At 47.4% G+C, this 227,217-nt stretch overlaps 80 protein-coding genes across 80 annotated transcripts; 42 read left to right on the forward strand and 38 right to left on the reverse strand.

Annotated features, from left to right (window-relative positions):
* The first annotated feature begins 11,157 nt into the window (after positions 1 to 11,157).
* On the forward strand, positions 11,158 to 12,859 carry M438DRAFT_349923 (NMT1-domain-containing protein). The gene is made up of 3 exons (XM_029906508.1): positions 11,158 to 11,587; positions 11,651 to 11,753; positions 11,813 to 12,859. The coding sequence occupies exons 1-3, from the start codon at positions 11,553 to 11,555 to the stop codon at positions 12,731 to 12,733; spliced, it is 1,059 nt and encodes a 352-aa protein (XP_029755281.1). The 5' UTR covers positions 11,158 to 11,552; the 3' UTR covers positions 12,734 to 12,859.
* Positions 12,860 to 14,880: 2,021 nt separating this feature from the next.
* M438DRAFT_349930 (uncharacterized protein) lies at positions 14,881 to 16,591 on the forward strand. The gene has a single exon (XM_029906509.1). The coding sequence runs from the start codon at positions 15,095 to 15,097 to the stop codon at positions 16,226 to 16,228; it is 1,134 nt and encodes a 377-aa protein (XP_029755282.1). The 5' UTR covers positions 14,881 to 15,094; the 3' UTR covers positions 16,229 to 16,591.
* Positions 16,592 to 18,591: 2,000 nt separating this feature from the next.
* M438DRAFT_349931 (uncharacterized protein) lies at positions 18,592 to 19,318 on the forward strand. Its single transcript, XM_029906510.1, has one exon. The coding sequence runs from the start codon at positions 18,793 to 18,795 to the stop codon at positions 19,192 to 19,194; it is 402 nt and encodes a 133-aa protein (XP_029755283.1). The 5' UTR covers positions 18,592 to 18,792; the 3' UTR covers positions 19,195 to 19,318.
* A 2,047-nt stretch (positions 19,319 to 21,365) lies between these two features.
* Positions 21,366 to 23,074, forward strand: M438DRAFT_152972 (uncharacterized protein). The gene has a single exon (XM_029898980.1). It carries the CDS (start codon positions 21,449 to 21,451, stop codon positions 22,952 to 22,954), a length of 1,506 nt encoding a protein of 501 aa, XP_029755284.1. The 5' UTR covers positions 21,366 to 21,448; the 3' UTR covers positions 22,955 to 23,074.
* Positions 22,943 to 24,030, forward strand: M438DRAFT_328708 (putative muramidase). Its single transcript, XM_029903217.1, has one exon. The coding sequence runs from the start codon at positions 23,195 to 23,197 to the stop codon at positions 23,810 to 23,812; it is 618 nt and encodes a 205-aa protein (XP_029755285.1). The 5' UTR covers positions 22,943 to 23,194; the 3' UTR covers positions 23,813 to 24,030.
* A 1,027-nt stretch (positions 24,031 to 25,057) lies between these two features.
* On the reverse strand, positions 25,058 to 25,826 carry M438DRAFT_378411 (mitochondrial ribosomal protein L16; the record flags this gene model as incomplete). Its single annotated transcript, XM_029908811.1, has 2 exons — positions 25,058 to 25,701; positions 25,754 to 25,826. 2 exons carry the CDS (start codon positions 25,824 to 25,826, stop codon positions 25,058 to 25,060), a joined length of 717 nt encoding a protein of 238 aa, XP_029755286.1.
* Positions 25,827 to 26,026: 200 nt separating this feature from the next.
* On the forward strand, positions 26,027 to 29,654 carry M438DRAFT_349933 (DNA replication factor C, large subunit). Its single transcript, XM_029906511.1, has 4 exons — positions 26,027 to 26,220; positions 26,273 to 26,308; positions 26,366 to 28,933; positions 28,988 to 29,654. Exons 1-4 carry the CDS (start codon positions 26,093 to 26,095, stop codon positions 29,325 to 29,327), a joined length of 3,072 nt encoding a protein of 1,023 aa, XP_029755287.1. The 5' UTR covers positions 26,027 to 26,092; the 3' UTR covers positions 29,328 to 29,654.
* Positions 29,655 to 29,804: 150 nt separating this feature from the next.
* Positions 29,805 to 32,004, reverse strand: M438DRAFT_349934 (uncharacterized protein). The gene has a single exon (XM_029906512.1). It carries the CDS (start codon positions 31,867 to 31,869, stop codon positions 29,965 to 29,967), a length of 1,905 nt encoding a protein of 634 aa, XP_029755288.1. The 5' UTR covers positions 31,870 to 32,004; the 3' UTR covers positions 29,805 to 29,964.
* A 641-nt stretch (positions 32,005 to 32,645) lies between these two features.
* M438DRAFT_359892 (uncharacterized protein) lies at positions 32,646 to 33,370 on the forward strand (the record flags this gene model as incomplete). The annotated part of the gene is made up of 2 exons (XM_029907379.1): positions 32,646 to 32,763; positions 32,817 to 33,370. 2 exons carry the CDS (start codon positions 32,646 to 32,648, stop codon positions 33,368 to 33,370), a joined length of 672 nt encoding a protein of 223 aa, XP_029755289.1.
* A 16,867-nt stretch (positions 33,371 to 50,237) lies between these two features.
* Positions 50,238 to 51,083, forward strand: M438DRAFT_253869 (WD40 repeat-like protein; the record flags this gene model as incomplete). The annotated part of the gene is made up of 1 exon (XM_029899683.1): positions 50,238 to 51,083. A coding segment is annotated over one exon (846 nt), but the record flags the coding sequence as incomplete, so codon positions are not given.
* Positions 51,084 to 51,437: 354 nt separating this feature from the next.
* Positions 51,438 to 52,767, reverse strand: M438DRAFT_340027 (uncharacterized protein; the record flags this gene model as incomplete). Its single annotated transcript, XM_029904278.1, has 2 exons — positions 51,438 to 52,631; positions 52,693 to 52,767. 2 exons carry the CDS (start codon positions 52,765 to 52,767, stop codon positions 51,438 to 51,440), a joined length of 1,269 nt encoding a protein of 422 aa, XP_029755291.1.
* Positions 52,768 to 53,351: 584 nt separating this feature from the next.
* M438DRAFT_388178 (ankyrin) lies at positions 53,352 to 57,160 on the reverse strand (the record flags this gene model as incomplete). The annotated part of the gene is made up of 4 exons (XM_029909007.1): positions 53,352 to 55,829; positions 55,869 to 56,035; positions 56,159 to 56,921; positions 56,979 to 57,160. The coding sequence occupies 4 exons, from the start codon at positions 57,158 to 57,160 to the stop codon at positions 53,570 to 53,572; spliced, it is 3,372 nt and encodes a 1,123-aa protein (XP_029755292.1). The 3' UTR covers positions 53,352 to 53,569.
* Positions 57,161 to 58,295: 1,135 nt separating this feature from the next.
* Positions 58,296 to 59,388, reverse strand: M438DRAFT_306798 (S-adenosyl-L-methionine-dependent methyltransferase). The gene is made up of 2 exons (XM_029902274.1): positions 59,107 to 59,388; positions 58,296 to 59,053 (listed from the first exon to the last, which is right to left on the reverse strand). Exons 1-2 carry the CDS (start codon positions 59,345 to 59,347, stop codon positions 58,434 to 58,436), a joined length of 861 nt encoding a protein of 286 aa, XP_029755293.1. The 5' UTR covers positions 59,348 to 59,388; the 3' UTR covers positions 58,296 to 58,433.
* A 3,887-nt stretch (positions 59,389 to 63,275) lies between these two features.
* M438DRAFT_328727 (DNA replication licensing factor mcm3) lies at positions 63,276 to 66,117 on the reverse strand. The gene is made up of 2 exons (XM_029903218.1): positions 65,937 to 66,117; positions 63,276 to 65,880 (listed from the first exon to the last, which is right to left on the reverse strand). The coding sequence occupies exons 1-2, from the start codon at positions 66,007 to 66,009 to the stop codon at positions 63,308 to 63,310; spliced, it is 2,646 nt and encodes an 881-aa protein (XP_029755294.1). The 5' UTR covers positions 66,010 to 66,117; the 3' UTR covers positions 63,276 to 63,307.
* Positions 66,118 to 66,234: 117 nt separating this feature from the next.
* On the forward strand, positions 66,235 to 66,761 carry M438DRAFT_153216 (uncharacterized protein). The gene has a single exon (XM_029898981.1). The coding sequence runs from the start codon at positions 66,327 to 66,329 to the stop codon at positions 66,615 to 66,617; it is 291 nt and encodes a 96-aa protein (XP_029755295.1). The 5' UTR covers positions 66,235 to 66,326; the 3' UTR covers positions 66,618 to 66,761.
* Positions 66,762 to 66,905: 144 nt separating this feature from the next.
* On the forward strand, positions 66,906 to 68,465 carry M438DRAFT_340030 (uncharacterized protein; the record flags this gene model as incomplete). The annotated part of the gene is made up of 2 exons (XM_029904279.1): positions 66,906 to 67,031; positions 67,080 to 68,465. 2 exons carry the CDS (start codon positions 66,906 to 66,908, stop codon positions 68,463 to 68,465), a joined length of 1,512 nt encoding a protein of 503 aa, XP_029755296.1.
* Positions 68,466 to 69,476: 1,011 nt separating this feature from the next.
* M438DRAFT_369698 (tricalbin) lies at positions 69,477 to 74,681 on the forward strand. Its single transcript, XM_029908122.1, has 2 exons — positions 69,477 to 69,943; positions 69,998 to 74,681. Exons 1-2 carry the CDS (start codon positions 69,740 to 69,742, stop codon positions 74,318 to 74,320), a joined length of 4,527 nt encoding a protein of 1,508 aa, XP_029755297.1. The 5' UTR covers positions 69,477 to 69,739; the 3' UTR covers positions 74,321 to 74,681.
* A 350-nt stretch (positions 74,682 to 75,031) lies between these two features.
* M438DRAFT_409729 (uncharacterized protein) lies at positions 75,032 to 76,398 on the reverse strand. The gene is made up of 2 exons (XM_029910033.1): positions 75,311 to 76,398; positions 75,032 to 75,257 (listed from the first exon to the last, which is right to left on the reverse strand). The coding sequence occupies exons 1-2, from the start codon at positions 76,260 to 76,262 to the stop codon at positions 75,163 to 75,165; spliced, it is 1,047 nt and encodes a 348-aa protein (XP_029755298.1). The 5' UTR covers positions 76,263 to 76,398; the 3' UTR covers positions 75,032 to 75,162.
* Positions 76,399 to 76,998: 600 nt separating this feature from the next.
* M438DRAFT_369700 (uncharacterized protein) lies at positions 76,999 to 80,346 on the forward strand. The gene is made up of 3 exons (XM_029908123.1): positions 76,999 to 77,464; positions 77,517 to 79,080; positions 79,145 to 80,346. The coding sequence occupies exons 1-3, from the start codon at positions 77,024 to 77,026 to the stop codon at positions 80,146 to 80,148; spliced, it is 3,009 nt and encodes a 1,002-aa protein (XP_029755299.1). The 5' UTR covers positions 76,999 to 77,023; the 3' UTR covers positions 80,149 to 80,346.
* A 1,447-nt stretch (positions 80,347 to 81,793) lies between these two features.
* Positions 81,794 to 83,212, forward strand: M438DRAFT_359902 (uncharacterized protein; the record flags this gene model as incomplete). Its single annotated transcript, XM_029907380.1, has 1 exon — positions 81,794 to 83,212. The coding sequence occupies one exon, from the start codon at positions 81,794 to 81,796 to the stop codon at positions 83,210 to 83,212; it is 1,419 nt and encodes a 472-aa protein (XP_029755300.1).
* An 883-nt stretch (positions 83,213 to 84,095) lies between these two features.
* Positions 84,096 to 85,460, reverse strand: M438DRAFT_400756 (GroES-like protein; the record flags this gene model as incomplete). The annotated part of the gene is made up of 3 exons (XM_029909480.1): positions 84,096 to 84,772; positions 84,830 to 85,133; positions 85,182 to 85,460. The coding sequence occupies 3 exons, from the start codon at positions 85,458 to 85,460 to the stop codon at positions 84,408 to 84,410; spliced, it is 948 nt and encodes a 315-aa protein (XP_029755301.1). The 3' UTR covers positions 84,096 to 84,407.
* Positions 85,461 to 85,919: 459 nt separating this feature from the next.
* Positions 85,920 to 87,645, reverse strand: M438DRAFT_409733 (uncharacterized protein; the record flags this gene model as incomplete). Its single annotated transcript, XM_029910034.1, has 2 exons — positions 85,920 to 86,086; positions 86,145 to 87,645. The coding sequence occupies 2 exons, from the start codon at positions 87,643 to 87,645 to the stop codon at positions 86,070 to 86,072; spliced, it is 1,518 nt and encodes a 505-aa protein (XP_029755360.1). The 3' UTR covers positions 85,920 to 86,069.
* A 2,710-nt stretch (positions 87,646 to 90,355) lies between these two features.
* M438DRAFT_349949 (uncharacterized protein) lies at positions 90,356 to 91,207 on the reverse strand. The gene has a single exon (XM_029906513.1). It carries the CDS (start codon positions 90,997 to 90,999, stop codon positions 90,589 to 90,591), a length of 411 nt encoding a protein of 136 aa, XP_029755302.1. The 5' UTR covers positions 91,000 to 91,207; the 3' UTR covers positions 90,356 to 90,588.
* A 339-nt stretch (positions 91,208 to 91,546) lies between these two features.
* On the forward strand, positions 91,547 to 92,987 carry M438DRAFT_409734 (putative aldehyde reductase I). The gene is made up of 2 exons (XM_029910035.1): positions 91,547 to 92,212; positions 92,267 to 92,987. The coding sequence occupies exons 1-2, from the start codon at positions 91,863 to 91,865 to the stop codon at positions 92,901 to 92,903; spliced, it is 987 nt and encodes a 328-aa protein (XP_029755303.1). The 5' UTR covers positions 91,547 to 91,862; the 3' UTR covers positions 92,904 to 92,987.
* Positions 92,988 to 92,993: 6 nt separating this feature from the next.
* M438DRAFT_349952 (NAD(P)-binding protein) lies at positions 92,994 to 94,274 on the reverse strand. Its single transcript, XM_029906514.1, has one exon. It carries the CDS (start codon positions 94,166 to 94,168, stop codon positions 93,056 to 93,058), a length of 1,113 nt encoding a protein of 370 aa, XP_029755304.1. The 5' UTR covers positions 94,169 to 94,274; the 3' UTR covers positions 92,994 to 93,055.
* Positions 94,275 to 94,709: 435 nt separating this feature from the next.
* Positions 94,710 to 95,020, reverse strand: M438DRAFT_349953 (uncharacterized protein). Its single transcript, XM_029906515.1, has one exon. The coding sequence runs from the start codon at positions 94,989 to 94,991 to the stop codon at positions 94,737 to 94,739; it is 255 nt and encodes an 84-aa protein (XP_029755305.1). The 5' UTR covers positions 94,992 to 95,020; the 3' UTR covers positions 94,710 to 94,736.
* A 794-nt stretch (positions 95,021 to 95,814) lies between these two features.
* Positions 95,815 to 96,876, reverse strand: M438DRAFT_244480 (beta-lactamase/transpeptidase-like protein; the record flags this gene model as incomplete). Its single annotated transcript, XM_029899576.1, has 1 exon — positions 95,815 to 96,876. A coding segment is annotated over one exon (1,062 nt), but the record flags the coding sequence as incomplete, so codon positions are not given.
* Positions 96,877 to 100,681: 3,805 nt separating this feature from the next.
* M438DRAFT_306817 (uncharacterized protein) lies at positions 100,682 to 103,136 on the forward strand. The gene is made up of 2 exons (XM_029902275.1): positions 100,682 to 100,833; positions 100,893 to 103,136. The coding sequence occupies exons 1-2, from the start codon at positions 100,737 to 100,739 to the stop codon at positions 103,097 to 103,099; spliced, it is 2,304 nt and encodes a 767-aa protein (XP_029755307.1). The 5' UTR covers positions 100,682 to 100,736; the 3' UTR covers positions 103,100 to 103,136.
* A 702-nt stretch (positions 103,137 to 103,838) lies between these two features.
* On the forward strand, positions 103,839 to 105,841 carry M438DRAFT_284416 (uncharacterized protein; the record flags this gene model as incomplete). Its single annotated transcript, XM_029901458.1, has 6 exons — positions 103,839 to 104,411; positions 104,463 to 104,587; positions 104,654 to 104,802; positions 104,860 to 105,035; positions 105,088 to 105,262; positions 105,318 to 105,841. 6 exons carry the CDS (start codon positions 103,839 to 103,841, stop codon positions 105,839 to 105,841), a joined length of 1,722 nt encoding a protein of 573 aa, XP_029755308.1.
* A 44-nt stretch (positions 105,842 to 105,885) lies between these two features.
* M438DRAFT_378427 (aromatic-amino-acid aminotransferase) lies at positions 105,886 to 107,351 on the reverse strand (the record flags this gene model as incomplete). The annotated part of the gene is made up of 5 exons (XM_029908812.1): positions 105,886 to 105,992; positions 106,043 to 106,129; positions 106,182 to 106,424; positions 106,479 to 106,959; positions 107,016 to 107,351. 5 exons carry the CDS (start codon positions 107,349 to 107,351, stop codon positions 105,886 to 105,888), a joined length of 1,254 nt encoding a protein of 417 aa, XP_029755309.1.
* A 634-nt stretch (positions 107,352 to 107,985) lies between these two features.
* M438DRAFT_284334 (aldolase) lies at positions 107,986 to 108,927 on the forward strand (the record flags this gene model as incomplete). The annotated part of the gene is made up of 1 exon (XM_029901453.1): positions 107,986 to 108,927. One exon carries the CDS (start codon positions 107,986 to 107,988, stop codon positions 108,925 to 108,927), a length of 942 nt encoding a protein of 313 aa, XP_029755310.1.
* A 361-nt stretch (positions 108,928 to 109,288) lies between these two features.
* M438DRAFT_388226 (alpha/beta-hydrolase) lies at positions 109,289 to 110,147 on the reverse strand (the record flags this gene model as incomplete). The annotated part of the gene is made up of 2 exons (XM_029909008.1): positions 109,471 to 110,147; positions 109,289 to 109,414 (listed from the first exon to the last, which is right to left on the reverse strand). The coding sequence occupies exons 1-2, from the start codon at positions 109,906 to 109,908 to the stop codon at positions 109,289 to 109,291; spliced, it is 564 nt and encodes a 187-aa protein (XP_029755311.1). The 5' UTR covers positions 109,909 to 110,147.
* A 2,643-nt stretch (positions 110,148 to 112,790) lies between these two features.
* M438DRAFT_349958 (alkaline phosphatase-like protein) lies at positions 112,791 to 114,478 on the forward strand. Its single transcript, XM_029906516.1, has 3 exons — positions 112,791 to 112,815; positions 112,872 to 113,122; positions 113,200 to 114,478. Exons 1-3 carry the CDS (start codon positions 112,806 to 112,808, stop codon positions 114,397 to 114,399), a joined length of 1,461 nt encoding a protein of 486 aa, XP_029755312.1. The 5' UTR covers positions 112,791 to 112,805; the 3' UTR covers positions 114,400 to 114,478.
* A 245-nt stretch (positions 114,479 to 114,723) lies between these two features.
* M438DRAFT_369711 (uncharacterized protein) lies at positions 114,724 to 115,566 on the forward strand (the record flags this gene model as incomplete). Its single annotated transcript, XM_029908124.1, has 2 exons — positions 114,724 to 114,909; positions 115,366 to 115,566. The coding sequence occupies 2 exons, from the start codon at positions 114,724 to 114,726 to the stop codon at positions 115,564 to 115,566; spliced, it is 387 nt and encodes a 128-aa protein (XP_029755313.1).
* A 303-nt stretch (positions 115,567 to 115,869) lies between these two features.
* Positions 115,870 to 119,565, forward strand: M438DRAFT_284348 (acetyl-CoA synthetase-like protein; the record flags this gene model as incomplete). Its single annotated transcript, XM_029901454.1, has 1 exon — positions 115,870 to 119,565. The coding sequence occupies one exon, from the start codon at positions 115,870 to 115,872 to the stop codon at positions 119,563 to 119,565; it is 3,696 nt and encodes a 1,231-aa protein (XP_029755314.1).
* Positions 119,566 to 119,639: 74 nt separating this feature from the next.
* On the reverse strand, positions 119,640 to 120,524 carry M438DRAFT_284296 (uncharacterized protein; the record flags this gene model as incomplete). Its single annotated transcript, XM_029901452.1, has 2 exons — positions 119,640 to 120,367; positions 120,419 to 120,524. 2 exons carry the CDS (start codon positions 120,522 to 120,524, stop codon positions 119,640 to 119,642), a joined length of 834 nt encoding a protein of 277 aa, XP_029755315.1.
* A 412-nt stretch (positions 120,525 to 120,936) lies between these two features.
* Positions 120,937 to 122,215, reverse strand: M438DRAFT_359915 (purine nucleoside permease; the record flags this gene model as incomplete). The annotated part of the gene is made up of 2 exons (XM_029907381.1): positions 120,937 to 121,959; positions 122,015 to 122,215. The coding sequence occupies 2 exons, from the start codon at positions 122,213 to 122,215 to the stop codon at positions 120,937 to 120,939; spliced, it is 1,224 nt and encodes a 407-aa protein (XP_029755316.1).
* A 954-nt stretch (positions 122,216 to 123,169) lies between these two features.
* M438DRAFT_349960 (uncharacterized protein) lies at positions 123,170 to 124,640 on the forward strand. Its single transcript, XM_029906517.1, has 4 exons — positions 123,170 to 123,272; positions 123,328 to 123,341; positions 123,393 to 123,455; positions 123,517 to 124,640. Exons 1-4 carry the CDS (start codon positions 123,222 to 123,224, stop codon positions 124,166 to 124,168), a joined length of 780 nt encoding a protein of 259 aa, XP_029755317.1. The 5' UTR covers positions 123,170 to 123,221; the 3' UTR covers positions 124,169 to 124,640.
* M438DRAFT_388242 (family 43 glycoside hydrolase) lies at positions 124,182 to 125,638 on the forward strand (the record flags this gene model as incomplete). The annotated part of the gene is made up of 3 exons (XM_029909009.1): positions 124,182 to 124,823; positions 124,866 to 124,988; positions 125,041 to 125,638. The coding sequence occupies exons 1-3, from the start codon at positions 124,510 to 124,512 to the stop codon at positions 125,636 to 125,638; spliced, it is 1,035 nt and encodes a 344-aa protein (XP_029755318.1). The 5' UTR covers positions 124,182 to 124,509.
* A 469-nt stretch (positions 125,639 to 126,107) lies between these two features.
* M438DRAFT_242381 (uncharacterized protein) lies at positions 126,108 to 127,592 on the reverse strand (the record flags this gene model as incomplete). The annotated part of the gene is made up of 1 exon (XM_029899557.1): positions 126,108 to 127,592. A coding segment is annotated over one exon (1,485 nt), but the record flags the coding sequence as incomplete, so codon positions are not given.
* Positions 127,593 to 127,945: 353 nt separating this feature from the next.
* Positions 127,946 to 128,538, forward strand: M438DRAFT_153443 (uncharacterized protein). Its single transcript, XM_029898982.1, has one exon. It carries the CDS (start codon positions 128,129 to 128,131, stop codon positions 128,477 to 128,479), a length of 351 nt encoding a protein of 116 aa, XP_029755320.1. The 5' UTR covers positions 127,946 to 128,128; the 3' UTR covers positions 128,480 to 128,538.
* Positions 128,393 to 129,482, reverse strand: M438DRAFT_349963 (alpha/beta-hydrolase). Its single transcript, XM_029906518.1, has one exon. The coding sequence runs from the start codon at positions 129,425 to 129,427 to the stop codon at positions 128,576 to 128,578; it is 852 nt and encodes a 283-aa protein (XP_029755321.1). The 5' UTR covers positions 129,428 to 129,482; the 3' UTR covers positions 128,393 to 128,575.
* A 388-nt stretch (positions 129,483 to 129,870) lies between these two features.
* Positions 129,871 to 133,094, forward strand: M438DRAFT_400772 (family 3 glycoside hydrolase). Its single transcript, XM_029909481.1, has 5 exons — positions 129,871 to 130,301; positions 130,358 to 130,429; positions 130,479 to 130,645; positions 130,697 to 131,062; positions 131,119 to 133,094. Exons 1-5 carry the CDS (start codon positions 130,245 to 130,247, stop codon positions 132,974 to 132,976), a joined length of 2,520 nt encoding a protein of 839 aa, XP_029755322.1. The 5' UTR covers positions 129,871 to 130,244; the 3' UTR covers positions 132,977 to 133,094.
* A 432-nt stretch (positions 133,095 to 133,526) lies between these two features.
* On the forward strand, positions 133,527 to 135,328 carry M438DRAFT_378437 (uncharacterized protein; the record flags this gene model as incomplete). Its single annotated transcript, XM_029908813.1, has 4 exons — positions 133,527 to 133,680; positions 133,769 to 134,393; positions 134,452 to 135,091; positions 135,146 to 135,328. The coding sequence occupies 4 exons, from the start codon at positions 133,527 to 133,529 to the stop codon at positions 135,326 to 135,328; spliced, it is 1,602 nt and encodes a 533-aa protein (XP_029755323.1).
* Positions 135,329 to 135,663: 335 nt separating this feature from the next.
* On the forward strand, positions 135,664 to 136,860 carry M438DRAFT_284372 (alpha/beta-hydrolase; the record flags this gene model as incomplete). Its single annotated transcript, XM_029901456.1, has 2 exons — positions 135,664 to 135,833; positions 135,891 to 136,860. The coding sequence occupies 2 exons, from the start codon at positions 135,664 to 135,666 to the stop codon at positions 136,858 to 136,860; spliced, it is 1,140 nt and encodes a 379-aa protein (XP_029755324.1).
* Positions 136,861 to 136,986: 126 nt separating this feature from the next.
* M438DRAFT_328781 (uncharacterized protein) lies at positions 136,987 to 138,261 on the reverse strand. Its single transcript, XM_029903219.1, has 3 exons — positions 137,863 to 138,261; positions 137,729 to 137,806; positions 136,987 to 137,676 (listed from the first exon to the last, which is right to left on the reverse strand). Exons 1-3 carry the CDS (start codon positions 138,233 to 138,235, stop codon positions 137,171 to 137,173), a joined length of 957 nt encoding a protein of 318 aa, XP_029755325.1. The 5' UTR covers positions 138,236 to 138,261; the 3' UTR covers positions 136,987 to 137,170.
* A 503-nt stretch (positions 138,262 to 138,764) lies between these two features.
* On the reverse strand, positions 138,765 to 140,513 carry M438DRAFT_409750 (uncharacterized protein). Its single transcript, XM_029910036.1, has 3 exons — positions 140,132 to 140,513; positions 139,946 to 140,077; positions 138,765 to 139,886 (listed from the first exon to the last, which is right to left on the reverse strand). Exons 1-3 carry the CDS (start codon positions 140,473 to 140,475, stop codon positions 138,836 to 138,838), a joined length of 1,527 nt encoding a protein of 508 aa, XP_029755326.1. The 5' UTR covers positions 140,476 to 140,513; the 3' UTR covers positions 138,765 to 138,835.
* A 514-nt stretch (positions 140,514 to 141,027) lies between these two features.
* On the reverse strand, positions 141,028 to 142,494 carry M438DRAFT_349968 (alpha/beta-hydrolase). Its single transcript, XM_029906519.1, has 4 exons — positions 142,160 to 142,494; positions 141,911 to 142,111; positions 141,114 to 141,855; positions 141,028 to 141,053 (listed from the first exon to the last, which is right to left on the reverse strand). The coding sequence occupies exons 1-3, from the start codon at positions 142,476 to 142,478 to the stop codon at positions 141,167 to 141,169; spliced, it is 1,209 nt and encodes a 402-aa protein (XP_029755327.1). The 5' UTR covers positions 142,479 to 142,494; the 3' UTR covers positions 141,028 to 141,053; positions 141,114 to 141,166.
* M438DRAFT_400777 (tartrate dehydrogenase) lies at positions 142,490 to 144,048 on the reverse strand (the record flags this gene model as incomplete). The annotated part of the gene is made up of 4 exons (XM_029909482.1): positions 142,490 to 143,036; positions 143,087 to 143,133; positions 143,306 to 143,749; positions 143,802 to 144,048. The coding sequence occupies 4 exons, from the start codon at positions 144,046 to 144,048 to the stop codon at positions 142,692 to 142,694; spliced, it is 1,083 nt and encodes a 360-aa protein (XP_029755328.1). The 3' UTR covers positions 142,490 to 142,691.
* Positions 144,049 to 145,931: 1,883 nt separating this feature from the next.
* On the forward strand, positions 145,932 to 146,303 carry M438DRAFT_340059 (uncharacterized protein; the record flags this gene model as incomplete). Its single annotated transcript, XM_029904280.1, has 3 exons — positions 145,932 to 145,956; positions 146,015 to 146,182; positions 146,239 to 146,303. 3 exons carry the CDS (start codon positions 145,932 to 145,934, stop codon positions 146,301 to 146,303), a joined length of 258 nt encoding a protein of 85 aa, XP_029755329.1.
* A 63-nt stretch (positions 146,304 to 146,366) lies between these two features.
* Positions 146,367 to 147,745, reverse strand: M438DRAFT_153507 (alpha/beta-hydrolase). The gene is made up of 2 exons (XM_029898983.1): positions 147,678 to 147,745; positions 146,367 to 147,553 (listed from the first exon to the last, which is right to left on the reverse strand). The coding sequence occupies exon 2, from the start codon at positions 147,534 to 147,536 to the stop codon at positions 146,544 to 146,546; it is 993 nt and encodes a 330-aa protein (XP_029755330.1). The 5' UTR covers positions 147,537 to 147,553; positions 147,678 to 147,745; the 3' UTR covers positions 146,367 to 146,543.
* A 346-nt stretch (positions 147,746 to 148,091) lies between these two features.
* Positions 148,092 to 149,722, forward strand: M438DRAFT_409754 (uncharacterized protein). The gene is made up of 3 exons (XM_029910037.1): positions 148,092 to 148,222; positions 148,278 to 148,751; positions 148,804 to 149,722. The coding sequence occupies exons 1-3, from the start codon at positions 148,151 to 148,153 to the stop codon at positions 149,611 to 149,613; spliced, it is 1,356 nt and encodes a 451-aa protein (XP_029755331.1). The 5' UTR covers positions 148,092 to 148,150; the 3' UTR covers positions 149,614 to 149,722.
* On the reverse strand, positions 149,702 to 150,835 carry M438DRAFT_400780 (cinnamoyl-CoA reductase; the record flags this gene model as incomplete). Its single annotated transcript, XM_029909483.1, has 2 exons — positions 150,425 to 150,835; positions 149,702 to 150,360 (listed from the first exon to the last, which is right to left on the reverse strand). The coding sequence occupies exons 1-2, from the start codon at positions 150,804 to 150,806 to the stop codon at positions 149,702 to 149,704; spliced, it is 1,041 nt and encodes a 346-aa protein (XP_029755332.1). The 5' UTR covers positions 150,807 to 150,835.
* Positions 150,836 to 151,494: 659 nt separating this feature from the next.
* On the reverse strand, positions 151,495 to 152,508 carry M438DRAFT_306874 (uncharacterized protein). The gene has a single exon (XM_029902276.1). The coding sequence runs from the start codon at positions 152,319 to 152,321 to the stop codon at positions 151,554 to 151,556; it is 768 nt and encodes a 255-aa protein (XP_029755333.1). The 5' UTR covers positions 152,322 to 152,508; the 3' UTR covers positions 151,495 to 151,553.
* Positions 152,509 to 153,469: 961 nt separating this feature from the next.
* Positions 153,470 to 158,080, forward strand: M438DRAFT_378446 (putative multidrug resistance protein; the record flags this gene model as incomplete). The annotated part of the gene is made up of 6 exons (XM_029908814.1): positions 153,470 to 153,703; positions 153,752 to 155,936; positions 155,987 to 156,246; positions 156,285 to 156,339; positions 156,397 to 156,508; positions 156,559 to 158,080. 6 exons carry the CDS (start codon positions 153,470 to 153,472, stop codon positions 158,078 to 158,080), a joined length of 4,368 nt encoding a protein of 1,455 aa, XP_029755334.1.
* A 555-nt stretch (positions 158,081 to 158,635) lies between these two features.
* Positions 158,636 to 159,730, forward strand: M438DRAFT_328802 (Aldo/keto reductase; the record flags this gene model as incomplete). Its single annotated transcript, XM_029903221.1, has 2 exons — positions 158,636 to 158,744; positions 158,800 to 159,730. The coding sequence occupies exons 1-2, from the start codon at positions 158,698 to 158,700 to the stop codon at positions 159,728 to 159,730; spliced, it is 978 nt and encodes a 325-aa protein (XP_029755335.1). The 5' UTR covers positions 158,636 to 158,697.
* A 674-nt stretch (positions 159,731 to 160,404) lies between these two features.
* M438DRAFT_153597 (uncharacterized protein) lies at positions 160,405 to 161,909 on the forward strand. The gene has a single exon (XM_029898984.1). The coding sequence runs from the start codon at positions 160,846 to 160,848 to the stop codon at positions 161,614 to 161,616; it is 771 nt and encodes a 256-aa protein (XP_029755336.1). The 5' UTR covers positions 160,405 to 160,845; the 3' UTR covers positions 161,617 to 161,909.
* On the reverse strand, positions 161,756 to 163,879 carry M438DRAFT_359933 (uncharacterized protein; the record flags this gene model as incomplete). Its single annotated transcript, XM_029907382.1, has 3 exons — positions 161,756 to 162,154; positions 162,213 to 162,914; positions 162,980 to 163,879. 3 exons carry the CDS (start codon positions 163,877 to 163,879, stop codon positions 161,756 to 161,758), a joined length of 2,001 nt encoding a protein of 666 aa, XP_029755337.1.
* Positions 163,880 to 164,991: 1,112 nt separating this feature from the next.
* Positions 164,992 to 166,711, reverse strand: M438DRAFT_328804 (uncharacterized protein; the record flags this gene model as incomplete). The annotated part of the gene is made up of 2 exons (XM_029903222.1): positions 164,992 to 166,367; positions 166,498 to 166,711. 2 exons carry the CDS (start codon positions 166,709 to 166,711, stop codon positions 164,992 to 164,994), a joined length of 1,590 nt encoding a protein of 529 aa, XP_029755338.1.
* A 202-nt stretch (positions 166,712 to 166,913) lies between these two features.
* On the reverse strand, positions 166,914 to 168,972 carry M438DRAFT_328806 (MFS general substrate transporter). Its single transcript, XM_029903223.1, has 4 exons — positions 168,055 to 168,972; positions 167,488 to 167,994; positions 167,274 to 167,438; positions 166,914 to 167,216 (listed from the first exon to the last, which is right to left on the reverse strand). The coding sequence occupies exons 1-4, from the start codon at positions 168,737 to 168,739 to the stop codon at positions 167,041 to 167,043; spliced, it is 1,533 nt and encodes a 510-aa protein (XP_029755339.1). The 5' UTR covers positions 168,740 to 168,972; the 3' UTR covers positions 166,914 to 167,040.
* Positions 168,973 to 169,178: 206 nt separating this feature from the next.
* On the forward strand, positions 169,179 to 170,498 carry M438DRAFT_400785 (uncharacterized protein; the record flags this gene model as incomplete). The annotated part of the gene is made up of 1 exon (XM_029909484.1): positions 169,179 to 170,498. The coding sequence occupies one exon, from the start codon at positions 169,179 to 169,181 to the stop codon at positions 170,307 to 170,309; it is 1,131 nt and encodes a 376-aa protein (XP_029755340.1). The 3' UTR covers positions 170,310 to 170,498.
* A 93-nt stretch (positions 170,499 to 170,591) lies between these two features.
* On the reverse strand, positions 170,592 to 171,712 carry M438DRAFT_359937 (uncharacterized protein; the record flags this gene model as incomplete). The annotated part of the gene is made up of 3 exons (XM_029907383.1): positions 170,592 to 171,151; positions 171,198 to 171,324; positions 171,386 to 171,712. 3 exons carry the CDS (start codon positions 171,710 to 171,712, stop codon positions 170,592 to 170,594), a joined length of 1,014 nt encoding a protein of 337 aa, XP_029755341.1.
* A 1,073-nt stretch (positions 171,713 to 172,785) lies between these two features.
* On the forward strand, positions 172,786 to 173,831 carry M438DRAFT_369733 (uncharacterized protein; the record flags this gene model as incomplete). The annotated part of the gene is made up of 1 exon (XM_029908125.1): positions 172,786 to 173,831. The coding sequence occupies one exon, from the start codon at positions 172,786 to 172,788 to the stop codon at positions 173,731 to 173,733; it is 948 nt and encodes a 315-aa protein (XP_029755342.1). The 3' UTR covers positions 173,734 to 173,831.
* A 339-nt stretch (positions 173,832 to 174,170) lies between these two features.
* Positions 174,171 to 174,588, forward strand: M438DRAFT_349980 (uncharacterized protein; the record flags this gene model as incomplete). The annotated part of the gene is made up of 1 exon (XM_029906520.1): positions 174,171 to 174,588. The coding sequence occupies exon 1, from the start codon at positions 174,373 to 174,375 to the stop codon at positions 174,583 to 174,585; it is 213 nt and encodes a 70-aa protein (XP_029755343.1). The 5' UTR covers positions 174,171 to 174,372.
* A 7,256-nt stretch (positions 174,589 to 181,844) lies between these two features.
* Positions 181,845 to 182,924, reverse strand: M438DRAFT_378451 (GroES-like protein; the record flags this gene model as incomplete). The annotated part of the gene is made up of 5 exons (XM_029908815.1): positions 181,845 to 181,960; positions 182,096 to 182,234; positions 182,265 to 182,328; positions 182,461 to 182,831; positions 182,895 to 182,924. The coding sequence occupies 5 exons, from the start codon at positions 182,922 to 182,924 to the stop codon at positions 181,845 to 181,847; spliced, it is 720 nt and encodes a 239-aa protein (XP_029755344.1).
* Positions 182,925 to 183,640: 716 nt separating this feature from the next.
* Positions 183,641 to 185,368, forward strand: M438DRAFT_378452 (sugar transporter STL1; the record flags this gene model as incomplete). Its single annotated transcript, XM_029908816.1, has 4 exons — positions 183,641 to 183,702; positions 183,757 to 184,199; positions 184,255 to 184,487; positions 184,520 to 185,368. 4 exons carry the CDS (start codon positions 183,641 to 183,643, stop codon positions 185,366 to 185,368), a joined length of 1,587 nt encoding a protein of 528 aa, XP_029755345.1.
* A 555-nt stretch (positions 185,369 to 185,923) lies between these two features.
* Positions 185,924 to 188,689, reverse strand: M438DRAFT_340073 (uncharacterized protein; the record flags this gene model as incomplete). Its single annotated transcript, XM_029904281.1, has 3 exons — positions 185,924 to 186,068; positions 186,205 to 188,202; positions 188,253 to 188,689. The coding sequence occupies 3 exons, from the start codon at positions 188,687 to 188,689 to the stop codon at positions 185,924 to 185,926; spliced, it is 2,580 nt and encodes an 859-aa protein (XP_029755346.1).
* A 797-nt stretch (positions 188,690 to 189,486) lies between these two features.
* M438DRAFT_153654 (uncharacterized protein) lies at positions 189,487 to 192,096 on the forward strand. The gene is made up of 5 exons (XM_029898985.1): positions 189,487 to 189,610; positions 189,658 to 189,685; positions 189,734 to 190,510; positions 190,574 to 191,167; positions 191,232 to 192,096. Exons 1-5 carry the CDS (start codon positions 189,579 to 189,581, stop codon positions 191,973 to 191,975), a joined length of 2,175 nt encoding a protein of 724 aa, XP_029755347.1. The 5' UTR covers positions 189,487 to 189,578; the 3' UTR covers positions 191,976 to 192,096.
* An 836-nt stretch (positions 192,097 to 192,932) lies between these two features.
* On the forward strand, positions 192,933 to 194,330 carry M438DRAFT_284371 (pectin lyase-like protein; the record flags this gene model as incomplete). Its single annotated transcript, XM_029901455.1, has 1 exon — positions 192,933 to 194,330. The coding sequence occupies one exon, from the start codon at positions 192,933 to 192,935 to the stop codon at positions 194,328 to 194,330; it is 1,398 nt and encodes a 465-aa protein (XP_029755348.1).
* A 769-nt stretch (positions 194,331 to 195,099) lies between these two features.
* Positions 195,100 to 196,209, forward strand: M438DRAFT_340076 (uncharacterized protein; the record flags this gene model as incomplete). Its single annotated transcript, XM_029904282.1, has 1 exon — positions 195,100 to 196,209. One exon carries the CDS (start codon positions 195,100 to 195,102, stop codon positions 196,207 to 196,209), a length of 1,110 nt encoding a protein of 369 aa, XP_029755349.1.
* Positions 196,210 to 196,367: 158 nt separating this feature from the next.
* On the reverse strand, positions 196,368 to 198,387 carry M438DRAFT_306890 (FAD-linked oxidase-like protein). The gene is made up of 2 exons (XM_029902277.1): positions 197,291 to 198,387; positions 196,368 to 197,239 (listed from the first exon to the last, which is right to left on the reverse strand). The coding sequence occupies exons 1-2, from the start codon at positions 198,314 to 198,316 to the stop codon at positions 196,511 to 196,513; spliced, it is 1,755 nt and encodes a 584-aa protein (XP_029755350.1). The 5' UTR covers positions 198,317 to 198,387; the 3' UTR covers positions 196,368 to 196,510.
* An 11-nt stretch (positions 198,388 to 198,398) lies between these two features.
* On the reverse strand, positions 198,399 to 199,247 carry M438DRAFT_349984 (pyridoxamine 5'-phosphate oxidase). Its single transcript, XM_029906521.1, has one exon. The coding sequence runs from the start codon at positions 199,230 to 199,232 to the stop codon at positions 198,561 to 198,563; it is 672 nt and encodes a 223-aa protein (XP_029755351.1). The 5' UTR covers positions 199,233 to 199,247; the 3' UTR covers positions 198,399 to 198,560.
* Positions 199,248 to 199,463: 216 nt separating this feature from the next.
* M438DRAFT_378456 (uncharacterized protein) lies at positions 199,464 to 200,946 on the reverse strand (the record flags this gene model as incomplete). The annotated part of the gene is made up of 2 exons (XM_029908817.1): positions 199,464 to 200,187; positions 200,255 to 200,946. 2 exons carry the CDS (start codon positions 200,944 to 200,946, stop codon positions 199,464 to 199,466), a joined length of 1,416 nt encoding a protein of 471 aa, XP_029755352.1.
* Positions 200,947 to 202,624: 1,678 nt separating this feature from the next.
* M438DRAFT_359947 (uncharacterized protein) lies at positions 202,625 to 204,157 on the reverse strand (the record flags this gene model as incomplete). The annotated part of the gene is made up of 1 exon (XM_029907384.1): positions 202,625 to 204,157. The coding sequence occupies one exon, from the start codon at positions 204,155 to 204,157 to the stop codon at positions 202,625 to 202,627; it is 1,533 nt and encodes a 510-aa protein (XP_029755353.1).
* A 437-nt stretch (positions 204,158 to 204,594) lies between these two features.
* Positions 204,595 to 205,780, forward strand: M438DRAFT_409769 (uncharacterized protein; the record flags this gene model as incomplete). The annotated part of the gene is made up of 6 exons (XM_029910038.1): positions 204,595 to 204,695; positions 204,756 to 204,774; positions 204,829 to 204,957; positions 205,049 to 205,067; positions 205,121 to 205,482; positions 205,632 to 205,780. The coding sequence occupies exons 1-6, from the start codon at positions 204,603 to 204,605 to the stop codon at positions 205,778 to 205,780; spliced, it is 771 nt and encodes a 256-aa protein (XP_029755354.1). The 5' UTR covers positions 204,595 to 204,602.
* A 730-nt stretch (positions 205,781 to 206,510) lies between these two features.
* M438DRAFT_284413 (uncharacterized protein) lies at positions 206,511 to 208,398 on the forward strand (the record flags this gene model as incomplete). The annotated part of the gene is made up of 3 exons (XM_029901457.1): positions 206,511 to 206,772; positions 206,828 to 207,222; positions 207,274 to 208,398. 3 exons carry the CDS (start codon positions 206,511 to 206,513, stop codon positions 208,396 to 208,398), a joined length of 1,782 nt encoding a protein of 593 aa, XP_029755355.1.
* Positions 208,399 to 208,461: 63 nt separating this feature from the next.
* M438DRAFT_359950 (uncharacterized protein) lies at positions 208,462 to 210,473 on the reverse strand (the record flags this gene model as incomplete). Its single annotated transcript, XM_029907385.1, has 3 exons — positions 208,462 to 208,647; positions 208,706 to 210,185; positions 210,244 to 210,473. The coding sequence occupies 3 exons, from the start codon at positions 210,471 to 210,473 to the stop codon at positions 208,462 to 208,464; spliced, it is 1,896 nt and encodes a 631-aa protein (XP_029755356.1).
* Positions 210,474 to 211,050: 577 nt separating this feature from the next.
* M438DRAFT_306901 (uncharacterized protein) lies at positions 211,051 to 214,179 on the reverse strand. Its single transcript, XM_029902278.1, has 2 exons — positions 213,775 to 214,179; positions 211,051 to 213,698 (listed from the first exon to the last, which is right to left on the reverse strand). Exons 1-2 carry the CDS (start codon positions 213,920 to 213,922, stop codon positions 211,264 to 211,266), a joined length of 2,583 nt encoding a protein of 860 aa, XP_029755357.1. The 5' UTR covers positions 213,923 to 214,179; the 3' UTR covers positions 211,051 to 211,263.
* A 914-nt stretch (positions 214,180 to 215,093) lies between these two features.
* M438DRAFT_400791 (general substrate transporter) lies at positions 215,094 to 218,217 on the forward strand (the record flags this gene model as incomplete). The annotated part of the gene is made up of 5 exons (XM_029909485.1): positions 215,094 to 215,226; positions 215,277 to 215,659; positions 215,713 to 216,401; positions 216,454 to 216,729; positions 218,169 to 218,217. The coding sequence occupies 5 exons, from the start codon at positions 215,094 to 215,096 to the stop codon at positions 218,215 to 218,217; spliced, it is 1,530 nt and encodes a 509-aa protein (XP_029755358.1).
* A 7,526-nt stretch (positions 218,218 to 225,743) lies between these two features.
* M438DRAFT_359953 (uncharacterized protein) lies at positions 225,744 to 226,355 on the forward strand (the record flags this gene model as incomplete). The annotated part of the gene is made up of 4 exons (XM_029907386.1): positions 225,744 to 225,759; positions 225,829 to 225,977; positions 226,050 to 226,076; positions 226,236 to 226,355. 4 exons carry the CDS (start codon positions 225,744 to 225,746, stop codon positions 226,353 to 226,355), a joined length of 312 nt encoding a protein of 103 aa, XP_029755359.1.
* Between the last annotated feature and the right edge of the window lie 862 nt (positions 226,356 to 227,217).

Consider the following 227,217-nt stretch of genomic DNA (forward strand, 5'->3'; position numbering starts at 1 on the left):
AAATTTCTTACTATTCTGCTACTACCACGCTACTACCACGCTACTACCACGGCTATAGAATACTTCTATATATACATAGATTCTCCTCTATTAATAGCTGGTATCTACATAGCTATGCTATAGTAGTAGTCTAGCTTAAGTTAAGAGAAAACGGATTTTGCTCGTTTTCGAAATTTCTTACTATTCTGCTACTACCACGCTACTACCACGCTACTACCACGGCAATGAAATACTTCTACATATACATAGAATCTAGCCTACTAACGGCTAGTACACATATCGCTCTACTATTATAGTAGATCTAAGTTAAGTCTTTTCCTTGTTGTTCATCATTGTTTCTTAATAGTTACGGCTACTATATAGCTACCATACTACTCGTATACTACCATATGACTATTTCGTACATATAGAACCTCGAATTACTAACAAAAGTTGCTCAGAAAATCATAGGAGCTTATAGGAATTAATTGAAATTCACGTGTTTTCTTTAAACATTAATTTAAGCATCTGTATAGCATATATGTACAAATATTTTATGCGGAAATGAATTGTTACCCTATTTTAGTGCGAAACTGAAAATTTGGGCCAAATCCGTCCAGAAATGGTAGAGGTCCCAATCAAAAAAGTTGGGAGGTCCCAAAGTTTTGGGGCGGTATAGGACTAGACCCACTTTTGTTTGGGGTGGGATGGTATAGGACAAATGACGTCATTTTCCCTATACCGCCCCAAATCCTAATGGGATTTCCCATACCACTGCTAGGTCTAACTATATCTTCTATAGCTCCTGCACTCTCTTTCTCCCTTTAACATTAACATTACAAAAACTTCTAAACCTCTTAGATCTATATAGCTTCTATAACATTAACTTTAATAACACCTTTACTCCTTCCCTTATAACATAACTTATTACGCCTTCTTTACCCTTCTTCCTTCTATAACTTAACTTATTATAGCTTTCTTTACTATAACTTTAGTCCTTCCTACTCCTAGTTCTCTTACTAGAACTAGCAAGCGTAGCGGTAATAGCGGTAAGCCTCCTCGTAAGCCTAATAATAGAAAAGGGCCTTATAGTTACTATTCTAGCAAGTAGATTATAGAACTGCGTAAGTAAAGATCTTTTAGAGCTTATTATAGCGTACTAACCTTAGTTATAGGTGCTAAATCTTAGAAACTAGACCTAGCCTTCGCTCTTTAAGCCTACGAATCGGCTATAGCTCTTGCCGAATCCGGAGAATAGTACAACTTAGGCGTAGGAGCCTAAGCCTTTCTAGATCGCAATAACTATAACTTTCTAGTGCCTACTTATTATCCTACCTTTAAAAAGGGAGATGGACGTAGTAAGACTAACACTACATACGGCCTAACTTCTCTTATCGGCTATATAAGCAGAAGAAGAACTATCTATACTAGTTCTTACGCCTACGACTAGTGCTAGCGCGGTAAGGGAAACTTTGTAGACTACGTCATAGTTGCAACTAACTAGGATTCTCTCTTTTCTAGTGCCTATACTAACTGCGTAGGTCCTAATAGATATAAGAGCTACTCTTTCTATAGTAGTGAAGCTTTAGGTCCTACTAAAGCTCTAGTTATAGGTCTAGTTAGCGGAACTCGCCTAGTTACTCGTTCTAGGGCTACAACTTAGCCTACTAAGCGTAATGTAGAAGTCTAGGTAGTTATTCTAGTTTCTAGACGTGCTCGTGCTAGCACTATTGTAGATTCTGCTCGTTCTATAACTCCCCTTTCGCCTATTATAGGATCCTCTCGTTACGAAAGTCCTCCTAATAACCTCTATAACCTTAGTCTCTCTCCTTAACCTCGTCGTTAAGGTCCTCCTAGCACTATTCTAGAGAGTAGTCCTCCTCCTACTATTGTAAGTAGCCCTCTTCCTACTATTATAAGTAGCTCTAGAGGTCGACCTATTACTAGTAGAGTATTTACAACTAGTAGAATCTAAAACTTATAACTGTTCCTACGTTCTAAATAGTAAGAGTTCATTAGAAGTAAGATTACCTAGATAGAAAACTCTTACATTGTAGCTACCTAGAGAGAAGGAAACACTAAACTCTCCTTCTAACATCTTATTAATCCTAGTATTACTCGTAGTCGTCGCCTAGAGCTAAGTAATGCACTTGCCTAAGGCTAGCTAGGATTAACTTAGTCCTTACTTATAACTAACATTCTAGTTATCTCTCCTTATAGTATGTCTAATACTAGAGCTACTTATATCTCTGCTCGTGCTCTAGGTTTATTATACCTATTATATAGAACCGAGTAGGCAATCGATAGACGTTATACTCGTTATAGTAGCATCAAGAGGGACGAGGGAAAGGAAAAGAAGTAGTTATAGAGTTGCAACTTAGGTTCTAGGGGTCTCTTTTGTTTTTATTTAGATAGTAGAATGTTGCTTATCTTTTTCTTTTCTTTATTTAGAAGGCAACTACCTTCTTATAGACTTAGATTATAGTAGAAAGTAGCTAACAATCTTACTCCTCTTATTCTAAACTATTGTCTAAACTTCCGTATAGGAGTTCTTTTCGTTCGTAAGGAATAACTACTCTTTTAAGTCTTAGGTAATTAAGAGTGATTAGTAGAGTCTATTATAGTAGTTCTAGTTATTATAGAGTCTTGTTACGAAGCTAGAGACTCTATTACAACTAGGGTTATAGACTTGTCTTGTCCTATAACTAGCTACTAACCTTAACGGTTAGCTAGCTCTTTTACGAGTGCCTTACTACTATCGATCTTGTCGTGTAGCACTTCTTTATCGTGCTATTCGCGCCGAAGCTCTACTATTATAAGAGCTTTCCTTATTACTAAAGCCTTTCGAGCGTCCTTAGGGCTAATAGTCTTCTATTTTAATAGTCTATTGTCCTTACGGCGGCGTCTAAGTTTAACATAATAAGAGATTAGACTATCTATATCTTTCTTTTCTCTCTCCCCTACTAGGAACCTTCGTGCACCTACACGATAATTTAGGCCTAGAGCGAAGTTCTATAGCAACTTCTATTTAGCTTTCGAAAGAGTTAACTACGTCTTAACATTAGGGACCTTATATTCTTCGCTATTAAGTGCATCTAGCACTTTAGGACTAGTAGGCTTTACCTCTAATCTCTTAATAGCTAGATTAGGCTTATTCTAGAAAGATTAGGCATTATTATAATAGGCTTTTATAAGCCTATTCCTATGTATTAGGTACTATAACACTCTTCCCTTAGGAGTTTTAAGTGCATACGTACTAAGCTAGTATGCCTTTAGAATTTGATAAGGCCTAGTCTACTTAGGAACGAGTTTAGTTAGTTTCGGGTTCTATAATAGTACCTACTCGTTCTGTTTAAAGGCCGGCCCTTTATACTCTTCTAACTTCTAAGAGTTAACGAGCTTAGCCTATATTGCCTTCTCTAAGAGCTTCTTATTTGCAAGGTGTCGGGCGTTCCGTATAACGGTTCGACGCTTCTTATAATCTATAATAGCGATATTAAGCGGTCTAGCTTAATTCTTATCTTCTACGATGCAAGGGTTCTAGCCGTAGATAAGATAGAATAGACTAAAACTAGTGCCTAAGTGTTGTCTGCTTCTTATATAAAATACTGCTTTAGGGAGGAAGGATTCCTATAGAGAGAGCTCCTTTCTAACGTACATCTTTGTAAGAAGGCTACTAATAATACTGTTTAGGTTTTTATTCTTACTATTTGTACGAGGGTAATAGGGCGTAGATAACTAGTAAAGAGTTCAGAGCTTATTATAAAGGTGTTACACTACTCTCGAAACGAAATTTGTACTATTATCTAAAAGAATCCCTAGGAGCACTATAGGTACTATAGATTTCCTTATACATAAAATTAGCTATTTCCTCGTCGTTAGTAGAGTATATAGCTTTTGCAATAGGCTAGTTTATTACGTAGTCGATTATAGTAATAATGTACTACTTTCTAGATAGAGAAGGGGGTAATAGGCTAATAACGTCTAAAGCCTAGCGCTCGAATAGCTATAACTCTACATTTACCTAGTAGAATGTAGTCTTATTCTCCTTGCTGCTCTTCTTCTAGGTAATCTAACAAATAGGATAGTGTTTGCTAAAGTACTGAATGTCTTAAATTATAGATGGCTACTACGCTCTAGATTCTACGTGCCCTAGTAGGCCGGGAGATCTAAAATGGCTATAGTAGTTATACATCTTATCTAAGAAGTCCGGGCGTAATGCTAGCTCTAAATAGGGTGCAAAACCCTTGTCGTAAGGTAGCCGATACTTTAGAGTAGGTATGCTATCGTCCTTAGAGACTTAGAAGTTATCTAACTTCTCTTATAATAGCTATTATAAGTGTTAATCTTTAGGCAGATTTCCGGTCTACTTAAATGTAATCATTACTTTAATAAAGACCTCGTCTTTATTACGTTTAAACCGCATTACATTAATGCGTTCTGCCACATTTGCGGGTGTATTGCCTATAAAATTAGGCCGCCTAGAAAGGGCATTAGGAACAATAGCCTTAGATCCTTTTCTATATTGAATATCGATATTAAACTCTAAGAACTCTTTAAACTATCTTACAACTCTCTTACTAGGAGTCTTTATAGTCTAGAGGTACTTTAGACTCTTATAATTAGTTAAGATAACCGTCGTAAAGCCGTTCTAAATATAGTGTTCCTATTAGCGTAAGGCTTCCTTAATTGTAAGACCTTCCTTCTTATAGACTAGATAATTCAATTCGGCGTTCTTTAACTTACGTCTACCGAATGTAATAGGATGTAACTTGCTATCCTAGCCTTCTTAATAGAGAACTAATCTAATAGCCTATTCGGAAGCATCTATTTTAACCGTATAGGGTTTGTCCTTATCTAGTGTAACGAGTATAGGTCCTATTATAAGTGCGTCCTTTAAAGTCTTAAAGGAAACGGTACACTATATATTCTAGGAGATAGGTCGGCGCTTCTTTGCTCGTAAAGATGTATCCTCCTCTTTTAGGAGATCTAATAGAGGAGCTACAAGTTTCGTAAAGCCTTTTATGTAGCGGCGATAGTAACTTATAAGGCCGAGAAATTGTCGTACTTATTACGCGTTTAATAGTGTAGGCTATGTATTAATAATATTAAGCTTGTCCTATAAGGGTCGAGTATAATTAGGAGTAATAAGATGACTATAGAACTCGACCTCTTATACACCGATAACACACTTCTTAGTAGAAGTAAAGAGTTTCTCTTATTATAGAGCTTTAAAGATCTCTTGCAAGTGTTATGTATATTCTTCCTTTGTCTTTAAGAAGATAAGGATATTATCGAGGTAGATAACGCAAGTTTTCTATAAGAACTTCCGTAACACTCTATTTATAAGTGTTTAAAAGGTTGTAGGGGCGTTATAAAGCCCGAAGGGCATAATAAGAAACTCATATTTGCCGTAGATAGTATTAAAGGCAGTTTTTGCAATAGACTTAGGGTCTATTAGTAACTGCCAAAATCTAGATATAAGATTAAGCTTCGTAAACTAGACTGCTCCTATAAAAGCATCTAAGCAGTCTTAAATACGGGGCAAGGGGTAGCTATTCTTCTTCGTTACTTAGTTTAGTGCTCGAAAATCGACACATATTCTCTACTTATTACTAGGTTTAGGTACAAAGAGAACTAGACTTCCCTAGGGTAATAAAGATTCCTAGATAAGACTGTGTTATAATAGTATATTAATCTGTTTCTACTGTTCTTGTAACTGTTACGGATTAAGCTAGTAAGCCTATATGTTAATTAGCTTTGCGTCCCTAGTCTTAATTATATATATAACATCCCGTTTCTTTAGGAGTCTAATAGGTAGTTCCTCTCTAAAAATAGAAGGGAACTTAGCGAGGACCTTCTTAAATAAGGGGTCTAGATTAGGCTGCTTCTCATCTAGAGGTGACAAATCTGTTATCCTTAATGCTACTAGATATAGCGGTGTTGCATCTAGATGTCTACGTCGCGCTTCTCCCTTTATTATAGTAGAAGGTGTTATAAGCTCTATAAGAGCTATAACGCTGTCGTCCTCTTACGATTCTTTTAATTAAAAGATCTTCGAATAAGATTTAAAGAAGTATAGTGTAAGGGTGTCTTTATTACGAAGAGTAACAGCTCTAATTTGCTAGTTAATGACCAGGTTATGTCTTATAAACTAGGAGAGGCTAAGGATAACATCGTATCCTTATAAGTCTATAACTCGAGCCTCTATAAAGTCTCTCTAGTTGCCGATAGCATAAGGTATTGCTAGACCTTCCCTTAAAACCATTATCTGCCTATTAGGTAGATTAATAGTCGTAGGGCTTATCTCTATAAGATAAGAACTATAGAAGGATTTAGCTTTCGAAGATAAGATGTAGACTCTAGATGTAGCGGTATTAAGTGTAAATCGAGCCTTTCGAACATTATTTAGGGGTCCGATAGTACCGTACAGTTTAAGAAGACTACTATCTAGAGCATTTAAGTAGCCTACACTCTCGACGTCCGAAGAATCTGTAGTTATAGCCTTATCTAGACTTATAACTAGGCTTCCTTCTTCGTTCGAGGCTTTAATAGGTAAGGGAGATGCCTCTAGAGCACCCTTACCCTCTATTTTTTTAATGGGCACTCGTTCTTATAGTAGCTAGTCTAGTTGCAACTATAGTAAGTAACTTTAGATCGGTCTTTGTTTCTAGTTCCTTTACCTTTCTTACCTTTGCCTTAACTAGCCTTACCCTTACCCTTCTTATCGTTTATAGCGTTTAGTTGTTTAGTAGGCATAGCATTTAGCTTATCTTCCTCGTAACGATAGTGTTATTTAAAGAAAACCTCGTCGAATGCTATAGCACAAACTATATAGGTTTTAGAGGTAACATTAGTAGGGCGAATAAGTTAAGTATCTATAGCTTCTCTAACATTTGCTTTTAGGCCGTCTCGGAAGCGGCGGTTAAATTACTTATTAGAAGGGATAGGGTTAAGCTTATATGTAAGAGTTTGCAAGTCTCTTATAAAGGCCCTAAGTTAAGAAGTATCGCCTAGTAGTCGGAAGCTAGAGCTTAAAGGGGGGAATAGTCATTAAGGGGTGGAACCAATACTTATGTTATGATTTAGTTAGTTAACTACTGTTATAGTACAGAAGTCTTTATGTTACGGCTTCTCCGTATTACCTAACTTCCTCTTGCTACATCTGTTACCCTAACTACCATATTGTAACACTCCTCCTTAGTCTAGACGGCGGATGCTAGTAAGACCTAGCTAGTTAATGAATCTTGCAAAGTCCGGCTTAGGCAATAGCTTAGTAAAGCCATCTATAACCATATCTCTTATCCCTATAAACTCGACATTGATCCTATTCCTTCGGTGTAGGTCTCTAACATAATAGTATGTAACATCGATGTGCTTTAACCTCTCGTAAGTATAGGCATCTCTAACTAACGATAGAGAGGCTTAATTATCACCAAACAGTTTAACTAGTGACTTAATAACGAAGCTTTGCTCTTCTCTTATAGTTAGCTAATATTGGTTGCAACTAATGTACTTGCTATAGCCTATGTCTCTTAGAAGTTAAGCTAGCTATTGTGACTGCTTTGTAGCCTAACACATGGCCATGTATTTAGCTTCTATAGTTAAGGTTGTAACTGACTTCTGCTTCTTACTAGACTAGCTAACAGGACAGTTGCCTATTATAAATACACTTCCTAAAATGGATATCCTGTCTAACTTGTCCATTACGTAGTCTAAATTAGAGTAGCTAACGAGTTGTTATATGCCTTCTACATTGAATTCTAGGCTAAGGTCTATTGTTAAACGTAGGTACCTTATAAGGGATTTTAACAGTTTAAAGTGCCCTTCTAATGGATCTAACAGATATTAGCTTAGCCTTCTAATTGCAAATGCAATGTTAGGTCTNTAAAGACCCTAGCAACTACTGCTTCTAGGTCTTTCATAGCAATTATAGGCTCTTAGCGGGATAACTAAGAAGACCGTTTCTGTCTTCGATCATCTCTTGCAGCTCGTTAAGTAGCTAGAAGTAATAGGTAGTCCTTAATAAAGTGATCCTTCTTGCAAAGATGACATTTAATAGGGCCCTATCTATTCCTTGCAAGATAAGCATGTAAGGTCGTCTTTAAGTTTAGTTTTGCTTCAAAGTTCTCTAAAAGTGTAAGGATATCTTCTAGGTCTAGATAACTTTGCACGTCGATAGCGTTTATAGTTATATTGTACTCTTCTAGAAGACTTACAAGTAGCTTTTAAATCCTAGCTTTAGGCTTACCTAGATTCGCATTAGTTAGGTCTAAGCTTGCAATCTTTCGTCCTAGCTGTTAAAGATATAGCTACGCATCTTAAATTGTCTAGTTTTAGTCCTTCTAGAAGGAGTAGAACGATTCTACAAGTAGTCTCCTCTAAATAGGTAGAGTCTTCTTGTATCTAGCTTGCAACTAGTCCTAAAGTGTCTTTAAATTGGCTATATCAACATAACGCATCTAATCGTCTTCTAAGATGCATTTGTTAATCCAGTATAAAGCTATATTGTCGATTTTAGTGAAAGCTGCCTCGTGCTTGCTTTTAGGTGTTTTAATTGCTTTCTAGTAGTCCTTGCTATATAGCTATCTCTTCATGTTTTAGAACTATAGTTCCTAGTTTTCTCTAGTAAGGGTAGCTACTAGCCTACCTCTCTATGTTTCGGCGTCGTCTATTTCGTGTTCGATCGTCGGGTTCGGGGGTAAGTCTATCGTCGACTTATAATAGTGTCTAAGTACTGTTAGGTTTAGTAGTCTTCTACTAAAGATACTAGAGTAGGCTAACTATAGGTCCTCTCACGCGAGGGTAGCTTATAGCTGCTGTTTCGGGTCGGGCGCGATCCTAGTATAAGTTTTACACCGCTTATATTCCTCCGAGCTCTTGCAAACCCGGGCTTATAACTAGTTAAGAAGTATCGCCTAGTAGTTAGAAGCTAGAGCTTAAAGGGGGGAATAGTCATTAAGGGGTAGAACTAATACTTGTGTTATGATTTAGTTAGTTAACTACTGTTATAGTATAGAAGTCTTTGTGTTACGGCTTCTCCGCATTACCTAACTTCCTCTTACTACATCTATTACCCTAACTGCCATATTGTAACACCCTAGCTAAATTCCTTTACCTTATAGACTTAAAACGTTGCTTCTTCGTCTCTATCTAGTCTAGATTAACATAACGTTTCTAGATTATGTCGATTTAACGCTTAAAGGTATTATAATCGGCTCCTCTCTACTAGGTCTTAAAGGGGTCTCCCTTAAGATAGGTAGAGATAAGGCGGTTCTTTTCCGAATCGGTAAGAACTCGTCCTCTAAAGGTAAACATCTTAGTAAGATAGAGCTAGTTACGGATTAGTCCGATCTAGTTCTTAACTTCTTTATTCTTAGAACGGTCGTCTAAGATAGGAGGTTTATAAAAATCGAGCTTACTAGAGGGGCCTAGGATAGTTGCAACTTACTAGTAAGTGTTTCTAGTAGGTAGAGCTACACCTTAAGAGATAGCGCGGTTATTAAGACGCTCTATCTCTCGCTGTTATAAGTCTATGTTATGTTATATCTGTCTAAGTTAGAACATAACTAGATGTTCTCTTTCCTTACGAGTAGGGACATACCTATCCTCGTCTATAATAGTAGGAGGATTATAGTTAGATTAAGCAGTTGCACTAGTAACCTCTCCTAGCTGTCCTAGGAAGAACTCGGCGGCCTTATTAGCTTACTAGTTAGAGCGGCGGGAGTCGGGGCTATCTATATAGGTATCTATAACGAATAAGAAGCAGGTTAATAAACGATAAAGAAGGTAGAAGCGGTAGTATAGTGTTAGTATAACTTGTTGTCTCTAGTCTTCTTGTTATAGAAGGGCAAGCCCTTCTTATATAGTTTAAAGCTCCTTCTAGCGAAAGGATTACTTAGATTAACCTTATAACTAACTAAGTCTTTCTCTATATTGCGTTATAATAGTATAGCTAATAGATTAAACTATTTCTTATTGCCGTAGACCCTTAACATAAGGACTTATAATGTATACGTAAGTTGTACTACCTACTTCGTAACTAAGTGTTATAATAACGCGTAAGCGTTACTTTAATTCTTAATCTTGTAGTGGACTTTAATATTATCTATAGGTCCTATATTATAATGGTCTACTATTGTAAATAGCGATGTCGGTCGGGTAAACATCGGCTAGTTATAGCGGAGTCGGTAGTTATAGAGGGTTCTCTCTTCGAGGGCTATAAAGGGCACCTCTAGCCGAGAAGGCCGTCTAAGAGCTTAGCTACTAGATGTAATCGCTAAAAAGAACTTGATTTTTGTGCTACGTACGAGAGCCTTAGTTATATAGCTTGTGCGCCAAGAGCTGCTTATTTAGAGCCACTCCGATAACGCAATAACAATCCCCTGGATTGATCCCTAGTGCAAACCTTAACAGCTATAACGGAAAAACCGTCCGACCGAAGCCATCTTCATCGCTGAATGCAATACGCTAGATACACATGATTGATCACATTTCAAGTTGTCTGAAGCTATTCTCTTTTTGGATCTGCAGATATCTAGCCAATCGTCTAGCATTCGGTCTCCTGCCATCAATCATGTCCTTTCAAAATTACTAGGAAGCTCGTCTTGACGAACATTTCCACAATCGACACGACACACGGGCGAAGCTTCTCGTATAACATGCAGGTCATATAGCTCAATACACAGACTTGCAGAGCTTGCAGCTTGGTGGCCAAGACATGTAGGGTGCGAACTTTCTTCGCGAACAGCTGATACAAATGCCACCAGCTTGCCGTGACTCAAAGGCTGTGCGATGTCGGTCAAACCTGTCGTAAGTCTTATGATCCTTCGGAACCATTTTCGCTCAACAGATCGAAGACATCAGGAGCACCAATTTCTGAATAGCGAACAGCTCTTTCTGCTTCAGACTGATTCGATTCAGTCCGTCCTGCCTTTGAGGCATGAGCAATCCTTCCTAGATCAGAGGAGGTACAAGATACTAAAAAAATGGCGACAGATGTTCCTTGACAAACACCTGTATGGCCAAACTCAAGCCCGGACGTAGATCCCCCTCCTCTGCCCCACTCCAGAACTATTGGGAAGAACTTACTGCACGACACCCCTAGAGGTAGGTACGCCGAGCTCGACATATAAATGCCGCAATCATCTCTACTCCTTCGTGCTTTCTGTTCTTCCACTCCCAACCACAATCCCGACAGTGAACCCCACCAACTATCACCACTGGTACGAGTCTTGAAAAAGACAGGCCATTCAGCATGGAGTTATCAACGTATCAAGCATGGCAAAGCTCAGGTAACGTCTCAAACACTACAAACAAGTACTTGCAGACGGGTGTTCAACTTCCAAGGTCTGTCATGGCTCTCGAGCAATGGCATGTTCTTGAAGTTGATCTGAGAAATACCGTAATGTTGTAAGAGCAAGACCGCTTCTCTCGAGAAGCGTCCTTGCTCTTCAACATAGAACTTGATCTGGGTAATTCCAGCGAAAGGACTGCTTCTGTTTTTCATCCTACCTCGCAGAGGGCGGAGTGTACTGACAAAAACAGCTTACTCGCTCTGAACTATTTTCAAGATGGCCACTGACAAGATCACCTTTTTGTCCAACTGGTCTGTGGCTTTCTTGCCCTTGATTGTTCAAAAGGGGAAACGTGGACTGACAGGTTATCCTAGGCATGCTACCCCTTACCACGCACCCGTGTATCTCGCCCAGGCCAAGGGATACTTCAAGGATGAAGGTCTCAAGGTTGCTCTTCTTGAGCCCAATGATCCAAGTGTATGGCCTGCCTGCCCTTTATGCCAAAGGAGATCTGAGACACTGATAATCCATCTTAGGATGTCACCGAAATCATCGGTAGCGGCAAAGTTGACCTTGGCTTCAAGGCCATGATCCACACCCTCGCTGGAAAAGCTCGCGGTTTCCCCATCCAATCCATCGGATCCCTTCTCGACGAGCCCTTCACCGGTGTCGTGTACCTCAAGTCCTCCGGCATCACCACCGACTTCCGCTCCCTCATGGGTAAGCGCATCGGTTATGTCGGCGAATTCGGCAAGATCCAAATCGACGAGTTGACTGCCCACTACGGCATGAAGCCCACCGACTACACCGCCGTGCGCTGCGGCATGAACGTCACCAAAGCCATCATCAAAGGCGACATCGACGCCGGCATCGGTCTCGAGAACGTCCAAATGGTCGAACTTGCCGAATGGCTCGCCGAGAACAACCGTCCTCGTGATGATGTTCAGATGCTGCGCATCGACGAACTCGCCGAGTTAGGCTGCTGCTGCTTCTGCTCCATCCTGTACATTGGCAATGAATCCTTCATCGCCAACAACCCAGACAAAGTCCGCGCTTTCCTCCGCGCCTGCAAGAAAGCTACAGACTACGTCCTCGCTTCCCCCGCAGAGGCTTACGAGGAATACATCGATTTCAAACCAACCATGGGCACTCCCCTCAACCGCAAAATCTTCGAGCGCAGTTTCGCCTACTTCAGCAAGGATATGAAGAATGTAGCCCGTGACTGGAACAAAGTCACAAACTATGGCAAGAGACTTGGCGTTTTGCCCGAGGACTACACTCCCAACTACACCAATGAATTCCTTGAGTGGAAGTTCGACGCCGATTCTGAGGACCCCACTGGTGATCAGAAGAGGATGGTGGAATTGCAGAAGAGTGTTGAGAAAGAGGGTGGTTTCCACCGTCTTGGCGAGGCTGTTCAGGGCGCTTTGGTTGATGCTAAGGCTTGCTTGATGTAAGGCGTTGTGTGTCTTGAGTGTGAAGAGTCTATGGAGACATCACTGCTATTCACTCTTTTTTCTGTCTGGTTGTAGTAACGACAGTACTAGCAGGTGCACTGAACGAACAAACCTGGGTTACTTCTCATTCTCACTCATGCAAAACTATTGAACGCGTGCTGCATGTGATTGCCCGTAGACAGAGTGAGTATATAAGCTCGCCAGACCTCCATTGTTTCTGAGTCAAACGACCTTGAAGATGATCGCTCCATGGAAGACGAGTGTCTCCGTCGCAGAAGCCGCAGTCCATTGCCCTGCGATGTATTGGGTCCAAAGGAAAGGACAACCACAGGCTCTTGACCCTTCCAGCAGAGGCTCTATTCCCACCACACGGCTTTCAAATTTCGTCAAATGTTGCCTCATCTCATAAATCCGTGAATCAATGTGCCTGAAAAGTGCAGAGCCCTGGGTGTGGTTGGTGAACCTGCCTGTTCTCCCTGCTTACTTTCGGCAGCTTGACCAGCATGTCGACCATGCGCGACTAGAGAGACCCCAAGAAGTCTTCTCGTTGCTTGATTGTGTAGGATGTACTCGTATGAAGAAGAGAAGGCTGCAGATTGGTATCGGGTCACTTTATAGTGAAGGGCGACCGCTGTAGTGAACACACAGAAAACTTGAGAATCCGTCACTACGGTATCGATCTGTGATCGCAAGTGCCGTCCTCATATTCCTCAGCTCCTTCATCGTCTTCGGGATAACTCTCACTCATGCCCTTCCTCCATGTCCGAATCAGTCACGCGAGTAAGGGCAACACGCGACGCCTTTTCAATTTCCTCATCTCCGCCATTTCCACCACTCCCTTCCACCAGCTGAAACAACATGACTCAATTTGCTAACCTCATCTTTTGCCCACGCTTAATGACTCTGCATCGACCATACCTCTTCTGCTCGCTGTTCGTCTTTTGTTACTCGTGATAATATCTCCGATCAAATTATTCGATCGCGAAATTTGGCATGGTGGGTCCATACCGCCAGTCGCGCGAGTGCGGAAAACTATAACATCAGCCACGCGCGAAACTCTCCCGTATCTCAACCTTCCGCACCGAGACATTTGTTCTCCCGGCCGGTCATGCGAAGACATGCCATCGAAAGTCCATCGCTTGAACGGCTTCGCATCAATCAAGGTTGAAGAGGCAGAGACACATGCGGCAGAAAATACTCAGTAGGGAAGTAATGGCGTTTTGGCATTCGTACATTTTGTCGTATCGTAGTCGGTGGATGTTTTTTGACAGCTGCAGCAAATGCACAAATTAATGCATCATGACGTGTGAGAGAAGGGAAGTGGATATATCACATACGCATGTCCGCAGAGATCCGGCGCGTAAAGCAAGGTAGACAAGCGATGTCATACTCGTACACTCCTCTTTTCGCCAACATGTGTGCATGCAGGTTGGGGAGGAGTTCATCACATCAAAGCGAGCATCGCGCGACGCTGCAGTAGCAAGTGGTGGAAGGAAGAAGAGGGGGAATTTTTTTGTGGCTTGCACGTTTACGAAAATACTCCGGGGGCGCTGTTCCTGAGAGCATGTCTTGTGATCTAGATGCTCCTCGTTTGCCATGTCTCATGCTTAAAGAAGTTTTTGCTTTGATTCAAAGGAGGAACATGGAATGGTCGTTTGATGCGTTTGTCCCGTCTTGTTCTGCGTCGCGAAAAGCCATCAAATCTCCGCGAGTCTTGTTTGTGACTGAGGATAGCTAGTCAGGAGCGTTGGTCACAGAGTGAGCACACTTGACGGAAGATTGGGTTTTGGTCTAACCGTCGATCTGGGGTAGGCAGGAGCGCGAATTGGCTGACTGACCTGACTTGGGAGCTTGGTATGGCGCTTTCTTTCCCTTCCCAAGCCCTCGTTCCTGTGCTGGGAATAGGTTAGGCATTCTCGGACACGCGATGCCATGCCGGACTGCCCCTCGTACCTCTTTTCGACAGAAGCCTAAACGCGAGAGGCACCAAGAAAAATATCCGCTACGCTGCCCCTTCCTTTCCCTCGGCGCGTGTGATCATAAATGAGGTAGGTGTATAAGGACCCGGGCATCGGCGGACGCTTGCGCGAAGGGTGGATCTCTTTCTTCCTCTTCTGCTTCCCAGTCCCTCTTTCTTTTTTTACACTTTTCCCTGACGGCCACCCCATCGCATCACCAACCTCTGACGTTGTCGTTCGGTGCTTCTCTACGTGTTTGGCCGTTGTGAAAAGGTAAAACGACCTGTTCCTCGGACCCTTGATATATCCTCACATTACGCGCAACCTACCACTTTCCAATCTGAATCAAAGCATCATCAGCTTTTACCTGCAAGAAATTATATCTATGGCTGTGGTAGCGACAATGGCTCAAAGCAGCACTTCTCAGCCCAATCTCTGGAAACCGCGGTATGCGGCTCGCCAACATCAGGAAAAACCACAGCAAGCCCAGCAACTTGGTCGATCGAGATCGTTAAGAGAGCCATTTGATGCTGCAGAGCTTACACGCAAACTGGAAAATTACCGTCAAGAACTTAAGTTGGAGAAGGCAAGACGAGAGTTGAAGCAAAAGAAGGCAGATATGGCAACAGCAGCTCCAGTTCAATCGGCGGCAGCACAGCAAGAGGTCAACAAACCAGCATCTGAGACACAATCAAATTCTGGAGTGCAGCGTTCAAAGACAGTTCATGTCCCAAATCACGTCATGGCCAGCGAACAGCCAGAACGCAGAAGGTCCATCATTCATCGCAAGCCTAAGCACGAAATCAAAGAAGAATCTCCAGTCGAACCCGCTCAACCTTATGTACCTCGTGTAGCCGCCAAACAATTCGCAAACACCACGACTCCCCTGAAGGAAAAGAAGGAAGGACAATCATCAACCAAAACATCACACAACCACCAGCCAGAGCCAAAGCCCAAGGAGGTCAAGGTGAAAGACACATCCAACAAGCACATCCTCGACTGGAGCGAGCCTGCTCTGAACACCAAGCCCGCATCACCACCCCTCCCAACATCTGAATTTCCCGACGCAGAAAAAACACAAGCACGCATGCACGCACTCCACGCCTTCCGCGACGCCAGCAAATCCCGACCTAGACCCTTGAGCACCGCACTAGAAAACATGCGCTGGGACCCCAACGATTCAAACTCATACGTCCCACACCCAATCTCAAAGCCTGTGGCAGAGGAACCTACAGCAGCACCGACCTCGTATATCCACCCGGCCAACAGACCAGCACTCAAACTCGCAGATCGTCATGATTGGAGTCAAGGCAGTCAATGCGGCGACAGTGCGAGACAATCGCTTCATCTCTTCCGCAAAAAGGATTCTGTGGGTGAAGAGGCTGAGATTGCTGGTCTCAAGTCTGGTATGCAGAGGCCTTCCAAACCGAGACAGAAGAGTCATGGTGATGCTTCGGATCGTCTTGTCAACGATGCTGTCAAGATCATCAGAGATGAACGCAGGAGGAGTATTCTGAATGTGTTCAGAAGACATTGACAATGTCATGATTCGACTATTACGATATTCTTATGTTTGATTTGGTGACTTTCGTTTTGTCGATTTTCGGTTGCTCCCTTTTTTATCTTTCATCATGTTTGAGACCAACAGACTCATAACTTTATACTTTCTTCTCCTTCTTCTTATCCGTGGACCTCGGGCCATTTTCTTGCTTTCTTTTTATCTCCTGCATCATCCCTGTTTATCTCTCAAAGCATTTCGGTCTTGCGTGTCTCTCTGGATCGAGTTTGCTTGTCCCCTTCTCAAAAGCCGTTGTTCTCTTCATCGCGCACAGGCCTACGGGTATCTCTCACATCTTTGTCCATAATGTATATATCTCTACATTTGAATCTCCTTTTCCTCATTCATCTTCTCAATTTATGAAAGAAAGACTGTTGCTTGTTATTTGCTTTTCGTCCAGGCTGTTGATGACTACAGATACGTATCTCGGAACCACGGCATTGTGAAGAAAGAGCACGTCGAAAGGCAAAATGCTTTTGAGAGTACTATATGGTTCCACTGAGAGTGCTTGCTATACATACTCACGGCTTAATTGATGGCACTCTCCTGACGACAACGAGCAAGCGAAACTGCACATCAAAAGGCAACATGTTCTTCGGATCCTGGTGGCCGACCACTGGGAGTGCTTGCTTGATATGCTGACAATGGACCTAAGCTTCAATGATTGGACTCTCGAGATGACAACGATCGAACAAAACTGCACATCAAAAGGCAATATGCTTTTTGGATTGCTAAGGACGACCATTGAGAGTGGTTGTGCTTTAAGCTCTCCTTGGACATGTATCCGTTATCGAATAGTATCTCGCCTTCTCACAGAGGGTCGAGAGAGTGCACACTATCGTCGGAGACAGTCACACTCCGTTGTTGACGTCCGCACAAGACCATCGGCCTCGCCCGAGCAGGGTGCTCCCGGAACGTCAACTAGACTACTCCATCTCACGGGTCCTCGGTCACTATCACTACACTAGCAGACTGCTTGAAGTTGAAGCGCTGCACTTTCACTCTATCTCGCGTCACTCGTCGTGGTACCCCGGCTTCCTTTCCCTATTTAAACCCTCCACCTCTCTTCCTCCCCCCAAGAACATCAACAACGTGTCACGCATCAAGTACGCGCATCAACCATGAATCCACTTCAGTACCTCATAGCTCCGCATGAGCAGCAGCAAGAAACCGAGCAAGATCAGCTGCCTCAGAACCAAGATCTCACGCAAAACGCACACTATGCACAAGCTCCGGGCTCTATGCCTATTCACCAGAGACTCACTCCCCCATCCTACACTCATTCACCTGTATCTCAGCAGGGTCAGCAATCATCGGGGACTTCTAGCGTGCTGGATCGCGAGCAGTTGATCCGTAGCCTAGAGGCCAATCCAGATGTCCTGGCATCACTCCTGAGAACTGGTGGTATCGCTGGTCTTACCACTAGTCTGCAGCGTGCTGAGCAGACCGGCTCAGTAGTTCAGAACTCTGGTCACGGATACAGAACCGGATCTCCTACCAGGGCTGTCAGATCTCAGGCACCACAAACCTCTTCCCACTCAGACACCGTCGAGAATCGACAGATCTGCTTCTGGTGGTACCACACCGGCAACTGTAACAGACACCCTCAAAGCTCCAACTTCAACGGTACGCGCGATCACTGCAGTTATTTCCACGAGTTGACCAGCGACGGCGACATACTTCAATTCTTCCCTACATTGTGGCATCATGGAAAAGGCGATTGTGGGCTTGACAGATGCAGATTCAGCAGTACTTACAGACATCTCTCTCGTCCGTTCCCGAAGCCCAAGAAGAATGAGAAGCTGAAGAAGAGTCTACAGCAGTCTCGCCGGCAATCACAGATCGGTGATCAGAAAATGTTGCAGCAACAGAGTCACCAGCAGTCTGCGCAGCTTCACCGCTCTTCTACTCCGGTCTCAACCCAGCAATACCGTTCTCCTTCTTCAGCTCAGCAATACCGTTCTGCTTCTTCAGTGCACAGCATCGGAAGTGGTAATGGTCAGTCGGGAAGCTTCAAAGCAATCAACGCTACATACATACCCCCTCCAAGAATGTCGAATATCCCCACTGGTCCCGCGGCAGACAGATATGGCAGCGACCAACGCCCGGATTACAGACAGCGATACCAACAGGAATCGTCACCATCAACAGAATCCCTCAAACGCAAAGCTTCCGCCATGTCTTCCCCGATCGACCCTGCCACCATGGTCATACCCACCGGCCCCAAACTCAGCAAAAAAGCCGCCAAACATGAACGCAAACAGGCCAAACAGGCCAGAAAGGCCCAACTCGCCCTTAATGCCCCAACCACTCCGCCTAAATACTTCGATATCGTTCCCAGTCCGACCTCAGGCTTTCCTCCCCACTCAAGCACACCTGCCAAGAAGAAAACCCAGACTTGCTTTTTCTGGTATCATGAGACCTGTGCAAACACGGGGCCGAAATGTCATCTGTTGCATGCCCTGCTGGCTGGGTATGTGCAGCCGCCGAGAGGATATGTGCACAGAGCGGTTTGCACCAGAGATTGGTGTCCTGGCGACTGGATGTGGGAGCACGAGGAAGGGATGGGTGAGTGTGAGAGGCCGTTGGGTGAGCCATATGGTCAAGTGGAAGACAACGAAGACGAGCACGAAGCTCAAGCAGAGGATGAGGACGAGCGACGGGTCAACGACCGGGATGATGACAAGTATGAGCGGATGCATGGGCTTGAGCGTGCCAGAAAGAAACGCGAGATTGACGAGTGCTGGAAGAAGCATACGCAGCAGCAGCAGGAAGACGGCGACGATGAGCAGGATGAACGGGATGAACAGGATGAGCATGGGGAATATGGAAGTGATGATGTGGTCATGGGAGATTGCGACAGCGATCTGGACCTGGGTCATGAGGAAGGCGAGATCAACGAGGTTGACGGAGAGTGGTACATGGAGGGCGCTGCTGATGCTTGAAACCAACCAACTCTTTCTCACAGGGTTTAACGGCTGTTCCACTGGACGGCGCGATTTGATATCTCCACTCTTGCTTTCGATTAGATAGTCGGTTTGTGCCCTTGGAGCACAAAGCACAAATGATACCTCAATTTTGATCTTCGAAGAACAGAGCTTTTCTCCTGGCAATATGCTGGTCGATATGAGGAATATGAAGTGACAGGCAAGCGCTCCTGCGTAGGGAGCAGTGACTGTACATCAGTAAAAATGCGGAAAGATGTTCAAATCAACAGATTGTCCACTGAGATCTTTCTAAGACGTGCTCTCTTTGGGGGCGAATGTGAACGTGAAAATCATTGCGCATTGGGACGAGGGTCCTTGAGAAGCGCTGGTAGATGGAGAGGCAACATAGTGTGATATATCGAATACAATCATGATTGATAGCTTGGGTTTTTGCGTCGTCTATCATCCAATGGGAGAGTGTTTACGTGGACTTCTATACCTTGTCAATAATATCCTGGCGATTCAGAGGTGTTGGGCCACGAGGAGGGAGCTTGTTCTATGGGTAGTGTCTCTTGCGCTGGCTTGTATAGCGGTATGTCGTATATCCTGTAAGCTAGTTCAATGTCAGGTAGCGAAACACGGCTGCATGTGCGGCTTATCGCTGCAGCGGATTCCGCACTTGTTCCAGATATTGCAGGGATGGTCAAGTGGCCGCTCTTTGACCTTCTGGTCACAACCTATCATATGGCTTATACGTATAGATGGCTAGGGTGTCTACCTTTCGGCGCGCAGTAGCTTTGCTATCTGTTCGCGCCGCATGCCGTGCCGCGGCTATGCGGGTTATAGCTTGCAGTGCTTGACCACCGCTCTTATACAGATGATTGGTGGAGTGTTAGTCGGGAAGAGATTATGCGACATCACAAATTGAATCTACCGCGACATGACGAAGATGTTGTTGGATATCAAGGCTCGGGAGTTGGAGTTGCTTGGTGGGCCAGACTTTCTGGTTCGCATCGTTCGGCTGTTCAAGCCCAATGAGACGGATTGCAAACGGTGGTCACCACAGCTATCGATGAGACTCGTCTACTTATCCGAGTAATCGCATACCACGTGTAGTCAAGCACTTGAATGTTGGCATAAAGCATCATGTCGGTGTCGTGTCGTTGCAAGAGGAGAGGTCACGGATCTTCGGAGAGACCCGCGCGTGCCCCAACCAAGTCCCAGCCTCTTCCCTTCTTCGACGACACATGCATGACACTTGGGTAGTCTTCAGGAAAGAGGCGCACGTCACCAGTTGAATGCGCCTCACGATCTGATCTTCTCGGACCATCGCTCTCGTAAGGCTCTCCATGTCCGTTCAGTCCGTTCAAACGACGCGTCGACGGAACAACAAGCCCGTTGGCCACAAACCCGTTGGACACAAGCCGAACCTCTTCCCCCCTCCACCAACGCAAGGGATTTCATGGAAACCGCATCCGCTTACACCGTCTTGATACCAATAACTACCGTTGTAGTGCAGGGCAACGTTTCCAAAAATCTAGCATACTCTATACCATTCGTTCATGCTCTCCGCATCTTTCCCTTCAGGTCGAGACAGTGATTCTGAATCTGGATCGTGGACCTGGCTTCCCCCCTTCGACGAAACGCCCCTTTTACGCGTTCTTCAACGCGCCTGCATGGCCAGTCAACTCTTCACGAGCACCTGTCATTCGCGTCTGTGAGCAAAGACCTATCAATCGTGACTTTGCTACCTGTCATCGAAAGGGTCCGTCCGTGCACTTCACCTGGGTTACACTATCTCTGTATCAAAGAACGTTGACCTCTATCACGCCCTCCTACGCAACCACCTGCTGGTTCTTTTACGTGTAGTTTGTCGAGGTAGTTGATCGTAAATGGTATAAGATGATGAAAGCCTCCTTGCTTTCATTGTCTTCTCACGCGCACCAAAAAATCATTCGTGACACATTTCCCGGCAACCAGGTTCATGCAGTTGTGAAGGTAAAAAATTCTTCGATCGACCAACTAACCCCTCCAGCCCCTTTACAGAAGCACTCGATCCCAGGTTTTGCCAGCGCCACACAGGCTAAGTATTCTACCCCCTCTTGATCCCTACACTACCTTAATCCGTGCGTCCTGCAGCCAACCCTGCTTCCCGACCAGCCTAAGCTGTTCGCGTCTGCACTGATATATATCCAGGTCCTGTTTGCACATTTTTACAGAACCAGGTTTATCACTCTCTTTCACTACATCAAACCTCAACACACTCTTTACAATGCGCGTCACTCAGGTTATCGCTACTCTTGCGCCGATCGGTCTTGTTGCCGCTGGCCCTCTGCATAATCATCATCGCCATACTCACCTTCATCATCTCCACCATCGTTCCGTCAATGGCACTTCTTCCAACTACACCACAAGCGATACCGCAAACTCTACAATCTTTGCTGATCACATCACATACGAGACTTCTACAGTCAACGTTGCTGCTAATTTTGCTGATGGTACTAATGCAAGTTCGGCCAGCTCGGAGGCAGCTTCCAGCACCATCTCAGAATCAAGCAGCATCCTCTCCACTACTGCGCAGTCAGAAACTGCTTCCTCAACATTGTCATTCTCTTCCGGTGCTTCGTATGTGAGCGGGTCTCCATCGAACGCATCATCGGCCTTGATTATTTCCTCCTCTATTCCTTCGGAAGCATCTGTCTCTATCGTTCTTGCTGTCGCAGCAACCACACCCACTGCTGTCGGCGCACTCTCTCAGACTGTTGATACCACCACCAGCATATCTGTCGACACCATCTATAACACCATCACTGTCAATGGAGCTGTCACTACCGCGTCTGCAAGCGAGAAGACTGTCACCGTCACTGACGTTGTAACCAACTTTGTCACTGCAACTTTTTCGGCATTGGCACCCTTCAAGGCTCCTGCTATCAAGGTTGCCGCAATCTCTTCCGGATCTTCTTGTGCGGCCATCAAGACTAGCATTGTCTACCTTCCCGCCAGTGTCTCACCCACTCTTGTTGCTGGAGGTGCTGCATCTAGCAAGGTTTCATCCATTGCTTCCAAGGCTACCAGCCAAAGCTCAATCAGGTATGTGTCTCAGTCCGCTTCGAAGTCAAGTTCTTCCTCCATCAAAAAGTCGAGTACATCTTCCAAAAAGACGAGCACCTCTGCCATTCTTCCCACATCTGTTGCGAAGCCCATTTCTACCAAGAAAACAAGCACTTCCATCAAAGCGAGCACTTCCATCAAAGCAAGCACTTCCATCAAAGCAAGCACTTCCATCAAAGCGAGCACTTCTACCAAAAAGTCAAGCACATCAACTAAGAAAACAAGCGCATCTTCATTGAAGATTAGCACCGCCACCTCGGTCAAGAAGGTCACCAGCAGCATTTCCTCTGTCAAGAAGGTCACATCATCTACCAAGCCTGCTACCTTGATCACTCTTTCCTCTCTGGTTCAAAAGGGTGCCACTACTAAGACTATCATCAGCACTTCCAGCATTGCAGCCTATGTTCCCAGCTCCAGCGCTAAGGTGTCGAGTAAGAGTGCTGTCAGCTCTGCTGCCAGCTCTGCAAAGGCTAGTGCATCTTCTTGCGCTGCTGTTGCCGCTCCTGCTTCTACTCAGACTGGTATCGTCTCTGGCTGTACCAAGTGGTACACGGCCAAGTCTGGCGATTACTGCTATGCAATTGCTTCGGCCAATGGCATCTCTACGGACACTTTCATGTCCTGGAACCCTGCTGTCAATGCACCCTCTTGCGACAGCATCTGGTAAGATCGACCCTTTTCACCTTTTTGACAACCTCAATACTAACCATCCTTCAGGGTCGGATACGCCTACTGTGTCGCCGCAGGCTGCAGCTCCAGCTCCAGCAACACACCTTCCTCGGCTGCCAAATCCTCAGCCCAAGCAAGCACCGCAAAGACCTCCACCGTCGCCACCGCCGCAGCACCATCGACCAAGACATCCACCTCCGCAGCGACTTCCACCGTCGTCGCATCTTCCTCGTACAAAATGTACAGCGGCAACGGCACTGTCGCCGCGGGCTGGCCCGCCCAAAACCAATGGATCGACTTCGACACCATGTTCACCGCCAACATCCCCATCATGAAGCAGTCCTGCGGCAACAACGGCTGGGGCGCCAACGACTCGGACGACGAAATCGCCGCCATAAAAGCCGCGATCAAGAAGGTTTCGGCATCCTCAGGCGTAGATGCACGTTTCATCCTCGCCATCGTCATGCAAGAATCCAACGGTTGCGTACGCGTTGTTACTACCTCTTGGTCAGTCCAGAACCCGGGATTGATGCAAGATCACGCAGGCACCGGCACCTGCAATTCCGGCGGCGTGATCCAGGATCCTTGCCCCAGCAGTGAGATTGAGCAAATGATTGTGGACGGCACTACCGGCACTACTTCTGGCGATGGACTTGTGCAATGTTTGAGCCAAGCCGCCGCGTCAGATGTATCGCAATATTACCGCGCCGCACGCATTTACAACGGCGGATACTCTGGGTTCAAGGCTGATGATTTGGGTACTGGATGTTGCACGCTTTGTTATGCATCTGATGTCGCCAACAGACTCACCGGATGGAGTTCTGGTGTCAGTGGATGTCATTTGGGCACTGCATAGACTACGAACAGAAAATGGATGAAAAAGACAAGGAATGGTTCTTCAGATGCTGGATTCATCTGAATATTGAAAGGAAAAAGAGGAGGAAATAAAATACACCCATGACATCAAACACGTTTCTTTTGTTTATATAGCTATACCATTACATGCCATGACGCATACACTTGTCTTGGTTCTTCGCAAGCGATTGATTCAACAATGCTAAAGACTACCCACCCATCATTCTTTCCTCAGTCAAAATATGTCCCCTTCTTGTTATCTTGTCTCCTCCAACCTCAACGTTAAAGTTGCGTCTGAATTGCCGAATTCGTACAATACCACTTGTTCTCGATATTTGACGTCCAACATCTTCCTTTGCACCCGTCCTTACATCAGAGAACTGTGAACGAGATACATGATCTCCACGTTGCACTCAATGGAGGTCAGAAGCCCACGAACCCTTTAATCCTCGCTCCATCAACAATAAAAGGTCTTAAAGGCTAGCAATCATGTTCTCTTACTCTTGTATTCTAAGAAGTTGTGTTGTGATGTTTTCGTGCCTTTGATTCCGTTGCCCTCGTTTTAGGTCTAAAGCAGCTTGGGAGTAGCATAGATAGCGGAAACCCAAGTGACAAAAGCCCACCGCTTCCTTCATCGACGACGTTGTGCAGCGAAGTTCGTGCCACAGTTCCGTTGACATTATCGTCGGTACGGAGTGCCACCCAACTCAATGGCTGCAGCGGAACCGGATTACCGGAGTCAGCGATGCTGTCCTTGCCGATCGACTTCACTCGTCCACGTCCGGAACGACATACTTTGAGTCCCTAGGGAGCGGGTGGAGATTGATGGATGAAGGTGATGGAGAAGAAAGGATTGTGCCAGCAAAGAGGAACGGTATGAAGATCAGTGTGACCAGAGGCAGTATCGAGAGAGGGGGCTGATGTGTTAGTTTGCTGTGCTCTCTTCGGAGGTTGTGGCTATGATGAATTAGATTCGGCATTTTTGGCGGCGCATGTGACAACGAGATGGGCAGCCAATCACCGAAGATTTTGTCCCCGTTAGTAGTACCACCTTCACGGGGCGGTTTGCTTTGAAGAGAGGCTGTGGAGGAATGAGATAGAGAAGCAAGTCGTAAATGTGTTTCTTTTGAATATTTGTACAAACCACATCAGTAACGCCGATGGAAAATGCCCGGATAGTCTGCAAGGCCCCAATATCCTGTACATTCAGTAGAGAAGAAAAAGCACAACACACGGCCATCATCCTTTATGGCGAAGGAGACTCGGGCATGCGGTTGGCAGACTGATCAATGCTGGGAGGGGGCAATTCACGTCTCGGCCTCCTGAGCATCTCCTCTGTAACACCATTCCCGAGCTTTGTAATTCCCATGACCGGCGGGTCTCCAGCACGCACAAATTCATACAGACCAGGCAACTTGTTTCCAGCCAATCTGAAAGCATCCTTGACAACCTGCTCGTGCAACTCTCCCTTGAGCTCGAAAATGATCTTGCTGACGGCAACACGCGAAGCCCAGTAATCGAAACTACCCTTTCCCTTTCCCATACGTGATTCATTTCCGGAAGTGTAGACACCAATGTTTGCGGAGATGCGGGTGTAGAGGCGGTACTTCATGCCACGCAGGCGCTTGCGGATGACATCTTCACCGATTTTGAGCTGTGCGGCGCTGATACGGCGGTCGTGGTCTAGTAGGCGGAGGCCGTAGTCGCCCCAGACGACGGTGGTTCCGCGAGTGCTGCCTCCGGTGGGTACGCGAGGTCGTCCTTTGCGGTCCTTCTTGTTCGCGCCGGCACGGGGGAGAAGCCAACTTTGAGTTGAGGGTGTGGAGGAGAATGCGCGAGAGAGGGAGGAGAGGAGTGGCGATGTTTGGCTTGCGAGGAATTGTGGTCGCGCTATAGATGGGTTTAGTTGTGTGAGAATTAGATTCGAGGTGATTGGTCGTACTGCAGGATTGCGCAAATGAAAAGAGAGTGTTGCGATGCGAAGCAAGGCTTGCGCGGATCCGTAGTGCCGACATGATTGATGTGGTTTTGTGTATATTCCTCTATTCGAGCTAACCATCACTCTCATCGACTTGCCCTTGGACTTTCTCGAAGTCCTTCGGCTTGTTCCGTTTCCCGTGGAGCGGGAGTGCTGCCTAATCGGGATAGATTGATGACGCGCTTTCGACTGGACCGCGACAGCACGAAGCGCGTGTTGTTTCAGAACTGGAGTCGACTTTCATCGATTGTAGCATTTACGACTAACCGGGTATCTCAATTGCTGTTTTATAGATATAACATCATGCCTGCAGATATTCGTAACTTCTTCGGTGGCAAGCCGACTGCAACTCCAGTGAAAGAGGAGAAGAAGGCTCCTGCCAAAAAAGGAAGAGCTAGAAAGGTTGTCGATGACAGCGACGACGAGGAAGAGTGTGTGACTGCTTCATCTCCTCGTGTCAATCACATGCTGATACCAAGACAGAGTAGTGCCAAAGAAGACGACAAGAACAGCAGCACCGTAAGCGTGTCTGCCTGATTTGGTTCGCTCCTTCCACAATTGACTGACGCTTTCAAGGAAACGTGCCGCATCACCACAAGGCGAGGAAACCACCACTGCCGCCTATTTCGCCACAAAGAACAAGCCAAAGCGAACAGCTGCCTCTACCAAATCACAACCTGCACCTCCGAAGAAGTCGCCTGCCAAACCCATCAAATCAGAAACCACCCCACCCCCATCAACAGATGACTTGAACGCCGAAGACTTCCCTGACGACGACCTAGACGAAGACTTTACTACCGAGCAAAAAAAGGAGGACCAACCAACACAAGAAAACGACGACATGGCACCCAAGAAACGTGCCGCTGCAAAGCCTCACCCAACCAAGATCAAGGATGAAGACTACGATGAAGATGTCGGCATGAAGGATACCAATGCCGACGATGACTTTGTAGTTCCAGATGATGACGAGATGATTGTCGAGGACAAGCCGGCTCCCAAGAAACGCGCTGCCGCAAAGCCCAAGGCCAGCACAAAGAGAAAGTCAAAGGATCTGGACACTGACGAGGAAGAGGAGAAGCCTAAGCCAAAGAAGCCTCGTGCAGCACCCAAGAAGAAGGAAAAGGACCCTCCAGTCGAAGACAGTGCTGAACTCAAGGCCATCCTCGACGACATTCCCCTCATCCAAGCACCCGAACCACCCAAGGACGACGGAACTCCAGCCAAAAAGTGGTATAACATGCCAAAGAACGATGGTCCTGCTCCCGAGGCCGGTAGTCTCGACATTCCAGAGGGTGCTGATAATTGTCTTGCTGGCCTGTCATTCGTCTTCACCGGTCAACTCAAGTACATCGCCAGAGAGGAAGGCCAGAACCTGGTCAAACGTTATGGTGGAAAGTGCATGACGGCACCTAGTAAGAACACTAGTTATGTCGTTCTGGGAGAAGAAGCCGGTCCAAAGAAGCTTGCAACCATCAAGCTGCACAACCTCAAGGTCATCGACGAGAAAGGTCTCTTCGCTCTCATCTCAAAGCTTCCTGCCAACGGCGGCAATAGTGTAGCCGGCGCCAAATTTGAAGCTCAACAGAAGAAAGAAGCCGAAAAGATCGCGGCGGCCGCCGAAGAACTGGAGAAGGCCGAACGTGAGAAGCTGGCCAAAGGTCCTGCAAAGCTCGCCAAGGGCTTTGCTGCTGACGGTTCCGACAACAGACTGTGGACTGTCAAGTATGCCCCTACGCAACTTGGCCAGATCTGCGGTAACAAGGGCCAAGTCGAGAAGTTGGGAACATGGTTGCGCTCATTTGCCAAAAACTCGCGTACCCAATTCAAGCTTCCTGGAAAGGATGGCAGCGGTACCTACAGAGCTGTCATGATTCATGGTCCTCCTGGTATCGGCAAGACAACCGCTGCACATCTCGTCGCCAAGCTCGAAGGTTTCGACATTGTCGAAAGCAATGCCAGTGACACGCGCAGCAAGAAGTTGGTCGAAAGCGGTCTTAAGGGAGTGCTGAGTACAACATCTCTCATGGGTTACTTCTCTTCCGGCGAAGTCGATGCAAGCAAGAAGAAGATGGTCTTGATCATGGATGAGGTTGACGGTATGTCTGCTGGTGATCGCGGTGGTGTCGGTGCTCTTGCTGCTGTCTGCAAAAAGACCCAGATCCCCATGATCCTTATCTGCAACGATCGCAAGCTTCCCAAGATGAAGCCATTCGACTTTGTCACATACGACTTGCCTTTCCGCCGCCCATCGGCCGATATGATTCGCGCTCGTATTGCAACAATTGCCCACCGCGAAGGTCTCAAGATGCCGCCAAACGTTATGAACGCTTTGATTGAAGGCACAGGAGCAGATATTCGCCAGGTGGTGAACATGATCTCTACTGCAAAGCTCGACCAATCCTCCATGGACTTTAACAAAGGCAAGGAGATGTCCAAGGCTTGGGAGAAGCATGTTGTCTTGAAGCCTTGGGACATCACCAGCAAAATCCTCGGAGGCGGAATGTTTCAAGACGCCAGCAAGTCTACTCTCAACGACAAGATTGAGCTGTACTTCAATGACCACGAATTCAGCCCTCTCATGCTCCAGGAGAACTACCTCGGCACAAGACCTATTCGCGCTCTGGGTGCTCCCAATGCGAGGATGGAGAACTTGGAGCAACTCAGCCTGTCCAGTCAAGCAGCCGACAGTATCTCGGATGGTGATCTGGTCGACAGAATGATTCACGGATCTCAACAGCAGTGGAGCTTGATGCCTACACACGCCATCATGAGTTTTGTCAGACCAGCATCCTTCGTTGCAGGCTCTCAAGCTGGTAGTCAAACTCGCTTCACAGCCTGGTTGGGCAAGAACAGTTCATTCGGCAAGTTCAGTCGCCAAATCAAGGAGATTCAAGGTCACATGCGTCTTCGTACTTCCGGCGACAGACATGAGATCAGACAACAGTACCTTCCCACCTTGTGGCAGAACCTCGTGAAGAGGATGGAAGTCGAAGGCAAGGAATCAGTGCCCGAAGTCATAAAGCTCATGGATCAGTATTTCCTTACCAAGGACGACTTTGATGCCATCTTGGAGCTTGGTGTTGGACCCATGGATCAGGAGAAGATCAAGCTGGAAACACAGACCAAGGCTACCTTTACCAGGATGTGAGTACATGCTTACTATGACCTCTCGAATCTCCACTAATGTCTCATCCACAGGTACAACGCACAATCCCACCCTCTTCCCTTCATGAAAGCCTCCAGCGTCGTCGGCCCAGCCAAGAAGACCGCAAAAGACAAGCCCGATCTCGAAGAAGCAATGGACGACTCGGAAGATGAAGCTCTCCTCAAGGACGCAGCTGAAGATGATGGAGCCGAGGAAGAAGACATGGACATCTCAAAGGACAAGTACGTCGCCAAGCCGAAGAAGAAGAAGGCCGCTGCCGCGCTCAAGGGCAAAGGCAAGAAAAAGGTCATTGAAGAGGACGAGGATGACGAGGAAGAAGAGAAGCCGAAGCCCAAGAAGAGGGCTCCTGCCAAGCCTAGGGCTAAGAAGTGAGAGTGAATGTACGTGACTCGAAGGATGATCGTCGAGGGTGCGTTGTTTCTGAAGGAGGGTTCTTTGCTGTAATGGTCGGCGTTCAACTGTTTTTCTTAATCGCTGTGCATCAATGCGTTCGTCATAAGCGAAGGTATAGGCTGGGGAGGGATCACTGTTTGCTGTTTGCTTTTGTTTCACACCATCGAACAAACATGATATGATATGGGGAAACTGAAAGTATTACCATATTCTCTCTTGTGTGGCCGTCTTATCCTCTCTTCCTTTTAAGACACTTTCCCCTGTTACATACTCCTGGTTTGACAAACTTGACATGTCCACTCTTCGTATCAAAAGATCCAAGTTACGATCCTTGCTTCTGCGACAAATTAGTATCAATCATGTCTGGAAAGCGGCCGGGATCTGAGAAAGGTTTGAATGAATCGGATCTGTGGGACTACGAGTTCGATGATGATGATGATGACCCCAAATGCCTTCCAAATTCCATATAACGCAGAGCCAAGCGATTCATCACTACTTTCAAAAACGCCATTTTGTCCCTGCCATTCCAATCCCAAAATTTCCCATAACCTTCCGAGAGAGCGATTGCTGACCTGGTCCAAACCGAAAAACGCCATGAAATACAAATCACCCATGACTATGCTTGTTTACCACGAACTTCCAAGTCTCTCAACTTCTTACTCAACAGACTCTCCTGTTTGCCTCTGCTCTCAGACCGTCCTTCCCGTCTCTCGAAGGTGAATGCGTCCTTTCTTTGTCCGAATGCAGAGTTGTGCGGGGAAGCAGAGGGTTCGAAGTCGAGATCCATATTCATATCCATATCGATATCACCCCTACTGTCGCGGCTAGCCGGTCGAGATTGCAGTGTCGGTAATGGCGGTCGCGCATCAGGGTGGCGGAACGAGAGATCCGAGAACGAAATATTGCTGTCCATAGATCCAGAAGCGGGTGAGTGCTGAGGATACAGTGAAAGAGTGGAATGAGAAGGGAAGACAGCACTTCTCCTCCTCCTTTTTGCCTCTTCCACCTTCGCCGCCGCCATGGCTGCAGAATCGGCGGTCTCTGTCGATGTCGGCTTCCAAGCAGAATATCTAGGCTCAGGCATCTGCATCTCTGTTCGTAACTTCTCCTTCCCGTCCGGTACCCTGTTCGCAAAGACGACGCGCACGCTTTTGTACAGGTAGTATTTCCCTTTTGCCGGCGAGCAGATATGCAGATGGATCAGATAACGCAGGACCGGTCTATCTCTTGGATCATCGAGTCCTCCAATGGCAGCCTCAGGTCGATCGGTGCCATAATTGCGCATGGATGACAGCGGCATGTCGACAACAGGGCCAGCAGAATATGAGCGTTGACGAATGAATGTCTTGGTGCCAGGTGGCATGTCGGATAAGTCGTATGGAACTAGAAAGAGCTTTACAGCTGTTTTGTTCGGGTTCTTGATGATGATCTGGAGTTGGCCGATCTCAGGTATGCGGTAAGATCCGCCAGGTAAGCTGTTTATGCGGCGACTCATCTTGTGTTGACGTCGTTGACGCGAAGTCTCGTCATCATGAGAAATGTGAAATGTGTCGTGATGCTTCAGTGCAGTGTGGCTGTGTTCTTGATGTTTTCGGCGTCTCCTTGCCGCCAGAGCTTCGGGATCGTCAGGCTTCTTCAAGGTGTTCTCCAGATCTAGCATTCCCACATATGGACTTGGTTCAGGATCTGTCGACGTTCCAGAAGCGTAGCTGTAAAAGACTGCAGGAAAGGGTATGGCGACATGAGGAGGACATTTGAGACTTGGCTTGCAGTCGCCTTTTCCCAAGACACCTATTTGAGCGACAAAGTCCAGAGGTTTGGAGGGAGTTGTTGACATGCGACCACGGAGAATGCTTTCCTCGTATGAACCAACCATAGGGGCGTGTTGAAGAGGTGAGGCGTCAGAGATTGATGGACGACGGGCTGAAGGGAAGGGTGGTTGTGGCAGGCTGCCTATTGAACCTATTGAACGGCGAGGTTGATGGGCTTGGTAGGGGAAGGCGCGAAGGGACGAATGGCGATGCAAGTTCGGATGTAGGATACGCGTAGGTGTAAAGTGATCAGGCGAGTGATCAGGCATATCGGCAGCATTAGCTTGATGGACGAGCGGACTTGTGGGTGGTTGGTAGGAGAAGCTGCCTGAAATTGAAGCCTGAGAGGCAGCTCGTGGACGTTGTAGGAAGTGCGATTGAGCATGCCATGGTACAATGGGAGAAGTGGATATGGCATGTTGAGATTCCGACTCTTCTCTAAAGTCGCCGCGGTGCAAAGCCGAGCGCGGACGGAGGATGTCAAGGCCTAGTGCATTGCTGTCGGTCTCGGTCGGTATTCGTGTAGTTGACGGCGGTTGTTCATGCTGTCGGTCTACATCGCCTCTTGCTTTCAGTCGTCGTATAATATCATTTCTGTCGGTGGTAGGAGTTGGACTTCTTTCACGGCCGTCGCCATCACGGATTCTGCCAGTGAAAAACGGGTTGTAATGGTTTGATTCCGGCGGACTGTCGTATTTGGAATGGGGCATATCGCAGCTCAGAGCACATGTCAACTCCGAGCTGCCAGCAGTCGAGAGAGGGATTCAAGGACGGAGGGAAATGTCGTGTGTGTCGTGTGTGGTGGTATATCCGGGCGGTGAGGTGGGGATTATCACTCGGCCAAGGACCCTGATGGTTTCACAATCTGATAAGAGTTTGCGACGTCAGAATGATGATGGAATTGGCCGAGAAAACTGTGAGCGTCGACGATGGGAGAGATATGGTATTATGTCGAGACAGAGTGTCAGGTGAATAGGGAAGTGCGTAGTTGAGATTGGACAAAGTTGGTGAAACAAAAGAAGGAGCAACTTGTCGTCGTCACGCTCGTTCGAGTCATCTGATGCAATCAAAGCCAAAGCCATGTCGATGCTCGGAGCGTTTTTTGCGGGAAGCCATACAAAGCGCATCAGGCTTTGTTATAGAACGTACACAGCCATGTCCTCGGCACCTCAGACATTGAGTTGTATCATTGCGCGAGTTTCTGGAAGATCAAAGTACGTTCGATGAGAGAGCAAAGAAATCAGGCTCGCAGTTGACTCTCATCAGAGATTCAATACTATCGTGCAGTCTAAAAATCAAGAATAAACTGTGCTGCGAATTTGAAAGATGCCGCGTATGAAAACCCGCGACGTTCGCAACAAGCTTCTTCCTTTTCCTTTCCGCATTTTGTGTCAAAGAAAAAAGATTCCCCGCAATTCAAGACTGCCACCATCCAAACCATCAAAGAAATTCGAAGACGCCTCGATCATAATCAACATAATAGAAAATGGCCATAACGAAACGCCCTCGTGATGACGCGCCTGCAGATCGCGCAGCAAAGAAGCACAAGAAGGGATTCGTCGTCGGTCCGCAAAACCTGCCCGACGGCACTCATCGTCGCAAGAGTACGTGCGCGCCCACATAATCAGCACCATTAATATCTGACAACCTCTTCCAGCAATTCAAATCAAGCGCAACTTGATCGAGAAGGCGAAACTGAAGAAGGAATACGCAAAGCAGAAGGCCCAAGCCGGAGACGACATCCAACCGAAACGACCAGCAACATACGCACCCAGCGAGGATGAAGAAGAACAATCACCAAAAGAACCCGCACCAGAGAAGGAAATCGAGGAGAAGGTTGTGGAAAAAGTAAAGGCACCGCGACAATCAAAACCTAAGCGCCCATCACCACCACCAGCTCCCGTCGCAGAAGAAGCTCCTGCAGTCAACACCGAATCAAATCTTGACGGCATCCACCACAGTCGTCGTCAAAAGATCATTCCTTTCGCAAAAGAACATCGCGCTGCTCAGCGTCAAAAGAGAGAAGCCGAGGAACGCCGTGAAGCCTACGAGAGATCACAAAGGGAAAGAGCCGAGAAGACTGAGGAGAGGGAAAGATTCAGAAAGGCAATGGCAAAGGCGAGAAGTGGAGGCAGGAATGGTCAGAGGAAGTTGGGAAGAGAAAGTACTGTCTTGCTTGATCGTATCAAGAGGACTATGCAGCAGGGATGATTGGTCGCAGAACATCGGCGGACACAACCCAATCATGAGTGAGAAAATCATGCCTCATCAAGCAGATTACAAGTCTCACCTTCTTACCGTACAACCAACGGAAGCCACCAAGACCGCCGCACTCCAGCAACATTCTCTGGGCAGCAGCGGCATCGCATTCACGACAAGCACGGCAGGACTAGATGATTACCCGCTCAAGCGTATCACCGCTCGCCGGACAACGACACAGATAGTGGGAATTCAATAGCAGGGATCGTCAAGCATGAGGTAGATCACATATACTCAGACAGGGCTCCTCGTAAGCCCTTCAATGTCTTACAACATGATCGGTCACAATCCACACTGACTGCAGACCGCACAACCACTTTGCACGCATGTGACAGCGCTGAGCTACAAAGAGAATTTACAGCATCTCATCACGAAAAAAACCGTGGCTCGAAAAAGCACGATTGAATACATTCTGATCGATTCTCAAACAGCTAATGTCAACCAAGCGCAGAGAGCGATTGATCAGGTAAATGATCCCGGGCACCATATCTCTACCCATTCCCCTCCCATCACATCAACATTACTCTTATGGCTCTGATATCTCAAGACATGCTCACATTCCTCAATTGCACCTTCCCATCCTTCGTGAAATTCACACGGCGATAGCTCGATACCAAAGTCAATTTATTACGAACACAACTACATAGTTGCCTTGCTACGACTCACTTATAAAGCTCGCCGTCGTTGCTGCTTGAAAAGATCAGACAATAAGATAGGAGGTATCGACTGGCTCTCGCTTCCACGAAGAAAAGCACATAGTTGATGGGGTTCGAACTACATAATTTCCCGGTCCTCTTCCTCACGTGCTAGTAGACAGATCAGTCGACTAGGTCTGTGGTTTCGCGCCCTGAACATCTGTCTCCAAATTATCTCGTCCAGCACTTTCAACTCCACATTGGCTTTACACCGCGTTATCGGGTGATGGCTGATGACTCTGTGGTTCAGTGACCTGTTCCTCTACCTTGCACTCTATATCCCAGGATTGATGACTTGACCCAGGTACACCAACACCTAAATCTCAAGACATCTTCCTATGTCAGCCCGTCGCGCGGTCATGGATATGGGATATCTCCTTCGAAAAGAGAATCACATTGAGATCGAGGGAAAAGCTCTAGAACGGTTTTTCATCCGTGTGTTGAATCCAGTCATGTCTGATACTCTTCTCTCGATCCGTTTCACTGCAAGATATGTGTGTTACTGTTGATATGGCCTGTCTAGAACACAGCCATCCGTGAGCCTGTAAATCATGGAGTCACCATATCCAAGTACGATGATTCCAATCTTGCACCTTGGAACGCTAAATTGACATAGCTCACGGGAAACAGTCTCTCTAGAACAGACATAAGCTTGCTCCAACAGCTTCCACTCTAGTTCTTCACTTGATCGAAAACAGGATGGAAACACCTTCTTTCTCATCTCTTTCTTCACACTACAACTTTTTGTTTCATCAGTAACATTGCAGGGTAGGACCCATTGTTCGGAGCTGGATCCAGTATTCCTTCGATTCTCGGAGGTGAAAGACAGACCGAAGCCTTCGCGACCACGCAGGTAAGATGATCAGGTCTGTGATACTCAGCTCACGGGTACAGTCTTTGGGTCTGGAGTAAGATAAGATCTCCTTCCGTCTGACACTGTAGATTGGTTGTGGGTTAAGGGTTACGAGTCTGTGGATCACTGACCTGATTATCTGTCTTCTTGTCTTCGTTTGGATGCTTACGGTCTAATGGAGCATACCTTCGAAGCCACAATTTGTAGAGCACACCTTCACATGCCCTGCCACATCTGCTGATGCCCGTGGTTTGTTGAACTACTACGGCATGGAACAGGTCGCTTACTATATGTAGTAGTGCCTAGTCAAGTAAGTGCTTTTGCTGTCATCGTGACACTATCCATAATTATGTACTTATGTTCCACCCACGAATGCACAAATAGCAATAATTAAACGCTTGCTTCTTCCATTCTACTGCTACGCTACTCCCATAATCGTTTCCCTTCTCCCTCGCATCCTCCATCTGCACTCTATAAGTACCCCAGATTGTCTTGGATCACCACCTTAATGCTCCAAACTGTTCGCTAGCGATCTTGGAGTCTCATGATTGTCGCAGCAGACAGCTACGTCTCAAAATCTCAAAAAGCTCCCGGATCTGCAGCATCTTTTCAGGGATGCTGTAGGGGGATGCGGTTTCACTGACGATTGATAAACAAGTTGTGCGTGTCAGAACTGAATAGAATATACATCTCGTCCATTGTGTGACTCGCGAGAAGCGGTAAGATGGCTGAACATGTTGGTTGAGATCTATTTCGCACGACCGGTGTTTCTGACAAGGATACGATTGCGGTGTACACACAAGTCGAGGAAACCCTAGATATAGATCAGATTGGACCAGATAGCAAGAGCCTTTCCGATCAATGCTCTATCTTGGCTAAAACTTTGACTTCTTGCGATGCTTGTTGAATACTCCGTACTCTGATTCTGTTGTGAATGGAATAATGGGTTTTGCTTGGCCCTAGCTTCATANCGACACGGGGAATTGAACCCCGGCCTCCTCGGACCTGGTTGTTCTTTCGAACGGTTTGAGAGCGAGAAATCCTAGCCACTAGACCATATCGGATTGATGAGTAGAATCTCAGTCTAGCAAAATATAATCTATTGCGTGAAAATGAAGGCGAAGGGATGAACTAGTACGGATAGGCGTTGTCTCTGCTTGCTAGACTAGGACTGTCCCTATAAGGGTTAACCTTTGCTATTCGTACTCGACTATATAGTAAGATTAAACGTTCACCTATTAAAAGGATATCGGCCCTTCGTTACCGATTAGGTATTTCGATGTAATTCTTGTCTCCGAACGCTAGTTAGACCGTATGTGTACCTACCTTAGGTTAGTGTATTAATAGTATATAACAATATCGGCATATCTTACGAGAGACGAGGTCGTCGCTTGCTTTAGAGGTTATAGTCTATTACGGGGTCGATTAGCCTATACGTTTTCTTCTATCTAGTAGCTTCTAGACACTCTTTGCTTGCATAATGTAACGACTTAATAGTCCGAGCTAAATACATCTTTGCTAAAGCAGAACATAAGTTCCCTAGGACCGAGCTCCTACGGCGACGAAGTTACTACTACATAAATCTACAATTTTAGACAACAGGTATATAAACTTAGAGAGGTCTACAAATGAAACCAACTTTAAAATAAATCTTTAAAACTAACATTTTAAGCTCTAATATTTTAACTATTGCTTTAAAATTACATTAAAATTATAGATTTAAATGTTTTAGTGTTTTAAAGGTGTTTTAACTACTAAAAATGGTCCGATTTAACCTCGTTGTCGTAGTATAGAGAATTAAGAGTAGGGTAAACCTATTAGCAACTAAGTCGACTCTAGGTTAAGTATGCTACTCGTAGGCTAGCGCTACGCTCGGCGGACTACTAGCGAAGCCTTACTAGGCATAACGCGCAAATTTTACACAAACACGACGCGAAGCTAGCCTATTGGAGTAGTAGATCTTATCTCTAAGATAAGATCTAACTAATTAGAGCCTTAGGATCCGTTGCACTTAGTAACTAACACCCGAGCGTTACTAGCTACTTATCGCTACGCGCGCATTAACTCCTAAACTTCTTTATACTAACCTAACTACCTCTTAAAAAACGCTTAATTCAGTTGAAATAATTCGTGCAACTCTACATAAACTACTCTTCCCTAGCGATAGGAAGTGCNGAAGACCTAGAAGGTATACTATAGAAATTAAGAGGCTTATAGTAGAACCCCTAAACGAATGGGCAACTCCTTATAACTTAAATTNACTTNATTACNTAGGGGTNAAGNGCTAANNACGAAGTTAAGCTTTCCCTTNTGCTAAGAGACANATAGACCATCTTAGCTNTACTCTNATAAGGGNAAAGATAGCCGACAGCTTATCCACTATAACTGTACTAATTTTAACTCTCCTACTTAGTAGCAGTGGATTAGCTTATCCTAAGTAGTCTTATGAACCTCTTAAATATTTCTCCTACAAGAGGCTTAGTTATACTATCTACAACCATGTCTANAGTTCTAATAAACTTAACCTTTAACCTATCCTTCTTAAGGAGATCCCTTTAATAATGGTAGGCAACATCGATATGTTTTAANCTATCTAAGATNTAAGCATCTCTTACTAGTCTAAGAGCAGCTTAGTTATCTCCTCTTATNAGAACTAGTAATCTAATTATAAACTTTGTCTTTTCCTTAATAAGAGGTTTAAATTAGTAGCTACTAATGTACTTAGTTGCTCCTATATCTCTTATTGCTAAGGCAATCCATTAAGATTGTTTTGCAGCTAAACACATAGCTATGTATTCTACGTCTATAGTTGAAGTTGTAACTAACTTCTGCTTCTTGCTCATCTAACTTACTAGTCCGTTTGCAAGCATAAAGACATTTCTAAGAACTAACAGTCTCTCTGTTCTGTCTAAGGCAAAATCTAAGTCTATATATCTAACTAGACCATCGTAGTCCTTTCTACTATAGGTAATGCCTCTTAAAGCACTCGACCTAAGGTACTTTAGGATCTGCCTAAGTGCTGTTATGTGGAATTTAGCAGGATCTAAGAGGAATTGACTTAGTCTCCCTAGAGTAAAGCAAATGTTAGGTCTTGTTAGGATTGCTAGGTATATAAGCTTTCTAACTAGAGTCTAGTACTCCTTTTAGTTAGTTCTTATATCTGTCCCTTCTACAAGTCTTAGAGATTCATATCTGTTTATAGGGATACTAGTCTTTCTTAACTTATCCTATTACATATTGTACATAGAGAGAATCTCTCTTATGTAGTGCTCTTAGTCTAGCTTAATAGTCCTTACTCCTCTATCTCTAGTGACATAGACACCTAGGATCTTCTTTACTTCCCCTAGATCTTTAATCTTAAAGATTTTGCTAAACTCTCCCTTAAACCATTAAATGGCAGAGAGGTCGCTTAATCCTAGAAGAATGTCGTCTATATAGACAAGTAGAATGATCTTCTTGTTAGGATAAGTAAGTAGATAGGGGTTAGAATTAGACTAAACAAATCCTAGCTTCTAGAGTTTAATGACACACTTCTCGTTCTAGTCTCTTATAGCTTGCTTTAGTCTATATAGACTCCTATAGACTTTAAGACACATCCCTAGTAGGACATCTACCCCTAGTAGAGGTTTCATATAGATGTCCTCCTTTAAGAATGATTCTCTAAAGGCGTTGTTAACATCTACATAATGGCACTCTATGTCTTCGACAGCGCATAGGGCTAGGAAGATCCTTAGGGTATTATGCCTAAGAGTTAGGGCGAAGGTGTGTTCGTAGTCCACTCTAAATTTCTAAGAGAATCCTCTTACAACAAGTCTTGCTTTTAACTTATCTAGTAATCTATTAGTGTTAAATTTGGTAGTAAAGACCTATTTGCTTGTTACTAGGTTAGCTCCCCTAGGGAGATAGGTTATCTCCTAGGTGCTATTACCTACTAGTGTAATAAGCTCGCGCCTAATTGCTTCCCTCCATTTAGGTCCCTATATCTTGTCTAAGATAGCTTTAAGATAGGTCTAAGGAATAGGAATGTCTATCTTGCCTTATGCTGCTAGGGCTATCTCCTTATCTAATTCTGTAGAGAAATAGGCCTTAAACTCTTCAACTAATGCTCTTAACATTTTAGCATAGTCCTCATTTGCACCTATATTATCATTTGTAGTGTATATAGCTATTAGGGCAAAGAGGGCTTAATGAAGCCTTTTCTCTATAGGCTTATCCTCGCTAAAATTTATTCTACTCTCATCTCTTGTCCTTTTTCTAGAGTTTAACTTAATCTGGACTTCTACGTCCTTCTTTAGTTTAAAATCAGTTAAGACTAGTTTCTAATTTGGGTCCTCCTTCTATAGTTTAGAAGGAGTAGGTTAAGGTAGTGTAGTTTTAGAGTTTCTAGTTACCCTATTAGTTAGGAGAGGGTTGTTTTCTCCTACTAATGTTGGTTCCTAGGTGTTGTCTTTATCTCCCTCTTGTAGAGGAGGTTATATAGCAGCTCCTACTAGCTTTGGATTTGCTTGTATAGGAGGAACTATAGCTTAGCTATCTTCCTTATTTATGGCGGGCCTACCCTTTAGATTCCTAGTTATAGCATGACTTAGTTAATGCTTGCTTTCTAAGTTATAATTAATGCTACCGCTAGGTTCATCCTTATAGAAGACTACATTACTAGTCTTAATGATGGTCTTCATATTAGGTGCCTAGATTAGGAACTGCTTACTTATATCTATAACATATCCTATAAAGATGCTAACTCTAGCTTTGTCTATAAGTTTGTCTCTTCTAAAGTTCTAAGGGATGGATTCCCTATCTATATAGGAGTGTACCTTATATCCCTATACTCTTACATGGTCGACATTAGGCACCTTGCTTGTAAGGGCCTTATAAGGGCTAACTATATGTCCATTCACCTCTAGACCATTTAAGATTCTATTTCTAATATAGCATCTAGCTTAGCATGCCTCTTCCTAGAAGTTAGGTAGTAAGTTAGCGCCCTTAAGATTAGCTTGTATGTTGTTTTCTACTTGCTAATTTTCCCTTTCGACTAGGCCATTCTAGGTAGAAGTGTGTAGGACTGTAGTTTAAGTTTCAATCCTAAATTCCACTTTAAGTCCTTTAAAATGCTTAACTAGTTCTCCTGCATTGTTAAATCTAAATACTTTAACAAGATACCTAGTTTGTCTTTTAACTATTACTCTCTAGACTCTAAGTTTCTCTAGACATTCCTTTCTATCCTTAATAGGAATAACCTAGGAATATCTTGTAAAATCATCTTTAATAACCATTACTTAAGTGTTTCTAAGTCTTGACATTAGAAATGGTCTATAGGTATTAATAGACACCCTCTTAAGTAGTGCTCCCTTTCTTTCTACTACCTTTCCTTTCCTCTTTCTAAACTTAGTAAGAGTGCAGGTCTAGTAGACACATTTGACCACCTTAATTAGGTTCTTTATAGTCGTTATCTTGTGGATTTGAGAAATCTTCTAGGAGCCTAAGTAGGCAAATCTCTTGTAGTATAACATGTAGTTATCTAGCACTTTCTTGTTATAGGCTTTAGCATCTAAATCATTACTTAACTCTTCTATTACTTCATCTTAAGTGATCTCTTCTTAGATAGCAAATGTAAGTAGCTTATCTAAGCTATAGGAGGGCAAGTAATGGATGTTGCTTAGGACATAGACACTACCCTATTCTTTTACTTTAAGGATGGTGTGTCCCTTAGAATTAACATAGTACATCTTCTTATTATTAAACCTTCCTTTAATCCTATTCTTATATAGCTTTCTCCCTAATAGGAGGTTCACTCCTAGACTAGGGACGAATAGGACATCCTTTAGGATAATCCTAGCTTTATCTTTCCCTTAGATTCTAACCTCTCCTCTTCTGTTTAAGTATAGCTTTCTACCTCCTACTATTATTGTAACTTGTCTAATTTAGGTAGGAGGATTACTAAAGAGGGTAAGGTTATTAGTTATGTATAAACTTGCACTAGAATCTAATATCCATTCGTCCTAGAGGATAGTACTAACATTCTCTTTATAGAAGGTTGCTATCTCCTTAAGTTCTTCTTTATCGTCTTCTAATGAGACTAAAGTGTTATCTAAGATTACGTCTTTACTAGTAGATTCAGCTAGGTATGCCTTCTTAGATCTCTTTTCTGCTCTAAGGGATTTAATCTCTCTAGCTAGGTTACTAATCTAGGATTCTAGCTAAGAGATCTTAGTAGACTAGGTACTAATTTGATTAGTAGATTTCCTTAACTTAGTCTAGCTTCTCCTTTCCTAGTTAGCAGTCCTCTTAGCTGCAGACATGTAAGGACATGATCTTATCTAATGGTCTAATCCATTATAAAGGAAACAGTTCTAGCTATCCCTTTAAATAGGGGATCTAGGTCTCTCTTCTTAAGATCTAGGCCTTAGCTTTCTATATAGCTTCTTTGCAAATAGGCCAAGTTCTAGATAGAGGTCTCTCTTAGCTTCTCTTAAGATTTAGAGTCCTTCTTCTAGATCGATTTCTCCTCTTGCATCTATGCTAGCTTTGTATATAGTATATTCACTTAGTAGGGCACTAAGCAGTTGCCTAAACTTGAATCTTATTGTGTTTAGGGTCTTCAGTTCTAGAGTCTGTTTAGCAAGCTTCTTTCCTAGCTTGTTTAAGTGTTAGAATGCTTCATTAATGGTTATAGATGATTCTATCTTATAGGAGGAGAAGTCTACTAGGTGTTGCCGTCTAATTGTAGCAGTTCTTAGTTAATACTTNTTAAGAAGCTTTGCCTAGACTTGTCTAGAGGTAGGTTCATCCTTAACCATTTCCTTATCGAAGGCATTAAGGGACAGGTTAATCTAGTACTTAGCTTTAGCATCCTTAGTAATGAAATCGTTTATAATAGTAGTGCCTCTAATTGGTGGGTCTCTAATTTCTAGGTTTCTAAAATCAAAGGTGATTTCTCTAAGTAGGGAGTCTAGGTTTGATCCCTTAGATCTTAGGGTCGAAGATGGAGTCTTCTAGGACAACTAGGTTATAACAATGGGCTAGAGACTTTCTCCTTAGAGCTAGTTCTTCATGTCTTTAAACTAGGTGTCTAAATTGTCTCTTAAGAGCACTTCTACTCTCCTATGTCTATAGACACTAGATTCATTCTTTAGAGAGCTTATATTGTCTTAAACCTCTAGCAACTGTATTAATCGGTTCTATAGCTTAGTAGTTAGAGCACCTATCTAGTGTAGACTAATATACTATCACCTATTTAGTAGTACAGTAGCGGTCGGTAGAAGATCCTAGGTTCAATTCCTAGCAGAACTAATACTTTTGCTCTTTTAAGATCTAAGTAGAGAAGACTAAGTATTTGTATCTTAGGATTCTAGGTACCTGCAACAATCGGTCTTATAGCTTAGTAGTTAGAGCACCTACCTAATGTCCTATAGTGGTATCGGACAGTTCGTACAACTGTCTTATATTACTAGGGCGTGTAGGAGGTCCTAGGTTTAATTCCTAGTAAGACTAATACTTTTGCTCTTTTTGTAGATGAAGTAGTTATGTAGTTATAGGTGCGTTTAAGCTCTCTTTCTTTTGTGTAGCACTAGCAATGATTGCTAGATTAGTGTTATATGTAGGTAGCTAAGTGTCTTAGTTTCCTTAGGCTTATATTGTTAGTAGCTAAGTGTCTTAGTTTCCTTAGGCTTTTGTTGTTAGCTAAGTGTCTTAGTTTCCTTAGGCTTTTGTTGTTGCTACTATCTCCTACTACTCTAGTAGAGACTCGTAGTCTTATGGTGGGCTGTTATCTCCTACTTCTTAAGTAGAGACTTATAGGCTATAACACAGTGTGTACTTCTAGGTTTGTGCAAAACCTAGGCTCATAACCAGTTAAAATAATTCGTGCAACTCTGCATAAACTACTCTTCCCTAGCGATAGGAAGTGCGGAAGACCTAGAAGGTATACTGTAGAAATTAAGAGGCTTATAGCAGAACCCCTAAACGAATAGGCAACTCCTTATAACTTAAATTAACTTGATTATATAGGGGTGAAGAGCTAAAGACGAAGTTAAGCTTTCCCTTGTGCTAAGAGACACATAGACCATCTTAGCTGTACTCTTATAAGGGTAAAGATAGCTGACAGCTTATCTACTATAACTATACTAATTTTAACTAATTCTAGACATTAATCCTCGCTTACTTCTATAATCTTCTAATACTCTAATACGTATAAGAGGTCTTTCCTATTACATTTCTTACACCCTTTTCTCCCCTTTCGCGTCCTTAAACCCTCTATTTCTACTATATAATAGACTAGATACAAGCGCTAATAGTAGCTAGTTAAGACTTAGAATTTCCTGAATCTTAGTTAGATCCCTCTCTTTAATGCCTTAATAACTAACTCTCTCGCGCTAGTAAGGCTAGTAAGTAGTAGTTATTACTTCGTTATAGCACTCGTAATAGAGGTAAGAGAAAGACTATTATTCTATAGGCCGAGTATTAGAACTCTAAGGGTAATACTAAGTCTATATATGCTATATCTAAGTACGAAGAATCTAACCCTAAACCCCTTCCTTTACTACCTACTAAACGTTAAAAGAAGATACTACCTACCTCTCGTATAGCTCCCGCGCCTATACTACCTATACTACCTATATCTAAGCCTTCTTAGACTACACCCGAGACCCTACCCGATACTATTAAGACCCCCTCTAAGACTAGTAGTTCTACGTAGTTAACCGATATTCTTCAACCTTAAGTAAGCTTCTATAGGTAACCGAAAGAGCGTATTATAAAGGGCGATAGTAAGGAATTGTTTAGCTATTTAAGACCTCCTCGTAGTAGCGAACTAGAGAAGAAAAAGACTAAGCGGATATAGTATTACGCCCGTTATTCTAAGAACACTACTAACTACTAATAGATTAGAGACTACCTCGAGGGACATAGTATTAAGCTTTCGACATTACTAGAGCCTATTGTCGGTCCTATCGATAAGCTACTTAGTAGTAAGAAGCTATAGAAATAAGTAGAGATAGCCTTATAAAATTAGCTTTAGAACCTAGTCGATTCTAATGCTACTAATAAGCTTCTTATTACTCTTATTACTCGTAACTACTTACCCTTCCGCTTTATTAAGTATCTAGAGTTCTATTAACTAATTACTATGTTTAACCTAGCTACTACTAACCTCCTCGTTAAGAGTTATACTAGTGTTACTAGGCACATCGAGCGACTCTATTATCTTTAGTAGGACTAGCTTAGACGGTCTATTACGTAGTCTAAGTTATAGATCTACTTTACCGCTAATAGTTAGACGTCTAACTACGGTAGTTTAGAACTACTCGTAGTAACTAGTAGATAGGTTAGACCTAATAGTACGTTAAGTAAAGCACTCCTAAACATACATAACTTACCTAATAGTTATACTGGTAAGCTTACTACGCCTTATCTCTTTAAAACTATCTAGTCCTTAGGCATTAAGAACCCTAGTGTTACGGCGCTTGCCTATAACAAGTGCTATAGCTAATAGGGTAACCCTACCTAGGGTTACGTAAGCTACGGAACCGAGGTTCTACTAGAGAATGTTTATATAGCCTATGCTACTTCTATGTTTATAGCTCTTCGAGCTACGTCCTATTATTAAACCTACCTACTAGTTTTACGGCCTAACCGTAGATAGCCTATTAAATACTACCGTACTCTATATAGCTGCTCCTTCTACTATATACCCGACCTACCCCTATAACATTACGTAGCTCCTACCTAAGGAATAGCTACCCGCTAGCCTATTACTATGTCCCTAGAACGTCCGATCCCCCCCTTCGCCGCCGAGAACCCTTAGGACCTCTCCGACTATGTCTTAGAACACCCCGAAGAGTAGTTCCTATACTCCTATAACCTAAACGTATATCTCTCCTAGGTAGAGGAGTTTATGTACGAAGAGAGCGTCCTATTAGATAAGGCCTAAGAGACCGTCGTAAGTAAAGACGCTATTATCTCGTATTAGAAGGAAAACATCGCTAAGCTAAACGCTTAACTTATCCGCGCCTAGGTTAAGAAAGAGCGCGTATTCGATGCTGCTTAATCTACTATACCGCCTACCTGCCCTACTACTAGTAGACTAGCTACTAAACCCCTACTAGGTTATATAGAGAGAGAGACTCCGACTCTTACTACCCTACCTTCTAAGTCTAGCCGTCCTAGTAAGAAGCTCCCTAACCCTAAAGTTTTTAAAGGCTAGAGATCCGACCTTCGCTGCTTCGTTTAATAAATCTACAGTAAAATAACTATAAACGCCGACTGCTTCCTAACTGCCTAATCCCGCCTAATCTATATAGCCGGCCGTCTAAAGGACGACGCCTATAACTTAATCCTACCTAAGACCCTCTATAGTGTCCCGCAGTTTATAGACTACTAACAACTTTTAGAGTACTTAGAATAAGCCTTTAGCGACCCTAATCGAGTCTAGAATGCTTAGAACCGCCTATACTACCTAAAATAGAAGAACTAGGACTTTAGTGTCTACTTTTCTAAGTTCTAGAGACTAGCACTCGAAGGCGAGATGCCTAAAAGCGCCCTAACTCTACTACTATACTAAGGAATTTCGAGGGAACTCTAGGACATGCTCCTATATAGTACTCCTACTAGCCGCAAGTTCTACCCCTTCTCCCGCTACCTATAAGAACTAGATAACCGCTTCTGCTAACATTAATAATAAACCCGCCGTATAGGGGAGAATAATAGAACTCTTATACTTCGCCTAACTATCTCCGCTTACCTAATACCTACTCGTATCCCCGTAGTAACTATAACTACTTAGATAACTAGCCCTACTGCTAGTAAACTAATAGACCTAAGTGCTTCCCGCCGGCCCCCTCCTAGATACTAGCCCTCTAGAAGAAGAGAGCGTAGTAAATGCTACTGCTACGGCTGCCCTAACTACCGTATAGTAAGCTACTCTCTTCTACCTCCTACTAACCGTCCCGCCTAGATTAGAGAAACTTGTGTTATAAGTGCTAACTCTTATACTACCCTAGCTAAAGAGAATAGCTGCCCTATTTCCCCTACTTTTATAGAAAGATTAGTAAAAGGAGGAGCCTCGATCTAAGTCGTAATCGAGTGCTCGACTAACGTAACAACTACGCTAAAACCGCCCTACAAATCTATAGAACCTACCTAAATGAGAACCTAGAAAAGAGAAAGCGAAACCGTGCCTAACTAATAGTCTAGTAGGTTTCGTTAGAATAAGGATCCTATACCGCCCCGACTTATGCTATAACTAATACTAGAGCTAAGGGAGTGTGCTTTGTCGATAAGGACTAGGCGACGTCTTAAGGCTTTGTACTATAACGTATAAAGAGAGAGATGCTACTAGTCAATTTTAATAGATAAGAAGATAAGTCTACTACTATAACTTACTTTATTATTATAACCCTACGCATATACGACTATACTAAGAAAGAAGCCTTCCTATTTATTACCCGCCTATCGCACTACCTAATAATCCTAGGGATTCCCTAGTTAAAGTTATACGATCCTAAGCTAAAGTTTAGTAAAGGAACTATGTTATTTAATAGTCCTTACTATTAAAACAACTGTAATATACCCCTACTACCTACCCGCATCTACGTAGTCCCTAATGTTCTACTAAAAGAACGCCCTAAGAACGTTATTCGCCCCGCTATAGAACCTAAACCTAATAAAGGTAACCTAGAAATATGCTCTATAAGCTTAAAGTACATAGTAGTAACGGCTCGCTAGGGTACACCTATATACTAGATTACATTAAACTAAGTAGAAGCTACCCTTAAGGAGATTACTACCCCTATTAACCCCGCTATCGAACTTCCTATTAAGCTAAAGGACTACTACAACGTATTTAGCCTAAAGGAAGTAGAGAAGCTACTGCTACACCGACCCTACGATTATAACATTAAGTTAAAAGATGGTTAGATACCGCCCTAGGGACCCCTATACCCGATGTCCTAAGTCTAGCTATAAACATTAAAAGAATAGATAGAGGAAAACCTTCGTAAGGGTTTTATTCGACTAAGCTCCTCTTCTACCTTATCCCCTATCCTATTTATAAAGAAATCTAATAGAAGTCTCCGCCTATGTATAGACTACTAAGGACTTAACGCTATCTCTAAGAAAGACCGATACCCGCTACTACTAATAAGAGAAACCCTAAACGCACTAAAAGGAATAAAGTACTTTTTAAAGATCAATATCGTTACTACATTTAATAATATTCGAATTAAGAAGGGACTAGAATACCTAACTACCTTCTATACAAAGTTAGGCCTATTTAAATTACTAGTTATGCCTTTTAGATTAACTAGAGCCCTTGCTACCTAGTAAAGATTTATAAACGATATCTTCCGCCCGTATATCGACCTATTCTACTAAGTCTACCTAGACGACATCCTAATCTATAGCAAAACAAGGAAAGAATACGAAAAGCATATTCGACTTATATTAGATGTATTAAGGAAGAACTAGCTCTACGCTAAGCTATCCAAATGCGAGTTCTTTAAGACTAAACTAATATACCTAGGAATTATTATAGGTGTAGAAGGCACTAGGATAGATCCGAAGAAAATTAAAGCCATTATTAACTAGTAACCGCCGAAGACTATTACTAATGTTAAGTCATTTACTAGAATGGTAGGATTCTACCGACGCTAGATAAAGGATTTCTTAAGAATCCTAGCACTAATCACTACACTAGAAAAGAAGGACATACCATTTATTTAGACTAACAAATGCTAGAAGGCCTTTAAGTTCCTAAAAACTGCGTTTATAAGCGAACCTATACTAAAGCACTTTAACTAGAATAAACCTACTGTCCTAGAGACTAACGCCTCTAACTATGTCTACGCTAGTATATTATTATAGCACGACAACGAAGGAATCCTATACCTAGTTACATTCTACTTAAAGAAAATGACACTAGCTAAATGTAACTACGAGATTTACGACAAAGAACTACTAGTAATCGTTCGTTACCTTAAGTTGAAATAATTCGTGCAACTCTGCATAAACTACTCTTCCCTAGCGATAGGAAGTGCGGAAGACCTAGAAGGTATACTATAGAAATTAAGAGGCTTATAGTAGAACCCCCAAACGAATGGGTAACTCCTTATAACTTGAATTGACTTAATTATATAGGGGTAAAGAGCTAAAGACGAAGTTGAGCTTTCCCTTGTGCTAAGAGACACATAGACTATCTTAGCTATACTCTTATAAGGGTAAAGATAGCCGACAGCTTATCCACTATAACTGTACTAATTTTAACTCTTAATATAGATAGAAGCTAGAGACATAGAGAGTAGAGTACGTATAGGTCTCTTATAGGTTACTAAACCTAGGCTTCCGTAGCTTAGATTAGAGCTTTCTATCCTTATCCCTAAAACCCTTAAATCTAATTTAAACTTAAGGCGTCACTAAAGGGGGGAGATTACTAACCCTATGTCTTTATCTATTCTATTCTCCTTAAGGGATATAAATTTTCTCTTCTCTATATTCTAGAAAAGCTCGAGTTAGAAAGAGCGTAATTATTAGAATAGAACATAATCTTAATAAGGTAATAGTAATGATTGTATAGATTTATGCTCTCTAAGTAGTAGGAGAAGGCTCCTCTAGAATCGGAGACCTAATATAATTAAGATTAAATGGCACGACTACTTAGGGCGGTAATAGAAAGCTATAACTCCTAATATTCCTTAATTAAGTAACTCGGGGTGCTATTTTTCTTTATAAGAGTTTAAGGAGTGCACTAGAGCTTTCTAGCATAACGAATTACGATCTAGGCTTTCTAGTGCCTATAATTATGCTATCCGTCGCTATACTCCTTATATCGATGTAAGCTATTAAACTATTTTGACCTACCTACGGTAGCGAAACTACCAACTCTAATAGTATAGGAATAAGGGTAAAACAACTATTTAGTCGAGGCATAGTACTTACGAGGTTAGTAATACCTATAAGGATTAAGAATCCTAACTAATTTACGTCTCTTACGTATTTAAGAGTTTTTAAGAAGAAATAGAGATTCTAACTAAGGTTAACGTGTTATAGACCTAGCTACTTCTCTCCCCTTGCTCCGACTCTTATTTTTAGTTAAATAAAATGGATAGGAAGTATTACGTATTAGGATCTCTAAATCTATAGTAATGCTCGCTTTTACCTTTAGCGATAGTCTACTCGTAGAAAGCCTAGGAGCTTACTTTATACTCGCTAGAATCGCGAAACTAATTAGCAATCTAGAGTAGACTATAGATGGATTAGATTAGATTAACCCCTAAATCTAATCTAGTCTAGTTAGTCTTAGCATCTAATCTAATCTACTAGACTCTATCCATAGACTCTAATAGATCTAGTGTAGGGTGCTAAGAAGTAGTATAGCTAGCCGGAGGTGTTATAACTTAGACGACTATAGTTCGATCCTCTTCCGTACCCTCTAGATGCGTGTTCTACACCTTTATAACTTTATGTTATGTCTATTCTAGGGCCTTTAGGAGCAGTAACAAACAGGAGAATCGACATAAGGCTATTATATAGCAACAAACTAGAGCTAAACACCCTATTAAAAATTAGCTAATAATCCACTAGATTATTAGATTAGATTAACCCTTAAATCCAATCCAATCCGAGACCCCCTTCGATCTAATCCAGTCCAATCTAGTACTGGATTATCCAGTGGATTGGATTTTGAATCCATCCATAGTCTACTCTGCAGCAATCTTTCGCATGTATCATTAGAGAGTTTATGATATTACGACAGGTTCAGAATGAATCATACAGATCGGGCAAACAGCGACGTGGGATGCTTGGTAAGCTCTGCAAGAGAACTATGTATGCAGAGTTTGGACAGCGGGACGTGTTTGTCACAATGTGATATGTTCTCTCTGGAGCGTGTGATCGAACCTCAAAGCGCTGACAAGTGACTTGAGAATCTCGTTAAAATACCCAAGAACTGAAGAAAGGTCTGAAAATCCGCAATGCGGTGTCTGAGTCGGAAGCTCTGATGCAATGACTCATCGGTAAATCCTTCGAAACGTGACTCGAAGTCGACTAGGAGCACCGAGGAGTGTGTTCAACACACTACAAAATCCAATCCTCGCTCTAGCGAATTGTTTCCTTTGCAACAACAATCGCTTCTCCTCATTTCTTGCAACATACAATTTACGACGTTCCAAATTCTGGTTGAGGGCTACCTGTATTTGGTGTTCGCATTCTCGAAATGCACGCTTCAACGACATTACTACATTCAATCACGGCGTCTGATGACGAGGTCGCACGACTACTCTTATCTCCAGATGGGAAAATACTGGCGGCTGGTGACCATACGACAATCACACTGTGGGATACCACCACGGGATCTCTTCAAAGCACAATCGAGGACAAAGACGATATGTTCTTCGGCATGGCTTTCTCGCCTGACAACACGTTGATAGCCGCAGCAACTGATGAAGGGCACGGTCGTATCTGGAGTACCGAGACTGGGGAGTTGAAGCAGACTGTTACCGTTGACGATGAACGTACGCTATCATTGGCCTTCTCCCCTGATGGCAAAACAATCGCCACTGGCTCTGAACTCATAAGGATATGGGATGTGGAAACTGGAGAGCTGCAGCATATACTCACAGGACCGGGCGATCGCAAATTATCATTCTCTGCCATCTACTACGGACACGTATGGCCGTCTGAAATATGGCAAGTTCTGTTCTCATCCGATGGAAAGAAGCTAGTCTCTGTATGCCCAGAAGCACACTGTGTGCGGAGCTGGAATACCGAGACATGGACGTTGGAGAAGACAATACTGGGACAGGGAGCAGGCTTCTCTCCTGACGATACGCATCTCGCAGTCCAGGTCAATGACACTACCATCCAGATATACAAAATCCTCGATGGCCAACTTCAGCGCACCCTCGAGGACGCTGAAAAAAAGTTCGCCTCATTCACATTCGCACCTGACAGCAAAGTCATTGCCACCTACTCGGGTCGCGAGATCATGCTCTGGAATATTGAAAGCGGCGAACTCATCAAAACGCTTGAAGATCCGGAAAGAAAGGTCTCGGCATTCTCATTCTCACCAGATGGAAAGATCTTGATATCCGGGACGAGAAGATGTGGCCTCAGAGTTTGGGATGTCGAGTCTGAGGCGTGCTTGGTGATGCTGGAACACGACGACGGGGCCCGAGATGTTCAGAGCAGCCGCGGATACATGACTGGCCCTCCAGCATTCGATGTATTGTTGGGAGATGGTGGCGGAATAGTTGCGCTTGCGTTTCCCGATGGGACTGTGAGGATATGAGATATTGAATGGAGCCAGGATCCATGAGTCAGCGAGTTCTCCGGAGTAAGCCTTTGAGGAGAGATGACAGATGCGACGTGATGTCACATAGGAAACCTAGCGTTATTATGATAGAACCACTGGCTAGTCGAAGTTGCTCTCCGGATGACACAAGACATGGCCAAGACTGACTGGCTGCCGCATCTATAATATCTACAGCTGCGCGGATCTTTTCGCCAAGTATCCATTGAACCACTCAAGACAAAGCCCAACAAAAACTGCAAAGGCGATGGTGATAATGTTGAACCCGACAAAGAACGCACCGTATTTGTGATCCTGGTATGTGGTTGAAGCCACGTTCTTCATGGCAGACAAATCACACGCCCAACTTGCTCGGAGCATGGCTGTTGAGATATCAAACACAATCCTAGCCACATCGGCGGCATTTTTGAACCATGCGGCTGTTCCTTTCAACTGCTGCAAAGGCATCCATGTCCATGGGAAAACAAGCTTGAGAGCAACCCCAATCGTCAATTCAGCGATGCAGAGGATACCCCAGAGTGCCCAATCACCACCAATGCGGTATCCTCGCTTGGCCGGAAGGCTCGAAAATACGTCGCGCGGATCTCTGAGCTCGACGTCAAAGCCTTGGGATCTGGAGAACAACAACATGGGTCTGCCGAACAGGTGCGGGTAGAGATTTACCAGAATGTATGATACAGCCCCTCGGACAGGCGTAATAAGACTTGTCTGTTCCTCATTGCCGAAGATGGTGAGTGAGGACAACAAGCTCCTAGTGGTCAATGGAGGGGGGAAGGAGAGGACTGGCAGACCAAGCCTTTGGAACAAGTTGATCAATCGTCTTTGGGCGTGATATGACTTGCAGAAGCTGAGCATGGCGACAAGACCTGCTTGGAACAGTAGCGGGTTTGACTGCACTGACTCCGGAGGCGCGCTGGACAGCCTTTGTAAGACAGCATTCGTGAGGCCGGCCAAGACCACGCGAATCACCGTGGCCGTCAGAAGGGTCAGCGGACTGTCCGTTGACGAGCTTGAAGTTTGGTCACTCTTCGACTCGATATCCGGAGCTGTGGTTTCGATTCCAGAACGCACCATGACCGCAACCACGGCCAAGAAGACGAGAAAGATCGGGCCAATCACTAGTGCCTGAAGAAGGTAGCTAGACCATGCAAATTTGTCGCGAGGAGTGGTGAGGACCGTTGCTACGGAGAAGAGGACCGATGGAGCCAGCACCAATATGATAAAGCAGGGGATCTGTATCCACGTAGGTAGATCGAGCTTCTCGGGCAGCAAATCCAAGATCGGCCGCCATGATCGATCGCCAACAATCCAGTGATCAAACGGCGAGAAGAAGTAATTGAGGAATATCAAGACCTTGCAGATCGACTGTTTCCAAGAGCTGCTTGTCAGAATGTGATGCATGAGGACGCCAAGCTACGAGTCTTACAATCAAGGTAGAGTTGATGGAGCGGCCGAGCGATTGCGGCTCAAACACATGAGTGGAGGCTTCTGCTTTGAGCATGTCTAGGGTATCTTTCGTATGTGATTCGTCGTGGTACAAAGCGGAAAGGTGTTCTGTCGAGATTGGAGAAGACGCGACCTCAATGTCTATATGCTGTTGGACGTATTCGTATCAGATTTGATGAAGAGTTCTCAGCACTTGCCGGAATACTGTCTCTAGAGGCGATATATATCCAGGGCAATCGTATTGCAGAGTTGCAGTTGAGTAGAAGTATTTGAGTAAAGGAGGCCGCAATAAGTGCGAACCTCGGAAGGATTCTGGCAGCGCAAAGGGTCCGTGCATTGCTGGGCACACTGGGTCGACTGTGGACCACGGTTCGAGTCATGGTGAAACCATTTTCGTAGGATCATTCCTTCGAATCTCGAATTGTTCCTCCACGTGTATTGAATTCCACGAGACAAAGTTCGGGATGTGGAAGAGCCGCGTAAAAGCTGTGATCTAACAGCCCCAAATAAAGATATATAGATCACAGTCTGGTCTCGTCCTTCTGAGCTACGGCGGGTCGGCCAACCAATTGGAGCCGACGAATCAAGAGAACGATGTTTTTATACTGTCAAACCTACACTTGAATGAATGGATCTACACTCTCCACCGTGCAGTATGGAACTCATATCTTTCCTTTTTGCTTCGCTCAGGAAGAAGACTAGTACCCCAAAGAACTGCGAACATCCTGTTGCTAGCACCAAGTACATCTTCGAAGGTTGACACGCGTGGGACTCGAATCTGAGGATCCTGAGCAAGGTCCTCCGTCAACCGCTATCTCAATGACCACATCGGTGTTCAAATCTCGAGAATTCTGGCTCTATGAACCATCTCCCTTCAAGGCAGTCCTTTGATCATGTGCCTTCTGAACCAGACGAAGAGCCTCGTGGAAGTCGATCTCGTATACGCCGCGTATCCGGTATTGTTTTGTCAGAGAATTTGAACCAGACGTATCCGCGCCTGCGGCAAGAAGAGCAGCTGCTGTTTGAAGTCTGCCACATCGCACTGCTAGAATCAAAGGAGTATCTCCGTCCGCATTCTTAGCTTCGAGGTTAGCGCCATAGCTGAGTAGCAGGCGAACATCGTTCTCAGAAGAGTGTTCTGATGCGGCGCACATATGAAGCGCTGTCATACCTGTTGGGAAATCATAACCGGACAAATACACAGTGCTTTCATAGGCTTTGTTGACATCGATACGATTTTCTAGGAGAAGCTCCAACAGCTGGCGACAATTTCCGCGAGCAGCAATCATTAGTGGCGAGCCAAATGGGCCGCCAATATCGAGGTTGGCACCTCTTCGGAGTAACATAGCCACTGTTTTAGTCAAGTCGTGAATGATGGCCGCACACAAAATTGTGCCGTAATCACCCGATGTGTCTACCGAAAATCCACGGTCCAGGAGGAGCTCTAGTGTTGCAACAGTGTCCTCTTCTAGATTGCAAAAGCGAATGGAGATTAGGGACATCATCACCAACGACTCAGATCCCTGCTGAGGTGTGAGATCTGCACCCGCTTCTAGAAACCGCCGAACGATGGAGTGCATCGAAAGCTGACAGGGTATATCAAGAGTCAGTAGATCCTTATTGGCATGTAGCTGCCTCTCATCAAGTGAGCGCAGCTGATCGGCAATCTCGGCTTCGAAACGTGCTCTACCCTCGACTCTTTGCGCAAGCTTCTCGTCCCTACGAAAAGACTGCATGTATCCATGGAGAGAAGCATAGAGACTAGTGAGCTGCTCAAGAAAAATCCGATCTCTGCCCATCTTGCTACACGTCAGGAGGGTCTCGCAAGTTGTCCATTTCCCATGAGAGACAGCATAACGCAACGGTATGTGGCCTTCGTCGTTCTTCAAATCGACACTGGCCCCGTACCGCAGTAGATGTTCGAGACTAGACTGCTTAGTCGTGTCGCTCATATTCCATTGCTCTCGTTTCATGAGTGTGTTGAGGGCTGTCATGCCATGATCGTCTTGTGCATCGACTTTCGCATGATGTTCTAAGAGAAGGCTGAGCATTTCCGGATTATGAGCAGCAGCGGTGTGTAATGGAGTTGAGCCAACGAGGTCACAACTGTTGACATCTGCTCCTCTGGCTATGAGAAAAGTGGCTGTCTCACGGTTGACAGGCGAATGCAGAACCGTCCGGCCCAGATGATCTTGAAAGTTGACCAGAGCGCCTTGCTCAATTAGATATATGACAGCGTCCAACGACATGGCTGCGAAGGAAAGAGGTGTTAAGGGTTCCCACTTATTCGCGTGATCGTCGAAGTTTGGATCTGCACCACTCTCGAGCAAGAGATCCATCATCGAAAAGCTTGCTTTGGAAGGGGGATCCGAAAGCTCTATCGTCAACGAGAGCAAAGCCTTAGAGAAATGATCTCTATAGTCGCCAAGAGGGTCCATGGCCTCTACGATCAGGCGTACAGTAGACTCTTCACCGCGAGTTGCCGCCTCCACTAGGGCAAAGCCCAGCTGTTCAGACTGTAGTTTTCCAAGCAGTACTTTCAAAACAGCATGATGACCACGATCGATGGCAGTCTCTAGGACGCCTCTCAATTCCACATTTCCATCTCCATTGAGGAGCTCCATGATAAGCTTTTGGTTGTCACTCTGGAGTGCAAAGTGCAGAGGACTGTTTTCGTCACGACATACCGCGGTTTTGTCCGCTCCAAGCTCGAGTAACCTGCTCATTGTACTATAGTGTCCATTCTTACAGGCCCAATGTAGGGGTGTCCGACCACGTGAATCGCGGACATCCACGTTGACTTCGTGTAGCATCTCCAGTGCATCTTCCAACATACTAGTGATTCCAAATGCGGCTGTTACATGCAAAGCCGAAAGTTCTGGACGACCATACGTGGAATAGTGGACACCTTTCGCGTGTGTTATCCATGTTGAGAAAATGAAATTAGTCCTTGAGCAAAGAAGTCGTCTGACATCATCCCTGATGAGCGACGCCACATCTGCTTCGAGAGCAAGTCGAACATGATTTCCCCAGTGCTGAGCAGCGTATCGTACAATGGGGTAGGTGTTCTGCAGATTTACAAGTGACTCAACACTTTCTTCGTCAGGTTCCGCTCCCCTTGTCTGTGTGAGACAAGTATCGAGGTCAAAGTCAGACAGCAGGAGAGTACTGATACAAGTCTTGGCGATTTTATGATGTCCTCTCGGGCCGATCTGCTCAGGCGACTTGTCGAAGAACTCTTGGGCTGTATAATGAACATATCGCACAACATTGATCCGTTCTGATTGCGATCTTCCGGTGTCAGGATCGAAGGCTCTTCTCTGCTGTGTTTCCATGATAACCAGACCCATACAGTATGATAACAATGTGTTGATGCTGATCTCGCCACCATGTACAAACTTTGTATCGGTAGGTCGAATGGCGAGGGCTTGCTGAAGTTCCCGTACTTCTAGAGGTCTTCTGGCGTGAGTCAACCAGCAGAATACCTGATGAGCGCGCTCGGCTTGCTTAGGCTTCTGTTTATTGATACGGATCATGGTCTCGCTGTAAGTCTTCGCGATCTCACCGGATAAAGCTTCGAGTGTCTCACGAAGGTCGCGTATGCTTTCCTCCTGCGACAGTGCTGTGATGTGCAGCTCAGCAACAAGAAACATTCCTTTGGTCTTTTGGCTGATCGTGTTGATGATGTCGTCACGTAAGGTAGGGTCCTCGTCCACTGCACAGCTCATGAATTCTTCGTCGTCTATCCTAGCAGCGAGAGCAGTTCTGACATCCTCATCTCGAGCTCGGATCTGCATGCATGCAGCATCTTCGAAGTGACTTTTGATGGATGGTATGTTTCGGGAGGTGATCAGGATTCGAGATTCTGGCACTAGAGTCTTGAGTTCGCGTAAGAGTGATCGTTTCTCTATCTCAGGAAATTCGTCCAGAGCATCTACGAGAATAAAGGACTTGAGAAAATGCCCGCGCATCGCCTTGAGCAGTCTGACATATTCTGTTGAGGATGGTTTTGTGGGTCCACTGTGGTATATCTTCCAGCATTCTCTCAGCTCCGTATGGATTCCAGCAGACTGTCTAGAGACCTGGGCTATCAAACTTGCCAAGAAGTTGGCAGCAGTTTGATGCTCTTGATTGTAAACACAGTACGTGTAAGCAACAGCGATATGTTCTGTGGCGCGAAGGTGCTCTAGATACTCGACAACAATGGACCTTTAAATCACGGCTACCGTCAGTACCAGAACTGGCAAAATGCAGAATTGGGCTCACATAGCTACCGATTTCCCACTTCCAGGATCTCCCGGGCACCACAACGTAGACATTGTGCCATCTAGCCATTGTTTCATGGCTTTTTCCTTGAACATCCAAAGGCAGGTTCCTTCCTTTCGCCTCTCTAAGGAAGCATGGTGACGGTTCGTAAATGTCGATGGCGAGAGCGTATTCAGCCACATCAAGATAGTGTTCCTTTCTTCATGGGCGGCGCGGTTCTTCTCGGCGGCCTGGATACTATCGATGCTAGGAATCAAAGCCTGAGTGATTTGTTGCTCGACTTCTTCTGTTTTCTGATAGGATCGCAATGAGATGTCCATCTGCAGAATCGCCATAGCCTCGGTCAGATCTGCGCGGATGTCGGAGACAGTGGCCTTGATCTCCAGCAGTGTTGTCTTCTCAAACGGATATTGAAGGCGATGGCTGATTTCTTTCAGACGTCCAACCTTGTCCTGAGGATCACTCTCTTTGAATTTGTGGAGCTTCAGTTGTAAGCTGTTGATGGCGCTCGAACACTGGCTGATGCAGCGCCCAACTTGATCGGTATCCTTGCCGTGGAGTTGAGCACGCTCGATCTTGTGGTGTATAGCTTCAAACATGCCTGTGATTCGGTGTAGAGATTCACACATATTCGAGACATCTTGAGGAGAGCTCTTCCACGACTTGTAGTACTTTACCATCCCCTTACAGACTTCGATACCAAGGGAGACGACGCCAACAGGATCAACCATCTTGCTTGACAGAAAACAGAAGTAGATGAGACGAGCCTAAAGGTCAGAGCTAGAAGCTAGAGGTAATCAGCAGTCAGCCCAGCTTTATCTTAAGGCTTCATGCTCAGCCTTACACACAGATGCTTGCTGGTGACGGTTTCCCCGCTTTCATCCCGAGGCGACACATTGACATGTCGACCTGCGCGCCTTATCTTCCTGTACGCCAACACCAGAAGACACGAGTCTGGAGTTATCATTGGATAGGTTAGCGCTCTTGGCGAATTCGACCATCCAACCACGAAAAGAGCCGTCAAAGCCCTACTCGGGAGGGATCCATTGCATGAACAGTAGCAGGCAGTGCAGATTGTGCCGCAAAGGATGCACGCACTAACCCCATTCTAGCCAATGGTTCTACCATCAGCAGCCATACTAAGAGCTGTGCAATCTATGGCCAGCACAATTCAAGTTCTGCACCAAAACCCGAACAGCCAATGACAGTCTGTTGTTTGACGTTTCTTGCGTTGCTGTCGCAAGACATGGATGTGTTGAAGTTGCTCGGAGAGACCGTATGGGTGCTCGGGTCTTGGATGTCATGGCTTCGATTCGAGAACCTTTGTGCATTGCGACATGTCGAACAAAAAGTCATCCGGGTAGACGACGTCACTGACTGTCCACTTTCCATCGGCAAGAGCTTGTCGAGAAATTTCTCAAAAGACGAGCAGCACAAGCTCAATGAGCTCAATAATCAGACAAAAGTAGCGACCCAAACATCCATACTCCTCACCCCCTTCCGACCCCCTTGCACACCATGCAGACTCGCTTCACACGCATCTCTCAACGCAAACACAACACCCTTTTCCCTATCATCACCTACAGACTCCTCAACTTGCTTTTCGAAAGACGAAGCGAGGCAAGCACCCACTTCCCACTGTCCATCCAACAAACCATCTCCAGCTTGCACGTAACTCTCACTTTCCAGCTGCCACCCAGCAGCGACAGCTAACTCGGTCAGTCGCTTCGGACTGAGTACTGTGCGAACATTTGATGTGCTTTCTGGTTTGCGGCACTCCAGCGCTGCTTGTGCCAGTGCGGCGAGGACATGAGGTTGAGCGGAGGAGTGGCAAGCAACCAACGACCACTCTGCAAGAAGCAATCGCTTGCTATATTGTTTGAGGGCGCGGAAGGTATCAAGGATAAGCGCCGGTGAAGGGAAGTACCACAGACTATGCGCGAGAATCGCCGCATCGAATTTGGTGTGGTTGGCAGAAAGGTATTCCAGCGGTGATTGTTGAATCCATATTATTCGACCACCCAGTGGTCCGTTGGAGATGTGGTTTTGTGCTTGTCCGAGCGTATATGGTGATCCTGTGTTTTTGTCAGTTCAGCTATGTTACTGATATTGTAGAACGGCAATATACCATAATCCAAACTCGCCGGGTCGACCGCGACCACTTTACCATCTTCGCCGACAGCATGGGCAAGTACAGTCGTGCAGTCGCCCTGCCCGCATCCTAGTTCCAATACTCTCGAGCCAGCAGATATGTTCCAGTTTTTCAGGATCTCCAAGCGATGAAGAGTCTGTGAGTGCTGAATACCAAAGTGCTTGGGGTCGTGCAATGAGAGGCGTGCGATAGATTGGGCGTCAAGATCGGTGGACATGATGTACTAGTTGCTTCCTACTAGGTAAGGATTACTGAAGTTCATATATGTTCATCGCCTTGTAAAGCTAAGTACGGTTGACCATCTGAAGTGAGTCAGAAACAGTGATAGAAGTCGGTCGCCCGGATAGGAAGGTAGCTAAAGTGGGGGAATGGAAGTGGCGCAAGCAGCTTGACCACCACACAATTTTCATTGACAACAACCACAATTTTCTTCACTACCTCTCTTCAACTCAAGAGTCAATCAGTGTCCGAGATTCTGGTCTTTGGAAACTTCTTCTTCCAGTTCTAATCTTACGGCTCCTGCTACGGTATTAGAGAAGCCGATAAGGTTCGTAATACCCATTTCCTATAGCTAACTTCCGATTAATCCTTTCCGGCTTGTCCTCGTCTCTTTGTATCCGCAAAAGCGTAGATATAGCACTGCAACATAGACCTAATCCCTTTACTCCTATATCTCCCGCTATTCGTTATCCCCAGAGGAGACGGTTGTTCGGCTACATTACGATAGAACGCTACTAGCGTACAATCATTCCAAGGTTAGGTGTCGTCCTCTAGGGTTTCTAGGCATGCGTTTTGTTAAGTCCCGTAAGCAAGGACCCTACGCCACCAAAAATTAGCGTATAACGGCATATTAGACTAGGCGGAGAAGAAGAATTAGCCTATCGAGGCTTTACGTACATACTACTACTATACCACTGTTATTAAAGTCGTTATGGCGGACTTATAAGCATTAACTATTGTGCTAACTTAGTTGTTTACCCTGCCCTCGTTAAGGGAGACATTTAGCGAGGGCTCGAGCTTACTACTATAGCCTCTAGCGACCCCTTAAAACGCGTAATATCGTCCTTCTTTTTTAATCGGATCGAGCGCTCCTTCGCTTCCTATATTCGACTTTACTTAGCAGTTAGATAAAGAGAACAAAGCACCTAGTAGACTAACTCCTACACTATTAGGCCGGAAGAGGAAGGTAACGGTAGCTAATAAACTAAGTCGGAAGAAGGGAAAGGGAATTGTGCATGTCTCTAATACTAAGGCGCTAACTAAGGACGAAGCTAATGTCGTTATTAACTTCTACGTCGACGTTAAGTAGAAGGCTAATATTAGCAATAAGAAAGCGATAAGTCGACCTAAGAAGGATTACTATGTTAGATTAGTAGTTAAGTTTGCCTTGTTTAGATACTTACTTAATAAGCTATATAAGGTAGCTATCGACAAGTTAGCAGTAGAGGCGGTTAGCTTAGCGCGCGGAGAACTCTTAAATGTTACCCTAACTGCTAGCTGCCGTTAACTTAGTAAAAAATCGTATATTGTCGAAGAGGGATCCTTCTCTAATTACTTTAACGTAGACTAGCTACTAGTCTATAAGTTTATAGTGTTCTATAAGCGAGATTAGAGGAAGAAGAAGAAGGCGCAGAAGTCTTTTAAACTATTAAGAATTATGCTCGAAGTCGTCTTTAACTTTAGTAAGGTTAAAGAGGCTAAGGTAAATAAAGGATCCGCGACATATAAGGAGAACAACTCGAGGGTAGGAACTGTCGCTAATGAGCTAAATATGCGTAATGTTACCGCCTCGGAGATTACTAATAGTAACGCCTACAACTGTAATAGCGAAGACACCTAGTACTATATTAGTCTATAGTAAGAGCACTTTAAGATTAAGAATATACATCTATCGGCATAGGCGGATGCGCTACGTAATTAAGAACCTAGTATGTCGAAGAAGGTGCTACCGTAGTCTATTATTATAGTAATAAAGTAGCTCGTAAATGTAGAGAAGGAGAAGAAAGAGAGGATAGGTAGGTTATCGTCCTTTTAAGTGCCGCCCTTACCATCTTCGTAACCTATCTAGATATTTAACAACTTTAGTCTATCTCTATCGTAGAACGAGAGCTTAGATAGAGGGATAAGATACTTACTACCTATTACCCTCGAGGGTTTTAGTCTCGACGGGGCATTACGCTAGTATTTTAATTAGCTAGACCTTAGGTTAACCGACGAGGGATAGCGACGTAACTTCGAAGATGCGTATTAGAAGCTATTTAATGCGCGCCTAACAGTAGAAGAGGTAAAGAAGAAGGATACTAGATAGTTTACGTCCTAGGAGGTGCTAGAGGGGGTTGCTTTAACCGTAATATTAAGCGTATTAGAGTAGAAGAAGGTAGTTATTAAGAGGGCAGCAAAAGAGGCCGCTAAGAAGGCGTATATAGAGACTAAGATAATTAATGTCGTCGATATAGAGGACGAGTTGAATTAGCTCGTAGATTCTATAGATTCTATGGTTTCTAAAGGCTTAGCGCGTTAAAGTTAATAAAATTGTCTAAGTTCGAACTACTTAGCTACTAACTACTTGATTTATTTACCTCTAAATAATAACCTTCTACTTCTTACTAACCTAATGCCTTAAAGTGCTTCCTTGCTCTATTAACGTCGTTACTATAGTAGTTAACAATGTAACGTAAGTACCTTCTAAAATCCTTACGAGGGTCGTCTAGAAATCGCACCTAGTGCTTCTTTAAGGCCTTCTTAATGTCGCCGAACAGCTCCTCGATAGGGTTTAAATCTAGTAAATACGGCAGTAGGAACTTAAGGCGCACGCTAGCAGTAGTCGCTAATAGATAGAGTATGTTAGGTCGATAGAACGAGGCATTATCTATAATAATTACTAACCGAGGCGTAGGGAACTGTCCGCATTAAGGAAGTAGTATGTTCTTAAACTAGTCCTTAAAGAATTTACCGTCCGTCGTGCCTAGGTAAATCTTTATATAAGGCATTAACCCATTAACTATATAGGTAGGCAAGATCTAATATCGCTGTTCCCTCGCAAGCAATTCCTTATACGCCGTAATAATACCTTAAGGTAACTACCTATATCGCCGAGAGATGCTAGACCTATTATAACCGCTCTCATCGACAAATATTAGGTGTTTAGGAAGGTACTACGTCATCCGACCCTAGTATTCGGATCTTTAGGTAGCACTCCGCTAGAGAGCGACCTTCTTAAGTATACGCTTGTTCTACTTCGATTCCTTAAGTCTCTACGATACGGTTAACTTACAGACGAGGACTCCGAACTCATTAAATAACTACTAGATCATCTCGGCAATAATAGAAGCTAGCTTCTAAATAAGGAACTCGAACAACATAGTTATAAGGAAGGCATTAAGAAGGTAAAGCGGTCCTCTTCTTATGCGAGGAGGGGTAGTTATCTTCTATTACTAAAGGGTCTTAATCGTCCTTTAAACTGTACGTATGGTCGTCGATGCTAGAGTAGCAATCTTATAGTTGTCCTTAACACTAAGCTCCTAATAGAGCTAAATAATGTTCTTCTGCCTCTACGTAATGTTACGCGGCATGGTAGAGGTAATTAATAGAAGGTACGTACGTTAGGAAGCAAGAAGATGTCTAATTTGTCTATAGTATCTAACTACATTAGGTATACGCTAATTTAGTAAGGACGGGTGTGCGGGCGGGGTATCTTAACAAAATCCGGCCTCCGAGGCCACCTGCGACGACACCTAACCTTGGAATGATTGTAGAACTACATAGTACGGTTGATTAGATTGTTAAGAGTCCGAACCTTAGACCTTTAGGATGACCCTTTATAGTGCATCAGTTGCACTCGGTTTTAACAAATCTCGTGGTCCGCGTAACACGCGTCCAATCTTGCTAATACTCTTCCAATAAACCTAAGCTATAATAAGTGAAGAGTCTTTGAAAAAAAACAAAACGAAAAGAAATAAAAGAAAATAAAAAATAGAAATCACAGTCTCACGGCTGAAAAGACAAGAATGACTGGTGATCACACAAGAGCCTGTACAAAAGAAGAGATTTGGTGATCGAAAGTTGCAAAACACATGACATTTGGAATTTGGTATATCGGAAACATTCTTTCCCTGCAAACCCCAGACCTAAACGCCAACACCTTTGCCCGCTTACCCGGCTTCCTGTCTCCATTAAATCAGAGCTTGTAAACAATACCTCCAGAAAACATGATCTTGTTTCTCTCATTCAATTCCACCAACGCGGCTTCCGCCTCTTCATCTCCAAACACTTCCACCCCGCTGCCCAATCTAGCATTCACAGCTTCCACAACCCGAGCTTGCTCGGCAGCATCGTCTTTGAACAATTCAGTGTCGAGGAGTTTGCCCAGTGCCTCTTGGAAGACTGTTGATCTTTTGTCGGAGATGGGCTGTTTTGCTTCGGGTTGCGATTCCGGTGCCGCGGATTGCGATTGTGAATCCAACAATTGCGACGCCGGTCGTGAAGAAGCAAGTGAGAATTGCGAAGACGATGGTGGAGGTGCTGAATCCTTTGTTTGCGTGTTTCTCGTACGCGTAGTCCTTGGTGTGGCTGAATACAACTCTTCATCATCTTCCTCGGGCAAAGCGCCAGAAGCAGTGTGGTCCTCATCATCAGCAGCAGCAGGGGTTCTTCTTGCATTCCGTCTGGAAGCAGCAGTGCCACTTCTCCTGGCTGAAGATCTGTTGGTGGTGGTTGCGTCCATGTCTCCATCGTCGTCTTCGGAGTCATCGTCAGAGGATAGAGGTTCAGTGGTCGCGCGTGTCTTTCTGCGTTTCCTGCGTTCGTCCTCGGCAACTTCTTTGAAGAGAGCGAAACGAAGAATTCCTTCTGCGACTTCGGCGTCCTTTTGTTCAACACGATTGGAAAGGCGGGATTTGGCATGCGCGGTACTCAAACGGATCAGCGTCTCAAGCGTACGCGCAGTCATGGGAGAAGTCTTGCGCTGGTTGCTCTCAATCTCATCATTTCGAAGAGATGAATAAGTAGCGATGATGTGGTTAGCAGCGCCAGAAGTGAGGATGGGCTTGACTCTGGACTTGGCGTATTGAATGTACTTCTTGATGAATGGAATGCTGAGGACTTCGACTTTGCGGCCTGATCCACGACCTACGGTGACTGTGACACCAGCGTGCAGCATGACGTTGAATTTTTCGTAGACTTCGGAGGTCTTGTCTGTGTCTGCCTCTTCTTCGAGACCGACGCCGAGGGATTGGGTCGCTTGTTCGCGGACTGGAGCACCTTCTTCAGTGCCTGGTTGACGGTATCTGTGCATTCGGAGGACGTGCTCTGAGACTTGTCTGTCTCTGACGTCTTCGATGTCGTCTGTGACGATGAACAGCAAATCGAAACGTGAGAGGAGTGAATCTGGCAAGGCAATATTGCGGTGAGGATCTTTGTGGGTGTCGTATTGGCCGTAGATGGGGTTGGCAGCTGCGACGACTGAACAGCGGGCGTTGAGAGAAGTGTGAATACCAGCCTTTGCGATGGTGACGGTCTGTTGTTCCATGACTTCGTGAATAGCGACACGATCGACATCAGACATCTTGTCGAACTCATCGATACAGACGACACCACGATCTGCGAGGACCATAGCACCGGCCTCGAGCCTGCGCTCACCAGTCTCCTTGTCCGAAGTGACTGCAGCTGTCAAACCAACACCAGAAGAACCACGACCAGTGGTGGCAATAGCCAGAGGAGCAGTGTTCAGAACGAAGCGCAGAAGTTGAGATTTTGCGGTCGACGGATCACCGACCATGAGAATGTTGATGTCTCCTCTCAAATGTGTTCCGTTGTCCAGATTCTTCTCCATACCACCGAGAAGCATAAGCAGGATAGCCTTCTTGATGTAGTCGTGTCCGTAGATGCTGGGCGCTAAAGACTGTGAGAGCAGCTCAAAGACTTTGCGCTGTTTTGAGATTCTGTTGATGTTTCTGATATCCGTGTCGGTGATTGTGGCTTGGGCGATGCCGCCGCCAGATTTTGATGAAAGGAGAATGATGTTGTTCGCAAGGACCAGTGTACGGAAAGTCGAGCTTCCGGCGCCTGCGTTGCGGTTTCCGAGGGATCTGTAGATACCGACCAGCTGAATACGGTCACCAGGCTTCACCTTGTCGACCATGTCGTCGTCCATGATGACATCGACACTTCTCGGTAGTTGACCTGCAGGAGCGCGTTCGGGCATTTCCTGGATCGAGATAGTCTGGTGGTCGCGGTATGTGCTGAAGCCGTATTCTGTGACTAGCGGGTTGCCTTCATCGTCCTCGGTGGGGTAGACACTGGAGCTGGCGGCGCCGTTCATTGTCATGGTCTGATCTCTGTATTCGCGGAAGTGGAATGACGTCTTGTTCTCGTTATAATGCACACTCTTGACGACCTTCGGGCGGACGAGCGAGCATTTTGTGACGATGCCTTCGAGTGACACCATGTGGTTGAGGTGGACGGAGCTTAATGTGCGAGGGTTGGTAGCGAATTCTCCGAAGCTGCCAAAGAAGGCGCAGTAGTACATGGTGTCTTCTGCCGTCTCGTGCGGCGGTCTGCCGGGTAATGTGTTGACAATGTTCTTGACGGCGCGGTCGAAGGCTTGGGAAAAGTCAAAGGGCTGGTTGAGAATGCCCTCGGCCATCTCTCTGCTGTGTGCGCGAATCTCGTCCAGAGATACAGGCAGTCGCCGTGATGAGCGGCCGAGCATGACCATGATCTCTGCTCTGTAACTACGTGCTCGGGGGTCATCTGTTGACGCAACATCAGTAATTGCTTGGGGACATTGATGAGCAGCAGCATCATACTTGGGTCGAGGAACTCCTCAGCCGCTCTGATGCGGTCGCGAACGGCCTCATCTCTTAGTTGTAGTCCGTCCATGATGTGATGTGTGATTTGTGTCTAATTGATGGTAGAAGTTGTTTCTGTTGTTTACCCACCCTCGATTTCCTTCTCCACGTCCGAGGGGCTTGTGCGCGTTGATTGTCGTGTCACCGCGTAAAGTGCTCACACTGTCTTGGCAGGGAAGTCCAAGATCAGATTAGATATGAGATGAGATAAGAGAGCGGAAAACGGGCATATCAGGATCGACAAATCACAGGCCACCACGCGCTGTGTGATGTCAAAAAGGCTTTTCGGGGATCTTCGTTCCTTCCCCCAAGCCTGCGCGCCTGCATGTTGCAGCAAAGAGTGACCGCATGCGCGTGCGACAAAAGTCACGCTCACCGCTCGAGTTACTCATCGTGCATGTCGGCCATGCTGCTGTAGACTCTTCTTGCTTCCTACAAGCATGCCGTCGACGCTCATCGTGCATCTGTCGCTTCTTCGCAACTTGCTTTTCTAACGACTTCCTTCTTGCACGCCTGTTACGACTCACGATTTCACGACCCACTCGCGCGTTGCTGCCTGCTTCTTTCGGTCGCTCTATTCATTTAGTCCGTGAAGGTCACTCGACTACTGTGACTATCGACTGCAGTGCTGCCTTATAGTCCACCAATCGCCCGCCCTGGCCGCGTGTATATATGATACTCGCTATATCCTGAGTTGCTCACCCTGCCCATCTTAACCTGCTTTTCTTGCTGCAGCAGATCGTCGCTGTCACAAAGTCAAAAGCCGCACCTTGCAGCAGAGCACTACCTATCTATAACGAAGGTGCATCATAATCAAACAAAGACAAGGGGTCTTGACTTACTCCTGTCTTACTTGCATTCCAAGCTGTCTCAGCTTTGCATTTATAACCCTTGATTTCCGCCCGACTTGAGGACTTCATTCACACAATGGCTTCACCTCAGTCAGAGGCCGAGCAGAAGGAAGCCTATCAGTATTGGGGCTACCTCTTCAAGCAAGATAGGACCGGCACTGATATGCTCAAGAATCTACTGCGAGGACTACACAAGACTATAGTGAGTCTTTCGATCAACAATTCCTCTTTCCAACTAACTCCTCCCCAGATAACAACCATCGAAGCGTCCGAGTCACCAGATATAACACCCTCTCAAGTCGCCCACTTCTACCGTGCAGTCAATGGCAATTATGATCCGCTCTTCCTATCAACGCCTCCCTCGACCATCGCGTTCATTTACAAGAACCTCGGCTGCTTGCACAGTCTGCAACCCCTGGCCAACCTCGGAGACCGCTATGCCGACCCTGTAGTGCCTGCTCTCAAGGTCGAAGGATGGATCATGTGGCAGACTGTTCAACTCTTGCTTGGTCCGGATGAACACTCCGAGTTCTTGCGACAAGCAGTACAAAAGTGGGATGTCAAGAACCCGGACACTGGCGAGTCTTTCCCAAAGATCCTTCCTCGGTCATGTTTCCCGCCACATGCAGACACAAGCATGGTGGAATGGTATGAGGGAATGAGCAGCCGTCTGCGTCGTGAGGCAGAAGAGCAAGAGCGCATCCGCGTTCACCCAATTGAGGACCGACCAGACACACCAAACAACTCCAAGCATCACCGCAAGATCAGCAGATACTCTGACAACGCCCTCACCGACGACGAGTCACCCGATCACAAGAACTTTGCAATAGCATACTTCCGCGACCCTCTGTTTAGGACGGTTGACGGTCGACCAAGTGTTGCCAGAAACGGGAGCCGCCGCCGACCTCCTCTCAGTCCTCGTGACTCTTTCGTCCACCGAAGCAAGACTGTTGCTTCCGCCTTCGGCAATGTCATCAAGAATGTTGGCAGTCCACACCTATGGGACGGCCATGCTGCCGCAAAAGAAAAGGACAAGGAAAAGGACAAGGATCACCGCCGTCGCAAGAGCTTGCCCGACAAGCACCACTACCAAGACCTCGACGATGACGAAGACAGACCCCGCCAATACAGTCGTCGAGGCTCCGCTCAAGAAACTCCACCCGAACATCACCATTCTTATCATACCCACCATAACGATACCTCAAGTCGTCGTCCAAGCCCAACGTACCATGACCCAACCTCTCGCCATCGTCGACCTCATGGCCCAACGAGTCCACGAGAGTACTTTCCTCCCGTTGACGATGAAGTCAATATGCATCGTTCGAACTCTGGCACATATCTCAAACCTCGCTCGACGAGTCCACAAAAGTCTGGTTTCATGCCCTCGGTGTCTCCTTTGTTCGCCACGCATATAGCCAGGGAAGGTCACAGGACATCGTCTCGCTCTCGTCCACCTTCAGGTCGTAGTCCCGAGCGACCGGAAGTACCGAGACAGCCTGGCGATGGCAGTGGAAGTGATGTCGGTAGTAACAGAGGTTCTGCTCGAGGTGCAAGACCCAGAGTCGCGAGGTTCTCGGAGACACCTGCCGCAGGAGTGAGCAGCCGAAAGTACCCCGTCGAATCTGCCTATAGGTGATGATTTCACGCTGACGACGAACGGCGTTTTCTCCTATATTGTTGATCTGTAGTTTCTAGCGTTCTTCTCAGTAGCGAGCTATTGCATTTTGATCTTTTTTGCTTTCTTTGTTCCATGTTTCGCTGCCTGTCTCTTTCTTGGCTTGAACGTGGAAACGTGTATGCAGGGCCACCCTGTCTCTGAATATGATTGATTCTTTCTCTCGACGCAGACGCGCTCGTATGCCACTTTTGTGCCATGTAATGGATGTGCTACAACTATGACTTTGAGAACTGCGTGGGTTATATATAACTTGTCAGATCTAGCTGATCGGCGAGATGTATTGTTGCAAGCGTCAGAATCGATGTGACTCGTGCAAGGGTCCACCACGTGCTTTGTGTACAATGCTTGGTCACCGTGCCAGTACACTCACGCGCTCTTCTGTCTCTATATCTTCGTCTGCTCTATGAGTATTATCTGAATATCTTACATGCTGATACAACATCTAAATAGTTATCGCTCGTGTGAACAGTTCAATGTTACGGGAATGCGGAAATGGAAATAAAGCTGAAGCTTTGCCCTGAGGGTGTTCACGGTTGTTTCCCTCGGGCGTCACGGCAGGGGTCTTGTCTTGTCTCGTTTCACTCTCGCTTCCAGACTCGCAGCCATACATAATAATAAGCGCGGACTCCGAAGATAAGATGATGAGATGTGGCTGTGTTAATGCGTGGTTATGGCTTGATCGAGCGGTGTGCTGGCGCCGTGAGCACGAGATCTGGACCTTTTTTGCCAACTCCAAGTCTAGGGCCTTGACATGGCGCAGCAGTGTGTTTTAACAGATGTGAGCGGTGGGGTGGTCGGTGGATATCGAAATAGGGGTGGATAGAGTTTGGGATCAAAAGTGGCTGGGTGGGACTGGGAATTGTGGCTTTGCAAGCAGGAGCAAGCAAAAGAGAGTCCAGACGATGTGGGGAAATCGGGAGCTCTCGAAACTTGTTCCCTGATTCGGGGGTTTGCTTGGAAGCTTGCGTGTACTCGTGCCTTCTGCCAACTTGTGCGGCTAGACGGAGTGATTTGATCTTCTCTAACTTCTTTTCACCTTTTCCTATTCGACCGATAATCGCTATCCCTCGTTGGATTGCTATGAATGATACTGTCATTTCTGGAAACATCTAATCGCGCATTACCCTCACATTGATAGCAATCGCAGCAAACATCCCCTCACCCTGAAGCTTGAGTGGGGATTATCGCAAGCTTGCTGATAGTACGAGCATCAACAAGACACAGTCGACACCATGTTGGACGGCTTACACAATGGCCACTCCAAGGAGGAGCTGAAATCGCAAGGCGCCATTGAAGCTGCCCAAGACCCGCACTCCAAAGTCACAGCTGCAGACGCCGAGCAGAAGATCTTGGAAGAGTCGAAAAAGGGTGGAGCTGCTGCTTTCCAGTTCGACACTGATGCCTCGTCTGCCGAAAAGGCCCGTCAAGTCAAGGCTGTAAGTTTGGACGAGTGTGAAAAGACGTGAAGACAGCGACTGACTATGGTACAGCGACTGCCGCCAGAGCTGCAACACATCCGCAATCACCAGAGTGTCGCACTCGCTTCCGACCAAGACACTTCCCTCAAGCCCGCCTACGACATTCCTACCGCGCCTTTGAGTGCTCCTCTTCCATCACCAGCCAAGTCAAGTGCAGAGTCGGTCAATGGCACCGCCGAGAAAGAGGAGGACTGGGCAAAGGTTGGCTGGGCTCCTCGCTTTGGCCAACTTCCCGACAGCGCCAGCATCGATGGAAGCATGCTGGACCACCAGACCATGCTCGAAGGCAAGCTGGACGACAAGTTCTTCGGCGATTGGTACCACAACACAGGCATCATCATCTTTGCCTGTCTCTCCTCATGGGTCGTCGCCGTCCTTGGTGGAGGTCTCGGCTGGTTGTTCATCGTCATGGCCGTCTGCGGAACCTACTACCGCACCTCAATCCGCAGGGTCAGACGCAACTTCCGCGACGACGTCAACCGTGAAATGGCAAAGGCCCGTATCGAGACAGATGTCGAGTCTCTGGAATGGATCAACAGCTTCCTCGTCAAGTTCTGGCCCATCTACGCTCCTGTCATCTGTACTACAGTCGTCAGCTCCGTCGACCAGGTCTTGTCAACTTCGACTCCCGCCTTCCTTGACAGCATGCGCATGAAGTTCTTCACCCTCGGTACAAAGCCTCCTCGTCTTGAGCATGTCAAGACCTACCCCAAGGCCGAGGACGATATTGTTCTCATGGACTGGAAGTTCAGCTTCACTCCCAACGACACTGCCGACTTGACTGCTCGCCAGGTCAAGAACAAGATTAACCCAAAGATCATTCTTGAGATCCGTCTTGGTAAGGGTATGGTCAGTAAAGGAATGGACATTATCGTCGAAGACATGGCTTTCTCCGGTCTTATGCGTGTCAAGATGAAGCTGCAGATTCCTTTCCCTCACATCGAGAAGGTCGAAATCTGCTTCCTCGAACGTCCTACCATTGACTACGTCTGCAAGCCTCTTGGTGGTGATACTTTTGGTTTCGACATCAACTTCATTCCCGGCCTCGAGACATTCATCCAAGAACAAATTCACGCCAACCTTGGTCCCATGATGTACAACCCCAACGTCTTCCCTATCGAGATTGCAAAAATGCTTGCTGGAAACCCTGTCGATCAGGCCATTGGTGTCTTGCAAATCACTTTCCACGGCGCTCAAGGTCTTCGTAACCCTGACAAGTTCTCTGGCACCCCCGACCCATACTGTACTGTTTCCATCAATAACCGCGACGTCCTTGGTAAGACCAAGACTGTTCACGAGAATGCAAACCCTCGCTGGAACGAGACTGTCAATGTTGTCCTCACCAGTCTCAAGGATGCTCTGACCTTGAACGTCTTCGATTACAATGAGATTCGTAAGGATAAGGAGTTGGGTTCTGCTACTTTTGCTCTTGATCAGCTTGAGAATCAGACCGAGTTCGAGTCCCAGCACCTTGAAGTCATGGCAAACGGACGCGCTCGTGGTGTTATTCAGGCCGATATTCGTTTCTTCCCTGTTCTTGAGGGTGAGAAACTTCCTGACGGCACTGTTCAGCCTCCTCCGGAAAGTAACACTGGTATCGCCAAATTCACCATTGAAAGCGCAAAGGAGCTTGATGGTAGCAAGAGTATGATCGGTCAACTCAACCCTTACCCCGTTCTCCTTCTCAACGGAAAGGAGATTCACATTGGCAAGAAGCTCAAGAGAACAAACAACCCCATCTTCCCCGACGCCACCAAGGAACTTCTCATCACCGACCGCAAAAAGGCAAAGCTTGGTCTTGTCATCAAAGACGACAGAGATATGGCTGCTGATCCCATCATCGGCACTTATCAACTCAAGCTCGACGATATGCTTGAACTCATGAGCAGAGGTCAAGAATGGTACAATCTTGCTGGTGTCAAGACTGGTCGTGCCAAGATGTTGTTGCAATGGAAGCCTGTTGCTCTCAAGGGCGCTCTTGGTGGTTCTGGAGGTTACGTTACCCCTATCGGTGTTATGCGTCTTCATTTCCAGAACGCCCGCGACTTGCGCAACCTCGAAACTCTCGGCAAGTCTGATCCTTACATCCGCGTCATGCTCTCCGGAGTCATCAAGGCCAGGACAGTCACCTGGAAGAACAACCTCAATCCTGACTTTGACGAAGTCTTGTATATTCCTGTCCACTCTACTCGTGAAAAGCTCAGTCTCGAGGTCATGGATGAGGAGAAAATTGGCAAGGACAGATTGTTGGGTATGATTGAACTTCCTGTCTCGGATTATGCTCAACAAGACGAATCTGGCGAGTACCGCGTCGACGACACCAAGAAGGCTCTTTCTCAAAGTCTGCGTCTCGGAGCGACTGGCTCACCCAAGGGTATGCTCAACTACACTGCGTCGTTCTTCCCTACTTTGAATGTTGTCGACCCTGAAGACGAGGAGAAGGACGACAAGTCCAACTTGGGAGTTTCGGATCCCACTGTTGAACCTGCTACCCCTACTACTGATGTCGCTCCTGCTACTGGACGTGCTCGTAGTAACACTGCTGGCACTATTGGTTCTCTCAAGTCCAACCCTGCTGCTGCTGAGATGCGTCAACAACTTGCTGCCAATGAAAACAACCAAGATGATGGTCTGCCTATCAAGAAGGAGGTTCCTAAGGTTCGCATTGGAGCGGAAGATCTCGCAAACTACGAATCTGGTCTGCTCGTCTTTAAGATCCTTGATGGCGAGCTTGCTTCTCCTGGATGCCATCTCGAAGTCATCATGGATGATATGCTGTTTGCTTCATACACATCATCCAAGACTCGCTCAAAGAACTACCAGTTCAATGAAACTGGTGACGCCATGGTTCGCGAGCTTGATCTGTCCAGAATTACCCTTCGCCTTGTGGAAGAGGTTGATTCCAAGGGAGATGACGACCACGATAAACACATCAAGGCCAAACTCACTGGACAGACTCTGGAAGTGCTCAAGTCTGCTCTGTACACACCTACCAAGCTTACTCTGAAGGACAGCCAAGGTCGTGAGAGCAAGGTCACTGTCAGCTTGAAGTATCTCCCTGTCAAGATGAAGCTTGATCCTTCTGAGAGCATCAACAACCAAGGTAACCTCCGCGTCGATGTCCTCGATGCTGCTGACCTCCCTGCCGCCGACCGCAACGGCTACTCCGACCCCTACTGCAAATTCACCCTCAACGGCAAGGAGATCTTCAAGTCCAAGACCCAGAAGAAGACCCTTCACCCCGCATGGAACGAATACTTTGAAGTCCCCATCCGTTCGCGAACGGGCGCGAACTTCCAAGTCGACGTCTATGATTGGGATTTCGGCGACAAGGCAGACTTCCTCGGTAAGGCTGCCATCAATCTTGACATCCTTGAGCCCTTCCGTAGACAGGAGGTCACTCTTGGTCTTGATGGAAAGAGTGGAACCATTCGCTTAGGCATGCTCTTTAAGCCAGATTATGTCACCAGATCCCGTCAAGGCTCGTCAACATTCCACGGCACTTTCGCCGCTCCTGGAAAGATTGTCGGTGCTCCTGTAAAGGGTGTTGGCAAGGGTGCTGTCTTTGTCGGTGGAAATGTCGTCAGAGGTGCTTCGTTCCTCGGCCGCGGCTTCCGTCGCAGAAAGTCAAACGCCGAGCAGAATGATGATGAAGTTATCACTGATGATACGCCTATGCCCGCTTCTGGCATCTCCACCGGCGCCGCTTTGACTGAACAACAATCTCCCGAATACACCGTCAATGTCGAGGCACCAGGCACGCCCCACTCCCGCACCAAGAGTTTCGGCAATAACACCACTTCCCCCCACGGATCTGCGGAAACAGGTACAGCATCACTCTCCGTACTCTCCGCCTCTGGTTTCCCCGCCGGCACCAAAGTAGAAGTCAAAATCCTCCACGATGGACCTCAAGGACTCAAAGAAATCATCAAGACCAAACCTCTCAAGACCAAAGGCGAAGATGTTTCTTGGGCCGATCAACGACTCGAGAAAAAGATTTCTTGCACACCCGACTCGGGCTTCAGGATTGTGGTTTCCGATCACCATACTTTTGGCAATGGACAAGAATTGGGAGAGGCGCAATTCTTCATCGATGATCAAGGCAACGGAGGCGAGAAGGAAGTTAAAGTCGGACAAGGCACCGTTGTTGTCAGAAGCAGTTGGCGTCCTAGCACTGTCGGATCGGATACCGCATCTATGCTTGGCTCCATCCGTGGAAGTCCCGGCGGTGCTAACCTGAATGCTGGTGGCAGCATCGGACGCAGAAGTTTCATGGGAAGGAGGGAAAGAAGTGTTACACCTTCTGCTCCTGGTGCTGGTCAACAGCAATCTTAGAAGGAAAGGATGCAAATGCATGGGCATGTTGGTATGGAGGGTGTGAGAGGGTTGAGGAAAGTCAGTGGAGATGGCTTGCGTAAAGCCAGTTTTGGGAGTTTGAGACGGATGAGTGGGACGAGGATTAATGAATTTGGACTGAGGGCGAGAGGCAGGAGTCCAGCTAGTGTTACTGGGGAGGAGGGGATGGCTAGTTTGGATCGTCTTGTGAGTCCTGGGGTCAGCCCCGATGGAGGTGATGGTGTGGGCCAGAAGTGAGAAGCAGAGGGAGTGAGAATGGGAGTGAGAATGGGAGTGAGAAATGGAGTGAGAGTGCGAGTGGGAGTCAGAAGATGAGAAGAGGCGTTCTTGGGTCGTGATTGTTTCCTATCACTTTTCTTTTCTTTTCTTTTCTTGCGACTATGATACCAGAAGCCCTTTCGAAATGCCTATTTATGTTATCTTCCACCCGATCATGAAAGAAAATCCTCTGCAATCGTCGTCTTCTCTTTATACTAGCCGTTTCTTGTTCGTTTTATACCTAACTCTCTAGTCTTATCTTAAAAAGGACAAGAATTGCATGCCTATGCTTTTTACCATCGAGTAGCTCTATAATAGCAAGCGACGGTAAAGATATAGAGCACTTTTTCTCTTAAGGCGTAGGTTAGTATTAATTTTCTCCCCCTCTTTTTTTTCTTTCTAGACTTAGGGGTAGAAATGTAAGGCATATAAGTGGGAATTGGTTATGTAGCTAGATGGATTTGATGTAGTTAATATGTTTATAGGATACCCTTCGCGATAGGCAGATATAGTTAGACGGCTGCCGAACCTCCTCTAGCCTGTTGTTCCATTCTGAAATGTGTCTACGATGCCTGAGCCTTAGTCACATCTCTGTTACGATGGGGCATTGGATTCCTGCTAACGTCCGTGGTAGGAATAGCTCTGGTCTCGGGAACCTCTGGATAACAAGTCAGATAGTGTTCCACTGGAATCGGTCGAGTATTGACTTACGAGCCGGTGCCATATCCGCATTGTCCTGCTCGATTGTACGTTGTAGCTGCTTCTCTTGCGTCTTGAAGTCTTCGGATGTGGTCTTTCGTTCGTCCAGTAGAGGGATACGATTGCTTTCTTTTGATTTTGGTCCCGAGTGTCCGAGTTGCTGCCACCAACGACAAGGATATACGGTCACAGTGACCTTCAGCTTGAGAGACTTTTTGGGTGTCGAAATAGACCTTGGTGGTTCTTGAGGTACCGGCTGTTCAGGGCTCGGCGAGATTTTAGACAGCGGTCGATCAGACCCCTGGAGGTCTCCAGATGCCAGCGGATCAGGCCTCGGGGTATCTCCAGAGCCTTGAGCAGTCTGAACAGGAGGCAAACCCGTACACTTGAGAGTGAGCGCGCCAACACGTCTTCTACTCGCATCAGAATGGTCTCCATTGGATTCCCACCTAAACTCGGCTACCCTCGGTATGTTTTGTTCGGTGGAGGGAGTGCCGGCCTTGAAGACCCAGCGACGTCTCTCGGTCGTACTGGTATTCCTCTCGTTCAAATGGCCACGTAGACCGAGTGACGTACCGAGAGCTCCAGCATTGATCTCAGGATCTGTCTGATGTCTTTCCTCGATGAGAACATCCTGCGATAATCCGGTTATACCGTTTCTGGGCGCAAAGTCCTTTAGGGTGATCGAGGAAATGGTTTCATCGCAAGGGGTCCCTACATCAATCTCGACGGTGGCCAGCTCGAACCTCGCATTTCCTCGCAAGATATCAAATTCGAAATAGAGGAGGGCCAGAGTTTTCGAGATCTGATCGTCGGCGGCCCACTTGAACTCTTCTGCTTTGAAGGTACACCGCACGTCGATGTTGCCTCTCCGCTGTCCAAGACTTTGATCATCTTCGCTCGGTTCGCCGAAGTCCCCCAAGTCACGCTGAACACGCGATCGACTGAATGTGCCCCAAGGCATGTGTGTGAGCTGTATGGATCGAAATCTGACAATGTTGACTGGCACTGGGAGCTTACGACTTGATTGTTATCACCAACCGAGCCAGACCGTGACCCCTCTTCGCCACTGGCGGGATGTTCAAACCTTATGTACACCGCTCATTCATCTCGATAGCAAGCGTGAGGAGAACAACCACGGATGACCCATGTCATTGTCACCACGCCATGAACGTCGCTGAATCTAGACATGTACGTGAGAGCTGAACGAGGCGTCGTCGGGATGTGGAAGGCACCCCCGCCCGCGTCCGAGACTCAGCCGCTCACGGCTCCAGAACCCCTCAGCATTTTGGTTCTTGCGTCGAGCATTTATCGACATCCGATTCGATGTACGCCGTAGAAGAACAAATTTGCTTACTCTCCAGAGCCGCTGAACTAGCAGGGACGAAATTATCCCAGGCATATCTCTGCAATCAGAAGTTTCTCAGCTAACGAAAGAGCTTCTCCAGCCACCGGAAATCCTTCAGGAGTCGCACCCCGCGTCCAGCTGATGCTGCAAGGAAATCGATAGTCGCCTGCGGGCGCACCTACTTCAACCCATGCTGGAATGTCTTCAGCCGTAATTCTCGTGCTGTCCGACCTCAGCGATGGACATTCTCTTATTCTCAACAAGGCCGTCCCCAAGGACGAGCTGTTGTTCTTGATCTCTTCACACCTAATTATCCCAGAAAAACAAACACGGTTCATCATCTGCAAGTGCTTCCTCAGTTGTTGATCTAGCTCGAGATGGCGAAAGACCACAGTACGACGCCGTCAACGAATATTGAAATCTTTGACGAGTGCATGGAATTCTCCTTCGAATTCGAGAGCATTAGCGAGGCTGTTGAAGACGTCGCTCGCTTCAGCACGGCAGGACGCTTTGCTAGTGCTCGCAAGATATCAACCGAGTCATTGGAGAGCAACATGCACGTTTTTCCAATCGGCTTCGAAGTCTTGCGGCTACTATATGACCAGGGTCAACACAAGACCTTGCATGACATTATTCATCAAGGAACGTTCTACAAGAAATGGTCGAATCAAGAGAAAAACATTGTTTCTCTTATGAAGTTTGTGGCCATGAGCTCGATTTATGCCGACACTAGATACGTCTTCCACGAATTGAAACCGAGCGTCATTGTCGCTTCGAGCCTTGAGAAGATCAGTATCGGGGACATGAGCACTGAGAACGTAAGTCTTGCTTGGGGGAAAGTAACCTTCTCATGCACTAACGTCTCGATAGATGATCGAGACAGTACTGCTGTTGAGATTATTGTATTTCAGTCATGAGGTACGACAGCAAATACCTCCCAGGAAGTTTTCCGTGTTGGGCGGAGAAGCTCCCTCAACTGTAGTTTCATGGTTCCTCCAGAAAGAGTATTTCTGGGCCGCCGAGGATGTACTCCATGTTTGTTTCCGACGGTCCAAAGTTGGAATGCATGAAATCAAGCTACCCGAAATCTGGTCCGCCATCGAGTGGTTTCTTAGCAATACAGACGACGAACGCCGGATCTGGGCACAGTTCTCGATTCTTCAGACCTTCTGTGAAGGCTGTCTTTGTCAAGGACTCCTCAACCCTGATTCAGATGGATCCGAGACGCCGTCGCCATGGAATCGACGCCTAAACGATCTGACTCTGCTCGTCATGAAACTTGAAGCCAAAGCCCAAGAGAATGAATGGAAAGGCTCTCGAGCCACAATTCGCCACGATCTTCTCCAATTAGATTGGGCGCTATGGCAACGTCTTGCGGAAGGAACTTTGTCAGTCGAGAGCGAGACGTTAAGGGAGCTGTACGAGCTCAACGGCCAGGCTCAGCGAAATCAGGATGATCGTTTGCAGTCTGGTATACAGTGGAGAATTGAGGTTCTTGCAAACTCCATCGATCCTGATACTATAGCCAGCACCAGTGGCTTAATTGAAGTACCGATGCAGATATACACAACTCGACAGAAGATGATTCAGCGTCTGGATCCTACTGAACGACGAAGATTTATACATGGATCTCGGAAAATTTCTGGTCTACTAGCTGAACAGATCGATAAGGCCATCCCCGAGGATGAGGAACCATCTGCATCAACCGCTCTGGAGCCCACCAGGATCCGCAAAACAATTCTCTTGCTTGGAAAGACTGGTACGGGTAAATCAACACTACTTCGTACCATCACGGGCAAATATGCTGCAACCACTAATCACAAGTCGACCACCAGTGGAATCCAGAAAGAAAGTTGCATTAGGGCCGATGGTGCCTTGTTGCAGGTCATTGATACCCCAGGTTTCGAGGACCCCGAGGTATCTGATTACAATACTTTCGAGCGCATTTGCAAGTTCTTGCGAGAGGACTATCTCGCAGCTCGACCGCTTGATTGCCTGTTCTATCTTATTGATATCTCTAGCAACAGGATTACAGCATCAGAAATCAGGCAAGCCAAGACCTTGAAGAGCCTTGTCGGGGAGAACAACTGGGATCATGTGTACTTTATCTTCACACGGGGCATCACCGATGCTGGGGACGACGATGAATTACTTCGCAAGAAGGAACACCAAGACGGAATGGAGAAACGATATCGTAGAGAGATATTCGGGGATGCGGCGAGAAAAGGTGCGCGATTCATTCACGTAGGGTTAGATTTCGGGGACAGAAAAGAGCTTGAAGAACTTGTAGGGAAGCGGAGGGTGTCTCCTCAAAGGGAAGGTGGGTTCATCGACAACCCCATCGACGAGGATGACCAAGAGACTGAGCTTCTGGGAGAGGAGTTGAGCACGAGCGTAAGGAAGAACGCGCATCGTCCGGCTAGTTACGCCCAAGGTATGTCAGATAGCCAGGATAGATAGCCACGTGTATCTCTAGGAGAATTGCTAACGAGAATCAGTGGATACCATGATATCGGCGGTACTCAAGATCAAGACCCCGGTCGTGTTTGAGTGTCAGCACGAGATGTGTAGGCTTGATCGTCCATTCATGAAGACGCAGGTGGCGCTCAGTTTCGAAACTCAGACTAGGAACGAGTACGATACTGCCACGATTGATGCTGCACACTACAAGCTGGAGAGGGAAAAGGCTGAAGCACAAAGGGCAACTGCCGTGAAAGAGCTCGAAGAGGACACGACTCACACCACGGAAGAGCGACAAAAGATTGCGGAACTTGACGCTGATATCGCAGACCTTGACTTGTGGACAGAAGAAGTGGAAGCAGTACGCAGACAGCTTGAAAAGGATATCAGTGCGATCGAAGCTTCCGCTGGATGGACTCCCCGGCTCATCGTCTATAATAGCACTGACACTGACCTTCATCTTCGTGCGTTTCCTTCTGGGCTTCTACCAGGTCTGATCGCGAAATTCGAAAACAAGGTACAGTCCAAGAAGTTCAGAGCAATTCACTGCACACCAGGTCAGTATCGTCTCGAAGCCTTTCTGGGTATGTCGGGCAACGAGATCACCAAAAGTAGTGTGTCATCTGTCACCTCAGGAATTATTGGTACTCTCGCCGTCGGGAGCCCCTTGCATACCGCAATCGCCGCCAGCGTGGCCTCGTTTGCAGCGTCGAACATTGTGCGTGCAATATGGAATGCTCGTCAAAACGAACATTTCCGCTCACAGGTGCTGGAAAACGAGACTGGGTCCGTCACCATCTCCTCATCCATTCCGGTCGAAGACCTGGACCCAAGAATTAAGACCCAGATGATCATCATGGAGGCAACACGCAAAGGAGAGGTCATCTGCATCTTCAAGAGCGACTCATTTGATTTAATCAAGTGCACTCGTCTGGAAATTGTCGGCGGTCCCTCGCGGAAGGACCAAGGCCCCGTCACTGAATACAAGTTCGACGGCTCTACCCGAGAGATGAGTGTACATCGCGTCGATCTGTACGCATAAGATGGGATTATATGAGTAGATGTGTTGTCTCCATCATTTATCCTGTACGTCCAAAGTCTCTAGGACCTGCTCCTAGGATGGGACGCTGAATATGGTCATGCAAGGACGCAACCACCGCCTTTTGATCGTGTCAAGATATCTTTCAATGAATTTTCAGCGATCAAATAATAACAGAAGTTTAGCCACCATTGTGATATTAATTTTTGAAGTCGTCGAATTAGCTCAACACTGCCAGGACTACCTTCGTCGTTGCTAGTGTACTCGGATACGGTGCATCATGTGCCAAGACCGACCCTGAGGCTGGAGAGGGGGTCTTAGCATCGCGCCAGAAGTATGGACGCCAACACCTTAACGATGGTGCTAGCTTTCGTAACCGTGGCCAAGACACTAATTCTTAGTCCCTCGCTAAGGCTTCAGGCACTCACAGGGTTCGTGGTAGTATTCTCAACGTACACACCTTTCTAAGCGTACATTCTAATGGGCGATTTCCCCAGGTAGAAGCCCGATCTTATTAACAGATCGACCCGGATTTTATAGGAAATCCACATAGATATGCCTGCGGATTTGTATGGCAGAAATCTACACATTCAACCATATATATTTCTACCTCCACCTATCGGATTTTTGTCGCAAAAGAGGGGTTTTGTAGCGCGGAGCCGGCGCTATTCAAATCTGAATTTTGGTCAGATTATTTTATGGTTGTCCTATTGAAAACACCTTTATACGTTCAGAAAGGTGTGTACGCTTAGAATACCGCCACGAACTCTGTAAGTGTCTGAAGCTTTAGCGAAGAACTAATTCATTAGTGCCTTGGCCACGGTTAGGTCGCCAACGCGTGCCTGCTTAATCCGAGCTTCACGTCGAGCTATAACGCTCGCAAGGGTGGATTAATTTGTAGGAGGATATGATAGAAACATGTGCAAAATCGGGCTTGGCTGCACATTCTCGCCGTCGGATGTTAGATCCCCCTACGTATCAATACCCCCCTGCGCGCGTCAGAGAAGCTGTGCCTGTTGATCGGATTAAGTCGAAGCAGTTGCGTTGACGAAGCGCTTGAGACGCGAGATGCGGCACGTGCAGCTGACAGGATTCCTAGCCCAAAACCCGGGAACATCATCAGGAAGGCTTCCTATTTCATCGCTTTCTGCTCCTCATAGTTGTTCCTCTTTCCCGCGGCACGCGTTAGTCCGTCGGTTCAAATCCCTACTTCTACTGTTGAGTTCGTTACTCTACCGGCAGGAATTACGCTTGCAGTCATGGATCTAACTATATGCAGTTTCGTCTATTTTCCACGTGATGGAGTCATGCCTTTTTAGGGGTGGACACCCGTCAAAGCCAAGGGTCCAGAAAACTGGTTCGGGAGCCAAGGGCCAAGGCGGGGGGCAACCCTGAGAAGATATCTATAACAGCTTATGGACTGTCACTGACCAATTTACCCTTCCCAAACTCCTTTTCTCTTCCTTTATAGCGACAAAGACAACACACAAAGTCGTATTACACGACTTCATGCGACCCCAGATCATTGCTAGCCTCCTGAAGAATCCAGGCCCAATTTGGAAGCCAGAGACTTTTCGCAACCGCACGCAGCTTGCCATCTTTGCCTCGCAAACTACGATAGGCCCAGAAACATACTGCCAATCACTCCATGCGACAGGAACAGGCTCCATGGACTCGAATGCAGTGCTGCGAATCGGATTCTCACGGCCAAGTGACGCGACGCAATCAGAGAGCGGAGAAATCAGGAAACCCTTGGTCAGATGTGCCGATAAGATCTGCACAGCCTACTCATGTTCGGATTGCTCCCAAGGCGAAACCGTCTGCCACGAAATTTGCTGGTAATACCCCGGATCTCTGCGACGACTCTCCCGACGGCGACTCCGACGTAATTGAGGTATACACGCCTGATTTGGACCCCACGGACGGTGTATTTCAGAACCACTCCCTCGCGCTGGTGCCAAAAACAGCGACGATTGCTCCTATGCTTTTCTATCCTGACGAGCACCTGATACCCGTAAAATTCTTCTCCAACATTTTTGACTACTTCAGAGGAGCTTGTGACAACGGCCACTTTGTCAGGAACGATTCGGGAGATCTGGTCAGTCACGTCTCTCCCAGGAGTAGCATGGACGTCAGTAACTTCTACAAATGCTGCATCACTGCAATAGATCTTCTGGAACGCGGTTATTACGCTCAAGGATTCGCTCTTGTGTCAAACGCTCTATGGCTTGTCGAGCGCTTGCTAGAAGTAAGAGATCCGAAGTTGATTGATACCATCTGCGATGTAGCTGTGCTCCTCCTGACAAAAGGCTGGGACCAGGTATACGAAATTCTGATGGAAAGAATTTGCTGCATGGTTCAATTCCAGGCCATCAAGAATAAGGAGCAACATCATCCATGGGCTCAACTATTCGCCTGGTTGCAAAAATTACCGACCTCTCAAGCCCTGGAGATCTTGCGGCGGGGCTGGAAGTGTGGACTCGATCAACTTGAAGATGTGAATCCTGGACATTCATGGGAATGGCTCAACATGAACTGCTCTTCTGATTATCCGTTACGAATGGGCGGACATGTTACACGGCTTCATCAAGACGTACTATCCGCTTGGTTTGAAGTTCCAGAGCCTTCAGCATTGAGCAGTATGCGACAGCAGTTTGCTTGCGGTAATGTTCTGTACTATGATGGAAACTATCGCGAAGCTTTAGGTGCCATGGAGTCCATCATTCACAGATGCATCGAAGCAAGAGAGCAAGGTGAGGAGAAGTGGATGACGCTGGAGATCGAGGCTCTCGAGGTAGCATCACGATGCCATTCTGCCTTGAGCAAACTAGGTCGACGCCGTGGCGACATTCCTACCGCAGTCACTCTACTGGAAAACGCGATTCACAGGAGCGAAGTGGTGTGGGGCGCTTCGTCTGCCACAACAATAGCATTGCAACACAGCTTGTGGCTGTTGCTCTTGGAACAGGAACGACACAGTGAAGCAAAGTTGTTGCGAAGCAAGATTGATGCTGTTATGATCCAGTCTGAACCTGGAACATCGGGTGCTGCAACAGGACCTGGCTGAGACGTTGTCAAGACCAAGCACCATGTTATTCGAGGACTCCAGCTGCATGTGCCGGGATTGTATCTGGTGCATGACACGAGCACGAAACATGTCCAACGATCATTCCTTCGGTTCTACGTATAAGACGAGAATCCAAAACGCAGAAATTTCGAACCGCGCTAACTTGCACCATCTTCGTCTTTCACTGGAGGGGCAATGGTGCAAAACATCGTCCCTACGCACGACACGAGCTCACCGGCCAAATTGTTCACCGGTCCAACTGAACACTGTCCATCAAATTTGGCCAGAAATGTCGTTGTGCTCGTGCATCAACCCGCATACAGGAATGTGGAGGCTGAGAGCCTCATTCGTCGGGCTGAAGTCCGGCTGGATGCAACTTACACTGCATGCCCAGCCTCCACCAACACAAGAACGACGACGCATATATCGAACATAGAAACTTGATCCTTGCTTCAAGATAGATCTGGTCGTAGCCATGACTGCCGGAAAATGGGTTGGTCTAATTTTTTGGATATCCGAATTGTTCTCATAGATGGCTGATGCGTTGCTCAAACAACAATCAATACCAAGTCATGCGGCAGTTGCGAGCATGTATCAGGCGATACGCAGGTGTAGCAGAGCGACGAGCATAGTTTGGGAGTATATCAGCGAAGATTCACATGACTACATGAATCCGAAGTTGGCTGCAAGGCAGATCATTCCAGATCCTACCATCCTACCATTTCTGGAGCGGGCTATGTAATCCTCCGCTCCTCCTCTTGAGATGAGCTCAAACGCAAGAGCTTGTGCCACACGGAAACGAGATATAAAGCCGCTCGTTTCGTCAGTATATTTTGAACATTCATACTTACATTACAATCACATCCTTCAACTACAACTACCAGTCATCAACAACAAACACGATCACAATGGTTGTTTTCAGGAACGTCATTATCTCCACACGGAGGTGCCCGCGGTGTGTCGCCTGCATGTCATCTTTACAAAGGTGAAGAGTGTCAGAACTCGAGTTTGCTTGTGTTGGACTTTGTTACTAAGATTGCCATCCTGACGTCGTTTCAGCAAGTCTGGGCAACTTCATGTTTTGCAAAAATGAAGGACTTTCTTCCGTGCAAGACCAAGATCAACATCATCACCAACTCTAGCCTGGGGAACCGCGTCGGGTTACATGACTGTATTCCATACATCTTCATATTCTCTACAGTTGGACAACGATCTTCTTCGCGGAAACACCCTTACGAAGCACATCCATGGCATTCTGAATTTGATCTAGACCCTTTCCTACAACCTCCGGGGTTGGTCTTGGTACGAATTGTCCATCCAGAGCCTTTGGTAAATAATCCTCAAAGATAGGTCTCAGAGGGGTGTCAGGTCCGATGACTTGTGGCGAGATGAGAATGAACTTAACCACGACATCTCCTTCTTCTAGAACATCGTGCTTGCCCTCGGCACGAGCGATGAACTTGTTGACGGGACCTTCATGGCTGTTTAGCACATCGGCCAGGTAATCGGCTATGCCGTCGCCGAGAGAGAACGCGCCGACGAGTTCGCGACCATGTACAGCTTAGCGTAGATCGTCCGTAATGGTAGGAGAGTGATAGTCGACAACTTGCGCGGCACCGAGGCTTTTAACCAGATCGAAGTTCTTTAGCGAAGAGGTGGAGATAACTTCATACCCTGCTTGGGAGGCGAGTTGAACTGCAGTGCCACCAACGGCAGAAGCGCCGCCCGCGATGATAATGGCGCCAGGTCTAATTTCGTCTTTAGGGCGGGCTAGAACAGTCGGAAGGTCGAGGCCAAGGTATTCTTTCCCGAACAGACCCAGGCCAGCGACAATCAGCGCAAGAGGTAGAGCACATCCTTGCTCGAAGCTAATGCTCGCAGGTAGAGGGCAAGTCAACCATTCGCGTGCGATAGTATATAGCTAAAAGGCACCTTCAGGGGTGTTGTTTGATGGGATGAGGCCTGCTACAGCAAACACACGGTCGCCAACATGGAAGCGTGTGACACCTTCGCCAGTGGCGACGACGGTGCCCGCGATGTCTTCACCAAAGATGGTCGGGTAACGAATGTGAGGGAGAATGCCTTCGCCGAGAGACTGCTTGAGCCAGTCAATCGGATTGATCCCTATAGCGGCGTTGCGGATGACCAGCTGATCGGGTCCGGGGTGGGTGTATGGTGCGGGACCGACCTCAAGAGCCGATTTGGAAGCGTTCAGCCAGGCTGCTTGGTTCTCTGGGTGCTGAGCCATGAATGCAGTTGTTCTGATATTTGTGTTGAGTTGAGTACCACGACATGAGGAGGAGCAGAGCAGATATATAGATAGATCCCCTGGCCGTCTTCAGAACCAATTCACTGCAAATATCCCACTGTCTTGGGGTTCGAACTCTCAGTCGGTGCATCCTCAAGTGCGCTTCGGCGCATTTTCGAGCCCTGCAAGGTGGAAGCAGCAGTCAATTGTGCCGTGCCGAGTGTTGGAAGCACGCTTGTTGCAAAATCACCTGATGTACTCATAGAGGCTCCAACAAGGCAAGGAAGGTGCAGCTGAGATGGGTCTTGCGCCCTGTTGAGAACGAGACCACGGGTTCGTCTTCCCAACACGACCATGTTCAGAAGCTTTCCCGACACTGGATAGATCAGATGATCTCAAAAGACGGTGGTCAACATAATCTGTCCGTCGGTAAACTTAGGGTCCGTTGGTGTGTATTCGGGCCGGATGGTCGGGAGGATTTGCGGAAGAATCAATCTAATTAGCCGGACGAAACTAGGGCATTTTGTTATGCAGATAAGCAGCTCAATCCACAACCATCTGGATACATATTCAAAATGAACATCAATCTACATGTTCAAGTCAGAACATTCATTGGAATCCACATCCTGTATGGATGTTAGTACTATATCAACTACCAATCGTTCCAAAGATGCAGTCTCATACCGATAGGCAAGTTGTCAAACTGCGGCCAGAAGTCCATTGTCAAGTTGTTGTTATCCATGTTGTCGGCGATCAGGTCATCGAATAAGCTCTCATGCCCATTCATCCACATGGCATCTAGCTCGAAAGAGGGAATAGCGAAGTGATCAGGTGCACTGGCTGGCTCTCGATTGTTGTTCGAATTGGGCATGGAGTGATGTTGGTTTGCGGCCACTGACATTTGTGCCGTCTGAGCCACCGAGGCTCTACTCTCGTGTGTTGCCGTTACTTGCGAGGCAGTACATCTGCCTGTTTCGGCAGAGAGACCCTCCAGGATTGGTGAATAGCGCCAGACTGGAGCTGATTTGACTCCCGCCTCAGCGAGATGACCTTGACCCTCAAGTGCCAGCTGGAATAGACTCTTGCTGTTCATCGTGGTGCTTTCAGTTGAGTTGGTGGTGAACAAATCAGTAGGAATGCGCTGTCTGCTCTGCTGAATAATGTATATGTGAATTATTGAAATCGCGGAGAAGGCGATGTACTGTGAAAACCAGAATGCAGGGTAGAGCACTCGATAACGTGCTGAACCGTTGATCATCTCAATTGCGTCTCGTGCTGCGAAGATACAAGCGCGCAATTGATCTCGATATTGCTGAGCCTCTGTTGCTGGGAGCCCAACTGAGAGATCACGGAGAAGTAGTGGACGGGTAATAAACATGATCGCGTGCAAGCGTGCTAGGGTAAGAACGGAGTGTTGACGGCGGAAGCACGGTATCAGGCTGCTTGAGTGGATAGCCCCTGATAGTATAGGCGTCAGTTTAGAATGCCAGTCGCGAATTTCTCCACTCCTCCGTACTGCTGCCTCAACGTGAGAGCGATCTGTTGTAGTGGGAAGACGATGTTGTTCTTGCGAGGCTTTGGCCAAAATGATGCCAATTTCGACAAGAGCGAGGGTTGCGTGAAGTAGGCAATCTCTGCCCGTGATAGAACTCTGTTGTCGGATGCCGTCAGAAGTGAGGTCCTCGTCATTGACAACCATTGGAAGTGTTTGATTTGTCTCATCAATATGAAGCAGAGGCATTCGGCCCATAATGATGCTTAGATACTTGTCCATAGTAAAAGCACACCAGAACAATCGACGATGAATCTCGATAGTGATCGAGTCGAGTGGACTGGTGCCAGAACTGCGTCGCCGATGGATACCCACAGCTTGCATAAGCTGTATCATAGTTCCAAAGGTGAAGAGACCTTTGTTCGGCCTCGAAGATGCAAGCAAGTATTGAACAGCCGCAAATCTAGCCTGTACAGACTCGAGCCGCGGTGGACCAGTCTCCTTTGCGAGCAGGCTCTCCGCTTTCTTGAAATACATCTCGCTCGACTGCCAGCCTTGATGACTCGCATCAATAGTGTCGCCAAAGGAGTCGACGGTGAATACAGATGCTGATGCGAAAATCAGCACGATGCATGCTTGAGCAGCGACTGGTACATCCGATTTGTCATAGATCTTCTTCAACCATTGATGCATGGTTGGTTCATGCATATACCGGTACGTGGGGGATGAGAATTCGATATACCGGTCGAGTAGTCTTGTAGCAATCCGGTACTCGGGCCAAGCAAACTTGGAAGTGTCCGGCTCCGCGATTTTGGCATCACCAAAGGAGAGGGTCTCAGTCTCCGTTTCAGCATGCGGCTAAGAGTCTTTGAGTAAGCTTTGAGGATGATTCCGGTTGAAGCGCCGTAAAGCTTGACCTAGGAAAGACTGGGCGCTAGATGGGCCATGGTCAGTGATGCCAATGAGTACTCACTCATGGATTTTGGGAATACTCATGGCCATGAGTACTCATAAGTTGCGAACTTATAAGTTCATAAGTACTCATGGCCATAAGTACTTATAAGTTCATGAGTGAGTACTCATAAGTTGTTGTTTCTTAGGTTAATGTGGTTGTTTTTTGGGTTAATATGGTTGTTTTTTGGGTTAATATGGTTGTTTTTTGGGTTAATAGATTAATAGTCTATCTACAACACATGGAATAGATCTAGTAGAGGCTCGTTTTAAGCCTCTATACTACTGTTATCTAAAGGTATAATAGTAGTATTAATAAGGCCCCCCTTGCTCTAACTTTTAAGACATTCATTCCGTTCAACTAATAGTATTCCTAGTCTAGCTCTTTCCTATATAACTATACGTCTTGAACCTAAAAAGATCCTTTCTAAGTCTGCTAACATAGTATGGATTAATAGGATATTAAGAGCTATACGTGAGAGACAAGGATACTGCTCCTATATAGCTGAATTTAGCTACCATTTAAGTGGATTTTAAGTAACAACCGGGGTTCCATTTATAAAGCTTTATAGCTTATCTTATAGAGGTCTAGAAGTAAGTCCTCTTGTCCATAATTCAAGTTTAGATGGCTCTTCTTCTTAAATTAATTGCTAGTCTTAAGAAGGGGGTAGATACTTATCCTTATAGTGAGTTTTAAAGAGTTTCCTTACTCTAGTAACTCCTAGTTTGATCTATGACTTTTCCTACACCTTGTTAAGGTAATTAAGTCTTCTTTAAGGGTGTAGAAGAATAGCAGCTATATAGATAGCAGTCTTATTAATTAGCTTATAGTACTTGTCAAAGACATAGTGACAATTGAGAATAGCTGTTAATAGGGCTCTATTATTAGCATGCCTTGCCTCTGCCTTCTATAGGTGCTTGTTTAGGAAGTCCATATAGATCTGCATCTAATCTAGAGTAACTAAATCTCCTTATGTAGCAAGAGTAACCTCGTAAAATGGTTAAAGGAAATCGATAGTAGCTTTTATAAGCATCTAGTCCTCTTCTGTAAGCACAAAGCTTGTAGTATTAGGAGTCTAGAGTGCTATAAAATGGTTAACAGAAGTCTTACATTTATATAGCCTCTTAAGAGCATTAAACTAGGAGTTCTACTAGGTTAAATTCGGGGCGGATAAGGTATATCCTGCTTTTGCTATAAAGGCATTAAGTCTTCTATCATTATGCCTTACAAACTTAATAAAGGAAAGACCTTTTTTAATAGCTTTAGCTGTCTGCCATCCATCGGTAGAGTCTGCTAGGATTTCTTTAATATCTAGCCCCTTTGTTTCGGCCATATAGGAGATAGCATCGTCTATGGCCTGCTTAGTACTAGCAGTCATGAATGCCTAGGCAGGAAGGTTAACAATATGCCCTAGACAGCGTGCCCTATAGAGTTTAGGGTCCTAGGTAATGCTAGAAGTGTCGAGGAGTTTTGTTAAAAGATGGGCGTTTAGGGTGTCATTTGCTCTATAGTTATTACTAGTAATATAGCTAAGTTAAGAGGTAATTCCATATGTATAAAGAGCATCCAGTATGACTTCTAAGACCTCTAAACCACTATAAGAGCGAGGCATCTCCTTAAAAGCTAGGAGGGCCTTTTTAAGAATTCCTTGTTTATTTACCTACCGGGCAGTAATAGCCTATATCTCTTTGTAAAGAGGACCACATTTCTATGTATCTGTTATAAGGTGTATAACACTAACTAACTCTTAAAGGTGGCGCTTAAGAACCATTTATTGTAGTTCAAAAGTAGATTAAATTTAGGTAGACAAAGTAGAATAACTTTGTAGTAGGATGTCTAGTATATATGGGTTTATAAGACCTAATAGATAGCAGAATTGTAGCCATTCTATAAGTGTAGAAGGTAGGTTGTGTATAGTAATAAGGTCTACAAGTGTTATAGTAATTCGAGAAGAGTCGAGATACTCTTTAAAACCTGCTTATATTTTCCTAGCCTCTTGTTCTAAATTGTAGTATAGTATCTTAGATAAAGCCTCTTAAATGGTCGGTTAAGAAGGGGGTAGAAGAGATGTATAGGCGGTACTCTCTCTAGCAAGGGGGACGTCGATTTAATAGGCGGTAGAAAGGTAGGTTTAAAACGAGGTGTTTAACTTAAAAGACTTAGGCGGATTAATACAGTATTTGCAGTATATAATAGTACGGCTCTTAACAGCCTCGGGTTCGTCTGTTTTATTGCTTCGGGAGTGTAACTATAGTGTAGTGTCTCGAATAGCTCGTTTTCGTTTATTCGAACTAGAAGGAATTAGCGTAGGAGTTAAGAATAGGTCATTTTGTTGTGTTGTAGAAGGACTAAGTGAAGTAAGATCACTATTATCATCTAAATTGAGAAATAGGGACTAATCTATAGTGAATTAGTTATGTAGTAATAAGAGAGAAGGAGGAAACATTAAAAAGGGGTGAAAATTTAGGACGTAACGTTAAGCGGCCAGCGAGCGATCCGATTGGTCAACCCCGGATTTCAAAAATTTTCAGAGATGTTAGGAGTCGCCGCGGGGGTGACCCTATCCCTTGTTCATGAGTACTCATAACTTATGAGTACTTATGACTTCCGTAACTCATGGCCATGAGTACTCATAACTTATGAGTTCATGAGTTACATGAGTGAGTACTCATAACTCATTGGCATCACTGGCCATGGTATTGTCCATCGATTGCCTCCCCGGGCTTAGGGGTCAGTCGTCGTGATGGCGCTTCTGAGTATATGGGAGGCCTTGAGATATCATCAAGCCCGTCAAGTGGACCAGCCAAGGCTGTCGTCAATGGAAGGTGAACTGGATTATGGTCCGATTCAGCGGCAAGCCCTGGGATGTCTCTGGCAGAGTGACGCCTTGCTCTTGTGACTGGGTCTACATGTCGTATGGGGTCAATATGAACAGGCGAGATATTAGCGGCAGGCGATTTGTGGGTGGCAGGTGAAATGTAGGCGGGTGAGATGTGAGCAGGCGAAGCATGATCTAGATGGTGGACATTGTCTGTTTGGGCTGGTGAAGGGGGAACAGCAATGCCTTGAATTGGAAGCCATGTCAGCACGACCATTGAAGTGTCATCTCAGCGCGTTTAGATGAAGAAATGCAAAGATGGAACAGCGCATCAAATCGAAGCACAAAAATGGCAAGGCCGATTGACACGCATTTATCCGCCCCTTCGCAATGCTGTGGAAGGCATGGCGAGATCAAGGCAATCTCGGAGCGAACGTACCTCTTGAGTATTGAGCGTCGTAAGTGCAAGTCCCCTTCACCTTTCGACAGAAGGCGCATGGTTGATCACCAGAACATCTTTTCTTCCTCGCCTTGCAAGAATCGCAAGCTCGTGTCACTTTCTGTCGCTTGCGCGTGTGGCCTTATTCCAACTCGAAGCTTGTCGATCTGTTAGTTGCGCGACTTGCGTCATCAGATGGTCGCGCTTGCCATGCCATGGCTATCTACGGCTGCAGAGAGTCTCTCACAATTGTGTCGGAAATGATCAGAGAAGGTGGAAAAGGACGGAGAAGGAGGGGCGGGGGGCTGTGCACTGACCACCAATCCGTCACCAAATCCTTCCACCTTGACAACGGCACTCACTCCTTTACTTGTCACAATGCACAGTTTCATACCACCCATCGTGCCCATAACTGGATACAGGCTCACGGGTAGGAGAATCTAGTCTTTTGCTTTCATGTTCTGCGTCCTTTACGTGGCGATTGCGTTGTCAGAGCTGCCACAGGGGCTCGGAAGGGCTGCGATTAGCCAGCCGCCTTTTTCCGACACAGCTTCGGAAGTGTCTCGAGAAGCGTGTTGTTGACCCGATCTCTACCTTGATGGTCTCCACGTGTAGGAAGTTCGAACCATACATAACGTGTAGGTCCGCAGGTAAGCAATGAATATCTTATCACCTTCTACAACATTGAAGTAGCTTTCATCATGCCTCACGCCGACAACCAGCTCCCCACACACTTCCAGCTCAACACTGGCGCCAAGATCCCTGCCGTCGGCTTCGGAACATGGCAAGCTGCACCTAAAGAGGTCGAGAGTGCAGTCGAATGTGCTCTGAAGGAAGGGTACAGACACATCGACTGTGCAGCCATCTACCGCAACGAGACCGAGGTCGGCGAGGGTATTCGCAAGTCCGGCGTACCCAGAGAAGATATCTTCATTACCGGAAAGCTCTGGAATACCAAGCATGCCCCTGAGGATGTGGAGTCTGCTTTGGACAAGACTTTGAAGGACCTTGGTACCGACTACGTGGATCTATATCTGATGCATTGGCCTTGGTGAGTCTTTGTCATCTCATACAGCAGCATCATCAAGTTCTAATACTCCTACAGTGCTTTCGCATCAGGAGACAAGTTCTTCCCCTTGGACTCTGAGGGTGTCTTCAAGCTCGCAGACATCGACTATGTAGCCACCTACAAAGCCATGGAGAAGTTGCTTTCCACAGGCAAAGCCCGTGCCATAGGTGTTTCCAACTTTAACATTCGCCGCCTCGAAGACCTACTCTCCAGAACTGATGTGGTCCCTGCTTGCAATCAAGTAGAAGCACACCCTTACCTTACTCAACCCGACCTCCTCGAGTTCTGTAACAAGCACAACATCATCCTGGAAGCATACTCACCGCTCGGAAACAACCAGACAGGCGAGCCACGCACGGTCGACGACCCCCTCGTTCACGAAGTCGCAAAATCACTCGACATGGACCCTGGTGTTGTACTTGGAAGCTGGGGTGTGCAGAGAGGTCATGTTGTGCTTCCCAAGAGTGTTACACCTTCGCGCATCGCATCGAATCTGCAGGTCAAGAAGTTGCCTCAGGAGGCATTTGAGAAGTTGACTTCGCTGGCAAGACATAAGCGCTTCAACTTCCCTGCTAGATGGGGATATGATATCTTTGATGAAGCTGGCCAGGATTCTGTTACCAAAGCTGCAAGGGCTGCTGGAGAAGAGAACAAGACCAAGTTTACTGTATAGACTCGCGAAACATACATCTACAATTACGTCACATCATTGTTGAACACATGGCTTTCCACTCTCGCGTAGATTGCTATGTAGTGGAAGAAATTCGTTGCTCTCTGTTCGTTTTCATTGACTAAAGATATTCGGTGGGTGATTTGTTTACAAATCTATATCTCGACAACTTTACCCTTGTCCGCAGCTTGGAAGACTCCGTCCAAAAATTTGTGTCTCTGAATAGCATCCTCAAATGTACACAGCGAATCACCAGCCGCATAACTCTCATACAACTTTCCAACATTCTGTGCAGCCAGAGGCAAATCAAGACAAGCATCCAACTCAACATCGCTGATTTTCCTAGTCGTGTGAACCTTGATTCTGATCTTGTAATCCTCGGCTCCCAAATTTGCCATAATGGTCGAACCAGTGACACGGATTTGTCCCTTGTCGCCGATGATGTCCCAGGCAAATCCTTCATCTGGGGCGAAGGCGTCACCACCACGCATGTTGTAGGTGTATGTTGTGCCATTTGCAGTGATACCGTGAAGGGAAACATAGTCATCTGCAGTCTTCGTGATGCCTGTTTCGAGGACTTTATCGTCGTCCACGAGATCGATGGTCGGCCATGTCGTTTTCAGTTCCGCTGATACGGTAGCCGGTTCGCCGATCACCGCAGCCATGTAATCAACAGTGTGGCCGATGTAAATGTTCAGCATGACTTGCCCAGTCGTCCCTTCCGCCTCGCGGTCTTTGAAGTAAGAGTATCGTGGCGGCAACTTCGTGCCTGTCTCCGGCGTGCAAGCGCTTCCAGACATCTGCGATACGAGCAGCCTGCCGATCCCGCCTTCGCTGAGGAGAGTCTGCAATGTACTGATGAGATGGGAAGCTCGCCCTTGAAGACCAACGAATGTCCTGACTCCCTTCTCTTTCGCCAAGTTTGTCAATTCCTCGGCTTCCTTCGTGGTAGCTCCCAATTGCCATTCGACATAGACGTCTTTTCCAGCTTCCAGGGCGGGCTTGACCAATTGATAGTGGGAGAAGAAGGCAACGGCGCAAACTACGAGGTTGACGCGGGAGTTCTTGACCATTTCTTCCACGGAGTCGTAGGCTTCGGCGTTCTCAATGTGGTGCTTTGACATGGATTCTTGAGCGCTCTTCTTGGAAGAGTTGGTGAGGGCGACGATCTCGAATTTGTCGGTCGACTTGAGGTATGGTAGATGCGCTGCTGAGGCCCAACCACCTCCTGCAGAGAGGCCGATGAAACCGACACCAATCTTAGTCATGATGAGTGGTATGCAAGGACAAAATTTATTGCGCGAAGGTGGGCAAGCAAGATGTATCAGAGAGTAATTCTAACGACTGCACAAGAAGTGAAGGGCACCGAGAAGTATTTGACCGTCTAAGGCAGGGGCTTCCAAGCACTATAACGCCAGACAAGAACTCCAACAGTTGGAAAGCTATTACAAATGAGAAGCTGCATTCTGATGGTTTTCATGAAGTCCCCCTAACGGCATCATCAAGGTGGGTCGAATCATGCTTTCGAAGGTTCGGCTCACAGCCGAGACCCTTTTCTACCCCAACCTTCTTCCAAACATCACATTCTGAGCCTTGTACCTTTCCCAAGTATGACGATGTTTGTTGAGCCAACTCCACAGCGTCTTCGATAGCCGTGGTCGATAATGATCAAGCATTGGAGTTCAGAAGAAGTGGCACGATATCCTTCGGCATCAATGCCGAGAACCTCCCATCAGCTCTGATCGAATCAGAGAGACTGATTGTCTCTGGTCATCTGGTGATCTTCAATTTCTATATTTCTACGTACTACTAGCGGCACATTTTATCCCCCGCCATTCACTCGTAAGCATGGAACACCTTGGCAATGATCTCCCACTTCCCCTCAAACTTCAACAAAGTGTGAAAATCCGTATAATCCACTCCAGCACCATCACCCTCCATATCAACCCTCACAACAGCTGTGCTAGGGGTAATAGCCAACACATCAACTCTAGCTTTGATCTCAGGCGCAGAGCCAAACTCATCAACATATTTGTAGAGGTTTGAGATTGGTCCGCCGAGAAGGTTTCCGTCGGGTGCGAAACCGTACATGGTGGCGTCTTTATTGAAGGCTTTGGCGATGGTTGGGTTGGAGCCGCCGCGGAGGCCTTCGATGTAATTTTGGACTGTGGCGATTACTGCGTCGTATTCTGCGGTCGCGACGGGTTTTGTGTTGGGCATATTGGTGGTAAGAAGGGCTAGAAAGTCTCGTATATTGTGTTTGAGATGAGTGGGCCTGAACGTTGTCAGCTTTTTACTACGGTAATCGAATTGCAATGCTTACAATTATGATTGAATGCTGAGGGATAGCTAAGAGATCCGATGAGAAAATTTGGTTGTTGGTCTTTGAGGGGGTCGACCAGCTTAAATGTATCTATGGTATGACCATGGATGGCACTGATACGTGATTGAAGATCTGACGTCTCACTCGGTTTGATACTTGTCCGGTCCTATCTGGAAACAGATACCGAGTACTCGTGGCGTTGAAATTGAGACTTTCGATTCCAACAAATGTTCAACTAAGAGAGTTTCTACCCCAACTTTGATAAGGTTTGCAATGATCGCCCTATGCTTACGAACTTGTCGTGCACTCGTGCTCGTGTCTCATCATCATTGTGGGTCCGGAGATGTGGTCTTGTACAGAGATGTTGGGCTTGTACGGTCAACGGGTGCTGCAATAAGCGGTCTCGCAAGTCAACGATCTTTGATGAAGAACTATGCGGTGTTCTGCAATTTGTATATGTATCTACCCCCAGATACGTATCCGATCGACCTTGCACGATCGCCCACCCTTCTATCAGGCCTTCAGCGCAAGAGCCAAGGCAGTGACGAACTCTTGACCGTAGTAGAAGAGTTCGCCATATTGGATTGGGAATTAAGACTGTAAGACAACAGTTGTGTTCAGCCGAGGAATGACATAAATGGCTTGCCCGTACATGCCCAACGCAGCGAAAGCCTCATCATCGCCAAGAGCATAAGTCGTGTTGCTGCCACGAGGCAGAGTCCACCAGCCAGTCTGATAGCCAAAGCCAGGAACGTCAATGATGTTTCCAGGCGCACGTATCCCTCTACTGGTGTTGGCGGCGGCGATACCTTCGAACCAACCGGAAGGTACAGCTGGTCCACCGCGTCCTTGTAAGTTGTCAAGGATGAACAAGCCGAAACGCGCCATGTCTGCCAGTGTGATTGCAAGGCCTCCATGGCCATCGACTTGATGTGCAGCTGTGGTGCGCATGTATCCGTCGTATTGCATACCAGCTGGATCCCAGATGTGTCGTGTGACGAAGTTCCCGATGGGCTCGCCGATAGCTCGTTGGAGGGCAATAGCAGTGACCGCGTAGTTCTGATCCATGTAGTTATAAACCGTATCGGGCGCAGCCACTCTCTCGTAAGTCTTGAATAAATCGAGTACAGCATTGCGGTTCAGATCCTCGTAGACGGTGAAGTAATCTGTGGCGTTTATTGGTGCGGCCACACCAGCTGTCATGTCCATGATGCTCCGAAGAGTAACGTCACCATATGGAGTACCTTTGAGCTCTGGGGTCCATCTCTCAGCGAGGTCGTGAGAATGAATCTTTCCTTGCTTGACGGCGATGCCAAAAGCTGTTGATGTGAAGGATTTGGTGCATGACTGGATGGAGTTGCGGGATTGCTTTTGGTTGCTGTGGTCGTATTTCTCGAGTCTGATAGAGCCGTCCTTGACGACCATCAAGCCTCCAAGACCCATGTCATACATGAAGGTATCAATGGACACGAGAGATCCGTTGACTTCGGCAGAGAAGTTGAGCGGAGCACCTGGAAGAATATGCCTCATCCGAGAACCGTGACGGACTTGGGTAGTTCTGTTCGGCAGGACTTCATCTTCCTGCCGAGTGATTATGGCAGTATTCGCTGGATTCGTCGAGTTCAATCCGGTCAATGCGAGCGTGCCGATTTGACTTGGGTCAACATAAGGTATAGCGGCGGACCCCTTTGCTGTGCATACAAAAAGCGTGCTCAGCCCAGCGACAAGAAAGCTCCGGGTGATGTACATCGTGAGGTATTGGGTATGAGCAAAGAGATACTGACAGAATGAAAGCTGCTCAAGTCGATACAGTGGGTATGCATGAATATATACTGAAGTGTGTCGCTATCAATCGGCAACTGGTCTTATCATCATGTACTCCGAGTTCCTCCCAACAACTGTACATTCGATATGAGGCATATCGGTCCAAACTGATAGCAGATAGTTAGCCCAATTTACGTCAGTGTGGATGTTAAATGGCATGGAATAGTTAGAATATTGGAATATTCCACTCAAAACCAATAGGATATTCTACTCTATTGGCATGGAATAGAATCAGCAATTCGAGTAGAATATTCCAAATTCCAACCGGTCAGGGTAGCTACGATAGCATAAGTTAGTAATCAGATATGCAAAGCTTGTCATTAGCTGATTCCATCTTATCAGATCGATTAGATGAGATAAGATGTCTTAGCGTATGCTTACTAAGCTCATAAGGACAGGGTCGCTTGCCTTGCAACAATGTTTGGAATTAGAATAATTCCACGAAAAAGTTAGTATAGAATAGAATAATTAGTTAGCTAGGTAGAATGGCATAGAATAGAGGCTAGATTCTAAAGATTCTATGTAACATCTACACTGATTTACGTGTTAAGATTGTCTAAGGGGACGTAGGATGTATAAGATAGAAGTATATCGAGGAAAGATACGATAACGGTAATAGTCTAGGTATACTCTTTCGCGATAGAAACGTAGTCTCGAGTTTATAGGGTTAGTCCGCTAAACTAACGGTAGAAGCGAGTAGAGCTAACTTTCTACCCTATATCCGAGTCCTATTAGGTTCTCTTAGCAAGCTAAGAGTCTACTAGGCTAACTATAATTAATTACCCTAATTAATAAGACGCTTACCTATCGGTCCGACTTAGCCGCGGGCTAAGAAGGCTCCCCCGTACTAAAAATCGCCTATATCGGCCTAAATAATGTCTAAAAATTCATGAATTTTAGGTAACTATCTTCTCGATCTAGGAACATTAAAATAACGACCTATTTACGCTCGATTAACTCTAGCTAGCTAGTAGCCCTAGCATCGCAAACTCCCCTATTAACTAAAAGGGTATTAGAGGGAGGTAATTAAAGGGTCCGATAGCTATTAGAGCTATTAGAACTAGCGATAGCATTAGTAATAGCATTAGCGAGAGGGCCGGAGAGGAGCTAAATATTAAGTAGTTAAATAAGTAGTAACTAGCACGCTAGCGGAAGGGGTCTTCCTTAGTAGTAGCTATTAGCGACTATATAATAGTTAATATATTAGATAGAGCTAGTAATAGAGAGGGTACTCTACTCTCGATCTAACTATCGCTCTACCTCTTCTAACTTTAACTATTAGCTTATTCTCGTATAGCCTTCTAATAGCGTGTTTCTAGTCGTTTATTATAGATAACCTCCTATATTACGTAATTAGTAATATTAGGACCTAGCTACTTTCGAAGCCTTACGCCGAGTTCCTCCTTAGCCTTTATACGAGTAATTACTTTAGCCTTACTAGCGTAGATGCTACTGCTCTTCTAAATATAGAAGGTTAGGAGTTTCCTTCTAGCCTTAGCCTTATATTGCGTATTAATAGTTAACTAGAGTCGCTTATTCGATTTATAACCTAAGATTACTTATATAGCGGCGCCCTTCGTAAGCTTTTTAAGTGTTCTAAATAGCGAAGGCGCGAGGGGGTAGATAGTAAGTTCTTATATAATAGTTTAGATACTATAACTAACCTTACGAGCGAGCGAGGTATATAAGGGGTCTTAGGTAGATCCCTATCGTTTAAGAGCTCCTCTTGCTTAGGTATTAATAGTCGTTCTATAGTTAGTCTAGCTATAAGCTCTAATTAAGAGATAAGTTTAGAGTCCGCTAGTATAGCGAACACCTTATCCGGATTAAAACTAGCTGCTTAGAGAATTAGCCTATCGGGGTTATATAGCTAGATGCTAGCATTTGTAAAGGCTCCCTTAATATTACGAGTAGTAAAGGCATATCGTCTAATTTCGTCGATATTAGAGCAAAAATCTGCCTTAGAGTAGCGCGCTACACCTACTTAAATGTTGCGATCTAGTACGTACTAATGCTATAATTTAAGAGCTTAGAAAATGCCGACATTGAGAGATTAGAATAGATGACTTAAATAAGGGGGTAGATAATAATAAACAATGTTATTATCCTTATAAAAGTCTTCTACTTCGCGTATTTAATAACTACTATAGCTATCGTAGATAAGTAGTCGTTTAGTGCTAGTAATAGAAGGGCGAGTATTGCGCTTAAAATGCTTAATATATAGATAGGCGAGCTCGTTAGTATTAAAGTAGTTATCTCTACCTAGGGTAACATAATAATTATCTAGAAGGCTAAATATATAGTCGGATAGGACGACCTCGCCCTTATAAATTACTTAAGGAGTAATAGACTTACTAGTAGTAGAGATAGTCTTAATAAGGGTAATAGACTCGCGGTTGTTAGGATAGGGTAACTAGTTAATCTTCTTTAGGAAGCAGGTAATAATGATCTAACTAGTAGAGACCCTAATTTATATACTAACCTTATCTATGTTCTAGAGGTTAGTAGGGTCTATATTGTGTTCTTAAATGCGCTATCTAAGGCCCTTAAACCACTTCCTAATCTCGACTAGATTATACGCCTTCTTCCTAAGTATCTTAAGGGGTTACATACGTCTCTTAAATAGGTCTTTATTGCGATCTATAAACCGGTAAGCCTAATAAGGACTAAGTAGTGTTAGTTCCTTACTAGGAGCAAGACTATCTAGTATAATGCTAGTAGCAATACATTAAAGTTAGCGTACGCGGACGTAGAGATTAATATCTTCTATATAGTAGATATAATATTTAAGAGCCTTAGTTTGTTCGATATTAAGACAAGAGTTCTTAGGGGTATTAGACTTATTAGGGCGGCCTTTAATGCAGTTGTTTAGGCGCTAATATAGACGATTAGGTATCTCGTACGCGCGCTAGAGGGCCTTAATAGAGGTATAGATGTCTAGGTCGTATCCTTAAATAGCATCCTAAATAAGCTTCTTGTTATAGAAATACGGTATTAGAGGGATAGTAGGTTATTGCTTAGGTCTAGCATTAGTACGAGCACGCTAAACACCTCTATTAACTGCTCCTTAGAAGCGACTATTAGTGTAGTCTCGAAGGCGTACCTAAGAAGACATCTTGTTAATAGGTAGGTTAAAGCCTAAGATACGTATACTAGTAACGACGACGATAGCGAGGGTACGAGCGAGGGGCAGTATCGGTAACGACGATAACATTAAGACTATATACAAGCCTCGTATAATAAGGGTAAGCGGCTAATGAGCGAGGTAATTATGTTAATTAGCATAGCAGGCCCTTAGCTTACTAAGGGTTTAGACTAGGCCCGGATAATTAGAACCTCCGAAAGCTATAAGGGGCTTATCGTTAGCCGAGGAGGCTTCGGCTACATTCCGATGTGAGAAATGGTTAGATAGCTCTAATTGATACATTTCAAACGCATGGTCAATCATGTCCGGGATGATTGCGAAATCTTGAGGGTGTTGTTGCAAGCGGGACGCACGCGAGGGAAGAGGGGAACAGGGTGGTAGGAAGAAACGTTCGCTCAGCGCCAAGACGAGCCGGAAGATCCTCGGAGTCAGAGTTTCTGAGTCTTTCTTGCCGCTTGTTCCTTCTTGTTTTCATTGACGCACTTATCCTGTGTTCGAGTCATCAAGTTGAACATCTGCGTGTGTGTTGTTATGTGACAGTGACATGCCAAAAGGTCGTCCTAAGTCGCAGGTCGCCCCCTGTCGATTCTGCAGTAAGCAATTCAAACGACAGAAACATCTACAACGCCACGAACGGACTCGTAATCCTTTCCCGCGTCATGATTGACATCGGCACAAATGACTGATGAATTCAGAATAGACACGCGCGAAAAACCATATCCTTGCGAATGTGGTAAAGATTATGCCAGGCAGGATCTGCTTGTGCGCCATCAGCGTCTTGACCACCAGATCGGCACACCGGCGAGCGGAAGTCCTCCAACGCCCTATGACAATGTCAGCCCACACTTGGCTCCGAATGACTTGACCAGTTGTTCTACCAACATGCCATCTACACAGCCTATGTCGGAGTCTACAGTCAGTAATCTGACTTTGCCTTCAACTTTTCAAACGGTACATTCCATCCTCGACTTTCAATCAACCAGTGGGCTGGACTTCTTGTGGGATGAAGCAGCGACCACGTTCGATTTCTTACCATCCGTGTTCTTCAACACCAATTATCCGCTTTCAGATCTTACTGATAGGGCAGAACTGCACATCAACCCGGCACCCGTTCCTCCTGCCATTGATGCTTACGGGACACCGCAGATTACGCCGGAGATAGAGGTCCAACCATCAAGAGCTCCAGGAATTGTTTTCAATGACAACGATGCGTTATTGAGACGCGCACTGGTCGCCACGAGTGATGCCGCTTCTTCATGGCTTTGGACTATCACCACTACCACCCATTCGAGTCTGCTACATACCGTCCTGTCCAAAGCACATATCCTTCCTAAAGAATTTCGCCTGCCTTCGCGTCATGCGCTGTCAAGGTATCTTGAAAGCTATTTTCGTGCATTTGATAATCATCTGCCTTTCGTTCACAGACCGACTTTCTCCACGAAGACAGCCGCTCCCGAATTGGTGCTGTCAATGGCGGCGGTTGGTGCGTTATACCGCTTCGAACACCCTCGAGGATACTTGCTCTACTTTGCTGCTAAAGCTCTAGTCGATGATCAAATTGCACAGCGCAGTGATCATGTGGTATCGCATCTGACGGCTAGGTCGCCAGAAGACCGCGTTGCGAGATTCAGCATGACTTCTCCCACCATTTACATCCCGAAGCATACCCTTCAGACTATTCAAGCGCTTTTGGTCCTTCTGACAATGTCATCCTGGGCCGACAGTCCTATCGTCCGCGACTCAATGTCAATGGCGGGAAAGTTAGCTATGTTAGTACGTGAAGCTGCTCTTTCGGTAGACGACGAACGTCCAGACGGTCTTGCCTGGGAAGCCTGGGTGCGTAACGAGGAGCGGCGAAGGACTTTGTTTGTTGCGTATGTCCTTTTCAATCTGCAGAGCATCGCTTTCAGTGTACCACCTATGGTGTTGAGTCATGAGGTCGTGTTGTGCCTTCCTAGTACCGAGATTGAATGGAATGCTCAAACTGCGGCTGAATGGGAAAACCTCCGACTTACGAATGTCGGTGCTTTCGAAGAGCGATGTTTCCAAGAAACATTATCTCAGGTTCTCGCCGGTAAAAGCGTCTACGAACACAAGACTGTGTCTGCCTTCGGAAACTATGTTCTCATTCATGGATGCTATCAACAAATCTTTTTCGAAAGACAAGCCTCGGGAGGGTTTTTGCCTTTCCACAGATCCACTCTGAGACCCGATGTGGTCAGAATCTTTGAAGGCGCTTTACGAGCATGGCAAAATTCGTGGGAGGCAACTGCTGAATCAACGCTGGATCCACAATCGCCAAAAGGTCCGCTCGGTTTTAATGCGACTGCTTTGCTACGCCTCGCTTATATCAGATTGAACTCCAATCTGCCGCCTTTCCGAAGGTTTGACGACATAGAACCATCTCCCATCATCAACATGTTCGCAAATGCGACTTCCCAGGCTGTCGAGCGCTCGGTCAGTGTCGATCGCGCCATACTCCAATGCATACATGCCTTGAGCATTCCTGTCCGGGCAGGCGTTGCGTATGTCGCTCGCACACAGGTGGACTGGAGCATTCAACACGCGTTATGCAATCTTGAATGTGCTCTGCTTCTTTGTAACTGGCTGGAATCCGTTGCTTGTGCTGTGGAATCATCGGGCATGGCTACTTTGCGTGAGGACGAGAAAGAGCCTTTGGCAGCTCTCTCCAGCCTCGTACGAGAGACCGAACTCATGGATGATTTACTCAACATTCAGGATGGTTATGCAGTGCATTTCCGACGCTTGGCTTGGTGTACCACGAAATTGTGGGCCGAGATATTTAGCGGTGGTTATGTGTTTGAGATCAGCCATCTAGTCGGGACGACACTTTCGGATATCGCAGACATATTGGAACAGCGACTGCTCGGAGGACAGATCAGATAGTTGTGCACGAATATATATTTCACAATTCACTACTCGTACCTTTCATTCATTCACCATCCGTGCTCGGCTCATCGTCGGCCGCGCGATCGGCCTTCCCCGCGTCCCTTTTCCTCTCCAACCCTCGCCCAGAGCCATGTCGTCTCGCGCAATCATCTTTCGTTCATGCTCATATCAATTTCAGCAAATCAAGGGACTGAACTTTATGCCGAAAGACATCTCGCGTACTCCACGCGCTGCCAACGCGTACGTCAACACGAAGTCCAACCGTTCAGCAGATACCGATAGTTGTGACGGACTCGTCTAAAGCTTGCCGTACAGGTGTGACGAATGTCATCAGAGAAAAATCAAATGCACCGGCGGCCGTCCCTGTCGAAACTGTCTACGTCACTCCAGAGAATGTAAATTCAGTAAAGATGGTCGAGGGCGATACTCGGAAGCGTAAGCTGTTTCTTTGCGGGCAAGGTCACGAGACTGACATGCTGGGAAAGATATGTGCGAGAACTAGAAGCTCAGCTCAGGACCTACCAAGACCAAGAGCAACAAGAAAGCTTGGCAGATGGTCGGTCATGAGTATCGCGTGTCTGGCCTCGATGGTAGCTAATTCTTGGTCAGGGCCTGCTCAGTCAACCGACACTGTGCCTGATGACACGCTCGGGACCATCGACGATCAAACACGTCCAACAAACGTCTTGACCGGACACGTCACAGAAACTAGTCCATGTCAGTTCATGTCTTGCTCATGGTAAACATCGTTCCTGATAGCATACCAGTTACAGAGATACCAGCGGGACCGGCGTTTGAATCCCAGGTCAGAACACTATTGAGCAGCAATTGCACACCGAACGACATGGACGTTCATAGTACCTCGGACCAACATGCCAGACTGTCTGGCTCGCTTGGTGACATGCTCGCCAGCACCAATTTTTCAGGACCACCATCTCAAGAAGAGTCCTACCGGTTATTGGACCTGTTTCTGGTCTATCTTGGAGTCAGTCAGCACTTCCTTGACCCGCGTATATTCTCTGACAACATAACGCTGTTTCATCTTGGAGAACCCTCGCGAGTACGACTGTCCAAGAGTATGTGGTATGTCCAGTACCTTCTCGTAATGGCAATGGGAAAATTATTGGATGGCCAGTCTGGTATCGAAAGCTCTTCTCGACCTCCTGGCTGGGACTATTTTGCAGAGGCGATGCGATTATTGCCTCCTCTTGGCCAATTACGCGAGATTGGCGTTGTTGCTGTGGAGATACTCGCAGTTTTGACAACGTATCTGCAATGGACAGACTGGCCGGATGAGGCTTATCTCTACGTAAGAAGTATCGCTCCATGTACACCTTCATGAAACTGACAAGGACATTAGGTTGGGATTGCCTTGAGGTTAGCAACAGCCCTGGGCTGTTTTCGCGCTTCCAAGGATCAAGATTGCCTGCCATCTGAGGCCAATCATCGAGTAAGGCTGTGGTGGACAATAAACATGTTGGACAAGTAAGTTTTGTTTCCTGCCAAACAATCATCTCCAGTCAATGTATACTTATTCTTCCACGCTCATAGACGATTGTCTGCGTCCCTAGCATGTCCAGCCGGGATAGATGATCGGAACTTGAGCCCAGAGATGCCTAGCCCATCGGTGGCATTCCAGTCACCCGTAGCGTTGACAATCAACATAAGGATAGCGAAAACGACTGGTGAAATTATGACATGTAAGCGGTCAGTTCATCGTGGGAAGAATCATTCAGACTAACAGGTGCTCCTCAAAGCCCTTTACAAAAGCACTGCCACAACACACATAGAACTGGTTCAAAACATTCAGAATATGCTTCGGACGCTTTTCGATATTGGGCAATCTTTTCCGCCCGAACTGGCCATAGATTTTGCGAGTTCCCCAGTTCGATTAACAAGAACGGCTGCGTCATTGCACCTGATGTTGTATCAAGTGAGTACATCATCATCTATCGTGCTTGAGTCATGCTAAATCATGATTCCAGGCTATCTTACTATGCATCAGGCCTGTGGTATTGCAGCAGGTGCATCAGAAGCTGCAAGAGTCCACTGAAGATAGACAAGTATCACCTATCTTTCTCAAGCTCACACGAACCTGCGAAGAGGCAGCAATGAAATGCGTAGTTGTTCTCTCGAGGTTGAAACAGGATGACATGATCGGTAAGCTGCGTGTCAGTAAGAGTAAGGCTCGTTCCATTTGCTCACGGAAAGACAGCCCGATTCGGATTCTTCGACTTGGACGCAACGTTCTCCGCCGCGTTCGTCTTGATCATGCTAAGAATCGAGGATGGAAAATCACTGAGACCGCCGGATGAGATACTCGAGGCCTGCAGAGTCTTGCAGTATTTGTCCATAGCAGGAAATCGCATGGCCGGTCGCAGGCTCCGAGACATCAACGACTTCTGCATTCGTGTATGGCCCACTGCTCCGTCAATCCACGAGACTCTGGGGATTCTTATGCAACCTCATGCACAGAATATCGAACTGGGAGACGGCATGCAGCATCAGTATCAGCATCAACCCTGGCAACCCACTTCTCAGATCCAACAAGACACGTTTCCATATCCGACAATCCCGATTGATACAGCACATCGGTACCTCATGGTAGACGAGATTGGCAACGAGCTTGTCAACGGTGCGGACGATATCTACTCCTGCTTCAATGACCCCACATTGGCACTCACAGGCATCGATCTCGCAGACTGGATTGAGATGAGCAGAACATTCGACACAAGATGATGTTGAAAGCATTCTTGAAGGTGTACATTGTTATATACCTTTCCTCACTGCAGACATCTCACAATACAGCTGGCAACATACTCAACGTTTCCAGGATTCAGACCAGCAATAGAGATTCTGGAGCTCTCGGCCATGTATATGTGATACTCATCTGCTCACTGTCAGCTGGCTGCAAGGGAAAAGGCCTTGATCTTCTTTTACCTCTCAACCTACGGACAACGACAGGCGAAAGGCCAAGGAATCCGAACATGCCCGATTGACGAATGATATGAGTCCAGTCTTGTTCAGCTATATCCAATCAGTCTAGGCAATATGTGACGACATCAGGCTTCTGGCGTACTTTGCTTTGAGAGACTCTGATACAAAGCACCTCGCATGTCGGCAATCCGAGAACTCATGGTGACAAGATCTTTATGCCATTGAGCGACCAGCTCCTTGTCTTGAAGGATGGTCGCTGCGATTCTTGCTCCGTACGCAGGTGGATTCGAGAACTCGATACGCGTGAGGCTTTCCAGAGCAGATTGAGAGTTCTTGACCGCTTCTTCCGTGCTAGATACTAGCAAGAGACATCCTACACGCTCACCTAAATAATCCCATCAGCCTTGGTAATGCGGCAAGTTTGTTCAATGTCACTTGCCATAGAGACCCATGTTTTTGGCAAAAGACACGCTGACTATCGCTTCCATCCCTAGATCGTTGATGAAATGACGAATGGCGAACGCATCATCGTCAATGTTTCCAGAGTTGAAACCGAGATAAGCAGCGTCGAAAAGTGGAAACAAGCCTCTTGCCTTAATTAGTCCTGCAATTTCTCGCCATTGTTCCCGACTCGGATCACAGCCAGTCGGATTGTGGGCGCAAGCATGCAACACTACAATCGAACCCGAGGTCGCCGATTCCAGCGTCTGGATTATGGACTCATAGGCTAATGTCTTGGTTTCGGCGTCATAGTATCTGTACTTGAGACAGTTGAAACCAAGAGATTTGAAGACACCATGGTGATTCATCCAAGTCGGATCAGAGATGTAGACGTCGTTGGACAAGCTGCTGAAGCGCTTGAGGAATAAGCCTGCCATGTGCAAGGCGCCAGTTCCGGAAATCGTCTGACCACTGGCAATCTGTGTCTGCAGTTCAGCAAGACCCATACCCTTTGAATACGCGGGTTGTACCATACCTTACTCTCCTTGAGTTGGTAGCCAGCGTCTCCTAATACCAATTTGGCGACTCCTGTGCGGAATTCGGGCAAGCCTAAAATAGGCAGGTATTCATGATACAGCCCTTGCTCGGCAATTATCCGCCTGCTCATTGCGACTGAGGGTAAAATCCAAGGCTGCCCGTTTTCGTCTTTGTAGCTTCCTGGCCCGAGATTCACTTTGTTTGGATGTTGATCGAGTTTGAAGTCCGCCGCAAGGGCAAACATCTCATCGGCTGGAATCAGAGGTGCATTGGCGAATACCGAGGCCACTTCCTCGGTTGTGCCATTGGCAGGGTCGACGTGATGGGGTGACATATTGAATCTGTCGAAGTCACAAATCGAAACGCAAACTTTTTGCGAAAGACACCGACGAGCGAGCGGATCTCTATCCTTTATCAGCGGCTTCCAGTCTGCTGATAACAAGTCCTGCTACTCATCGCCTGCATTGAAAGTTCGGCTATCTTGAAGCTTTCGCCGAGCAGAGTTCCATCCTTTTGCCGGCATTTTTCGGCTTTTCGCCGAAAGTTGTATTTCCTTAATACTTTTCAAGCAATCGATTCATTGGCCTAATAGCAATGCGCGTCAAACAAAGACTTGTTGGGTATGCAAGTCAAGTGCGGTTGTCATCGCCGAGGGCGTTGTTCCTGAGTGACGATCTGCGGTTATCGCTTCGGCTCAATGCCGAAGCTTCGCGATTCTTGGCCAGACGACTTCTTGACGTGCGGCGACCTCCCCACGCCTGTAACAACTTTGATATCATCACTGCTACGGCTTCAAGCCGAACAAAAATGTGATCACTTTCTCGTCCGTCCATCGTGACCAGATGAGTATATATCTTCAGCATAAGCCTCGTCGGCACCACGACTTTGTCCGACAGACACCACATCAAACTTCCACATTTTAGCTATACTGTTTTAGTCTTGTCAACAGACGACTCAATTTGATGAAAATGGCGTCTCCTCCTCCGCCCGGTGTTTGGTCCCCTGCAGTCACTTTTTACAACCCTGCGACTGGCCAACTCGACCTTGAATCTCAAGAAAAGTACAACTATTACCTGTCAAAGAGCGGACTTTCCGGCCTTGTGATCCTAGGCACGAATGGAGAAGCATTCCTCCTCACCCGCGAAGAGCGTGCTCGGCTCATCTCCAATGCTCGCAAAGCCGTAGGCCCTGACTTCCCTCTCATGGCCAGCGTGAGCGCCTTCTCCACCATTCAAGTCCTCGAATACATCGACGACGCATACAAAGCTGGTGCCAATTACGCGCTTCTCCTGCCTCCTTGCTACTACGACAAAGCCACCACGCCCGCTGTCATCTCAGGTTTCTTCGCCGAGGTCGCTGAGAAATCACCACTTCCGATCATCATTTATAATGCTCCGGCCGTCTGTAATGGCATCGATTTGGACTCTGAAACCATCACCGCTATTACGAAACAAGCAAAGGGCAAAATAGTGGGTGTAAAGTTGACGTGCGGTAGCGTGGGCAAGATCTCTCGCCTCTCTGCCTCCCTCCCATCATCCACCTTCTCAATTTTCGGCGGCCAATCCGACTTCCTCGTCGGTGGTCTCGCGACTGGCTCTGCGGGCTGCATCTCCGCCTTCGCAAACGTATTCCCCAAGACTGTGGTACACATCTACAAGCTCTTCACTTCAGGGAAACAACAAGAAGCGTTGGAACTGCAGAGGAAAGCGGCGTTGGCGGAAAGTCCTTGTAAAGCTGGAACTGCCAGTACCAAATTTGCGGTCGCGGTGTACAGTGCGGTGGAAGCTGGTGTGCAGGATGCGGAGGAGAAATTGAAGCCGAGGAAGCCGTATGCTGTTGCTCCTGAGGGGGTGAAGCGGAATATCAGGGAGCTTATGGCTGGGATTGCTGAGGTGGAAGCGTCGTTGTAAAACAGGATTTAATTCGCCACCCTGACTCTACAAGTCTGGAGTAAAAGGCTTCTCTCAATGAAAATCATTGCGAAAGGTTCCAAAGATCGGATACCCCGTGGAGTCACATTAGCTAATACATGGGACTTCTTTCGTGGCTTTTGTCATGTTTTCGCAATGGTCGCATCGATTGCGCATGAATAGTAAGAAAAATCCATTCTTCGATCTTCAATACGGTCTATCCACCGGCAATACGTCAGTCGACCGTTTCAAATGCTTCCAACAGCATCAGACATATACCGGAACTCATGCATGGAGATCATATCGCCATAGAGGCAAGTAAGGAATAGCCAGTGTAGCTGATGATAATCAACGTCTTCATCTACGCTAGCACTTTGACTATATGCTGAAACGCCGTCTCCTGGACACTATCCACAAGACCATAAGACAAATGATCAGCAGCAATCTGACAATCACAAGCAGGATCGCTTGCGCAAACGATATCGTTCTTGAAGCAGCAAACCCATTAGCTAAGAATTAGATTCCAGAAAGATTATCACATACCTCGAGGCAATAATCAAGCACTTTTCCACTCTTCCCCAGAGATTCTGGGAACTGAGGTATAGGTGTGTTGGAAGTGATGGCTTGGGTGACAAACATGCCGATGTTTCCTCGTGCGTCTGTGTTACCATGACTATCCACATTGGCAGATTTGCCAGGAATACGATAGGGATTTCTGGCCAGAATGATAGCTTTGATGGCTTCCAAAGCTTTCTTGCCCAATCGGCTGGAAGCTTGGAGAACCAAACTCGCGCCCTGGGAGTAGCCGAGAAGAACATATTTCTGATCGGGACAAGCTTGTATACCAGTGCTGATGGCATGCAAGAGGTATTCTTGACCAGAGGAAGTATTCTGAGCTGGACCGGCGGGGTAGAGGATCGGCTGACTGAGACCGCCGGTGGTGTTTTGAAGGACGCGAGAGACGAGGGTTTGGAACATCATTGAGATGCCTTGAGGTTCGGCTGTACCTCTGGCGTCGAGAATGCCTGAAAATTATTAGTGGATAGAAGTTGAGTGTGGTATATGGATGCAGATTTACGGTAGTCGAAACATGCATCTGCTGGCTCGGATCTGCTCAGATTGGTACGAGGGAAAGTGAGGAAGTTTGAAGAACCACATCTGCAGATGAGAACCTGAGCTGGACAAGGGTATCTAGGTGACGGTGGGTTGTTAGCCATGACTTTCAAAGTCGGTATTGCGAGGAGCAGCGTCCAAAGAGTGGCAGAAGGTTTGAGAAGTTGCATGCTGACTATGTTGATGAAGAAAGGAGTGAGTTCGATGGGATGTGAAGATGAAGACAAACATACAAGTTTATAATAGTCCCGACCGTATAGTCGTCGTCAGCTGCAATGATTAGTTGCCCTCAATGTTGGCCAGAGGGAATTGGTGTAGATGTCATGGCGCGAAGACTCTCCGTATCGCCGTATTGATGCCTGCTTTGGCCACCGACGACTCAAATTATGTCAAAACAAGACCAAAACAATGCTTGAGCTGACATTTGCCTATCACTTCGTTTTTGAAGCAAGGCGAGCTTTGCCTAACAAGCTTGAGTAGGCACGATGATTGGAATTGCGCTAGGTGAATGGCGGCGCTGCGGAGGTGATGTAGACGAGCTGCGTGATACTCGCACTGCGGAAGTGTGGCACCAAACGTTGTCTGGTGATTAAGCATCCATCACGATAGATCTTTTCATAGAGACCCTCCAATCGTTCCTGATGATTGTTGGTGAAGAATCGGTTGACTCGAAAAGGGCTGTAGGCAACACGTTCTCACAACTTACAAGTGATTGCGGCATCGAGATGTTGATACATTGCGCACGAGACAGACAAAAGCCGACTCGACAGCCAGAATATGACTCGCGATCTCGCAAATCGCTAATGACTTGAGTGGAAGTGGTGTTCATGGAAGTGAGGCCCAAGTAATACGTTTTCAGCCTGCAGATTTGACGGCGAGGTCATTTTGCTGAACTCCTGACCTTGTCGCGCGACCGCTTGCTCAAATCATAACTCTGGTTTGAAGGTCGACAGGTTTTGTTGACTTCAGGAGCGCCTTAGGACGGTCTTGCATTCTTTGGATATTCCAACATTGTCTTTAGAAGGCGTTCTCGATGTGGAACTGAGAGTTCTCGTGGTTTTTTTACAAGATCCAACCAATTGCGAAGCGTGCACTCCACCGTCAGGAAAATCAATTTGAACGCAATTCGTTTGTCACCACACGTCGAAGCTTGTCGCTGCAGATAGTTGAGCCCATCCATGATGCCGTTGATTCTACATGCCAGTCACTATTGGAGTGTTGATAGCTTCATCCTATCCCGAGCCATCTCATAAAGATTGCCAAGCATTTGCAGCCGAGGCAAGGGGAGCCTACGAGTGATAGGTAGCTCTCTTCTTCAAGCTGCATCGAAAGCAAATTACATCTACGACATCTACGCACCTGTGCTAAACACTACTGTCATGACCCGAAGCCATATCTGAAGGGCTGATTCTGTCGCTTCGACAGACTACGGGCTCTTTGGACCGAAGAGAAGCTCCAGCGACAGGGCGGGAACCAATAAGCAGATGAGGTACAACCACGCATGATCACATGGAAGACCACGATGAGCTGCGCATCAGTGACATGCCCACATCGCAAGCCTTCAAAGTCACAGCCCAGCCGTCCCTCGAACAAGGAAGGTCGTTGATATGCAACAAGCACAACGTGCTTCATACGATTGGCCTGAAACGCTTCGTGGCAAAGCGACAAGCAATTCGCTCCATCGAATCCGCCCTTGGCACTCCTTGGCGAGGCCCTGTCCTTTTCGCAGCGAGGCCTCACTTTCCTCACCAAAACCGTCCGACATCCTTCGAAGTTTCTTTTTGACAAGACCACGCCGTGGACGCCTCGCAACTTGGCAGATGCGGCATGAACGGTCGCATGGGAAGCTCGCGTCCATCACCACGCGATAGCAATGCGAAGGCGTAAATCTTAGCTTGCATGGGACAAGCTGTTGTGATCATTGGCTGCTTGGTTGCGAAGGAGCCGTATTTGCGTGGTTCCGAGGTAAGGGGAGTCCGGTATAAAGACATGAAGCTCTTGCAGCTGTGAAGATCTTGAAAAAGGCAGGTCGAATTTATTCATTGTTGTGATTTTCTCGCTCTTCTATTTCCATCGTCGTCCAAACATGCGCTTCAGCACTGCTTGTGTCGTGTGCACTGCCGTCATTGTCGGCCAGGCATCTGCTCAGACTTTCCAGCGTCTAGGTGCTTGTCCCACTTTGGGTTGCATCTTCCCTCCGGACCAGAGCGACTTCCTCCCCGGTCAATGGTTCGACATAAGACTCGAGGCTCACGCCCCTCAGAACGGCAGTGAAGTCGTTCCTGGCTACCTCACCCCCGACGAGAAGTTCACCTTCACAATCGCAAAAGACGGCAAGCCCAACTCCGCAAAGGACGCCGCGGCATATTTCAAGATTGACCAACCTGCCATTGAGAGATGGAACTTCACTTGGTATGAGGATCTGTTCGCTCAGGCTGCCAAGACACCTTCGATGGTCAAAGTTGCCGCAAAGGCTTATAGAAAGGTTGCGCTTTACGAGCCGGGTAATTACATTGCCACTCTTACCTATGCCAATGGCAGTGTTACTCAAGCCAACTGGACTGTCCGCGACACCAAGATCTCGCAGAAAGCAAAGAACGTGGTGCGTACAAGAGCAGAGATACCAGGGGTCAACATCGGCTCGACCTCGGAAAATCACCCTCAATCGCCGTTTTGACCCCATTTGGTATTTTCTCACCCTCTATGGTACAGCGATACTAATTATACGCTAGATTCTTTTCGTAGGTGATGGTATGACTACCAACATGATCACTGGTAAGTGGTGTTGTAGAATTAAGAAAAAGGGAACAAACAGCTGACTCAAAATTTAGCTGCTCGCCTGATCGCTCACCAGAGCGTCAACGGCAAGTATCAGACTCGTATGGCTATGGACAAGTTCCCCGTGCTTGGCCACCAGATGACACACTCCATCGACTCTTTCATCACCGACTCTGCCAACTCAGCCACTGCCCTCTACACCGGTCACAAAAGCTCCGTCAACGCTCTCGGAGTTTACGCCGACTCTTCACCCAACCCCCTCGACGATCCCAAAGTTCAGTCCATTGCCGAACTATTCCATGAAGTACGTGATGCTCAACGCCGCGCTATCGCTGCCTTGTTTCGATGAGTTTTGGCTGACATACTTTTGTTTTCTCGCAGGTTCGTGGAGGCGGCGTCGGTATTGTCTCTACCGCCTTCATCGCAGATGCTACACCCGGCGCTTTGACTGCACACACGCGCAACCGTGGGCAGTACGGCAATGTCGTAGACTCGTTCCTGAACGGTATCACCAACTACACCTGGCCCTCATGGACCGGCCCCGATGTTCTCTTCGGCGGTGGTGCCGAGCAGTTCATCCCCAGCAGCAAGTCTTTCCAAGGAAAGGATTACTACCAAGAGTTCAGAAACAAGGGCTACAATGTCATTCAAAACAACACCGCACTGCAGGCTGCCCCTACCACTGAGCGCTCCCTTGGTATTTTCTCAGTCAGCAACATGGCCAAGTGGCTCGACAGAAATGTGTACAAGAACAACACGCAGATCCCCAAGACCTCTCCAGACGGAAGCAGTGCTGCCGCTGTTGACCAGCCCGGTCTTAAAGAGATGACTCTGAAGGCTATCGATATTCTGCACAAGCGTAACCCCGACAAGGGTTTCTTCCTCATGTCGGAGGCCGCCTCCATTGACAAGATGATGCACACTTTGGATTACGACCGCGCCCTTGGAGAACTTCTTGAACTCGACGACACCATCAAGGCCACCCTCAAGCACCTCGAGGAAATTGGTGAACTCGAAAACACCCTCGTCATTGTCACTGCCGATCACGGCCACGGCTTCGATGTCACTGGTGGTGTCGATACCAAGTTTATGGATGCTCAGACATCGGACCGAGCCAAGCGTAATGCTGTCGGTACCTACGAACAATCCGGTCTTTCGCAATACATGGTCGCCAACCGCTCTGCCCCCATCGGCTCTGACCAGAACCTTGTCTACTCTGCCGGCGTCGACTTCCCTGTCAACTGGGACCCTCGCTACACTCTTCAGTCTGGTCTGGCTACTTTCCCTGACCACAGGGAATCGTACAGAATTCACAAGGGATCTGTGAGAGTGCCTGCTATCAACATTACTGGCTTCAGCAGTAACGACTATTTTTTGAATTATGTGGACGCGATCACGGGCTTCGTCATTAACGGAACTCTTCCTGTCTCCGCTGACCAGGGTGTACACTCCCTGACCGATGTCCCAGTCTTTGCCCAAGGACCTTGCCAAAGCGCATTCGGTGGTGTCTACAACAACGTCGACATCTTCTACAACATTGCTACATGCCTGCGCCTGCAGAGAACAAAGGCCGGACACTAGATATATACTTTAAGGTGAACATTTTGGAAAACTTTTGGAAAACCTTTGGATGAAGAAGAAGACTAGATATCAATCGGAGCTGTATATTTAATCATTAAGATGAGCCAAAAGTTGAATGCGACTGAATATAGCGCGTCTCATGGTAATATGGTCTTTTGTGAATATTCTCTGCCTCCTGTCAAAGTAAAGACCGATGGACGGAGAAATTCAGGGGAGGCCCTGTTCGAAGCCGAGAAAGGAAAGCCCACCTCAAAAAACCGTGTCTCCTGCCAAAAATTGCGCACAGTCTTCCACAACCACAATCCATCGTGAATATCATCAACAATGTCTGACAACAAGACCACCAAGGAGACCGCCGCCGCCGAGAACGCGGACGCAACATATACACGCCACTTTAGCGATTTCGTCTCGAGCTGCGGACAAGTCGGCGGTGAAGTCGCTTGGACTACCATTGCCGAGCTGCTTGATCGGTACAATGTACCTGTTCTCTATCGCGTGTATGCGCACATGGTAAATTCTAGTCCCCTTATCAATCATTCTAGCCTCCGACGCACCCCTGAACGTCGCTGTCAACAGGCACGATGATTTTGGAGGTCGAAGATATGGCCATAGAGAGTTGGAGTTTTGCGAGCTCTCTTTGGACTTTTGGACCTTTGCACTGGATGCAAAGTCATCGTGGCTTTTGATGGGAGGTCGGCCGCGTGCGCTCTCTGGCCGGGAGATTGGGTTTGTTGCCATATCCCAGCTTCCAGCGCATTCAACAAAGTCACGGTCAAAAGGCACGATGCTTTTGATATTCAGTGATGAGTCCACAGAGAGCGACAGACCTACGAGTTCTCTTTGGACCTTTACTCCGACTTCAAAATCACCGTGCCTTTTGACAGGACGGTCAGCGGCGCATCTCGGACAACAGGAGCATGCTTTTGATGGACATTCCTTGTCCAGAATTGAGACTAACGGGAGTAGGTACTTGCCCATGGGCCCTCGAACAGACTCTACCATGCAGAAAAAGCCGTCGAACATGCTGAGTGGGATGTGCGCAATTTTGGCGACCGGTGTGGCGGCCTGGAGCTGATCGCTCTCGCCAAACGGACACTCGAGGATCTTCTTGAGAGCGAGCCAATCTGCCACACTGAACAGGGCATCACTGGCCACGATGGAAATTGAAGCTGTAGATGGAAAGTAGGCTTCCCCGCACTGTCAGAAAGAGGCGGAAATGGATGAGAGTAGAGAAGAGCACGCTTTCCCAATCTGGTGTTTTCCGCCCATTTCCGACAGCCAAGCACCCTACGAAGTACAACGTCGGAACACCGGGAGCAGTGCATTACGGCTCTCCGTACACTCTCAAGGCTTCCAAGACATACGGAATGACCATGGAACAAGGATTAGGATTGTTAAAGATACACAAGCACCCGGCTCTCGATATGCCACCATCATCACAATCCCACACGCTCTGCACACATCAACAACATGTTGGCAACTCCTACCATCAGCTTGCCGAGAGCAGCAGGCCTTACACAACTACCGACCAAGACCGCGGCTACCGCTTCCACAATCGAGTTCCTCCAAGATGAGGAGCCAAAGACAATCAACGATTTGATCCGTCTACGAGCACAGGAAGATTGCTCCGACGAGCCCATTGTGGCATACCCTTCTTCCGGAACAAACTATGTTCATTACACGCCCAAACAACTGGACGCCTTCGCCGAGCGTGCGGCATCACATTACTCAGCTTTCATTCCGCAAAGGACATCTTCGAGCGATCCTGTGCACGTCGTTGGTCTGCTCGGTCCTTCGAATCTTGAGTACCTTATCACTCTACTCGCCATCACAAGACTCGGACATACGGTGCTTTTCCTGTCGACAAGGATTTCAGAGGAAGCATATGTTGGTCTGTTGAATTCGACAAAAGCCACCACTCTGCTGGTCGACAATGCCTTCCAGTCCATGGATAAGAAGATTCAAAGTCAATGTCCTGTCAGCGTGCAGCCGGTCTGCAGCAGGGTTGACTACGACGGGTCAAAGCCTACCACTTCCCTCCCGAAGGCATACTTAGACAGCAACACTGAGAACTCAAATATCGCCTGGATCATCCACTCGAGTGGTTCGACTGGCCTGCCCAAGCCCATCTACCAGACTCACGCTGGCAATCTGCGAAATTATGCAAACAACTTTGGTCTCCGCGGATACATCACTCTGCCACTCTTCCACGCCCATGGCATTAGTTGCTTGTTCCGCGCCATCCACTCCCGCAAGCTCATTTACATGTACAATGCTGACCTCCCATTGACGGCGCCTCACCTCGTCGCCACACTCAAGAGCCACGACATCCAGATCCTCTACGCCGTGCCATACGCATTGAAGCTTCTCGCAGAATCGGAAGAAGGCGTGAAGCTTCTTGCATCACTTCATTTAGTCATGTTCGGCGGTTCTGCATGTCCGAAACCGATCGGTGACAAGTTGACAGCTCAAGGCGTGTTGCTTGTATCGCATTACGGCACAACCGAGACCGGCCAGTTGATGACATCCTTCCGCGACCGTGCAGACAAAGACTGGGATTTCGTGCGTCCCGCCGACAACCTCAAGCCCTTCCTGCGCTGGGAGGAGCAAGCTGCCGGAAGCGGTATCTACGAGCTTGTCATCCTCAAAGGCTGGCCGAGTCTGGTGGCGAGTAATCGTCCGGATGATGCGTATGCGACCAAGGATCTTTTTGAGGCTCATCCGACTACGCCGCATGCTTGGAGGTATTACGCCCGTCTGGATGATACACTTGTGCTGGAGAACGGCGAAAAAGCGAATCCGCTGTTTGTCGAGGGCGTTGCTCGTGAGAACAGGAATGTTGCCGAGGCTCTTGCTTTCGGTGCAAACAAGCCTCGTATCGGCCTGTTCTTGATTCCGGCTGAGTCTACTGCTTGCAAGACCAACGAAGAGCTCGTTGATACGATTTGGCCTGCTATTGAGAAGAGCAATGATCAAGTGCCCGCCTTCTCCAGACTTTCAAAGGACATGATCAAAGTCTTGCCGAAGAATCTGGTGTACAGAAAGACAGACAAGGGTACCGTCATCCGCGCTGCTTTCTACCGCGATTACAAGGACTTGATCGAAGACGCTTATCGCGAGGATGAGCTTTCCGGCAGCGAAATTCTCGAGGGAAACGACCTTCTTGCCTTCCTACGAGCGCGTCTGCTGGAGATCGCCGACTTCGCCGACATGTCCGTGCTACAGGACGACACCGACCTCTTCAGTCTCGGTGTTGACAGTCTACAGTCCATCAGATTGAGGAAGAGCATTCTCGAGACCCTCGACGTTGGAGGCCAGAAGGTTTCTCAAAATTTCGTCTTCGAGAATCCAAGCTTGACCGCTATGGCTGAAGAATTGACTCGTCTCCGTACTGGCACAGCCAAGAAGGACTTGCCGACCGTCGAAGAAAGAATGGCTGCTCTGATTGACAGATACAGCGACTTTCCTCAACATGTTGCCGGGAACAAAGCTGGCCCAGCCGGCGAGCATGTTGTCGTTACCGGCGCCACCGGATCTCTTGGTGCTCATGTTGTCGCTCAGCTGGTTCGTCAAGAGAGTGTTTCCAGGGTCTATTGTCTTGTACGCGCATCGTCGCAGGCTACTGGACAGAAGAGAGTCCGCCAATCGCTCATGGAGAGACACGTATATCACATGCTTTCTGCCTCTGCTTTGCGCAAACTCGTTGTGCTCCCTGCAACTTTCGCAGAACCTCATCTCGGCCTCTCAGATCAAGTGTATAAGCAATTGTCCTCAGAAGTGACTGGCGTTCTACACTGCGCTTGGTCGGTCAACTTCAACATGGGGCTCGAAAGTTTCGAGAAGGACTGTATCGCCGGCACAAGGCATTTGATTGATCTTTGTCTGTCATCCACCCGTGAAACACCTGCTCGTTTGGCTTTCTGCTCTTCCGTCTCCGCAGTCGCCAGAACACCTGGTAATATCGCTCCTGAAGACTTGCCCGACTCCTTGTCACACGCTCAAGGCATGGGCTATGCACAATCCAAGCTCGTTACAGAGCACATCTGTCGCCGCGCTGCCGCGCAAACAGGCATGTCCGCTCGTGTGGTCCGCGTAGGTCAAATCGTAGCCGACACTCGTCAAGGTGTCTGGAACGCAACGGAAGCAATTCCTATGATCTTCCAGACTGCAGTGACAGTCGGCGCACTTCCTGCGCTTGACGAGACACCTTCCTGGACACCCGTCGACATTATCGCTAGCAGTCTTGTCGAGTCACTCGCCAGCAAAGAAGATGCGGGCGTCATCAATCTGACCAATCCTGCCTCCTTCCATTGGACCAAAGATCTTCTGCCTCTGCTCAAGCAAGCAGGTCTGGACTTCGAGACAGTGGACAAGCGTACCTGGCTTGCCCGTCTGCGAGTGTCAAATCCTGACCCTACTGCAAACCCACCAATCAAATTACTCGACTTCTTCACAGCAAAATACGACAACGACGCCAAGGGCAGAAAACTGTCTTATGCGACAGCAAAAGCGGAAGCATGCGCACCCAGTCTGTCTTCCGCTGGTCAGTTGAGTTTCGAATTGGTGCAAAAATTCGTCAACTATTTCCAAAACAATTGCTGGAACAGTCAGGAGAAGAAACAAGCGAAGCAGACAGTCCTTGTCATCGCCGGACCTTGTGGCACAGGCAAGACTACTGTTGCTACAGCTATTGCTGAGAAGATGAGCCTACCCTACATCGAAGGCGATGTTCTCCACACACCTGAAGCGCGCGAGCAAATGGCACAAGATATCGCACTCAAAGACTCTGATCGTTGGAAGTGGCTGGCTCGTCTTCGCAAAGCTGCTGCGTCTTCTTTGCTGGAGACCAAAGCTTCTGCGGTTGTGGTCACTTGCTCAGCATTACGACAAGCATACCGTGACTCTCTTCGTCAAGTGACTGAAGAAGACAATTTCGACATCAAGTTCTTGCTTTTACTCGGCGATGAGGAAGAGTTGAAAAGGAGGACTAAAGTCAGAGCTGTTGAGGAGGGACATTATATGAAGCCGGAAATGGTCGGTGGGCAATTGGCTACACTTGAGAGCCCAGGTGAGGCAGAAGTAGATGTAGTGCCTATTGATACTGTCAAGGCGAAAGATGTGGTCGTGGCAGAAGTCGAAGAGATAGCCAGGGTGATGTTGACATAATTCCCTGTCCTCCCCAGCATCCATCATCGCCTTAGCAGTTTCCAGAATAGCATAACTAAGCAAACCGAGAGCCCTTACACCTCCTTCAATTCCACCCCCGTCCTCTCCAAAATATACAAATGATGCATCTCCGGCGGTCTGTGAACTTTATCTTCCGGGTCAGGCGATTGGACGATCTCCTCATGCTTGACCAATTTCCAAAGTTCGCCAGGTTGTGGTAATCCTTGTGGCATTTCCTCACCTTCCCAGTCCGAGAAACGGGACGATGAATAGCTCAACACTACCCAACGACATCCCGGTCTCGCCAGATATGCTAGATGGATGGCTAGGATATGAGGAGGATATATTGCCGCTTTCTGCGGAGAGGTGTGGTTGCTTGAGGTGGAAGTGTTGATGTTGTTGATGCAATAAGGCAAACCCACCACCACATCTTCAGCACAAGAAATGGCATCGGTGGTTGATTTATCAATGATGATATCATATACACCACCATCCTCACCACCACCATCCTCACCATCACCGCCCTTTCTGACATTTGCAATTTGCTCCGGATCCAGTAAATCCAAAACCGACCAGCGACTTTGCACCTCCCGGCCTCCCGATCTTGCAGCATGATCGTTTTTTTGAAGTAATTCCTCTTCCCTCTGTCGTTGTCTTTTTATTACCACGGAGGAATAATCGCAATTGTGGAGTTGTGTCGCTGTTTCCACTAATTCGCGTAGTTGGAATGATAGTAGGGAATTGCCACAACCTATGTGTAAGATTTGTGGTGTTTTCCCTTTACCATCTTTTCCACCATCTTCTTTTTCAACTCTTGCGGTAACAAATCTTTTTTCCCCATCGATAATTTCACGCAACACTGGTTCCAAGATTGTGAAATCGGCTACTAGCCAGTCGAAATTTTCTTCCGAGGAAAATCGTGTGTTCCAGTATGTGAGGTCGCCGAAGGAAGGGGGCATTGGTGTTGTTGTTTTTTTTTGTGGCCTTTTTGTGGCTTTTGGGGGAGAAGAAAAACTCGTCATGAGGCTCTGAGTGGGGAGGAGGTGGTTCCGTTGGGTGGGTCTGAGGGCAGGGGGGAGGGAGTGGCCAGAATGTGTTGATTGGGTGGTCAGAAATTGTGGTTGGAGATGTGGATTCGGTGGGGGCAGATCGCGGGCATCGTTCGGTGAGAAGAGTTACGAGTATGACTGGGATATGTTGCAATCATGATGACTAGTAAGAGATGGAGACAAGACGCAAGGAGTAGATATTTGGAAAGTCTTAGCTTCTATACCTATGCGAGGGTTTGGTCTGATGACTAGGATTATGTACAGATCTCCGGTCTCACTAAAATCATGATTATATACAACTTCCTAATCTTCTCGCGAAGTCTTAGTTGATGTAGTTGGCCTCGTTGCCGATATCAGGCGAGATGGGACCGGGCAAACTGTTGAACACATCTCCAATATAATTGCCTGGTGTCAAACCCTTATCATACGTTCCATTCCAGTACATCATCACATCCTTGACAATCTCAATACCCGCATTGTGAATATTCTGGATACTAGGGACAAAGCCCTCTTGCTCAGCATAAAGAAGATGGTAGACTTCGGTCTCGCCGGGTGGTGCGCGGTCGAAGTCGCTAATTGTTCTCATGATGATGATGCGGCTGTAGTCGAGTTTGCCTAGGATGGCACCACGGAGTAGTGATTCTAGAGTTGCGTTGTCCTCTTGTTGGGTACCGCAGTAGATTCCGGAGCCGTTGGTGAGGAGTGAGGTGTAGTTGCCGAACGCATCGCCCAGAACAGATCCGGACCAGTATTGATCGGACGTGGCGCTATCGCACTTGACCACACTAGGAGGTTGGTTGGCAGGAGAGTAACCGTACTTGGCGCGGTACGACATCGCAGCATCGGTATCGTTGAGAGTAGCCAGGGATGCGAGGTAGTATGCACGATCACGGAGGTTCTCGTTAACTTCGTAGACTTCAGTGCCGTAGAGTGAACCAGGATAATCTTCAGAACTGGCCTCGTCGGGATAATAGGCGCCCTGAGGATAGTACCCAGATGTAGCGTTGGAGGGAGTTTGGAAATGGTCAAATTCTTCTTGCAAGCCGACTTGCACAGCGTATCTGGCGAAAGTCACAGAGCCGGTGGTCACGCGATGAGGGTTTCCGCCAGAGATACCAGCGATCATGAAGTAGGTGGAGGTCAAATCAAAGCACCCGGATAACCAAAGAGCGAGAACTGAACCGGCAGCATTGATTTCTCCCTCGCCAGTGGTCATTTGGCAGACCTCACCAGACGCGGTACAGTGTGCGTCAGGGAAGAGAGAAGAGAAACCAGGCACGGTCACATTATTCGCGTAAAGGTTGAGTGTGGTGTCCTCATACCAGATGTCTGCCTCGGAGGAAAACTGGTGAAGTGTGTCAGCGTCAAAACTTGTACATGCTCGGCATTGTGGGTTCTACCATGCTGATGATGAACATCTTGGGCTTGACGGGCGCCGTAGAAGAGCATAGTGGCGACGAATCTCTCTTCGTCAATGCACTACGACCAGCATGGTTTGCCTGCACCGAGCGATGCGTTGGCTTGAAGGAAGCGCGAGCAAAGGACGAGGCCAAAGCTTCGGCAGCGAAGAGGCTTGAAATACACAGGAAGATGAATTTCATGCTGACGGTCTTCTAGAACTTTTGTAATGGAGTGGGAGGTACTTGGCATGCAGGTGCGCAGATGATCGCCTTCATATACAAGACAATAATGTCTGTCAGTAGAAGGTGTCGGTAATCTTGTCTCTCACCGGGATGGGCCGTTATCTGGGTTACAATGTTGCATACTGTCATGGATATCCTGGCGGTACCACATTTTGAGTGCAAGGTGACCGTTGCCGTCCAGATATGCTTATCGAGTCTTGATTGACGCCACTGAACGATATGACTGGTTCAGAATGCTTCTTATCTGGGGCGCATTATCGCATTGCCGACATTCCCGTGATAGAAGACGACTCTTCCGAGTCTGAGCGTAGAGAACCACGCGTCACCAGAACCTAAAGCTGTCTTGTGTGCTCATGTTCGTGTACGGTTCCTGCAGAAAGCTGTTTCAATCTCTGACATTACACAGCCGTGGTATGTTTTCGGGCGCAAGATGAGACCCTCAGATCCACTGCGCATGCTGAGCGCGATCAACGAAACTCACAAGCAAGAAGACTTCCAGTTGCGTGAGTCGGTACGAACAGATGATAGGTGCCGGTCTGCAATCGTTTGCCGGGACGGGTAGAAACCTGTCAGAGAAGAGGTGGCCACTTTGTGTTTCCCGGTGGGCAAGAAGTTTTGGCCGCTAGGAGACTTCAGGCTTGGCGGCCCATTGAATGGTATCGGTGTTGTTGACACTCATTGCTGATTCAGGCTAGTCTTCCTCTCAAATGGACCGTTTGCGAGAGAAGTCAAGAACGAATAGAAGTTGCATCCTGCAAGTCACGAGAATGTAGGATATCTTGTTGCTGCACGAGGCCAGCATGTATCAGGGAAAGTGCGACCGGCGTCGGAGAAACAAAACTCCACAAGCACCAGCTTTCACGAACAGAACGCGATTTTCGTAACGGAGTTTCGTTCGTCATCAACGGAACAACGAAAGCACGAAGACCAGAATAGGCCAAGCATCGTTCAATAGAAAGACGACATGAGCTTTTCTCCCATTGCATGTGAGAGTTGTCGCTCGAAAAAGAGAAAGGTAGGCGACGATTCCTTCAGTCTTTTTCGTGTCCTAAAGTCTCATGGTTTTATAGTGTGATCGCAAGATGTAGGTAGCTATTTCGACTCGATGTTCAGGTAGGCTAACGCCAATTTGCAGTCCGACATGTTCGCAATGCACGCATTCAAGTCTCGCGTGTACATATCCTGGAACAAGCAAGAGGTAAACCTTTCTCTAGGTGGTACGGGGCTTCGGATATCCGCTGATGTTCTGCTCTCGCCAGAGGTCTTCCTTCAGGTTACATCGCCAAAATTGAAGAAAGGCTAGCACACACAGAAGCAGCATTACTTCAAGCCCTCTCAACAATCCATGCCTCGGAAGCACGAGCAATAGAGAATGTTCTTCCAGCCGGTCCAACATCAGAAACGGTGGAACGACAACAACTCGAGTTCAACGAGATACGCATTGCCAAGGTGGAAGAATGGCAAAGATATCCATTGGACAGCGAACAACAGCAGAGAGAATGGATGCGTCATAAAATCAGCACTGGCGATTTGCAAGCAGAAGTTCGAGCAGAAGTTCAAGCGACAGCACATCAAGCTGATGAGCCAGAGCCATTGCACCAACACAGCAATCAAGAAGTAGTGTCGACAAGGAAACGACAACGGACCATAATATCGGATCAGCAGCAACCAGATACGGCAGCATCTCCAGAGGCATCAGAGAGAACGCGAGGTCCGGAGTCGCTTGCCGGATGGACAGCGAATACATTCGTACAAGACTCCTACAATAACCAACCGAAAACGCAGTCGCCAGCACCAGTCCTCCCACCAACTTCAAATCCCTCAACCTCCGACCCCACCAGCATCCATGACCCCCAGCCGCCCAGCAAAGCAAAACGCCTCAGCATTCTCCACTCACGAAAATACTTCTAGAGCGCCCAGAAACTCATCAGCCGAGTCTATACAACCTTCACAACCTTTACCCGTATAGAAGCGTATACGAGAGCCCAGAGGACAATTATCCGAACAAATGACGGTGTTTCACACCGTCGGCGTCTGTGCTGGTGTAGATCAATTAGGGCTCGGTCCGCGTCGTGGGGAAGAATTCGCGGGGCCCCTCGGTTTTCTGCCTTTGGTGTTTCATCCATGGATCGCGTATTTGGACCATTACAAGAGTGTATGTTGATGCGCATAGGGAGGGAAGGAGAGGTATATAAACTGCATCATACCCCAGTCGCAAATCCTCCGATCATCCTTTCACATCGTTTAGAGCAATGCATTTTCTCACTTCCATCACTAGGCTAAGTGCCATTGCCGCCATCACTGTTTCTAGTGTAACCGCTGCTCCTGCATCTACTTCGCTTCAAACTAGAGCAGACAGTTATGTCGGATACCTTGTTTCCACCTTCTCGGATGTAACACCTGCTGTCCAATTCCACCTTTCCAAGGGCAATGATGCTGGCAGTTATACTTTTTTGAACAAGGGTCAGCCGGTTTTGAAGTCGACTGTGGGGACCAAGGGTGTGAGAGATGTGTTCTTGGCTCATGATAGTGCGAGGACGAATTACTATATGATCGCTACTGGTGAGTTCGAAAAGACTTCCTGAATGATTAATGTATATTGACAGAGAACAGATCTCGATATCAATGCTGCAGGATTCAGCTGGGATGCCGCAACAAGAACAGGAAGTCGTGGTATCGTGGTTTGGAGTTCCAAAGACCTGATCAACTGGTCTGCATCCTCTCTCCGCACGTAAGATCTCCCGTCCATCCATACACTTGCTGCAACTACTAACAAAAGGCAGTGTCGAGAGCGCAAACGCAGGCATGACCTGGGCACCCTCGGCAGTCTGGGACGACGCAACATCCCAATTCTACGTCTTCTGGTCTTCCCGCCTCTATGCCGATTCCGACCCCAAACACACTAGCGTTGCCTCTCTCGACCGCATCCGTTACACCACAACCAAAGATTTCGTCACCTTTGCAGCGGCAAAGGATTATCTTGCTCTTGCCAACACACCTCTCATCGACCAAGAATTCCAATATCTAGGCAAGACAGGCTCCTTCGCACGTTTCTTGAAGAACGAGACGGTGAATCAGGTCTATGTCGAGACGACGACTGGTGGTTTGTTTGGCAAGTGGACCCGTACACCTGGATATGTGAGACCAGAGAGTCCGAGAGAAGGTCCTGCTTCGTTTGTTGACAACGTTACTCCTGGACTCTATCATCTGCTGTTGGACGATTACACTCAGTATGTGCCTTATCAGTCTACCGACCCGGCAAAGAGTGGTGCTTGGACTGCTTCGAACTACCCCAACTTCCCTAAGGGTCTGAAGCATGGATCAGTGACTCCGTTGACACAAAAGGAGTACAATGCTGTTGCCGCAAAGTATCCCGCTTAAGAGCTCGGTTCTCTAAATAGCTTAGTATCGTATGTGAAAGTTGCGAATCAGAACAGTGTCATGATCGCCTCGTAGTGTCTTGGTATCGGTTCCCTCAAATCTCGAAATCGAGGAGTGAAGAGTATTGGTCGTCACCCATCCAGAAAGGAATGTCAAATTGTTCGAAGATATTGTTGCTGGTAGCTGCAGCAGCATCGGGTCCGGACATCCAAGGAATGGTCACATGCTGATCAAAGCTGGAAGGTGAAGGACCCATCACGTTTGCTGCGTGACTTTGCAGGCTATTCTGTTCATTCCTTCCAGGTTGCGGAAAGAGATTTGGTTGCTGGGAGAAATCCTGGTATCGCGTTGCATTTCGGGGGAGAGTGGTGGCTGTTTGTGGATGACCCAGCGCTTGAGTACTTTCACTCTGTGGAATCGATGGCGACTGTGGTGTTGTAACAGCAGAGTCGAGAAGTAGCCTCAAGAAAAGATCATCGATGGCGACAGCGCAGACATTTGGCCATACACTGCCTCGAAGGGCGAGCTGTCGGAGCACCTCAACACTTTGATCTGCCAGCCTCCGTGCGACAGGCTTTGGCATCTCGCCTTCAATCGCCGCATGAAGTACGATGAACGCACTCATCCATACACACCAAGTCAAGGATGGCCAGAGTAGAGGTGCCGGAGTCGATGATGAGATATCCTGCGTGGTAGTGTTCTTAAGGTAGCCATGAAGTATGGTAATGGTAGACCTGGAAGCACGAATACAAGTTTGTAAAGCAGCCATGTATTCCGAAGTGTGCCTCTCCAGCGCAAGTAGTGGTCTGTTGAGCGATATGGCTGATTCGTGCTGTAAGACCAAAAGGATAGCTTGATGTAACTTGTTGACATCTCCAGTCTCGCCGTGTTCAGAGGCCTCCAGGGTATACTGAAGGTCGTTCGCCCATTTGTCGATTCTCGCGCTGATGAGGGTAGCTTGATCACGGTTAGCCGTTCTTTGATGAACAGACTTGTTGCGAAGCTCCATGATCTGTCCCTTAATGGAAGCATGCCTGGTAAGAAAATTCAACACTCTCAAGCGGTCGTCCATGATTGTCCCGTGACGATTCTCGGCCGAGTGTTTCTCGTCGTCGAAATAGCAAACATCGACATCGTCGTCACGAATGGTTAGAGGTAACCCCAGAGACTGACACAAATGGCGATCGATACAATAGATTGTCCAGAACAATCTCCGACGAAGCTCTGCTTGTTCGGTATCGAAACCTGCATATCTCGTGGGACATCTGTGCAGTCCCATCTGGAATGTCATTCTCACTATCATACCTCCCAGCCGTGATGCACCATTGAGACGCAGCATTGAGACCAAAAATAGCTGCACCGAGACGACTGCTTGAAGTGCTTCGATAGAGGTCGGCAGAAACAGCATGTCTTGCACACTTTCCATGGCTTCCTTGAAAGATTTGAAGATGAGGCTGGCAGGGATTGGTTGCGTAGATCGATGACCAGACTGCCTACGGTCTGCTAGAGAAATGGACATGATGGAACGTATTATAGTGAAGCGTGGACTCTGGTGACCGTGAAGATTTTCCAGATTGTTCAGTCGAACTTCCTGCTCCAGATATTCCAAGATAGATGGCGCGTGAATGAAAGGATAAGCAGTGTGCCAATTCTCGAAATAGCTCTCGCTCCATGTTTGCAATGTCTCGAAATCGTATCCAAGGTCCTCGCCGTCGGCTGCAGCAATCTCGTTGGGTGACCAGAGATTTTTCGAGCTGTACGGAATAGTCTCGTCCAATTGATCCTCTTCTCCAGGCACGATGTTCTGATCCGGCGTCTGAGGTGGTATATGCACGCGGGATTGAGATTTGGTCAAAGCCTGGTATACCGAGCGGACAAAGTGAATGCCGCTCGAGCTGCCCACAAAGCTTGGTGCGTTTGTGCCATCGCTCTGTCTCATCAAACCAATCTCGCGGCGTTGGCGGTCTTGGGACTCGTGCCGGCGACGTTTTGTCGGAGGCCTATAATCTCCGTCACGGGCGCGGCCTGGCCGCGATTCCGCTGATTTGGTGGTCAATGGTGCTGATGCATCTGTCATTGAACGTGAAGTTTGGGAGAAATTGAAATTGGCGATGAGAAAGGAAAGTTTGTTGACTTGACTGCCCGGAGGAGTCTTTGCCCGTGCGTGATTGCCGTCGCGTTTGCAACATGTCTTGGCAGAGTTTCAGAACGTCCACGTCACAATCTCGCCAGGCGAAACCTTTGCACATCCGAACCTTCATTGCACTTAGGAATATGTGCGGCGCGGCCATCTTGTGACTGGGCACGAAGATTTTCTCTGTAGCTGATGGCCTCTCGCTGCATTCTTGCTGATCGATGAAAATGGCTCAAAAGAGTTGATGCATTTCGCCCCCTCGGCAACGGGTGTACAGCCAAGGCCACAATGCCACTGTGTTTCTTTCTTCAACCTCGAGATAGCGACCATCTGCCTACATCCACGGAAGCAGCGCAATGTCGACAGACAGTCACCCCGTCATCATGACTGCACGGACTTGTCTCTCAATGGCGACTCTCTATGGTGTTGCGGCAAACACCATCACCACCTACCATGACGCCGGGTTCGATCACAGAATGGGTGTCGTGGGAGTCGTCGGCTTTATCATCGCCGAAGGAGCATATCACATTATCGAATTGAGAAAGCACATTGGGATTCGCCATGAGGAACGTACTTGGACGAATCCAGACTGTGTATTGCACTTTCACAAAGGCGTAGCTGGGACACTCTTCTTCGGGATGCTGTTCGGATCCGCAAGAACCAACCAAGCCTTGCAGTTTCTATGTCGTCTGATTTCTAAAGCATAATTCTGGGTCCCATCAAGCAACAGCAAATACTGATTGAGAAGAATCCTAACGCTTCCGGAACTAATCTCCAATCAGACTCGTTATCTGTATCACAGCTCATGCACCTCCGCGCATGTCTATTAAGAAGGCCTTGACTCTTTCTCTGTCCTTTTCAGCCCTCAGAAGCCATCTAAGCCCTACAGCCGTCTCAATGTCGAACCTTTTGCTCTGCTTCAGATGCGGAAACATGCCGTTGAAACCATGGGGGACTCCTGGATAGACGTCAAGTCGGGTCTCGATGCCATGGTCTTTCAACACTCTCTCATAGACAAGACCGTCATCACAGAGAGGATCCAGTCCAGCCACTTGTACATATGTGCGAGGCAACTTCGAGAACGATTCCGGATCGTTGAAAGGAGAGAAGTCAGGAGATTTCGCATGCGGCTGGTAGGCGGCCATGACACCATTGAGGGCGTCCTCGTTCAGGATTGGCGCTTTGGAGTTCTGTTCTCTTGCAATCCACAGACTCTTGTATTGGTCCGGAACAATGTCCTCCATCAACAAGAACGGGACCGCGAGATAGAGTCCTGTCAATGGAGGAGTCAGGTTTGTTCTGGTGGCTTTGTGCATTGTTACCGCTGCAAGATTGGCGCCAGCAGATCCGCCGCCGAGGATAAACCCAGCGGAAAGGTCGGCATTGAGGGTATGAGCGTTCCCGGCGAGCCACTCAATGTTGTCCCAGACGTCGTTGGCTGGAGTGGGAAAAGGGTTTTCAGGAGCGAGACGATATGAGATATTGGCGACGGTAGCTCCGTACAGCAACGCAGCAGCTCGTGCAGTTGCTGCGTACTGCTTGTTGATCCCTAAAACGAAGCCGCCACCATAGCAGAGTACGATCAGTGGACTCGGTGATGAGGAACGCGAGGCGGACTGATACACGATTGCTTCGTTCTCATACCCATCGCGCATTGTTATTTTGATTGTATGCTCGCGGACCTTTGTAGTCGCACCGGCTGAATACTGCTGTTCGCATTTGAATACTGGCGAATCATCTTTGGCTCAGGAAGAGCTTCTTGAGGAGGCATGGTGGCCAGAATCTACATCGACTCCTGATGAGTAATATACTTTGGATCTCGTGGCTAGCAGACGAACCTGAGCAAATTCATCATCGAGAGTGGCTAGCGCGGCGATATTTTCGGGGGTGTCGTACAGCGCCATGTTCGTCAAATGTGGCTATCTGTCGAGCTTGAGTGATCGATATACAAGAGAAGCCCGATTGATATGTCCAGGTTGACTATCGACAAAACTCCCTTCGGCCGAAACTTCTTGTCAACGAATGCAAGCGATGTTCGACTTCGTCAGGCTTTACACAGCCATTCTGGCGCTCAATACTCCGTACGCGTATCATCCATATTCGTAACTATCAGGTACGAACGCGAATACGACACGAATACGAATTCAAAATCTCTCCAGATTTTCTGTCAAACTCGGAGCTCCTTCTTCCGAGAGCGCTCGAGCCAGCATAGACTGTGCCGAGGTACAGAGTGCCGGAGCCATGTCCGATACCGTTGTTCGTTGTTAACACCCCCCACAAGACCCAGGAAGCCATCCGGCGAAACCCTCGGAGAACGCACCCAAGCAACAGTTCACTTGTGGGGTTAGCTGGTAACGTGCCTTCCAGAGCATGATGGATATGGCATGACTTATAAAAGTGTGACGCCTGTGCCACGACCATGTTGACGACTCATTCTCCTCATCCCGGCACTAAACAACGATTGCAACTGCCATGACTGCAAGAAAAGATATCTCAGGGTTGATAACCCAAATGACTCTTGATCAAAAGGTGGGATCTACAATCTTGTCATGTGTTGCGGTTCTTAGAACTAACAGCTCGACAAGATCAGCCTGTTAGCAGGCAAGAACTTTTGGGAAACACAAGAGATACCCGAACTTGGAATACCATCTTTAAAGGTGATACCTCATGCTCTGATACTGTGACGATGGTTCTAAATGCATTTAGTTATCCGACGGACCCAATGGTGCTCGCGGTGCGGCTTTCTCTGGTGGGACCACGGCTGCATGCTTTCCAGCTTCAATTTCCCTAGCCGCAACCTTTGACCTTGAGCTTGCATACAAAGTTGGCAAGGCCCTGGCCGAGGAGACTTTGACTAAAGGAGCAAATGTGCTGTAAGTGGTTACTGAATTGCTGAGAATTCACAATGTTGATCAGTATAACAGTCTCGGTCCAACCGTTTGCCCTCACCGGCACCCCCTCGGTGGCCGCAACTTCGAGTCTTTTTCGGAAGACCCCCTCCTCACTGGCAGACTTGCATCCCAGTACATCTGTGGCCTTCAAGATCAAGGTGTTGGTGCCACGATCAAGCATTTCGCCGTCAACGAACAAGAGACTAAGCGCTTCACGATGGATGCCAACGTTAGCGAGAAGGCACTGCGGGAGATATATCTGAAGCCTTTCGAGATTGCCATTAAAGAAGCCAAACCATGGGCATTGATGACGAGCTACAATTCTATCAATGGTAAACACGCGGATGCGAATGATGTCCTTCTCCAGAAGATCTTGAGAGAAGAATGGGGTTGGAGAGGGTGGGTTCAATTTCTGGTACATTGTCGCAAGATACATAAACTGACCATTTCTCTAGCCTCTGCATGTCTGACTGGGGAGGTACCAACTCAACGGCTGAATCGTTGAACGCTGGACTTGCATTAGAAATGCCCGGCACTGGAAGATACTATTCGCAACGTGCAATCCAAGGCGCGCTCGCAAGTGGGAAGCTCAGCGAAGAGGTCATTGATCAGCGCGTGACGGAAGTGCTAAACTTGATCTCAGTCACGGGGAAATTCGAACATCCAGAAATCATCGCCGAATGCGCAGTCGTCAATCCTGAACATTCTAGACTTATCCGAGAGGCTGGCGCGCAAGGCATTGTGCTTCTCAAGAACCAAGACGGCATCCTCCCGCTGCATCCCAAAAGCATCAAGAAGATAGCAGTCCTTGGGTTGGCGAAACAATGCCTAGCGCACGGAGGTGGCTCTGCTTCTGTCAATGCGCATTACAAGATCACGCCTTATGACGCGCTTGAGAAGACGCTCGGCACCGCGACGAAACTCCTGTATGCGGAAGGAGCACACATGCATCGAACTCTGCCAGTGCTTGCCGAAAATCTGGCTGACCTCCAAGGCACCGCTGGCTTGACACTGACCAAATACAGCTTGGATAACCCCGAGAAGGTTGATGCAGTCAGTACTGTACAAACTAGCCGGTACATGAGTTTAGGACAAGCACCGTCTAGCAAAGTCATTATCGAAGGCACCTTCACGACCAAAGAGACCGGTCATCATCAGCTTGAGTTGAGTTCAATCGGCGTTGCAACGCTCTGCATCAATGGAGAGCTCATCATGAGTGCCCATGGTGGTACAGCTGACCCAGTAGCCTTTCTTCAAGGGAATTCCGAAGGACAAAGATGTTTCTTTGACTTCAAACAAGGCGAATCTTGTGCGATCAAAATTGAATTGAAGCCGGAGGCGAACAAGTCTGGCCTGTTGTTACTGAACGGCGCCATGGGAGTATCTCTCGGCATGATGGAGCAGTCAATGGCTGAAAGAGACCTTCTCACGCCAGCTGTAGAGGCTGCTAAAGATGCAGAGACTGCCATAATCTTTGTCGGCAACACGACTGCTTGGGAATCTGAAGGTCGCGACATGAAAACCATGAATCTACCTGCAGACGGCTCTCAAGACAGGCTCATAGACGCCGTGGCTGATGTCAATCCGAACACAATCGTCGTCGTGTCGACCGGAGTACCGATAGCGATGCCTTGGTTGTCCAAAGTCAAGGCTGTTGTGCAGACATGGTTTCCAGGTCAGGAAGCTGGCAATGCGATTGTCGATGTCCTTACAGGTATGGTCAATCCCAGCGGACGTCTTCCAGTCACCTTTCCTCGCAGGCTTGAAGATACACCTGCATATGAAAACTTCCCGGGGAATATGGATACCTTGCAAGTCGACTATGCGGAAGGCAGCTTCATTGGCTACCGCCATTATGATCATCACCCCGTGACTGTGCTATTCCCTTTCGGATACGGTCTTTCGTACACCACCTTCGAGCACAGCAACGCTCATCTTGCTTGTGGCACAGATGCGGTATATAGTGGCTCGGCTTCGGAGTTCATTGCTTCCATCGATGTAAAGAACACTGGGGATTCCAGCGGTAGCGAAGTGTTACAAGTCTTCGTCACACCTCCGGCATCTTTGACCAATTCAAGGACACAGCGAAAGCTTGTCGGTTTCGCAAAACTGCATCTAGAGGCTGGTGAGGCCGGCTCTGCGTCTATCGCATTCACGCGCAATGAGTTCTCTGAATGGGATGAAGGTAGCTCAAGATGGACTGTTCCGGGCGGCGAGCATGTTGTTGAGATTGCGATTTCGGCAAGCAAAGCGGACGTAAAGGCATCGTTCAAGATTTTGACTGATCGAGAAGATCTGACGAGCAAATTATAATCACCAACAAGAAGGCATGGTCAAGGATTTCCGCGTCGTATCTGATCCTGATGGGGCAACCTTGTCTAAGAATAATCACAATACTGGTCACGGATTAAAACTGTTTTTCGTCTCTCGCTTTACATGGTTCAATGCCTTTTCTGACTAGTATGCGATTGCTATCCGTCATAACTTCTCACAGATCTTTCGAGAGGCTACATTAGACTAGGTTTCAATGATGCTGTTACTCCGATTGAAATGTACCACAAGGCCGCTCAAACTAAAGACAGTTCGTGCTAGATCTGACTACTACAGACAGCCCTAGACGTTTATCTCAGATGTATGATGTATTCCAATAGCTGAACGCCAACTTGAGTGCCTGGTCGCGAGAGTGTGCTTAATTAATAGACCCCGCATCTGCCGAGGTTTCGCCTCCCACAACGCCCGTTCATCGCACCTTCTTGCCCTGTCGACTCCACAACTTCTCCACTTCCTCACAATGTGAAGAAGGAGCGATTGCCATCCATGTTCCTCAGACCAAACGCCCAAAACTTGGCACTAACGCGCCAATATGGGTAGAAATGTCAAAGTACCAGCGACCAAGGCCTGCGATTATTGTAGGCTTCGCAAGATCAAATGCATCGCGTCCGAAGCTGGTAAAGATTGCCAGGCATGCACCCTTGGAGAGCTAGACTGCAGCTATATCATGCCTAACAAACGACGCGGTCCACCGCCAAAGAGGCAAGTGGCTCAAGGCTGAACGATACCTGCATCATCTTACATCTTGTTCTAGGAGGAACATAGTCGGGTCAGCTCCAGAAGCGATGTCGACTCCGCCATCAACTTCGGAGATTGGAAACAACATGATCGACCAATCTCCTAGTGGCAGCTCACACTCTGCTTCTCGAACGTGCTTGGTGCATCGGCTCGTTTCTTGCCCAAGCTTCGACATAATTATGCAAGACTATCTGGATGTCCTTTACGCACTTATGCCAGTCCTACACATTCCGACATTCGTGTCAAATCTACAGAACGGAAAACATCATCACGACCCGACATTCCAGATGTTCTGCCTAGCCATGTGTGGATGTGTCTTTGGCATCTTACCACACAAATTTGAGCAATATACGGAGCAAGATGCAAGCACTGGTTTTACTGACAGAAGAATGGCTATTGCTGACATTCATCATGCCATCATGGTAGCTCGTCCTCCAGATTACCACGACGAACTCTCACACGAGAAGTGGGCTATCATGTATCTGATGTCGGTAACGAACGCACATCTGGGTCATCGCAACAGAGCTAAACTTCAATTTGCTGAGTGCAACACCATCGCTACCGAACTGGGGTTACACAGAATTGCAAGCTATCGCGAACTAGATTACGTGGAGTCTCAGCTCAGAAAGAAAGCCTTCTGGCTGAGCTATATAGGCTGGTCGTGAGTATCGAACTCGATTTCAGACTCATTTTCGCAGTCCACGACTGATTAGATGCAGACACTCTCGGACTAGAGATGTGGATTTTGACTCCATTGGAGATCGATTCAAGTTCGAAACCGCTGATGCTGAACATCTAATGCCCATGGAGATTGACGACGAGTACATCACAACTACTGAAATTAGTGCACAGCCTATTGACAAGGTACCGCTCGTGTCTGGACTCAACGCCCTAATTCGCATCAGCGACTGCCTGGTCCCAATTTTCAAAGATGCTTCGTCGACGGCATTGTCATTTCATACTGTCGATGAACACTGCCATGTCGACCTTGGAAGCTGTGCTTGCGGAAAACACATACAAAAGGCGCCTCTGCAACCATCGATCATGACGCGTTTGATCAAAGCAACGCACACTCTGGACAACATACCGGCACAATTGAGTTGTTGGACTGCTTCGGAGACACCTTCGGACGCACAATTTCAGATCATGACCGCCAACATCCAAGTGACTCATATCTGGGTACAAAGCCTTCTACTCGAGCACTTGGTCGTGCTGAACAACGCAAATGAAGCTACAGACCAGGATCAGGCCTACCACCGGAAGCTTATCTGGAATCTACGAGAAGGCATATGTGAACAACTCATGGATGTTCTAAACCACATCTCTGAAGCAAATCTGAAGCCGAACGGATATGTTTTGGTACGTTTTCAATACAGCGGATTGATGCAGAATACAGTTTTGACCATCCCACAGATTGTCAAAGCGAGAACAGTCGCTGCTAGTCTTTTGGATTGTGCTCTTGAAGGCGACGACACCACCATCCACCGAGCGCGTACATATCTACAAAGCTTTGCAGATATACTGGCACGTCTGGATGAAAGCTATCGCAACGATGACACATCGAGACTATGGAAAGAGTTTCATGCGAGATTTTGATCGAGTACTTTTCACACCTTGATGTTCAGTGAGTGTCTTCGTATATCTGAGGTACGTATACGAGGCTTGGGAATACGAAAGCCCAGGCCGGGCTTGCAGGTGTTTCTCCTAGAGTTTCGCCGGCCGTTTCTTGGACCCCTCACTTGTCACCCACTGCCTCCTCAGACGTTTGCGCCAATCCGGGATCGCATCACAAGAATATCCGGCGAGATAAATATAAAGATGTCCCCAGCTTCTTTTAGGTGTCATTGTACATCCTTCGCCCCAGCAACAAGATCACTTGATTCTACTCACTTTCGTTCTTCTTTATGATGTCGTCGAAACAACAAGCAGCAATGGAGCCAAATCCAAATTTCGGCAAAGTTACATTGAAGGAGAAGCTTCAATGCATTTTGTTCTTGCCTCTCATCCCCTGGACCTTACTGCGAGTCCTACTTCGCAGACTGGTATCGAAAGGCAATGGTCTTTCGCTCAAAAGAGACTTTGGACTTTCCTATACTCGCGCGTAAGACGTTTTCGGATCATTTGTTGCTGTGCAGCACCTGCTGACGGGCTTAAACAGTATTCAACATGTCGTACCACTAAGTGTAATGCGCTCTTTTGGCAAGAATTCCGAGGCTAGACTCGAGAAATCTACTCGTTTCGCCGACGTCAAACCCGAATTGTATCAACGAGTATTGACTCCCAAATTCGCTGGATACTGGATTTGTCAGGGCGCTCCTGGAAACCCAATAAAAGCAGAGGATTGCGACTTGGTCATCTACTACCTTCACGGTGGAGGCTACAAGACTGGTCATCCTGCAACACCGCTGTCGAGTTTCTTGCGCCTTGCCGAGATTGCTGCGGCCAGAGGTGTCTCTGTCGCCGTCTTTGCACTGAACTACTCTCTCGCTCCGGAAGCAAATTGGCCCACTCCAGTCAATCAATCCATAGCAGGATATCAATATCTACTCAACGAGCACAACATCAATCCTTCCAAAATATCACTACAAGGAGACTCGGCAGGCGGACATCTTGTCATCTCTTTTTTCTCCGCATTAATCGACACACAGCTTGCCAAACCGATCGCAGGCGCTTTCCTCATCTCGCCATGGATAGACTTACGCTGCTCTAGCAATGGGTCTTTTGTGCATAACAAGAACAAGGATTATCTAGTCCGCAGTCACATTATAGATGCTGGGCATGATTTTATCCCGACTTCCTGCGACACCGAACTCGCTCATGTCGTCAACTACCTGCGTCCTCGACCCAACAATCAATCCTGGGCTGATATGTTGCCATCAAAAGTATGCGTCACCGTGGGCTTGAATGATCTATTTGCCGACGATGTGGAAGATTTTGTGAAAGTCTTGGAGAAAGACGGTGTAAAAGTTGTTTTCGAGAAGACGGAGGAGAAATGTCATGTTTGGCAATTCTTCGACGATGCGATGGATGTAGGGAGGTATTTCGATACGGTTGGGGAGGTTCCGCAGGGAGTGATGGCTGGAGCTGCGGCGTTCGCGGATACCGTGCTTTCGGTGGTTAAGACATGATATTTGGAGACCACATGTACAGTTTAAGTAAACACAATCAGCGCATATGGGATACCACTCCGCAACCAATGATCATTCCGCCTTCTGCGCACAGGTTCAACGAGGGAGCTTTCACATCACCTGTCTACTTCGTCATAATTGCTTGTCGCGATGCAAAATCTATCCCTTTCACGCATGCTTTCCACCGAAAACACCTGGTCGTACTCGTTGCCAGTGGACACGCAAATCCAACACGCAACCTTCCTGCATGACGACAGACTTCAAAAAGCATATTGTAGGAGAGAAGGAGGATGGAACAACATATACTCTATCAACACCCCTTCGAAATCAACGAACCAGCAATCATCCCCTCCCTAACCACTTTCTCCGCAACCGAACTCTTCAACCCACAATTCCTCCCATCCCAGACAGCGAAAAAGCAATTCTCTGTTTCATCGCAAGCGGTCACGCAATCCTGAATACTCCCCATCGTGCTGTTCTTCAACTCCCCACCCACGAAATCGGAATTGCATGTTGTGTCGAATACACTGTTGTCAAGGGTGGTGAGTTTATAACCGTCATCGTCAGGGCATGTTGGTGTGTAGTTCCATGCATCGATGGTGAGTTTGTCTGCTGTCCAGGTTTTGCCGCCGTCGGAGGAGGTGAGGGTGCCGGAGGCGCCGAAAGTGCCGAAAGTGTTTGAGTAATCTGGTTGTGGTTGGTCGAGGACGAGGACGGTGTTTATCCAGGAGTGAGCGGGAGTGAGTCCGCAGGGGTATGCTGGGGCGGCTTGGTTACATTCTTCAGCTGTGCCCCAACCTAGTGCTTTGCCTGATGCTGTACCTGCCGTCAGTTTGGGATGGCAAAGAAGCGGGTAGGAGGGATGTACAAGTTGAGAATGTGGAGACGAGGTTACCGTTGAGGAGGACGTATTGATCATAGTTTCCCGTGTCGTCGTTATACAAATCTGCGTTTTCCGTTAGGAACCTCTATGTATCCTCTGATTCAAGCGACAACACTCACAATTCATCTGTACTTCATCTCCCGCGTTCGCGTGTACCTGTGTTCCTCCTTGTTGTCCGTTGCTCGTCAACGCACTCGCCAAAGTACACCAATCGCCATCAAGTACACCACAGTCATAGTCGATATTGTCGTTGTAGCTCTCCACCAATGCCTGGATCAAGTCGCCATTACTAGTGCCCATGCCTACCCACAGCGAAAGCAGTCCTTTTTGTGGTAGGGGTGGCGAGGGAACGACCAGGGTAGAATTTGCAGTGCGAATCCAATTACCGTCTGCAGTCGGGCCAGAACTAAAGGCATGGCCAAAACCAGAGGCACCTGCGGAGACCAAAGGAAGAAGAAATGAGAGGAGGGTTGATTTCTTGAGGAGGGACATTTTGGTGAAGAATTGGAACAAAATTTAGTACAAGTAAATAGCAGAAAGCAAAGAAGAAGGAAGGGTTCAAGAGACAAGGAAGCAGCGATGGCTATATAAGACCTTTGTGTGGTTATAAGTGTACATACTTTATCATGTATTTTGTTCTTTTCGACAACGGTTGTAGTAAACTGTTCGTATAAGAAGGTTTAACGAGAACATCATCTTGTGTAGACAGTCTTATGTGCATCTTGACTTGCGCCTGCCAGGGAAATGAACTCTCGCCTTTTGTGAGCGATGTTTAAGTAGGATCTTGACTGCTATGGTCATTGCTCAACGACATTTGTGTTTGTCTTGCTGCAGATGTGGTTGTTCGTTGGTAGGATCAGTTTTGCGGCTCGACGCCTCACCTCCCAAGTACCTCCAACGGTATAACCGTTTAGCCCTAGAACGGCGAACAGGAGTTTGTGAAACACAAAGATCTAGACACACTGATACCTTCTTGATGAGAAAGGCAAGATTCGGGTGATATGAAGACTACGCGAAAAATGACAGTAAATCAATTTTTCTACTAAAGAGCAACACAGCGAGAGACAATTACCAAATAACTAAACACAAAAACTAAACCTTCGAAGCATCAACACCTCTGTCCTGACAATACTTGGCAACCTCTTTCGCAAGCTTCTCCTTCTGATCCACCGCATTATCCATGATATCCTTGATCAATTCGAATTCCTTCTTGGTCAAGGATGCAGCAGCACCGCCACCGCTCCAAACACCCTCGGCGAGAACGGCCCACAATCCAGAACCTTTGCATACATCTTCCATCAATTGCATGACTGCGCTGAGCTGGTTGGGCAACCATGTGATGATTGGGCTTCCTCCGGTGGCCACGGGGTGCGAAGTGCGCTTGATGATGTATTCACGGGTGAATTGCCAATGACGCCAGCGGAAACTGCGGATGTGGTCGAGAACGCGGAGGTACAGGACCACGAGGCTGAGATCGCCGGAGTTGGTGAGGAAGTCGCGGACGCCGACGTCAGCGGCCTTCTCACGGATGGTGGTGAGGAATTCGCGGTGGGGTTTAGGTCTGTATTGACGGAATTCTCTCAAGATCTGAGTGAGCGGGTTTTCGGGCATGGGGATCTCGCAGACGTGGTCGAGGAGGGGGATGATGCTGTCGTTGGCGCCAGACTCGCCGCGGAAGAATTGGGGTTTGTCGTCGTATTGGCCCTCGTAGACGACACCGTCGGGGAACATGGATTGGTTGGTGATGCCGTAGATGAAGGTGCGGTAGGTCATGTAATCTTTGGGTAGAGAGTTTGCCCACATTTTCTCCATGTTGGCTTCGATGACCGTCATGGCTTGGAGGATGGATTGAAGACCGACTTTGGCGTCGGGGATGGCGTGGTCATCTTTCTTGTCGCTGCGAGCTGCATCGACGGCTTCAACGACACCGGCGGCACCTTCAATTAGCTTGCCGGTCTGAGCGACCATGTGGATGTGGGTGAGGATGAAGCCAGCTTCGGATGACTTCGGGTCAAGACCTTTCTCAAATGCGCGGATCAGACGGATGTTGGAGTATTCATCATGGCCCTTGGAAGGGTCGACGAGGTAGTAGTTGTACAAAGCGTACGAAGCAGCATAGGACATGAATGCTGGGATGTCAAGGCTGGTCAACATTAGCATGTGATGACTCATTTGATATCCCATGGTCAGGTTTCAACTTACATCTCAGCACACTTGACCAAAGGCCCAGCGATACACTTGGGAAGGACCTGACGTCCAAGACCATACCCATCATCAGCATTGTTGCTATACACCTGCCAGCAAGGTTCAAGCAAATAAGAAGAAGCAACGAAGCTACACCAAGCAGTCAGTAAACACTCATGCACGACCAATGTCAACACGACTCACGAGTAATCACGGAAAGCAGCAGTGATAGCAGCCATATCGACCTTACCACCCTCAACAACAAGATTATCGATCTCATGGGTCAGATCCGGCAAAGCGCCAGAGTCAATGAGGGGGCCAAGCTTGAAGGTGGCAAGAAGACCGGCAGTACCATCTTCCTTGAGGATAGGCATGTTGTCGAGGATATCGCTCAATGCATCAAAGGCCTTGGGCAACCTCCGAAGAGGCAGTTGGGTAGGAAGGTAGCCATTCTGGGCAGTAATAAGGAAAGGGTCAGAGCCAGGAGGTAGCTCAGAGGGGTCATGAGGGACAGAGAGGGTAGAAGGTTGGGTGATAATGCCAGGCATGGTGAAAAACGAGAAAGTGGTAGAACTGGAAATTCGTTGTTTCTGAGTTGAGAGAAGGAATTTTGGAAGTGTGGGCGAAAGCGTGCGTCTATATAGGCGTGGCCGGAATTGTTCCTCGATGTGATAGCCATGTCCTTATCTATGTATCCACTTGCTCACTTACTGTTACCGTGCGTCGTCGTCCAGGTCAGATTGGTATACCCAGGCGACGACATGGTTTGGCAATGGCGCATTTGGGCAGTTTTCTAGAGGTGTCCTGAAGAGGCTTCAGAAGCCTTGTTGACCTCTAGCATTTGTTGTGTGACCTACAAAGAACTGATGTTGTTGAGTTGATGGAAAGAGATGTTCCTCAGAGGCCGGAATTGTGCGCTCTTGACTTCTCTGTATCACCTGGAGTGGCCGGACTGTTCCGGCCTCAAGGGACCGTGCAAGGAGGTGAGGTGGAGACAGGTACAAAGGCACGTGACCGACTTGGCAATCTTCGTGACGAAAGTTTGATTACCAAAACGACTCATCGTCTCGAGGGGCTCGAATAGGTAAGCAGAGCCGGCAGCGAGAGTTGCAACAACAAAGATGATCTATCTCGTAGTCAGCTCCTGTACCTGACGCTCCCTCTCGTATATGTGAGAGGTCTTCATACCTCATATCGCCCACGACTTTTTCCCTCCGTACCCCACGTCCGACGACACCTTCAATCGTCGTAGCCGTTCGCGTCGCCCAAGCCACCGGCAGCTTCAGCTCCTTTGCGGAATATATCCTTCAAATCTCTCGCCATGTGCTCAGGCTTCTCCCAAGCGGCAAAGTGACCACCCCTGTCATTATCGCTCTCAAACACCACATCCCCCAGCTTCCTCGCCCACGCCTTCGGACTCGTCTCCATGTCCCGCCAGTTATACATCACGCCCATCTTGACATTGGGAATATATCCAGTCGCTGCAGTCATGGACTTGATGTCCTTTTCATGCTTGGCTTCGTAATAGATGCGTACATTGGCTGCAGGGCCTGCGGTCGAGAACCAATACATACATACCCACGTCAGGATTTCGTCGGCGGTCCAGGCATACTCGTCGCTCCAATCGTGGAGTTTCTCGTATATCCAGGAGAGGAGAAGAGTAGGGCTGTCGACTAGGCCATATCCCAAAGTCTGCGGACGCGTACATTGCTCGTGGCTATAGCCTGCCCCGTCGTCGCGGAACTTGGCTAGGCGCTGGAGAGCTTGTTGTTCTTGTGGGCTGAAAGAAGATAAATCCTTCAGTACAGCGCTGAGGTCGGCATCGATGGCAGGAGGTATCATGTTGATGTGTGAGGCTTTGCATGCTTCTGGGTAGAGGTTGCCCATGGTTCTTGTGATCCAGAAGCCCCAATCTCCGCCCTGAGTTGCTGCGACAAGTTAGTGGATACGCACAACATGACGGTAGGTCGGAGTGATACTCACCATATTGCTTGTAACCCAGCTTCAACATGAGTTTGTGGCAGACTTCAGCGTATTGCGGCAGACCAAAACCTCGCTTCTTGACGCCCTCGGAGAACCCAAAGTTTGGTAAGGAAGGCGCAACGACATGGAAGGCCGGTGCGCCATCTTTGGTATCTGCAAGCAACGGCAAGACTTTTGAGACCTCAGTGAAGTTTCCGGGCCCTGTTTGATCATCAGTCATCACTTACGCGTCAGATCAAGCATACTCACATCCATGACAGAATAACAGGGGCACAGCATTCTTGACAGGACTCTGTTGATGGATAAAATGGATCTGCAATTCACCGAAGCCTTCAACCTCGATGCCGGTACTGCAGTTAGGCAGCTCATTCAGCTTCGCCTCTTGTTTGCGCCAGTCGTAGTCGTTCTGCCAGTAAGTGATGAGTTCCTTGATATCGCCAAGCGGTGCGCCGCAATCCCAGCCTGCATCGTCAAGCTCATCGGGTAAATCCACAACCGCGAGTTTTTGCTGCAAGCGGTCAATTTTCGCCTGTGGGACCGAAACGTTGTATGGCCTGATATCTGACATGATGCGTAAAGTGTTCGGAGACTTTTGACGAGTATGGAGGGAGCGCAAGATAAGTGTTTATATGCACATGTGAATGTTTGCGCCCTGACATGACGCTGCGGGGTAATCTGTTGCTCATTGCTCATTGCTCACATACCTGCATAATCTGCTTACAAAACTCATTACAAAGCAGCAAACCTCCAGGCATCCACCTTTACTCCCCTTTACACGTGTCTACGCGTAACATCTCTTGATTTCCTCACAGACCGCATCAGTGACCTGCTTGGTATTCGCGTCACCACCCAAATCCTTTGTCATCACCCCATTCCCACACACATTTTCTACGCAGTCTAATAGTTTGTCGGCGGCGGTTTCTTCTCCAAGCCAGCGTAGCATTTCCGCTGCTGTCCAGAATGTGCCGACGGGGTTGGCGATGCCCTTTCCGGTGATGTCGAAGGCGGAGCCGTGGATGGGTTCGAACATGCTGGGGTTTTGGCGTGTAGGGTCGAGATTGGAGGTTGGTGCTATGCCGATTGAGCCTGCGAGGGCTGCGGCGAGGTCGGAGAGGATGTCTGCGTGCTGGAAGAGTGTCAGTGTTGATCTGGTAAGCAAGGCTCGAAAGTGCGTACCAGGTTCGTAGCGACGATGGTGTCGAGTGATTGCGGTTGCAGCACCACTAAAGATACGATTAGCAGGGTAATGATAAGGAAAAGGGTGCGGTCCTGTTCCAGCGAGCCAGCTCACGAACCGGGTCCGGCATCAATGAGAAAGGCCTCCTGAGAGCCATCTCGTCCACGCCAACCTGATTCGAGGACCGCCCAATGTATCCGCACTTCCAGCACACTTACTTCTACAGGTCATCGCATCCACAAGCATCTTGTCACACTTGACGTCCGGAAAGTCCTTTGCCACTTCGGCAGCAATCTCATCCCACATCACCATACCATTTCTCTGTGCATTACTCTTGGTCACCACAGTAATATGTTTCTTCTCCCTCTTCTGTGCGACCTCGAATGCGAACTTGATGAGTCTGGTAACAGCATGACGGGTGAAAATTGACGTCTCAGTTGCAACCTCCCATGGTTGACCTCTGTGACTGCGGCCACCTTGACCAGCATATTCGCCCTCGCTGTTTTCGCGGACGATGACCCAATCTAGATCTCCGGCTTGTGCTTTGCGGAGGGGTGACTCGGTGCCGCGGAGGATTTTGGTAGGGCGGACGTTCGCGTATTGTTGGAAGGGTTGACAGATTGCTAGACGGAGGCCCCAGAGGGAGATGTGATCAGGGACATCTGGTTTCTGCCGTCAGTCGTTTCTCTCGACATCGTTCCATGATTCACTTGCCTGGAGCTCCTACAGCACCGAAGAGAATCGCATCATGCTTCTTCAAGTCTTCGAGTCCGTTGTCAGGAATATATTTGCCGGTTTTCTTGTACGTCTCTGAGCTCCAATCATAGTGTTCGAAGTCCAATGTGAATGACTTGCTGGCCGCACTGAGAGCCTTGAGCACCGTGACTCCAGCATCAATGACTTCCGGGCCAATGCCATCAGCGGGGATGCACGCGATTTTGTAATTCTTTGCCGAGACCATGTTATGAAGCTGCTTCTTGTCGAATTGGAATGAGTTGTTCAAGGTGCGAGATTGCCGACATTTGTACCTTCGTGGCTGCGGGGGTTCGTTCATCCGGCAGTCTCGAGCGGACTTGTCTTTCTCCAAGGAGGGGTGTGAGGGGTAATTTCTTCTCCGCATTTCTACGATGAGGACAGCAAGAGCCTCAGTTCCATGAGAGCCTCATCGAAGAATAATTCTCGAACATGCAGCAGATCAATTGCTGCAAACCCCGTCTTTCACCTACCTGCTGACTTGATGTGTTTTCAAGTCTGGCTAGTCTTGAAGGCCATTCCTTGCACTCCTCACTCGGTGGAGACAGAAGGCCCGGTTGTGTCTTTGCACAGCAATTGAGCGATAATGCGTAGAGTGAAGCTCCAATGAGTGACTTGGGCTGCTGATCGTGGTGTCCCGTATCTTGCAGCATTGATCGTACATCAGGGTCGTATGGTACTGCCCTTAGGCGTCTGCAGTCTCGAGACGTGCAGAAGAGCGGTAAGCACTTCTCATGTTCATTGTGGCTCGTAGAGGCAGCATGTCAATTGAGCAAACGCAGTGCAGGATGCACAAAGACATGCTTTGGTCCTCTTCATCACCCCCACTCTCACACCACCGCTTGCAATGACCACACTCATTCTTGCAGAGTCACGATGACACCTCCATCGCACCGATGAAATGAGCAAAGTGACTTGCAGGATTCACAATACCGTCACGAAATGCCGCAACCATCTCCACCTGTGCCAATAGTAAACAGATCATCAGAATAGTGATGTCAAAAAGAGTTTCAAACTTCACGCTCCGATCCCACGTTTGCATCCCCGTGTTCCCCTGCATGAAGCACTTACCAAGAAACCCAGCTTCTAGCATCACGAGGGGGAGGTATATCGATCTGATCTGTTCCATGCGAACGAGAAACTAGTCCGCATACTGCAGGTTCATCGAGTTCATCGCTTTCCAGAGCCTCAGGAACCGATTAAGTTTAATGAGATCTGGTAGAACGGGTGGAGTACGTGGAATAAAACGTGCAAATATGAGGCTCAATGACAACATCTTTTTGTTATGTTTGGGGGGAAGCGGCTGAAATGCACGCGTCATGTTTCGCGTGACGGGTCTCGCGAAACCACTTTACGCCAGATTGGGATGGAGATGGCGTCGTTTGCCACGGGGATGAGAAACAACCCTGATGGCGACATTTGTGGTTTTTGTTGCATCGGTTGAGCAGATGTTGCTCGATCTTGACGAGAGAACTCGCAAGAGATAGAGCTATGCTGCATTGATAATTCAGTCGAGAAAATCTCAATGGGAGGTTGAGAAAGAGCCTCAGTTCCCATGGTAGATTATTTTGATCCGTCAAACAAACAGTCAGTGCTGCAGTTCAGCCGCTGCCTCAAGCGCGGGGCTCGACACGGCGATGACACGCTACAGAATATCAATTAATGCTGTATCGGGCAGAAGATCAGCTGTATAAGCGTCATATCTGATGAAATCTGGGTCCCACCGTTCCACTCAGGTACGACACCCAAGCACGATCTGTGGGGAAAGCTATCCATCCCGCCTCAATGCATCACGCTTACTCCACTAACGCTGTTCAAACGATCAACTCTACACCATTGCCTTGCCTCATCACACCTCATCCGCAAGCGAGATTTCAGCTTCGTATGGTGACATCTTGACCTTCAGCAGAACCAGGGAGCGCGCGCGCGAAAACGATGGGAGAAAGACGTATAAGTACTTCGTCCTCTGCCACCTCTTCTTCTTCTCCTTCATCATCATTCAAACAACATCGCTCTTACTCCTTCTCTCATAACCTCACTCAACACAAAACAACTTCGGAACAAAGTCTTTACTTTCTTCAATCAATCAATATGTCTGGAACTTACAAGCCCACTGGTATGAGATTTCTCCTTCGTCTTCACTTTATGGATCATTCGGCTGACTCGGAATGTAGAGCACGGCGGTCTCAAGGAGGACGGTACCCCTGACAAGCGTGTCGGTACCGGTCAGTTCGCTCAGGGTCAGGTTGACCCCCATGAGGCTGGCAAGCAGGGTGGTCAGACTGGTGGCAGCTCCTCTGGCGGTAGCTCCGAGTCCACTGGCTCTTCCGGCGGCAACGGACGTGAGTGACCACTTTTCCACCTTCACCACTGAAGCACATACTGATGCAAGCTACAGAGTTCGCTGGCGGCAAGGTTGACCCCGTCGAAGCTGGTCGCAAGGGTGGCCAGAGCTCCAACTAAGTTCTGGTGCTCGATGGCATTTCATGACTTTTATGTTACCATATCATAAGTCATTTTGTAATCATATTATGACTATATCAGAATTTATACCAGATTCATATGAATTATATTTAAACCTCTATCCTGCTTCTCCGTTGTTCCACTACCTGACATTCTTCACACTTGACATTCTCCTCCTCCTCTTCTCCATTAAAATCTGAACATGAAAGTGCTTGATCCTCTCATCCCTTCCGTCAATGTTCAGTTGCACTGCTTGCGAATCTGCTTGTCCAACACCACCGCCTCAGGAAACTCCTTGGTCATGTTTCTAGGCAGCAAATCCTTCGAAACCCCACGAACAAAGTCGAAAAACTGCCCCACGAAACCATTAACAATCTCATCAGCCCTCTTACCCTCCACAGCCCCCAAAATCTCCCCAATAACCTCATACTCCGAGCCAGGAGTCCCCAACGCATCAGCCAAAAGAGGCAGGTCGGTGAAAGTACCATGGGTAAAGTTGTTCATCGAAACAAACAGCTTTGTGCCGGTGAACTTTGACCAGGCTGGTGTCCAAGTTGGGTCGGAGGTGATGTTGTGGCCCTCGCGGCTCATGATCATGAAAGGGGAGGAAGTGTTGTTTGGCATGGAGGAGTCGAAGAAGCGGCCGTCCATGTTGACGCCAGCGGCGATGCGGTGATCTGTCTGCATGGCGGCGGCTGCAGTGGCACCACCCAGAGAGTGTCCGAACATGAGAATTTTGTTCAAGGATTTGGTGTCTGCGATGTCGTGGAAAAGTGTCTGTCTGATGGAGCAATCGTGCAGTTTGTCGATTATGAAAGACACATCCTGGCGGCGGACGTACAAGTTCTTCTCAATCTCTGCGTCGGTGCTGATATTGGCGGCGAGGGCGTTTGACTTGTCGGGGTATTCGACGATAGCTGCATCGTAGGGGTGGTCCATGGTGATGACAACGAAACCCTGGCTAGCAAACGACTGAGCCATTGCACCATACATCAAGCGAGTGTTGCCAAGGCCCGGAGAGAAAAGAGCGATTGGAAATTTGGTAGATCCTCTGCTGCGATCCTTGCGGTTGAAAGCGCAGGTGGAGAGTTGGAAGGAGCCAAAGGTGCCGTTTGAGATGCCAAAATCTGCGTACATGGTGTCGTGGACGGCAGCGGTTGCAGGAGGCATGTATGGAACCGTCAATGGTTGGCAGTTCTTGAGCGAGGTTGCCGGATAGTATGCAGACACCATGATGCGTCGATGCTCTTGTTTGGGGGCATAAGGGTCGTTTCTCGAGGTATCCACGAGTTCCATGACGGAAGTTGCGACGCCATGCTTTCCGAGAGGAGGTTGGAGGATGGTTGCAGATGCCATGGCAGCTGAAGCGACAATGATACAGAGCTTCATGATGATGGTGGAGTTGAAGGTGGGTAGAAATTATGAATAGCAAAGAAAGCTGATGCCTACTGAAAAGCTGTGTCGCAAGGCGTCTCTTATACCTTGATGCGACTTCGCAGCAGGACCTACCCGTACATGCTCTGAGCTTCAATGTCTCGCTCGAGCGCTTCCGCTTACGGAATGGTATGGACTCAACATGTCGATTGAATTGTTGTGTTCATGTAAGCAGGAAACAGTAGACGACAGGCAGAAAGATTGACATGAAAACAGGCCCGAAGGAGCGTGCGTTGCGGAGCTCATCTCGCGCGAACGCTTCCTAATCGGGTATGGTCGTCTTGGCTGCGAGTCCCCGGTCTCGTCGGCACCAAACACCTTCGACTTCTATTCGAGTCTGCCTGATGAATATAAGTCGTCTGTCACTAGCTTCGCTCGAATGTATCTCTTTTCGGTAACATTTTCGCGGCACGATGCTCTTGGGACCACTGGACCGCCGACTTGAACGCTCGAGATGTTCGGCATGCGCGAAAAGCCATCTCAAGGTGAGTTGGCCGGAAGTGTTGGCCACGCTTCCCTCATTAACGTTGTAAAATGCAGTGCTCTGGCGGCAACCCATGTACAAATTGTTCTAGACGTGATTCGAGCTGCAAATATCCTGCGAAATCAACTGCAGTCGTGAAGATCAATTCTGCAAACCAAAGAACGATACATAACGGCAGCTTTGTCTGCTCGGTCATCCCACGAGAGCCGATCTTCAATGACGGCAGCAACATTTTAAACATTTTCCTCACCAAATTTGTCCAGGAGAACAGCTTCACTGGATGCTCTTCAACTTGGTTCCTGGACATTCAAGCTCATTTCGCTTCGAGTGCTGCGGTCCATCATGCAATCTCGGCATTGAGTGCATTGTATGCTTCCCGTGAAGAAGGCTCGAATCGAGTCCGAAATCAGAAGGCCGCCTTGAGGGCCTACCAGACCGCAGTGAAGACAGTCCGGAAAACCATTGACGCCGAGGACCCAAACATTGAGCAGCCGCTACTGTCGAGTACATTCTTGCTCGGGCTTTTCGAGGTACATCATGTTTGTCCCCTCTGCTATTGCATCGTTACTGACGTGTGTCGAGTTGATGTATGACCCTACTGGAGAAGGCTGGATCCAACATACAATGTACGGGACCTCGAAGATTCTCCAGCACCTTGGGCCTGATGCTTTTCGCTCGGGTCTCGGGCTCAATTTCTTCCATCAAATGAGAATGTTCGAGGTTTCCAGATCGCTGATTTTCTCGGAATCATCCTTCCTGGTCGAGGCTCCATGGAGAGACCTGATGAAAGGTACCAGTACTGACAACATGAGCGATCACCCAATTGAGAGCTTGCTTGCTCTGATGCTCCGATGTTCAGATCATTGCTTTAGAGCATTGCGGTATCTTGATCCACTCGACACTAGCGCCCTTTCGCATGAGGAGATGCAGCAGCTCCGAGCTTTCGCTGTCGAAGGCTTCGATCTTAGACTTGAGCTGTGCGAGGTACAGGCCACTCTGTCGGCGCTGGACGACCCAGCTAAAGACGACCGCACCATCATTGCGAAGATATACTTAGCGGCGACTTCAATATTTTTGTCCGGTGTATACGACTACAGATCCGTATGGCTGAAGCACATTGAAGCGGTACCAACGCTACCTCAAACCATGATTGAGGAGCATCTAAGCACGATACTTGATCTCACAGAATACGCCATGGCCAGAACCAATCTCTCTACCTTGTTGTTCTTGTACCCGCTCAGAGTTGCGTGCTCAAGGGCGTGGACTCTTAATGAGAGAGATCGCTTAAGGAGCATGTTGGGGACTATCAAGAGGTCATTTGCTGTTGCGCATGTGTTTATTACCGAGGTTGAAGAACTCTGGATCACTCCTGTATCTGACCGATATGACTGAGGAGCACGATGAAGACAAGGTCATCAATAAAAATCACTCATCATTACTATCCAACAAGACTACAAAAGCAATAATAATAATAACAACCCTACTTCCCACCCGCCTCAACCCAAGCATTATAATGATCCCTCATAGTCTCCGCCTTACTTCTATACACAATCCCAAGCTCCTCCACACTTCTCCTATTATCAACTTTATATCCAATCCCAATATTCCTAGAAACCCACTTCATGGAAACTCCCATAAAAGGGCCAGCCAAATAAATCATAACCTTTGGCAAATTCTTCTTCGGCAGAACATCAGGCTTTTTATGGTACGGACGCACCAAATTTGCCATTTCCAACTGACTTACACTCCTCTCGCTGGCAACGATGTACCTTCCTTTTGCAGCAGCATCAACACCAGCTCTCACATGAGCTTCAGCAACCTCCCTCACATCAGCAATAGGATAATGCAACTCCGGCGCTCCCATTTTGTTGTCGCCTTTATACATGGCTTCAAGCATATGGAGTGAGCCGGACGCCGATTCGGGAGTAAGCGAGGGACCGATGACCAGACCGGGGTTTATGGCGATGAGATCCCAGCGGGACTGAGCGTGGCAAATCTTCCAGGCTTCACGCTCGGCGGCGACTTTGGAGTAACTGTAGGCGGAGGAGGTTGCGGTGCTGGTGGTGTTCCAGTGGGATTCTGTGAGGGTGGCGTTGTCGTAGTGGAGGATATCTGCGCTGTCGCCGTACATTGCTGCAACTGGGGGATGGCGTTAGCGTGATAGCTTGTGGGTTGTCAATTCAGAGAAACGGGGACGACGTACTTGATGAGGTGAGCACAATGCGCTTGACGCTCTCGGTCTGATTTGCAGTGTTGAGGACATTTTGCGTGCCCTTGATAGCAGGTTCGACAATATCTTTCATGCCATCTTTGATTTGCTGAGGGACGAGGAAGGGTGAGGCAACGTGGTGGACGATGTCGCAACCTTGCATGGCTTGAGCGAAAGACCCCTCCTTGAGCAAGTCTGCTTGGAAGAGATGCAGTTTTCCGGGATAAGCGTTCTGCAGAGACAAGAGTGGTTGACATTTCTTCTGGTCCTTGAGATCGCGTACAGTGGTATGGACGCGATCGCCACGCTCGAGAAGCAGCTTGATGACATAGATGCCGATGAAGCCTGTGCCTCCGGTGACGAGAGCGGTAGACATCGCGATAGGTGGTTGAAGGGGGGAGAAACGAAGTTGAGCGTTGTCAGTGCTGGTAGACTGTGGGGATGACTTTGGACGGTGACTGTGTGTGTGGTTTCAAACACGACCTCCAGGTGCCAGAGAGGCTAATGTATCCTCTGTCGTCTTGCATAGCTGTGTTCGAATTGTCCCGGTGTCCGAGTGAAGAACAAGTTAGTGTGAGACATATTTTCCCTACCGTAATCAAGCTGCGTCGATATCAAACGCATCGCTAAGTCCGTTGATCAGAGTCAAGGTTTCTCTGTCGTGCAAACACAACATCATTCTACCGCTCCGGGGAGATTGAAGACGAGAATCAATCTCGCCGGACATGAATCGACGGATTTATGATGCAAAAACGCAGTATGTCCACAGTCTTGTACAAGTCGGAAGGAAAATTGGTCCGTCGTGGGTGTTGACGTCTGGAGTTGTAAGGTTTATCCGACGACGCTGCGTCAACATGTATTGTTGACGTTGATGAGTCAACACAAACTTGGCTTCGCGACTGCGCACTCCGCGTTGCGTGGTAGCCAAAAGACCGTGACCATCAGAAAGTTAGAATCGCTCCTGCTGTCTTCTTACCATCTTGTGCTTTGCGCATGGCACTTTGTTTTAGAGTTCTTCGTTGCACATCTTACTTGTTCTTGAACCAGATAGTGTAGTCAATTGTCCAAGTCTCTGTATTGCGACAGCTATTGATGACACTTCCTCCAGAAGGCCATATGAAGCTCACTCAAGCCAACGATAAGCCCATGGAAAAAAGTGATAGATCAACCCTTTGACCAGCAATGGAATGTTCTGCCATGGAAAGGCCACATCACTCGCAGTAGGATTGACAGAAACGGCTTTCCAATCATATACATCTCCACTTTCGGCAACTTCAACCATACCTGCAGCCAAATCTAGGAAGGAAACAACACCCTTCGGCCCCTCCATCGTCAACGCATGTCCCTTTTGCGAATCAATACTCAGAGCACCGGGCTTGACAAACGTGACAGAAAGCCAATCCTGCTCTTTCCGAAGCTGTTTCTCAGCAGCGATCAAATCGTTGTAGATGTTCGACTCCGCTCGGAAAAGAATGGCGAGGGCAAGTGCAGGCATGTCCTTGCTGAAAGCAGGCTCGGTAGGCACAGCGGACAACACAACCAACCTAGGCAATTTGCTCGACGCATCTGATTCGCGAATCTGTTTCAACGCAGCGACAACGACGCGCGCGGTATCTTGTGCGATGGTATTGCCTGGGACGTTTCCGCTGACTGCGACGGCGAGGAAGACGGCATGAGTGTTTTTGATGCAATCGCGTATGACTTCCGTATCGTCGAGGCTGCCTTCATAGACTTTGACGTTGGGGTTGTTGGTGACGGTTGGTTGGAAATACTCTAGTTTGGATTTTGAGCGGCAGTAGGGGTGGACTGTGTTGGCCGGGTTCTGAGTCAGGACTTGGAGGAGTGATTGGCCTGTATTGCCTGTCGCGCCCAGCACTGCGTATGCTGGCATGATCGAATGAATTATCGACTGTAATGTGACCAGAGTAGTACGCTTGGATCGTGGAGATAATCCTGAGAAGCCGCAGGATGAAGATGTCGAGGCCTTTATGATGTCTCGTGGTTACGGAACGGAGAAGTATATTCAGAATCCGAGAGGGCTCGGCATACCTACAAGTGTCGTGCGTGACGGCACTCCTATGCATCTTCGAGTCACGATTTCTCTACAAGCCTACCTAATCGTCAATATCATAGTGCCTCTCCGGTGAGTGATTGGAAAGAGCATGCCTAAACAACGGTGACGACAATGAATGGTGGGCTTGGATGCGGTGACAGAATGTCTTTCCCGAGCGGCCGAAAGTCGTGTCAAAGATAACTCTTGCTCCAACACAGTCCTCTATTGTCCAGGACACGGGGTCGGTGGAACAACCCCCATACATCCTCCACTTTGCATTACATCAGACTGGTATTAGTTAGATGTCTTTTGATGATTTGCCACGGCATACAGACTTCCCAGCATGACATGCGGAAATGTGCAAACTGACCGTGTGTTTTCAAGATTCCGCCCGAATCTGTCAGACTTGCCGATGTCTCAGTAATCACTGATCTTGGGGTCTTCTGACTCCTCACGGCGGTTGATAAGCATTTCAGCATTGACTCGATCATGTTAAAAAGGTATCTCCCCATCGTTCAAAGGGTATATGGAGCTCGCCGTCGAAAAATCGCTTGCAATTGGGGTGACCCGGCCGAGTGTGCACGGTCCCACGAACTTGCGTGCTTGGCGTGTTCGCGCTTGTATCGCGTTACATTAGAAGCTCCTTCTTTTATATGCTCTGATAACTTGTCTCTTCCTTCTTCGTCTCATCGTCCTGTCTTCTTGCCTCTCCATTGTCCAACAGAACACAATTCCGTAAGCGACAATGATTGCCTTCGCACACGCGTCGAATACTGCAACCTTTGGAGTGAGCGCGGAGTGATACTAAGCTACAATGGGAAACTCGTTGTGCCGGATCCGCGCCATGCGATAAGGACGATCCTCCTCCCAGTCACCGAACTCTCGGGGATCCTTCAACCTTGGGATAAACAGCTGTGGTGCCCCTTCTTCTTCCCCCTTCTACCCTCTCATTCCTCGACAGGACGCAGTCAATCTTTACCGCCGAAATGAACATCACCCACCAGTTGTCAGCCGAACGCTGTTCACACTCGGCCGACAACCACTTCGGACCCGTTGTCTCGCCGCAATGCCGTGACTTTGACTTCACCTTGTACTTCGAGCAGGCCTTTCTGTCTTTGACGCCATCCGTGATGTTCATTTTCGCTTCCTTGATTTATCTGCCGACTCTCACGCGTCAAACTACCAAAGTTCGCACTGACAGATTGTATGGAGTCAAGCTAGTAGGTTTATCCGTTATGGGAAAAAGGTTTGGTGACTGATGATCTCAGACGTTTGCTGCCCTCTATGCAGCTTCGCAGCTTGCTATGATCACAATATTGTCTGTACCACTAACTCCAAAGACAAAGCTTTCGCTACCGGCATCAGTCCTTGCCTTTGCAGCTTCTCTTGTTGTATGCCTGTTCTCGCACTTTGGCCACGTCAAATCAATCAGATCTTCGACATTATTGAGCACTTTCCTCTTTTTTTCTTGCGTCTGCGACATTGTACAAGGTCGCACCTTCTGGATGCTGGCGAACTCGGGAGCAGTCTCGCATGTCTTTACCACTGCATTGAGTCTCAAAGTCGTATTATTAGTGCTCGATGCCCAAGGAAAGCAGAATTCGCTGTTATCGTCGTATCGTTGGGTTACGCCAGAAAGTCTCAGCAATGTCTATAGTCGGAGTGTATTCTGGTGGCTAAATAAGCTGTTCATGCAAGGTTTCAAGAAGGATCTGACTCTGGACACCCTCTTTGAGCTCGACGACCAACTCGACTCTACTAGGCTGGCTTCGGAAGCACAAAGGTCTTGGGACAGGGTTGACAAAACCAGCAAGTATGCATTGGGCAAGACCTTGATGTCGTGCCTCGCATGGCCAATTTTGATGCCTGCAATCCCACGACTCGTCATGATAGGCTTCAATTACTCCCAGCCTTTTCTGGTCACTCGACTTATCGACTTGTTAAGCCAGGACAAGGCGTCCCCGGACGATCGCAACATTGGATACGGTCTCATCGGCGCCACAGCAATCATCTACATAGGCATTGCCATCTCAACCGGTCGCTACAAACATCAGATCTACCGAAGTATGACCATGCTGCGTGGTGCTTTGGTTGCCTTGATATATCACAAGACTCTAGAACTGAGACTATCAGCCGTTGAAGACTCAGCCTCATCAACATTGATGAGTACCGATGTAGATACTGTCATCACGGCCACTCAGCAACTCCACGAGATTTGGGGGAGCGCAGCTGAAGTTGCTATCGGAATGTATTTGCTTGGTCGCCTGGTAGGAGTTGGAGCCGTGGCTCCGGTCTGTCTTACGATATTCGGCACCCTGATCAATTCACTCTGGGTCGGACCAGAATTGAGTCGACGACGACCAGAATGGAATAAGGCTATTCAGGATAGAGTCGCACTGACTTCTTCAATGTTGCACGATATGAAGAGTTTGAAAATGCTAGGATTGGTTGGAACACTGAAGGACATACTACAAGCTCGGCGAATCGAGGAACTGAAGCGTTCCAAAAAGGTGCGCTGGATGATTGTATGGATGAATGCAGCTTCGAATTTGATGGAGACTTTCTCTCCTGCCCTTGTTTTGATGGCGCTGTCCCTTCAACGAACAGCCACGGGACAACAACCACTGACCGCCAGTCAAGCATACACAATTCTTTCAATTCTGAGTCTCGTGGCCAACCCTTTGTCAGATGTTCTGTCCAGTATTCCGGGAATGATCGGCTGCATTGGGTGTCTTGGTCGAATTCAGACATACCTTCTTCATGAAAGTATCAAGCCGTATCCTCTGAGAGACCGCACGGATCTTTCCAGCCAAACCTACTCGGCCTCGGGAGAAGTCGAACTGGATACCTTCACGCCGGATGACGCCCCTTGCAGACTTAGTGACAAAGCTCTTGCCATCAACAACGCGTCTTTCGGATATTCACCAGACTCGATGGTTTTGCATGACATGACTTTCCAGGCTTCTCAAGGCTCTGTTACTATGGTCGTCGGACCTGTTGGCTCTGGCAAAAGCACCTTGCTTCTCGGCATTCTTGGAGAACTCTACAGCGATCATGGACGAGTCGATGTTGCAAACTCAGATGTAGCATACTGTCAGCAGTCAGCGTGGTTGCCAAATCAGACAATCAAAGAAAGTATTGTCGGTGATGCTACTTTTGATCAAGATTGGTACCGAACAACTGTCGATGCTTGCTGTCTGGATGTCGACATCTCTCGAAGCTCAGGTGGTGACGACGCCTTGATTGGCAGTCGAGGCTTGACACTGAGCAGTGGACAACGAACGAGACTATCTCTAGCAAGAGCCGTGTATTCGAGAAAAGCGGTGGTGTTGCTCGACGATGTCCTCAGTGACCTGGATGCTCGAACTCAGAATGCTATTTTTGAGCGCCTGTTGTCACACAGAGGATTGTTCAAGAGGAACAACATTACTGTCATTATGGCAACACATACAGGTAAAGCACTACATGTGAAGACATAGAATCCCCTACTGATCGTGTCACAGTCCAATATTTATACGGTGCAGATCATGTTATTGCTCTTGATTCGCAAGGTCACATCGTTGAGCAAGGCAATCCGACCACTCTTAGTGCTGGCGACGGCTATGTCAACAAGCTCCTCGCACAGTCGATGCAGACGAAGCATGGAGAAACGCGAGAACCACGCAACGAGGTCCAGGCTCACCAACAAACAAGCTTCTTCCTAGCGCATTCGACAAATCCGAACAACAACGATATGCAATTGCGACGCATGGGAGATCTCTCTGTTTACAATACTATGGGAAGCACGCAGGCCCCTTCCAGATGGTGTTATTCTTTGGCTTGCAATTTGGAGTCATCACATTCTACAAGATTCCCCGTAAGCATAATGTCTTTCCTACGATCTACGTTTAGTCCCTCGACTGACAATCTACAGAGCTCTGGTTGAAGTGGTGGACGAGTTCAGATGGAGCTGGAAACGATGTCTACATCGTTGTCATGTTTGTATTTGCGGTCGCCGCTTATGTGATCATGATATGCTCGATAAGGTCATTTCAATCGTTAACGTTCAAGCACAACACGGCTAACATACCGAAAGTCTGATGCTAATTCGAGTTATGCCTATTACTGGAAGGAGTTTACACTGGACGCTTCTCTCTATCGTTTGCGCCGCACCTATGAGTTTCTTCACCAACACAGACAGCGGCATCATCTTGAATCGATTCAGCCAGGACATGAATATCATCGACAGCCACGTCCCCACTGCGATTGGAGGGATATTCCACAGTATAGCTTCTATCATGTGGGATACTGCATTGGTATGCTATGGCTCATACTACATGGCCGTCTGTATTCCAGTGTTAGCGGCAGTCGTCTACTGTATTCAGCTGTTCTACCTTCGGACCAGCCGACAATTGCGCCTCCTTGACCTGGAACTCAAATCGCCTCTATTTACTCACTTCAACGGAATGAAAGACGGCTTGGCAACGATCAGGGCTTTTGGATGGCAAGAGAGCTTCTATCAGAAGTTCATTCAAGCTCTCGATGCTTCTCAGCGACCTTACTATTTGCTTTACATGATTCAGCAATGGCTGGGGTTATGCCTGTCACTTCTCGTAGCAGCCGTCGCAGTCATACTTGTTGCCTTTGCGACTCAATTCAGATCGCAGACGTCTGATTCAGCAATCGGGATTGCTTTAGTCAACGTGATTGGTCTCAGTACGACGCTGGCGAACCTAATAAGGCAGTGGACCAACCTGGAGACTTCAATTGGCTCCATCGCTCGTCTGAAGCAACTTGAAGCGAGCGTCAAACCAGAGTCGTCGACAGGTCAGGCAGACAAGCCTCCAACCGATTGGCCAAGTGCTGGAGCCGTAACCTACGACAACGTCTCCGCTGCTTATGATGAGACCGCTGCTATTGTTCTGCACAATGTCAATCTTTCAATCAGCCCTGGAGAGAAGATCGGAGTATGTGGCAGAACCGGATCCGGAAAATCCACTTTGATCTCGTTGCTGTTCCGTATCATCCCTGTCAGGTCTGGCACCGTCAAGATTGACGGACATGATATCGCGACTATATCACACGACAGTGTCCGAGGCGCAATCATTGCGATCCCGCAATCACCATATATCTTCTCCGGCTCTGTGAGGTTCAATCTGGCTCCTGATGCTGCCTCCGATGACTCTTCCGGTACAGGCCATGCGATGATCACGGATGATGAAGTAATCACTTCGCTCAAGACCGTCGGCTTGTGGGCGATCATTGAACGACATGGAGGCCTCTGGGTACCGATCGCTGACGTTGGTCTCTCGCAAGGTCAGAAGCAACTTCTTTGCCTTGCCCGAGCGATACTGCGAAAGGACACTTCAAGACTTCTGGTCCTGGATGAGATTTCTTCCAGCGTCGACAGGCATACCGATGAATTGATGCAAAGTATCATTGCGACCGAATTTGAGAAACACACTGTCATTAGTGTGGCTCATCGTCTGAGCAGTTTGAAAGGTTGCGACAGAGTCATTGTCATGGACGAGGGCCGGATTGTTGAACAAGGTGTGCCTGACGCATTGCTTCAGAAAGAAGATGGATGGTGGAAGCGACTTTGGGATGCTCAAGTCTGATGATCGAATGAGATCAACGAGACTGGGACAGCGAGGTGTTTTGGAGAATTCGGAGTTTTCTGCTTCAGCGAGCTATCTTTTGGCAGTCACATTATGTTGTCTGCTCTGTCAGAACCTACTTGTGGATGTTTCGACCCGGACTTTTTACCCAAGTACATCGGATCAATTCTTACCTGCTTTGCATACACATCTGCCTCGCGCAGAGTTCGGCGATGTCGCAAGAGCGAGCGTTGCTAGCATGATTTCGACCTCTTTTCACAGAGTCTAAACAGCACTCGTGATGTGAATTGGTTTGCAGTCAGTGAATTAACCGAGCCGCGAGGACAAAAGAGATTTGACCGTGGCGACAAAGAGATTCGCAGAGAAGAACGGGCACCGGCAGATTTATGTGGTCGGAGAAAGTGGAAGACGGAGATGGTCATGGAGTTCTCGGCGAGATTGTAATGGATGACGTGGTATTCGGCTAATATGGCGTGAAGCTTTAGCCTCTCCCCCATATTACCCCACCGCGTTTCTGCATATGAAAGCCCCTCCTTCCTCGTTATTTTGTTGACTGACACAAACCTCTCTTTCCTCCTTCCTCCCACATCCCTAATCAATCTTCCAAAACACACATCATGTCTCTCGGACGCACAGTCAAGCTCAACACCGGCGCCTCCATCCCGTGAGTCTTTGAACAGCTAGCCACTACCCCGCGTCAATTGCTAACAAGACCACAGCCAGTTGGGATTCGGTACATGGCAGGCTGAGCCCGGTCAGGTTGAGGCCGCCGTTTACGAGGCCCTCAAGGCCGGCTACAAGCACATCGATCTTGCCAAGGTCTACGGCAACCAGAAGGAGATTGCCAACGCCTTCAAGAGAGCCTTCAGCGAGGGCGTCAAGCGTGAGGACCTCTTCATCACCTCCAAGCTCTGGAACTCGCAGCACAGACCCAAGGACGTCGCCCCTGCCCTCGACGACTGCCTTGCCGAGCTCGGCCTCGACTACCTTGACCTGTACCTCGTCCACTTCCCCGTCTCGTTCGACGAGCAGGGTGATGTCCACCAGAACCTGTTCCCTCTCGAGGGTGAGGACGTCAAGATGCTCGACAGCGTCTCAATCGTCGACACATGGAAGGCCATGACGCAGCTTGACAAGAAGAAGGCCCGCGCCGTCGGTGTCTCCAACCACACCCAGGAGCACCTCCAAGCTCTGATCGACGCCACCGGTGTCACCCCCGCCGCCAACCAGATCGAGCGCCACCCCCGCCTCCTCCAAACCGAGTTCGTCAAGTGGTGCGGCGAGAAGGGCATTCACATCACCGAGTACTCTGCCTTCGGTAACAACATGGTCGGCGAGCCCCTCCTCATCACCCACCCCGTCGTCAAGGAGATCGCCGACCGCCTCAGCGCCTCCCCCGCACAAGTCATCCTCGCCTGGGCACAGGTCGGCGGCCACTCGGTCATCCCCAAGTCCGTCACCGCATCCCGTATCCGCGACAACTTCAAGGAGGTCGAGATCTCAAAGGAGGACTTCCAGAAGATCGAGAAGATCGGTCAGGACGACCCTCACCGTTTCAACATCCCTTACACTGCCAACAAGCCCAGATGGCCCGTCAACATCTTCGGCACTCCCGAGGAGAAGGATGCTCCCCACAAGGTCATTGTTTAAATGTTCCTATCCACTATTTTTTATGATTTAGATACCAAATGAGCAATTAATGAAAAAGTTTTGAACCTCAATGATTGTTCCACTCCCGGATGTCGTCGATTACGTGTACACATTTCAGCCGCCATATTTGACTTTTGGGATGAACGATTCTGCGGAGGTGCGGACTTTTGAATGTCCGCAGCGCTTGCTCGGGTCAAGAAATATGGCCAATGCGTGAAACGTCTGCTCCTCCATCCACACCGACCGACGCGTTTTCGACTTGCCATCTCTCCCCATTCATGTCATTAGTGATATCTGCCAGTGCCAGGTGTCATTGATAACTACACTGTTTTAAACTTGCAATGGGAAGCTTGTTAACACTCGGCTATAAAGGTAAGTGTTCTTACGCTACGAGTACGACGCAACATAAGTTTAGTAAGTGGCCTAGAAAAACGGCTTTGCTGCTTGCTTCCTGCATGATATGAATCCCCGACAAAAGACTCTTATTGCCCACACGGCCTACAAAACTCTAGTCCGTTCCTATAGAGTTCGAGATTAACAGGCCGTACCTAACCGCGATTGATCCTTAATTATTCCAAGAGGAGAATTAGGCGTTGTTTTCATCGACCCAAGTAAATTATCATCACTTGTTTTTTTTTCATGCGACATTAGCAGATGTGGTAATATCCTTAGACACGGCAATTTGTGGAAAGAATTATGATCATTTAGCTTGGAGGATTGGAGAGATTGGGGTGTCCCGATATAAGGTCATGCATCGGTTGCAGACTCCTCGCTCATCTTTGTTGGACATTGAAAGTCGACGCTGTGGTCCCGGTACAAAGATTGTCAGTGCGATAGCACTCCTAGTACCGACTTTACCATCTGCGTTCACTCCTCAGAACACCCTTCCCTCGAGTCAGGAAATCTCGAAGGATCCACGAGGCCCAGGTTCTTGCGGAGTTGGAAGGATCGAACCTCTATCATACGGCCGAGTACACCGACCAAGACCAATGCCAAGCATCACTATACAAGGAAACCGCCGGTCTGCCGGATCATCGTGGGACGATCTTCAGCATCGCGACCAACGTCAGTCTGCAAAGGACATGGCATAACGCAACTCTTGGACTGCGTCATTCATGCGTCGGCTGGTATATCACGCCCGCTCGTCCCATGGTGTCTCCTCATCAGTATTCTTCAAGACCAACGCAGCAACCATGCATTCGAGCACGCCAGCCGCCATCTTGTTCCTCCTGTCACCTTCAGCCTTTGCAGCCTCTTGCTCGTCTTTCACACCTTCGCAAGATCCGTATTCTCAGCCCGCCTCAAACACATTCATCATCAGCAAAGGTGTGACCTGTGACTCGACGACTGATGTTTGCCGCGTACCTATCGGTGGATACGTGACCGATGGACGCAGCATGAACATCACAACCGACTCGGAAGACTCCATCTACCAGCGCATCGCCGACACTGTCGGCTTCTCATTCAACGAAAGCATAACGACATGGTGGGGCTCCTCAAATGTCAGTGAGCCAGATACATGGCCCATTCAGAACGGTACCTCTGGCTATGTCGGATGGACCGCAATCCACCGATGTACTTCTGGCCAGCTGTCTGGCTGCGATGCATCGACGGTGGAGGGTATTTATGTCGAGGCTTGCACACCTTTTCCTCCAGGTGGTGACGTTGAACTCTCCGGCACCACTGCTGCAATAACCACCGACCGTAGCACGGCAGAAGCACTCACTTGCAATCCTGCCAACACCACCGCTGCTCAGAATGGAAATTACTCGAATTCCTGTTCGACTGCAGATTCGCAGCCCGAAGAGGGAGCTGCCAGCGGACTGGGAGGTGTATCGTTGGTATTGCTTTCTGGTTCTTTACTTGTCGCTTTCGTTGGGATATAATCCTTAAACACGACTTTGGGATAGTATACAGCACTTGGCGATTTTGTTGAGCATAAGAACTCTGTGTACATAGAGTCTGTTGTCTGATGAGTAGAACTTTTATCGAGATGTTCTCTTATCCAGTCCTTGACGACTGGTTCTACAGGCTTAAGCCCACCATCTGTGAACCCATTTGGCGAGACATGGCTACCCAGTCCACCCCAGTCGTTGCGGATGTTTGCGCTTGAGCCGTCTGCTTCGCGTAGATCAGCCGAAGCAGGTCGACCAATCGGCTAGAGCCACCACTCAGACCCAAGACCTGCGTGCTCTTGATAAGCTCGAGAGCTTGTTCTTTCTGCAACGTGTATTTGCTGGCGTACCCACTCAGAAAGAGTGGGAAAATACACTGATGTGAGTCGAGACGGTTCGTCGATGCGATAGAGAGGATCTTGGTGCAATGTTCCGCAACTCGCTTTCCAACACGAGGGGAGGGGAAGTGTTGATCGTGATACATGCTTGTGTGCAGATAGACAATGATGGTCGAGTACTGCAACAAAGCCTTGTGAGAATGTCAGCCAATCCACCATGGAGATCAGAAGAATAAAACTCTAGCTTACAAGTTCCAAAGTTGCGCTTATTGTTGTACCCATCAATAAATTGCGGTCAGATGCGGTTAAAGTAAGGATATGCTTGTACCTAAATGTCCACTCGATATACAAGATATGGTAAAATTTGTCGATGCACCTGTGACGTGCTGCAGCACTACCTCTTCCGCTATTCGTTTCAGATCGCATCTTCAAGGCGAGCTGACTGAGCTTAGCGAATTTCCGGCATATGTAAGTTGCTAGGTCGTAGACTGCAGCACACAAAGCCGATGTACCACATTTGAAATCGTGTCGCAGATTTTGGAGCTCAGCCAGGTCCGGGAGGAATGATTCGTCTGCAAGATAGGCTCTTACATATGACCCTGCGTCATTGTTCCCGGCTAGGCATAGTTGTACATCGAGGTTGAGAACGGTCCACAAGAGGTTGGCTGGCACCTTGGCCGAGTTATCCTTTCGTAAGCAAAATGCGAGTGCCGCGAGATGCCCTAAATGCTGGGACCACATGATCGGGCCTCTTGATTCTTGTCCCATGCAACAGACGTCGAAGACGAGTAGAACAAAGTGCAAATAGAAGAGTAAACTTGGCTCGACATGGGCGTGTGATACGGATGTGGAGACAGCACGAGCATAATACTCGAAAGCTTCCACAAACCCAGTCTGCTGGCCTCTTAGCGCTGAGGTCAGGGACGATAAAGCACAGATGGCATGACGCAGCTGATCGAATGTCAGTATCCAAACGGGGCATGCAATATGATATGGTTGAACAATCGGCAACTCACCGGCTCGAAGCTCTTGGACTGGGCGGATATTGCTCCTTCTTCATCGAAAACCCCCACTTTCTGATCATGGTATCCAAGTCCAAAGATTACTATCTGTGGTAGAGTCAAGGTCTTGTGATTCAGCACAGGGGTCGTCGCTATAAGAGTATTCTGATCTTCCGGATTGTGCGGTAGAGGTGGTATGCACCCGGAGAGTGCTGATTCTGGTAGCTCACACTTGTCCCATATGGCAAGTGGTAGAAGCGGCGTGGGTTGTGATAATGTCTCAGGTTTTGCGAGTATGCCAAGGTGTGAAACATGCATATGCTTGTCCTGGTCGTCTTCACCAAAAGAGGTCACGTGGCTGAGGGGTGTCAGTGGCCTGCAACTGGATGGACTTGAAAAACTGCTGTTGGTAGAGATTGAGTATGCATCTTGTGGGCTCAGAGAGTCTCTCTTCCGATGCTTGTCTTCAGGCGAGATTCCAGAGACAGTGTGGTTTTTGACCGATGGCTTTGTAGTTTGAGTGCTACTGATGAGACTACTGGGGTAGCAGTTCAATGATGAACTGCTAGAAGGGCTGTTGTGTCGAAGTTGTCGTCCCGTGCATAAGCTGAAATCGAGGAATTGCCATTGGTGACCATAGTGGCAATGTTTCGATAACCTGACGCATCCGCCGCATTGTGGACGAGTCTCGTCACACTTGACTCTCCGCTTTCGACATGTCCAGCAGCCGTCCTTCGAGCGGGTTTGGGGTCGCTTTTGTTGTTTTCTTCGAACGCCTTGGGAATCGCTCGAATGGCCACGTTGTGAGGCATCCGTGAATGGGCGGCATATAGAGGAACCCAAGGATGCCGGAGGGGTTCCGGTGAAGGTGGAAGCAAAGGTTGCCTGCGCCGTCGAGTCGCATATATGGTCCATAATCGAGGGGCTGGGAGCATCCGAAGCGGGTCACGAATCATGAGGTGCATCAATCTTACTCTTTGGGAGGACGAGGCTTATATTTTTATTCAAAGTCCAACATGGTACCTTGCGATGCAGGAGAATAATAGACTTTCTGCGCCACGGCAGATGAGCGAACGTCCCCATCGCCATTACATGATCGATGCTGCGCCGAGATAGTGTGTTTGCAACATTGACCGCGCGCTAACAAACGTACAACCTGCTGGTACTAGAGGCGACCATGTCGGGCCGTCTGAGATGAATTTAACCTGGGTCAGACCCACGAGCATGCACGCAAGAGGTGATTCTCGGGTTCTATAGGCAGCGTTACTCGTTTATGCAGGGAAAGCGGGAACAGCCCCGAAGCGGCATCGGCAGTCGCAATCTTCGAGGAGACCGACGTTAGCCGACCTTTGTGAAGCAGGCCGCGTACAATAGGGCTTGATGCGGACTCAAATCCGAAAACAGCTTCAACTAGCTACCGAAGACCGAGCGCAAAGGGGTACCTCAGTGCCGACAAGTACTTCTGTACTGGGACGGTCCCGATTCCTTTTCGACAGAAAGCATCTGCCGGAGCGCTGCAGCTTGTTGACCAGATGATAGTCTGAGCGGGTCTACGGTTTGACGTTCGATGAAGTACATATGGCCCGTCGCCGTTGTTCTCTCGTCATCAACCTGGAGATAATGCGCAACCAGATGGTTTGCGGGTCTGCTCTTGGGCCCTACCTCGCAATGGCGATGCGAGTCGTCGGAATCGTAATAACAAGCTAGCCAGCGTTTTGCTTCTGGGAGAGAATGTAACGTTGCATTCTTTGCGTCGGCCGAACGCGGCTCAACTGGTAGTTGACCTTGGACTCCAGGAAACAGTTCGCCGACTCGTCTTGCACCAATCGTTAGCCTTTCTGCAAGTAGAGTAGAACAATCGATGCGTCTCTCGAGAGTCCGGAAAAGACTGGTATATCTGCAAGGCGCGTCTGATTTGCAACAAGTAAGATGTTTAGCGAGAAAGCGAGGCTGGAATTTCGTCCATGCCATGTTTCGCGATTACTCCAACCATTTATTGTAAACTTGGGAGATCTCTGATAAGTCTTTCACTGTAGCGTATCCCAATCGAAATTGGCATCAAGATCAAAGAACTCTGGCATGGCCGCAAAGTTGTCAAACACGAATTCGCCCTGGGAGCTTATGGCGATGTCGGATGCTTGAGCTGGAAAAGATGATTGATGTAGAGTTGCAACAATATTGCCCATTGTCTGCCCAATGTGACCGGGCAGGCCGATTGAGCGAAGCCATTGCGATGCTTCCAGCACCAAGACATGGCGACTCACTGCCTCGAAGAATGAAGCATATTCTTTCTCGTAATTGCGAAGGAGTCGGATGAGTGTCAAAGCAGCGAACGTGATCATATAGAAGACGTGATGGGTAAGGTGCTCGGTTCTGTCGTCAGGAGTCCTTATTGCTGCTTGCAAGATGTCTGAACAGTATTGTACCATCTGCACAATCGATGATTCGTCTACGGCCTCTGAAGACTTGCCGAGTGCGCGCTCGAGGATCAAGAGCTGAGCGAACGAACACCCCATCTGCAGAAAGTGATGCCTTTCTTGCTCAAAGAGAAAGTTCCATTCCGACTTCCATGATTGTATCGCCATTTGGGCGTGTTCAAGATCGAGTGGTTCCGTATCTAGCTCTCCGTAGATCGTCCAGTACAAGCATAATTCAGCAGCCATCCGCAACTCAAAATTACTGGTGCTTGGCATGCTGGTGACAAGGCGTGCTTGTCGGATATGCGCAGCATTGATCATCGCCTTCCGTCGCATGGTGATGCAAGCGTGGAGATGAGACAGACACAGATGGTTCCACAGGTAGAGGCAGTCAACTTGTGTCTCTTCTTTGATTACTTGGATTTTGCCCGTTGCCAGATCCTTGACTGATTTCGATATGGAGCCATGTTGGATGGCCATGCCAGTCATTAGCCATACGTCTAGACCGGTCGGGCTTTGTCCGACTGCGGATGACCATAGAGACAGCACGAGGGTGGCTTGGTAGAACGTCAGTGGTCGTTGAGGCTGCAAAACATTGCTAGCGAGCAGACGTTCTGCTTCAGCAGATAATATGGAAGATAGTCCGGCATTGACGTCTGTCAAGGAATGCCTTGCAGCCACCGAACAGGCCGCACACAAGAACAAGGCATCCTTGATATCAGTCGACCTAAGTGTGCTCAGCATAGTTTCCGGAATAGAAAGCCATCGACCGTAGTGTCGCTGGAAAAGGGCAAGTAGACGGTCGGATCCTTCAGCCGACACAATATCCTTCTGTACGATATTTGCTTCGTGAGTAGGATCCCGTGCTTGCCTTGGGTAAGTTGAATTGGTGTCAGCATCACGTATCACTTGCAGCGGTGCTGCAGCATCTTCTGTATCGGTTCCAGGCAAGATGAGGGACTGCTGAAGTGCCGCAGGCTGTTGTGCTTGTGCGAGTATGCTCTCCAGTCTCTGTACTGTGTGCTCGAGAGAGAGAATCCTGGACGCGTCATTGTCAACACTTGATGACTGAGCTCTAGTCAGTTCGTTTGATATACCTTGACTCCATTCCACTACAATCATGGGGGCTCGAAGTACTGGCGACTGCTTCGAACACCTCTAGAGAGTCTCTGGTGAGAGATTCGCGCTGGAGCGAGCAGTCTTTGCCAAGCGTTCGACAGCGCAGACACGTCATGGGTTCTGGGCCAGTCGCGTAACATCTTGTCTTATGGGTTCTGCAGGCATGACACGCTTTTGAAGCTCTTCCATGGTTTGTGCGCACAGGAGGCATTGCTACTTCGAACCGTGATCAGGGCCGTGGACTGCAGGCTAGAATTCACATTTCTGTCGGGCTAAAAAGGCCAGCGTGTTGAGTTCTTGGCAGGGTCCGCAAAATCCTTCTTCCGCTCTTGCGTCAACTCTTTCGGCATGCCGTGTCGTCCTTCTCTACGCCTCACTCGCAAGTCGTCACAGTAAACCTTCTCGCGACACACTTTGCGCATGGCTGAAACAAGCACTTTTCGAACGCGACAGGTGCAGGTGTCTACAACGGAGGAAATGATGGCTCTGCGAACGAATGTACGACTATTTGGACTTATGAAGCCGCCCCGAATTGCTGCTCTATACGCTGTCGTGCTCGCGCGTTGACAACACTGGATCCACACCGTGCTCTACTTCTACTCCGCGGTCGTCATGGTCGAAAATGCGATACAATAACTTCCAAATCAAGATGACACCTGCTGCTGCAATCGCGCAAGCTGCAGCGGTCTTCAATCCCCGTGAGTATCGAGGAGCATCTGGTCGGGAATCAGTCTTTCTGGACTTGCTGTCACCAAAGTGGATGTTTCAAATACCTTTGGTCTCGAACAATTGGTTGCCGGGAAAGTTTGCCAGCTGAATACTCATCACATACGCAGCTAGAGCAACAGGACGTTTCTGATCTGTCATCTTCGCGGTGAGCCAGGCCGCGTTGATCGCTTGGGCACTCCCCATGCCCGTGTGCGTCAAGACTACTCCTCCTATGGTTTTGTCAGCCTGTGCCACATTTGACATACTCGCCAGGCTTACCATAAAGTGTCCAGCGACCTACTGTGGCAGGTGCAAGAGCTAGCCACAACAGTCCTGCAGCCCCCAGTAGGTAACCCAACGCGATGTGGAAACCTCGCTCACGGAGCTTGTCACTGCTGAAAGCCAAGGATACCGACCATAGCAAAGCACAAGCACTACCTATCGAATTGGAACCGTTTGCTTGGAGACCAGTGAAACCAAGGGACTTGATGATTGAAGGCGCATAGGTATTCATGGGCGAGATCATGACCATCGAAAGCAAGCCTGCGACCAGATGGCCGTAGAGGCGCCAATCTGCAAACGTTGCTACCACATGCGAGGGAAGTAGTGGCTTGCCGTGCTGAAAGCCTTTGGTCGGGTCGTCCCGGACGACGCGTGTCACCAATATTGAACCCTCACGAGGTGAAAACAGATTGAAAGACCGCCCAAAGAAAGACTTTGGTTTGACGGCGCTGTGTGGGAGATACAGGTATGCGACCATGCCCAATACGCAGGTGAGAACACCCTCTGTTCAGTGTTCACAAGGTCAGCCGATAAGAAACACGGGTGATTTGGACAGTCACGTACCAATCAGGAAAAGCCATTGCCAGCCCTTGAGACCTTGCGAGCCCCGCAAAGCTAGAAGACCAATCGACAATGGACCACCCAGCATTCCTGCGATGCTGTTGGATGCCCAGAAGATGGCGAATCGTAACCCGAGTTCTTCGTTGCTGTAGTATCTGGAGATGTACAAGACAAAACCAGGTATGTATCCTCCTTCCAGAGCGCCGATGAAGAAGCGAGCCGCCCACAGACCATTAGGGCTCTTGATGAAGATCTGAGACCATGTCGCCACACCCCAGCAGAACATTGTGATTGGTAAGAAGCGCTCCGGTCCAATGTACTTGCTGATCATGTTGAAAGGGAGCTCAGTGACGATGAAGCCCACCGTGAACAGAGTCTGAGCCAAGTTGATGTCTGCGTTGTCAACGCCGATGTCCTTGCGGAAGGTATCCGTCAAAGCATTGCCGATATTTGTTCGATCGAATTGGAGAAAGCAGAAGCAGAGTACGATGAATGGCATGATCAGAAAATCGACCTTGAGCTTCGCTCTTCTGACCTCTTGTGGGGTATATTGCAACTCGGGAGTGTAACCAGGTACGTTGAAAAGCTCTTCGTCTAGTGTCGTCGATTGTTGAGATTGGATATGATCCATCTGTTTCGAATCATCTTGTGACTTCGGCTCGTGGCCGGCGTACTGAGGTGCACTCATATCCCATGCAACAGAGAGTGACTGGTTTGTGGGTTGCGTTATTGGGTCCGATGTCACAGCGTATACAATCCACGAAGATCGAGAAGACCATGGTTCCAGGCTCAGTATTTGTAGATGGTAGTCGCTACACCCGGAAGCAAGTTGTCGCAATCCTTATCATGGTGCCATGAAGTCAAGGTTGACGTGCTATCGCGAATGCCTTATCGCAGATGTCAAGAACCAGTCCTAGAGGCAGGGTCCCTACGTCCGGCCGGCTTCCCGACGCTGTGCCTCAGGCAAGCCGACGGTCATACCCGACACTCCGCCGGCTTGCCGTGCAGCACTATCCGATTCTTGGATTGCGCCATCGATAACGCTGCCACGAATCCCTTATATCTTACAACAATGCTCGATCGCCTTGATAATTACATTCATCGGCCTCAGAATTCCTACACACATCATGGAGCAAAACACCCTCAAAAGACGAGGCGTTGGCTTGACAGGTCTCGACAAAAAGCAATATTTTGGAGGGTACACTCTATTCTGCCCATTGACTAGCGACGTCGCGTACCTCATCGACATTGAGGGGAACGAAGTTCACTCTTGGAAGCTTCCCGGACGCATCGGTCGACATGCAAGAATCCTGCCGAACGGCAACCTTGCAGTCAATACTCTTCGCCCTTCAAGCAAGACTACCAGCGATGGAGGACCGTTCCCCTTTCCTTTCTTCAACAAATACGGTGGTGGTGTTATGAGTGAGTTGGATCCGCAAGGCACTGTCGTCAGACAGTTCGAAGACGAGTTTGGTCATCATGATCAACATCATTTCGGCGATGGGAGAATGCTTTACACTGGACTCGAGCCACTCTCTCTTGAGGAGTCTGCAAAGGTCTTGGGAGGCGTACCGGGTACAGAGATTGATGGAATAACGTATGCCGATACAATCAACGAAACTGACACGAACGGCAACTTGATCTGGCAATGGAGAGTTTCTGAGAGCTTGCCCAGAGCAGAATATCCTCTCCAGGCTCACTACACCAGAGAGCACTATCCCCTGATCAACTCGGTACTTCCTACCAGAGATGGCAAACATATTCTGGCTTCCATGAGATCTGTCTCTGCTGTGGTCCTCATCGAGAAGTCAACCGGCAACATTGTCTGGAAGCTTGGCTCCGAAGTCCTAGCCCAACAGCACAATGCTACCGAACTGGAGAATGGAAATATCCTCATCTTCGATAATGGCGCATACAGAAGCGGCGAATCAATTACGTACAGCCGAGCCATCGAAGTTAACCCTGCCACCAAAGAAATTGTCTGGGAGTATCGGGACAAGTCGCAAATGCTTTACTTCTTCACGCCATTCATGGGGAGTGCACAACGTCTTGCAAACGGCAATACTATGCTCTGTGAGAGTGCATTTGGTCGACTCTTTGAAGTGACGCCTGATGGTTATGTCTGCTGGGAATACATCAACCCACATTTTGCGCCATATCCTGATGCAGCGACAGCGAAATTGTTTCCGGGAGAGTCAAACGCTCTGTTCCGTGCATATCGCTATTCGAAGAAGGAACTCCCTTGGTTGGAAGTATAGATGAAGGGGGATGCTATTAGCACGAGCTGACACATACAAGGTGAGGGACTTGGTGGAGGCTTAGAATAGACAACACAGCTTTTGACCTTCTACGTAGCGTTTTGATAAACCGAACGCTGATGATAGTCTGATCAAGTCGTCTGCTATCCTTAGTTAATCAGGTCTTCCACTTGTTGTACGTCAACCGCCAATGTAGTTATTCTCAACCTAATCTTCCAAACCAAATCAAAATCAACAATTCCTGCTCTACTGATGCCCATAGAATCTACCCCACTGCCAGTATCATTGACCCTGTAGCAAATCAAGATCGACAGCCTTATCAGCAGTGTCAAACAGATCAGTTCCGTTGCCCCAGTCAATGATGTCAACGAAGTTGAGCAAGTCACCGATGATGCCATCGACTTTCCTCGCTAGTCTCACGACATCGAAACAAGTCTCGCCAAGTATCCCGGTGCAAGTGGGCATAAGCTCTTTCTTCTGCATATCACAGTACAACCCCTCGGCCAGATTGACAAAGTTTGGACCCGAGGATGTCTCGCTTTCACACAACGTGCGAGCACTTTGGCTAGGTCTGCTGGTTTTGACCAGACGGTTGTCCACGATGGAACGTCTGGAAGTGGGAGCTTTCTGATGAAGCTGTTTAACAGGAGGGGGGTAAGATCGCGTTGAATCAGCGGCGTCCCTCTTGTAGTAAATGGTGCCAGGATCGTTGCCATACTGAAAATTCAAGGCGTTGGGAGAGTCACAATATTTGCTCTGGATGTTGTTGCTATCTGTCGTGGCAAACCCGTTTTCGTTGAATTCCGGCCACTTGACATGGAAGGCTGTGACTGGTCGGTCCCCTGTCTGTGTCAGTGAAGACAATATATGTGTGAGGATGTGACATACCGTTGCCATCGATCCAAACGCATTCTAGTTCCTTGTTGTCCTGGTAAACTCCAGAGTAGTACCAGTCTTGACCACAGGTGTGGCCCCAGTTCCCAGCAAATGCGTATTGGGATCCATCAGGCCAGGTCTGCACCATGAACTAGCTGATCGATACACGCCAAAGATGTTCAGAAACGTCAGAAGCTTACAGTAGTCATGTATGCAATACAAATGGCATCATTGTTGGCGGTCAGAAGAGTGTAGACTGGCTGTTGTCTACTTTGGCCGATCTTGATATCCTTGTAAGTACCACTACCAATGTGACCTGGGTCATAGTTGGCCCCAAGAAACTCGGGATTGTTGTTGAATTGACGAATGTCTGGTGCATCCCCGCCAGCATTGGTGAGTCCTTGAGTTCCGTCGAGCCCGACAAAAACGCGGACCTTGCTGGAAGTACCATCGTTGGATGGAATGTTGCTCTGGAGGAAGCTAATGGTACCAAGAATACCGGTAAAAACACCGAATGTAGTGGCCATACTGTAGAGAGATTGCAAATGTTGTCGATGAGTAAGATAGTGAGAGCTGAAATTTCAATTCTCGACTTGATGGGCAGTACATGCTTCCTTATAATCCTTACATGCTACTCCAGCCGTCACCTTTGTTTCATTGAAGAATTCTGATTACGAGGAACACTATCAAAGTGGGCGGAGCACTTCACACCGCGTAGTCGGAATACCGCATGATGCTCCTCGGGGCATCGAGACTAGAGACTTGACAATGTACATGGGCGACGAAGCCAAGGAATCCTTCGAGGAATGAGGGAAATATCTGACATAGTGAATCAAGATGATGTCTGAAGCTTAAAGACTAGAGTGGTAAAAAGTACAGCAAATTAGCAAGCTTGAGATTCAGATTATATGAACAGGTGACGAGATGCAGAGGTTGGAGATCACCCGATGTAACGACCTAAGCCAGGTCGTATGTATGGAAGTGGAAGGTCAAGGATGACATGCAGATGAAAGGCTCCTCGGAGATTGAGTGAATCTGGGCGGAGCGGAGCGGGACATGATTGTCCGCCTGCGATGATCACATTCTTGGCAGATGCATCAGCAACCCCGCTCCGGGAATACATCCTTCCCATCACTCTGTGGGCCCAACAGTCTCCGCGGTTCCTGATCTTGACTTCTTCACCATGGCGATCAAAAGTCTTGAATCGGACCTTGGTGAGAAATCCTGCCAAGCCCACCAAAGTCCGATTCAAGACTTTTGATCGCCATGGTGTCTTCTAAAGTATTGGCAAATCTGAATGCGGGAATACCGGCAATAAATGCCCCTCACCCTTGAGCAACAGCTAAACACTGGACAGATCATTACCTCATACTCCAGCTCCTTTCATCAACTGAAGCCGGCTATCGAGCGCCAATATCTGATCATGAAGGCCAGACGCTGGGCATTTGTCGATCGATTGTGTCAACTCCATCTTGCCACTGCTAAGTATAATAAGTCGCTGATGCGACCACTTCTGCCACAACGATGCCAACGAACAGACCGCTCCAAACGCCATCACATCGCTCTCTCATACTTTCCAAATTCAATCGCTATACCTAAGATGTTCATGTCTTCATCTCGCAGTCTTCGTACCAGAGCAGGTGTTCTCGCGCTCTTGCTCCAATCAACACAAACATCAGCACAATCCGGCTTACTGTCCTGCGCCAATGTTGATTGTCCTATCCTCGACAACACCGCCATCTCGAATTGCTCAGTGGCAGGTGCGAGTTACTCCGTCATTGGCCTCACCTCAATCCAATCTCTATCTGGCTCGAACCTCGAATGGACAATCGCAGTCAATCAGTCCAAGACCGGTAATAATTCGCTCATCAACCGCGCCTTCTACCTAGGTGTCGAATCAAGCAATTTTTTCGAATCGCAAGGTCAATCAGCATGTTCTTTCTTCTTCACAACACTCGACGATGGACCTCTGTTCTACGACTCCATGACTCCTGTGTCCACAGATTGTACCAGTCGCGATGGAACGGGATTCAGTAGTCAATGCATCTCAGACCTCAAGTCCCAAGCCAACAACTTAGCCACCTCGGATACCTCCATCTGCAACTCCATCGCACAGACCTTGCAAGACGATCCGCCATCCTCTTGCTCTTTGGCCTCTGGTACGAAAGTTGTAGCTGTGCCACTTACAGGTTCTTTAGGACCGGAACCGATCTCCGCAGCTGAAAACGAAACATCGAATTGTTGGCCAACACTGCCGAAGACTAATCAATTGCTTCCAGTGTGGACGGCTAGTATCTATACTTCCATTGATAATGATACCACCATAAGGAGCGGTGCGGGAACCACACCAGTCATGACAATTTTCTTCGCTGAGGGAAACAATGAGAAGTCGAGCGCTGAATTGGTTTGTTTGCGGCCCGTGGATTTGAACGAGAAGAGTGTTGAAACAATGGATGATGGTACTAGTGAGGCTCAAGGCATGCATGTCGTATCTTATTGGCTTGTTGTGCTAGGCTTGACGTTTTCAGCCACCCTCGTCTTACTCTGAGGCAAGCAACCTCTCTACATGCACCTCTACATGAACGCAATGATGAAACATACTGTTGTCGACTTCAACGCCTCATTTTCAGCTCTTGCGCAAGTCCGATCAAAGCCTCCGACGTGACCAGATCCGTGATTTTCACCTGGATGTGTGCAGAACTGTTTTTTTTCCTGAACACTACAATCTTTCAGGCCAGACTTTGAACCCGTAGTTTCTTGTTTGATTGAGAGTGCATGTCAGATCTCTATCCAAGAAAGAGCGGCCAAGGCCAGCAGAGACGAACGCGCTCTCGGCCATGGCCAAGACTTGTGGCCAGGCGAACGCACCTGACTTTGAACGCGTCAACTATCTCTCTGTTCGCGCACGCCCACTGCTTCAGAAGACGCCTCACAGAATGGTGCGGTCGACTTGTGAGCCTGCACGCATGCCATCTCGGCTCAACATCGTTATTTCCCCTGATCAATGGGATGAGCGTGCTCGAGCGTCGCGTCTCGCGAACCAAGGCAGCAGCCTGGTGATACAGTGCACGGACAACGCTACATGATCCTTTGAGTGACAGCGCCGTGCATAGAATGCTCAATCCCCTCGTCGACCCGCTCACGTCTCCGACGAGGCGTTCACACGCACTTTGGACCACGAGCCACAATGTCGTGCAAGCATGATAGGCAGATGCTTCAGCCTTCTTGCGTTGCCCAACAAATTGGTTATCGCCGACCCAACAGGTTGGAGAGAGCAAAAGCGGCTGGCCTCATTGACGTCTCGTTATTTGAGGATGCAGATTATCCAGCACCACTGGTGCTTCCGAATGATGAAATCGATTTTGATCCTGATTATCCGCCTCAAAGCCTTTCAGACTAGCAGAAGCATATCACGCCCAAGTCTTTGCCGTTCAAAAGGACGAAGATCTATCTTGTGGCTCCACCTGGATGGACTGAAAAGGCCTCGTTCTTATATCGCAATGAATGGCCTCATAGGCATCTCCTACCGCCAAGTTCCGAAAGCATCGTGGAATATCTCGCCGCATTCTACCATGGATTTAAGGTGCTACAGCTTCCAAAAGAGACACTTACCTTCGACGAATGGATCGAAGAGGGTGTAGCTAAGCAGAGCCAGTCTTTTGTAGCTCTAAACACAGGAACAGAAAGCATACGAATTAGGAAAAGGCTAATGCCTAACAAAGGCCGTAGTTTCTAGCTTAACCTTAATGATCTTTTAGATGCAGCCATTACTGTTCTTCCTAATGATGCACTTACGCTAATTCTTCATATAGATCTTAACCTATATAAGGATGATGACGACGACTTTGTCTATAGCCGGGCGTATAGTAAAAGCTACGTATGTGTCGTGTCTTCGTTTCGTTATAGCCCTAGAAGCGATAAAGACAACGAATTAGACTATAAACACTTCTGGCTAGCGAATCATTATGCTACTTATGTTAAGGATTAGGTCGACAAGTACATTAAGAAGCCTACTACGAAGTGTAGAAAAAAGGGCATAATAGAAGCTAGACCATTAACTACAAAACTATCAATACCGCTCTATATAGCTATAGATGCATATAAGCTCCTAAGTCGCCGGTCTACTTAGTTAAACTAGGTTTGTCGTATAGCTAGTTATAAGATCGGCCATTGCTTAGGATTAGATTACTATATGTACTATACTTACATTATGCACGGTAGCGTAATAGTAGTAGAAGACTTAAGATAGCCTCCTTATCTCTACCTAATCGATAACGCTAAGCTAAACACTCTTATAGCTATAAGAGGTAATGTAAGCGTAGGAAGTACTATATATCGAGAGGAAGCCTTACTTATATTTATAAAGTAGTATTAATAAGGTAGTAGATTTGCGGCATTTAAGGCTTAGCTTAAGGTAAGATAGATATAAAGAGCGAACAAATCTCTTGCTTCTACTAATAGAAGTCTAAATAAGAACACTAGTGCTAATGTAGACGGCTCTCGGTCGAAAGCTAAAAAGCGTATTATAACCTTAAGTAAGGAATTAAGAAGGAGTAAGCGCCTTACGTCTCGCTCTTACTAGTTAGGTAGTATCTAACATTTAGTTATGTCAATTTTTAATATCTTAATACCTACGCGTAGCAAGGCGATACTAACGTTTAACTTCTTAGTAAAGGTAATGTACTCGAGTAAAGGTTTAAGTTAAGTGGTAGTATATTTCCTACTTATTAATTAATAATAAGTAGGGTTAATAATAAAGCTTAGTATAGAAAGAACCTTAGTAAGTAGAAGGAGCTCTCTATACGGCAAGCTCCTTTAAAAGCATTTTTCTACGCCTACATTATTTATCTTATTATAGTAAGTAGACCGATAGACTATATTAATAACTCCTAAAACTAGTAATTAAATAAACGAAAGATATTACGCCTAAATCTAGTATCGACGTAGCATTCAATCTCACGAAAGCGAGCTATAATTGCCTACTAACTATGCCGAGCAAAGAAAGCTAAGTACGACAACTAACGCCTAACTTGCTCTAGGTACTAGGCCTAGGAGTCTAAATGTGTCTACGAAGATACTACTACTAATGTATTATAAGTGTACCGATCGGATGGCTCTTAGACGGTTACTAAGTATCTATTAGCTTTAACCGTAGCACCTTAGCCATTATTAATCGGCTTAACTACCTAATTAATCTTGCTAAGTCTAACTAGAGCTTATAATTACTACTTGTCGAGGGACTAAGCACTAGACCTTAGCAAAGTATAGATAAAGATGTTATTAACGAGGTAGCCTATTATAACATACATAACTAGTAGCTCGAGATTAATATATAAGGTGCAATATATGTCTATCTATCTACTTATTCGACGACATCTACCTCTAAGTTAGATACTAGACTATCCTTTACTTCTTACGAAGCTATCCTAAAGTAGACTATGTTTAGAGAGGGCTAGCATCTTAAGACTATTAAGGCTTTATTTATAGATCTAATGCTTACAAACGACGTTACTAATAATTAATCTATAACTAGTGGAGAATCGCGGCTACTCTTTATAGGACCGTAAAAGATAGTCGACTATAAATCTAATCTTCTAGAGAACGATATTATGTTACTAGTAGAATACTTCCTCGTATAAGTCTATACGAAGAACCCTATCTTAGAGCCAACTAGCTTAAGGAAGATGATAGCTAACATTATATAGTCTAGCCTCTAGTAGGATAGGCTAATATGTCTTATAGTGCGCAAGACCTTCTTATCCTTTACCTATATTATTGCTAACATTAGATAAAGCTTTTAATATGCGCTCTCGCTATCGTTTCTTCGCTATTTACCCGACTATCGACTATTACTAGGTCTAAAGTATTAGGTAGGAGCCTAGAAGATACGTCGAAGTATAGGCTTATAGAGTCCTACTATAACGCTACTTAGAAGCGCATTAGTCTTCTTAGAAATGGCTTACTAGCGACCGAGTGTTACTTTTAGCTTAGTATGTATATAATGTACTCTCTTCGGCCTTTCTAAGCATCTATCTCCTTTAATAGAGCCTATATAACGTTTCCTATCTTAACCTAGCGTACTTTTAAGTCTAATAAAGCATCATTAGTCGACGCTTATGCTTGCTAGGAATACTAGTCTTACTTAAAATCAGAATAGTAAGGCAATTCGCGTATTACATTAGCTTAATTACTTACATATATTAGTAAGATCTTAGTCTAACTTTAGGTCCCTTCTTCTAGGCTTACTACACAAAATTATACGCAATCATTCCCTTTACTACCTAATAATAACGACGATGATTATTCTTCTATAGTAGCGTCGCTAACTTTAATGTATTACACTAGCCCTACATCGTTTATAGAACGGTTGCTATAGATAGAAGCTTCTTAGTACTACTATCTCGCTAACATTGCTATACGTCGCATTTTGTAATGAGTAATAGATACCTTCTATATAGAGACGGTTAGTTTATAACTTGGTAACATCCTAAACATGTTTAAAGTAGTAGAAGAGCTATCTTAGTAGATCGAGTAATGGTAAAAAAATTCACCTATCTATAGTTGCCCTTACTAACTATACGCTAGGTACTAGAACCTCCCCGCTCCTATTAAGTTCGATTATAACACTCCTACCGAATGCGAGCTAGCATATTATCTTTAAGCTCGAGCTTACAAACTCTAAGAGTAGACTTACTAGCCTTTCCTCTTTTATCTCCTTAATTATAATCTCGACGTAGCGACAAAAGATAGGTTTAAGCGACTAGCGCATTAGTATTCTACTATGTGCACTAAGTTAATACGTTATTAGGATATTCGACACTAACATTATAGTACATAGTTAATAGTAAGATAAAGCTTTAATGTAGCTCTACTTCTTATTACTACGTAAAGATCTAGTCGGAGTAGTCTAACCTATAAATAGTACAAGGAAGCTATAAATTTGTTAATGTCGACTATACAATACTAGGAAGTAGAAGCTACTAATCTTAAAGCTTCTCGAGTGATCCTTAAGAGTGTTATATTGTAAACATAAATCGAAGTAAACGACCCTAAACATCTAATTACTAAACCCTAAAAACCAAAAACGACTTACCCCCTAATACCTAGGGCGTAAGTCGTTTAAACTTACCTTATACTAAGGGACAAATAATTACATGTTACTAAATGTTGTTCGCCTCGTCTAGGTCGCGCTCTATAGCTTCGAAGAGCGACTAAAGGCACGTTAACATAGTAGGTTATAAGCGTATAGATGTGTTCTAGCATGCCTAGAAATGTCTTTAATTTTTTACTATACGGACGCTTTAATACTATAGGTTAAAGCAGGTAGCAACGCAACGGGGACTTACTTAACTATAATCGTAATGTCTTGCTTCTAAGTCATTAGACTCAAACTTTAATTAATCACATCCTTACAACTAAATTACACTAGCAGAGTTAAGCATAGAGTAGACTATAGATGGATTAGACTAGATTAACCCTCTAATCTAATCTAGTCTAGTCGGCCTTAGCATCTAGTCTAATCTAGTGGATCTAATCTATCGAGTCTAGTAGATTAGTATAGACTATAGACTACTGTTCGAGCCTTAGTTATAATAGTTAATTATTCTTTTTACACTCTCTTAGAAATGGTCTAATTCGTTCAAAAACGCGATAAAACATAGATTTAGTAAATAGTTCAACATTTGCTTTATTTGTTTAGTACATCTACGCCTCTAGCGCTTTCTCTAGTGCCTATGCTATTAACTTAAATATTGCTTCGAGATTAGTTATAATACTATGTCTTATCTAACTCTTAATGCATTATACTTCCTCTATTACCTCGCTAGTAAGCTTTCCCCTCTAGGGTGTTACTATGTTTCTATAGCTTAAAAATACCCGCTCTAGCTCATTAGATATAGCTAGTATTATAAAAAGATCGCGGGCTATACGAGAGAGCCTAGGATAGGAGTGTTTAATGCGTAGTTTCGACTAGAATTTAAGAGGATAGTAGACGTTAGGGACATACCCTTTAATATACTATCTAGCATATTTATTAGTCTTAGGGCTACTAATGTTAGTGTCCTCCTTATCTAAGGTAAGTATAGCGTCTATCTATACTATTATATTAGGCGTACGATCGTCCTCGAGAGGGGTAGTCTCTATAATAAGTTAAGAGTAGGAGGATAGCTAGAAGTTACGTACTAACTTCTCTAACATTATAAGCTAATCCTATCGCCCTCTCTACTTTAATCTTAACTATCTCTAGGTATAAGCTAGATAAAGCATAACTGCTACGACGTATATAGGCGACTAATTAGTTATCTAATAGTATTCGTTTAATTTTTCTAAGCTAAGTTAACCCTAGTAGCTAATATACGATATTCTAGAGTCTACTTAGTAGGCATAGCGAGTGCTAGTATTAACAATAGAAGAGGGGTAATAGGTAGTAGCATTAGCGAGGATACTAAAGCAATATTAGCTTATCGTCCTTAAGTAGTCTTAACGGCCTTACGTAGGGGTTAGGAAATAGGAAGGTCGTCGTCGAGGTTAATGTTTTAGGTCTATAATTACGATATTATAGTACTCTAAGAGGTAGGGACTTAACTAGTTAGTAAAGAGATAGTAGAGTAGTTCTATATAGGCTTAATAATAGTGTACTAATTTTTAAGCTTCTTAAAGTGCGAGAATAAGCGCTCTATTACTAGTATTACCTACTAGACTACCCTATAGCTAGTACTAGTGCCTCGACCCTTAAGGCGCTAGGTAAATTACTATACTAGCTCGAGGATCTCGTAATATTAAGTTAGTAATGCCTAGTCATCTTAGGTAATGCAGTCGTTTAGTATTACTAGTTTCTTACGCATCTTCTTAGGGCATAGCTTAGTCCTAAAATTAGTCTTAATATTAATATAATCCTACTAATCCTTTATAGTTTTTTAATAGAAATCATCGATAGTAGGGCGTACTAAGATAAAGACTTAGAGCGCATAAAACACTAAGTTCTAGTAAGTGTCGTTAAACGTATAGAGCTTAGTAACCTTAGTAAGTAGTAAGTAAGCCTTCTAAGCCTTCTTAAATTCCTTATTTCGCTAAGGCGAGGCGTAGATGTAGACAATAGTGTTTCTAACCTTACTAATAGGTCCTCGACATTGCTAGCACTTAAGCTCTTACTCTATTACTTCTACGCTAGCTAGCTCTATAAGGAAGGCATCCTTATTAACACCCTAGAGTAATGCGCGCATAATAAGGTTAAAGATGTGTCTAGCGTAGCGTAGTCGTCTTTAAATAGCATTAAAGTAGAACTTATTAGTAAGAGCAAAGATATAGGTGTTATTATTTGATACGTTATTAGTAATAAAGAACCTAATCTTCTTATTAAGTAAGAAGTAACTAATAATCTTAGTAATAGTATTAGTAATATTAGTACTAGTATACTTACCTTTCTACTATAGAAGGGCTAGAAGGAAGGTCTTAAGGTTACTATATTTATCTATAAGTGAACATTAATACTATAGAGTGCCTTAAGATTACGAGATATCTAAAGGTCGAAGGAAAAGTAGATAGTAGAGGACGCTAAGTATAGTATTTTAGTTACTACTCTAAGGTAATTATTATAGACTTAAGAAATCTACTAGCGCATAGTCCTATACTATAAGAGACATCCCCTTAAGTCTACTACTAGATTAAGCATTATTAGATAGTTCTATATATATAGGGACTTAAGAAGATAGAAGGCGAGGTTCTTATAAATAATTAGCGTAGTAACTACTCCCTTCTACGTAGCTTCGTTAAAGACCGTCCTATATCGCTCTATATCTTAACTATATAAAGATAAGGTAGGTTAACTTAAGACCTAGTCTATAATACTTCGAGGGCGCTTCCTTAGGCTATCCTTGCTAATATCGTAAACTACTAAGAGGTAGTTAGTAGCGCTATCCATGCTATTAGTAATGTTATAGATATAGGTGCGATAAGCACGAGACTTATAGTAGTTAGTATAGACCTAGAAGAATTTTATAGGAAATGTAGCTTTTTTCTAAACACGCTAACCGTACTTCTAGATAGGGCTCTTACTCGTACCCTTACCGTTAGGTACGCCCTCGTACTATAAGAGGGAGGACTAGTCGACGTATTTATAGTACTTAGTATTAGTACCTTCTACTTTGCGCGCCTTAGGGGTAGTACTTCTAAAGTCGTCGGATCATTAGAGGTAGGTAGGTACGTTAATTACGGAGGTATTTAGTATAGAAGATAGTACGTTAGATACGGTGTTATTTATAATAATTAGGGGTAGTAATATAAAAAGTTAGGAGACGCGCCTAGCTCTATACTCGCAAGTATTTTTGTTAACGTTAGAGTTAACTAATTAGAGGCCTTATAGGCCGCTAGAAATCTCCGTAGGCTAATTAGAAGGCAGCTTAGCATAGGGCTAAGAATCTACTAGAGTACTAGATTAGGGGCTAACCTAATCTAATCTAGTCTAATGCCTATACTAATCTAATCTAGTCTAATCTAGTACTAGATTATCTAGTAGATTAGATTATTAATCCATCTATAGTTAACTCTAGTTAAGTATAATTAAGAGATAGTATTAAACTAGCATACTATAAGCTACACATCTTAAGATGGCCCTATAATTAGTAGCTTTATAACCTTGCCCTCCTTAACCTCGAGGAAAGCTTATTTAGCGTCCTTAAATAGGACTGTCTTCATAATTAATCTCTTAACATTAATAGCACTAGTCGCTACTATTCCTAGAGCAGTCTTATAGTCCTTTAGTCTGTACCTAAACGAACCTTAAATTATAAGCTCCTTTATATAAGCATCTACCATTAAAAAAGGAATATCGGCATAAGGCATTCCCCCCTAGACATAAGAGCCTCCTATACGTAAGACGTTTATGGCGGTCTAGATAGATAAAGCAGCACTACTAGCATCGATAGCAACATCTACGCCATTACTAAGGTCATTTTCTTGCATCAATTTCTGTGCGCTCTCTATAGCTATACCTCTAGAGTACTTAAACGTTATAGAAGCCGTAAAGCTTCGCGCGAAATCTAACCTGCTCTTCTAGATGTCTATAGTAATGACCTTCCTTACACTATAAGCCCGAGCTATAGTATAGCAAAGAAGACTAATCGGACTAGCTCTAAAGACTATAACACTATCTCTATGTTAGATCTTTGCCTATCTATAAATGTAGATAGCAATAGATAGAGGCTCGAGCATTGCGCCTTCCTAAAGGCTAACGTTGTTAGGAAGCTTGTAGTAGAAATCTTCTAGGAGGATGTAGAACTAAGCGAGAGTGCCATCGTAAGGGGGTATAGCAGCGAATGCCATTTTCTTGTAGAGATTGTATGTTCCGTTCTTGCAAGCCGAGCAGCGTCTACATGGTATGCCTGGCTCCATGGCTACTCGATCGCCTATCTTTAGATTAGTGACTTCTGTTCCGACTTTGACGACAGTGCCAGAAGATTCGTGAACTAGTACCATTGGCTCGCGGACGATAAAGGGCCCAATCTGGCCTCGAGTCCAGTAGTGAATTTCTGAGCCGCAGATTCCTGTGTAGTTGACTTCCAGCAGCACATCATGTTCATGTTGGATCAAAGGCTTGGGTCGATTCTCGTAGACGAGCTCGTCGACTCTTTTGAGGACAAAAGAAGGATTCTGTATTGATATTAGATCCATAATGCGTACACCGATAGACGAAGGAAGATTGCATACACGCACCTTTGTCCCGTCGGACTGTATGTGGGCCATGATACACTTAATAGTTGACGTGGACAGGAGGCAGAAAAGAAAGCTCACTCACTGGAGCAAAGACAAGTAGGCAAGACAAGAGTATCGAGCATTCATTGATATCTTCTCAAACAATGGCTTAAGCACCCGAAGGCGGCCTCGGCTTCCAAGTCTCCACACAATCTGTAAGAAAGACTATCGAGCCATTGTTTCTTATCATTTCGAGTCAAGGCAAGAGGCTATTCCTTACTCTAGGTCGGCAGTTGCATATGATTTTGATGGTCGTGATCAAGTGAACGTTGAGGTGGAATGGTGTAGTGCATACGGCGATACGGTGTTTTGACCGGACTGCCCCGACCAATCAGACGATGCGTGCTTGATGATTCAAGATCAGCCACGGGACCGTGCTTATTCAGGGCAAGCGCTTAAGCATCAGCTTGCAAGTACCAATCTTTGCCCGGACTACCGCGACCAATAAGCATTGACTACCAAGAGCGTTGCGGCGGAAAGCTTTCGGCGCGACTTCCTTTTCCGACATGCATCTGCGAAATCTGGTGCCCCGCAACCTCCCCCATGTACCACCCCACATAAACCCCAGAACCTAGAGATAGAAGCGACATATATAGCCACCTTGTACTCCCAGGCTTGCAGATATCAACCTCGAAGCAATTCGAGCTTTTCCAACGTCGTTCATCAACCTGTCACCTTGCTCTTCCTCTTCCACGCCGACATTCGCCATGGACAAGATCCACAAGTCGAACCTGGTCCATCGTTATGAGAAGCGCAGCTTGCTCATCGCGTGAGTCTTCTGAACCAGATCTCTGCGTGTTTCAAAGCTAACCTTTTGCGACAGAATTAATTGCGTCGCAGGTCTCTCCATCCTCTTCTTTGGTTATGATCAAGGCATGATGGGCGGTGTCAACACTGCCTACGACTCCTACACTCGCATGGGCTTCGGCCATCAAGGCCCCGACGGCGAGCCCGTTGTCACCAACTCTCTTCTCCAGGGTGGTATCGTCTCTGTCTACTATCTTGGAACCCTTGTCGGCTGCTTGGTCGGCGGGTCCCTCGGTGACAGGTACGGTCGCATCAAGAGCATTTTTCTCGGTGCCTTGATTGCCATCGTTGGCGCTTGCCTGCAGACTTCCGCCATGAACCACTCCTGGATGATCTGCGCACGACTGGTCAATGGTTGGGGTACCGGTATCCTCAATGCAATTGTGCCTGTCTGGGCGACGGAAATCGCTGAGCACAAATCTCGTGGTCAATTCGTCGCCATTGAATTCACTCTCAACAGTATGTAAACTTCTCACAACGTGCATTGACCATGTCTCTGACCGAAAACCTGCAGTCTTCGGTGTTGTCATTGCTTACTGGCTCGAATATGGATGTTCCTTCTACGGTGACGGCACCTCGTCCTTCATATGGCGTTTCCCGATCGCCTTCCAGATTCCCATGCTCATCGTTCTCGCGATCGTTGTTCTCATCTCTCCCGAATCACCGCGCTGGCTCGCCAAAATGGGTAGAGAAGACGAAGGTCGCTATATCCTTACCCGCCTGCGTGGCGATACCTACGAAGCAGAAGTCGAGTTCCAAGAATTGTCGCATCCTGCGAGCTTGAACGTGCCAACTTCCGCAAGCAGACTTACTTCCATATGCTCTTCGGCGCTGGATCTGGCAAGCTACACACTGGCAGACGTGTTCAACTGGTCATCTGGCTGCAGATTATGCAAGAATGGATCGGCATTGCTGGAGTAACCATCTACGCACCCACCATATTCGGTATTGCTGGTATGGGTCCTGAGAAACGTCAATGGATCTCTGGTCTCAACAACATCTTTTACATGTTTTCGACTCTGATTTGCGTTTTCACTCTCGACAAGATCGGACGTCGCTGGACTTGTTACTGGGGTTCAGTGGGTCAAGGTATCGCAATGGCTTTGGCTGGTGGCTTTTCTTACCTCGGTCAAGAGGCGACACGAAATGGAGATGCGTCCAAGGCTACCTCGTACGGAAATGCTGCCGTGGCCATGATCTATGTCTTTACCTTTGTGTTCGGGGCGACATGGCTGACCGTACCTTGGCTCTACCCAGCAGAGATCTTCCCCCTCGAAGTCCGCGCCAAAGGAAACGCGTGGGGTGTCGTCGGCTGGTCGATTGGCAACGGTTGGCTTACCCTTCTCTGTCCAGTCATGTTTGCTCAACTGGGGGAGAAGACACTGTACATCTTTGCTGCTTGCAACGCCATCACTATACCAATGGTGTGGGCGTTATTCCCCGAGACGAACGGTCGTACGCTTGAAGAGATCGATCTGTTGTTTGCCTCGGACAGCATCTGGAACTGGGAAGCTGAGAAGAATTTCGCCCGTCTCAAGGAAGAGAGCGGGTATGGTCAGGATCATACCGTACAGCGCAAGGGAAGTTTGGTCCGTGAGATGAGCGCGCATGTGGAGGAGAAGGCATGAAAATGTGCAGACTGAGGTTTCCTATTTTACAAATGTCTTCATGAACGTAGGACTTTCTTGCAACGGGTAGGACATCACACCATCTAAACCGCTTGTTCCACTATCTGAGAATGACGATTTAATCAACCCCCCTGTTCCCCTTTTCTCTAACAGTAATACCCACAACTCAATCACCCATCTGCGCAACAGTGTTGTCATAGCTCAGAAGTTTGCATGTGCAAGAATCCTTGAGCCAAAAAGAGAGTGCTATTGCAGTGTTACGGAAATGAGCTTGTGCACTGCGTCGAACAACCCGATGTACTTTGGGGGTGGTTGAGTATCTGCTGTGCTGAGATCTGGAGGTCACGAATATCTGCGAGATGGCGTTCAGGAGTAGTGTGAGGTGAATGACAGATACTGGAACCCTTTTCACTCGAGAGCTGCTGGGTACGATGAACAAGACTGCATCATGCATAAAACACGAGATCTGGGGAAAGACACGAGACCACGTTGGAACAGCGCTCTAGTCTTTATAATGCGTGGATTACCATTCATGAGAACTGAGATTAGAGTTAATTAGTCGGCAGAGCGTGTGGTCGCTTGTGACGAGACAGCTTCAGTCACCGACTTCTGCGTAGCGATATCTCTCGCGAACGTCATCATTTGATCGGGAGGCTTGCGGGCTTCTATGCTAGCGAAGAATCCCTTGTTCTCTAGTATACTGTCCAAAATGTGAGTCGGTATTTGCAGGTTGAGTTAATTGTTCAAGAGCCGGCGTGCCAGCAATACTACTGGCATGGGACCTTGGTTGTACCTCGATGTATCGTGGCACCTTAGGAGAAGTCGTTCCCGCTGACCAAGGATCCTGTACCGAGCGGTACGTGTGCGGTGCTGGGGCAATGTTTGTCGCCCCTCCGACACTGCGGTCACGCTCAGCTGCTGCACGTCTAACAATTGTCGAATCTTCATCATAAAGATTAGTCCAATCACGGACCAAGTTCTCAATGTCGTCACTCGCGGTGTTGTCTGAACTGTTGTCGTCATTCCTATCTTTGGATGGCGGAAAGTTCTTGGTTTCTTTTCGACCTTCCTCAGAGCGAGTACGTCCATGTGATACGTGCCCGGTTCGGTAGTTGTCTGCAATCTTGATTCCTGGCGCGGTTGCCCCATTGCGGTAACGGCGGCGAGATTCGAGTGCCGTTGCGCCTCCTTCCTGTTGCTTCGTAGGATCCAAATCCAGCTTCATTCCCAGGGCGTTGACCTCCACTTCGCGAATGCGTTCTGCTCTGGCTGCCGTGATTTCTACCTCACCTCGTTCAAGCTCGAACCGTTGGTTCAGGGCCGCAATGTCTCTATCGTGGCGATGGCGAGCGTCTGCGGCTGCTGCACCGCGGCGCTGCTGTTCGAGTTCCCAGCGCAGACGAGAGAGCTCGGTAGAACGATCAGGTAAGACAGAATGGTGGCGATGGTGGTGCATTACTGGGGTCGGTTCGTGAGGAAATTGTTCGCCTAGGCGTTGAGCTCGGAGGGCGTGATCGTCTTCTGTGAAAGGAGCGGCGATCATGGGTACTTGTTGATGCATGAAGATTGGCGGTTGCATCATCGGTACTTGCGGAGATTGCGGTGTAGAAAACATAGAGGTAGCCATAGGTAGTCTCGAATCCGTACGATGTGCAATGGTCGTTTCTTGGTTGATAGGGATATTGTTGTGAATATAAATATTGGCAGGGATTCTTGTTTCGTAACCTTGCAGGTATGAGCGGTGAAGGTTGGAGTACTGTGGCTCGTTGAAAGCGGTGTCGTACTGATGTCCATCTCGATAGTGGTAGGCATGAGGTGGCAAGTAGGGGTTATCCCAGTGACGACCTTCCCACGACTCCTGCTTCCAAGATTTTGGCACCCTGCCAACAGCTTCTCTGAAATCTGTTTCGCTAGCTATATCCTCTTGTCGGTATCTTTCAGGTTCTACGTTCAGGTTTGGGGTGGCTTGCTCTCCGCGTTGGTGATGGCGAGACAAGGTGAAGGCATTGTCGGACTTGTGAATCTCGCGTTCCCTCTCCGACTTCACCGCTGCGACTGAAGTCTCTGCGACTTGCGTCACTTTACTCACAGCGGTTTCTGCATCTACTCTCACGCCGGTAGGCCTCTCGCTGTGGTCTCCTCCGGCTCTTGGGCAGGGGTCTCTCACTTCAGGATCCTCTAATTGGTATTCCACTGCATCCATAAAGTGATCATGTACGTGAGTCGCGTCAATCTCGGGGTTGCGGTCATCTGCGGAAACCGGACTTTTGCTTGAAGATTCACTTATCCTCTGACCTTCATCGCCATCGTGTTCTCGCTTCAGTCTACGACTTCGAATCGACTTGACAATACGTTTGTTCAGGCAGAGCACCATTCGATGGCCATGCTTGTTGACGTCGTTCACGATCCCACGTTTTGCTTCGGTGAACGAATCACTTGTACCTAACGATTCCAGCTTTCGCAAATCGTGGAGCGCGTTTCTGATACTAACTTCCAGTGCTCTCAAGTGGTCCAGACAGACGTTATAGTCAGAACATAAAGCCTCTGTGAAGTCCATCCCCAAACCGTTCCCAGAGTCGTTCGCAGTATGCCAGTTATCTTCGCCGACCAGCTGAGAATTGCTTTGTGAAATTTCATCGGACACGGAGGATTCCCATGAAGATGCAGCTCGTATCGTCTCTGAGTGGCGGTCGTAAGCTGACCCTGGTCCCAGACTTCTGTCTTCGTCCTGTATTCGCTTGAGGGTTGCGACCTTGGCGGCAGCTTCGGCGTCTTCTCGTTTCAATCTTCGGATCAGCTGTTCACGTTGCTCTAAAGACGCTACATTTGCATATCTTTTAGTGTCAGCGTATCCATCGAAAATCGGACAAGTTCGGGTTTGTACCTCTGCTTCATGGCTGCAAAAGTGATGACAGTCATCAGAAGTTGCAATGTAGCCTTCGCATTTCCTAGCTCGGCCCGTAGCAGGTTCACTTTCGATTCTGTGAACGGCCACCTAAGTTTTTGGTACGATCTGATACCCGATTGACCAGGTGTTGGAAGTTTCTGCTTGATCTGCTCGAACACAAGGCTGAATTGTGAAACACATCTTTTGGCGGTCTGCTGGGCGCTGTCACTGATCAGAGCTTTGTTCCTGGGCTCTCCAATGGTGATTTCTAGTTGAGTAACCACCTGAATTGCAAGGTCAACATCTGTCGCAATAGCCTGCACGCGAGGTTTGGCGTTGCTTGCCGAATCAATGTAGAGATTGAGTCCTTGGCTGATTTGTATACCTAGACTGATGAGTCCGACGATCGAGGCCGCAAGACTGAGTTCTGCCATGGATTGATTATCATGCTAAAGCTCTTGGAGGTGAGTAGAAGGAGTGACGGGAGACTGCGGCAAGCAGAGACTGATAATGGTGCCTATCTCGCTGCGGGGTCAAGCTGCAAAGACCGCATAAGCCGCTGACGCCCAAAGATATCGTGGATCCAATCGCCGTTGCGTGGCCCCATTGAGTGATGGACAGGAGGCTCGCCCTTATCACTTCGCGGGGCACTGAGGTTGACGAAAATCAAAGAGCAGTCAACTGAGGTTCCCGTCCCTCTTCCACAATGTTGGTCTGGTGTCGCAGTGCTCATGTACATCTAACCTGCCACGGAGTCCTGTTGCAGCACCATGCAGGTCACTGTTCTTCCACGAATCAGGCTATCATATGCATGTGACGGAGAGATTCGCGCCGCAGCGGCAGCATCGAAGAGCTCTTCGAATTGAGGTTGCATCGATAGAAGGTCACTGCGAGATGCAATCGAAAGGAGAACCGACAGTACCTTTTTCACTAAGCTCTCGCAGTACGGCGAGAGAACCTGATGACTGTTATAGTAATCTTACATAAGCCGACCGCGCATCTAAAGAAGGACACGAATAACGGTATGTAAGGAGTGAGGAGCAGATTGAAATGTGATATCTGCTTGTTCCGGCCTGAGAGTCGACAGGGCAGAGTGACTTCGTCGTTTAGAGATTGTCGGAACAGGGTGAGGGCCGCGGGCGGAAAACTCCGGCCCGGCAAGCCAAACGGCCGACCACGGCGGAAGTGGCGTTCGAGACGCGTTCCTTCTCCTTCCAAACAATCTCCCACGTGTAGGAGTTGCATTGCTGAGATCTGCTGCGCAATTCGCACGATAAGCTGTAGCCAAAAGCTTACAGAACAGAACTTTCATTGGCTCGAGCCATGAAAAGAGGCACATACGTATCTCGAGCTTGGTAAGACATGCTATCTGCCAGGGCTGAACCTTTGCTCACAATCACAGTACTTTTTGCCAGGTCAAAAAGCTGAAAGTAAGCTGCTGTGTCTTTTGTTCGAGAGCCAAGTTGATTTTGAAACAGTGTGATGGCGGCAAGCCTTGTAGCGCTTGCGCTTTGCGAGACCAAGAATGTGTCACGAAGTCCAAGAAGTCACGAAGGCCACTGCCAGATTCTCTTCCTCAGCGATCAATAGACTCAGAAAACACAAGTCCCACCGCTACGGACGATCTACAGCATACACCCGCGCTGACTGAGGAGATTTCTCAGCTCGAAGAGCGACTTGCGCGTCTCAAGCGGCTAAGTGCGTCCCGCGATCAAACCCTCTCTCAGTCTCAAACACCTCTGCTCGAAGATCGTCATGTACATTTAGGAGCTGAGCGTTCGATTGACTCAGGCGAAGGGCTTGCTGCGACTTACCCAGAACACAAAAATGCTAATGTGCCAGCTATGATTCAAAGCACATTGAGTAAGGTGATGAAGACGTCCGAAGTTTGCTCAAGCGTTGATGAGTGGCCTACCTTGCTGGAAACCTTCTGCGAAGCTGTTCACCCACTCTATCCTTTCATCGAAATTTCTGCATTAAGAGTGTCTCTTACAGGATTGCAGCAGCACGTCCATACTCAGGTCCCACGGGTTGAAGCAACACTCTCAGAAAACATGCTTGAATCATATGCGCAAGTGTTGGTATGTCTAGCGCTCGGCCGTTGCACCATGTACGGCCGATCGAGTGTGGACTCTGGCCGCTACTCAGCAGGCTGGAGGTTCTATTGCGCTGCCATAGATATGCTGGGCAATATCTTTGATCCTTGTGTTAGAAGCCGTTGTGGACTATCCAGAGTGCAAACTTTTACTCTTATGGTAATGCACTGTGTAAACAGTTTGGTGGCCATCTTCCTGTGTCCAGACTAACGTATCTCTTAGGGATTGTATCTTGTTCGTATCGACGCTATTGATCGAGCTTTCAGCGTCATCTCCCTGGCTGTCACAGACGCATATCGACTAAAACTACACTGTGAGAGCGCACTAAAACTATTGCCAAAGGCTCTTTCGGAAAATTGTCGACGCACTTGGTGGAGTCTTTACATTCTGGAACACCGAATGGCATCATACGCAAACAGACCAAGTCTGATTCAAGATGACATGGTCAACACAGATCTGCCTGATCATCTTTCGAACATTTGGTCGAATTACCCAAGCCACCGCCACAATGCCGTGACCGCATCGGGAGAAGAGACAGAGGGGAGAGACACTGCCGACGACCAAGTCACGATACTGTATCTGAATGCCATGATAGAGCATTCCAAAATCTACAGCAAGGTTTGGCGTGAGCTTCATTTCGAAGACTTGTCAGATCAACCCATCAATCAAGCCACACTCGAGTCTCTGGAATCTATGCTGTTTATGTGGAAACACAATTTACCCAACGGGCTGAAGTTCAACGCTTCATTCGCTGAAGAAGAACTACATAGACCTATGCGAGCTCGCCGAAGTCGACTTCGCATTCTCCTACACATGGTGAGTTCTCTTCTGGCTGAGATTGGCGGAGATGCTTCTCAAAGCACAGCACTCACACGAGCAGCGAGATCTCTGGTTGCGGATCACCATTCGAAAACCACTTCGACAGCGCAAATATTGGCTTGACAACTTCGATAACGAAGCAACATGTGTCAAGCTCGCAGGTCAACTTGTCGATGCATCGCCTTTGATGTCGCCAACCGACAACATCTTTACGTTTCCCTTTGTTCACTACCTTCTCGGCGCCGCATCTATCGTCATCGGTTTGGCTAGCAAACTACCAGTTTTCAAGAACGAATGCGGAGCGATCGCAGTCCAAGCAGCACGATTGGTCAACACGTTTTGTGAAAGGACATGGGTCTCGGGACAGATGGCCAGATCCATCGCGAAGCTCAACGAGATGGTGGTTCAGGCTGTAGGAACAGATGTGACTGGACTTCCGGAGCCTGGGAGCCGTGATCATGCTACAAGCGACAGCCTTGACCAGCCAAGCTCCTCAAATCAGCCCACGTGCCACGCGCAATCAAGCACACAACGTCTGGCGAATCCAGCGCCCACGAGAGAGTCGGACATTCTTGACAAAGCTCCAATGAATTCTTCGGAAACAGCTCTCGATGACATCAATGCGCCGATGGATGATGCTCAGCTCATGCAATGGATGGAAACCGTTCAACCGCTCATCACGTCCAATCACCCATTCGAAAGCTGGGCTTTCAATATGCCGGGGGGGTCCGAGTCTGTCATCAACGGCATGGAAGACACTGAATTTCTGAGTGGAGGCTGGTTTGACGTGTCCAGGCTTGGATGAAGCTCTTGCTTAACTCCCGGGCTTTACACACTTTCGTCCAGGCGGTCTCGTCCGAAGGACTGTAGCTTTGTCTCAGCAGTGCTGCGAAATTGTGCCAGACTGGGAGCAAGTGTAGCAGTGGGCTTCCAGTCCGATGTCGAATCCTCGCTCAAAATCTGTCGACAAATTTTCTCAAGGAGTTTCGTCGACATGGTCAAAACAGAAAGAGAGGCAGGATGATGCACTGATAAACAATCATAAAGATGTCACCGCCAAGGCCGTCTTACTCAACTTCCGGACGAATTCCGAAATTCCGGATCTTTGAGATGCAGGCACCCATAGTTGACCATGCACACCGGAACGCGGATATTAACGTTCCCGTACAACGAGTTCACATATCGATGACGACAAGATCAGTTCCACGAGTTGACAGCATCTCATATATGAACGCAGGTATCTCAGCTACTTCAGCACATCATATCAACACCCAAGTCGATTCCTCTCACGTGAACCAGTCACATTTTCTACCATGCCTCAAATCACCACTGCCCGTCTGGCCACTCAGGGACAACCTCTTGAACTCGTCACTGTGGACAAACCAGTTCCTGGCCCTAAAGAAGTTCTTGTCAAGGTTGAAGCTTCATCTCTTGTTCCAAATGCCTCGAACATCGTGTCTGGCTCTGTAGAGGAAGGAGTCGTATGCAAAGTTAGAACCGGCTGCCAAGCTGAATACGGATACCTTTTATCCAACGAACTCAATGGAAAACTGCACGTCTTGGACACCATTTAGACTGATACACGAACTGCACATGAACAAACAGCAATTACATGTTTGATGAAAGTCTAGCACTAAGCACGTGGGCTCAAGATTGGTCAGCAAAGTTCGCTGGCCACAAACCCCATTGCGACCGGAAGTTATAAGACCGTTCTTTGTCCTTCAATACTCTGAGAAGAACTGGCGTATTACAAGCTTTCATCATGAGGTTCTCCAACGCTGCTGTAGTCTCAACCATCCTATTCCTCTCGGTATGTGCAGCCGAGCTCGAGTGCGCTAGTCGTACTCCTACAGCCTCACAAGCGACACTTCCGTTACATCTTGGCCCCACCTATCCGACAAGTTCCTCTCTTGCTACCTCCGCCGAACCTCATACCGTACACACTCAATGCGAGGTGGTGCCTCTTGGATGGGGTCGCGACGATGCACCACAGATCCTAAAGGCTGTCGAGCTTTGTGGCAACGGAGGCACGATCACCTTGCCTGCGCCTTACACGTACACAATCTCAAGTCGTCTCTACATGCGACTTACTCGTGCAACATTGAACGTCCATGGTCTTCTCTCATTCACGCCCGATCTTGGTTACTGGATCGAAAACTCCCACCGCGTCGAGTTCCAGAACATGAGCACAGCTTGGATCATCGAAGGTAATGACTTTATTGTTGATGGTGGAGGCTGGCAACAAGGTGGCATCAATGGAAATGGACAGGCTTGGTATGGTCGAGCCGCAGGTCAAAGTAACCAGTATGGACGTCCGATCAGTCTTTCAATCTACAACAGTGCGAACGTCAGCATCAACAACTTTGCCTTCTATCAACCACAGTTCTGGTCTGTCTGGGCTCAAGACTCGCGAAATATTACCATGACCAACATCTACATCAATGGAATCAACACCGATCCTGCTGGCAACAGTTCAAATTATGCCATCAACGTCGATGGTATCGATACAATGCGCGTCGATCAGATGAGACTTGAGAACTGGACATTCCACGGAGGAGACGACTGCTTTGCTCCGAAAGGCAATTCGACAAACATGGTTCTACGCAACTTCACCTGCATAGGAGGTGGTATCGCTTTCGGGAGTGTTGGCCAGTATCCCGGTCACCCTGATTTTATCACCAACATCAGCGTGAGCGACATTCGTGTCAGTCAAAAAATCGATACAAAGTATGGCGGCGCGGCTGTCGCCGCAGGGGCTTACTTCAAGTCATGGGTCGGGGTGGAGATGGGAAACCCACCTCAAGGAGGAGGCGGGGGTACCGGCCGAGTGTCGAATGTGACTTTCGACAACCTCATTGTCGAAAATACCACACAGGCTGTCTACATCAACAAGTGTTACTTCAAAGTGCCTGCTCAAGGTGCATACTGCGACACCTCAACATTCGAGTTCCAGAACTTCAACTTCAACAACATCAGCGGCACAGTTCGCACACCAATTGGTGTCAACCTCAACTGCTCACAAGCAGCACCTTGCCGTGAACTGAAGTTCAGCGAGCTCAACTTGCGGCAATCCAAAACCGACAAAACTGCCATTGCTGTTTTTGAGAATGCTCAAAACGTCTTTGGATTGAGTGAGGGCACCCTAATGTTTTCACATTGATGGAAGCAAAGCTTACTGAACTATTGAATCTTCCATAGATGTAAGAAACCATAGCTTCAACGGGCAAATAGTAGATAACCACCTACGCTATATTTCTGCCTCAGACCACGTATCGACACTTGCATTCGTTACTGTGTACGCGATCGTGAATCTTAGCTTCTTGGTGGATGAAGACATCTTTGCAAGATTCGCTGTGTTGGGTCTAAGGTTTTCGTATTAGATCAACGTCAGACTCTGATGAATGGGGACGCAATGTATCGAATTTTGGCCCTCTGGTTCTGGAGATAGACTTGTGAGAACTAAGACCTTGATGTACACATGGCTACACGGTATTACCAAGAGTTCAACCGAAATTGGCCTCTTGGGGCGTGGATCGGTAGAGTTTGCTGTGCTTCAGGTGCCTTCAATGGTGAAAGCATGATCTCCAAACGTGTCTCGTATATCAGAAATACCCTCGTGATGATTCTCATGGGTTGAGACATCGGTATACCAAGCGTTATACATGCGACCGCGGTACATGGAAGGTACATCACGTTGTATCCTGACTGGACAGGAACGATCATCCACTGCGCATATCAGCCTGGTATACGAGGTTTGTCTTGCTTCAAAAACCCACAACACGAGATTCATCAGTGTTCATCGAAAGATGCTTGTGGTCAGATTTAGCGACAGTCGTGGTCAAGGCATATATAAGTCCTCGCATCTTTGCTCTATCCACCTCACCATCTCCTTCAACGATCTCACAAGAACGCCATACTTTCTACAAACAATGCATTGCTCCCCGCTCGCCACCCTCCTCACTTTGGTCATACTCGCTGAGCCACTGTTTGCGTACCAGACCATCGCCCATCGCGGTCTTTTTCACGATGTCAACGACCACAACGCCTTGGCTGAGAACAGCGTTAATGCAATGTATCGCGCTGAAGCTTTGGGTCTACCTGGTGTCGAATTCGATCTCCGATTGAGCTCTGACAATCAAGTCCTTGTCTTCCACGATATGATATCCAACCGTGCCACTTCCAACGACAACTATGGTGGCCGTCTTGATGCTGTTGACGTGTCCCTGAATCTTCAGCCGCCAGTGGCTCCCATCCTGGTCAAATCTAGACCAGCGAACTCCTGGATTGGCACCGGATTGAAGGCTTTCGGTCGCAATGGACGGCTCGTTCCTGCCGATGGCGCACAAAAGCTGGAAACACTGGACTCGATGCTCTCCCACTTCAAGAACCTCAACAATCCTAACTTCTGGTTGATTCTCGACATCCAAGACCCGGTCATCTTCAGCAGAGCGGCAGCCGCGGTGAACGCCCATGGTTTGAGTAGAACTGTATTCCTCAAATTCTTCGCAACGAAAGCCATCAACTCCAAGGGTATCAAATACAATGGAGCCAACACTTGCTATCAATATGCGCGCAAGAATCATCTCAGCGATCTACAAATCATTCCCCAAATCAACGATGGAGAGCTCCATTTCGAAGGAGAAATTGCGTACCTCAACGTCTTCAACACAAAGTTATCAGTTAGAGAATATCTCCAGTGTTGGGCAGACGCTCAGAAAGCTCATTCTGGAAACGGAGCAGCTCTTATGCCCATCGTGAGTGCGAGCGTTCCAGCCAATAACGAAGTCGCATTCAATACCGCTCGAGACACCTTGGCTTGGGCCAAGAGTGCAGGCAGAAAGACCATGTCCATTTTGCCCATTCCAGATGCCGGTCGTATTATCAACACGCAGTGCACTTTGTGGACCTATCAATCGGGCAGTGTCAAGGCAGCAAGATTTGACGAATCTGCGCGCAAGGCGAAACTTGCCTTTGTGGAAATCGCGAAGCCTGATTATGTTGTTCTTGACTTGATGGGTGATTTGGGCAATCGCAGATGAATTGGCGACTTCTCTAGCTACATCATCTATCTTTGCTGATTGAGTGGTTGGACGAGAGAACTGTCACTGACTCTGTACAATGTGAACTTTGGTAGGAGGAGAGGTTTGAGGGCTCAGGAGTGTTGACTCAGGTCATCTCAGCAGATATTAGAGAAATTGTCGAATACAATGGTACAGGATCCCGGCGAACTAAGCTTCCACAATCCGATTGAACGTCCTTGCTCCTCCACAACACTACTGTACAGATGAGTTGAGTGCTACGACTGACCTCGACTCTTCCCTCAATACCTGGAGTGGCCACTCATTGGAACGGGACCTTGAACGATTCCGCGTCAAATGTCTTTGGCCACACACCATTCTTGCCAGGAGCTAGGATACCCTTTGGATCCAGAGCGTTCTTGATTTTCTCGTTCAGCTTCATTTGTGCATTGTCGTTGAAGTTGTAAGTCGCTGCAATCTGATCCATGTAGGCCAAGTGCGTGCGATATTCACCCCATCCGTTTTTTGCACCATCGTCAATCAGTGTTGCAATGAGCTTGTGCGCTCTCCTTCGACTGTCAGGGTCTTTGCGATCGAATACAAGACACACGATATGGTGCATCTCGCGCATGCCGACGACGAAAGTGCCGATGAAGTCGAAACCAAACTCTTCGCACCGTGTCCGCGTCATCTTGTATTGAGCAACGCCATCGTCTCCACTAACTTTGCTGATTGGGCTGAAGAAGAGATGAGCTCCGTTGTCAAGCCAGTCGACCCATTTCAGCTCTGTAGTGCTCGGGATACCCTGCAGTGTCAGGTGTCGTGTTTGCAGTACTAGATTGTCAGGCATGTCTTCTGGGAAGTAAAACTTCGCGCCCGGAATGCTGGAAAAGGATTGTTTGACAACGCCCCACATGGCATCGCGGATGGGTGCAGGGCCATAAAGCGCACCGTGTAAGTTCCATCTTCCAAGTCCGATCTTCTTCGCAATCTCATCGATTTCGACGTCAGTCAAGGGCTTGGTAGAGTCGGTGTACGACTTTTTGTTGCCCTGTGCTTGAGTTAGACATTTCGGACTTGGGACCAAGAGAAGCAAACTTACATGGACAGCTGCATCGAGCAAGACATGACGAAGCGTCGGCACATTCTGCAAGACCATGCCTACCCTCAGCGGTCTAATGACCTCAAGAATCTGATGCAAGTCCTCGTCCTTCGGGAAAGTGATAAGGTATGACTGATAGCCGCCCGGATTTGCCATGAGCCAGATACCCATCTTGACAACGATACCGAGCGAAGACTGAGAGAAGATGCCGTCGTTGTACGGTCCGAAGCCATAGTTGAAGAGTTGCCATGTTTCGCAAGCATCCTGCTCATGTGGTGGTCTGCTCGGATCTGCTTTCGGGTTGGGAAGAGCACCCATGCCAGTCCTGATCAATGATCCATCAGGGAGAACGACTTCCATGCCACAGTGCATCATCCAGTGGTCTCCATAAGGTGTGTATCCGACACCACGCTCAATGGTGTTGCCAATGACTGAACCGCCACCCAGATCAGGCACATCGACCCACAACTTGTCACGGAGATTATTTTTGACAAGATGCTCGTGTAGATCCAAGAAAGTGATACCGGGCTCGAGCAGAGCAAATGCGCCATCGACATTGATGTCTAGCACTTTGTTCATGTGCTTGCCGAGATCCAGACCAATACTCCCGGGGACACGAGGAGCTGCACCTCCATAGCCGACATTTCGACCGATCGAGAACGGCCACACAGGAACGCTGAATTCATTGCAAAGACGCATCATGTCTTGTACGTCAGGCACACCACGAGGAGTGATCACGGCAGAACTGATGAAGTAGTCGTCCTCAAGCACATGATACATGTCATGACATTTGCTAGGATCCAGATAACTTTCGTGGTTGAGCTCATCGCTGTTGGAGATTATGACCACATTCTCATCGCCGCAGATCGCGGCGGCTCGCTGGGTGAAAGTTTGGAAGACTTCAGCACTGATGCCAGGAGGAAGTCGGATGGGATTCGCTCTTGCCTGAGGAGAGCTTCCGACTGCTTGGCGAAAGGCAAGAGGTGAAGTCGGTCCGCCGCCGACAATGTCTTCTGGCTGTTTCATTGTGACAGGTGAGTGCCAATTGCTGGAAGAGGTTCCAAGAGTCGCGACGAGTGACAATGGTTGACCATAAGAAGATTCAAAATCGTTTTGGGATTGAAGTACCTTGATATAGGCAAGAACGCAGAGGGCAATCGCAGCCCTCGGGTTTCGGAAGCTGCACTTGGTGGGGTTTGTCAAGTGCCGCGTCCACCCCGCGCGGGGTAATCAACCTTCCCTACCACCGCGCATGACTATCCAGATCCCCTCACGGATATAGCACTTTCCGAGACCAGTGTCCATCCTCCTCGTCAGGTTCATATCTCAATCTCTGATGCATGCGATCAGTTGCACCCTGCCAAAACTCCACCGTCATTGGAGCTACAGCGAACACTTTCCAAGTAGGAGAGACATACTGTGGCTCTGCTTCGATCCTCATCTGTGCCTCTGCCAAGTTGCGCTTGAGCATAGCTGCATCTTCCAAGACCTCGCTCTGCTTTGAAGCAAGAGCTGTGGCCTTCGACCCTGCAGGTCTCTCCAGAAAATCGGCGGCACATTCGGACCCCTCAAGTTCTGTCGCTGTACCTCTGATACGGATCTGACGACCAAGCTGAGGCCAGTAGAAAGTCAATGCGACAGCAGGGTTGTTGGTGATCTGATTGCCTTTTGGACTGTTCGCTTTGATGGCGAAATGCCAGCCACGATGGTCGACGTTCTTGAGGATGAGGACGCGAGCGTCAGGACAGCCATGTTCGTCCACTGTTGAGAGAATCATGGCATGTGGTTCTTTGATGTTGTTGTCAATTGCATCTTGGAGCCAGATGCGAAAAGCTTCATGCGGTGTAGAAGAGAAGGAGGCCAAGTCAAGCGGTCGGAAGGGCCCTTTCAGCGACGGCAGACCTCGAAGGAGTGTCTTGATTTCGACTACTGGATCTGGCATCTTGATGAAGGCTTGAGGTCACATTGTGATGTTTGATGCTTGCAGAAAACCAGGTAAGGATATATCCCACCCTTCTGTTTGAGAATACGAGATGAGTCATCAGAGGTCCGACTTTTGGGCAATGACTCATCTGTCGCAGCAGATACTTGTAGGGTCTCAAACAGCTTCACATGACGAAGGTGTATAGAAAACATGCGGGTGAGGTGAGATTTGACTCTTTCTTACTCCACTCTACTGTAAGGAACCATTACACTTCATCTCCACCCATCTCGCGAACTTCACCGACGGCTCATCCACAGCCCTTGTGAAGATATCCGCAAACCACACCGTAAAGAACAAGGTCGCAAACGACCCAACACCAAAACTGAACGCCACAACTCCAGCACTGTCCCTTCCTAACAGACCATCAAGAATGTTCATCAAAGGGTATCCAATGACGTGGGTGACTGCGCCGTGAACAATGTACAGCGAGAAAGAGATGTAGCCCAAGTATTGCGCGACTCTGTTGTCGAAACAGCGTTGCAAGAGCTTAGAACATGAAGTCGACCAGACCAACATGATAGCGCCCCAGCCAGGCCAGTAGCGCTTCGGATTGCCAATGTGATCTGGGATCATACTGACAAGTGTGGTCCATCCAGGCGTCTTGCTTGCACTCTTCATAGGCTGACAGCCAAGATAGATTCCAAGGAGGAAAACAAGAAAGTAGAACACAGTCTTGAGCTTGCTGTTTCGTGGTTTCGTGGCAGCGGTCGTGGTGGGAAGAGCCGAAGCTGCTGAGGCCGAGCGGTGGAAGTCAAGTTCGGCGCAGAGGAAGCCACCGTAGAAGAGAATCATCTCCCAGCGACCCATCTGGTGAACCCAGACGATGAGAAACACGAGAATCGCCATGCGGAACTTGGTTTGGAGATGCGACAGACCGGCTTGAGTAAGATATAGTATCAGAGAAGAACGAAACCTATGTGTAAGAACGTCAGCCCCGAATTCAGGCACGATGATGAGAAGTTTTGTGGCAGGCCACTTACTCGACAGGGATAGTCCAGAGATGGCCATCGATTGTTACCTCAGTGCCTTTCGCAGTGAAAGTCCAAGGATCGATGAGTTTGCTGAATGTCTCCCGGAGCCAGAATGACATTTGTCCAGAAAAGGTATCGAAGGTTGGAATATCGATCGCATGCTTCGGATTGTAGTGACCTCTCGCCTTTGCGAAGTCCGATGCCCAATCATACAGTCCCGACCATATCATCAGTGAGATGAAGAAAGTGGAAACGATGCAAGGCAAGAAAAGGCGGATAGCACGACGAAAGATCGATGATGCCAGTGATTGTGACAGGCTCTGCCAATTCTTCGTTCTCATGAGTTTGACGGGTTTGTAAGAAAGCGCATATCCTGACACGACAAAGAAGATGGATACCATGGTGACTCCCGCGTAGATGATGCGGACAAATGGCAGCTTGAAGAACTCGCGATGCTCGCCGTGGTCGCCAGAGGCAAAGCCATGTTTCGCATCGTAACAGCAGACAACAAGATGGAAGACAATCACAAGGAACGCAGCGACGCCTCTCATGCCATCGAGAAAACCTGTTGGATGTAATGCTTTCTGGGGTTTGGTCGATGGGCGTATCCTGTTCTGGACGAAAGAGGGCAGCATGAAGAACGCAGTCTTTCTGCAGTAATTTGAATAGTTTGATGGGCGCAAGAGTGCTGGACTCGACATGCTCGGCAGTCGTGGCAGGCCGATGCCAAAGATCGAAGGCTTTCGCTCGTAGACATGTTGCTCGGTCTCTTTCTCGTAGCTGGCAAGAAGATGCGCGTCTTCTGGACTGTCATCGGACATTGAAGAGTGGGGGGAGTGCATTTTGCAGAATCGATTCACAGCGACGGAGGTGTAAACACAAAGGGACCAAAGGCCTTGAAGTTGATAAAGAGAGATGCAATGACGAAGGATGCGTCTGTCATATCTTGGTACCATATCTTGACGCAGAAAGAGCCAATAGATAGGAACGCCTTCAATGGAGGGAAGGAAATGCTCGGTACAGCAAACATCACCCCGTCATGCTCGTGAGTTCCTTCCTCAAATCAGGCCTTGGCAAGGGAATGGTAGTATAGGGAATGCGATCGACACTATATCCTACTATAGGGTGTCAACATTGCAATGTGAGACATGCTCACACGATCAGGGAAGCGAACTCTATTGTCTTATATGAATGTTTCAAGCCATCTGAAGGAGAGGCGCTTAAACGACCGCCTGCCCCGCGTAGAGATATCGATAGACAACGGTCTCTGGGCTTTGGCGCAACTTGTGCCGTGCCCGTTGACGAACGATGTTTGATCGCTCCTTCGACGTTTTCAATACAGAGATGGTAACGTCTATTTTTCGCGATTCTCGCCGCGATCCGAGTGATGGATATTTCGTTCACGCGACCAAGTCGTCTTGGCAGAGGTACCTCCGTTCATGTCCACAAAACGCTGATTGATAGCTTCTCGTTCGCTACCGAGTCGACTGCAGACTAGGCAATACAATTCTGCTGCGGATCTAAATTTGGTGAATTTGGTCCGATCGTCATGTATGTCCGGTGCTTTGGTATGCTGACCTCTTGCCACGCCCTATCGCTATTGGGACAGGAAGAGCTACGGAGCCAATTCCTGATTGATGGAAATTCCTCGATCCTTTCATCAGGGATCTGAATCATCGCCAAGGTAACGTTTCTTTGTGAAGTATCGCATGCTGCAGGAAGTATGCTGCCACTTTCAAGTGCAGTTGCTGTTGGATTAACCCTGACCATCATCTCTTGCTTCGACAAACCACATTGCAATGCGACATATGTCCTGTATGTGTTCTCAAGAGATCAGTGGCAGGTCTGTTTATTGGTTGCGATGATTTGAGAGTGTGTCTTATAGTCTTGCGTATCAGGAAGTAATTGCAAGTGATAGCAAGAGCTTGCAATTAAATTTGCGATTTGAGAACACAATCGCGACCAATGCACCTACATCTGTATATCCTTAACGCAATTATTACGATACAAATTGTCTTCCCCTTCTGCATCTTAGCCAAGAAAACATCGTGAGAGTGCGATATCTTGTTACCTTCGAAAAGTGTCGAGGGCTAGGCTGAAGCGAAGCTGCATCCGTCTGTTATTACTCGACTCACGTGGCTAAGACGCCATCCACAAAGTTCACACATTATATAAGAACAAGCATGAACGAAGTGATTTGGAGAAGTCGTTTAGATTAGATGACTATGATAAGACTACAGTATTACATAAAGGACAGGTAGATTACAAAAAGATGTAGAAAACAGCAGCGACGAAGAGAAGGCGTGCAAACAGTTTGATGGCCAGCCAAACACCATGAAAATGATGGTCACGATAACGATTTAGTTTGAGATCAGCACTTTAAAGCTCAATGACAACCTTGCGAGGAGCGTGCTTGGCAGCGAGCTCAGCATTGGAACGGCGGAGAACACCACCGCGACGAACGACGGCACCGGCCTTGTTGCGGTGAGCCTCGCGAAGGGTCAGGCCAGCGGGTCTGGGAGCGGCGGCACGTGCGACAATCTCCTCCTCAGCAGGAACATCAGGGTCGGAAGAGGGGTCGGCGGTCTGGCTGGTGGTGGCAGTGCCTGAAGTGGAAGTGCCCGAGGTCGAAGTACCAGAAGTAGAGGTTCCAGAGGTGGAAGTTCCTCCGTTCGAGGTAGTCGAGGTTCCAGAGGTGGATGTACCGGAAGTGGAAGTACCAGAGGTAGATGTGGCAGAAGTGGATGTGGTCAAAGAAGCAGAGCTGGAAGAGACCGAAGAAGAGCTGCCAGTGGAGCTAGCAGATGAGCTCAAGCTGGAAGTGCCAGTAGGAGTAACACGGCTGATGACAGTGGCGAAGATGATGGTGACATCGCGACGTCTGGTGGACTGGAAGATGGCGCTGAAGTAAAGACAGACAGAAGAGTCGGTGCTGAGCGATGTGCCAGCACAAGCCTCGTTGTCGGCACAAGTCTCAAGACAGACTTGGAGAGAAACACCAACGTTCTGGCGCTTGTTCTTACGGGCAGGAAGAGCAAGGGGAGTGCCATCGTAGTTGATCTGTTCCTCGATCAGGAAAGTAACGCCATCAACGGTAGTACCGAAAGTGCCTGCAGCAGGAACTCCAGCGCCAGCCGTGGCTGTCTCGGTGGCAGTTGTGGTGACGGTCACGCCAGAAACGACGGTAGCTGTGCTGGTGACAGTTGCGCCTGCGATGACGGTCACGACGGGAACGAATTGAGTGACTGTGTTGGTGACGGTGGGTCCGACAACAGTGATCTGAGTAGCCTGAGTGCAAGGGCACTGATCGATAACAGTAGCGGAAGGAAGGACGGTCTGAGTGCCAGAAATGGTCAAAGTCTCGCCTCCATTTCCGATGAAAGCGGTGGGGTAGACGTAGTAGGTGTTGATGACAGTGGAAGCAGCGCCTCCAACAGCACCGCCGGCGTTTCCGCCAGCTGCACCGCCAGCAGCAGCTCCACCTGCGTTTGCACCGGGAGCGAATGCGGCAGGAAGAGTGACAACAGGGCCAGGAGCGACCACGGTCTTCTGCATAGAGCAAGGGCAGTTCGAAAGAATTGTGGAGCCAGCACCGCCTGCAATAACAGTAGGGACGCCGCCGATAGTGACAGTCTCGCCGGCGTAGCAGGTCACAGATGACGGGTAGACCATTTGGGTGACCTTGGTCACACCTGCAAGAGTGGTGACATAGCTGGCTGGGTTGGTTGGAGCAGGTGCAGCAACTGTGTTGCCAGCAGTGTCAAGATAGACAGTCTTGGGAGCAGGGCAAGTCTGAGTGACAAGCTTGGTGACGGTCGTAGGAGGGCTCGTGTAGCAAGTCTTTGTGCGAGGAGCTGCAGCAGCCACAGCGGTCAAGCTGAGGATGCTGGTGAGATGAATCCAAGGGTTCATGATGATGGAAGAACGAAGGAAGTGGGTAGTGAGGGTAGTGAAGCGATAGACTTGGAATGTGATGGTGAGTGGATGTGTTGTTAGGAGCAAACCGAAGCCTTGATATATGTCTTGCGCTCTGCAGCTTTGCGATGACGATGTGCCTTGACCGCTGTGTAGCAATGAACTTCGCCCACCTACCTGCCAGTATGGATATCGACGATGACGATCGGATCAAGGACGGTTGGTATGTCTAAGGATTGGTGGTTCGGCTTCATTGAATTCTAAAGATATGCCATTACTAGCAGCAAATCGCCAGTGTTCAGCACACATTTGAAAAATCATGCCCATTGCGGTGTCAAGTCTGGTGGAATATCGAACGGGCGATATGCATCCAATGGTATGGATCTGGTCAATGGTCATGTCTCGGGCTCGATGCTAGTGTGCGGCCCATGATAGAGGCATCATGCTGGTCCCGCACATGTTGGTCTTCAATGAATTTCATGATCAATATGTCGGCTCGACTTTCAAACGAGATGCTCAACTTGGCAAGAACAACGTTTGCGAAGTGGATGACATGGTGGCAATGGAACGGGCTGTCTTGGAACATTCACCATAGCTACACTTGCCAACAGACAGTAAGTGGCTTGCCCTCTTCCTTGAGCGATTTTGATGGCTGGCACTTCTTCAAGGACTTGGAAGACAATCGGGTGATAGTGGCACGTTACTTTTGCTGTCTCTGATGGCAATGAGGTTCATTGTCGATTGCGCACACAATTACCTTCTTGGAGTGCCTGCTGCAAGAGAGGGGAAAACACCAAGTAAGGATGATGTTTCAGGTCTGATCCAATGGCATGCAGGACGGAACCTGCAGTATCGATAGATTATAGGGCACGCGATCAATGCTGGTAGACAGGAACAGCGGCTTGTTGTGAGCGGGAGCTATTCCATGGACTTGTAATGCTTGGTACTGACACATGACAGTGGAGACCGAAAGATCGTGCTTGAGCACGCGAGCTTGAAACCACAAGCTACACCCATCGAGGCGGGGAACCAACAGATCGACAAGATGAACAAAAACAACAGGCGAATACCAAGCATGATACTTCTCAGTAGGGTGTACAGGACGTTGACAACGACAGGACACAGTCAAGATGTCTGCCGCCCTGGCAATGCGCCACATATTGCCTTGCTTCTGTCATCGAAAATGGCACCGTTCAAGGTTCCGAAACTTCTGCCAGTTGAAATTGGGGCGGGAGGGCTTGAGAACCGCTTTCTGTTTGGTGGAGTATATCTGACGTGTCGCACAACGAATGTTGATGTCTCGACAATCAAACACCTAGATGGTGAGCATGGACCAGGGAAGTGTTCCAACGGCGCCTCCCGCAAAGACACCTCCACATGAAACGGTTCTGTTAACCATATTTTGACCCTCCACATACGTCTCCCCGCATCGCCGTTTGCAGATCCACGTTGTTATCGACTGCTCCCAAAGGATTCAACAAGGAGGGCGAGCTTTTGTGTCGCATGTTCGACTTCCAATTCCAGCCGACCGAAGGATTCCGAACAACGAACAAGTCTTGGGAACGCGATCGTCATGACCTGTCGCTTGAACCTGGCCACCATAACGGCGAAGATGATTGAATAGCGATGGCGAATCGGCTGATAAGGTGGTAAATGTTCGACCGTCTAACAAAATGTTGATTATGCTCTGTCATCAGCACCCATCTGTTTGCCTTATCAACCTATCTTGACGGACTTTCGGTATTACTCGCGCCTTCCACATCTGCGCGACCCTAACATCATGCCATACCTTCAGCAAAAAGACTCAACCTGGCAGACGCGACGCTCGTCATCTTCGTTCACGCGATTTACGAGATCGCGACGACGACAACTCCTTGGAGTATTCTCGGTCCTCTGCATCTTGATCTACTGGACAGTCTGCATTGGTCTGGGATCTACCCGCAATGAGCTTTTCACACCTCCACTGCCCGCGACACCGAAATTCTGGGCTGGCGGCTCAGAAGACCGACTTGTGACCATCCAAGCGAGCAAGGGCGCCTTTGTCACAGATCTGGGAGATGTCGTGGAGCCACCGGCATCTCAAGAGATTCCAAGGCCTCAGATCTTTAATCAGGTCGCGAGCTCCGAAGAACCCATTCTGCAAGAGCGACCAGCTACTATTCAAGTCACCAAAGGCAGTTCTGTTAACGATATTGGAGACGTCGAGGAACAGCAATCGTTGGCAGAAGACGTGTCTGAGATGCAACCAGTTGTCGCAGATGGCGGAAGATTGACCGACATCTCAAGATCTCAGGCCGCAACTCCAGCCGGCAACTCTCAGGATCCAGCATCAATTCCAGTCCAGGGAGCGATGACCGATAAGGTCAAGTCTGCAGCGGGACTTCTCAGTCCCACCGCGGTGTCTGCTGGATACGTCTTCCCGGATACCTCAAACTTCGAGCGACTCAACAGACTGGCGGATGAGCTCCCCGATTACGTACACATTCCACTGCACATGGCGGTACAGGAAGAGACCCTGGACAGTTGGGAGGAAGATTGGTTTGCACATGCTGTCTTCGAACCTAAGACGCATGGCAGTCTGGAAGAACCAAAGATTGACTTTGTGTACACTTGTAAGTTCTAGACTGTTCCTACAGCATTCTGAGACCAGCTTCTGATGTTTTGCAGGGGTCAACGGTTCCGATACTAGGTTCGCAGAAACGATGCGACCGTATGAGTTGAGCTCTAGTCTGAACGACGACGCAGGCGAATGGATTGCTTCCCACGGCGTCAACCGTTATCGCGACTGGGACGAGTTGCGCTACTCGATCAGAAGTGTTGAGAAGCATGCTGGCTCATTTCGAAACAACATACAAATCTTGGTGAATGCTGTCGAGAGTGAGGACGGCACCATGTCGAAACAGAGACCGACTTGGTTGAAAGACGATTCCGAGATCCAGAGCGCCCTTCAAGTTTTGTCGCAAGAAGACTTTTTCGGTGCGGAAGAGGCAGAATGCTTGCCGACATTCAACTCCTTGACCATCGAGAACCAGATTTACAACACACCATCAGATACAGACCGGGTAAGTCGTGATGTTCCGCTGACAGGATAGCTGAGACTGACCATCATCCAGATCTTTGCGATGTCCGATGACATGTTCCTCGGCAAACCTCATGCAGCCTCCGACATCTATTCGCCACTCTTCGGAACAGTCATGGGATTCAAGCCTAACAGCTACAACACGATCGTACCACCTTCCGAGAAAGACGCCTTGCGGTTTGGCGAAAAGCCATATCTTATCTATACTTCTTGGATGTTGAATCGTCGTTTCGGCACTCGCAAAAGAAAGGGCCAAGTTCACTTTGGCCATTCTCTATCTCGCAGCGTGTACAAGGAGGCAATGGAAGCCTTTCCTAGACCTGCCCTCAAGAGTGCCTGCCAGAAGTTCAGAGGCGAGACTGGGTTTCAGCTGTATTCCTGGTACAATGCGTTCCATTACACAATTGAGCGCCATCGCGAAGCTCTTCTCTGGAGTTACATTATGATCAGAAGCGATCCTGACAGGAACGGTTACTTGAATTGGGAAGAGCGACAAGCCATCGTGAGCGACTTGGAAGAAGGTCTTGCCAACGAGGGTCGCAACTCTTTCCGGAAGAGGATGTACTACTATGTTGCAAAGTCGCTTGGAGATGCAGGACTCGAAGCGCCGAAGGTCAATGTCGAGACCACTTGGACATCTCTTGATGGACCTGCAACGATCGCCAACATTGATTGTTTCGAGTTCAACGTCAACGAGTGCTTGGCTCCGGGCTTTTCTTCGCCGTCCTGGGATGAGAGATCCGACAATCCGGTCTTTTCCACTGCAGCGATCTTTGACAGATTGGCAAGACAAGACCCTCAATGTGGCGATTGCTTGACAAAGCTGCTGCTCAATCGTGTTGAACAAGGTCTGTCTCCTCTTCTGCCACATGCAGATAAAGACGCCGAGCACCGTCAGACAGTTCTCAAGGCATTGAAAAGATACTCCTACGTCGTGGTAGAGCCAGATGCTCTGTTCACGATGGTGACTGACGCCGAGCAAGTGCAAGTTCGGCTCATTGACCGCCTCGCAGATCCTGACAAGCAGGCCGGACAACTCTGCCTAAACGATGACGTGACGACGGACAATGAGAACGAGCTTCTGGCATTGAGGGAGACGATATCAAGGCTTTTCAATGAGCATTGGGGAACACCGAGTCGATTCGAGGCGTGGTCGTAGTGGATAGCTGAATCAATTTTATGCCGTTTGTTTTCGTTCATTCTTGTCGATCATTCTTGTCGTTCATTCTTGTCGTCCTGTGTCAATCCAATTTTGCAGACTCAACGAGTTCAGCAATTCACTCTTGTCGAGTCTCCAGAGAATCTCGGTAAAGCGATGCAGGTATTCGTTGGCTCTGATTGCGACGCGATTCCCTTCTTCATGAGGGCAATTCAGCAATGACACTGCCACATCGCGAATCTTGCAGAACTATGCTGGGTCAGGCCTGGGTTTGCTTGATGATGTATTAGATGCATATGTTACTTACAGTATGGTACCCATTGGGCTCAAGTGGCTCATCTGAGAAACTGTGCAAGACGTGTAACATTTGGCGAGCAATGTCCTCACGTCTCGTCCATACGTTACGCAGGTCTTGTGCCGGTAAGTTTGGATTGTTTGAGTGCAGAGCATCAAGCCTGTCAAGAACCATACACTGTAGCCAGAGATGCGTGATGTGTATGTTTGCGCGAACAATCTCCATCTGCAGATTACTGACCCTCGAATTGACCGAGTCGTGCGTCGCGCTATCGCAGTTTGGAGCCCATGGTTGGAGCCTTGGTGGACACTTGTCAAGCATGAACCTAAGCTCCTCGAACCTGTCTTCCAAAGATTGCACTTGAAGCTTGATTTCAATGCATTCGCATCCGCAGCATCGGTCGCTATCTGCGCGAGAGAGATCCACTGATCCAGAGTCGAAAACGCGCCACAATGGCATGAGCGCGGTACAGAATAACTTCGAATGCATGTTGAAAGCGGTGACGATGTTCGCCTGTTCTGTGTTTGGCCGAGGGAGCATGGTATCTGGTGTGATGTATTCGTCTTCAATCTCAGCAGGCAAGAGAGCTTGAAAGTCAATTGTGCGTAGCATGGCACAATCCAGATAGAGGAGTCGTTCTCTACGAGCAAATTGAAGTTTGTTGTGCACCAGGCTGTAGAAGATCAACCAGAAGGCCTTTCTTCGCAGTTGAGCCTCCACAAAATCCAAGCCTTCGTATGTTGAGGCGCGATGGAGCTCCAGTAGACGCGCCAATTGCATGGCTTCAATCTCCAGCATACGCGATCGATTGTGGTGTCCGATTTGGAAGAAGGCAGTGACCAAGCAGTAGGAAACAGCCCACTTCTGATGACTGACCTGATCGTAGTAGCTCGCCTGACGATGGCAGACAAACAAGTCGTAGCAATGGTTGATCATGGCCTCTGCTGACTGGAAAGGTAGGGTAGGGTCCAAGCGTTGGTATCTTTCGAACCTGGAAGATCCGATCCCAAGCGTCAAAGCACAAATGCCGACGAGGAGTAGGAAGAAGTCGGAATCGTAAGCGTCTCTTTCCCTCTCCAGATCCTGCTGAAACGTTGGACGGTGGACGACGGGGACAACGGGATAGACAAGCTCAAGATAGTCGCCGATGATGCGCTTAAAGAGCTCTCGTGAGCAGATGCTGTCAGTCTGGTAGGTGCGTTGCGCGAGCGGTGTCGTCGCTGGGCCGTAATTGCTGGTATGATCAAGCGATGCAGGTGTTGTAGGGAGAAGCGCTGCAGTTGGGGAGACGACCTCGCTATTCAGGAGGTAGGAGAGGTTTCTGGACTGGACAGGTCTACTCAATGAATTGACCTCTTGTGTTGCCGTTCTGCCTGACAAGTTTTGCAAATGCGAGCTCGTGGAAAGCGACGATTGGCCAAGGTCTGTGCTAAGAAAATCATCATCGGGTGGCCTCGATGTCTCTCCAGGCGTCGTCGTACTGGCCGTATTGCTGTATAATTGACCTGTCAGAGCAGCACTCGGACAGATCAAGGGATTGATCGACGCACCTGACATCAGTTCTGCGCGTTCGAGGTCCTCGACATTTTTGAGGCACGGTGAAAGTACAATCAATTGCTAACCGCGTACATCTTCGGCAAGGACGATGAGCAGTTGCCGTAGGAGCTACCGACTCGTCGTAAGTGCATTTGACTTTGCGAGTCTTGCATGCATCGCAGGCTTGTTTGGTCAATGTCGCGCGACTTCGCCTTACGTGACCGGTCTGTTGCGCATTAGACATGATGCATGTCAATTGGTGTTGGTGCGGAGGGATAGGAAGAGCGGAGAAATGGCAAGAACGAAATTCTCCGCCATACTTGGGGCCCCGCTTTGATCTCTTCCTCCGCTTCTCGGTATCTTGACCTTGACCGATTCATCCTTACGGCGCGAACATTTGGTCTTGGACGGATTTCTACGGCCTAGACAGGTTTCTAGAGATGCTTTGATGGGTCTTCGGCAGTTGATTACTTTCTGCAAGATATCGCGAAATTTGCCTGCCTTAGAAAGCGCGGAACTAAGATGCAGGTGCACCTCCTTGGTGAAGCACCGTGTTGAATCGTACGCAGGGGCCGTGACTGACGACAGACATGTCGCTTCAATACGAAATGGATTCACAGCTACCACTACAAGAGCTGCATAAGTTTTTATGTGTTCGTGAACCGAAGACACCACCAACGTATGACATGTCGCTTCGCCAGGTCTTGTTCAAAAATGCGGAGGCCAAAACATGTTTCCCGAGTGGCCAGAAGTCGATGCGATCAGGGTGCTCCCCAAAGCCAACCCGTTCAGCTACCTCTCCGGCGACAGAGATACTAATAGCCCTGTTCTTCAAGCATTGTGTCTTCTTAATCTTCTGAAGAGGTTCAGCTCTCTGGTCGAGCATTTGCTCTGCTCATCTGCAAGGAGTTGCGGGTGGTACAGGGAAATCAAGATTTTCTTGCATCACTCGACTTTCGCTTGGGCACTGCAAGTCAAGACAGAAGACGCTTTGCAGGGCACGTTTCAATGAAGATTGAGTATTGGGAATTATTCTACAAGCCCGACCACCATGTCGTCTTCTCGACAGTGGCCTCTTTCGTCAAGAAATTGGTAGCCGCACTGCTGTCGCCAACCATGATCTTGTATGTGCCGGCCTCGCTGCACCACTTATCCTCAATTTCATCCCAGTAGCTTGTCGCTTGCACCAAGTCCAAGTCGATCTCCACCTTGTCTGTCTCACCAGCTTCGAGGAAGACCTTGGTAAACCCCTTGAGCTCTTTGACGGGTCGACCGACATATTGCGACTTGGGTGCTGCGACATACACCTGGACGACCTGTGCTCCAGCTCTTCCGCCGTTGTTCTCGACTTGGCAAATGACGGTCAGATTATTTGAACCACCTTGACGGAGCTCAAGATTGGTCATCTCAAAGGTAGTGTAGGACAAGCCATGTCCGAAGGGGAAAAGAGGAGCTGTCTCGATGTTTTCGTACCAGCGATAGCCAACGTAGATGTCTTCACCGTAAAGAGTACGACCACCTTCACATCTGTAGTTGGAGTAGGCAGGGTTGTCTTGGATACGACGAGGCATGGTCAGGGGGAGCTTTCCGCTGGGATTGACATCACCGTAAAGCACATCTGCGATACCGTTGCCAGTCTCGTTACCTCCAAACCAAGCTTGGACAATTGCTTTTGCCTTGTCGGCCCAAGGCATGGCGACAGGAGTACCGCTTTGCACAACAATGACTGTGTTGGGGTTTGCATCGAGAACAGCGGAGATCAAGTCGTCGTTGCTAGGTGGGAGGTTCATGTGTGGACGATCTTGACCTTCGCTTTCCCACTCACCGCTCAGACCAGTGAACAGAACGACTTGATCGACTGAGCGAGCGAGATCTGCAGCTTCCATGATTGAGACGTCGAAGTCCAGACGCTTGCAACCAGCGATACGGAAGCCACCATGACCGAAAAGAACAACTCCATCAGGTTTGACTCTTGTGCTGGAATTGGCGCTTGCCCATCGGAGGAAGATCTTGTAATGTTGACCAGCGACCAACTCTTTTGTGCCTGTTTCTTCGACTGTGCCGCAGCCGATAAAGCTGGGTCCGGAGCGCTGGTCCTCCACGTTGTCGACGATGAGTTCGTCATCGATGTACAAGCGCGCGGTACCATAGACGCAGAGTCCAAAGTCGTACAGGCCGCTCTCGGGTGCTGTGAAGATACCTTCAGCATCGACGTGCCAGATGTGTGCAAGGTCTTGACGGTCGAAACCGGCGAAGAGAACGTTTGAGTCGGTCAACGTGCGTTCCTCGAGCAGTTCACGATGCGATGCTTCTGGGGGGTCGTTGTATAGCTTGATCGTGAAGCCTTCTCTGCCGTCGTGGGTTTGAAGATGGCTACCGATAGTCGGCAACATCTGGTGGCTGTAGACACCTTGGGCCCATTCAACACCGGCGGAAGCCTTTGCCGAGACTCCTTCGAAGGGTGTGACTGTGTAGTAGGGTGTCAAGGATGCACTTCCGCCACCAGAGATGGTAGCAATCTTGGAGTTGGGGCCAATGACAGCGATGCGCTTGTCCTTGTCAAAGGGCAGAATGTTTCCCTCATTCTTCAGCAGGACTTGTGACTGAGCTGCGACCTGACGGGCAAGTGTTCTATCTTCAGGACGATCCAGCTCAAGTTCGGGGGCGTTCTCGGGGATGCCAGTCCGTAGGCCCGAGTTGACGAGTCTGAGGACAGCACGCACACGGTCGTTGAGCTCGCTCTTCTTGACCTTGTTGGCAGTGACGGCATGCATCAGAGCATCGCCGCGCCAGCGCGACGGACCAGGCATCTCGAGGTCAAGGCCAGCTTTGATGGCGCCAGTAGTGCTGTATGTGCCGAACCAGTCGCTGGTGATCAAGCCGTCCCACTTCCATTCGCCTCGGAGGATGTCCTTGAGGATGTGCTCGTTCTCGGCAGCGTGGGTGCCGTTGATCTTGTTGTACGCCGTCATGATTGCGCCTGCTTGACAGTGCTTGAGAGCGATCTGGAAGGGAGCGAGGTAGATTTCTCTCAAGGCTCGCTCCGTGACGATGGCGTTGAAGGCCATGCGCTGGTCTTCTTGGTCGTTGCATGCGAAATGCTTCGGGCAAGCGACGATGCCCTTGTCTTGGACGCCCTGGCAGTAGTATCCGGCGAGGATGCCAGCAAGGTACGGATCTTCCGAGTACGACTCGAAGCCACGGCCACCAAGCGGGGCTCGTGGGATGTTGATTGTGGGACCGAGAAGCATGTGTGCACCCTTGGCTCTGCACTCATCTGCCAGCAGCCCTCCAACTCTTTTCAAAAGGTCCTTGTCGAAGGTTGCGCCGAGTCCAGTGCCGCAAGGGAGGCATGTTGAAGGGACGGCGTCGAAGAAGCGAGTGCCGCGTACGCCATTGGGGCCGTCGGAGAGTCGGATCGAGGGGATGTTCAGGCGAGGGACGGGGACCGTGTGCCAGAAGTCCTTGCCTAGGAAAGTGTCAGTGATTGCGCCTGGCTTGACCACCATGCCCACTAGAGCAGGGGTGTCGCACGAATTGCATACCTGCTGTGAGAGAGACCTTCTCCTCCAGGGTGAGCTGCGTCAGTAGTTGCTCAATGTCGAGCTGCTGTGGTTGTTGTTGCTGCTGCTTGGTCGCAGTGTGTTGAGGAAGTCCATTCTCACGGGTGCTTTGTGCAGTGGAGATGCCCATGATAGAAGTAAGAGGATGGTGGATGTAGACTGGGAAAGTGAATGAAGAGTGAAAGCAGGATATACCTCGAAAAGGGCAAGCGAAGCATGGCGATACAAATACTTAGACTGCGCCTGTTCTGTCTTGAGCATCTCGGCGACCTACAAGCTAATGCTCCACACCCCAGATGTGTGCCTTGATGCGCGGAGTATGTCCATGAATTTACGGACCGTCAAGCCGATGGAGCATGATGAGTTTCGCCGCGCGGATACGATGGCGGGAAGGAAGGAAAGTGGAGCTGTGTGATGGAGGGAAGGAAGGCGGAGGAAGGCCTGAAACTCGAAGTTTGTTCGTCGCCGCTCTCCCTCAGTCACCGTCCCCCGCAAGGCTTGGCAATTTCTCCGTCCTCCGCGTCCCTTCCGCGACGCCGCAATTTCCAATTGTGGTGAGACCTGACTCCTTTCTGCGACTGTCTTGAAACTTCTTCGAGTCGTGCCAGATTTGATATGCCATGACTCCCGATACTCTCCGTCACCCCACCCAGTCGTTGTCGCTCGCCATGCTATCTCCTTGCAAAGTTCTCCATTTGAAGGCAGAGGTCCACGTTGCGCTCTGACATGCTCGGAGCTTCGTCGCGTCTCACCTTCGACTCGCAACATGAATTTGCATCCACTTTCAGGCCGTTCCTTCTGCTTCGGCATCGCAAATACAATCGACCACGGCTGTGCTTCTTTCAGCTCTTCCGTTGCTGACTTCTCCTCCGTGTTGCTGGCGCAGTCCAAGCCTCCGTCTCGGCGCCTTGCTAGCCTCGAACGTTGCCAAATCTACCACACGCCGCGCGCCTTGGGCAAATCTCCGCATCGAATTCGAGCTCCGCTCTCGACATGAACTGTATGGGAATCAAGTTCGCATTGCCTGACACGCCTGACATGAGTTCCGCTCACGTCCAGGATACTCCGCATCGATGATCCGGGTCCATCCTGTCGCAGAAAATGTGGAGAGCCTGGGGTCTCCAGCATCATGGTCGCTCGTGCGTTGCTGTTCGGCATGCTCGCCGGCGGCCGGATCTCGACAAGACCTCTGAAGTCTATATATACCATCTCCCCTGGCACGTTTGCAACCCCAGATCATTGTCGCACTCACACTACCATCCCCCGTTCAATCATCTCTTCTCTTCTCAGTTCTTGTCAACATGGGCAAAGCAGATGCAGGCGCGAGAGCCGCAGTGGGTGACGATCTTGCCGCCGTCTTGCCTGATGGTCCTTGGCACAAGAAAGCTCATCTTGTCAAACTGAACTTTGTCGTTGTTTCTTTGGTCCTGTTTTGTATGTTGATGCACCTGGTGACTTGCAAATGCAAGTACTGACAACTCCAGCTTCTGCCAATGGATACGATGGCTCCCTCATGAACGGTCTCCAGGCCTTGAATCAATGGAACGACCACTTCGACCGACCTGCTGGAGCATTCCTCGGTTTCCTTAACGCAATCTACTGGATTGGTGCGGGTTGCATGTATCCTGTCGCCGCCATCATCGCAAACAAGTACGGTCGCAAACTTCCCATCTGGATCGGTTATGCCTTCCTTTGCCTTGGTGCTGGTCTACAAGCTGGTGCCAACAACGAAGGCGCCTTTGCAGCTGCTCGTTTCTTTGTCGGAAACGCATCCGCTTGCTTCTCGACCTCAGTGCCGCTACTGATCAGTGAAATTGCGTACCCGTCGCATCGTGGTATCGCCACTGCGCTCTACAATTGTGGATGGGTGAGTCTTCTGCGACACCTCATTGAATGCATCTCTCTCTGACACGTTCACAGTATGTTGGCGGACTCATCGCTGCCTTCCTCACCTTCGGCACTCGCAACATGGACAGCTCTTGGGCCTGGAGAGTCCCTTCGCTTCTTCAAATTCTCGTACCTTTCCTCGCACTTCCCGGCTTCCTCATGGCTCCCCAAAGCCCCAGATGGCTGATCTCGATGGATCGCAACGAAGAAGCACAACAGCTGTTGACCAAGTGGCACGGGGGTGACGATCAGAATTCGCAACTCGTCAACTACGAGATGATCGAGATTACGACAACTCTCCAGCAAGAGAAGAGCGCAAACTCCAGTGCCAGCTACGCCGAGATGTTCAAGACTCCTGGCAACCGCAAGCGACTCTTCATCTCCGTCTCCCTCGGCATCTTTGCGCAATGGGTTGGCAATGGCGTCGTCTCATACTACCTTGCGCTTGTCTTGGAGACTGTCGGCATCACCAGCGTCACCGACATTACTCTCATCTCCGGTTTCCTCCAGCTTTGGAACTTGATCTTCTGTGTTGGCGCCGCCTTTTCAGTCGACAGACTCGGTCGCAGAGCTCTGTTCCTTGCTTCTGCTGTCGTTATGGGCGTTTCATACGTCCTCGTCACTGGATTGTCTGGTTCCTTTGCTGCCAACCAGACTCCTGCTGTCGGCATCGCAGTCATTCCCTTCTTGTTCATCTTCTTTGCTGGGTACGACATTGCGCTGTGAGTATACACTTTCCATTCTTGACTGCGACACTGCTGACCCGATTCAAAGTACTCCCCTGCTCTACTCATACCCGTGTGAGATCTGGCCCTACCGTCTCCGTTCTCGTGGTCTCACCGTCACCAACATCACCACCGTCCTCGCCATCTGCTTCAACACTTTTGTCAACCCCATCGCCCTGGAAAAGATCGCTTGGAGGTACTACATTGTCTTCGTCGTTGTCCTCATCATCTATGGCATCACTGTCTATGTCTGGTATCCTGAAACCAAGGGATACTCGCTCGAGCAGATGGCTGTCGTCTTTGACGGTGATGCAGCTGAGGTGCCGTATCCCGCCGAGATTGCTGAGAGGTCGGCCAGTATGGTGTCGCATGGTGGCGAGAAGGAAGGTGTTGTTAGGGTTGAAAAGGTCTGATCGATGTGTCGCGTGTATTGAGTGTGTCGTCAAGATCTAACTACTATGCTACGAAGGAATTGAGTCGATTCTGTTCCTAGTTGGTGCGGGGATTTTAGGCTTGGCAAAAAGTAGGGGTCATTTCCGAGTGTACACCTCATTTGGTACTTCGGCAAAGTTCGGCTAAGGATGCCAAGAGGTGGCAAAAAACAGGTGAGAATTTTTAAAGTTAGCTAAACTTTTATAACGCTTAACCCTACAAAACACTAGCTAAACTTTTCTCTTACCTATATTATAACAATTATAGCTTATAACCTTAATATCCACGATAAAACCGTAGTAGATTATACGACGCCGTTTATTAACCCTAAAGAAGGCAATATACTAGATAAGGAAGAAGATATAGAGGTTACCCTCTACTAAACATGTTTTTAAGGTGTTTTAAATGCGTTACTAATATATTATAGCAACTTATCCCTTTTATAGTCTTTAGAACTATAAAGACACGTTTTTAGGCTACTAAACTAGTATATTATATAATGTTCCCTAATTATCCTACCTCTTACGAGCTAGGATACACTTATATTATTAATATCTTAGGTCTTAATAATATTAACTATAAGGACCTAAGTAAAGTAAAGTAGGTAAGATTTAGCTATCCTATAATACGTTTAAAACGCCTTTCTAACATATTATAGTACTAACTTTTAACTAAGCGTAGTTATCTCTCTATCTCTAGTACTATAAGTATCTTTAGGATAGACTAAGAGATTAAAGGTACTATTTATTACTATAAATGTTTAGGGGTAAAGGTTTATCTAAGGCTTACTTACCCTTTAAGGGAATTTACTTAGAATAAGATAATGCTAGAGCGTTAGGACAAGTTCTATAAGAAGCGTAGAGAAATTAATAGTAAAGAACTAGAGCCTAGTAAACGCGTTATAAATAGGTTTAAAATACGTTTCTAGCGCCTTATATAGTTATACGCTAATTATNTTACTATAGGACTAAATCTAGTATGCTCTTTAATACCCTTAGTAGATTATAAGCGTATCTAGAATAGTACTAATGTAGTTAAATAGACTAGTTATAAGAGTAACTTACTAGGGAAGAAGCTTTCTTTATTACCTACCATTTTCTTATAAGAACTAAACTTAAACGCGTTTAAAATATGTTTTATACTTACTAAAGTCTATTAGCTCTTAGTTAATTAATTAACTCGATATAGATTATAAGGTAGCCTATCTACAATGTTACGAACGAACGGGGTCCGTTCCTTTAAATTTTAGTAGGGCTTAGCGCACCCTAGACCCTAGGCTCCGACCTAGTTCGTTTGCTTTTAAGACCCCATTCCTTTAACCTAAATATGTAGATTTTTGTCTAAAAAAATTCCTAGCATGCATTTTGAACAAATTCGCTAGTGCCATTTTAATATCGGATCCAAATAGTTAGTAGAACGTAGACAATGAATATACCATGTGAACTTAACGTTCGTCTTACGCATTAACCATTACCGCTATCTGCCTACACATCCCCACCTAACAGCTCCGGGCGCATAAATAAACGACCGCGTCCTTGCACCTTTATTATTGCTTCCTAACTTAACAACTAATAAAAAAACTCGCAAACTAGCCTAACGATTAAGATCGAAATAGCGACAATGGATTCTGATCTAAAATATAATGCAAAGCTAAAGAGTAGCATTTTAAAAAGCATTCTTAAGAGTAAAAGCATTAAGACGTTTCTAAGCTAGCCTAACGACTAGAGAGCAAATGTCTATAAAAAAATGCTTACATCCTAGGCATAGGTTCGGATAGGACCTAAGGCCGATCTCGACGCGTACCCTCTTATACTAGATACCTTCTATCTCTACGGTCCTAATGTGGAAGATGTTTTAGGCAATGCCGACCTTATTAGTAAGGCAAGGGAGTCTTTCTAGAGCACAAATGCGTTTACAGTCGACGCGACTCTACTTAGAGAACTCATCGCCTAGCCTAGAGCGAAGTAAGCTATTCGTTAGATACGCGTTAAGATGCGTGCAACAAGCCCTTAATCCGAGAAGACTAGCTAGTATGGCGATCTAGAGAAACTCTTACTGTAGTGTAAGCAGTTAGACTAGGTTATAATTATAATTTAAGGTAGTGGTAGAAGAAGAGTTAAGGACTTAGTTAAGGAAAGAGCTGCTAAAGTATCTAAGATCCTAGAGAAATGGTTAACAACTTAATCCGGAAGCTTAGATAGACTAAAGCGTAGTATATACCTATATACATTACCTAACATGCGGGCAAAACAACCGGTGAACGGTACTTAGGAAACACGATTTAAAGGCGACAAGTCATCTAGAACAGCAGTAGACAGGGAGGTCATAAATCGGGATAAGGTAGATAACAGACTTAGGAAGAAGCAGTGTTCGTTTAACTAGGCAAGCTCTAGAAGTCCATATCTAGAGTTTCTTATCTAACTTTAAGCCGTCTAAAAGACGGTCGTCATATTAGCAAGTTGTTGTAGTTAGTTGTTACTATTATTGCACTTACGCTTCCTAACACACGTACTATAACGAAGGGAGGTAAGCTTATGTTAGTGTAGAGCGAGTGTATTACCTGTTATAAGGCTAGTCTAGGTAGAGAAATTATAAGTCTATTAGACGGAGCGCTTATAATTAGGAACGTATCCTTACATTGCAGATAAGGGTGCTTTCACTAAGCTAAACGCCATTAAAGCTAAGATAGTACTGTTTTCGTAGGTCATGCGGCAGCTATAGTCGGTTAAGGGCATCTACTATAGATACACGGCGGAAGAGGGTTATATCTTGTCCGAAGTTAGGATGCGTAATTTAGATTGTGATTTAGGGAGCGTAGAGATCTATAATGCTTTCTCGTAAGCAAAACTTAAGAAGAGAACATAATAAGGATGAGCGGAAGATGTTTTAATGTCGTACGGACTAGGTAAATGCATTATAATGACAAAGTAGCAGAACGCACTATCTTTATCTAATTAGACAGTTATATGTAGCACGTAATGTAGATTCCACCTAGCGCCATAGTTCTCGTATAGCCACGTATATAGAGCTATGCCGGCAAACAAGGCAGGCTAACAGCTATAGGGCTGTAGGCACTACTATAATAGCTATGCTAATCGGGAGTTGCCGTTCTCCGAAATGCCGTAGGCGCTATTTATAACTATTAAGGCGCGGTTAATGCCATACTATGCAGAAGAGATAGCATTCTTGCACTTCTTACAGTACTAACGTCCGTCTTGCGACTAGGAGAATTAGTCCTTTAGTCTGCTTAGAATCATAGAACCCTTATAGTCAACTTTGTTGTCTTTGTCCTCTAATCTGCTATCTTCTAAGTGCTAATCCTTAGATGCGCTATCGTATTAACTACTAATCGAAATAGTGTCTTGTCGTTATGTGAACTAGCTAGGTACTATAGCGTAGTCTTAAGTGCCGATATTCTAGGGTCTAGAAGACTAAGGGGTTACATTCTGCGACGGATCGCTCTCCTCTATTGTTTATATAGGCTCGCGGATAAGATGGCCATTTCTGGTTTTAATAAGCCTCTACTTGTCGGTTTTGCTAACGACCTNCTGCTGCTTAGTTTTTTTATAAGGCCTTCGAAGTCTGCTAGTATAATGAATGAACACTAGCGCGGCTGTGTACGGTTTAAACCTTAGGCAAGAGGTCGGTTAACGCGACCGTCTATCCGTTCTCGACAGTGCTCTATAACGGCAAGGATAGAGAGCCTACTCTTGTAGGCTACCGCTATCTTTATTAACACCCGCCCTAACAGCTAATCGGTCAATTAGACTAGGTTTTGCTTCTTAAACTCGTCGTACTACCTAGCACCCTAAGCTTCGTTAATGACTCTAAAGCTCTGCGCGTTAGCTTTTATAGTAGATTCGCCCTACTTAATCATTTTCTCGACGTACTCGCGGTAGTTAAGACTATCGAGGAAAGCGTCGGCTAAGTAAAGGTATTCGCTCTTATGTAACGGAGTCTACGATTGTTAGAGCTCGATATATCGCTAGATGACTACGCTATAAATAGCAGAAGTTTCCGAAGTCCTAGCAAGCTTATTAAGAACATCGGTAGTAGCGGCAATGCGTTTAGTAGGGTCGGTCTCTACCTCGAGATAGTTAAGGATCGAGTAGGTAGGCTTCTTAGTATAAAACGTGCGACTAAGCTCGGTCTTGACGTGCTCGATTGACATTCTATTAACGCTTTCTTTAGATAGGATCCTAGTAGATTTAAAGGAAGGTAGGTAGTCGTCGTTGTCGTTAACAAGAGTAGCGTAGACATTGTAAAGTATAAGTGCTTACGAAGGCAGAGATAGAGGGGTGTTATTCTTAGCTTGTTATGATTGCTAAAGTGGTCTATCTTTTAGTGTATTTTGTTACGCAATCTTAGCAGATTGCTCTTAATTTTTTTACTAACTACTTTGTCGCGTCTAGCGAGTTTACGGCAATAAACGCGGCGTCGGGTTAGATTTACGAAGCATAACCATTGCAAATATCTATTCGCAATCTTGTAGGTGTATACTAATATTGTTCTATAGCAAAAGCTGCTAGAGTAGACAGAAATGTGTTAATATTTACAGAACAGGGTTATAGAAACAGCGGGCGAAACAAAAAAAGTCTGCTTTAAGTAGACTTTCTAACTTAGCTACGCACGGACTACCCTACTAAGAAGAGCAAACGGATTAACTTAAACGAACCAACTCATTAACTAAACGAACTAGGTTAGCAGTAGTAGCAGCAGTAGCAGGACGACAAAGAATAGCATAACTAGTAACGAGAACTCTCCTACAACGGGCTAGCGACAATGGAGCTACTCGATTAGATTATTTTACAACAAATCTTCACCTATCTGCTACAGTATCGCACTATCGTCTACAACGAGTGCTATATCGTAGTCCCCCTACCTAACGTTAAAAGCTATCTTTAAGCGCACTACGGGGTAAGCCGTACCGCCCCCGCTATCGCTTAAGTGCTTAGAATCATCGGACATCTTCTAGATATAGCGCATACAGTCGATGAGTTACGCTATCCCGATCTAGGTTATAAAGCCATCTAAGAGCTAGGAGAAATCTATAAGGATAGATATGCATGCAACAAATGCAGTTATATCTGCAGATCTAATAGAGGAATAGTTAAGCACTACAAGAAAGACTATAGATAGAAGAACATATAAACCTAAGGTAGTAGAAAAGGGAGAAGCAAGCAACCCCCTAACAAGATCTAGACTTAGCTAGTAAATTGCTAGAGGATGTTTAAGATAAGCGGCTAGCTAGCATACATTCGCGTTGCAGGCAGTAGTAATAGCAACAATGACTAAGGAACTATGTAAGCCACCTAAGATTAGAATTAGGACCAGATTCTTGCCTAGGATCAGGATTAGGATTAATATTAGGACTAGGAACAGGAACAGAATCTCCATATAGTAATGAACATGCTAGACTAGATGTTAGAAGAGCTTAAAGAAAGAAAGAAGAATCGAGAGATATAAGGTAAAGCGAGTAGATTCTCCCTAAACGCATGGTTAAAGTTCACTAAATAGGAAGAGATTTTGAAGGGTCTCTAAAAAGAGGTATTGCTTAAGGCATTTACGCTAACATTCGAAGAAATGCTATAGGATCTACGCAGAGCCATTACTACTAATATAGGCGGCATAGAAGAAGACTTACAAGACGAAGCTAATGTAGGATTAGCTAGAGCTTATAGAGCTATAAGAATGCTTATTAGGCAAGCTATAAGCTAGTGTCGTATTAACATCGTCGGCTAGTTAGCGCTATAGTATATGAACAGAAGGGAAGTTAGGGAGGGCAGAAACGAACGACCATTCTATGCTAAACAAAAAGTCAAGACTTTAAGAAGGTACATCTCGGTTTAGGTCAAGATTTTGAGATTCATATAGAGGATAAGCATAGTAGCAGAAGAGAATAGACCGAAGTTCATTATAATAAGAGAGCAAGAAATATGTCTTAACAAGATGAAGCATCTAGTAAGAGCAAATAGAGCGAACGATAGGGAAGGAAGGCGAGCAGAAGAACAAAAACTAGAGGAGGCTTATTTAGATTTCTAGATAGCAATGCTAGACTACGAGCTTAAGGCTAGAGAACAGGAAAACGCCATTATAAGCTATATTGCAGTACTAGGACTCGAGACCTAAGACGGCGGCTAGATAGATGCTATGAACTTTATACCTATCTTGTTAGCTATTATAACTATCGCTAGAGGAATGGTAGTTTACGCTACATAGGTTAAGCACGACAAGGCCATTACAAAAGGACTAGAAGAAGGACTCTAGAAAAAAGAAGCCATTAAGAACGCACCATCGATCTTTATATAAGTTTAACAAATGGTGCAAAGATTTATGACTTTAACTAAGTTTAGATGCATGCCATTCCTAATGGATAGGATCTTATACATGCGATTATATAGCATAAAGGTCAGATTTTTAACAAAATTATAAGGAAAAGTGTCTTAGCCCAAAATGAGAGAGCAGATTGCGATTAACAACATTAAGTTCTCGATGAATTAACTGCTTATAGTCGTATACGGGCTTAACGAGAGCGTTAGGATTCGACTTGTCGAGGGATTATTATTACTACCATCAGAAAAAGAACAAGAAAAAGAACAAGAAAAAGAACAAGAAAAATTAAAAACAGAAGCTATAGCGGTAGTAGAGCTGCCTAGACTAAATATGAATGATCTAGTAGATAATGAAGTAGTTATAGATAAAGGTTAGAGCTTTTTGCAGCATAACGAGTGTTTTGCTAGCGGCGACAAATAGATGTAGAAGAGGCTATAGAGAGAATAGGAAATCGGGAGACAATTTATTAAGGGAGACTATAGAAATATAGCTTCGCGAGACGACATTAGATAGAATAAGTAGAGAGTAAAGGAATACTTTCGTCGTGTAAGTGCTTTTAAGGAAGAACTATTAGTGCTAATACATTTAACAGTAGGCGTACTAGCACGAGGCACGGAAGTGCTTAGCATCTAGCACTAGAATAGCGAAGATAGTAGAGCCTAAAGAGGGATCTTCGTTAATCGAGGCATAGTAGCTCTTATAACTTTATACTATAAAGGTTTTAACGCTAGCTAGAAGATCAAACTCATCTATAGGTATGTACTAAAAGAGGTAGGTAAGCTACTGATTTACTACTTGTAGTTAGTAGAGCCATTTGTTAGACAGTTACAATTTATGGTTAAAGGCTAGAAGGAATTTAGCTCGTTCTTATAGGAACTAGAGCTAGAAGAGGTGTAGGAAGAAGACTAGGAAGATAACGACGACGATGATAATAACGACAGCGATAACGATAGAAACGTAATGATAACTAACAACGAGACAGGTAATAAGCTAAGTATATAACAAAGGGTACGAAGAATTAATAGTAGATAGGGTAGAGAGGAAAGAGAAGATAAAGAGGAATAGAGAAGAAGAGGAAAGAAGGTAGAGAAGGCTAAAGCTAGGAACGTCGATAGGTATTAGGGTATAGACAGGGTAAGACATGCGCTACAAAGGGAGAGCGTAAACAGGATAGGTGTTAGACTAACTACATCAATCTAGAGACACGTATATCTAGCTATCTAAAAGGAGTTCTTGGCAGACGAGGAAGTAACAAATCTGCTAGAAGATCTATATAACGGCTAGGTCTAGTAGCGACCACTAGGCGAGAGAGATTTAAGCAACATAGAGAACGTTTCGGTAATCTAGGCTAGACACGACATTCGTATAGAAGAAATGATCTACGGACTACATATAATAGAGTTACCATTCTATACCAAGAGTTAGAGAGAGGGCTTTAGAAAGGTAAGTCTAGACTAGCATAGGTTTCTTCGCTTTGCATTAGCTTAGGAAGATAAGAAGGCAGGCTAAAAGCTTAGACGACAGATAGAAAGGGAAGGAGAGAAGATGTTTCTTAAGCGTTAGAGAAGACTTAGGACTGCTAACATTTATAAAGGTTTAAGCAAAATTCTAGGGAAGGGTGTAGAGTTTAGAGCAGTGTAAGAGTTAAGTATTAAAGCGATTATAGAACGAAAGGCTAGAGTGCTCGTAGTTATAAGGACTAGTAGCGGGAAGAGTTTGTGCTTTATAGTGCTAGTTGCTAGCGTAACGGATAGAGTGACGATTGTTATAGTGCCAATGACGGCGCTTAGAGCTAACATAATAGATAGGTGCAAAAAGGCAAAGATCGAGTGTGCAGTATAGGATAGCAAGAGGCCCCCATATTTAGCTCGTATCGTTCTAGTAATACTAGAGTCGGCTACAAGCAAGGCGTTTAGTAGGTTTCTAGATAAGAAGATGCTAATAAAGCAGTTAGACAGGATTGTGATTAACGAATGTTACACAGTGTTAGAGTCAAACAAGAACTAGAGACCAAAAGTATTAAAACTAATCGAGATAGCATAGAAGGAAGTACAAGTAGTGTACTTAACGGCTACGCTAAAGCCTACAGAAGAGGAGCGATTTTTTAAGGTAGTAGGTGTGAAGCGAAAGGACATTAACATTTTTAGGGAATCGACAACAAGAGAAAACATCGCATATAATGTAGTAGAGTGCGAAGTAGGACAGAATGTCGAAACAATAACAATAGAGCTAGTAGAGAGAAAGAAGAGGCAGTACGAGGGCATAGCGACAGGAGGGTCAATCGTTATATATGTAGGGTCGATTAACGCAGTTAAGCGGCTGTCACAACAGCTAGGATGCCCTATGTATCACAGTAAGTTAGGAACATAGGCGTAGAGAGATCGATTAGTATAGAGGTTAAGAGATGGAAAAGAGAAGGTTATCGTAGCGACAAATAGATTAGGCTTAGGCGTAGACGCGCCCTAAGTGAGGGTAGTTATACATGCATGTATTAGGCGGCGGTTAAAGGAATACATGTAAGAGAGCGGAAGGGTAGGGAGGGATAGAAGGAGTAGCGAGGCAATTATAGTCAAAATGGCTAGTAGTACAGGTAGTTAGAACATAGAGAAAGACATAAAGGATTTTATATTAGGGGACAGATGTATAAGAATTGTAGCAGATAGAGAGATAGACGGAAGGGTAGATAGACTAGGGTGTAAGATAGGCGAAAGAAGGTATAGAGTATGTAGAGGTAGAGGACGGAAAAGGCATCGGATTATAGTAGGGAATGGAGAGGTAGTAAGAGGAGGGTTCGAGGAGACGATTAAGGTAAGTAGTAGTGTAAGTAGCAGCAGTAACATAGATGTTATAAGCGAGGTGAGTGAAGATGTAGGCATATAGGTAGGTGCGACAGAAGTAGAAAGACATGTAAGTAGTTAAGCATTAATGTTATAATAGGTAGGTAGTGTAATAGATGAGGGGATAATATACATGTTAAGTTAAGAGCAAGGAGAGAGTAGTAAGAGTAATAGTAATGAGGGGAGTTATAGTAGCAAAGATAAAGACGATAAGGAAAGACAAGAGTAGGATGACGAAGATAAAGATAAAGATAAAGATAAAGATGAAGATAAAGATGAAGATGAAGATAAAGATAAATATAAAGATGAAGATAAAGATATGGCAGATAATATAGAAGCGTTAACATAAGAGATAGAAACATAGGCAAGTATTAGAAGAGAGCAGATAGAAGAGATAGTAAAGGAGAGGTAGACGGTAGAAGAGATAGAAGCAGTGTTTAAATGATAGAAAAACGGTTATGCGATTTGCATAATTAGATTAAAGAAGGAGAAGGGACAAGTTAGCGATTAGAGAACATATAAGCAGTATAGTAAAGGTAAGAAGTACAAGGTTTTAGAGAAGTAGAAGGCGATAGAAGTGTTAGAATATAGAGAGCAGGGTCAGGATTAGTTTAAGAGATACGTAAGGTGTTCATCGTGTTAGGCAGCACAAGAGGTGTGTTATAGGTAGAAGAAGGTATAGGGAGGTAGAGGTATAGGAGGATATAGATTTAAGAAGATTAAGGACGGGTAGTGTCAGTATAAGGGTGTTTTAAGAAGCGCAGTGGCAGCGATATAGGCATTAGAGTAGGAAGCAGCAGGATTGAAGGAATAGGTAGAGTAATAGCAAAGGGAGAGAGGGATTAGGAGACATGAAAACAGTAGCGAAGAAGAAGATATAATGAGGTAGATAGGGTTACGAGTAGATGATGTTAGGGTATAGATGAGTGAGATGTGTAGGATGTTTATAATTTGGGGGAAGTAGGAGAGATAGTAGTAGTAGAAGTATATTGCAAGGTATTGGAGCAGCAATGATATGGTGATGTTGTTGAAAATTTGAAGGGGGTTTTGGGTTGAACAAGCAAGGGTTGGCGCACAGCACGAGGGTTTTTAGGGTTTTTAGGGTTTTTAGGGTTTTTAGGGTTAGGGTTAGGGTTAGGGTTAGGGTTAGGGTTAGGGTTAGGGTTAGGGTTAGGGTTAGGGTTAGGGTTAGGGTTAGGGTTAGGGTTAGG

This window comes from Aureobasidium pullulans (genome assembly GCF_000721785.1).
Source record: "Aureobasidium pullulans EXF-150 unplaced genomic scaffold scaffold_36, whole genome shotgun sequence".
NCBI classification, from domain to species: Eukaryota; Fungi; Ascomycota; class Dothideomycetes; order Dothideales; family Saccotheciaceae; genus Aureobasidium; species Aureobasidium pullulans.

Coding starts and splice junctions, on each gene's coding strand:
- M438DRAFT_349960 (XM_029906517.1), top strand. CDS start 123,222: ATGAGCTTTTCTCCCATTGCATGTGAGAGTTGTCGCTCGAAAAAGAGA. Junction 123,456..123,516: donor TATCCTGGAACAAGCAAGAG/GTAAACCTTTCT, acceptor TGCTCTCGCCAG/AGGTCTTCCTTCAGGTTACA.
- M438DRAFT_349923 (XM_029906508.1), top strand. CDS start 11,553: ATGGCCACTGACAAGATCACCTTTTTGTCCAACTG. Junction 11,588..11,650: donor ATCACCTTTTTGTCCAACTG/GTCTGTGGCTTT, acceptor AGGTTATCCTAG/GCATGCTACCCCTTACCACG. Junction 11,754..11,812: donor TTGAGCCCAATGATCCAAGT/GTATGGCCTGCC, acceptor AATCCATCTTAG/GATGTCACCGAAATCATCGG.
- M438DRAFT_409750 (XM_029910036.1), bottom strand. CDS start 140,475: ATGCCTGGCATTATCACCCAACCTTCTACCCTCTCTGTCCCTCATGAC. Junction 140,078..140,131: donor GCTGCTTTCCGTGATTACTC/GTGAGTCGTGTT, acceptor TGCTTGGTGTAG/CTTCGTTGCTTCTTCTTATT. Junction 139,887..139,945: donor TTGGTCAAGTGTGCTGAGAT/GTAAGTTGAAAC, acceptor AATGTTGACCAG/CCTTGACATCCCAGCATTCA.
- M438DRAFT_349952 (XM_029906514.1), bottom strand. CDS start 94,168: ATGACTAAGATTGGTGTCGGTTTCATCGGCCTCTCTGCAGGAGGTGGT.
- M438DRAFT_369698 (XM_029908122.1), top strand. CDS start 69,740: ATGTTGGACGGCTTACACAATGGCCACTCCAAGGAGGAGCTGAAATCG. Junction 69,944..69,997: donor AGGCCCGTCAAGTCAAGGCT/GTAAGTTTGGAC, acceptor ACTATGGTACAG/CGACTGCCGCCAGAGCTGCA.
- M438DRAFT_306874 (XM_029902276.1), bottom strand. CDS start 152,321: ATGCCAGCATACGCAGTGCTGGGCGCGACAGGCAATACAGGCCAATCA.
- M438DRAFT_409734 (XM_029910035.1), top strand. CDS start 91,863: ATGCCTCACGCCGACAACCAGCTCCCCACACACTTCCAGCTCAACACT. Junction 92,213..92,266: donor TATCTGATGCATTGGCCTTG/GTGAGTCTTTGT, acceptor ATACTCCTACAG/TGCTTTCGCATCAGGAGACA.
- M438DRAFT_349963 (XM_029906518.1), bottom strand. CDS start 129,427: ATGCGCGATGGGTATGAGAACGAAGCAATCGTGTATCAGTCCGCCTCG.
- M438DRAFT_409729 (XM_029910033.1), bottom strand. CDS start 76,262: ATGCCTTGGGGCACATTCAGTCGATCGCGTGTTCAGCGTGACTTGGGG. Junction 75,258..75,310: donor TGCGGATATGGCACCGGCTC/GTAAGTCAATAC, acceptor CTTGTTATCCAG/AGGTTCCCGAGACCAGAGCT.
- M438DRAFT_328727 (XM_029903218.1), bottom strand. CDS start 66,009: ATGGACGGACTACAACTAAGAGATGAGGCCGTTCGCGACCGCATCAGA. Junction 65,881..65,936: donor TGAGGAGTTCCTCGACCCAA/GTATGATGCTGC, acceptor TTGCGTCAACAG/ATGACCCCCGAGCACGTAGT.
- M438DRAFT_349968 (XM_029906519.1), bottom strand. CDS start 142,478: ATGTCAGATATCAGGCCATACAACGTTTCGGTCCCACAGGCGAAAATT. Junction 142,112..142,159: donor CCTGTTATTCTGTCATGGAT/GTGAGTATGCTT, acceptor ATGATCAAACAG/GGCCCGGAAACTTCACTGAG. Junction 141,856..141,910: donor GCTGGGTTACAAGCAATATG/GTGAGTATCACT, acceptor AACTTGTCGCAG/CAACTCAGGGCGGAGATTGG.
- M438DRAFT_328781 (XM_029903219.1), bottom strand. CDS start 138,235: ATGTCCCTCCTCAAGAAATCAACCCTCCTCTCATTTCTTCTTCCTTTG. Junction 137,807..137,862: donor AGATGAAGTACAGATGAATT/GTGAGTGTTGTC, acceptor CGGAAAACGCAG/ATTTGTATAACGACGACACG. Junction 137,677..137,728: donor CGTCTCCACATTCTCAACTT/GTACATCCCTCC, acceptor CGGCAGGTACAG/CATCAGGCAAAGCACTAGGT.
- M438DRAFT_153654 (XM_029898985.1), top strand. CDS start 189,579: ATGAAAAGAGGCACATACGTATCTCGAGCTTG. Junction 189,686..189,733: donor GCCAGGTCAAAAAGCTGAAA/GTAAGCTGCTGT, acceptor ATTTTGAAACAG/TGTGATGGCGGCAAGCCTTG. Junction 191,168..191,231: donor TTCGCATTCTCCTACACATG/GTGAGTTCTCTT, acceptor TCACACGAGCAG/CGAGATCTCTGGTTGCGGAT.
- M438DRAFT_306890 (XM_029902277.1), bottom strand. CDS start 198,316: ATGAAACAGCCAGAAGACATTGTCGGCGGCGGACCGACTTCACCTCTT. Junction 197,240..197,290: donor TGCTCGATGCAGCTGTCCAT/GTAAGTTTGCTT, acceptor ACTCAAGCACAG/GGCAACAAAAAGTCGTACAC.
- M438DRAFT_306817 (XM_029902275.1), top strand. CDS start 100,737: ATGCCAAAAGGTCGTCCTAAGTCGCAGGTCGCCCCCTGTCGATTCTGC. Junction 100,834..100,892: donor ACAACGCCACGAACGGACTC/GTAATCCTTTCC, acceptor AATTCAGAATAG/ACACGCGCGAAAAACCATAT.
- M438DRAFT_369700 (XM_029908123.1), top strand. CDS start 77,024: ATGGCGAAAGACCACAGTACGACGCCGTCAACGAATATTGAAATCTTT. Junction 77,465..77,516: donor GGGACATGAGCACTGAGAAC/GTAAGTCTTGCT, acceptor ACGTCTCGATAG/ATGATCGAGACAGTACTGCT. Junction 79,081..79,144: donor TCCGGCTAGTTACGCCCAAG/GTATGTCAGATA, acceptor AACGAGAATCAG/TGGATACCATGATATCGGCG.
- M438DRAFT_306798 (XM_029902274.1), bottom strand. CDS start 59,347: ATGTCCACCGATCTTGACGCCCAATCTATCGCACGCCTCTCATTGCAC. Junction 59,054..59,106: donor CCCGGCGAGTTTGGATTATG/GTATATTGCCGT, acceptor ACAAAAACACAG/GATCACCATATACGCTCGGA.
- M438DRAFT_153597 (XM_029898984.1), top strand. CDS start 160,846: ATGCGTCGGCTGGTATATCACGCCCGCTCGTCCCATGGTGTCTCCTCA.
- M438DRAFT_409754 (XM_029910037.1), top strand. CDS start 148,151: ATGCTCTTGGGACCACTGGACCGCCGACTTGAACGCTCGAGATGTTCG. Junction 148,223..148,277: donor GCGCGAAAAGCCATCTCAAG/GTGAGTTGGCCG, acceptor TGTAAAATGCAG/TGCTCTGGCGGCAACCCATG. Junction 148,752..148,803: donor TCTTGCTCGGGCTTTTCGAG/GTACATCATGTT, acceptor ACGTGTGTCGAG/TTGATGTATGACCCTACTGG.
- M438DRAFT_153216 (XM_029898981.1), top strand. CDS start 66,327: ATGCGCGTGCGACAAAAGTCACGCTCACCGCTCGAGTTACTCATCGTG.
- M438DRAFT_349953 (XM_029906515.1), bottom strand. CDS start 94,991: ATGTACGGTTTCGCACCCGACGGAAACCTTCTCGGCGGACCAATCTCA.
- M438DRAFT_349933 (XM_029906511.1), top strand. CDS start 26,093: ATGCCTGCAGATATTCGTAACTTCTTCGGTGGCAAGCCGACTGCAACT. Junction 26,221..26,272: donor GACAGCGACGACGAGGAAGA/GTGTGTGACTGC, acceptor ATACCAAGACAG/AGTAGTGCCAAAGAAGACGA. Junction 26,309..26,365: donor ACGACAAGAACAGCAGCACC/GTAAGCGTGTCT, acceptor GACGCTTTCAAG/GAAACGTGCCGCATCACCAC.
- M438DRAFT_349931 (XM_029906510.1), top strand. CDS start 18,793: ATGTGGGAGCACGAGGAAGGGATGGGTGAGTGTGAGAGGCCGTTGGGT.
- M438DRAFT_349930 (XM_029906509.1), top strand. CDS start 15,095: ATGGCTCAAAGCAGCACTTCTCAGCCCAATCTCTGGAAACCGCGGTAT.
- M438DRAFT_152972 (XM_029898980.1), top strand. CDS start 21,449: ATGCGCGTCACTCAGGTTATCGCTACTCTTGCGCCGATCGGTCTTGTT.
- M438DRAFT_328708 (XM_029903217.1), top strand. CDS start 23,195: ATGTACAGCGGCAACGGCACTGTCGCCGCGGGCTGGCCCGCCCAAAAC.
- M438DRAFT_349958 (XM_029906516.1), top strand. Junction 113,123..113,199: donor TTGCCGAACTATTCCATGAA/GTACGTGATGCT, acceptor GTTTTCTCGCAG/GTTCGTGGAGGCGGCGTCGG.
- M438DRAFT_349934 (XM_029906512.1), bottom strand. CDS start 31,869: ATGCCCCATTCCAAATACGACAGTCCGCCGGAATCAAACCATTACAAC.
- M438DRAFT_349984 (XM_029906521.1), bottom strand. CDS start 199,232: ATGCCAGATCCAGTAGTCGAAATCAAGACACTCCTTCGAGGTCTGCCG.
- M438DRAFT_153443 (XM_029898982.1), top strand. CDS start 128,129: ATGTCGACAGACAGTCACCCCGTCATCATGACTGCACGGACTTGTCTC.
- M438DRAFT_153507 (XM_029898983.1), bottom strand. CDS start 147,536: ATGGTGTCTGCATACTATCCGGCAACCTCGCTCAAGAACTGCCAACCA.
- M438DRAFT_400772 (XM_029909481.1), top strand. CDS start 130,245: ATGACTGCAAGAAAAGATATCTCAGGGTTGATAACCCAAATGACTCTT. Junction 130,302..130,357: donor AAATGACTCTTGATCAAAAG/GTGGGATCTACA, acceptor CAGCTCGACAAG/ATCAGCCTGTTAGCAGGCAA. Junction 130,430..130,478: donor TTGGAATACCATCTTTAAAG/GTGATACCTCAT, acceptor AAATGCATTTAG/TTATCCGACGGACCCAATGG.
- M438DRAFT_306901 (XM_029902278.1), bottom strand. CDS start 213,922: ATGGGCATCTCCACTGCACAAAGCACCCGTGAGAATGGACTTCCTCAA. Junction 213,699..213,774: donor GAAGGTCTCTCTCACAGCAG/GTATGCAATTCG, acceptor ACACTTTCCTAG/GCAAGGACTTCTGGCACACG.
- M438DRAFT_328806 (XM_029903223.1), bottom strand. CDS start 168,739: ATGAGTGCACCTCAGTACGCCGGCCACGAGCCGAAGTCACAAGATGAT. Junction 167,995..168,054: donor GCAATGGCTTTTCCTGATTG/GTACGTGACTGT, acceptor AACACTGAACAG/AGGGTGTTCTCACCTGCGTA. Junction 167,217..167,273: donor CCAATTGTTCGAGACCAAAG/GTATTTGAAACA, acceptor ATTCCCGACCAG/ATGCTCCTCGATACTCACGG.
- M438DRAFT_349949 (XM_029906513.1), bottom strand. CDS start 90,999: ATGGTCGTGCTGACATGGCTTCCAATTCAAGGCATTGCTGTTCCCCCT.